The 288,358-nt window shown below is 43.0% G+C and overlaps 3 protein-coding genes across 4 annotated transcripts; 1 reads left to right on the forward strand and 2 right to left on the reverse strand.

Moving 5' to 3' along the window:
* Positions 1-39,241: 39,241 nt before the first annotated feature.
* MCFD2 (multiple coagulation factor deficiency 2, ER cargo receptor complex subunit) lies at positions 39,242-43,300 on the reverse strand. The gene is made up of 4 exons (XM_031045085.2): positions 43,221-43,300; positions 42,455-42,603; positions 41,830-41,989; positions 39,242-40,677 (listed from the first exon to the last, which is right to left on the reverse strand). The coding sequence occupies exons 2-4, from the start codon at positions 42,595-42,597 to the stop codon at positions 40,546-40,548; spliced, it is 435 nt and encodes a 144-aa protein (XP_030900945.2). The 5' UTR covers positions 42,598-42,603; positions 43,221-43,300; the 3' UTR covers positions 39,242-40,545.
* A 404-nt stretch (positions 43,301-43,704) lies between these two features.
* Positions 43,705-211,414, forward strand: TTC7A (tetratricopeptide repeat domain 7A). 2 transcript variants are annotated; one of them, XM_034060406.1, is made up of 20 exons: positions 43,708-43,941; positions 46,273-46,436; positions 48,126-48,294; positions 61,619-61,749; positions 62,998-63,119; positions 69,792-69,870; positions 73,025-73,185; positions 73,616-73,679; positions 84,162-84,299; positions 84,706-84,789; positions 96,283-96,387; positions 107,237-107,354; positions 111,606-111,663; positions 113,419-113,491; positions 120,000-120,160; positions 150,439-150,555; positions 154,882-154,979; positions 161,174-161,308; positions 172,396-172,598; positions 206,156-211,414. In XM_034060406.1, exons 1-20 carry the CDS (start codon positions 43,785-43,787, stop codon positions 206,375-206,377), a joined length of 2,559 nt encoding a protein of 852 aa, XP_033916297.1. In that variant the 5' UTR covers positions 43,708-43,784; the 3' UTR covers positions 206,378-211,414. The 2 variants fall into 2 exon arrangements, with proteins under 2 accessions (XP_033916298.1, XP_033916297.1); XM_034060407.1 differs by lacking the exon at positions 172,396-172,598 and having other exon boundaries at positions 43,705-43,941; positions 206,156-206,326.
* Positions 211,415-248,304: 36,890 nt separating this feature from the next.
* CALM2 (calmodulin 2) lies at positions 248,305-261,804 on the reverse strand. Its single transcript, XM_005144584.2, has 6 exons — positions 261,643-261,804; positions 257,095-257,125; positions 252,006-252,149; positions 251,825-251,931; positions 250,969-251,104; positions 248,305-249,557 (listed from the first exon to the last, which is right to left on the reverse strand). Exons 1-6 carry the CDS (start codon positions 261,643-261,645, stop codon positions 249,529-249,531), a joined length of 450 nt encoding a protein of 149 aa, XP_005144641.1. The 5' UTR covers positions 261,646-261,804; the 3' UTR covers positions 248,305-249,528.
* Positions 261,805-288,358: the final 26,554 nt, after the last annotated feature.

Genomic DNA, 288,358 nt, shown 5'->3' on the forward strand with positions numbered 1-288,358 from the left:
ACTAGCATTGTATGAAACTGAACTTTAATCAGACTTGTAAATACTCTTCATGGAGTATTTGCATGGAATCACAACCCTCACTTTGGGAACAGCTCAGTGCCTGGGCAATGGAAGCATCTCTTGCCATCCTGGGGCAGTGCTTCCAGTGACTGGAAGACGACCTGGCACAAGTCACTGGGGCTTCTCACTGTGATACAGACAGGGCTAGAACACTTCTGCTGCTCTGCTCGGAGAGCTACAAACATTCACTGGCCTGAGAAAGCAGAGGGCATGGGGGAAGGTGATGCTCCTGATGCAGGCAGCACCTCACTTGTAGGACCTGCTGCTTGACTCCTACTTGTGGTCAAGAGCTTTCTCCAGAGTGTGTAAAACAGACATTGTTTTCAGTTCTTCATTTCACTGTTTTACCAGCTGTGCTCACAGTATGGTCCCAACTGTATCTCCCTAAGGAGAATTTTGGCCAAGTGATGGTGGCATCCTCTCTGGTCTCATAGCCTCCTGCTTGGAAAGATCTTCAGGTGCACATTTTCATGTAAAAGATGCCTTGTGTGGTTTGTGCTGAACCAAACTTCAAACAGTGATGACTTAACAGTGAGAGTGACAGAAAGACACTATAGAATGCCTGTGAAATTGTCTGATGGGGGTGATTCTGGCTTAATACAAATGTAGTATTTTGCTATGCCACTTCTCTGCCTGGTGGCTCTCTGGGTCCCATGGAAGCCACAAGCATCACAGGAGGTCCCTGAATGCCCGTACCTGGGGCTGATCCATCTTTCTACAGTGAGGGGAGCAGAAGGGCTCTGCAAGTTGAGCACTCTCTGAGCTCAGCCCTGCGGAGGTCAGGGGGAATCATGTCTATGGCAGGAATACTGGATCTTAATATGTTTTAGAGGAGGTATCTTGTACAACTATTTCCTCTGGCTTTATTCAGCGCTCTACTGTGCATGCCAATTAACCTAAGGTTTGCTTTTGGCAGAACATGCTTGCTTGTACAAGTCCCACTGCCTTTCTGCTCTAAATGGCTAATTTTACACAAGGGGGGAGCTTTTTAAACTTTAATCCCATTCTTTAAGAAGATCTTGACAAAAGAAGATGAGTCCCTTAAATACCTGCAGTTCCAGCATCCTGCAGCAATGAGGACACAGTTTTGGGAGCTCAAGTATTATACGTTTAATTGCAGATATATATAGTATAGCTGTGCAATGAAACTCTGCTCCCATAGAAGGCACTAGTAGCGTTCCTACTGTGCTTAAATAAGCCAGGGCTTCCTCATTTAGTCTTTGGCTGAGGAGCATGAGATGAGCAGCACAACTGGGGGCTGCAGTTCTTCCTTGTGTCACAGTTTAACTGCTGTGCTTGTCACTGTCCTGTTGTCTTTGACCAGAAAATCACCTATAAATTGATGTTTGTAAAGCTAATGTGTGTTGCTCCAGAGTCAATCACAGAATGTTAAGGGCTGATATGGAAGCAGAGCTGGTCTTCTCAACCAGCTGATTTTACATACCAAAACTAGGTCAGAGCTGGTGTGTACCAGGGAGAGAGCCTGTTCCAGCTGCTGGTTTTGGCCAGCCATTTACCTCTAGGTAAGGACAGTGGCTATGGAGAGGTTATCAAATCTGAATAGAACCTTCCCATGCTTTGTACTCCCATTGACAGCAAAAAACCACTCAGTATCAGGAAAAGCTTTTGACCTGCAGGTTCCTGGCTGCTCTCCGAGCATGGCTGCCAGCTGATGGTTGCTTCAGGAGCTGCTGTGGAATGAATCAGTGATTATAGCTCAGTTCCTGTTGACAGGCATCCACCTTACAACCTCCGCAGCTGGCAGCCTTGGTGGCAGGCACAGCAGAGAGGTCCAGGGCTGAAGGAGCAGGGAAAATAAACAGCGTTCTCATAACAGGATGTGACTGTCCTGCTTCCATGATTCATATCCTGAGCAGCATCCCCTGGACCGGTGCAGCCCAGCGACCAGGTCCTTGGCCCACTGGTTTGTCTTTGAGGTCCAGGAGACTCTCTGATATTATTGCTGTTTATGAGGAAACTGCTTTTGGCAGATATTGCAGGAACTCTTGCTCCTGGCTCTCCTGTGAGATGAAAAACTCTGCCTCAGTGAGGGCTCTCAAAGGGGCTTTGTAGTGCTGCTGGCTTTACCTGGGATCAGGATGTAAAAGTCATTTAAAGGTAGATGCTGCCTCATCTTACAGCATTGCCCTTGGAGCTGGTCTGAGCCTTCATCAAGGGGAAACATGGTGAGGTTTTTGGTGAAATATCCATCCAGCACCCACTTGCATAAGGTGTAAATACCTCTCTTCTCCTGCATCACCTTCTCCCTCAGCTTTTCAGTTAACTTTAGCATCTTCTGGCTGCTGAATAGTTAGGGAGCTTTATTGGGGTGCTTTTGGGATGCACAGCTCTGAGAGCACCAGGCTCCCCTCTAGCCCACTGACACCTCTTGCTTTCATTTCCAGCATCTGGGTGCCTTCTAGATAGATTTAGGTTCCTTCTGAACACCCAGAAACACACCAAGTTGCTGTAACAGAGACTTCTCTGCCATCTCCATGCTTTTCCTGTATAGTTTGTCTCACTATTTACAACCCAGAGAATGTGTTGGGAAAGAAGAAGGTAGAAGATATTTGTGATTGATGCCTGTGGAAAATGAGTGTTTCTGGTATCATCACAGTGTCACTAAAAAGGCGACTATCTCTGGTGCATAACTACCCAAACACAAGCTCTGAAAACATACAGCTGCCTTATTCCAGGTTTCTGAAACCTAGAAAACTGAGGATTCACCCATTTCCTTAAACATAAGTCATATTATGGCTATTCTTCTAATTGCTTACACTTCTCCTTTTGGAAAGACCAAGCCCTTGCAGCTCCCAAGAGGTCCCTCTGCACCTGATAGCCTGTTTCCTTTTCCATAGCTAAGTTTAGCTCTTGTTTTTCTTTCCTCTCATCCCCCAGGCAGATCTCACAAGTACTTAAGCTGTTTGTGTTTTCTTCCTGCCTCCATCAAGAAGTTTGTAGAAATAAAGTGCGAGTTTTGACATCATATTTGTGGGAAAAACATTGTAAGACCAGAGAAAAACAAAATGGTTTTCTGAAGGGACTGTGCCACCAAAGTTCTTACAGCAGAAGGTGCCTTTGATGGGGTTGAACTTATTCACCATCACAAAAATCCCTGCAAGATATTGGATTTCTCACATATCTCAGGTAAACTCCGTTCCTTAGCAGTCCCATGTCACTGACTTGGCTGCTGACCTGTATTTATGTTGTTGTAGTGTCTATGTGTATTGGAGATCCACAAATAGCCAAGAAGACAGGCCTGCCTTCAAGATTTCACAGTCCAAATGTATGTCAAGGTGGAACAGTCAATGAAATTAACAACTGTGGAAAGGCTGAACTGACTGTAACAGAGCAAGAGTGAGCAGGGAGGAGAAATCAAAGCTGTTGACTGTCAGTCATGGGCTTGACATTGACATCTCTCCATTCATTCCCCATAGGCAATGCTTTGCAGGAGAAGCAACAAAGAGGAAGCTTTGAAGAACACTGCTCTGAGGGCTGTGAGCACATTAGGAACGGATGGAAGTGCTGATGCACAAGAGGAGGAGGTGACTGCTTCAGGGCGCTAACCCAAACTAGTGAGGCTGTAAGGTAACCATAAGTCTCTGTAGGGCTGTGGTGTCTGCCCAGACCCCTGGTGAAGGCCAGGGTCCTTGTAAGATGGCTGTGTCTGGAAAACCAAATAATGGGACAAATTTTAGGGTCATGAAAAGTTCAAGAACTCCTCCGTGTGACTGCACTATGTAGGTTGAAAAAACAGCCTGCCTGGAGCAGGGCAGAAGATCAAAACAGATCTGAGCTCTCCCAGCAGTATCCTATCTCAGATAATCTTCTTCTATGACATTAATTTCCTTGAGCAGAAGATTAGGCACTTTTAAACGAATTAGAGCGATTTTAGTTTCTGCTGTCCTTGCATATTGCTGCAGTAATCGGTGCAGTCTCTCAGTAGCCATCACAGAGCTAAAAAGGTTACTAACAGTTCAACCAAAAAATAGACAAGGGAGTGTCTTAAAGGTTGTGTGGAATTACTGAAGAAAGATGTATCTGATCTGTGGTCAAGGTGTTAAAAAGCAAAGGCAGCATTCAGACAGGCATCCCAGCTATCACCTGGCCTGTATGGATAAACCCAGGAATATTAATCCCAAAAGCAGAACTTGATCAAAAGATTAGTATTAATTTTTGTGTTACCAGGGCATATACCTTTTGCAGACTGTATCCTTTGAAAGCAGAGGTACCACAGTCTGTACTAATGCTAGAAGCATCCCTATCCGCTGTATTACTGGAGGCCTTTCTTCAGGTTAGTATTCCTGCAAGTCACTGCATTGTGCTGTGTGGATCTGGCTCCAGCAGAGAAAGGGTGGCCCAGCTGAGCTGCCTGGAGGACCTCAGTCACATGAGATGCTTTGACGCTTCCTCACCAATGGTTTTGAAGCTCTATTAACTGACACTCCAAAACTGATTGAATTTGATGAGAGTCTTTCCACTGACATCATTGCTTTGATTTATACCCTTAATACATAACGCATTGTTTCAAATGTGAGTCTTAATATCCTTATCCAGTCTGCAGCTCTTCCAAGTTAAATATGAATAAACAGAGAGAAGGAAAAAAACCCACATGACAAGTTGAAGAGATTTCTGTTAGAGGCCACTCTTGGCTAATGCCAAGAAGCAGTGGGAAAGGGTGTCCTTTGCTCAGGAATTCAGTCTGAGGAACTCTTTTCAGCCAGAAAGTTGCAGTGCTGAGTTATTTTCTATCAGAAAAGGCAACTGAACCCCTCATGCAGTCATTAGACCAGTAAGTAGGTTAATGGACTAAACCCCTTGTATGTTTATGTTAATTAAATCTCTCAGCCAGTGTATTTTCTTCTATTTTTAGTCTGGTTTCCTAAGGAAATGGGGCTTATGCAGCCACGGCTGTCTGTCCATCTGTTGGTTCCCCTTGTAGCTTTCAAACTGTCAGCAAACCTCATCCAATCTGGAATGAAGGGGAAGCCTCCCAAAGACGTTACCAGTTTTAGGGATTTCACAAAGACTGGTGGAAGTTTTCCAAAGGTTTGATTAGTGTCCCCTCAAGGTAAAGCTGTGATCATTCAGCCATTGCCCTTTCTGTTTGCCCCAACATACAATGTACAAACCCCATCTGCTTTAAAGCAGCCACAGAAGGGGCTGTTTCTTGCTCACCCCAAAGCAATGGAAAAGTAAAGGTTTTGTCACTGAAGACTTGTAAAGGATTGGAGGGGAACTGCAGGGTGTCAGACAGGAAACAGAAACAAGTGTGACCACTGTGGTGAATAGGTGACAGCATGAAGGGAGGGATGCTTAGGAAGTATCACACACTGTCAGTTTTTCAAGGACATGACTATTTTTGAAGCAAATACAATAAAACCTGAGACTATTGTGGCAGGAAGGAGGGCAGAGTAAGCCTAAAGGTGTAACTGGGCTGTCATGGGCTAATTTTGGTGGTACAGTGGGGGTACGTAACAGAAATCCATATGAAACAGTTTCATTAGCTCAGCTGCTCAAAGAAGAACTTGTTTTATCAAGCTCTCTGTTGGCAATGTTAGGCTAGGGAATGACTGAAGTTATTCAGAAAACATGCTCTTATGATTTCTTTGGGGTTGTGCAGTCGTACTGATAGAGATAGCAACTCTTTTCCATGATAAATTGAGGCCAAAAAGCATACCTACGCTCTGCTGCCTGCGTTCCTCACAGCACCCACTGGGTTTCTTTGATTCCAGCACTCAGTTTTACTTAAAAGGATGATTGTTTTGCTGTGCCCATGCCACTAAGATGGGGCTGTGATGATTAAATAGAGCCTTTGTGAGCAGTTCCTTGGCCTGTGTGAGGAGGATCCTTCTTTACAGCTATATGAAAGCTTATACTTGGATGGCAATCAACATGCCTTGGTAGATGAAGCATTGGCCGCCTGTGTATCATTAAGGAGCTTGAAGAATCAATTCAGTCCAGACAGCAAACAATGAACTGCTGACACTTTCAGCTCTGCTAGGGCTCAGAAATACCAGCGTGCACATCTGAGCCCTATCACTGGAAGCACACAAGGATCAGATTCTTCTGGTGACGGCTGCGTTTTCATTGTGAACAATCTGATGGGAGCCTGATGGTGTCCAACACAGCCATTCCTGCCTTGTGATTCTTTCGCCATCTGAAACATTGTTAGTTTTAATGACATAATTATCCTTTATGTATTCAGTTAGACGTGTGGGTTGCCTTTTTTTCCTTTCTTCTCTTTTTTTGGTGAGTTATAATTAGTTTCCCTGAGAAGCAGCAGCTTTAATGCTTGGGTAGTTTTCTGAGAAGCTGGGACTGAAAGGAGCATTTTGGGAAATGACAATTATATGTCCATGGGTTTTATTTGGTGTGCTTTATTTTAGTCTTTGTCTAGGCTGAAAGCTCTTGTTGACTGGCAGAAGATGGATTGAATCAGTAAAATTAGGCAATTTCAGGCTCCCCCCAGACAACAACATACAAAGAACTTGTATATTGACTGAAAGTGCAGTTGTTTCATTGAATTCAGACTAAGTATTGGTAGGAAAAAATGACTGCCCCTTTCCCCTGTCCTCCAGGGCATTGCCTGAATTCACATGCAAGTTCTTGCTAAACTTTTCTAGTAGTTTACCTGTAAAATGTTTGTATTGAGGTAACTCTGAGGAGCTGAGATTATTTAGTCAGTGGGTGTTGGAACACATAAAACAATGGCTGTTGGCTTGTAAATGACCTTGTAACGTTCTTCTGTATTCCCCTCTCTGTGGTGAGCCCAAGGTGGCCCATGTCTGTCCTGGGGATCTAGCAGTACCCCATGAAATCCCCCCAGGGACTACTGCACCTGCATGGATCCATGAGGACTATGCAGTGGGTTTAAGCCCCCCTCCACTAACTGCTATCCCTGCCTGGTCCTGGCTGCTGGGGAGCCACAGAGGGGTCCTGTGAAGAGCATATTACTTGAAACAAGGAGGGAGAGGGATCAGTAAGTGATTGTAAGTTATTTCACCCATCCAGATTCTCCCAGCATCAAGATACACCATGGCAAAGCCAGGGTATCCATCACTTCTGGGAGATGGCAACTGATTTCTCTCTAAGAAAGCCCAGAGCAGCTAGAAAAGGTAAAGCTTTTGTAGGTCCCTTAGACAGCATCTCTCTCTCACTCTCTATCTTGTGTTTTGGTTTGGTTTGGCTTTTTTACAGTTTATTTTAGAATGATGCGTCCATGCTGGTTTTACCCATTTCTTGCAACGGGCTTCCAATCCCTTATTTTAAATGAAATATTCCCAGATGGAAAAACTCATCTGCTGGCAAAGTCAGTGATATAATTTGTTTATATAGATTCAGTGCAACTAAAAGGGGAGGAAAAAAAAGGGGGGGAGAGAGAAGAAAATTCCCTCACCATCTTGTACTTGTTACTTGTCAAGTTGTGTACGGTGTCAGCAAAGCTGCGCTCTTTGAGGGGTCAGGAATGGTGTGGCCCCAGAAGGCCATTGGGAAGAGGAGACAGGGTGTCTGTCACTCTGTCTTGGAAAGAGTGTGCTACATAGTTCTCATTTTCTGCGTGCATGATTAAAATTAAAGGGGAAAAATACATTCTTGGCTCTAGCGCTGGGAGCCACACAGATGTGAGCTGAATGGAAAGCTGGGGTTTGTTTGCCTCTATGTCACTGCTTCCTGTGACCTGAAGGATAGATTTGTCTCAGGGTTTCCTGCAGCACAGGCAAAGATGTTCATTACCCTTTTCAGAAATCATGGAAGAAAAGTGCCATATTCACTGTTTTGTGGTGTGTTTTCTGTGTTTTAGGTTAAGTGGGTCTGGCAGCTATCCAGAACCCCAGATCTGCTGGAGGTTTTCTCCATTCCTTCATTTGAAGCTGAGCATCCCAAGCACTTTCCCAAATCGATCTATGCAGCTTCTCATAAAGCCAGGTAAGGCACATAGAGAGATCACGAGCCCTGTGTGTCATGTGGAGGAAAGCACATGGGAGCCACATGTGCATTTATATACCTCATTTGATGATGAGATCCACACACACCATCTTCATCCCCAGTCAGGGGACTCTGCATGCGTGACCATGGCTAGATAGACATACTTCTGCATGTGATCAAACACACCCCAACTATCTATACATTTCCTGAGGATGGATCCTGATGAATGAGCTGTGATGAGTACCCAGGGTGGGTGTCCTTGCTGCATGGCCCTGCATGCAGGCAGTGCCAGAGGGCATTTCCATAGCTGCCTGTTCCTCATTAGCCCACAGCCCCTCCTTTGTGCGTGGGCTCCCACTCCATTCATGTTACCTGCATTTTCACCCTCACACAGCATGCAGGTATCAGCAGGCATCAGCTTGCTGCTAATTGCCTCCTTCAGAGGCTTCCCAGCTCCTCATACGGGCACCATCCATGCTGCAGCTCTCCATCCACAGACTAGAAAGCCTTAGCCTGAAAAGGCAGCCACTTCACATGGTGCCTTAACGTGAGGTCGCTGGGGTGAGCAGACTAAAGTCTGACTTCCAAAGAACTGAGTTCAGATTTTGGTTTCAGTTGCAGGGTGAATGATGTTTGAAGAGCTTTTAATCCCTTGGGAAGCTTTCCAGCCCCTGGGGTTATCACTGCTTAATCATGCCCTTAATCCGGCGCTGGGTCATTTGCTCTCAAGATAGGGCTTGTTCAGAGACTTTCATGGATTTCTGTTTGCTTGCTTGCTTTTTAAGTGGGACTGTTTTCCAGTTTAATTTGGGGTTGGTTGTGAGCAGTGTCTGCTTTCAGGAGGTTGATGAGAGCTTTTTGATGTAGAAGAAGCTGAACATCCTTCCTTCTGGTTCAAAGGTGCATGGCACCAGGAGACGTAAGTGGGAGAGGGAGTAAGGTGTGCAAAGGAGAATGGGGAGCATGAGCTAAACCATGGTTGTCATAAGACATTCAGAGAAACTGAAATTGTTTGGATTTTGGTTTTTACATAAAGTATCACTTTTTTATAGTGGAAGGAGGGATGAAACTGTCTGGTGGTGTGGGCCAGAGCTGATGCTATTGCATATCTCCCATGTTCAGGAGTACAACTATGCTTTGAAAGAGGAGTTTACCCAGGAATATAAGGAATGGTGAATGCATCAGCTCCTGCCTGCATCTTTACATTTCAGTTCTGGACTCAGCAGTCCCCCTTTTAGGATACAACAGGAACATACTTTGCTCTGCTCCAGTAGCAGCACTCGATGGAGTGTTACTGCCTTCTTAAGAAATTAGACGATTCGTCTAAAGCTTTAGGCAAGGGACACATATTTTTAAGCAAGTCTAGAGTGTCTGAGTGATGCCAGCAATAACAATCTGTAAGTTACAGATGAGGTGCACTGAGGAAGCAGTGTGTTATCTCTCTGAATGTTTAAATTCTTGCACATTTTGGCAGCTTCTTTAAAGAAGGCAAGAGCTGGACTGTCAGCACTGATTTTAGTCTTGCAGTGCTATGGCTTTCTATTTATAATGGGAATGAAAGAGGTCCTGAAGGCAGAATTTCTTGTCAGGGAATTAAAAATTCCCTCATATCTGCAGTGTTTGCTTGAATTTAAATACTTGTCATGGTTAATGAAAGATAGCCTGAGTAAGAGGGAGCAAAGCAAGTTTCCCAGGTCCCACCAGCTTGCTCATGGCTTCTTTCTATTTGTGGTCAAAAATGCAGCCCTTGTGAATGGCTATGAGGTTCTATGGATGGCAAAGTGGGTAGCAGTCCTTCACTAAGGGAATTTCACTTCATGCAGCTATCTAACAGCCTTGGGTGTTAATGTGGGAGTCTGGCCTGTCTTGCTTATAGCAATTGATCAAATGTATAGTGCCTACATATATATGCTCCGATTCTGTGCACTTTCCTGTTGTTATCCTTAGGTGGAATGGGAGACATACCCAGTGTGCAGCAAGATGCAGGGCAGAGCTCTGGTTGTGCTTGCAGCTGCAGAACTGCCCACTGCTCCCTGGTGCAGGAGCTCTGTTGTTGCAACAAAAACCGGCTTCAGTCACATAATAAGCATTACAGGCTCGTTGTATTTAGTTCACATTCACATAGGGCAACATTCAGACTCTCCAGTGACTGCTAATTAATTTGTTTTCTCATACTTTACATAGATCTGAATTGGCACCAAAGCCCAAAAGGGAAGAATCCAGCTGTCAAAAAGTGAATGTCTATAATGAGTGTAAGGTGTGGATGGAAACCACACACTTGTCACACAGCAGCTATGACATAAAAGACTGTATTGCTTCCATACTGTTTCCCACAAGGCAGAGAGATATTTTAGGAGGGCAGAAGATGTGATTACAGGAGACAGCTACATGGAAACCGTTATTGCCTTACTTTATACATTGAAATGGAGTTAGAAATATTATAATAAATATTAAGTTCATGGATGAATAACTAAAATAAGTAAGCATTAATTAAACATAGCTGGCTAGCCTGTGCAGCATTGTCCAGCTGAGGAAGACAGGATTAAGAGGTGGAAGATGAGGTGTTCCTCCTGTCCCTGAAATTAGTTTTATCTAAAACCTCAGTATTTCATATTTTCCACTGATTTCATATTCTAGACCAGCAGCATGTGCCTCAGTTTCTTCATCTCTAAAATGCTGGGGTTTGCTAACCTAATCCCCAGGCTATTGTCATATATTGATTACAAGTTATATTAGGACCCTGGAGTGAATAGCTATGGAAACCTGAGATATTAATTAATCAATCACAATGATGCTCAAGGCTTGCCTGCCTGCAGTGCCACCCTGGCTGTCACCTCACTGTTCCCAGGCAAGCCTGCACACTCACACCTAGCACCAGGCTCCTGCAGGCAGTATCAGCTGATGAAATGGCTCTGTAACAAGCCCTAGGGCAGCTGCTCTGTTGTAAGTTAATCTTCATGCAGTCTGATGACCATAAAGAGTAATCCTGATGTGTGGCATCTCTTTCCATGACAGCACAGCACCATGGGTGCCTCTACCTGAGGAGCCCTTCATGCTCCCAGTGGTCAGTACATATGGAGAGCTGCTCTTGCAATGTCCTGTTTTCCCCATGATGCTTCAGAGATCCTGTGATGTCTTGGGAAGCACCTTTGAAAAGGTTCAAGAGAAGTAAGTAACTCTATGCTTTAACTAGGTTGCATTACTGAAAATGACTTGGATGATGAAGCAAAAGGTAAGAGTTGACAGGTGACTAGCAGATGGCAAAGGACAAAAAATAGGAGGTGATGTACAGCTCATTGAGCACCTTCAAGTCCTCCAGCTCAGTTGAGGGCTGGGCTGTGCTGCTCACCAAGCGAGCACGAGTGAGGCAGGAGTAGAAACCAGCACCACAAACCTCCTTATAAGCAGTGGAGCTGCAGGGAGGTGGGACAGTCAATCGCATGACTGATTTTCCAGTCCCCATGGTGTAACTGCAGAAATACCAAGCTGGAGTCTCCAGGCCTGCATGGAAATACAGAGACAGCCCTTCCCTGGGATGCAGTGGGAGGTGTGTGGGCTGCCTCCTGCTCCCTTTTAGCAAGAGAACATCTCTACAGCTCCTCACACCACCTTCTGCAGAATGACAACCAACATATGACTTGGGTTTGAAATCCTCGCAGCTGATGGAAAAACAATTAAGATCTCATTAAAATTCTATGTAGAGAGCCAAGAAAAGGAAGATAATGTCAGAGGAAAGGTGATACGTAGGACAGCACAGAGGATTCTCTGAAGTTAAGCCTGTCATTAGGCGGGAGCACAGAAGGTGCTAATTGTACAGTGCATTTCATTCATCCCACAAAGAATAATTAACACTTTCCATTCTGCCTTCCCTGTCGCTGAGGTGAATGGATTCAATGCATATGCTCGCTTGTTAAGGTAGGAGCTGTCATATCCTGGATCCTGAGATGCAGAAGAGTTTTCCTGCTGGGTTTCTTCACTGGCTGAACAGGAATCACTGTCAGTCATGTGAGGGAGTGCTGATTTCATTAATCCCTTTGTGAGTCTACATCTGTTGCCATTACAGAAATTATTGAGCCAAGATGGGAAGCATTGGAATTAGCATTGTAACTGGTTTTCAGGGAAGCACATGCTTAAATATTGCCCTAAATAGGGAAGGACTGACCAGAGATTTCTCCTAGCATCAGAGTGAACATAGATGTGCTAGCAGGGAAGGAGCACAGTGCAAGCAAGCAGTGCTTGGTCCAATGCATGAGCACCCTGGCAAGGTGATGAGGATTTTCCTTAAGGTTTATTTCCTTAAGGTTTATTTCCTTAAGGTTTATTTCCAGGCTGATCCAGCTGTTGACAGAGAAGCCAAAGCTCTTGCAACGCACAGACCTTCATGTGCCTCAGTGCCCTGGTCGCTATCAGTCTTGAGCAATGCTGTTCTGACAGAGGGATGACTGCTTTGCAAAGCAAGTCTTACCCTCGCCAGGTTCAGCTTGAGTGTTTGCACACAACTTCCTGGCCTCCCACACTCCTCATGGAATTGAACTAGAGGTGATTGTCTTCACTTCCTTTTAAACTGGAGAAGATACCATTGCATGTATGTAGCTGACATTCTTTACTCCAGTGGTGACTACGCTTCAAGGCTAGGGTGAAGTGATCCATGTCTATGTGACCTTTCTATTTCCCAGAATTAATTCAGATTAATTAGCTAAAGATTACAAAGCACTTGGACATTCCTGGCTGAAAATTCTGTCTCTAAGTATAATGATAATGATACTTTACACCCTCTGATACTTTAGCAGGAGTCTCTGTAAAAGAACCTATGCATGTACAAGCTGCTATGTTCTGTGTTAGCTGAAGTTGTTCATCCCAATTCAAGCCAGGGACAGCCCAAAGACCCATTCTTTCCTTCTGCCTCAGTCTAAGCATCTTCACAGTTTTGGGAAGTTTGCTTTAGGATGCTGTGCTCTTCATGCCCACCAACAGCATCACAAGATTGACTGGCTCTCAGGCTTGCGAAGGCTGTCATGCCAATGAAGGAGCTGCAGTCACACAGCCACTCCACTGCCCTGCTACCCCACTGTCTGCATTATGCCAGTGCAGCTAAAGGGGGTCCTTTCTTCCCCACAGAAGACTTGCTTCTCATTGGCACTTTGGGCATACAAGAGTAGGCAGCTGCAAAATGCCAGTTTATTTTCAACATCGAAGACACCTGCTACCATTTCCATAGCATGTGGGCTCTGAGAGTGATGAGCCAAACTCCTGCCAAACATTGGCAAGGGCTCTTAAGACAAAGGTATAAGATGCCCTCACATCTATTTGTCCTTTGACACAATCTGAAACAACAGAACCCTGTCCTCAGTCCCACCATTCCCACAGAGGTTCTAGGAGCCAGGGAACATCTGTAGGACCCACACCTCACCTGTGCTGCCCAGTGCTTGGCTCATCTGTTAACTACACAACTAACATTTGTGGAGCTTACGTTGCTTCCATATGGCCCTTTCTGTTGCGTCCAATCCAAGCTAGCACACGAGTAGTCCCTGACTGAAATCGGATTTGAGGGAAAAAGAGAAAAGTTCAGAGGGCTAAAAAGGGATATGTTAGAAACAAGATTCTCACATTTCTCAAAGCACTGACACTATTCCCAACCTAGGCACAAGTTGTACATGAAGTCACTTAAGAAGGATCTTCTTTGGGCCAGTCCACCTGTGGCTACATAGTCTAAAGGCTTCACCCAGCCTATTTTCATTCATGGACTCCTACCACCCATCCTTGGACCTTGTGTTCCTCTGAATTAACCTGAAAACGAAAAGGTAATCAAATGTAATAACTGGGCAGAGGGAAGTAGGGAAGGAGATTCCTTTGGTGCTTTGCTGAAAACTCAAATGGATATGGTTGGTGATGGTGAGAGTAACTGCTGTACTAGAGGGATGTGTGTGGGGTGTGAGCAGGTGGGGTGCTCATGGGTACAAGCATGCAGGCTGCTATGGCCGGAGATGCTCTATGTCCAGCAATGAAGAAAACCTGTTTTGATGGAATCATGGAGCTGTTGACCTGTGGGATCAGCAAAGCTTGCAAATATAGGTCATAATCTTAGAAGTCTCCGGACATTCACACAGAATGGCAGAAACAACTAGAGAGTTCCTGGGCAGCTGAAGAGCAATTACCCATCCTGATCTCTCCAACTGGCTGAGGTACCTGTCTTGGTTTCATTCCTCTGTAAATTGAAGCAGCAGATAAAATCAATGAAATCAAACCCTGCAGGTTAATGATACTAAAAATAGTCATTCCTGTGGGAAAGGTGGGTCATAACATTACAAAAGGCTATTGTGATATTGACACAATTCCTGTGTGGCAACCAAAAGGCATTTCTGTAAGAGTTGTGAATGCAATTCAGTCACCACTGTAGCAGGGAGGGAGGGTCCCTGTTGGTTTAGGGACAGGAGACCACCAGCTTCCACAGTTCTGGAAGTATCACTGACTTTCATATGCCTAACAGGAAACATTTCTCAGGCTGGGCACCCAAATCCAGAGGCCACTTTTAAACCTTGTTTTGTTTTTTTCTTGTTGAAGTGGAAGAAACATTTCTAACATGCCGTCCATTCTTACAGGCACATTGACATGAAAGTTAATCATAGTTCTGGCCCCAGATGGTTACAGTGCATCTGCTTCTCCATCTGTGGGAGTCTTAAAGGAGGCTTGATAGCTGTCCAAGTAAATGCTTTAAAATTGTATCGTATAAAGGCAAAATAACAAGATACATGATCCAGAACAATCCCAAAGAAAAAAAGAGGTGGAATAAGTGTTCCAAGCTCTCAGTTGTGTCCTATAGGTTTTATCTGAAATACAGATTACTGTACGGCATGCATGAAGTGTTACTCATAGTAGATGTGCACTAGAAGATGTACCTACGTACTTTCATTGGAAAATTATATAGAAATATATGTCTTGCTTTTCCCTGGACAGTAATCTTACAATTAGGTAACATATAAGCAAATGTAAGTAAAACATTTTCCACCTATTTTATATTATATTAATTATATGTCATAGTCCTTTCCAACCCTAACTATTCAATGATTCTATGATATCATATATTGTACTGTATTGACACTTTGTATGGCTGTCTGTAAGTAAGCTTGCAAACTGGCTTCAAAACAGCCATCACTCTATTCCATCCCAGAAGCCCTTGATAAGTCAAGAAGAATGGTGCAAACTATTTACAGTTTCCTTCTGTCCTCCCTGTAATGTCAGGCAAGATAAACACAGAAACCTCTAGGGCTGAGGTGTGAGATGTGGTATTGATGAGGAAATGCAGAGCTCAAAACATCATTAGATCAGCTGGTGAATTAAGATGGAGATAAGGTAATTGAAATCCTATTGGGAGGATAGCGGGGGAGCCCCTAGGTCCCTTGCAGGCTTGTAGAAGAGGCCAATAATGATGAGGTCTGAGACCGTGGGAAGTTTCAAGTGATATGAAGCTTGATCCGAAGCTCAGTGAAGCAGAAGGAATCCCCCATGGTGCATGAATATTGCATATGCTATGGGACTTTCTCTTTTTTGAAGAACAATTACCTCCGATCCAGAGACATGAGAATTCCACTAAACCTCAGTCTTGTTCTGCATGAGGGTTATAGCAATAAGAGGGAGGAAGCAGCTGGTTTTACTCTCGAGGTGAATATGATCATAAAGTTAATTTCTGTATCATTCCTAAGTCTTATCCAGGGGGACAGAAAAGTCATTAAGACTCACTACATTGAGCTGCAAAAGCTGAAGGCAGGGAGGCAGTATGCCATACCTACCATAAGCAAGCAGAGAAAGAACAGAGGGAGATGGGCATGACCCCTTGCCTCATCCTCATCACAGCTGCTCAGAAGAAGCAAGCAAGCAAACTGCATGTCTGTCACAGAGCAGCACATTCCCTCTCTTCTGGCACAAGATGTAAGCACAGAGTATTGCAGTGTAAGTAAAACCTTTAATGGGGGTTGAGCCTTACAGCTATGCATATTAAGGCCCTACAAGTTTACAAACAGACATCATGCGTGTGCTTTAGTTTGTCATAACAATAATCAGTGGTACTCAAGAGCTGCTCTATTGTCACAGAAACTCACTGCTGCAGCCTGGAAAACCCTCTCTTTCTGGTAAGACTCAGAAAAAGGGCTGCTAGCCATGTACGTGATTGCTGGGTGAATGATATTGTCCATTGAGCAATAGGCTGAGTAGGTTCAATGAAATAAGCAAGCAGTAATATGCTACCCTGGGAATAAATACCATGGTATGTGACACCACTGGGGACAAAATGTCAGTGCAAAATGTGTAGGTCATACTGTAAGCAACCCTTAGGGGTAAGCATCTGTATTTACAACACTCCTTACAATTACTAATGCTGCACTCAGCAATTCTATATTAGAATTGGTATCTGTTGTTTAATGCATGGTTGAAGACTGATTTACAATTTGATTCCAACTCCTAAATGAATTGCAATTATTCTGGCAGTTATTAATGAAGTTGATGTGCAGGAGTTTCTGTCACAGTATCCAATCTGGTTTTTATGGCTGCTATTTTATTGGTCTGTGATTGCTCTAGGATTGACTTTGCTTGCCAATACTTATAAGTTAAAGGCAAGTTTTAATATATTTCCTGGCTTACATGTAAGATTGGGGGCAGGCTTTTTTTAATTTGTGATTTGGGGATTCTTTGCTCTTCATCTTCCTGATTTTTTTCCTATTAATTTCTAATCCAAGTTGCTCCAAGTCTGTGGTATATTGATCTGTTCCATATAAAAAGGATAATAGCATTTTTCCCTGAATAAGCAAGAACGCTTGGTGAGATGTGTCTTCTATTTAGACAAGAAGGAAGAATCCAGGCAGGAACAGTACTCCCTAGGAAGGATAACTGTTGCTAATGCATCATCATAACACTGTAGTGAGTATATCAGCCTAATGGAGCTGGGAAACAGGAAGACCTTGGCCTTTGCTACTACTGTGTAGCCTCTTCCCTTGAATCTTTTTCCTGGAGGGATGTCTCCACTAGGGAGGGAAGCAGTCGGATCCAGAGTCAATATTGGGGACCAAGGAAACCACAGGAAAATGGGTATTTCTAGTCTACATCTGGCAGGGTGAGAAGATTGGGATTAGCTACCCAAATCAAGGTCAGATCTCTCCAAGAGAACATTAGAGACATAAACTATGGGGGGGGGAAGCCTGTTTAAGCAAAAGGCATGCAAACAAATCAGCAATTAGAAAGTTTCTAATTATCAAGACAGCAACAATCTAGAGCCAGCAAGAGAAATGGGAGGAATAAAGCTGCCTGCTTTTAAAGTGGAGCTGGAGCAGATAAACTCAAATCCTTCTGGGTGCTGTGCCTCCTTATAGTCTGGACTCAACAGTCTGCTGCATGAAGGCTGATGAAGACATCACACTTAGTGCAATTTCCCGTTGTCCTTCCTGGTTTTGCAGTGATAATCCTTGGCAGAAAGGATTAACTACCCAGATCCTACCTGGCAAGGAGCTTGGGCCTTTCCAAAGGATCCTGACATGTCCTGGTCAATACATGAATTTATAGTCAGTCCAAGATGAGGCTGAGAAAAGCTGGCTGTCAGATGCTGGGGATCTTCAAAGTACCATTAGGAGCACCCTAGCAGATAGAGCATAAATGGAGCCTGTGACCACTGATCCTTTGTGAGCTTTGCAGTGGTTACCTATGGTGAGTGGATGTTTTGGGTCCTGCTGATTTCCATGTTCTTTCCAGTCTAAAGACTCTGAAGTGTTCAGCAAAGCATATAAATGGCCTTAGGCTCTGCTGAAGTGTGAAATGCTTCAGACTGGGTTCTGCAGGGCTGAATGAGTGTTGCTTTACCCCTGTGCCTCCATCCAGCCACCAGCCAAAAACTCTGTGGGGAATGAGACCTTGATGTCACCTTGTGGGTGATTCCCTTATGGTTTGGGGTGAGCTGAGGCTTTGATCAGGAAACCTCACAGGCTGGAACTGCAAGGAGAAAGAGGGAGAAATGAGCAATGTTCTTTCAAAAGGTTGCAGAGTTTCCTTAATGTCTATTCCCTGGAGTCATATGGAAATCTCCTAAGACACCCAGATGTTTTCCAGAGCTCTTCCTGCATGAAAGCATCCTCAAGGCTGTAATGCAGGCTTTGGCTTACAGTCAGAATTGTTACTTCCAATAATAATGATCTGATTGATCAACACCAGCAAGTCCTGGCTGCTAGAAATGACAAAGACAACCATTTCAATTTTGTAATGGCAAGATAGAAAACAAATGAGTCCTGCCATTCTGGGACCAGAACATGGGCTGGGTTAGACCTGAAAACTAGAGAGGAAAATTCTACTCTCAGATCCTGAAAAATCCCTTTAAAAGCAAGAAATCACCATGTAAAATTTAATAGAGTAAGTGAATGTAATCTTAGTGGCTCAGAGACACAGAACAAGCCTGTGATATAATGACTAGTAGCAGTGCTTTGCTTAGATACTGCTTATCTCACAGTATATTGATGTCTTCACTAGGCTTCAACCTGTGGGACATGACACTTCCATCTCAGGGTAGATTACTGCAGTAGCTTTTTACCTCAGGACATGTAAACTCCATCCTACTAACTTCATTGCAGATAAATCTTCATGGTACATATGCATTCCGTATTGTGTACATCAAAATCGGATCGTGACTGGAGTGTCCGTAAGCAGAATGAGAGTATGTTTTGTGATTCTTTCATATGGCTGACATGCTTTTCTTTTCCCACAGTTAAACATACTTTTTAGAAGGCAAGGAAATAGGTAAGAGCCTCATTATGCTGAAAGACAGGAAGATGCAAGAATATTTGTGCTTTTCAATCTGATATGGTGCAGAATAGCCTTTCAGTCTTGAATAGGGCCATACTCCTCAGCCTCAAGCTGAGGCAGAGTCCACAAAGGAATACTGGCATTACAGAAATTATTCCCACTGGCATGAGCTGCCTAGGAAACACCAGTTGAGGAAAAGTTAATAGAGAGAGCAAGGAGTGAATATTGAATGCCTGCAGGGAAAAGTGTAAAGAAAAGAGCATGACCTCTTCTGCTGTAGGCTTAATCAAGCTTGGCCTGAACCTTCTGGATTGAGGTACTTTGGATCCTGCTACCCAAATGACTGGTCCTATGCACTTGTTTCAGAACAGCATGCTGATTGCCTGGCTTCTTTAATAACAAAGGCAAAGGCTCTGATTCAGCATTGAGTTCGTTCACTGGTGAAGGTAGTGAAGTGAGTGTGGCTCCAATGAGGGATGAAGAAAGACTGCAAATCACAAATGAGGATGACAGCAAGGAAGACCCTGGTCATCTTCACTGAGTGTTTTAGAGGACGGAGAATGTAAGACTTCGAGGCAGCAAGAGAAACTAACCCATGTATGAAGTTGAATCTAGATTCTGCTGAGGGGAATGCAGCGACATTGCAATGTGGGAAATCCACATTCATTATTAGGATGACTCTCTTTTTCCTTACTGGAGTGGTGGTGCAGCTCTGGAACTGATACCCGGAGTCTGTGGGATCTACAACTTCGGAGCTACCCGAATCTCGCCTGGACAAGACCCTGAACAAACATGACCTCATCAGGCCCTACTCTGGGCAAGTGGTTGTCCCCAATAACCTGCAGAGGTCCCTTCCAGCCTGAAGTAATCTGTGACTCTGATTCAGATCTTACAGCTGGCAATGGAAGGGCATTGGCTATCATGTTTGAGGATGGTACAGCATGAGTCTGCCTCATGACTAGGCTGGAGTCATGGATGAATCCAGTGTATTTCATGACTGCGTGTCAGATTTTATGGGGAGCCTGACAGATACAAACTTTTTGACGATGCAAGGCAAGAAATCACTTACTGACTCATACCACTAATAAATGCTGGTATTTATCCTGTCCAACACTGGCAGATGGTCCCTTTGAACTTTTCATAACGCTTTAGACCAGGGCAGGAGATTATTTCCCTTGAAAATGCCTTTTCCATTCATGCCCTGACCCAAACTTTCAAAGCCTACAGTTCCCCAGCTGAAACTTGGTCTGCAGAGAAAAAGCTTCAAGCAAATGGTAGCTGGATGGATCAAAGTGAATGCTCTGAGCTACACCCTACTTCTTGGGGTGCTCTGGGGACAAAGCTGTCTGTTGGTTCTTTGTTGCAATAAGAATGCACAATGCATTGCATTGGATGAGTTGATGGATTACTGTTGACATCAATATTCTCTGCTGGAAAGCAAAAATCAAGGAACTGCTCTGGTATTTTATCTGCTTTATGTGGGAACGTGGTCACTGATGCCCATAATTCATACTGTGGTATGGCTGGGACTCATATGTCACGCAGCATTTTAAAACTGAGAGTGACAATTTCATGAGTTAAGCTCAGCTGCAGATGTGTTCACCATATGATGTACCTATAACAGCTTTTTATAACTGAAGAGTAAGTGGACTTCTCATCATCTAGCTGAACAAGTGCCATTAACGAAGGAGCAGTTCAATTTGGACAAAAATCTCTATTTCAGTTATATTAAAAATGCAGAATTTAATGGAGATGTGGTTTTCTTTGCATTTCCATAGCATAGAAAGGAGGTTGGAGGCATGACAGCAGTACCTCAGATTGCTGCAGCAGCTGCTTCTGTGGTTGTGCCCCAAAAGCATTTTCTTGCCTTGGCATGAACAAGTGCATGTGTGTGCACTGCGTGCAGACTGTTTGATCGCTCCTGTCATGCACAGCCTGGCAGAGACATGGTGTTTCCTACACGAGCTGCCATCTCATCCCAGCTCGTGAGTGAAAGGCTAAACATCAAGCAGAGACTAACAAGAATCCAGTTCTGCAGCACATTTTACTTTCCAGCCGTTTGTGTTCTCCCATACAGCCAACACTCTCCTAAGGGAGAAAAGCAATGCAATTAACATGGGATAGATTTCATTCCATGTACTGTTTCCTTCCATCATTACATTCATCAGAGGAACTGTTTAGAGAGAAGGCTTTTCACAGTGTTGTGTATGGTCCAAGTTTTGTATTCTTTTTTAGTTGGTCAGGGGAATTTCTTATTAGTTTTATTTGTTATTAAGAAAGCACAATTTTAGAGGCTACATTTTCAGAAGCCATTGGATTTCAGCCATTGCAGAGACATAGTGAGACGGGAGGAGGCACTAAGTACTAAAAGAGATTATTATTTTTCCCATTACTAGCAGGAACATCCTCATCTGAGTCCCATTAGAGAGGTAACTGCCTACATTAATAAAATAAACCAATATGTAATCACTACCAGTCTTAATGCTGGGGCTGAATGACCTAATTTAGTAACTCATTTATGCTGTGTATTAGTAGTGTGGCCTCTCTTGTGTTATCTGAGTAAATAGAACAGATGCAGATGCTTGTCAGAGGTTCAGACTCTCATAAACTTGTGTCTATGGACTAGCTTGAGTACGCTTTATAAATTCACTGGTCTTCAGTTCTGGAGTCAAGCTTGAAGCTAGAAATGCAATATTTATACTTACAGATCTGGTTGTTGTAACTCAGATCAGTTGCACAGCAAGAATGAGCTAGAGGGAGAAACAGGAGCAGCACATAAAGCACTTCTTAATAGTTTTCCCCCTGGCTTTACTGAACCCATCTTCCTTCAGTGTCTGAGACATGGCGAATGGTTATCTCGCTATCTTTGTAGAGGCATTTCCAGTCTCTTACGTATCTAATTACTTAATTGAGGCACAAGTAATCTAGAAATGAACAGGATTCTTGCTCTGTGGTTTGTTTCTTTCTGTGGCTCCCTCTCAGACTTCTGTACTCTTTCTGCATGTGGGAACCATCTCCAGTGAAAGATGCTTGCATGCTCTGGACTGCATTTGCTGAGGATGATGAGGAATAGCTGATCTGTGTCAGAAGCTGTAAATAATAGCAAATCCTTGAGAAAATCCAGTAAGTAAGTAAATAAGAAAGTAAATAAGGCAAAGCGTGTCACCCTTCAGCCTGTGCACCACGAGGGTTCTTGGGTGAAGGTAAGTAATGTGTCTTGAGCAAATCCCTGAGCATGCCAATGGCTGGTCCAGTGTCACAGTGAAGTGACTGGGCACAGGCCACCAGCAGCTTGGAGACCAGCAAGGCACCTGCAGGATAGGTGGCTGGGCTGTTGGGGTAGGCAGAGGCACCACAGCATCCTTCTGTGACAGAGAGCAGTTACAGCACTTGCCAGGGCAGTGGGACCTGCCAAGGGTGACTGCTCCCCTCATAGCTCAGCAGCACCTCTTTGCCAGTGGAAGAAATGATGACATCTGTCTCAAGACTTGTCTTTTTAACACCACCAATATAATTGCTTCCTCCTCCAAAATGGACTCATTTGGAGCCCTAATATTCAGCTGGTTTTCCGTGAGCATATTAAGTTTTTGAGAATGAATGCAGTTTTTCCAGTTGCCTTCTTGATTAGTCTAATGAGTTTTCCTCCTCCTCTTCCCATCACCAGACACACTTTCCCAGATGATGGGGAGCTGGTTCTCTGAAGGAAAAATATTCTTCTCTGACACGGAAAAGGTTGTAAATGAAGATTTAAAAGGTGCCTGGTATTTTAGGTTTCTTAATATTTCAAGTACTAAGTTTGAAACAGTGCAAAGTGACTGGGTACCTGCCCCCTGATCCCTGAGGTTATTTATCTGAGGTACACAAGTCTTCCCCTCCCTGTCTTTCTGCCCAGCATCTCCTGTGATCATGTGTGCAACCCTGTAGTACCCACCTGCTGCTTTCTGTCCAATTGTTGTGCAGGGCTTCATCATCTGTCTCAGCATCCCATGGTAAAAGGACTGGAGGTGGTAACTGCTATGTTTCACATATGAAATATGAATCACACTACTTTTTATCTGTCCTACTTAATATAATTCACATATTTCTTATTTTTAGATTTATTATTTACTCTTGCTAGAAATCATAGATTTTAATGCAGACTTCCTTGCTTCTTAGACCTAAAAACCCAAAGGCACAGTTAGTTTTCACCAAGAGTTCCTTAAAGAACGGCTCGACATGAGGAATTTTCCTACAAATCCCACACAAATCCATGCAATCAGCCCTGCCAATCCACTGTAGACTGTTAAGAGCCATAGACAGGATTCCAAAGTTAATGTCAAATAGCTCATTTTCTTCCATCTCTGCACAAATTCCTGTCATGTTGCATTACATGTAAACAGCTCAGAAATTTAATGACATGCCTTTTAGTCAAAAGCTAGTATGGCTTTTCAGTCTGAATAGATCAATTGAAGTTTGTAACAATATTAAGTCTGATGCAGTCTGATTAGAGTTTCTATTGTTCTTTGGGATGAAATATTTTATGGGAATGTAAAGCCAAGTTTTTGCTGGCATGACTTTACTGGCTTCTGTGGAAAAGTAAAGTACTCACGTAAAATCCATAGTACGTCATTATGCACTATTCTAGGAGGTAAATTCTATAAGCTTCTGTGAATTAGATGTGCCAGATCAAACCCCAGACCCTGTGGAAATGGGGCTGTCAGTGAAGTGAGGCAGCAGGAATATTTTCCTTTGGAGAAGACACTTCTGAATGAATCTTTTAGCACTTCATGGTTTTGAAGGGGTTTCCTCCTTCTGTTTTTTCACTGCTCCTGTCTTCTTCCTGATATACTGCTCTTAAAACCTGCTTGTCATCCTCTTCAGTTTCACTCCTAAGTACTCTAGAGTTGTTTTATTGTTGTTTCTGCAGAACTAAGCCCAGAAGCCCTGCAACAAGATGGTAGTTTTGCTAGCTGTCAACAGGCTTCATGAGAGGAACTTCCATGGAACCTCTCCGAATCCATCCCTCACTGAGCAATACATCCCTTAACACTTTATAATAGGATTTCCTCTTCCTTTTTCTCAACCTTCAACTTGGACTCCTCTCCTATACTCTTTAAAAGCCAAACATCACAGAAAAGACATTAAAGTGGATAATTTGGTTTGCTTGGGGTTGTTTTTGAGTGGGGTAGGAAGTCTCTCTGAGGCAGATATCTAATGCATAGCCACTTGGCTCTTCCTTTGAAAAATAGTGTGGAGGTTTGTATAAAATAGTTTTCTTTAGTTTTTCTTGTTTATTTTATTTATTATTATTATTATTATTATTATTACTACTACTACTTGTTTGGTTTTCCACTTTGCAGGATGCCATGATTGGGAGTGATCACTGCTCAGAGAGGTCAGAAGTTGTTTGTGGTATTTTGAATCCCATGTAACTTCATGGGGGGTGGAAGTTCTGACACCATTTGACAAGTGTATGGGCTTGCCAATGCAATTCCAGTTCTGCTGGACTGAAAACGAAGGTCACAAATACTCTATAGAAATTGCCAGCATCTGATTGTTTTGCCTCCTGTTGAGTTATCAGGGTCTCACTTGTACAGGACCAGCACAGTGCATAGAACAGGAGACATTTTTAATGTCATGTTTTCAATATTACATTGAGTTATTACAATACTGCCTGACACTGGGGACCGAAGCAGAAGTACTGAGATGGAAAAGTTCAGGCTGCTGCACTTTGAACTAAAGCTGTGTGTATTGGCACGGGGGAGCATGTGGTTCACAACACCGGTGGGACATGTTACATGTAGATCACACAGGCTGCAGAAATGGAGATGTTTATATCGGCATTGTTGAAAAGCTGTAAAAATAAGGAAAAAGTCCATTGTCAAAATAGTGACTTGTTACTTTGATATATATAGAAATGCTTTTGATAGAAAAGGTTTTTTTTTTTTATCCCTGTCCATTTCCATAAGGCATTCTCTTTATTATATACATCTACTCAGAGTGGGAAGCTTTTAGTTTTTGATGAGAGGGGTTTTGATAGAAGCTGTTTTCACACTGTATATAATAGCATGGATGGAAGGACAATTATTGCAGAGTCTTCCATTTCTGGATGTGAAGAACCCCAAAGGCAGCAGGAACTGCTATTGCAACCCATGTGGTTTGTCACTTGAGGGTTGGGGTTTTTTATTTACCCAGCCTCTCTGCTGTAAGCCATCACTCCTTAACAAATAGATGGAGTTTTGATCACAGAGTGCACATTTGCACATAGTTTTTGCTTACTGTGACCAGCTTCAGATGAAATATTACCTTATTGTTCCATAGTTTCATTTTAGGACCTTCCTCTTTGGGTGACCTTAATTACTTTGATGAATACTGAGGCATTGTGCAATGCATTCCTCCCATCGCAGTGTTTAGCAGTTCTTAAGTCAGATACTGTTGGGAATAAAACAAAGCATCTGACAGAATCAGGTTTTCATTAAAAAAAGAGGAAAAAAGCATCCAGTATCTGAAGGGGGGCTATAGGGATGCTGGTGAGGGACTCTTCATTAGGGACTGTAGTGGTAGGACAAGGGGTAACAGGTTAAAACTTAAACAGGGAAAGTTTAGATTGGATATAAGGAGGAAATTCTTTACTGTGAGGGTGCTGAGGCACTGGAATGGGCTGCCCAAGGAAGTTGTGAATGCTCCATCCCTGGCGGTGTTCAAGGCCAGGTTGGACAGAGCCTTGGGTGATATGGTTTAGTGTGAGGTGTCCCTGCCCATGGCAGGGGGGTTGGAACTTGATGGTCTTAAGGTCCTTTCCAACCCTAACTGTTCTATGATTCTCTGAGTCCTCATAAAGACTTTTAAAAGAGAAACCTCAGTTGAACATCACTGATAATTTGTGCAGCTGGATAAACACCATTCTTTTACAACTGTGGTAGGCAGAGCATGAGAGTACTGGAAGAAAATGTGGCTTTATATTGAATTTTCCTTAACTGAGCTTTCTCAAAACAATGTGGGTCAACAGGTCATGAGGTGACTGCATGGGCAAAAAAGACATAGCAGAGAATGACAGGAATCAGAACTAAGAGGGATGGGTTTTTAGATCCATTGTGGTCACATCAAACCTTGGCAGTCAAGAACTGCATGCTGCAGTATAGGTCACATTTAACCAGAACACTTGCTTGTCACAACCAATAGCTGTAAGTATCAGTGATTTTGAAAACAGGAGATTATATTTTCTTCAGATTCTCTTTGTCTGCTGAATGGGGAATGCATTGTTAGTGGAGCACAAACTCCTCCACATCTGGTTCACCCATGGCCTCCAACAGTGGTGGCAAAAAGCTGAGGTCGCCTAACCACCCTCTGAAGTCCTGCATGAGATACCCATGAGTGCATGTCTGCAATGTGAAAACCCCAGTGATGGGCAGCACTAAGAGCTGTCATCAGCAGTCAGCCCCTTAGGACTTCTTCAGGCATCTGTTTCAAGAACAGTGAGGACAGGCACCCTTTCTCTGCCTGTGCTGTAAAGATAATGCAGATATATGGGTAAACTGTTACCCCACGTTTCAGGCCAGCATCTTTCACAAGCAATTCAGGATCAATTGCAAAGGTATGCAACACAGACTAATGAGAAGATGTGTATAGGAGGTCAGACTTGCTGTCTAGTCTTGGAAAAACCACAATATAGTTTTCTTTTGTGTGTATTTTGGTTTCATTGGACAATTTGCTTTGAAATAGGTAATAAACTTTGTTTCGGTTTGGTTTTCTAAGAAGCCTGGGAATCATGCTTAAAATCAAGCAGCAGTATCTATTATTTGTTAGCAGAAGTTATCTGTTGGCCCTGTTAATATATTTATCTCGTTCTAGCACAGTAAAACATGGTGTTGCAATTCCAAGGAGTATGAGAAAGGCCTATCTGGAGCCATTTGGTTTATACCCTCAAGGGAGAAGTTGAAGAAAGGAAAGGGGAAAAAAAAAGGATGATGATTGTTTCTGTACTGATTCACAGATCTGTTTGCCATCAAATCTAGCACTGTGGTGGTGACATAGACCTGTTACAGCTGAAAGCAGAGAATGCAGAAAGTAAGGGGGTTTGACCCTAAAGCTTGGAATACTCAAAGGTTTAGTGTTTTGGGTAAGGCAATGGTCCAAAGCCTATAAAGGCAGAAGAAAAACAGCCTTTGGCCGCAGTGGGCATTGCATCAGGCCTTCAGATGACTAGCAATCAGAAGACTCCCTTCTGTGTAATTCTATATGAAAGAAGCATTAGTTCTCCAATGTACAGTCAGCTGAGGAGGAATAAGATGCTCTGTGTCCTTGAGATTTACCCTTCTGGTCAGCAGACATCCCTGTCACTGAAGGCAATGGAGATGTTCTTGCACAACTAGTGAAAAGGCATCTAGCTGGGCTTTGCAACTGCTGCTTCCCACTAAGCCATAACCAGAGAGAAAATGAGCAGAGACTCCATTGGCACATACTCCATATCTGAACTTTGGGTTACATTTGAAAGGGCACAGGGAAGAGTTTTCAGGCTCTATGACCCCGTTGATTTGGGGCATCAGTTTTTCTGAGCTGGAAGGTGAATGTCAGAAGGTCAGTTTACATGTGCCTACCCACAGGTTTTCACTGTGGGATGGGTCAGCTGGAGTTCAGGCTCTACAAATACCAAGGAAGTGGTTCCAGAGCATGGAGCGCTTCAGTAATCCCTAGCACCGGTGGTCTAAACTTGGGAAGGCTTTTGTAACATGTCTGAAAGCCAAAAGCTCCTTTGCTAATTTAATAAAGAGCAAACCACTGGGTAAGTCCCTGGAAGACAGACTAAATCAGGCTAATTTGTTATATAATCCTTTCTTAATGTGGAGAATTAAGGTGACGGCAAGACGACTACGTGTTTAATTCTCCAAGCAATTACTGGCGGGTATTGACATTGAAGATAGGAGAGAGCAAGTTAACTTCTGCTTGCTGTTTGCAGCATGTGCCAAACTCTTACTCCACACCAGTGAGGAAAGACTGGAAGTTGTGTGTTTCATATGCGTGAAGTAACAGTTGGCACAAATCGCCAAAGGGAGTAAAATAAACCCCACTGAAGCCCAGTACCTAAATGACCATCTAAGTCTTCCCTGTCACTTATGTAAGTAAATATGTAAGTCTATTTATTGAGAGTCAAAACACATATATGATATATGGGACATGTCATACGGAACTATTACATACTGTTCCTCTGTGATTTTCTCACACTTCACTCTCCTGCAACCTCCCTTTCTCCTCCTTATTCTCTCTAACTTGATGCCTACAGGGAAGAAGTCATGCAGCCTGGAGAGCAAGGGATAACATGGGGCAAATCCACAGCAAGAGGTAATTCAGATGTTTCCTATCAAATCACTCCGGGAGCACACAAATAGATACTTTCATCCTATTTTGTTGATGGCTACAGGATTACTTGTAAACCAAAGCTTGCTTGTTCAAATCTCTCCCTTATTTCATTTTTAAAGAAGGAATCTGTTTTTACAGTTTGACTGTTTCTTGTTTTCAGACCGTGTTGATTTTCTCTATGGTTCACTCTTCAGCTTCCTACGACTGACAGCTTATTACCTCGCCTTATGAAAATCATGCACGGCTTCTGGGAGCCGTTAATCAAAAGGAGAGAACACACTGAGAAGATGGTACCTTCTCTCTAATCATCTGGGTTGATGGTTGTTCAATGAACCTACGAGTCACCTGAAGCATTTTTACAGGTATGGTACTGCATGGTCTGTCTCTGTCATGTTCAAATGGCAAAAGGTATCCCTGTGTAGTGTCCCAGTCTAACTTCAGCTCTTCAGATGGTTCCCAAATGCAGCTGGCTTCACTCACATTGCACAGTAGACCCCTTCTTGTGCCTTCAGAAGTAATGGCTGTAGGTGAATGTACCCTTCTTTCCTTATCTTACATCCTCTAACAACTGCTTCGGTTTAAGGTTTATGCCTTTCAGTGAAGCACTTCAGCACACACTTAGCTCTAAGCACTCCATTCCTGTCATTTCATTGAACAGAGATGGATTTAAGTGCCTAGTCAGAGTTCATGGCTTTCCAGCACTTCAACCAGTTCTTTTGCAATGGCAAGATAAGATGAAAGTTAGGACGCAGCCCTGACAGTCCCGCTCATGGGGGCATGGCTTGCTTTCTGCTAGTGATGGACATCGCCATTCAAACCTTCATGGTATGCCAAAGCAGAGATTGATGGGGCCCTCAGTCCAGCTGCTCACTGAGGATGCAGGAATTGTGCTCTCCAGAAACCTAGGTCTGGCCTGCAGGAAAATGGGGAAAGATTCCCCCTCTTTATCTGTTTGTGGCCCAGTGTCCCATCATGCTCTTCTGGACATCCCAGCAGCACAGCAGGGAATCAAGTCTTTGTGCTGTGGCTATAATATGTCAATTCCCCAACACAGATCTGGTGGAGGCAGCTGTGCCCCATCCTTTCCTACACCACCATCCCCAGTCACTCACACTGATCTCTTCTCTGCTGTGCCTCGCTCCTTAAGGGTGTGAGCTCACCTTTAAGAGTCAAGAGTATGTATGTTTAAGGGTAGTTCAATAAGTGAAAAGGGAGAGGAAAAACATCATTCATGTTGTTTAAGGTCTGCTTGACATAACGAAGTCTGAGCACCTTGTCCACAATGGGATTAAGTGCTAAGAAATAACTGATGACAAGAACAAGATTAAAAATAAATAGACCCTATTCATCTGAACAGCAGAAATAATCTCTGGGGGTGGTGCCAGAATGAAATGGAATGTGCTGAAGTGTGGCCAGTGATAGACTCCAGTTTTTCACACCAGTTACCACACAGACTAGTCCAACAGCTGTACCTGTCCTGGGAGCAGGGGTTGTAGAGGTAGTATGTAGTAATCTGGCTTAAACTGAGACTTCTCAGAGAATTTTTGGCTGGCATTTGGAAATATCCTTGGAAGCTTTATGATCATCTCATTTCACTCAAATTTTTGAGTATTTTACCTATGGCAATGAAGGAGTTTGGCTTAGAACTAGTTGCCACTGGCTTCCCAAGGATTAGAAAAGCCAAGCTAATAAATGACCTTGACCAAATGGTAAACCTCACTCTTGTCCCACTGTGGCTCTTTCCATCCAGTTTCCAGCCCAGACAGCTGCCAAGGAAGAATGGACCACTGTGTCCACCAGAGCTTGGAAGAGCTGCAACTGGCTTTATGTAAAGCTCCATTTATAGACTCATAGAATAGTTAGGGTTGAAAAGGACCTTAAGATCATCTATTTCCAACCCCCCGGCCATGGGCAGGAACACCTCACACTAAACCATGGCACCCAAGGCTCTGTCCAACCTAGCCTTGCACACCACCAGGGATGAAGCATTCACAGCTTCCCTGTTAAAATGTTATTTTAACATTTGATAGAGCATACTCTGCTTTCAGTTACAGCAGGTAAAAACATGATATTAGTTGCTGGCCTTGTTCTGGTCCTTTTGTGCTGCTGCAGCAACAAAAGGAGTCGGAGAATTGCGCTCACTAATAATGCATGAAGTCATTCTGCAAAGGAGTCATTTGGCTTGGTCAGCCCTGTGCCCCTGCTCTGCTCCCTGTGCTGCCAGCACAGCTGAGTGCCTCTTGGAGTGTGGTCACCCCATAGCTCTGAGCTGCTACTGTGGCCTTGCCCAGGTCTAAGTAGCATGGATCTGCAGAGGATCCCTGTGGCTGCACTACTTTGTGCTGGGAGCCAAGGACAAGGTGCATTTGTGCCCCTGTGCCACCTAGATTATAAATGTGGCTATCAGGGATGGCTAAAACTGAGGGAAAAACTGGGCAAATTTATTGACATGGGGCTTTTAAGTCGTGTAGGTAACGATGGACAAGTCAAGCTGGGGAGGAAGGACACTAGCCAGCAACCTGGGAGCCCCTCTGTCTGGACTCATGGCTCTCTAGAGATCCAGTGAACTGGACACATCCTATGTCATCTTGGGTGCATATTTGCTGTGAATGAATACAAAGACCTATTCATCACTCCTAGTGCTCACATAGCTGACAGATTAAATCACTTTCTGGCAGTGAAGATGACAGTGGCCCAATAGCTAATGCTGTCCAACAGTTTCCATTAGAAGGCCTTGTCTCTGTTTATAATTTTGCCAGGCTTCAGCTGCTTGAGCTGAAATTTCCCATGCCATGTGTCACCAGCAACTGAAGTGCATGGTATTCATGCCTAGATGAATAGTCATGGCATTTCCATTGTCATGTGTTACTGAAAAGCCACTTCCACACCAATTTTGGGACAGAAACTGTACATTTCTCATTTCTTGAGGGAGCAGGAAAGGCATCTGGAGTTAGATGCTCCCCAGTGGTTGGTGCTCAGGCTGAAGCTGGAGCTGCAGATAAACAGTTGAGTGTATGAGGTTCCACGTCCAGGGCTCTCGACTTGGTAGACATTCTTGACAGCTTTAACCTTTTCCATAATGGCTGATGTCTTTTGAGGCTGTACCTTGGTCCACTGACATATTTAGTCCCATATCGTAACCCATGTTCTTGACAGAAGTTGTTTTAAGCAGACTAAGATTATGCTACTAGGGAGCACAAGTAGGGAGGATAGCACTAACAGCTTAAATTTGAGCACATTCCAGGTTTGGATGTGTATGGTGGCTTTATAGCTCTCCTTTGCTCACCCTTTGCCTTCTCCACTGCTGTCCAGTCGTATTTCTCACCAGCATTCCCTGTCATATCCTGATCCTCAGGAGCAGTTTTTCAGATGAACACCAGGCTCCAGCTGCTCATCCCCAGAGATGAGTTAGCTTGGTGGCTTTTGGATGACTTAAATTTGGTCCAATGAATCAAGGTTCATTTTCCTTCACATTTCAAAACAGTACTGGAGAGATCAACAGGAATCACTTTCAGACTGAACTGAGCTGTCCTCAGGTGAGACAGTTGTGTTGGAAGGCCGTTTGACAACCAGAACTAAGCGGCATGGATGCAGGTCAGGGGTGAGATGGGGTTTAGCAAACCTAAAGTAACACACTGTTTCTGGGAATAGTATCCAAGCTTGATTGCACATTGGGTGGAAATGCGCTCTCTGATCTGCAGCCTGTATAACCCTTTCCCTTTCCCTACAGACACTTTAATCAGAGTGAGCTTTACAAGCCCCTGAAAGGACCTCTAACAGGGAAGGCTTGTGTAAGATCCCGAGGGGAGTTTGCCCTTCACCGTTGTGCAACTCAGAACATTTCCAAATCTCAGTAAAAACTCTCTGTGTCTGTGTTATGCGTTCGCAAACTGGGCACCAATGTGGATTGTAGGAGCTATTGGGTAGGAATTATCTAGAGGCAGACTTTATAATCACCCAGAATACTTTCATTTAACTACCCACGCTACTAGGCCTTCAGATGTTTTAGAGCTCTGACAAACCTATCCCATTAAACTAAATAGCTTAGGTCCATTTAGTGTCATTATCCCAGGAAGACAGTGCTCAGGATGGCCTGCAAAAGATATCTGACCATTTACTGTGCTCTGCTTTTGTAGTTTTGCAGTTGTGCTGTATTCTGCAATGGCATTGCCATGGTGCCAGCAGTACCTTAGCTGCCTAATTTAAAGCTAGCTGGGTATGTCAATTCATGCTGCAATTTTAATAAGGTCTGTGGTAGAGACACATCTGCAGTCAGAAATTGCCATCATTCTGCACTGCCAACACAGTGTAATACTGTGCACAAATCCTCCAGCCAGACCTTAGGAAATGAATCTGGACCTTATGAGCGTTTTAGTGGCAGGAAGCAAAAATGCTTGCATGACCTGGTAGGTCTTTTTGTCTCATAGGTAGGACTTCATATGGAGGAAGTGGTCTTTCCCCTTGGTGGTAATAAAAGCACTTTGTATTTTTGCTACAATGGAAAGATCATGCATTATACAGATCACACGGAACAGTATCCAGTCAACTGCAGATGTCCTTAAGTTTCCATTATAAACTCGATTTTATTCCTATTCCTCACTTTGCCAAAATTAGCCCTATGCACCTACAACTTCACAGGCTTAATCTTATTCTGGGACACATTTATTTGGAAGAGTTGAAGGAAACTGGTCAAGGTGTTTAAGAGAGATGATGGCTACAAAATGAGATCATCTGCTTGGAGGTTTTCCTAAGGACTTTTTGGCTTGTCATATCCTGACAATTCATTTGCCTTGAGATTCAAGAAATATTTCAGATCTGTTGGTCTTGGCTAGAAATGGTGCCTTTGAATAGCTTTAGGCTGTCTGGTGACAGAATTATTTGGTTACTGAAAGTGGCTCCTGCCTCAGTGTGTGTATGTATATGGGTTATGTGATCTTTGGAGATCTAACTAGTCAGTGCCAATGTGCTCATAGATTTATGGTGGCATATGTAAGGTTTCTATACAACCCTGCATATATGCTAAACAGACTTATCCCTTCCCTGAGACTTTTCCTATCTGCATTTTCTGCTGTCTAAAATCCTCAGCTGGGTGTTTCCTGATTCACATGCAATCTGTGCCGAGGTTAACAACATGCCTTTACAGTCCCTTCTGCACAGCCCCTGGAGACCTCTCCCAAAGGGAACAGAGTTCAAATATCATTTTAATCATCCCAGTGCTCTTTCCTGGGTCAGAAAAAGAACTCATACCTGTCATGACTTGTGCCAATATGTCAGTCTCTGATGGCTGTGGGCCACACATGATGAGACTTAATATTAGTTTTCAGCATATATGTTTTGTGGCTTATTTCTGGTTTTGTGACAAAATAAGTTCCGAGGTATAAGGTTCTCAAAGAGGATTTATTTAAAAATATGTGCTTAGGGCTCTCTCATAATTGGGTCATTTTTAAAGATTGAAGTGTGACCAAAACCAGAGGCAAACAGATTCGTTAGACGATTTTCAGTCTTTCACTTTAAGAATGTGACATCTGGAAGCAGTATAGTTGTGCTATACCATTGCATTAGTGTGGTCTCCTGGAGTCACTGCTTGCTCACTGCATCATTCACTTAGCTTGCATGGAGGGTTATAGCATAGCAACGTCAACAGTGAAGTCTACCCAGCATGTGCCATTGACCAGGGGACATTGCCCATGTCCTATGAGACCTTGTTTTTAGTTAATAATGTTGAAAGACTTTAACATTTAAGCCTTGATCTTTCTGAGCTCCTGACTTCAGTTGTTTTTGCTGTTGCTGAAGTCAAATTGCTGTGGTCTGTGTGTATGGGAGAAGTATGACACCATGCTTTCTCTGTTTATTATTGCATCACCATCTGTTCTTGGCCACCGTTTGAAGCAAGCTCTTGGGCTAGATGAACCTTTGTCTTGATTCAGTGTGGATGCTTTTACACTATGCTCTCAGTAAAAATAGTTGACTACTTGCTGAAAACAGGGCTAGGAACTCACTTTGTCATTTTATGGACTCTTAACAATGTTTTTACTGTTCTTTTTCTGTGAAGCAGCTTTGGTGTCCCTGTGCTCTGGAGCTAGGACTTGCATCCTAAGCAAACCACTATCTTGGAGTCAGAGATATGCTTTTTCTCCCCTTGTTTTTGTTCAGAGTGTTCACTTCTGGCTGCTGACAATCACATTTTGAAACATGCTCAGTAAGAACTTGGATGCTGTTGACATGAACATACCCTGAGCAGGACATCATTGCTCTTTGCAGACTGCTCTGCCACGCAGCACAGGACTGAGTGCAACAGGACTGTCCAAAAAGCCATTGTGTTCTGGGACTGAAGGACTCTCTGATTGGAAGGCAGAGGTGAACCACAAGTTTTCAGGGGCTTCCAGGCAGGAAAATGGATTATGATGGTAAGGAGATGTAAAACTGACATCTATATGGATTAGGAGAAAACTGGAATACAGCTGGCTCAGTAAGAGTCGACAAAGATGAGAAGAGGAAAGGCTTACAGCAGGGAGAGAGGAGGATGGTTTGTGATCTTGGAGAAGACTTCTCTAAGACCTGGAGCTGAGCACAGGCTTCCTGTGTTCAGCTCTCAGCTGTGGAACCTCTCGTAAGATACTTCTCCTCACCATACAAGTCCACACAGATACTGACAATCATAGTCACTGAGAGACAGGCTTTCAAGGAGGGGAGCTAGGGAAGTCATTAGCTCTACCTTTCTATCCCAAGATCAAGTTACAATCATATCACCCCAAGACATGATGTCTTATTGTTAATATTGAAGTTTTGGTCAATGTCTAATCTAAATCTCCTAAGTGGTTTGGTTTATGCTTCTCTGTTTTATTCTTCCTGATCTTTCCACCAAAAACATATTAGTTTCTTATTCTTTACAATAGCTTTTTAGTTGAAGACTATTAACCTTCCTTCTTCTCAGTTGTTACTTCTTCAGCAAAATCACTGCATTTCTTTCAATCTTCCCTTATGTTTTCTGGACCTTTATCCACTTTTGCTGATCTCTGGCCTTAAGTGGACTTAAGTGCAGTGCACTGAACAGGACACAGTCTTCCAGATGAATCTTTAACAGTGGGGATCAGCCCACATGGACTCTTTCAGTCATCTTTAAGACCCTTTTGACATCCCAATGTGAGGGCTTTGCCATTTGTATTCAGCTTGTTCCACTGTAGTCCCTGGATTTTTCTATTGTGACTGGTACTTAGGCAAAACCAGGTTACTATTTCTGTGTAAACATGGCATTTTGCACTATTGCATTCCATCAGTTTTAGATGACTTCTGTAAATATATCAAAATCATTTTAAACTCTGATCTTTTAACATCTATAAAATCTGCAGTCCTTCCTTTAATAATCATACTCCATCTTCCATCTTCTATGCCTTCAATGAAAGAACATCAAATAAAACTTGATATGGGACCAAGGCCCACAGAATTCCTTGCAGAACATGTGTATTTTGAGAGATCAGGAAGGAATTACCCCATGGGTACAAATATCCAACTAGACTTGACCTCCTGCCCCTTCCCACAGCAGTTTCATTTAGATCACAGTTCACTAGCCTGTTCATGAGGATGGTATAGGAAATACTGCTGTAAAAAATTCAATTAAATGAATAAATTCAAGCTATGTGACATCTGCAGCCATGATTCCATCCTCTTTTAAGACTCCTAGAGTGAAGCTGATCAGAGTTTGGCAACTGGAAAACATCTAACTTCACTGCTTACTCTCTAAGCAGGTTTTGCAGACTTCAGGCTGAAATGTTATTCCTTTTTCCTGATAATAATTGCTTCATGTTGAAGTTTTTAGTAAAGATTGATGAAAAAGGGAGGGGGGAAAAAGGATATTAAGCTCTTTGGCTTCCTTAATGTCCTCTGCTGCTGGTACCCCCTGATCCTTGGGTAGTGGTCCAAACTTCCCTTTGTTTCCCTCTTGCCACCTTAGCTGTAAAGTTACTTTTGTTCAGTTTTTCAGGTCTCATTTTGTGCATTTTATCTTTGCTAACTGCTCACATCATCCTCCCCCAGTTTATGGAGTATTGTGCTGTGTTTTCAACCAGCTGACCTAGTCCCTGCTTTACAGATTTCTCTCTCTCTTACTCTCATGGTCAATTAAATGGCTATGAATTAGCGACTTCCGCTGAATTTCCTCACTTTCTTCTATAATGGCAGAGGTTGTATGTAGTTTCTCACTAGCATTTCTTCAAGAAACAGCTGTCCATCATTTGTTTTTCACTTAAATAGCCTCTTATGGGAGCTTCCCTACCCATTCTCTCTACATCTGCCTTCTAGGAATCTCGTGCTGTCAGTCACTCAGATCAAGTGGCAGAAGTTGACACTATATTCAGTGCAGTACTGATTCCTTGTAAAATGTCTTTATCTGGCAGCAGACTTTGAGTTGTATGTTACACTGCCCTCTACCTACGTGTAGGTGCTGCTCAGTTGAGGAGGGCACTGACAATTACAGTACGTCTTAGCCTTTAAGAGTTAGGCTGCTGTTCAGAATTTAGCATAAAGAATAGGATGAAGAGTGTAACTTCAGAGAACCCATCTGTAAGTCAATAACTACCATCATAACGGACCTCACACAATGTGGATGTGTGCAGATGAAATGCCTAGAACGCAAATACGTTCTGATAATAAATAATCCAGACTAAGGTATGCAATGATCCTTGCCCAATCATTTTTACTAAAACCTTAGAACATTATGCAGCTGTTTGATGGCACAATGGGCAGTGAGACAGAAATGGGGGAGAGGAAGAAAAAAGCAATAAGCTTCACCTTAAGCAAAAATGGCTGATCAGACCACATTGGACCTATGCTTTGTAAGAACAGAGACAGGAGCTCTTGCTGACATCTAATGCAAAACCTGTTAGGTTTCAGCTCCTCCTAAACCCCTCTAATATTCATATAACAGTTTGGGTTGGAAAGGACCTTAAGATCAACTAGTTCCAACCTCCCTGCCATGGGCAAGGATGCCTCAAACTAGACTATGCCACTCAAATCTCTTGCCTATTGTTTGAGACTACTGCTGATACCTCGCGGACCCTCTCATAGGTCAACCACAGATGATCAAGAAAGTCAGGCCAAGCCTGGTGCTTCTAGTAGAAAGCCTTGTTGCACAATTATTATTACTCACAATATTACAATGGCAGTTTCTTTAAGATCACTTCAAGTCAATTTGGATTCCCTAAGCAATGAAAATTACCAGTAATTAGTCCTTGGGTATGGTCAATTTTTATGACAGGTGTAAATAAAAATGTGGGCATCATACTGGCAATGCGGTGTTGGAAGACAAGGGAGCAAGCCTTGCCTGTCATCAGGCAGGTTAGGTACTCCCAGGTTAGTTAGGGACCACAGGGAATGAATGTGCAGTGTCAATACGCTATCTAGTGGCTATACCGATTATGACATTTTTCCTGCATTCCTGTTCTGCTTGTGAATTGTAGTATTAAAAAGTACTTTAGACAAAATGAGGATTTGTGTTTAACCATTCCTTAATGAATCTAAGACATTTTGAGGTGATTAACGCAATAACAAAAGACAGGTAGCTAAGTCTGCATGGATATGCTGATAAAACTGTTGCTGGGAGGTTCTGGGCAGTCATTCTTGTCATTAACAGCATCCTGACAGGCACTGGGCAATCAGTTTTCTCCTTCATATACAGACCATAATCTAGACTACCTAATAAAAACCTGCTCAGTTTAGGAGTGCATCAAGAGCCAGTTCAAGTATTTTCTTTAGCTGCTAGATTACGCAATATTTTGCAAGATAAAAGCAGATAATCTGGATCCTTCAAACTGGGCACAAAGTACACAGTAATGGAGGGCCAGGTGTATTCTTCTCTAGTGGAGGAAACTAATCCCTCCCTTGGGATCATAGTCTAGGAAGAGGTGAAGATCACACAGAACAGCATTCTCCCTGTTTTCTGTTTCTGCCAGGGATGTAATTGACCTTCAGTAAATTATATAGCCTTCTACTGTGTCATTTATCTGTGAAACTGAGATAGTACTGTTTTGTGGAAGCTAAAACAGCTTTATAATTGATGAGTACTTCAGCTGTAAAGATGTATTTCCTATATTATATATATGAAATAGAAAATAATATATGACCTGTACCAGTGTACCAGTATATTTAGGGTGCAACTAGCACACAATTAGTTACATTAAAAAATAAAAAGTCTGACTCACCATTGCTCTTAGCCATTTTGCACTGGGCTGCTTAGTAACTGAGAAAGCTCCCTGGACAGCTGTTAAACCATTTATCTTTAAGTGCACTTAATTAAGTATGTGTATTTGGTTTAGGAGGCTGAGTAAAGATGGATGCTGAAGGCTTCAGCTTGTGTGGTATTTCTTGGACTGTTCTTTCCAGGAAAGAAGGAATTTTGTTCTTATCTTTCTTCATGCATCATGAAATCCAAGGTGACAATTTTGCTCTCCATTCCTGGTAAGTAATTCTATTTATACATAAGGGTTTTTTTGAACCCTCTAAACCAAGTTTAAAACAGTTGGTAAAGATTACCTACCTTTCTCATAATTATTTCTGATATAAAGCTTCTATGGTGCATGTTTTGCCACACAGGACACCAGTTAGTAAATACATATATAAATACAGCATATGTATGTGAAAGCGCCACACAGGTGGATGCTGGACTAAGTTTACAGACTGCGCTTGATAAGACAACACCATGACTTTCAGAAGCACATAAAAGTCAGTTTCTTGGTCTTGCTCTCTCATCCCAAATAAATCCAGACCTCAGAGACTTACACAATAAGCATGTAAGACTCAAGCAGGTCTACAGGCAACCTGCTTTGAGTGCTCAAAGCTGAGAGGCTTAGCCTTTTCCCTCCTACCCACAATAATTTTCTGTACTTTCTTCTGATTCAACATTCTCCCCAGATCAATTACCCTGAAAAGAGATATTTAAAACACAATTTAACCTAAAGAACTTTTGTTTTTAAGATGACTGCTAGTAACAGAGACTGACTTAAAAACAGATCAGAAAATTCCTCCCTAGGACTTCCAGCCTTGTGTGTCTAGGTCCAGAGTGCATGAACCTTCTACAATCTGTGTAACTTGGCCCCCAAAAGGCATCAAAATAATTAGTACAAGAAAAAAGTCTGACACTTAAGAGTCATTGCACAAACATTTAAAGAGAAGAAATAATTTCTTTTACAAATGTGTTTCTCTTGTATAAGAATAATTTTGTACAGAAAATAGCTCTTTATACATATACAGAAATACACTGACATTTAGATTTTCTATTAATGGATAACGATTAGATGCAATTTAAGATTTTGGCTATGTTTTAGTCACCAAATACCAATAGCACAGCAATACATCACTTCCCCAATATCTTTACACTGCTTGATTTACTGAATATTGACTCAAGACAGCAAAAACATTCCTAGAACCATGTTAATTCGCAAACACTCAAGTACCTTGAAACTCTTAGTTATGAAATACCTCCTGAAACTAATACCATCATTTCAGTGTCAAGGAATATGAACTTAAACCCTAACAAGGCAGCATTACTTTCTCACCTAGATTATCCTGCTGGCTAATACTGTAAAAACCAAATTGAACAGAAACTCTTGTATTAAACTGGTTTACTGTTACTGTGACCTTCAAAATGAGACAGCAGAAGCTACTCTAGTAAATGCTATACAGCATTAATACAACACATAAAGGTAATAAAAATATTTTCATTTTCTTAAGAAAACACCAGGGAAGGTAGAGGAAAGAAAAATCAGTAAATTAAGATATAAAAAGTAAATCTGTGAAGGATGAGAAAAAATTGAAAAGCACTTGTATATATATATATATATGTGAAATACAACAGTATGCTAGGAAGTACAGTTATTTCGAAAGACTGGATTTCTTCATAGACTGTTAGAAGACCATAGGTATCATGTGGACCTCAAATAGAAATGACATTCACTTTTCCTCTAAAATTGCTGGTTCAAGCACCTGTACTTATGTGCAAATTTCCTTTGTAATTAGTGGGAATGTAGAAACATTTGTCCTTGAAATACAACGCTAAGCAATAACCTTCTCTTGCTTACTGGGCATTTAGCAAGTTTAAATGGAAGATGTAAGCAAGAAAGTATATAACACAATGACACAAAAATATAAACTTAAGATTGTACGTGATCTCCTTAGTATTCATACACAGCTACTTAAGAGTTTGCCAGTGGTACCCTATGTGAGTACTGATGCTTCAATTCAAAGCATCAAAGATGAAGCTTCAAAGTCAAACATGGCTCTTGCTCTGAGTTAGCCAGTCACTTAACACATACAACTTCAAACAAATTCATCTGGAACTGGTCCACCTCTCCTTCTCATGGCACAGAGGTTGATATGAGACAGTAATGAATCACATTATACTGGTTCACATTTCTATGTAGTTAGAAGGAGAAACAAGCCACCTGCAAAAACTTATTCCAGTGATTTTGCAAATTCTGCATAGTCAATGTATCCATCGTTGTTCTTGTCATCATCTCTTAAGACATCATCTATTAGACTAATCAGCTCCTCTTCTTTCATTGCCTGGGTATGCTCACCACCTTCCTACAAAAACCAAAACCACATGGAACAGTTTAGCAGTGTTTACTGTCTAGTGCACATGTGACAGGTTACCAACAACTAACTCTTTGTTAAGCTACATTTGGTGTCTAATTTGGCACCAAGTTTTATGTAATCGTTTATACCAGGATAAGCAACTTTTACCAGGTGCAAGCCTATAAAATTCAAGTTCTCTGTGCCTCAGAACAAGCACTCTGTATCTAGTTACTATTCTTAACCAAAGTTCTAAAAGCTTAATAGCAGAGAGCATAATGATGGATAATAATCTAAGAGATGTATTCTTTGTCTCTTGGTGCAATATATACACTATAGATTTTATACAGCACAGAAACATCTTCCTGTGTGCCAGAACTTGCAAAATGCAGAGCTGGACAGTAACAGAGTAGTGAAAAAATCCAACACTAGCTTAAAAGTCAGTAAAATTCCTAGTAACATCCCTTGCAAGCAAAGGGAAGACAAAGATGTGCCTTTACACATGGAACAGCAAGTCATTATTCTGTTCTTGGTTTTTGCCACAGGTGCAAACAGGAAGTTATGCCAGCCTCAACTGCAGCTTCCAAAAAGTCAGTACGAGATGGTGTGTTAGTCTTGTCTTCCTAATGATTGTATCTTCCTACCTTGTCCTTAGATGTTCCTAGCTGGAAAGAGAATTCATGTTTAAAACAAAGGCTGACCATGTCTGGTTCTTCTAATACTATTTTTTTGCAAGAGGTTGCTTATGGTTCGTGTAATCTCAGCAGCAGCAGTTTGGAGTTGAGAACAGCAGCCTTAGAACCTCAAACAGCATTGTATCACATGCTACTTCTATAAGCCCTTGTGAGCATGACACCATTTTGGATTATGTTTTCTTTCTCCACATCCCTGCATACCGAAGTATCCCCTCTGACAAATCATGTTCACTTTACAGTCCTTCCTCATTCCAAAGTTTAAACGACAATGGAGACTTCTGGGAAACTTCCATGTGCCATGAAAAGCTGCAATAAAGCTAGCACATTCATAAATCAAAACTATTGGGGGGAAAATAACCTAACTTTCAGGCAAAACTGTAACTGCACTGAAGATGTGCTGTAGCTGTTCTACTGTAAACCACTTATAGAGAGTCAGAACTGTTTCCACATACACATGCCAACCACCTACCTCTTTGTGGACATGTGATATAGCAGTAGCAAGCTCTAACCCATCTAACAAATTATTGCCATCATAATCATGCATTTTGAAGTAATGAAGCTGCAGTTCTTGTGGAGACATCTCAGATTCTGGCTTCTCAATAACACCTTCCAAATGTTCCATGATGTGGCTAAGAAGAAAACCAAACAAACCTCATAACATAGCCATCGGTTAATATTTAATGCTCTGTTTACATCAAATTTAGTCTTTGATCAGGCAGCCACGTACACAAGAAACATCATATCTCTAAAAGCACCACGGACAACCAGGACAACCGAAAGCTGCTGTTTTATACTATGATGGAGGGGGTACAAAGGTTGGTTGTTACAGGTGCTGTAGTAGCTTCTAATGCCTTTTGTCTAAATTATGTTGATCTAGGTAAGGAGGATTCAGGCTGAAGGGTCCAGAGAGACCTTTCCAAGTCTGGTACCTCTACAAACTTACCAAACAGGTGTGTCTCATATTTCATTCTAGTCATACAAGATCCTGGGAAGAAGGCTGCCCTAGGCTTATGTCCAACTCACGTAACAGGACTTACGAGATAAGCAAATCACTAAGAAGCAAAGTTTATGTTTTTAGAACACAGAACACATACTCTTTATCTTGTACCAAGTTCTTATCCAGGCGAATATTTCCATGTTGACTCTCTCCTACGTGTTCCTCAGCTAGGGCAGAGATGATGAATGCAGCCAGAATGGAGAACAGCAAACGTACCCTAAAAATCCTTTGGGCCATCATGATCTCCTATAGAAAGGAAAACATTAAAACCCCCCAAAAAGAAAGCAGGTGAAAAATGCAACCTATTTTCAGCAGATTTACTGAGTGCTTAGAAATAAGCCCACTGAGTACTAGAGAAGAACTTTCTTCATTGCAAGCACTTCATAGCAAGCAGAAAAACCAAAGAGCTCCAATAAGAATCCCAGTGTGTCCCTGTTTCAAAGAAATACACTGTAATTCTCAGAGACATTCTTTTCCATGCAGCAAACGTGCACTCTTTAGCCATGCCTGCGTCTTCATACAGCTTCCAGATAACCACCCATGCCAACCCCACAGCTATGGCACCAAAGTCCGCTGGCGGCACCAAAGGGGCTGCATCAAATTAGTGGACCTATTAAGCCCGGACTAAATAACACACAGATTTAGACAGGTATTTACAGCGCTCGCTTCCCAGGCAACCGACTCGTTAAAGCGCTTCAGCGGGGCCACCACAGCAGCGATTGCTGGCCTGCCTTCTCTGTCCCGTCTCCCCCCTCCAGCCCACCCGCTGACAGCGGCGCTGACAGCCGCACTGCCAGCCTCGCTGCCCCCCCATGCCCCATCGCCCACCGCTCCGGTGCCGGTGCCACCGGCAGGGTACGCACCGTGGCTCACGGGGCCGGTGCCCCCGCGTCGGTGCTGAGGAGCGGAGCGCGGCCACCATGCCCGGCGTCACCCCTGACCCGGCGCGCGCACGCACGCACGCACGCACGCTCCCGCCCCGGCCGCCCATTGGTTGCGCCTCTCCGCTGGGCGGGGCCGGGCTCACCGCTCCGGGAGCTCCACGTGGAGCCACCGGGGGATCGCCCCGCCCACCGCCGGGCACCGGTCGCTGCCAAGGGGCGGCCGAGGCCCGTTAGTCCCACACTGTGCTGTTCGCTTCCCCTCTCACCACACATCCCGGGGCTCGAAGTCGGTACTGAGGGGGGGCCTGGCGTTCAGCCGGCTACCGAGAGCCTTATCCGGGGAGCAGCCCCAAGTCCTTCCCGCACGGAGCTTCACCGGCGGGGCCAGCGCTTCTCAGACCCCGCAGGGCCCGCACCGGTGGCGGGTGTCGGTGCCGGGGCACCCCGAGTGTGGAGGAGCCTCCGGGCACCTGGTGCCACGGTCCCACACTGCGGTACACACCTCCGCCGGGCGGGGCGGGGCAAGGCGAGCCCGGCATTAAGATGGCGGCCAGGGGGTTGCATTCACACGTGAAGCTGGAGGGGGAGATCGAGCGGTGCCGGGCAGAGGGGCAGTGGGCACAGCTCCGGTACCTGGCCCAGCAGCTGCTGCCGCCGGCTCGGCCCCCGCGCAAGGCGGCTGGGGGTGCGCAGGACGCCGGTAAGCGGGGGGCGGGCGGAGCGGGGCAGAGCGGCCGCTGTTAGCGCAGCCCCACGGGTATGGGGTGGCCGGTGGTTCCTTGCTGCTGCCCGGAGCTCGGCAGCCTGGTGCGGATGGGAGCTGCGGCTGCCCCGAGTCCCAGGGTTGCGGAGAGGGCACGGAGGTCCCCGCACGGGTTGCGGGGTGGTGCCCGGTGTTACCCCATAGGCTCTCTGGCCCCGCAGCTGGAGCCCAGGAAGCCGCGTTCAGGAAGATAACGTTGTTTCCTCATGTCAGTGCTTCCGAGTCCGCAGGGCTGCGAGGGGAAGCGCAGGGCTTGGGGGTGTCGGACGGGAGGAAGGGGAGGCAGCGTTTTCTCGGTGCCGCTGCGCTCGGTGGCTCTCTTGGGTTGAGCATCCTCGGCTGCGCTGCGGAGAAGCGACACACCGAACTCCTTCCTGTTTGTTCCTCTGCACCATCTCGATGTGTGTGATGCCGAGTCCCTCTTCCTGCCTTCCCCACCCTGCTCTGGGTGCCTTTGCCTTATATCCTTCCATTTCCGAAGGAAACTGACTTGTTTAAAGGCTTGGGCTCATTCGAGCATCCCTTCACATGTAAGACAGATTTCATAAATAAACATCTTTTTCACATGTGACAGCACACTACTTTGCTTCCTTTTAAACGAAATCGGTTGTAAGAAGTAAGGCAGCCTAACTTTCTAACTAATACAAATATAAAACTCTGTGTAGTCAACAGTAGTTGTGAAAGGATCGGATTCTCACTACTTTATTGGTACAAGAGTCTCTGCAGCTGAAGTCGAAGCACATATTTCTATGAATAACCCACTTCAGAGGAGTGTTTCTAGCATTAATTGAAGCTTGGGGAGATGTTGTTAGCTTAAAACACAATTATTTATGAGGCTTTCCAAGCATATACGTGCCACAGATCAAACCCTGTGTTGAGAACAGCACAGCTAAAATGAACTTTAGTCAGGTTTCATCAGTGCTTCCTAGGTGCAGAGATCATCATGCGGTTTGGGGGCAATAATAGTTGAGTTCATATTAGTTGGTCACTTGTAATTAGTGTGCATAACAACATTCTGATTGCTGTAAAAACATCGTTTGTTAAATTGCTGCTATGCCATCGTAACATGCTAGTTATGAAAGAGGAATGTTTTGCTGGTCCTACAGAACATTTCTTCCATCAAGGGACTAGTAGCAGTTTTGTGTTTCTAGAAACACAGCAGTGTATCTTGGTGGGGTTTTTTAATAGTACTATTTGCTTTAAGAGGCTGTATATTTATTTCTTAATTACACATGGTCTCATGTAAGTTCTTAAGGTTGTTATAACCTGAAAGCTCTTCAGTTGTATAGAAATGATTGCATGTGAGGTTGGAGGAGGAATAGGCTTGGATATTTATACTTCCCATTTCAGGTACCTGTGCTTTGTACAAGTTAGTCGTAGACCTGCAATTGGGCAGGAAGAGCTGTGGTTCTAATTTGATACTCAACTAAACATGCCTCAACAAGGAGGTCTAAAGCACCTCCAAGGTGATTCTTTATGCCAAATGTAGCATACATAGTAAGTGGGGATAAGTCATCCTATGGGCTGGAAATATAGAAATAGATACACTGTCATGTCTCCTACATTCAACAGTTTTAGACTTTGAAATGTGAAGCATACATGAAATGTAGGGCTTGGCTCTTTGATCTATGAAGATTTGCTTGCCCTTGACTCACTAGTCAGCTGATTGAGGTACTACTTTTATGCATAAAAGAACTGCAGAACTGGACTCATCATACAGGAACTCCAAGTGCATTGGCAGATGAAACTTATTTTTCCAGCATATGATTGCAGCATCGCGTGATGCTTCGTCCTGTATCCAGTGCTACTACCTGAGTCTGAGTTTCTTTTCACACTGGGACAGTAAACAGGAAGGGATTTTAACGTAGAGAGTCTTTTACGTGGTGTGTTAGTTATGTCACTGGATCAACCTTTGTGTGTCTTTAGTCATGGATATGTAAAATGTGTTGAAATTCTCTATTTTTATACTTCTTGTGAACTTTTAGGAAGATCTTTAAAGTTTCTGATGTGGTTACTGTTCTGCAGTGAAATCCATCTGTAGTCTGAAACATGTGTTTCATACCTGCATGTTTATAAATCGGGAGCATGCACTTAAATGTTTGCAGAGAGTGGTCTTATAGTTTTCTGTGATGGAACTTTTTTCTTTCTGCGAGTTCTTCTTTACCCCTCATTTGAGTTACTATTTGTGTGTTGTTTCATTTTTATAATGCTATTTATCAGCAGTATGACACTAAGCAATGTTTCTTGTCTGTTGGTATGTGCTTTCAGAGGACTATGGGAACATGCTGCTTGCAGAGGCTCTGCTGGAAGAATGTCTGAAGGAAAACTTTGGCAAACTGAAGGACTCCATTCCACTGACAGAGAAGAATGAGCCAAAACTGAGTGAAGCTAAACAGCATTTGACCAATATCTTAAGCAGAGGAAAACTAAGAGTAAGCAGACTCTGTTTTAATTCCTGCCACCTGGACGCTTCTTTCATATGATTATTAGTCTGATACAAAGTGTTGGTGTTGCCTGTTCATGTCCCTGTATGTACAGTGCTATATTGTAGGTATTGCTAATGGATTGGTAATTCACTACCTCTTTGCAGTGTCTTCTGCTGGAATGCTTGCTTTTTTCATATGCAAACAAATTATCTGTTGCAACTATGTATCCAGTTTATTTGTTTTGTTATGGATCGGTTTATTTGTTTATTATGTATCCAGTTTGTTTTGTTATGTATTCAGTTTATTTGTTTTGTTACCTATCCAGTTTATTTGTTTTGTTAGAAAGAAGCAGGATAAATATTGAGGACTTCCCTGGGGTGGTAGGGCATGGCTGCATAACAGTGCTGTCAGGCTAGCACAGCTCAATGATCTACTGCTGCTCCTGGTTTGAGGGAATTGTGTCAGCTCCACATCAGAGGTAAAACATACAGCAGGCTGCTGTCAGGCACCTCAGGTTGTGGTGTGAGTTCAGGACCGCAGCCTTGTGCTGCTTTCAGTCTATGCCAGAGAAGTTACACAAAGTGATGCTTTTATTTGTGGCCTGGGTGCAGCTTGGTTGTGGATCTCCAGGAGTGCTTTAAGACTTTGCCTCCTGCTGTGTTGGTATTCTTGGATGCACAGTTGCATAACTGGTTTTAAAATGATCATGAATTACAACAGTCTGTTTTAGGGTTACTTTGGGTCCTGAAACTTACAGACTAGTTAGTTTGGATGTGTGTGCTGTACTTTCACTGTGTTAATTTCCAGGAAGCAAGTGTGCAGCAGATTCTTTGCTTGTTAACTTCTTGAAAGTCAACTTATTTCAGAAGTAAAAAGGAGAGGGGGGAGGAAGAGGAGTCCATCCAATGCTCTTGCTTTATAGTTTAGCCTCAGCAATACAGAATGACTGAATTCTTCCAGGTTTTACTGTTAAGTTTGGCTGCCTGAGTTGCCATTACTATTTCTTTGTTAGTGGTGACTGGGCTACTCATGCAGCGTTGACCATGTGTTGACTGCGTGTATTGGAAAAACAAAAGGAGTATGGAGTCTTTGAAGCATAAAAAGGGTCTGAACAGATGTATTTTAGTGAAATAGTTTTTTTTTGTTATACAAATGTGCACGCATGTTTTCAATCCTTCAGAAACTGAATAGATGTTAGGAATAGCAGACATGTCTTCTGGTTTTCTACCTTTGCCTGAAAATTCTTTTGATAACTTAAGGAAATTTGAGTACTTTCTTGCTATACAAATTAAATGTACAGTGGAAAGGGGAGCACTTGACTAAAAAGTGATGCCTTGTGCCCAGCTTAAAAGCAGGGGAATTGATGTGTATATAGCTAGTTCTGACAATGCCAGGCTTTTATGTGCTACCTGTGGCTGGTGAATCAATAGAGTAGTTCATACGAAACCAGAGAGGTGGCTTGCAAGCTGTGTGTTTCCAGACGGAGCTTCAGAGTACTTGCCTGACCTTTGTTGCTTGCTGTTCTCGTAAGCATAGCCCTAAGATCTCCACTTAAATCCTTCCTGCTCTGGCCTACTCTAGCAGTGTTGAGGGGAAAGCATTACAAATCTGCTTAATTTGTTCCAAAGTGCCTCATTCTTGCTGTCTGGTATTTTGCCATGTAAACACTCTTTTCCTTTTCCCACTCTGTTTCAGCCTAAGTATATGACAGAAGCTATGCTGATCATAGGAAAGCTTCATTACGTGGAGGGATCCTACAGAGATGCCATCAGCATGTATGCAAGAGCAGGAATTGACGACCTCTCGACAAAAGATGAACCTTTGTACATGCTGCGTTTGGTAACTGAGGCCTTCGTTATTAAAGGTAAAAGACCACGTGTGTGTATTGGAAATGTGCTGTCTTTAGATGGAAGTTGAAGGTGGTTTCTAATTTGGTTGGAGCAGAAGTAGGGCAATGTTGCATGCTTTAGAAGATCCTGCTGTGTATGGTTTGTAGTTTAAACTTAAAGGTGTTGTGGAGTCTTAGTCCATGGTTTTTAAACTTGGCTGGCTTGTAAAGAAATGCTTGAAATTGGAAATCTTGTGGTAACTGTTGACTGTACGTGAGCAACACAATCGAGCTTGTGTATCCGATTTGGGAAAACCTAAATCAGGAACCCATCAGAATTGAGGCTGATCCTTTCTCTTTGGAAGAGTTCATCTATTTGAAAATCTTGGATTTCTGTGAATAAAGCAAGAATGATGTTTCCAAGTTTTAAACTCTGGGCTAACAGAATATGTGCTTTCAAAGCAGGTAGTATATTTTTGCAGTGCATGTCACACAGTATCAGACCTTATGTGCAAACAGGAATCTCTCCTTCCCCTTGTAATTCTACGGACATTGCAGTGTTTGAGAGATCCTAATAAAAGCTGCCTCTATGGGTAGTGAAATTGTGTTTCCATTTTGAGTGGGGGGAAAGGAAGACCCTAATCATTATTTTTGGCTTTGGGGGGAAAAATGATCAGTAATCTTCTCCTTCATTTGCTTTCAGTTCCTTTATAAATGTTGCTCAAGTACTGCTACCTATCTACTGCTTTCTACTCTTTTCAGCATGTCCACCAGCTATTTAGGTGAATGAGAGCTCTGATGATCAGATACCTTCAACTGGTATGTAAAAGAGTGAAACTAAATCAACCCAAAATACTGTTTGACTAGGCTGCTAGTTTTGCTGATAATAATTTGGGTGTTTCATGATCTCACACAGTCATTCAGCTCTTTTAAAAACCTGTTAGTGCTGCTTTGCTTGCTTTGATTTTGTTTTCTGTGGCACTTGTTGAATCTGCTTCATTAATGAGCTTCTGTGGAGTAAGACTAATTTACTTGTAACTCACACTAACACTTGCATGGTGCAGAGGAGCAAGTAACTGCTAGTGCGTTCATAGCAGTGTATTTTAGAGTAACTATTGGTGCACTCTTGAGTCTGAAGGAGATGCGCTGTCCTCACTGGGAACTGCAGAAGGCCCTTGGTGGGGTATGAATACAATGACAAGGTACGCATGATCACTGATGGAATAACACTGTTCCTGTGAGGTCTGTTCTATGCTGTTGGCTACCTCATTTGTATATGAAGATACTGGGGGTGGAGGTGTTTGCCTCAGAGGATCAGGCTGTAATATTTTTCTCCCATGTGTTTTAGCATGCAATGTAACTATTATGTTGTCCCTGTGTTTGTGTATAAACTGTAAGGAGCCCCTGCCATTGCAGAGCAACCTTTATGCTATTACTGTTCCATGTGTTTTATTCTCCATGATGATTATTTTCAGATTAGACAGGTTATCAAAGGTATAGTAAGTCACTCAGTATGGTGCAGAAGTTTCTAACAGAGGGAAGTCAGGCAGAGTAGAGCTTGTCCCGCTGAGTTTGGAGAGGGTGCTCACTGCTAGGATCACTGTTCCCCCATGCCATGGGCTCAGCCTTACAGTCTTAAGAGAAATAAGCTCTTAAACATTAGAAATTAGTGCAGGTAACTATGGTAATAGAAGCGTGGATTTAAATTTTAATTTCAAAACATGTCTGTCCAGGCTCCATCTTGCAGGGCAAGTAACAGCACACAGTTGAATCATTTAAAGTTCATTTATGCTGAAGATTCTTATTGATCCATGAAATATTACTGCCTTTGGTTGAGCTACTGGTTGCTTACACAAGCTGAAACCTTCTTTGAAGATGCTCTTGAACATAGCTGTTAGTAAAATTATTGCAGGGGTTGTCTAGGCAGCAGTCCAGGAAAGCTACAGTCCAGGCTTTGTTTCAAGGCATAACTTAGATTCCCCACTTAATTTCTTATCCACATTTTCAGTAATGGAAGAAAGCAGTTGGTTTAATACAATATCCCTGTTCATCCAGAATTAAACACCAGAACTTTGTATTGCTTCATGGTATGAACCTGAAACCACCTTGGTTTTGTGTAACTACTACTGCTGGGTTGTGCGTACATGCAGAATGACGGTAGGTTCTCAAACACATGGTGTTATACTGGAGAGGTCATGGAAGAAAGAAAAGTGAAACCAGAGGTACCAACACTTTTACTGTGAAGAAGAGCTCTCTGGCAGATGAAGTCAGTGATAGAAATGAAATGTGAACCAGCAAAGCATGAGTTTGCTTTTTTTTAGAGCACCCTTTAAGCTCCATAGTACTGAAGGTTGGCTATTGAGCTAAATCCCCGGGCTCTTCCTCTGAAGGTCCATAGCATGTAATAGGTTCATATTATGGTAAGAAGCAATGTGCGTTTGCACCCTTGTAATTGAACTGCAGAAGTTGGAGAGGGAAAAAGTTTCTTGCTTGTCTTGCTCAGCAGACTTCCACCCATGGTGAGTAGCAAGCAGTAAATGTTGAGGTTCTTTACAAGAGGAGGAATTTGAGCAGTTAACAAGTCACAGGAGAAATGGCAGAGGGCAAGACTCTTCCAGTTTCTCGACTGACTGCTCCTGCTTGTTTCTAAATCCCTGCATTGAGAAGAGAGAAGTTCTGCGGGTGCTGTGAGTAGAGCTCTGATGACAGTTTGATTTGTCATTATGACTAATCTTAACCTCAGTAGTTAGTTAATAGGTGATTGGTCTCTACTTGTCTCCTTCCTCATCATCTTCTGTGAAGTTAATTCCTTAAAACCTCTGCTCAGTTCACAGTACTCGGGCAATCTCTGATGCAAGCAGTTCTGTCTGTTGCATAAAACAGTGAGTCTGGTGTGGAGGAGCTCCCTGTGTCCACCATATCATCTGTTGGGCCAGGCACAACAGTTGAGCTAGTCTTCCTCCATCTGGAGTGGGGTAGCCTGGAGATACATAGCTCTCTCAATCTGTGCAGTGATGACAGGGTTGCAAATGGTATCTATGTGGTTTTCTAGTGAGTTAAAGCTTTAATATTCCCACTGCCTTTTTTTGTCAAGGAATCACAAAATGGTTTGGGTTGGAAAGGACCTTAAGGTCATCCAGTTCCAGCCCCCTGCCATGGGCAGGGACACCTCACACTAAACCATGGCACCCAAGGCTCTGTCCAACCTGACCTGGAACACTACCAGAGATGGAACACAGCTTCCCTAAGAAAGGGAAGAGAGCAAGGCGATGGTGTGTCTGTAAGAAGCTTTGATCATAGTCTGCGTTTTGTGCTGACAAAGAAGTCACACAAGTACAAGGGAACGAGACTTTGTTAGTTCAGTGGCTCAGAGCAATCCTTATTTTGTTCTTAAATCCATTTAAATCATTTAAAGGTATTTAAGATCTGCAGTGTGACACCTGCAGAAAAAGGTGTAAGATCATGGGACAGACTGTGCTGGGTTGAGACCCTAGTCTTTAGAGCATTCCTAAGAGCTGTGAATGCTATTGCTGAAAGCAAAACCCTAAATCCACCATGTGAGGGTTTTTCCTGAGCTTGGTAAACAGCCTGGAGTCTGCACCCAGGGTTCTGGGTTCAGTCCAGTTTGTTATGGTTTTTTAGGAGGTTTTGGGGTCATTTTTAGGACAGATTGCTGAGTTTGTGTGTTTTCCTGTTTCTTTTGTGATAATATCTTTCAAAACTCTTAACAATAAGGAGGTCACTATTGCTTGGAAGTAAATTGTTCTGCTGTCTCCCTATGTGAAACCTTTGTCTTGGGGTTGTAGTGCTGGAAGTGGTTGTTTGGAGGTTCTGCTGGTGTCCTGAAAGGAAAATGGTGATATCACACAGAGATAACAAACAGAAAACCTGACCAACCTTTCACTCAGCTGGTTTGAGCACTGCCTGCTTGGTTTTAGTCATGAGTTTAAATTGACCGACTGAAGCCTCAAAATTTGATTAATCTACTTGAAACTTCTTTCGTGCTTGTGCTGCTCCATTAATTCTGATTTTGTTGGTTTGCAGAACTGTTAAAAACTGACAGGTTTGCATTCAGCGAACACATGTCTGGTATTAAGGTTGCTCATACTAGCTAATCAAAGCGTGTATCACCCACTTGTTAATACACTTCATTGGAGGCTTTCATTTTGATATTTGCTTGTGTGTGATTTTTCTCATGTGGTTTTCGATGTGATGATTGATTTCCTAGGTGAGATTTGTATTCAGCTGCATTTCTTTGGAGATGAGAATAAAATGTGCAGTTAAAGATAGAGTTATTGCAAACCTAAGGTCTGATAAATCTACTTTTCCCTCTTCTTTAAAGAATTTGATTAACAAATCTTTTCAGTTAAATCAGTTTCACTTGCTCAGTGTTTCTAAGTGTTCAACCTGGTAAGTTTCTTGTCACGTGTGCATTTTTTTAATGTATAGAATAAAATGGGATAAATAAGGTTTCCTGATTGGTTTTACTTAATCAAAGCTTTGTCAGTTCATCACCTTCGAAAAGCTAATTGTTGAACTAAATTGGTGGAGAGAACTGAAAGGGCGGAAGGGAAAGAACTTGAAAGGTGGAGGGAGGTTTGGTTTTGTCCTCCCTGAAAGAGAGCACCTCTGTTTTAAAGACTCATTTAAGTGCTTCATCAAACTTGTATTTTGGATCCTAAGGTAGTTACTTTAACTAAATGCCACTGATCCCATAGTGCAAAAGTATATTCCATTCAAATAATGATAATGGCTTATTGTGTGCTATGGGCTTAACTTAAGCAGCCTTACTTTGAAATAGAGTCCTAAAAGCAGAGTTTCCAGTTAGCTTCTCTGGGATGAGATTTTTGTCCACGTAGTTTATGATAAGTGAGATGACAGTAGCAAGACTATGGACTGGAATGCATACTGTGTGGAATCAGCAGCAGTTTGAACAGTTTCAAGTACAGCTAAACTGAGTTTGGAAGCATTATGTAGCTTTGCAGGGCCATAATTGACTTAATTTTATTTTCTTTTGAAAGTGAAACTTTTAACTGCTTTTTGCAGGAAGCATTTTTAGTTCAGGTCATGTTTTATAAACCTGCTAACAGGCTGTATGTGCACTTTCTGAGCCTTCTCATTTCAGAGAGCATAACATGTTGCACGGTGCATTATCCTTTTTCCAGATGTGTATTTGGAATACCTCCTGCCTCTTGGATGCCAAAATCCCCTCCCTCGGGTTATGCATATTTTTTGTGCTTGGGATCTTTTCTACAGGCTGAATTTTAAGGCTTCTTGAAGTTCTCTAAGGAAACCTTGCTGTAATACCAAGAAAGATAGTGTGAGGGGATCTCACTGTGTAAGGATATACCTTGTCTTGTCAACTGGGACAAGTGTAGGAAATGGATTAATTGGAGGTTGATGGTGTTTTTTTCCATGTTTACATAAGTAACTGTCTTTATTTATCCTCTGGGCACTAACGGGGGGGGAGAAGTAAAAGCATGTTGTAGTTCCATATCCCATCGAGATAAAGATGGTCTGTTTCTGTATTGTTGTTCAGAATAATAATTCTGACTTGATTACATGGAAAATAACTACATGACTACGAGGAAAATATCCAGATATGCTAGTAGTAAAAGAAGAGGGAACCCAGCTCTTCCTCCCTTCCTTCAGCACAACAGAGCCCCCCTCTCAGTTTTCATTGTGCCTGCATTGCTGCTACTGACTGACGTGGGGGTAACATGCAATCGCATACCCATTTAACAGAAATGGGCAGTAGGTTATAAGGGGCAGAGAACAAAACCCTTAAGAGCCTGAACTCTCTTTATCTCTCCCCATCAGTTTCATCATCAATTATGATGTTGTGTAGGCACAGCTGACATCATGGCATACTTACTGTAGGCTTTTACTCAAGAGTCTAAATCTTTTCTGTCCTAATCATCCTGTTTATACCAGGAGGGTTGTTATTTTAAAGGGTGCTGAATTCCCTGAGGTCCCGGTTCATCCCTGTCTGGAACCTGCCTACCTTGGAAATAATAAAGATGGCTGAGGTGCTTAAACATCTTGCAGTGTTAGCAGGGTAGCTAAGTCTTTTCTAAAGACAACACAACACCTGCATTCTTATTGTCTTTAGGAAAGTTTCTTGATCCTGAAGAGCCACAGTTATGCTGGACACAAAGCTAAGAAGAGAAAAGCAGATTTGGGTGAAAATTGAGGGGAAAAATTATCTAAACCTTTTCTTTCACTTTTTCCATACAACTATATTGTTTTTTGGGCAATAATGGGCTTCATGAGAATAATTGACTCTGTGTTAGCCTTATAGCTGTGTTAACCTATATGTTGTTTTTGAGATGATACACTGCCTTGCAGTAGCCTCCTCCTATTCCTTATTGTCTGTTTCTTCTGGCAGCTACTCAGTGAGGCTACTTTCAAATTCTCAGCTGCTGCTGTGACCAAGTAGAACTGCAGTGGAAGAAGAAACGTGTTTGCCTTTTCCTAAGGGTCTGTCAGGGGCAGGGCACAAATCCTTGTGTTGGAATCCTTCTCTGATGACTCTAAAGGGGTCAGATTCATCTTTCTGAGCATGGAGATCTGTGGGGAAATGGGTTCCTTTAAAAAGAACTTAAATAGTAAAACTAATTTTCTTGCCTGGCTATTGGAAGAATTGAGTCCTAGCCACAGGGATATAGGAACGTTAAAACTGACTGAGAGTCAGTTGTTGGCAGAACTTGTTTTCACTTTTGCTTGATAAAAGCTGCATCTTGTAAATGTTAATCCCCATCAGAAAGGCGCTTTGTTCTATACCCGGTGTGCACTTCAAAGTGCTGGTTTTCACAGTTCTGACAGCTGGACAGGAAGCATGCTGTTGATTCATGTTGGCATCGCAGTAGCTGTCTGGTAGGCGAAAGCCCCAGTTTGTAGGGGCTGATGTCTTGATAAAAGGGCCTGGTGTTAGTACATCTTGTCTGGGTTTTCACAACAGAAATAGAAGAGTTTGGAGTAGCTCTTATGTTATAACAGTGATGACTTGAAAACTCGCATGTTGGTGAATTGCATGCTTCATTGCCAGTGCTTTCTGACTTGAATGTGAAAGGGCTGTTAAGCCCAGCCTTGGCATTCTTGGTGCATTTAGGCTTTGCTGTTGCACTCCATGAGTTCTTCTCTGCTGTTGGATCAGATAGTTTGTTTTCTGTGTGCATTTTGGAAATAGTTTGTTTAGCCCAATCTGCTCCACACAGAAGCGGCATGGGAGCTACTTTAGATTTGAGGAGAGGTAGCTGCAGGCCACTGAGTGTGAATAACTGGAATTCAGAAAGTGGTGGAAGAGAAGAACTTAGTGTTCTTTTTGTTAATGTGATTTGCTTTCTGTGATAGTAAAATGTTGTTAGTCTTCCACTCCTTTCTGCATGCACAATTGTAGGTGCACACATGCTACATGTATATGAGGTTTGCTCTACAGTTCCATGAAAGTACAAATGCTTCTAACCTAGCTTAAGCAGTTTGCTAGATTCTGATTCAATAAAGAAATACACCAAGAACTATTTAGCAGCAAAGTGGGACCCAGAGGTGCACAAAGGGCTGTAGGATGTCATTAATGGGGGGTTATAAACACAAGACTTGTAAATAGCATCTTTGCAACACTTTGTAATGAGATGGCAAGTGACCATGGAAAAGCTATGTATCACACCAAAGATCACTGGTTGTCTCTTGGCAAAATGCTTAGAGGAGTTGTCAAAGATGAATTATGCCTCTTTGCTTTTACAAAGCTTCAAGTGTTCTGAATTTGCAGGCCTTTCTGTGGTGACAGATGGCTGTCAGTGGCGTGCTACCTAAAAGGTATCTCCGACAAGATAAACACATAAATATATAGTAAACACACTGTAAAGCAGTGTGTATGTAACTATATACATATGCTGCTTGTGCGTGGTCCTGGATTCATTTTGCTTTTATTCATAGTAGTATATGTTCAAAACGTTTGGAGACCACAGTCTTAACCTGAGGCTCAAAGATTTGCTATTAAGCTTAAGAGCAGCCAATTGATAGGCAGCAGATCTTGATATGCTCAGGAAAATGAGCATCTTTGGATTAAGGTTGCTGATTTCTGCTATGCAGTAAGATACGCAGCATGATGCAGAGCCCACACAGCGTTGATCAGGGGTAGGGGATTGAGGTTGCATCTTGGGAAGTGCTCACTACCATCTGGTTCACAGCCATGCAAATCAAAAAGCTGCCCCTTTAACAGTCAGCTTTAGCTGCAATTACAAGTCTAACCAGGTAGAGTTCTGAACTTACAAGTAATTGGAATAACATTGTTGGCATTGGTTTATTGCATTGTGGGGAAGGCTGGAGTAGGGGTCTTGAGTTTTTTCCTCTTTGCCATTCATGTGGTGCAGTATGAATGAATATGTTCAGAAACAAGGGCTTGTAAGCCTGTCTTGAAACTCCCTCTTCTTCCATTTGCTTCCACATAAATCCTGCTGCAAAATCATAGCTTAATTGCTGCGGAGATGGGTGTCAAGACCCATGATGTGAATTACTTAAACTGCTGTGAATTGTGGCAGAAATAACACGTAGTGCTGGGTCTTGCCTATGTCAACCTAATCCTGACTGCTGCTTTGGCTTGTTGCTTTCTAAGACATTGTGATGTGATAGTTTGATTGAGGGCTGTGCTCTTAAGTTCAAGCTTTAGCTGATGGGCCAGGCTGGTTGTAATACTGTCTCTAAAAACGGTTTGGTTGTGCTTTTGGATTTTACCTTTGAGAAATGGTTAGTATTCTGCTGAAGTTTGATTAGTCAGTGTGTGTGTGTGTATGTTTGTAGAGCTAGTCTGGAAAACAGTCATGTTTCAATGCTAATAGGTTCTTTTTAGAGCCATACTCCTGATCTAGGAGTAAGGCCATGTGCTAGAGATGAAGTGCACCCTCCCCTTGGGGACACGTACCCGGAATGATGTTTGCCATAGAGTGAGAATGTGCACATAGCCCGTTGCCTTGCAGCAGTTGTCATGCAGTATGTTCACACCTGGCTTACCTCAAGACAAACTACTTATCTTCCTGTAGCTAGATTAAAACGATTGCATGCACTTAGCAGCACACTGGCCAGAGTGGGCTGTCTGTGTGGCACAGGAGCATGGGTGCTGTAACCTTGCTCTGCAGACTGGGGCTGATGCTTTTGACAGGACTGTAAGTTCCACCTTAAGCTGTCTTCTGCTTCAAGTTCCCATAGCTGTGTTCAATGTGAGTGTAGCACCAGGATACAGCACAACTGTGGGTTTTTTTGTGTTTTTTTGATTCCTTCCTTAGGGATGCTGCTGGGCTATAGGGTTTTAGCAGCAGCGGGCTACGATGTGCTGCTGTTGACCCTCAATTGTTACACCTATGAACCCACCATTCCCCAGCTCTGCAAATATGTGCAAATGCAGGAGGCCTGACATCTGTGTAAAAAGGAGAATGAAGAGAACCTGTGAGTGTATTGGTGTATTCCTCCTACTTGGAAGGAGGAATGCTGCTATTTGGTGAACTAGTTCATTAACCAAGGAGAAGAAGGTGTCTGCCTTAGCCTTGTTTTCTCCCTGTCAGTTGTGCATTCTCCATTAATATGCTGAGGCTTTCAAGACCAGGCTGGGTAATGCACTGAGCTGGGCCTGCTTTAAGCAGAAGGGTGGACCATGGATCTCCTAGGATCCCTTCCAGCATGAATTTTTGTCTCCTTTATCTTGCTGAGAACCTGACACTGCATGTCCATGTGCACATGTGTGTACCAGTGCTGGTAATAACATCACCTCAGAGCATTGGAGCTACGTGATATGATGTCTTCCCCAAGGACTGAGATGAAAGTGGAAATAAGTCTTCATAAAACCTCTTGTTTCAAGTTTCCATAAGTGCAAGCAGTGTGTTTCAGCTCTAGGAAGAGGAAGTTCAGTGACACTTCTTACAAACCTTATGGATTTGTTTTTTGTCTGACATAAATGCAGATTAGCTTTAGAAGGTGAGAAGAAAGGACAAAGGTTATGGAGAAATCAAGAGCCAGAGGTTAATCTTAGGGAGAACTGGAGGAAGTGAATGGAAGCTCTATCTATATGTGGGAAAGAAAAGCAGTGGTTCTATACATAGAAAGTTACTGCCTCTGAAGTGGGCAGAAAGAGTGTGTTCTTTTAAAAGGATAGTCTGGAAGCATGTCTCTCTAAATCTTGAGCTTGGGCCATACTCTGTCAGAAATCTGCATCTTCACTACATAAAATGTTCTTATAGTATGTATATATGTATGTATATATTTAAACTTGGGCACCCAATTCATAGGAGGAAAATCTTAGCATAGCCGTAAGTTGGTATTATCTCACAATAAGTGGTTGTGAGAAATAACCAAGTCCCTTTACCTTAACAAGTTATCAAGAAAACATATGGCTTTATGCTTTCCTCGGAAGCTAATTCTGTCTTAGCAAGAGCAACACTTTTCTTGCTAAATCCAGTGTGGAAGTAGCACGCTCTTTCATGGCTTTTGACATTCTGGGGAGTAGAGTTGAATTTAATGTATGTTGTACTGCAAAGTTTCTGTGCTGCTAACTTGGGGATGGAGAGGAGTTAGTGGGATTTGTGATCTTGGGAGTGGAGGGCTTGTAAACGGTGTCGTCCACCTGCACCTTAAGCAATCTGTGATTGTTGGGGCTTTGTGCTGTGAGAACTGAACTGGTGTTTGCGAGAGTAGAGAACTTCTGTTGTTATTCTTCTGCTTTTCACTCTGTCTGCTGGGGTTGGAGTGTGCTTGCTCTCACTTTCGTGTTCATTGCATTTCTATGGTAGGGAAGAATAGCCGTGTTTGGATTCTATGGAAGGATCTTGTAATCTGGTGACCTCAGGTCAGTGCATGCGGCATTAGCAGAAAGAACCACGGCTAATGTCACATCATGTGCCCTTTACAAGTAAAAAGAAGTGTGCAGTGTAACACCCAATCTGTTTTAATACACTGTATATTGCTCTGTAGTTGCCGTGGCAAGAACCCTTTTTGGAGTCGTTTGTTCCCTTGTCTGTGATCAACCCCAATTTCTGACTGCATGGATGGGAACGTTTGTTGTCAGTACTTGGTGCTGGCAAAGGCTGCTTGCTTCCTGCCCCCACATCAGAGCTTAGAGGTAGTAGCTTCTTGCAGTGGGTGTAGCATGTATGTAAATGGCTTTTTATCAGCCTGTTCTCTGTATGTGACATCTCCCACAGTAACCACCCCCATGCAGACTGTGCTGGGATGGCTCTTGCAGCTTGATTATGTGCTGCATGTGTATGAATGTTGGTGGATTGTACTGGCTTTCTGTTAGGGCCCTCAGCACCACTTTGCACTTAAGGGAATGGTGACTGCAATGCCACCACTTGCTAAGATTTATTTTAAGTTAAGGGCAATTTGATTTAAAATGTATTTTAAATTAAGGGCAATGACTAGAAATTCAGAGCTGCATAAAACTGAGACAGGTACTCTAAGAAGAATACCTGTAGGTTGATTGTTCTAACTTCAGCACCAGGTGGTTTCTTTCTCTGTATAGTCAATGTACTCTTTTCTCCTTCATTACATAGTATCAGGACTAACAAGAAATGGAAGCTTTGAATTAACAGCAAAGCAACCCATGGTATAAAGCCAGAGACTTCATAGATGATCTAGAAGACAAAAATATATGTTGGATGCTATACAAGGTGTATGTGAGTAGAAGGGAGAGAACACAGAATGGATGCTGGTTAAAAACAGCAAAATGGTCATGGTGCCTGTCCCCCCCACGCTGTCAGTTTGAAGTAAATGCATTCCCCTTGCTCTGTTCTGGCCAGGATTTTCAAAGGTGAAAGGTACTAATGTGTGTTCCTTGAAGATTTAAGTCCTTGAGGGAATGTGCTGTGCGCTTTGACTTGAGAGAGGAGTGCGGAGCCACCTTCTGAGCTTGCACCAGTGTGGCATCTTCTCAGCCACTGAACTGACTGCTCATGTCTGGCTAAAATGTAAGATGTGAGACAGGGGAACTGGCCTAGCAGAGTAACCAAGGGGACAAAACAGAAACATTGAACATGAGAAGTAAACAAAGCTAAGACTGCCTAGGAACCACAGGCTCCTCCAGCATCACTGCTTATCCCGCATCATTCATCACGAGGAAACCTGGCTCTCTATTGCTGCCTCATAGCAGCTTGTTGTCAGGCTCCTGAAATGAATTGTGGTGCAGTGTTATGTGCCCCATGATTATGGGGCAAGGAAAGTGTGGCTCCTGGTACATGTGGTGGCTCCTTACATGGAGCAGAATCCTTTGCCATATGCTGCAGGGATCTCAATTGCTTCCTTGGATGGGCTGTCCTGACAGCTGAACTCTTCCATCTCTTGTTACCTCTGTGGGTCTGTCAGGATCACTCAGATTCTGTGTTAGATCTTGCACATTTTTCACTGGTATTAGGGAATGTTGTTACTGGGAAGCATGTGCTGAGCTTCTTACAACCTGTGTTGGGATCAGTGCAGGTGTAGAAGACCTGAGTTGCCAAGCAGTTGTGTATTGTAGAGATCTAGTGCAGTATATGAATCTCCATGGATCAGAGTGAAATGGGTATGTGGATGTGTAGCCTCTCCACATAGATTCAGAGGTATAGAGGATGCCATAGTGTGGTGCCAGACAAGGATCTGGTAGTTTCTTAAAGGATTTTCATGTGGGACAGTAGTTGTGGGTCTTCAATTGACATTGGTTTTGTTTGCAAGTTGGGTTGGATGATGTTTTGTTTGTAAGTTGGGTCAGATGATGATGCCAGAAAGAGTTTCAGTAGTAAAAAACCCAGGGTTTTGTCATTTGGAAAAGGTGGTGATCTTGTGGTTCAGACTCTCTTGTGCCTTGCCAAGAGCTTGCTGTGTGTCCGTGTGCAATGTGCATGTGCTCAGATTTTCCAAATGAGGCCTCAAATTCTCCAACTTTGTTTTGGGATCATTTTCCAGTTTTTGTTTGGGGATTTTTTCTTTGTCTCCCCTCAAAACTGCTGCTTATTGAAAGCTTCACTTGGAATAATGGATGCTTAGAAATTATCCAATCTAGTGGCAGGGTATTTCTTCAACACAAGGGCTGTTTCAGCCCTCAAAGCCTATAGGTGTCTTTAGAAATACAGGCCTTAATTTCCCTGCTTGCTCATCCCTACCAGAGCAATTGTAGATCCTTCCTTCATAAAGCAGCTGGCACTGTGTGTTAGAGAAGCATGATAATATTGCCTTGCATGTGTAGGAATTACATTTCCCCTGCATCTTTTCCTGAAGGTCACTAAAACAAGGGGGAAACCCACCTATGGAAAAGCTTTCCTATCAGCTAGTGAATGAAGGAATAGCATGGCTGTACTGCTGTTGGTGGGCTCTGGTTAAAGAAGGTGTTGCCATTTGGCAGGTCTGTCCCTGGAGCGCTCCACCAACTCGATTGCCTCGCGTGCTCGACTGTGTGAACGGGAGGAGGAAGTCATGGCTTGCTTTGAGACAGCGTGTGTCATTGCCCAGGTGTACTTACAGGAGCTGGAAAAGGTAAGAAGAAATGTGTAAGAAGGGTGTTAATGGGTGATCTGGGTGGAATTTCAGGGTTGTGACAGCAAAAGTGATGGAGAATTGCCAAGTGATCATAGACAACAAGGAATATGCAAGCAAGTTGGAAGGGGTGAGGTGTCTCAGTATAACCAGTTGCTAAACAGCAGTTTATCTGGTCTCTGCCTGTTTTCCTTGAGAATGAGGTCTAGAAACTAGTTTTGCCTGTGGTAAAGCACTAAATATGTCAGAAATGCACAGGTTGTACCTCGGGTTTAGCTCTTGGGCACTACAACTTTGCATAGCAAGTGCTGGCATGAAGTGACTCAATATCATACCTGCCATGTAAATGATACACAGTACTGAGATCCTTAACAGGCTGCACTAACCTTTTTGGGTCAGCCATAGCACTTTAATTGCTAGTACTCCACCTTCTCCAAGTGAAACTGGAGGAACCTAGATCATTGGTAGCAAGTAACTGCTTATAGTCAATGGTTGGCTAGGATGCTGAGTAAGATGCGTACTGTGAGCCCTCCATGGAACTGTAATACATGCCCTTGATTTGCTGGTATGTGCTTAGTGGTCTCTATTGCTGGAACTCCACCTAGCTGAGTTTAACAGAGCACACCATACACATCCATGCCATTCCTTTGGACACCAGCAGCACTGATGGCAATGCATGTTACTTGTTCTTCTGTAGCTTAATGGCCTTTGACCTTCTGGTTAGATATTATGCTATTCTCAGCAGCAAAGATGTTTACCAGTACTGTTACCAGTAATGAAGCAAAATCAGGAAAGGTTTGAGAGTACAGATGGAAGAAAGGCTAAGATTCTTCCATCAGGAGTCCTGGTAGCTCACTAACTCATAAGAAAGATTTAAGCTCTGGTAAGACAGACATACCAACTCAAACTGTGCAGGATGCCTTATCTGTGTGGTTAGAGTAGTACTTCTGAGGCCCTTGGCATTAATGTGTAGCTTTCTGTTTTATTAGAGGTTGGAAAGTGATGAGGGATGGTGTTTCAAATGTCATATTACATGCAGGATCTTTAATGGATGTCACTGTAGGGTTTATTTTGGTTGACTTTGAAAGGGTTTTGACTAGCTGGTGAAGGTAAGTTTTCAAGTAGCCTGAGAAGGAATCTGATGGTAGAAGCTCACATTTTACTGTTGAAGATGTCTTTGGCTCATGAGGAAGTGACTAGTTTAAACAGCTGTCTGTAACCCTGGGTATTTCTTTCCTCCCCTCACAGACCTTAAACAACACACACTCAAGGAGTATCAAGGGCAGCAATGTGACTTACTCCGAGTTTGAACTTTCCTACTTCCTGGAAGCAGCTCTACAGAGTGCCTACGTGACTCATTTAAAGAAGGGGTAGGTGGATGCAGATGTTAAGAAAAATAGATCATGTTGCATATTCTGTCTCAGAACAGATGAAGGCTTATTTCTTTGCATGTGTTCTGTTGTGGCTTTTTTGCAGCTGGTTCATCTCGGGTTCCTTTAGTGTCCTTCCCTGTCTCCTATTCTGTTTGTCCTTCTCTGCCTCTCTTAAGAGTACTAAACCTTGTTTTTCCAGATCCCCAGTAGGGTGGAGCAGAACAATGTTTTTGTCTTGACTCAGCTCTGTTCCCTGTGGAGATGGGGGGAGTTTGACTGTAAAGAGCGAGATTTACACTGCTGTATGCTTCTAAAATGTTCAGCCACAGGGCCTGGTTTAGAGCTCAGTGAAGTAGTTTCTTTCATTTGTTTGTTTAAGGTCTTAAATGTCCTGATCAATACCCCAAATTTGTGTGGTTTTACTGGAGAGAATACATGTGGGAGCAATGCTGCTCCAGGGTATGTATTATGCCTCTGAAATACAGCTCCCAGTGAACCTTGGTAGGGGAGGAGGAGTTGGCATCTGCAAGCCTACAGTGAATTTCAGCTGAGGAAAACCTTCTCAAGAGCAACAGTAAAGACATCAGTGAGGGCACACTTGCCTAAAGCAGGACATGTCTTCAAAGCACGATCAACTGTATTTAGCTGATGGAGAGATTGCCACGTAGGGAGAGTGTCTCTTCAATATATCTAAACAGTGCTCATAAGAATCCATCCTTCTCTAGTTCTGTTCTTGTGTACCATATTATCCCATTTGTTCTCAAGGAATCTGATACTGAATTTCTCATGGCTCTGGGTGACATTGCTGGTCAAAACTTCATAAGCTGTAAGCAAGCCATATTTGAAAGAATTTATTTTGGCTGGATATTTTACCTTCACCCCCAGTCAAAAATATTATCTCATTTTCATAACTTCTCCTCTTCCTGCTGTGTAAACTGGAGAAGGAAGCAGTAAGTGAGGGGAGGTTGAAAGGAAGAAAACTATGGGGGGGTGGGAAAATCCCAGCAAAAAAAAGTTTAAATTCTTCTATAGAAAAATTGATACTTTTTTTTAGGGCTTTTTTGCTAAGTTTTTTAATCCTCCAACAATACCTTTAAATGCAGCTGCCAACAGCCTCTGTTCCCCATCCTTTCATTAAAAGCCTGCATGTACAGTGAAGCTATACTCATAAGCATATCCATGAGACGTGCCTTCAGGTGGGCCTTGTTTAACCCAAAGGCTTACAAACACCCAAGCCCAAATGGTATGGCATGACTTATGTGTAAAGAAATGGCCTTGTGAGTGTAAGGCATAGTCGCAGTATCATCTTCTCAGTAGGGGCTGGATATGTGGTTTTCCCAGGTGTGCTGGTTGTTGACCAGCTGTGGCACAATGTGTACTTTCCTGGTCTTCTGCCATTCTCATGGTGAACAGAAAGCTCAGGTCTTGCCAGGAAACTCATTAACTATGTAATAAAATCTCATTTAGAACATATGGCACTGATGTTCTAGGCACCTTTTGAATATCAAACTCATGTTTGTTTTATTCAGCAACGTTTAAAATGCAGTCTTCATCAGTTCAGTATATCCAGTGTATTGTTTTAGCTATTACTTTGTGACCTGCTAGCTCCCTTCTTATGTTATTTTAATGTCAGCCTAAAAAACCCCAACAAAACAACTCGGGAAAGCATTCTGGAATCAGAATACGTGTGTGAATTAAGCAGCACTTTGATTATAAGCTGAATTACTGTGATAGCACTAAAATGTTCTCTGTAGCTGTCTCTGGTGAAAGAGCATCCCAGTTGGTGTGATGGAGCTCCTGTGGCAGGAGTGGGAATGGAGTCCCACTTGCTCCTCACCTCCTCCAGTGCAAGTGAGAAACACCAGCCAGGGAAATGAAAGGTTCAGTGTGGGGGAAAGGAGGCTGGTGGGACTCTGCAGCTTGTCTCTGCTCCCACCAGCTCGTATTAATGTATGGTTTCTGCCACGAGAGGGCATAAGTAGCATTGGGATATATTAAGGAAAGAGCAGGGAAGAGGGAAAAAGCTTTTTAGGATGCTTCCTGAGTATAATAAATCTCTCTACCTGATATTGAACAGCTCAAAGAAACACTTTTGTTTTTATTGCTTCCAGCATATTCAACTAGGAAATAAGGTTTAAATGATGAATGCTCAAGTGGACAGTGCTATCAGGTGGGACGTCCTTCCCCAGCAGCACATGTGTACAGAAGAAACAGTGGTTGCTTTGTTCTTCTCTTACCAGGTAGAAAAGCCGAGGAATGCGAGTGTCATGCTGTTGTTCCTGCTGAGGAACAGGCTCTTCTCAGATCACAGGCAGGGATGCCCTTTTCTCTTGCAGTGTGCAGTGGAAGGAAGGCAGTACAAAACAAAGGTCTGGTTTCCTTTCCAAATGCTGAGCTGCCAGCTGTAAGGACCAGCAATCCCTGAAGCTATGGAAGTCCCAACTGCTTTTAATAAGATGTTTACTTAAAAATACTGTGTAGCTAAAGCCATATTTCCTTCAGTTGCCTTACTGCATCCCAAAGAAGGTGTATTTTATTTTTCCAGGGAGTAATGCTGATGCTGTGGATGCAGAATAGCAAAATATAGCAGGCAGGTGTCATACTATAGGAAGCAACCAATGGCCTTTTAATTTTTCTGATGTGGATGTGTGAAGATTAGGCTCATTTCTTACTGCCTTTCCTTTCAGAGTATTGAACAGGTATTATTACTTTATACTGTTGTCAGGGCTTTGGGCAAGATGCTCTTGGTGTTTTCTTAGGGCAAACAGGCTTCAGCTATGTGAGGTAATGGTTTTATTCATGCTGTTCTCTTAATGGCACTTGAAGTACGTGTGAGGTTCCACACTCAAAACAAAATCAGAGTAACTTCATACATATGTTCTTCTACAGTAGAATCTAATGTACGGAGGCAGACAGGATGGTCTCTGCCAGCCTGTTCATCTCTTCTGAGCAATGTGTGGGCTTTCTTGTAATGTCTCCTTTCAGTCTCACTATCTAGGACCTTATCCCAGGACATTGCATCTGGTAATTTGGGAGGAGTGAGTCTTCCTGCCTGCTGGATGGATCTAGATAAGTGCTATGCTTCTGTTTTGTATTGGGTTTGTTGGGGGCTTTTTGAGTACCCTACTTCTGTTAGGCTGCCATTAGGAAACCCTAATAGGTCTTATAGTTAATGTCTCATGTCTTCATTTGTAGGAGTGTGAGAATCTGAGGCTTGCTTCTTCAGGTGTATTTTGTGCCTATGCATGAACAACTTTGTAAGGACAGAGCGTGGATTCTTTAGAAACCTGGGCAAAAGGAGGTGGGCAGAGGCAGTGAATGCTGCTGCTGTTTGTGTGCTTCAGGTACTGCTTTCTTCTGGAGAGGTGGCTCTGCAAACTGCCATGTAGTCATCTCACAATGGTCTCTTCCACCTGTTAGTGAACTAGGAGAGGAACATGATGCTCTAGTGCCCATGTTGTTGGGGGGGCTTTGCACGCCTCTATTACCACAATCCACTCTGGTTCACTATTAGTATTTTTCCCCAGCAGTTTGTATACAAAAACAGTGTATTTATTTGCTCATATCTTGAATTCTTTGTAGTTAACTGAACAACATGACATAGATGTGATATCACTGCTTTGATTCATGGGCTGGTAATTAATTACGCTGTATTAACAGGGTCCTCATACAAACAAAATGCATTTTTATGCCAAGCCAGACCGACAGGACTCTGTCACAGTTTATGCCCACAATTTGCTGTGTTCCTCTTTATTAGGTTAGCTGTAATTGAATCCTAAACCACTTTTCTTTCTTTTTTAATGCCTCTCTTGGCACTTTTGTGGCTAAAACCAAGGCAGTTTAATGCCAATGTGCTTTTCACATCCTATTCTTTATTTCTTTTCTTGGCATCTTAGCAGTGCAATAGGGGCCTATGGACTCTTTCAACTCATTTAATTTTCATGATTTGATGGTCACTTACGATGCCATGGCTTGAGGCAACACTACCTGAGATTTCCAGATAGTCTTCTATCCAAGCCCTGCAGAGCTCAAGATTGCCTAGTTTCTGATCTAGACAAGATTAAATGGATTCACAATGGGTTTCCAGAGAGCTTAGGTTTGGATCCTCATCCACTAATCGATGTACACATATTTCTGTTCAAATACTTTTATTTTTTAACTTCTTCAGGTCCTAATTTAAAACAGTCTCCTCAAGTGCACATTTAATATATGAAGGACATCTATTAATGGAACAGTAAGTTCCTTATTATAGGTAGAGCAATTCATGTGCTTAATATGAAATCTGTGCTCAGATGGCCTTCTGGCTTGGAACAGTAGATTGGAAAGACAAACTCCCTTAGTGAGGTTTGTTTGCAGACGGCTGGCAGGTGTGATCTGTCTCCTGTCACAGCCCAATAATGTTCTATGGAGTTCACAATAGAAAAGGTGCCAAACCAAATCTTGGGTCCTGTAGAACAGGTATTGTTGACATATGCTTTGCATGTTTAAGTGGAGAGCTCAGTGCATAAAGCAGGTGCTCTCCGAGACAACCTGACCACACAATTGCTGCCTGGGAGGTGGTGAGTCCTGCCCATTTTGAAATGCTCCCTCCTGTTGAAGGTGTTCCTAAGCACCTCCCATGTGGTTCATGGTTTCAACCCTGACTACTTGCAGATGGGTGTCAATTTGCCATTTATTCTTTCATTCACTTAAGTGTGTCAATATTCCTTCCTCTTCCTTTCCCCTTTTTCCCAGAGCAAGGTGTTTCTGCCATGGACCTTAACTTGGTTTATGGCCTTGTCTACAAAGTGGAACTGAAATGGTGTTTCAGTTCTGTAGGAACAAAGCTGTCCCTTTTAAGCACATTTCCTTGGTTTTTCAACTTTGAAGTACGTGCCAAATGTGGAATTAATTGGCTTTGCAAGCGATCACTGGACTTTCTGATGCTGGTTAATGGAGTTCATTGACACCTTATTAAGACAAATACCATTATCCTAACAAGAAACCAAAATGTATGCATTTTTGAAAACGTAGAACTGTTATACACTCAATCTCTTCTGTCCAGCCTCTTAAGGAGCCCAAGGAAGCACAGGAAATGCCAGTAGTTTTCAGGAACTGACAGAGCAGTTGGGCAGATGCATTTTGTTTAGATGGGGTGATTTTGACTCTGATAATAAATAGCATGTGAAGGACTCTGTTGGCTTTGGTGTGACTAGTCAGGTGCATAAGTATTGCTATGTGCTTTATGGCTTTCCTCAGTTTAAGGTCCACAACTGCATCGTTGTGGGTATATTCTTTCCTAGACCCACAGAAAAGCACCTCATGTCTTGGCCTTGTTACTGGGGAGCTTGATAAAGCATTGAAGTCCAACTTACAAAAACTTCCTTGAGTTCTTTTCCCTTGGTAAATTCAAAGCATATCTTTTGCTTAGAGGAAAGTGGGAGGAAAAAGAGAGACAGCATCTGACTTTCTCTACAGGGGTAAATCTGCCGTGTTCCTTCTCTTGCCTTATTTTGTTGCTTGTCTGTAGATTGACCACAATTAGGTAATCTTCAGATTGCCTCAGAGCTTGAAATTTGGAGGTGACTATTGACTGGAAGTAAGGCCACATGCATTTGCATTCTGTGACTTGGTGACCATTAGCTTGAGGGTGCATCTTATGTGGCCAATATTCATGGTATACATGTTCACATCTGGAGTGCAAGAAGGTTTGCATTTACCTGGGCACAAGTGCAGTCTGTCCTACTTATCTTCAAAATGCAATCAGATTGACAGAAGAGGTTGTTATGGTGTATGGCTTCTCTTTGTTACTATTTCATGAGAGCTAGGTTTTGTCTGCGCAGAAAGTTCTCCTGGAATAAACTGAAGGGGCAGTCAATGTACTGGTACAAGTGCTTATCTGGTTGTCTTTATTTCAGTACATCATTGCCCATTTTCTTGATAGCTTCTATTTTGTTTGGGTACCTTCCACCCTGCAATGAAAGTGAGCTGGACCTTTTTGTAGTTACTGTGGTGGTAGGGCCATGTCCTTAGTCTTGAAGAATTTACAGACTGCAAGTATCTAGCTAGTATGTCCTCTCTGAATCTCTCCTGGTGCTCAGTCGTATGAGTAAGATACCATTTGGCAGCTGGTATGCTAACCCTCTTTTATTGCAGACCAGGCTGTGCTTGAAGACAGTTGCTGCAGCTTAGCTGTCTGATAATAAACTGTTTAAACCACTGTAATTTCATCATGTGTCTGGACCATCAGACACAAGGCATTTAAGCACCACCTCAAAGGAATCGTCATTTAAAAGCATCATGTAAGCTCAATGTAATTCAAACAAGTGCAATCTGTATGTATGAAGAGGAAATGTGGATGCTTTTAAGAAGCAGCATCTGCTTTATAAATATGAGCTATGAAAGGCTTCCAAATGTCCCCTCTGTTCGTCAAATGTGAATGTGATCTTCTCTTAGGAAGCCATCTGGAGTAGGCATGCTACAGTCGCTGCCTCACTCAGTGCCATTGTCCTATCTGTGCCTCAGAGTGACTTGTCTCGCTATGCACACTCAGCGATTGTTTCATGGCTTTCTTTGAATGTCAAGTTTGTTGTCAGGCTTTGGCAAATCATAGCAATATTTTGTTTCCAGTGTGCCAAGGTGTGTTTGGGGATATATTTTTTACTATTCTTTTTTCTGTCTTCCCCATAGAAATATTGTGAAAGGAATGAGGATTCTGCGAGAAATACTACGGACGGTGGAAACAAAAGCTACACAGACCTTCAAAATGGTAAGGGGATGGGAGCTGGGAGGGTGGGATAATCTGTGTTCTCTCTGTCTATTGGGCAGTGCAGTAGAACAAAAAGGTAAAATGGATTTGTCCTCACTCAATTTATTGCTGCCTTTTGTTTGGGGTGTTTTGGAAGTGACCTAGACCTGCCCGATTGGACCCTCTGAGCCTTCAGACTTGGGCATGTGGGTTACTTTTAGGTTTGGGATTTTTGTCAGTGTTTTCCAGCCCTGGTAGAAATAGGGATGTATTTAGATTGACAGTGCTGTGTTCAGGTGATCCTGTCTTGTTTTCTTGCTTGCTCTTCAGTGTGTGTGTGCATACCTTTCTCTGTGCTTGTAGAAGCATCAAGGACTTCTGACTCTTGCAAGAAGCAGTGCTATTTAAAACTCAAGTGCTTCGGTGTTCTTTCTGTAAAACTCCCTTCAATACAGTACAGAGTGATTTTAATGTTTTGTTGATGTTGGCATTCTGCATTCTGTTATCCTGAGTGCCTTTGGTAAGGAAATAATGGGAAAAGCTATTTATGTGCCTGTTTAACTTCTCAGCCCTTTAACTGGTTCTTCCCTGTCTCGCCTTTAAGAGATCTTGTGCTGAAGTTACTCAGGAGGTGAGGAGGTCAACAGCATGGGGAATAAGAGTCTTGAGTACATGAATGAAGATTTTTCAGCCCTAAAAGCACTGATATTGATTCAACTAAACTCATTTTGGGCTTGGTTCAGCTTTGTGTTTTGTGTCATTCCTGGGAAGTTTGGCAAGGAAGGTGGGCATGGGTTTGCATAGCGTTTTGGAGATTGCCAGGTTCCAATGGATGCACTGACTGTGTGTCTAACTTGCATATAAGCGCAGAGCTAAACTGAAGGTGCGAGCAGAAAGGATATCCTGGGTGTTTTCTTGCCTAGGTTCCTCAGACCTCTGTGTTTTGGAATTTCTGTTCTGGAAATGAAGCTTCTCATTGCCTTGGGATCACGTTATATGCTTAATTCAGACTACAGATGTGTGTGGAAGTTTATGCAGGGAAGAGATGACTTAAATAGTAACACTCCAATGGTTGCATCCCTTTCCAGATTGAGATTGGGTTCAGGGGATTTTTCTTGCTCGCCTGTTTTATCATTTGCTGAAATGAGACTAACCATCTGCTCTTCCTATACCATGACAGAATGTGACACTCAAATACTCTCCCTGTGCAACTGGGAAGAGCTTTGCACCACTCACAGGGGATTTATTCCTAAGGGGATATCTGAAGGTGCTCATCCCATAGGTTTTGCTGGGATTTCCATTTTACTGGAAGTAGCATTTTCATTTTCTTACTTATTTTTAAAGAGCTGTCAAGAGGGCAAAGAGAGGAACGTGCTTAATTAAACAAGTTTTCCAAGCATGAAACACATGGTTTGGGGTTTTTTTAATCTAATTTGTGGGATCACAGTGTTCTTCAAGCATAATGATGGGTTTTTTTTAGCCAAAGGCAGTAATAACATAAATCAGAGTCTTGGCCTGTTCTGGTTTGTTTGGTTTTATTCAAAACAAGAGTGAAGCTAATTTACACAGCTACTGTACTGTATGTTAGAATCAAAGACACTAAAAGTATTTAGTGCTTGCCTTTTGAAAGGTTTATCACAAACTGTACTCCTACTTCTGCATGAACCAGTAGAGATCTTCCTGTTGCTGCCATATAATTTTTCCCTTCTAAGACTATAGGAAAAGAATATAGGAGAGTTGGCTCCTCAGGGTAAAACTGACTAAATAATTACACACTGAGATGATAAAATGGTACTGGCTAATGTTGCAAGGCCCTAGGCCATTTTGCTCATGGTTACTTGCTATAAAAAGCATAGAAAAGCCTAGTTAGAAACAGGCAGCTTTCTCTAACTTGCTGGTAGGAGTACATGGAAGGTCTTGGGGTTTCCAGGGAGCTGTGTGTGGCAGTGTTTCTTTGAGGCACCATTATACATACAGATCACTTTGCTGTTTGCTAGGTATCTCTATGAAACCTCCTTTTCTGGTGTTCTAAGAAACAGCATGTGCTATTGTGGTTGCAGTTTAGGCTTGTTCAGTGAATGTATGGTGAGTTAGATGGAAGTTATTTTTCTGAGTCTAATAAGAGGAATTTTAACCTCATTTTGATTGATTTGGCCCTATGGATGCCATACCTCAAGTGGAGTAGTAATTCAGTTTATCAGTTGTACCTATCCTGGTATTTAAAAGAGAAATTACTCTTGGTGTCCTCATAATGTATCTCTAAATGTAAATTGCATATAAAATACATATGCAGTAGTCAGAGAAGTTCCAAAATAGTATTTACAAGTACCAGGACAGATACTTCAGCCTGCCTCTGTTCTGTGCAGTATTTACTTTACAACTTAGAGTGCTGTGCTGCTTAGAATTCATACCAGATAGCATCCATTTCAATACTTCTGTGCTTGTTTGCTTCTTCATCTACTTACAATGCAAAGAAATCAGAGACTTGTTGAATGGGGGACAAGGACAAAATCCAAAGATAGTTTTGCCAGCTTTTGGGCTCAGCTTGCCAGCTATGAACCAGAAGGCAGGTGTTTAAGGATCCTTGGCCACTTAATGGTCAAAAACGTGTATGTGATTTTGCTGTCCCAACATACAGTTACTAACCCTCTTCTCTCCTTCCTTTGTTATCGCAAGCAAAAGAGAGAAGCATTATCAAGATGAAGCTATAGAAGGCTGCAGGAAGAGTGATATTGACAGATAAAGTGTTGATCTTTTAAATCTAATACAAAAGTAGCTTCTTGGCTAAGACTTGCATACAAAATTCTGAGGCTGAGTGCCATCATACTGTAATACATCAGTGATTGTGAGATTGTCTCAGCTGTGTGTATAGCAATTGGTTGTCTTCATTTACCAAAGGGTCTCTTGCTGTCAGGCCTGTTGGGTATTTTTTCCCTACAGCATCACAACAAGACCATGTATATGCAGGAGTCTGACCCTTCCATAGGAGGGAAGGAACTGCCACTGCTGTAGATGTCTTAGCAGCATTTTTAGCTACTCTGGCATTCTGAAAAGTGGTAATGTTATGTTATTGGTACATCTCCTTCCCAAGGTATAACATGGGGAGTGGTGAAACTTCTGTGTTGGAGAAGACTTCATTGATGTGTCATTTTCTGTACTGTTCATTGCTCTCTAGACTGCAGCCAAACAGCTTGCCCAAATACTTCTCCATTCCCTCAGTGAAGACTGTTACTGGAGCCCTTTATCTGATCCTCTGCCTGAGTTCATGAACAAGGAAGATCAGTCTTACGTTAGCAATCTTCTTTGTCGGAGGCCCGAGCTGTACATGGAAGAGAAGTAAGCATTCTGTTTTGTTTCTTTCTATTGGCAGGAGGAAGAAGGGTGTTCGGACACTCTTTGGTACTGCTAATGATGTCATTGATTCATGTAGTAGTTTTGTGTGTTTTTTAACCTCCCATCAACAGGCCTGCTGGAAAAATAAAACATTAAGCCTCAAATAGTTGAGTTTTTTCACAAGAAGGAAGAAAGTCTAACCTGTCTTAGCTGTCTTTGCTAAGAAAATGGAATAATCTGTTTATGGGTCGGTACAGCTCATCTAGGATATATTGCTGAGCTTTTAATTGTGCAAACCTGCAAAAGAAGGTATTGCCTAGCAAATGAATTATGCATGGAATGTTTCAAGTTACTGCTGCTCTTGTGAAATGAGAAAGGAGGCTGACAGGATAACTCTTGACCTTCCTCAGAAAAAATGCATTCTGTCTTTCAGTGCGTACTGCCCTCAAGACAACGTAGAAGAGGCTCTTCTTCTCCTCTTAATCAGTGAATCCATGGTAAGCCAAAAATGAGTTTGTAATACTAAGAGCACAAAGGAATAGCTAGCATTTCCATGTCAAGTCTTCTGGTTGGTTTTGTTTTTCCCTAGATAAATAAGAAGCAAGGATTTGGCTGTTGAACAGGAAATGCTATTTATTCCTCTAGTGGCATCACTTTTATTAAATGGGACACCAGAGAAGGGTTTTGGGGAATTCTAGAGAAGTGACTGGATTTACCATAGCTACATACAGGTGCTGACATCCAGTTATGTTGTCAGTAACCAGTTGTTTCCATTCAAAACAGCTGTGTGGATTTATGGATCAAGAATGAGACGAATGGAGCTTTGCCTAAAGCCGGGAGTGATGGTGGGACCTGTTGTTTGGTATTTGCAGTGTACAATATCCTGCTTGCATTCCTTAGTCTGCAGGGACAGTATTTTAGCTGTTTCAGTCCTATGTGATCTTTGGCTGTTTCTGAAGTTGATGATACAGGAAGCTTTGTTGCATGTGGAAACATTCATAATGAACTACAGTGAAATAATTAGGTTTCTTCTATTTATAACCCCTATTAAAAAACCCTTCAAGAGAAAGGGAAAAAGGTGGAGGAAAAACAACTGCATGCAAAACTGTAACCTTCGATCATGTTCTTCTTCTGAAGAGATGCACACATATAGAAAATGCATAAGCAATATTCTCTGAAAATGTGTCAGGAAAGTTACTTTGCTTTAAATACTGGGTGATCACTTGTAGCTCAAAGTGAGATTTGAAGACCTTGGAGCATCAATGGCTCTCTGTGGAACTGTGAAACAGCTTTCAGACAAGTTGAAAGTAGATACTGTGGAAAGTTTGTTTTGGTTTCTTAATTTGCTTTATTTGGTTCTTCTGGCTCAAGTCCTTTCCCATTCCTGCAGACTTCTTCAGAACATGAAATCTAATAGTGTTTGCTTTCAAAACTTGAGGAGAAATTGAAGAGGCAGAACCACTCCGGAATATATTAAGTTGGCTTTAAAGTCAAGTACATCTGAGTGTTATACTTTTTGGGGTTTACTGCTTTCTAGATGAAGTCTCTACTTTACATCTGCTTTGTGTTTTCAAGGGATTTTTTGCAGTTAGAAGGGCTTTTTGTAGTTGGAAGTGAAGATTCCAGGAGCAAAGACTTGTAGAACACCACATGTGGTTCTGTTAAAATCAAACCTCGTGTCAGCTTGGCTTGTCCAGGCTAATCCAAGTGGAGGAGGATCAGGGGTCTGGAGCAGTGACAGTAACAGCCATTCCAGCCAATAATGGGAACAGGCTTGCAGTCAGAAAGGCCTTGTGGGACCTTGGATTCCATAATCTCATTCTGCTGAGGAGAATGAGTTTTATTCAGTAGCATGTGAAATGATAATCTGGTCCTGCCACTAAGTTATGGATGAAGCAGCGTGAAAATGCTGTTGATAGGAAATGGACAGCTGTGCTGACTTCATGGTTAAATGAGTAAGCTTGTGCTTGCTTAAGTGCTGTTGTTTTTATACCTGAAGGCAGATTCTGCTGCATATAAAACACCTAATAATAAAAAATCCTGTAGTGGAATGCTGTGGGAACCATAGCTCTCTTTCTGATTTTGGGGAAATGGAACATCTGATCCTTATTCTTGTATTAGTAATAAATACAAGTTCATAGGAATACATCTGTATATAGAAATATACTTAGGAACCACAGTAACATCCTTCCTAAGTGAAGGAACAGAGGGAACAATCTGTTTGTAATCCATACATATTTTCCCTGTAGTTTAACTGTTACAGTACTAAGAAAGGGAAAATGTCTTTAACTTATGACATCTTTTCCGTAACAGCTTTGTTGTAGGCTAATGAGTTTTCTCATGTACAGGTTTGCTGCTTGTTTGAAGTGTTTTGTTTTGTTTCTCAGAACTTGCTGAAGCTTATGGAAAATGAGTTAGCAAGCAGCAGATTTCCATTTGAGGTCTCCCTAATGATATAATGTTAATGACTGAATAAAACATATTTTCCTTCCTGGAGAGAGTGTTAGTGGCAAACAGTAATATGTTGTTGTAGGCCAGTAAGCAGCATAGTTGGTGTTCCTGGTTTTTGGCTGGATTAGGCATTCTTTTGGTATTTGCAGTTATGAACTCCTTATAATGAAACAAGTATAAATTCAGTTGGCTTGCTGGGAGCTCTCCAGCTTCTCTGACACTTAATTGCTTGGTCAGAGCAAAACTCACTGGAAAGGTACTTTTCCTGTTGGCTTTTTAAGCAGACAAAAGAGCAACCATGCCATTATAATTATAGGACTCCACACAGCTGCTCCACATGTCTGTTGCTGACTTTTGCCACTCCAAAGTGGTCTCAAGGAGGGCAAAACTGGGGAGGAGGAAGGACAGGAGAATCATCAGTACATGAGGGGACACAGAGCAAAGATGTACTGGGGGGAAGCATAAATCATCAGAGAACCTTGTCATGGTTTAAGCCCAGCCGTAACTCAGAGCCACACAGCCTTCACTTACTACCCCTCCTTTCTCTCCCCTTTCTCAGAGGGATGGGGAGGAGAATCAAAATAATGTAACTCCCATGGGTTGAGATAAGAACAGCCCAGTAACTAAGGTATAACACAAATGACTGCAGCTACCACCAATAATAATAATGATATGGGAAATAACAAGGGAAGAGAACACAGCCACTCACCACCCACCGACTGATACCCCGCCCGACTGAGCAGTGATCTCACCCTGCTGGGTAACTGCCCCCAGTTCGTATAGTGGGCATGACGTGCTGTGGTATGGAATACCTCTTTGGCTAGTTTGGGTCAAGTGTCATGTCTCTGCTTCCTCCCAGCTTCCCCTCCTCCTTGGCAGAGCATGAGACTCAGAAAGTCCTTGGTCAGACTAAACATTACTGAGCAGCAACTAAAAACATCAGTGTTATCAGCGCTGTTCCCAGGCTGAAAGTCAAAACCACAGCACTGCACCAGCTACTAAGAAGGAGAAAAATGACTGCTACTGCTGAACCCAGGACAAACCTCAAAGTAAATATGTGATAAATGTTGATGAAAAGGAGACATGGTAGCTTTTTCAAGAAGTATACATCTATATAAGTTTAACACCTGGGGTTTTGTCCCACTCCTGTCATAAATGGAGGGAGGAGATCAATGCTAGGTAGATCGCAGCTGAAGTTCACTCTGTTTTTCTGCTTGTCTTGCCTTCCTAAGGTGAAGCTAACATCTGTGTGACTCCCCAGAAGATGTTATGGGATTTACAAGAACTGTTCCTGTAAGGGGAAAATGGAGAAAAGAAACCACCTTTAAGGTGGTGTTGTGAGGCAGACCCTACATTCCAAAAACCTTCTCTGGCTCTTAGTGGTGCTGAGTTCTGGCTTGTGATGCTGTCCCAGCTTTTCTTCTTATCCCTTTACCGTGCATTGGAAGGGAGCCTCTTTGTGTGTTTTGGTGGGATGAAGTGAGACTGTCTTCTAAGTGGGGCATTAAGGTTTCCTTCAGTGTTTCCCTCAGGTGGCCAAATAACATGGTTACCTCTTTCATAGGTTTGAAGGTGCTTCTGTGGGTATATTAACACTTACACTGACAGCTTTGGGGTCTGTTTCCTCCTGGCATTCTTGGGTGTGTTGCCTCCTGTATTCTTTCTGTGCCATTGAAAATGGGAACCTATTTCCATAAACGAAGGCATCTCAGTAAACAATGAGAAGCATCCCAGTTGTTGAGTTTGGCAAGTGCCTCTCCTCCATGCCAGCTGCTGCTTAGTCACGGTGGTTGGCTGTGGAGTTCTCATGAAGGAATCTAGTGAAACAAATCAGGCAGCCTAAAGATTACCACAGTCAGGGCTGTTTGTGGCCTCTTGGCTAAATTCTCATTCCTTATGCATAGCCTGAGTTATGGTATGGATGGGCTGTGTTTGTGAGAGGGAGGAAAATGCTCTCCTTCAGACCAAGGCCAGCTAATGACAGCCTTTACAAGCTCAGGCACTGGTAGAATGATGCATTCCTATCACATGGTGGAAAAATGGACTGGCCTATTTTTAAACCACTGGTCCTCTTGCTGCATTTAACCCATCCAAACCAGTGACACTGTGTGTGGGGAGGGCATACAATGACTTGCTGCAGTGTGGTTTCTCTGCATCATGCTGCCGATGGGAACAGCGCTGGTTCCACCATCAGGGATTCTGCTGCTTTGTGGTGCAGGGCGTAGACAGGGGAGGTTTGGCAGGACTAACCCTTAACTGCAGTTTTGTTTGTTTTAATAACCATTCTCAGGAGTATTCTGAGGCCACTGCACTGCCCCTTAAATCGAGACTGAATTTCTCTCAGAGCCAGGGGTGGAGCTGAGAATTCCTATTACTTTTTCTGTTTACTTTAGAGGTTTGTTGGGTTTTTGTGTGTGTGGTTTGGGTTTGGGGTTTTTTTGTTTGTTTTTTAGAAAGTTCTTCTTTAAAAATCTTCCCTTCTTGAGTCTGAGGTCCAGTGTTCAATCTAAAATCCCTTTGTTCAGCCCTGGTCCTTACAACTGGGGGCTATGGCTGATGTGGCGCAGCAAGCAAGCCAGGTAACAGGTGTGTATATATATATATGTGTGTGCATATATATATATATATATAATTATTTTTTTGGCTCTGTGTTCACTTCAGTCATACTGGAAATGAAGCTCCTTGTATCAAAAACTAATAAATTCTGTACCTGTGTAAAAAAAAAGTAATAAAAAATATTAGGAATGTCATCCCCATCCTATCTCTGATTTGAATCTCTAAATGCGATTTGACCTTGGAGAGCCTGAGAGCACAGAACAGATGGTGAGGGGGGAAGAAAGGTACTGGGGCTTGTCCTGTTCTTTTTACTGGGGAGGGCAAACTCATGGCTGTGAGCACGCCTTCAACAGAGTAAGGTTAAACCCATGTGTTTTTAAGCACAGACATAATCAAAACCTCTTAGCTCTACATTTCCTATCTATAAAATAATGCTGTCCAACAAATAGGCTGGCAAAGGGGAAGAATCTTTTATTGCTTATGTAGGGTTTTTTTCTTAATGACACCAAGCTCAGTGATGATACAGCAGCTGGACAACCATTGTGAGTATTTCCTTGAAGTCTCTTAGACCATGGCAGCTGGGGATAGGATTGCCTGCTCTGTTGGTTTCTGCCAAATCACAGTCGTGCACTTACAGTAGCAAGTTCACCTGTCTCTTTAACTGGTCTGCAAGGCAAAGGTATGTGTTTGGGACCTGCAGAAATGGATGGCAGGATGTTTCTAGTGGGAAATACATCACCTCTGTTAATTGTCTCTTACTAAAGAGTTCTAATATGAATTGCTGGAGACAGGGTAGAGAGAGGTTTTGCAGACGGCTTTGCAGTTGTAAGTCTTGTTTCCAAACTTGCAAGGAGGATGCAAGTTGCTGGAAGATACCTTTCTAGATGCAGATTGCTGGCAGCAAACATGTGACTGTGTTACCCAAGAGGGTATCAACAAATGAGCTTTACTTTCTGTCTCTGTGTTCCTTTTGTGTAGGGTTGTTGGGCTATTCTAGCTGGGGTAGAGGGGTATGTCTTGCTTTCAGTGATGTTTCCAGAATTAGTTCAGCTACAGTACAAGATGTTAAAATATACCTGGTGAGAGATAAGATATATCTATATTGTCATATTTGATAACAGTGACAACTGGCAAGTTTGCTGAGACATCTAAATGAGGTACCAGTAACTTGTGATCTCTTCCTTACTGTAAATGAGAAGGATGCCACACAGTTCACAAGGCAGTAAGTCTTCATTAGCTGTGGTTCTGGTCCCAAGTAAAGCAAGTTGTAGTATCTCTGTAAGAGGGGTTTTGTGAGTTGCTAAAGTATGATATTTCCTCTTTGTTCCACCTGCTTCCCATTTTCACACCAGCTTTGCAGTCAACCCTGAATATGTTAGGGAGGGGAACCCACAAGTGCTGTGTAGAGACCATCAATAACTTAGGTGCCAAGTCTGTAGCCTCTTCAATGTGAATGGGTTCTTGCCATTACAAAGAGCATTAATTTTGTTGGCAGTAGAGGCAAAACAGCCAAATAGAGACCCAGAGGATACAGGCTAAATATTTCCCAGCTCTTAGCAGTATCGTTGTCAATTGCATGGTTTCAAAGGCTTGTTGTCAATCTATCACACGTAGCATTTGTTTTTCTCTCTTAATGCTAGTATTGAATCACACCAATTACATTATTACAGTACACTGTGTAAAACATGCTGCCGGTTTGTATAGATGGGTTGCAGTGGATCTGGCAATTATGTCTATTATGAAAAGACACAAGTTGAACATTAGAATGCCCATGAATTAGGGGGCAGGCAGCAGGCACTCATTAAAGATTTTAATTGCTTTCTTTCTCTTCTTTGGGAAAAAAGCAGGGGGAGACATGTTTCAAAGTGAGCAATTAAAGGATACTTCATAGCTAATTGCTGAGAGAAGGGGCTGCTACATGGAATATGCTTTATTGTAATTCATACGATTGCTTGACGTTTTATTAAGAAGCACATCTTTGTACAGTGGTAAGATTTAATTTCCTGCAGTGTAACTGCATGTGTAATAACTGCTGAAGTAATGGCTGTTGGGATTTGTTGTGGCTCTTCTTCTTTCTACATGGAATAAGCATGTGATAAATAAGCTGTAGTTATCAGAGTCATTGATGTAGAGCAAATCCTCCATGGATAGATGGCTTATCTAGTTTTCAGGTAAGTGTGTTGTATATGCAGATAGGAAGGCACAAGCTGTCTGTAGCTCAGCAGGGCTGTTAGTTAAATTGCAGATCTCCAGAAAGGCAGATCTCTTCCCTGCTGTCATAGCCAGCATGGGTCTGAAAGTCCCACACTGTTGTATTGCTGTGATTTGGAGCCAGACCTAAAGAGCCCTGCTGAACCCCAGCTGTTCTGAGCCTGCTCAGGCTGAACGTCTTCATTGAGCTTCAAGAATGATACAGAGAGATTACAGTGGCTGAGTGCTGGGTCAGGCTGGGGCTACCAGCCTGTGCTGGAGCCTTTTGGGTACATGTGGCCTGCAGTCAAGAAAGGGAGGGCTGAAGGCACTTGATATCTTGTGTGCTGATCAGTCTGGGCTGACTGTAGGATGTGTTTCCTCAGCTAGGATTGGTCATGTCTGAGCCGCTTGCATACATAGCTAATTGCAACTAACACGTCACAAAATATGCTAATGCTATGCATCTGTGGGTTGCTCCATTGCCTAGGAATACCTTAAGTAAAAGGGCATTGACTGTATGATTTTGCTCTGTATAATGCAAGTTATGCTAACTCTGGTTGGTAACATGAGTGACCTCCATCCCACGCAACAGCCTTGAACAGGTTCTCTTCATGGTGTGACTCACCATCTCTCTCCATGTTGCTTGTGTGCTGTGAGGCATGTCTGTGTGACAATGGGAACAGCTTAAAGGGAAGAAGTTTAAAGGGGGTGTTGAAAATGTGTTTGTAGCTAAGTTTTACTGCCGCTTACAGTGGAGAAGGATAAGGTGATGTGGTAGGATAGATTGGAATTGCTGCTTATTTATTGATATGCTGTTTGGAAATCAGTGTTTTACACAAAAAGCCTTTTTCCATATGTGTTCAGAAAGATTAATGATCTGAAACAACAGAAACACAGGTATTGAAAAAACGTTGGTGTAAATGGCTTAGAATTTATACAGTCTCAAATACGAAATGAAGTATCTCTCTGTGAGTTTCAGTAGGTAAAATGTTCCCATCCAACAGAACTGGTGTATACCATGTTTCAGGAACTCTACAACTACTTTACACCTGTACTTACTTGTGACTGTCAGGATTTCTCACTGCCAAACTGAAGTTTAGGAAAACATAAACTAGGCCAAAGACAAGCAAGTTGCCTAATGGTGATCATCTGGGTCCCTTCCTTTTGGGAGAGGCAGGCCACAGAAACATGTTAGTTTCCCTAAGTGGGTTTCAAGAAAGAGTGATTCACATTCTCTTCCCTGCCCTCCTGTATGTAACTGCAGTAGCCTTGGGATGATGACTCATGTTATTGTGTTAGGCGCACTCCACGTTCTTGCTGTTGTTCAGTCAGTTTGTTATGACCTTTTGGTTTTGCTGGTTGGTTTTGGTTTTGTTCTGTGGTTTGCAGGTTTGTTTTTCTTTATATCCTATATATATCTGTGATTAGGTGGGAACTTGAATGATTTTATCGAGGGCAGCTGGAATTAGCAGTTGGAAATAGGCTCAGCATTAAAATTGGGGTAGAAGTGGTGATGAGTTTGTTCAGTGGTGACTTTTATGCATGCAAGTGATAGATTGTGGAGACCTTCTATGGCTTTCAGATTTGAAAGCTTGATCAAAATAAGCAGGTTTATGGCCTTCTTGGAAAGAATGTTACTCATACCTATGCATATGTTGTTTTTAACTGCTGTCTGCTCGGATAAAGTACAATATGTACAATATGTTCAGTATGACTGCAATTTTAGATTGTTGCATCCTTGCAGTATGTCTCATTCCTGCTTATTGTAGAATATGGGCATGTCTTTCCCTCTAATACCACTTTCTGTTGGCAGACATTAATGGGCCAGAACTCACCAGTTCTACTTAGTTTTCTATCTGTGCTAATGCATCAATTCAGAAATCATAGCTTGGTAATAGATGGATACCCAAAAAAGCATCAGGCTATAGCTGACTCTAATGGGAGGTTGATGGTGAGATTACAGAGCATGGGGGTGCTATCTCAGTAGCTATTTTCTACAGACAATTGTCATAACAATGTAACCGGTGCAGAAAAAAATGTTAATGCTGTTGTGTATGTGTAGGAGGATTCACTCGCAGTAAGGATTGTTCTGTATATGCTCTGCTTTAACTCTCTGAAGTAGCAATCTCAGAACTGTTCTGGATATGCCTGTAATGCCTGTTTGGTTTGGTTTTTAAAGTAGCAGTTTTGAGTTAAATCCAGACCCCAAATATCTATTTAATTATTTTATTCTTCTTTATTCCGTTAGGAAAGGTAGACAAGTTGTCCTTCTGTATTCTGGTTCCATGATATGCTCTGTCAAGTTGTTTTCATCCTCTCATGTAACCTATTGTTCTGAACTGTGGTTTTTAAAATCACAAATCAGGTCTTTTGCAGTAACATGGAAAAGAAAATCCCTTTTGTGGCTATAAGAGTTGGTGTAGGTTTATTTGTGCAGACACCAGGCTGAGTCTGACCTGTCAGTTTGCCTTTAACTGCAGTCCCTGTTTAGCTCTTGGTTGTGATTATGTTAGTTGTCAGTAATTGTGTTTGCTGTCTCGGCTGGAGGCTGTGATGAAGAGTGCTTGGAACTGGGGCATTACACAGATAATATCATGATGAAACAGCTGCAGCTTAATCATAATGAAATATGTGTGGGCTGTAAGGGCTCCATATTCTGGAAATCTTTATTATGCTTAATTCCCATGTTTAACCTTTTTAGGGAAAAATCTCCCTGCAATTAGGAAGAAATCGGTGCAAGATTACAGTCATAAATACTATAACAGAAATCTCATAACCTTCCTCTTTCAGGGAGGAACGTTTTGTTTGCCTTTGCCCCAGGTGAAACTGCTGGCAATCTGCTTTAATTTTTCTGATCTTTTAGATGTCTAGACCTGAATGTCTGACATTGCCACCCCTTTCAGCTGGGGAGCCCAGGGTAGTGTGGCTGGGCTGTCAGTTCATGCTAGTGCTCATTGGCATCCATGACTGCCTCTCTCAGAAGTGAGGCTGTTGGGGTGAAGTTTTCTGCATTGGGAAATCAGAGAGACTATTCCATTTACTCTGGGATTGAAATCTCCCTCTTTGTGGTCAGGAAACAGAGGCTGGGATCTTGAGGCAAACCTGGGTCTGTGTTATTCTGGGACATCCTTGCTAGACTGTCAAAAGTAATGTTTCTTTTTGATCTAAGCTGAGCAATACACTGATAGATTATGCAAAATTAACACTTACAAGATTATTAGTTTTTAATTATTTGGTATTGCATTGCCCAGACCTCTAATTACATTATATTGATGTCAGGCAAATCTGATTACTGAGGCAACCTGGTCAAATTAAAAACCAAAATGTGAGTAGCAAAAAGGAAGAAAAATATATGGTGATGGGAAGAAATCAAGTGCAGACCCGGAAGGTAAAATGTCAGCTATGGAAGCAGTTATCACAGTTGCAGACAATTGAAGTAATAATGAATATGGTTTAAGGATGACCTTGAATTTCCAATTATTGAGGAAATGGGATTTGGTGGTTCTGTTTGTTAATGCTTCAATTCTGTGAAACAAATACAGATGAAGTTTTCCTAGCAGTTCCTCTGGAGGTACAGCTATCTTTTTGAGTCTGCTTCATGTGGATACAAGGTAGTGTTATGGAAGCATCTTCCTTACATTGGGATGAGTTAAAAAGAAGCCATAAATCTCGAGATGGTTTTAAATAAAATGCTATGAATAGTGGATGCAACTTTAATGGAGGAGTCGGTTTTCTCTTGCCCTTTTCGGGTCTGATGCTCCATTTGTGTCTGTGCCCAGGCAAACCGGGATGCAGTGATCAGCCGAGCCCCGGACCAGCAGGATGACCGTGCTGTCAGCCTCCAGGATGCTTCTGCAGTCTACGACCTCCTCAGCATCACGCTGGGCAGAAGAGGGCAGTATGTCATGCTTTCCGAGGTACTTTCTCCTGGCTTCTGCTGAAACTTCCCTTTGGAATGTGCAAGCAAAACCCCTTTTTGCAGTAACTTGTCGGGGAAGGTGAAAATGAAGCTCACTAACTGGCAATTAGTAGAAATAGCTACAGATCTATGGCAGCACAGGCCAGAAATGTACACAGAGCTGTTTGAGGCATTAAAATAACTTATATGTAGGCTCTTGAACAAAGTGGCTGTTATTTAAAGTGCTGGTGTGTATTAGCTAGCCCCATTCACTGAGAAGAGGAAAATGGCCTAAGAAAAACCTGGGCCACTACAGATTGTTTCCCTCGACTTGATTACTGAACCAAGCAACAGTTTTGACTATATATATATATATATATATATATTTAAAAAGCCTGATATTTCTCCCAACATTTATTTCCCAGTGCTTGGAGAGAGCCATGAAATTTGCATTTGATGAATTTCACCTCTGGTACCAGCTTGCCCTGTCCATGGTGGCTTGTGGAAAGGTAAGGTTCAACCCAAAGCTCTTAGGAAGAGCATGTTTTTCCTGTGGCAGTTTGTATCTAGCTTATTTGTTTGAATGTGGGAGTAGGTGCCATCAGCTATATGGAAGGACAGTTCTCTCCTATTAGACTCCAGTTGCACTTTGTGATCAGGTGTATGCATTGAGGGGATTGAGTACTGTTCTTTCCATGTAGTGTTTGCTTCTCATTATCAAGGAGAAAACTGGTTTTGTGTATAGCTGTGGATTGAAAAGCATTATGCAGCTGTCAATTTTCTGCAGGTTCAACATAAATGTGCTTAGTATAATGAAGATACTCATGACTAAAACTGTCCTCACCTCACTGTGTCTTCAGGAAGCTGACTTAACCTCTTTTTAAACTGTGGTTTCTCAATCTGATCAAGGAAATGTCAATGCTTTCTCATAGAGAGCTTGCGAGGATTAATATTTTTGAAGTACTGGGTGCAAAAAACACTGTAGAGAAAGAAATGATGTGTGAATGTTTTCATGGACGTGTGTTTTAGTGCAAGTTTGGTGTTTGGGGTTTTTTGTTGGGCTTTTTGTTTTGTTTTAAATGAGTATAGTGTTTGTCAAAGTTACCAAAGTTACCAGCACTGGGATGGCTGAAGTCTGGTTGAGAACATTAGGCAGAAGCAGCAGGAACTTCCCTTTATTAATCTTAAAAGAGTGGACTTCCTGTAGGAAACATGGATGGTACAGAATTTAGCCTTTCATTCTGGGGGTCTCCATCTCCACTTATAGGAGGTGTAAGCACATTAATGCTGTGTGGTAGCAGACCACTTAGTATGGTCCTATATTCCATGCCCATGGAGTGAAGTGGAATCCATCTGGGCCTGGGCAGAGAACAGCAACTATCAATCATATGCCAAATGATAACTACTACTGACTTTTTATGGCTATAAGCTGAGCTGGAAAGAATGGCTTTGGTGTGGAAATGGGAAATTAATCTACTGTGTCATGCTTTTGCAAAGAAGTTGTCATATTGTGAGATATGAGTGACAGCAAAGATCAGAAGATCTCTGAAGAGATTCCTTCACTTCTGTGAGAATAGACAAAGCTTTATCTTGGAAGACTGTTGTTATGCATTATACTTCAATACAATAGTAGAACAACAAGAGGAAGTCAAATAAAGAGCATTAAGGACAGCTAAAAGTATAGTAAGCAGGACTGTGGAAAGAGTGATAGAATTGATTTTTTTTGTCTTAAAGGGGAGAAAAACATCCAAGAGAAACAAATCTTCAGAGCTCTTTGAGGCAGGGGTTAATTTTGTCTTATGGTAGGTAGAAGAAGACGGACAGCTTCCAGTTACAGCAATGCAAGTTCGTGTTTCTCTCTTAAGAGGCAAAAACAATAAGGGTAATGTTATCTGGACATGTTATAATGAAAAGGAGACATCAAAACTTCAAAAAAGCATATGAGATCAGCAGGGAGCTGAAGGGAAATGTTTAAGGAGAAAGAGGCTCACAAATTCCTACAGGAGTTCAGTACAAGTATTTCAGAATCCAATTCCAAGTGTGAAAATGATGGCTAGACTCAATCATGTATAGGGAAACCTGAAGCTGCGGGTGGAATACTTAAACAATGATCTTGGTCCCATGGTGTTAATACTGTGTGCTGGCCTATGTCAGGTGCAGGGTTTACAAGCCAGCTCCCCTTGGCATTCAGCTGGAGTTAACACATGTGTGCCCTCTGTTCCTTTGCAAATCCTCCAGATACCTGATCTCTTTAATACTGAGAACAACAATGACTGGATACATAGGCTATGATGGGAAGGTGCAGTATCTTCCCATAAACATAGGATTTGTCTGGGAGCTTTACTGGTTTTACAGGTTGTGTAACCTGCTTCCCAACAGTATTCAGTGCAGTAGCTCTACTGATCTGAGCAAATCTGGTTTTTAACTGCTGATTGTTGAGAATGATTGTATCCAGAGAGTAATTGTGGTTTGATCTTAGGTTAGCATGGAGGAGAGAAAGGCCTGTTATCCAGCACATAACACCTTGCACAAGAACTGTCCTCACATGTTTGCATACTTGTTCACCTTCCTGAGAAGTTACTGAATATTTGATGCTTAAGAGAAGATAAAATAAGAGCAACACAAGTATCTGTATCTCTCTGACTGTCCTATCCTTTCAGGTTATCACGTATGCCATGTCTTTCTGCCTGCGTTTTAAATATTTACAAGGTAGAATGGCCTGATCTTGCCTACTGATGTAAAAGCTCTAAATGTTCTGAGCCCTGTATGGGGCAGAGGGAATTCCCTTACCCAACAAGCCCATCTGTGCAGTATTTCACTTCTAATCCCAAAGTATTCCCTTAGGATTCCTGTCGTATACTCTGCAATGCGTCATCTTGCTAATGGGAGATGTGGCATACATTTTTATACTGCTTCACAGCTTGATGGCAGGACAGAGTTCATTTAAAAGTAAATGTTCCAGTGTAGCAGAAGGAACTGATGAGAAAACAGTGTGGTTTGTCTCGACTGCAGCATGCAGAGTACCCTTGAGCTTTTATAGGTAAAAGATCTGTTTTCACCTGTCTTGGTCACAGCCAATTCCTGATCTCATTTCTTGGTAATGAAATCTCACATCCTGCAGCGTAACTTGTTCTGCAGTACAGCAAATCATGCTCTTAAATCTTGTGTATGACAGGAACAGTTTTATCAACCTGCAAATGCTGGCAACTCTGCTCTCTTTATTTTAACATGTTTTTGGGTTTGCAGACTCTGACCTTACAATCACTGTAAAATCCTTGCTTTCTATTCTACACTGTGTTTGACTAGTGTTACTTTTGTTTTGTGTGCTCATCTTCTTCAGGTTAAGTCAATCAAGTTGCATTTCAAACTGTTTTCTTCATCTGCCAGCCAAAAAGTCGCCAAATGGTGACTGCCACATTTCCCCAGTGATCAGTCTGAATGTCAAGCCAGACACCTAGGCTCATTACTGTCTGCAGGCTTGAGTTTGTGTTATTCTAAAAGGCATGTGTCCTAACAAAACCAGAGACATCACCTCAGTAGGTTCTTACAGAGCAAGTGAGGCCTTAGGGCTTCATAAAACAGTGAATGAAAAAGCTCAGAGAAGCATAACCTTCCTCTCTGTCTTCTAGCCACTTAAGCAGTGGAAATAATGGCCTGACAGCAATTTCACTTTGCTGTGCTTCTCAACAGGTTGCATAATGAAAACAGTGTTGAGGTCTGGTTGTTCTTTAACCCATTCCTGAGGATGCATTTATAGTGAGCTGTGTATTTCATCAACAGAAGAAGCATGTTTATTAAAATGGTTAAAATCCACCATGAAGTTCAAAAGGCTCAAAAGTTGTAAGTGAAATAGTGGGAAAGCCTATACAATGGCAAGGACGTAATGAGAAATGCCTTGTGTCACCAAGTGCGGTTCTGGATACTCAAGAGAAAGGTTTAAATCGGTCTAACACAGCACCCCAATTCTGAACTGGTGCTGCAAAACTGAATGCTGAGCTCTTCACAGCTGCTTTAGATAGCTTCTGCTGGTAATAACCTTTGCAGTGTGTTAATACAACAGCCAGAGGCTGAGTGGGCATAGCAGCTCCCTGGCTCTGCTGCCATGCATAGGCAGGCTGGAATCTGAGTGGCGAGTGGTGTGATAGCCGGATGCCATCTGGCAGAGTCCTTAGGCAGGGAGATGAGGCACTGTCCTGCTGCTGCAGTAAAACCAGTGCAGGAGGTTACATCTGCTTGTCTCAAGAGTTTGAAAAAGTGACCTCTATTCAGCAGAATGGGGAAAGGAAGGGGCAAACTTATTGACAGAGGAGAGAAGACTTTGTAGTCTCGGCAGTGGTGAAGGCAGACACGGTTGTTTTGGGGCAGGCTTGTTCTCTTCTGCTGCTTCAGCTGCAGAGCTGTCACTGGGGGTTGTGGAGGTTGCCAGCACTCTGCAGACTAGGCTAGCTCTACTGACGTATCTGAAGTTGCAGGCAGAATTGTCATAGTGTCTAGATGATGTATTACAAGCGCAAGGGGTGTGAAATAGGGTCCCTGTGCACTTGCAAGCATTTCCCTGGCCTCGGACCAGTTGGATCAGTTACATGTTCCCTTGTTCAAATTCCTGTCCCTTTCTCCACCTAACAGCCTGACACAGGACCCAGCCTGGGTGTCCCAAAGTGTCACGGGAGCTCTCTTGGAGCAGAGGCTTATAAGTGCATTATGGGATCAGGCTGTAGCTTAAATTGACAGTACTTGAGAAAGTCTTCTAGAACTAGTGTGTCTTATCTTATCAATCATACTGCTTAAGGGGAAAGTAACTGATACAGTATGTGCCTTGAACATGAGGCAACACTGATGCCTACGTACCAACATGAGGCAACCTCTCTACCTATGTACCAACCAAGGAGACAAGATTTGTACTTAGTGATAATGATGTGCCATTTTCCTAAAGGTGATGAGGGAGAGATTCCCCAAGGATAGCTGAGAAATTAGTCTGTGAACACTGAGTCTGGAAGTGCTGGATACCCTAATTGAGCCATTGAACTTGCAGCAGTCTTATGCTGATCTATCATGTGCCGTGGATGTTTATTGTTAGTCTATGCAGTGCATAAACCCATTTTCATGCTCATATTTAGTGTTTCTGTTCACCCCTAGAAACCCACAGCACAACTTGGTTAGTGAATTAAAAGCTTTAGGATGTATACTTCTTGAGATGAAAGAGAGGGAGAGATACAGTCAGGAGCTCACTCCAGACTGAGGGTAGTCTGGAGCATCTGCTATGAGAGGATAATGTGCTGTTACCCCTCACCCTGTGTACTCATTTAGGGGATGAAGTACATGGAAGAAGTGCTCAGGGGCAGTTCAAGGGGTGGCTGGGAAGAGCCTCTCTGAGAGCCCAGTGGAGCTGGAGTCAAGGGCTATGCTCAGCAGGCCTTGCTCTGGGATTGCTGATGATGGTTAAGTGTTCTGGGATGCCTGGAATGCAGATGTCCAGTCCCTCCCAGCCCCTGTTGACAGAACTCCATCAGTCCAGTGCTTGCCCTTAGGACATTAATTGCTTCATTTTAGGAACAACTGCATTGTTGCTGACCCTCCCCTGCTAGTCCATGCTGAGGACACCACAGGGATAGTGGTCAACATTACCAGCATCATTAGGGTTGGCAGCAGGGGCATTAAGCTCCAAGTGTGGTACCTCGCAAACCCAGGCAGTTAAATCTGTTTCCAGCTACACAAAATGATCTTCTCTGCTCTTACCCCTTAGGTTTGTTCATCTTTAAGGCAAAGAGAGAGTCATACTTGTCTACCTGAATGGATTTCTTAATAACATACCGCTTCAGGAGGTGTCTGGTGATACACAAAGGGAAATAATTGCATCCTTCTTGGCATCTGTCATTCAGCTGTTTCCAGGGGGGAGTAGGCTACAGCTCTTACCAGAGCCAGTCTTGCAGTGTCACTGTGCTCCCTTTGGCTGCTCAGAGGCTCGAGATACTGCAGCCCTGCCCAGGGCTTGTGCTGGCAGCATATTTAGGGTTTTGAAACCAGTCTTACACAGACATGAACTCTGATTTTTGGAGCCCTTTGCAAGTTGCTGATACATACTGGTAACAGCCAAATAATGACAGGCTAATGCCCGAGCTGCTCATATCTCTGTTGCACCCAGAAAAAGGAATACTTCCCCATGCTTAAACAGTGCAGCAAAAGCAGATGTCTGTAGCAGCTTTGAGGAGCTTTCAAGTTTGACTCAGCCGTGCCTGTACTGCCAACATACAGCTTTCCAGAAGGTTAGAAGGAAAGTTATATTTAATACATAATTCTGCAGCAACAGCAGACGAGTTTTATGATTTAGGCTGTTCCTCCTCTTGGTTTCCTTGCAAAAGCTTAGGCAGGTTGCTAGGCAACTGATATAAAAAAGAGTACATTTCTCATTGCATTGCAGGCAGGAACCTTGGGAGCAGCAGAGGCCTCGGATGGCTCCTTAAATAGCATTGCTGGGGAGTGAAAGTTACAATATTGAACATTCATTGGTGAAAGATCCTGTTACAAAGGTCAGCTATCCAGGGGATATTCAATAGTTTGGTTGCCTTTGGTGCAAAGGAAAGATTAGAAGGGGGTGTGCTTGGGTGCTGCAGATAGGACAAAGAATAGGAACTTCCAAAGGTGCCTGACTATGGAGCAGAATACCTGGGTGGGCTTTATAATTGCCTTCAGGCTCTACTCTCTTTTCTTGACAGAAGGTGTGAAGTGAGAGATTTGCCACATTAGCAAGGACAAGTTTGTGCCTATAGGGCTTAGAATTTAAGAGGCACTTTAAAAAGGGAATATTTAAAGCTGCTTCACTCCAATGCTCTAATCTGCTCAATGAAAGGTAAAAGAAAAGGGGGAGAATTGCTGCTGCGTTGAGAGAAGTAAAAGCCTTGGGGAAGTAATGCTCATGCTGAGGGATTCATGGAAATCTGTAAATTCAGTTGAAAGTTACCACCAAAACAACTAATTCCAGAGTTCTCAATTGTGGCTCATCTGCTCTGTTGGTTCAAGGTCATTTATAGCTAGATTGCTGTGAATCCCAGAGTATAGGGAATAGTAGTGCTTGCATGATAATGGAAGATCCCCCCTCTTCCCCACAATCCCTTTGAAATAGTGCCGTTCTTACAATCAGCCGGGATGATGCCAGAAATAAAGCAGTGCTCATTGTAGAGATTCATGTATGCACTGAAGTGCCAGGTGAATTGGGAATGAGGTTGTCTACCAGAACTGCCACCTTGAGGAGCATTTTTCCCTCTGGCTGAGAAGTATTACCAAAGAAGCAAAGCAGGAAGGGTTTTTGGAACCTTTGCAAGAGACAAGCAACAGTTTATGGTGTGTCAAGTCTGCCTGGCATGATTTACTGTCTGGAAATTCTTCTTCCTTTTACTTACATTTGTGGTTTCTTTATCTTCTAAATATGAAACTGATCTCTGACGTCCTTTTGGTGCTTGGGTATGGTGAGAGAAAAGAGGAGGGGAAGGAGAATTGTGCTGGAGTGATGTGGAAAATCAGCATTTGGGCAGCATCTGTGCATTTACCATAACTGATGACAAGATCCCTTGAGCCTTTTGGCAAAATAAGGAAGAGAACTAACTGTAGCCTGTTCTTCTTTCTGTACTGTTCATGTGCAAGCATGTTTGAGGACTATGCTTGCATGCTTTGTTCTATAATTAATAAATGGGCAATGGGAGTTGTTTTTTATTTGGATAGCAGTTTTTCTTTACATTTTATTCCCTTATAGGATTCAAAAGTGTCACTGCTGTAATTACTTAGGGGTAGGTGTCCTTTCCATTCTTCTCCTTCCTCATAGTTACTTTGTGATTTCTTGCTGCATACTGAGAATTGCCCCCCACATATTGGATGTGGTACATAGAGCTCCTTCAGTAGTCTGTACTGAAAGCACCCATTTGCCAGTATTTATTGCTGCTTCTTGGAAACTGCCTTTCCTAATTTTCTTATATATAATTGTGGATCTTGTTTGTGATTTCTGTAGAAGAAAAATACTGTATGTAAGTAGATTAGGTGAGGAAAAATTGACAAAGAAAACCAGCTGCCTATAAGTACTGCTGGATTTAGGTTGGCTATAAAGGAAGGAGATCTTCATTGTGAGGGTGGTGAGGCACTGGAGCAGGTTGCCCAAGGAAGTTGTGATTGCTTCTCCTGGCAGTGTTCAAGGCCAGGTTGAGCAGGGCTTGGAGCAACCTGGTCTAGTGGGAGGTGTCCCTGCCCGTGGCATCAGGGTTGGAACTGCATGATCTTAAGGTTCTTTCCAACCCAAGCCGTTCTGTGATTGGAATGTGGAACAGCAGTGCCTTATCCTTCCCTTTATCCACTGCAAAAACCCCACAAGGTTGTTGATTTGTGTTTTTAGTTTTGATGGCTTAACATATGAATTAATGCAGCAGTTTCATTCCACAGCCAGATTCGAGTTCTGTGCTTTGTTGGTCATAACAAAGGGAGGATGGTCATGCATGTCCTTAACCCTGATGAGGATTGAAAGGCTGAGAGCTCCTACATCAGACCTCCCATAAACAAAGTGGAAACCCCCACGAGGCAGCTGTTGGCAAGCTTGCCATTCCTTTAAACCATGTCCATTTAATGGTTCTGTGTGTGTCTGGGAGGACTTAAAACAGAGAGAGGCCAAATGAGACCCAGAGGCAAATCACTAGCTTTCTGAAGTCCTTGGGAACTGGTTCCAGTGCAGTCATTATAACCTTGCAATTAGCAAGCTCAACAGAGACAACTTCAACCCTGGCTTGATTTTACTGTGAGCCCTTGTGAAGCTCAGAATTACGAGTAGGAAGCATGCATTCATTTGGAGTTCAGGCTCTGCTCTTCTCAAAACATGCCTCACCAATAAATCTAATTATTATTGCTTTGCAGTGAATGTCACAAACAATGCTCTTGGCTGCCTGGTCCACCCACGCTAAGTGAAGGAATACGTACGTTTTAATTATCAGATTATTTCAATGCTACACAAACACTGCTTCCTATTAAATATTGTTACAAGCCAGTGACATCTGCATTCAGTGCTGAGTGCATGATGGTTGTTCCCTGCTTATTGTCTGCGATGAGTATCTTTAGAACACCTGGATGTTGTATGTCATGCCAGTCTCCCTGGGGTAAGGTTGCTGTGGGAGTGGGATATTCTTTCTCCTGTCATTCCTTGGATAACGTTTTCATCATCTATAGATAATTTCTGCTGAGTGAAGTTTTCAAGGTGAAATTATAGAGATCTCTTGAGTTTTTAAAAGGCAGTGGGGGAGAAAGGCTTCGTGTCACCCTGTTTCTAAAGGTACTTTACTCCAGCTGTTTAATTGGGAATTGTGTAACTCCTTTTAGAGTGACATTTTAGACTGTTGTTTCACTCTGTAAATGCATGTTTAGAAGCTCCAGAGTGCACGTGGTGAAGTGACTCCACGTGTGACGTGTTTGGCTCTAGGCACAGAGTGGGGTCGATAGTCACTATTTTGCAGCTTCCCCTGAACAGGCTCAGGACAGACATGAGAATTGCTCTGTGGTTTGAGGCTATTGGAGCCTGCAGGGTTGGCTGGTCCCAGTGACCAGTCTTACTCAATGGGCAGACTGCAGACAGGGAGGGAGCAGAGCGCAAGAGGAACTGGCAAGGAGTCAGGTTGTATCACTTTTCTCCTGGTGTAGACCCTGGAAGGTCCCTCAGCTGTATCCCAAATTAGGACAGGCCTCTCTCAGCTCTGGTTTGTGCTAGTGCTGGCTGTGCTGGCCTGTGGGGCAGCTCTTACAGCTCCCAGGTGTCTCCTGCCTTCCCTCCAGTCATGCTGCTGACAGTGAGCTGAGAAACCACCACTGGGGTCAGGCTGTATCCCTCTGAAAGCACTGGCATTGAGCAATGTGCGGCCAGTTACACATCTGGCCTTTTCAGTCCCTTGCATGGTGAGATGACAAGGGTTTGGGGCTGTTCAGCTGCAGATACACCAGCCAGCAAGGTACATGTTGTCCTGCTCTGCCCTTTGGGTTTCTCTTGTCTGCAGACACCCGTGGAGCTGGAATATAGGCAGGAGGCAGGAAGATGATGTGCCAGGCTAGGACCCCTACGGGGTTGTGCTTTCATTTCCAGTGTGCTCAGCAGTGCTCCTGGGAATATTAGGTGCCTGCAGTGCAGGTAGTGTTCTGTGAGAGAGAGGAATAAGATGCCATTAAAACTCGAGACACTACTTGTTCTGAACAAATAGGTGTCAGGGAGGTTCATTCTGGGGGATGCTAAGCACCTCAGGACAGCACAGTGCAGTGATGTGCTTCTTCCTGTACCTTGGGCTTGAACTACCCAAGTCTTTTTGTTTCCGAGAGTGGCAAGGTAACAGGTTAAGCTCCAGGACAAAGTTTATTGATTCCCATCTTTGAGACAGGCTTCCCTCTGGCTTTAGGCAAATGATGCATTTGGAGTTGTAAAGTACCAATTATTTCCTTACTTTCATTGATGATACTGGATGCTTTAGGTAGGTGGGAGCAGCCTGTAGAATGTAGGGTATGCTGTTGCTCTTTGGACTATGCAGCAGGTGCCCAAAACTTCTCAAGCAGAAGGGTTTGCTCTCTGCTGCTGCAGAGCTCACCTCTTGGCTATGAATCCCATCTTTGTCTGAGCATGGGCCGGGCTGCTGTACATCTGTTTTTCCCTTTTCCCAGGCTCCCTCCCAAGCAAATTCCTTTTGAATTCCCATAGCAAGAAGTGGACCTTCAGTTCTGTGGTGAAAGGAGGCAGCAGGCACAGGTTGCTTTGGTGTGTGAGGGGGAGAAGCCCTGATGGACAGTGGGAGCATGAAGCTGCAATGTGGTGCTGCAGGGCTCAGAGCTGCCTGTGCTGGTCAGAGTTGTGGGGGGAGCCCCTGGGGGTCAGGGTCAGGAGAAGATGCCCAGGACCTGGTAAAAATAGTGGTTGGTTTGACTCTGCAAGCTTCTGTTGCTGCTCTCCTGGGATATGGAAAGGCCATGACTAATGTGCACCTGAGAGGAAACACATCAAGAGAGGCCAATGTGTGTCTTGGGAAGAGTTCGTGGGGAATGGGGCATGCAAGGAGGAATTCTGGGAGAAGAAAACTTCCCCTTGAGCTCAAGGATGATCGAACGTAGGGGGATCAGGGTCAGTAGTGAGTAGAGTGGAAACTGGGAAGCAGCTGTGGTCCAAGTGAGGTGGAGTGGGCAGGGCAACTGCTGTCACCTTCTCATTGTCTTGACCAGACCTTCTCACTAGCATCTCAGACTAGCGCTTTCCTCATTCTCCTTTAAACGTACAGCCTTGAATGTGTGCTATAAAAACCAACAGTGTTTGTAGAGCACAAGGACTATGTTAACTGCTGATCTTAATAAACATCATTCATGGGAACTTAACACCAGAAAGACAGCAATAGTTTTATGGGCTTTCATTCTAACACATGCTATTCAGACCACCCGCTGAACAGGGTATTGCTGTGCAATTGCTTTCTCCACCCTTTGAATGGTGGGATCCCAGTTGTATTCTCTTATGTTCTGGAACTGGAGAAGACTCAAAACAATATACAGAACAGATTACTTTAGCTGCACAAACCTCTCTCTGAATAGAGTTGGCATAAAATGTTAACACACTGGAGGTTAAGCTATTTATGATCTTTTCTGGCTTACTGGAAGGTGGTTGTGTGCAAGCAAAACTACATCAGAATGCCTGTGAATTGGAGGGGCAGAGTTAAAATAACCAGTGCATTAACAGCTGAGGAAAACCATTCCTTGTAAAGTGCACAGCCAGGGCTGGTTCTTTGGCACGTTTCCTCTGGGTGTAGGAAGAGCGTGTGCTTGCCTGCGCATGTGCGCACACATGTGTCTGTGTATGTGGAGGTGGGAATAAAGTTGCTAACTTATTGCTGACGTGATTTTTGCCTTCATAGCGCTTTGTACATCGCACTGAAATACCTTGTGTGGACTGTAACAACATTGTCTAATTAGCCTTCTTTATTTCCTTCTCCTCTCTCCCCCCCATCCTCCTCCAGTCGGCATATGCTGTGTCAGTGCTTAAAGAGTGTGCTAAACTGCGACCTACGGATCCCACCGTTCCTCTCCTCGCTGCCAAGGTCTGCATTGGGTCGCTGCACTGGGTAAGCAAGCTGATGCAGTTCTTACCTAACGGAGCAGGTTCGGCAGGGACAGTGCCACAGTGCAGTTGCAGTGGGGAGAAAGGGAATCCCCATAAACAATCATACACACGTGTGTGCCCTTAAATAAAAGATTAAAGAAAATCCCAGCAAGACATTTTGCAGTGAGTCACTGGAATACGTTTTGCTAGCACATTAAACAAAGGAAGAAGGGGGAAAGCCATAACAGCCATTCTGGGAACTGTTTCTTCAGCTGAGTGTTGAGTTGAATTAGCCACTCATGTAGCCCCTGGAAGACTAAAGTTAATAAGCGGACCATTAAACAGTTCAGGTCTGCTGGACGACTCAGTCCTTTGTTCAGCACTGTATCAGTGCTTTCTGTTCTGGATGTGTTAGTGCACACCCCAGAAGCAGAGTGGGAGTGGAAGTCTGTGCCTGTGAAATTCTGATTATCCCAAGGAGCACAAACATCTGTCAGTCTGTTGCTGCTTGATTTAATTAATCGAATGGCAGCCTGCTGTTTTCACCTGTCCTCACCACGAGGTGTCCCTGCAGTCACTGAAGGGTTACAATTGCTAATGTAAGTAAACCAAAGATATGAGAAAGCATGAAAGAAAATACCAGAAGGATCTGCCCAGATAAGGGTAGGATTTGCTGCTGTTGTCACCCTACCCCCTGCCTTTCCATCCTCTGTATTCCTAGCGGGTGACAGTTGGTATTCAGCTAGACTTAACCGAGATGTATTGGTTTATGCGATTGTCAGCAAGGAGATCTGGTTATAGATGCTTTTGAATGAATTATGCTGCTCAAGCTGTAATGGTTAAACTTATATGTGAGTCAGCAAAAACTGGGAAGTACATTTTTCTAGGAAAAATCAGGTCTGGGGACCTGAAGGGAATTGCTGCAGAACTACCCAACCTACCTCTGCTCTCTGTGTAGAGCGGTTTTAACTCTCTTGTACCCTTAGCTCAGTGTCTAAATCTGGGGGGCTGAAAGCTTTTCAGTGATATAAAATAGCATTCACAGTGGAAGTTACTTTTTTTGTAAAGTAAATAAGTTGGGTTTTTCTCCTAATTCTCAAAGATGTTAAAACAATATGAAACATAGGCATTACAGCTGTTTGCACACTCTTATTTGTATCTCTGATGGAGTGTTCAAAGCAAGATTAACTTGTCATCAGTCTAAAACATCAGCAAGTATATTGATAAGTTTTACTCTGTATGCTCTGAATCTGGATGAACTTCATGGACTAAATTCCTGCATTCACATGGAGCCATAGCAGGGTACTGCAAGCCCCTGACAGCTTCCCATGGCAGTTCTGCCATCAGGCAAAAAACCCAACCAAAGTCACGTTAAACATGAAAATCTTCCTCTGAGATCAAGCTAGTTTTTGCTAAGGAGTCTGAATTTTAGTATAGGAGACAAACTTGGGATCTCCATATTGCAAATGAATCTTTTACACTTCTGTCTTTGTGCTCTATGAACATGCATCCAACAAGGGGGGGGCATTGGAGCTTTGAAGCCAGTGAGGGAGGATGCTCTGTTGGACCTGGTACTTACAAACAAGGAAGTAGTGGTTGGGAATGTGAAGTGTGGGGCAAGGTTGACTACACTGACTGTGAGGTGGTGAAGTTCAGGATCCTGGGAGAAGGCAACAAGGCACATAGTGGAATGGTCCATTCAGACATGCTTTGACTGACTTGGTCCACTTCTGAACACAGACAGTGACTTCAGGAAGGCTGTGGTCTCTTGCTACTTGCTGAACATGTGATCTCTGCCATAACTAGTGTTTGGACAAAATTGAAATATAGTGAATGCATCTTGTGAGACTCCAGGCTAAAATCAAGATCCTTGGCATAGGATCCCTTTTCTTTCATGTGTTACCCTTGTGTTTATGCAGCTGTCAGTGTTGAGGACTAAACTTCCTATGGTGCCATTAAAATCTGCTGACTATGATGGATGAGGAGTTGAATGTTAAATTATGAACCCAAATGGAAGATGATGCTATGCCAGGAAATGGGCAGCATCAGGATTTGTCCTTCTTATTGGTGCTTCTCTCCAAAATCTTTTTGGATCCCTAGCATAGCTAGCATATATAAAAACCTGCCTTGTTATAGAGACACTTAGAAAAGACAGTGAGACTGAATTCAGTTCTGACTCTGTTCTTGGGCAATCCAATATCTCCAGACTTCTTATATATGGCAGAGATGATAAAGCAATGATCTCACCTAAAATATAGAACGAGTAAAGGAAAAATGAGCTGATTTTGAGTACTGCATACTTAGAGGTTGGTGTTTATTCCATCTGTCTACTACTTTTTCATTGTGTGGAGCGCTTTTCAGTGTTAGTCCATCAGCCTCTGACTCAGAACTGGGGTGTAGTATGAAATACAAATGTGATTTCACAAGAGGGTAATCTTACTGGAGTTATTTAGAGCACAACCTTATGAACTAAAACCCAGTTAGAAATATTCCTCTCCCCTGTTCATTTCACTCTGTGGCTCTACCCTGATACCAAACCTGATGATGGTATAGAAGAGTTTTAGTTAAGGGGAGCCAGAGGGAAATCAGAGCATCTTTTAGAACAACTAAAATGATAGGTTCTCACATCTCACAGTCAAAGGGAAGCTTCTGACATTACTGGCAAACTCTGGTGCCTAATAAAGACCTTCCTGCTTAGCAGAGCTGTTTTTCTAAATGTCATCCTTACAGTAATTATTTGCATTTAAATTACATGGCAATCAAATCGGAATTGAATCATTTAAACTGGAAGTGAATAAGCTGATCAATGCCAGTATAAATAGAAAGGAGGACAGACATGGCACAGGAACGGTCTAATGGGCAAATATTAACAGTTACAAATACTCAGATACATCTTACTTTTCAGAATATATCAAATATGATTAATTCCTCAAATAGGAAATATAGCTATGTACTTGACTGCTGGCTAGGCAGGCAAGGGTGAAAACAGATCACCATTTATCCAAATGATACATCAAATTTACATGTCCTGCATCTGTCTGTTGTGTGCTTTTGGTGCAGTATTGTACTCTGTTTATGGCCCATGGACAAACAGTACTTCAGACTTATTTCAGTTACTAGCAATAAAAAACAAAACAAAGCCAGAACATTTCTGCAACTAGATAATTGCAGAATGTCATGAGGAGCACAGATTAATCTAGTGGTCATTTTACCTGTTTTGCTGGCTTTGTACATGATGTCTCAGTGTACTTTTAGGACCAGGGAAAAAAAATATGAATTGAAATATAGTGATTTACAACATTGAGGATGCTCAGATCACATCTATGAAATATTCAGAAGAAAATGAGGTATGAAAACATGCATGAATTCATACTGTGCCATGCAAATCAATATCTAACAGCCTGATGTGGAAAAGAGCTAACATCTTCACCTTCTATTGTGGCATTATGACCAGATTATTAGTTTATATAAGTTGGCTCTACCCCACTGCCATATTACTGGCAGTATGCTGCTTACATCAGCAGATGATTTGCCCTATCAACCACTAGCTCTCTGCCTGGGACCTGCAGTAAACAACAGAATGATATAAGCTATGTTTTGGTTATGTTTTTCAGAAGTCCAGGTTTTCACACATCAAAAACCAATCCATCAAGCAAACAAACCAACCCAGCCCAACCAAAGCAAGCCAAACAGCAACCAACCAACCAAAACCCAACAATGAAAATCCCCGACACTAGTGTGCCTATATAAACCACACTTGTCCACTCAGAATGTGGTTGGACCTGTACTGAATGAAGCTCATGAGATACAAAAGGTTTTCAGCAAAGCTGGATCTTTTATGCTGTACTTAGCCCATAACACAGGTGTCTTAATGCCTTTTATTGGGCTCAGAATTACTTTTGAGGCACCATGCTGCCTAGCCTTCTCTTTTGCTGGGGTATCAGCACATAGGTTTGCTGAACTCTCATGTGAATGATTCTAGCAAGTGAACCCAAAGCCCATTCGTGTTTAGCTGTCTGTCATTTAGCTTTCCAGAATGCACTATGAAGTTTTTGACTGTTAAAGTTCAGAGCATTGTTTTACATTTTCATTGCAAAGTTGATGTATCTTACAGTGGAATATGTCCATAGTGAGGTTTTCCTGCCTTGGTCCACTAGAAATCCAGAGTTCCACTTAACTAAAAGCCTTGCTGCAATTTCCTCATTCACTCAGCCTCCCCTGGCACAGCCTCAGCTGTGAATGCTCACTTGCCTGTGTTGGCAGTGACTTTGAGTTGCTGCATGAGTAGTTGTTTTTAACATTTCAATAGTACAGTGCTGTTCATTTCATTACTTCTCCAGGACCCTGTTATGGCAGGTGTGAAAGTACTAGAACCAGAAATTCTGCCTCTACAGGCAAGTGTTAAATACTGAATTTCTCCATTTTAGAAAGTATTGTTTAAAGGCATTTAGGGTTACTGTGAGGTTTTCTTGAGCCTTTTACTCCATTGATTTCAGTGGAGGCGTGTTGAAAACTTTGTAGAGACAAAAGGATTTTAGTCTGATATGGTAGGAGAACACGAGGTATGATCTTACTATTTTCATTGTTGATAGAACAGAAATAGTGTTGTTGCCGTAAGCTTGTGTAGTACTAAATGATGCCAGTATTGTCAGCTAGCTTGGACTTTACTCCATGGCAAAACCTGCAGCACAAGATGGGTTATTTCCCTACTTTCTTTTAACAAGCCAATCCCAGTGTGCACAGTGAAGTGCTCTGCTTCAGCCCTTTGCAAGGAAGGCAGAGATCATGCCATCACTCAGGGAAAAGGAGGAGAGAATGGGGTCAGGCCAGGCCAGACCATGCCTGGAGTCATAAAAAGTGAGTAAGGCATACCATGATGTGAATACGTCATGGTGTGTGTGGGGTGGGGAGGTTGGGAGGATGTACGTTCAGAGCTGCATGCTTCCGAGGTGACAGCTTATCATTCATTGCGTTCACAGACCACTTAATCCGAGGGCGCTTCTCCTTCTGTCCGTTGTTGACCCTGTCACTGTAGATAATAAATGTAGTGCATGTGCTACCCAGTCACCTAGGAGCCCTGGAGTCTCATGGAAATGCTTAGGTCTTGCTGCAGTATGAATAACATTGAAAGATGAAATCTAGTCCCATTATTAGAGTTATTCTGCCTGCTGAGTGGATGCTCTAGAGGAGCAATATGACTAGGGCAAGAGGCTACCGAGAAAGCAGTGAATGGTAAGGGGCTAGCAGAGATTTCTTCTTTTTAAAGCCGTTCTTGCTTATATCACACCTACTCTTATTGGAGCTGTTCTGAGGGTTTCAGACATCTATAATGACCAAGAATTTTGCTTTCTATACATCTTCCTTGTGGACAAATCAATCTTGCTACAGTGGAGGAAGGGCCCTAAATGACTCCTAAATGCTAGAGGCTGAGCTTACATGCAGACTAAGTTGGTGGGCTTAGCACTGATGACACTTAGAGAAAATGCTGACTAGATCAGCAATAGAAAGCACAGGATCTGGGATGAGCTTAAGGTCCTTTCCAGTCCTAACAGTTCTACAATTTACTTTGTATGCTATAAGCAGCTGTGGGACAAAACCTTCCTGTTACGCTATGCCTTATTGACCACGTTCTTCCTATGCACTTTTCCTCTTTGCATTCTCTTTTCACATTTTTTTCCTGTTCTTTAAACTAGTCTCTATACCCAGTATAATTAAAAGTATAAGACGAGGTCAATTCAACTAGTTAATACCATGCATAATTCTGCATAGATGCTCTTTCTGTAGGATTTGGGTCTCTATTTGCTTGGCTATCACTCAGTCTCCCTGGTGTCCAGACTCCCCTACTACACTAACTTTGGCTGCTCTCTGAAGTCCTGTGTCACTTGGTGTGTTTCCTGCCTCCTCCCTTTCACCGCAGTAAGGTGCCATTTCCACGCCACAGCACATCATGGATTTGCTTGTCCTCAGTTGCTCTAAATCCACACTGATGAGAACTGCAGCTCCCACTTACAGCCCTGGAGGGTGTTGATGCAGCAGGGCAGGGCTTGAGCTTCTCTGAACACAAGCTGGGTGGCAACAGGCCAGGGGACAGCATGTGCTGCTCACCACCCCTTGTCAGTGTGCCCCAGGCTTGGCTCAAACACACACCAAAACCTGTGGTCAAATAACAAGCGTGGCTGCAGCAGGGTTACAGAGCTAACAACTGTTCTTTTAGCATCAAAGGTGATGGGGAGGAGCAGCTCCACCGTATTATGGTGTTGTTGGTGTCAGCTCACAGTTTGGCAGCCTGTCTCTCTCCAGGTCTGTGCTGTTTCTGGTGTGCTGGAGAGGTTGTTTAGCTCCTGACAGTTTATACAGCTTGAGTTCAAAATACTTCTGTATTCCTTTGAAGTTGTTTTCTCCCATGTCTGCTTTTTGAGCTTTCCTCCATGCTGGTCTTGGAGGCAGGGAACCTCTCTTGCCCTTCTCTCCAGCACCTCTTCAGTGCAAAGGGTGCACAAGAACATAAGAGCACTAAGGGTTAAATCAGAGCTATGTCTGTGTGGCCTTGAGACTTGTTTTTTCTTGCTTCTGAGAGAATAACATGTACTGATTCTAAGGAAACTGAATTCAAGCTGCTACCATCACACTTGATGCCCAAAAGGAAGATGAAATAAATATGTTTTATATAGCGCTGGGAGATGCTGTGGCAGCTGCTAGCAATCAGGTAGCAGCAATACACTGTGCATTCCCAAATCACATGAATGTGATGGCCATGCCATGCCTGCTGTGGGCAAGGACATGTAGCATCCTGTGACTTAAAGCTTATTAGTAAGGGCATATAAGTTGCCACATGAAGTTTTAATCCATGTTCCTTGCCCTTCCGATGCAGTGTTGTGTCACCGTAAGGATGACAGCTCCAGAGTCCTCAGTACAGGAAAATAGGGACATGTTGGAGAGGGTCCAGAGAAGGGCCACAACAGTTATCTGGGATGGAGCAGCTTTCCTATGAGGAAAGGCTGAGAGAGCTGGGGTTCAGCCTGGGGAAGAGACAGCTCTGGAGAGACCTTCTTGTGTCCTTTCAGTAAAAGGGGCCTATAAGAAAGATGGGATAGGATGAGGGGTGATGTTTTTAAACTCAAAGAGGGGAGATTCAGGCTGGACGTGAGGAACATCATTCTTTACAATGTGGGTGGTAAAACACTGGCACAGGTTGCCCAGAGAGGTGGTGGATGCCCCATCACTGAGACATTCAGGGCCAGGATGGATGTGGTTCTGAGCAATCTGATCCAGTTGAAGATGTCCCTGCTCATTGCAGGGGGGTTGGACTGGATGAGCTTTGGAGGTCCCTTCCAACCCAAACTGTTCTATCAGTCTAAGATTGGAGTTCTCTGAAGTGAAGGAACCATTTAGGTTCCCTCCATACTCAGGCTGGCCTCTGGCTCTGCAGTAGGAGTAAGAATGTCTGGATTCTCCTGATCAGCTTTCTGCTCTTAGCTCACTTCTGCAAACCTTGAGCTCACAACTTGTAGGAGCCTCACAGGGTGAGGGCTTCCTATCACCAGCATCACATGGGGAGAGGAAGGGGAAGTAGCTCCTGATGCTTCAGGTCATGCAGCAGCATGCAGAAGCTGGGAATGGCTGTATCTGGTGGTACTCCAGAGGGCTCAATGCTTCATTTGGAGGTCTTCCCCTGCTCCCATCACTACAGCATAGAGTGGAGACATATCATCAGTTAAGGACCACCACGGACACAGCTTTACTGGCAGATCCCAGCTCAGGTTCACTATTAGTCCATCCCTAAGGCATACAGAGATGGGATTTTCATGACTTTCAGTCTGGTCCTAGCAGTTTAGTTGGTAGCCTCAAGTATGCCCTAAGGGAGTATTCTTGTTTCAGTTAGTCCCTTCAGATTCACAGTTGCCTTAGGCAGTCAGCAAGACTGATGCACTGGAGAGTTGAAACCACACAGTGGGCGATGTGAGGGAAGGGTTTGGCTCTTCACACTTGCCCAGACTGATTGAAGAGTAGGAGAATGGGAGAAGAGGGGGCAGATGGCAGCCACAGCAGGGCTGGCAGGGGAAGTGCTTGAGTGCTGTAAGAAGGAAAAGTAAATGCTCTCATAAACAGAACCAGCTGTGCTGGAGTTTGCAAGGCCACTTGTTTTCAAAGCAGCCTTCCACTGACCCAGGTTTGCATTCATGAGAATCTTTGTGGCTGGTCAGAGTGCCATTAGTGTTTAGTTTGAGTAAATGTTTACAAGAATGTGCTAGAAGTGCTATTTTGGCCATTCTGAAAAGTTTTGGTTTTAGTTATTTGTACAGTAGATTAATCTAACACCCACAGGTGGCCCTGGGTAAGTGGCATGTGAGGAAGCTGAATAGTGTGCTGCTGATTTATGTAGCATAGCCCATCAGTCAGAGACTGGGAACACCATCAGGTGACCATTCAGAGAAACAATGGAGCAAAATCTCGCCAATTTTAAATGTCTCTATTTCAACTCCAAACCTTTCATTTAACCTCTTTTTTCAGACACTACCCACCCCTACCCTTGTCAGTAGTCATTAGAGTTCCTTGTATAGTTCTTCATCTAATAGAGACTTCTTAGATGAAAGCATGAGTGGGGAGAAGAGGAGAAACAATGAAGAAAGAGAGTGGGGAAATGGCTGTTTATGGTGGCAAAAGAGATTCAGGCTTAATTTTTTGGCTGCAGAGATTTCATGTCTTACATAAAAGTTCATGAGAGCTGAAGAATTCAGTTATTGTTTCATGGGAAGGGGTTTGTTTTGTTGTTGTTGTTTGGATTTGTTGTGTGGCAAGTCATGGGACATTCTTTACTTCCATTGTCCTAGGCTCTGTTCCAGAACATGCTCCAGTATATGACAGGGAAGCCTGTCGGGGAGTAAGGCTACTGGCAGAATTAAGTCTCTTAGAGCAACTCATTCTTCCTGATGGGGTCAGGATTCAAAGGGTCTCATCTGAGCATCACTAAAGTCAGTCGGACTGTTTCTAGTGTGTTCAGTAGAGGTTGGATTATGCTGTTAATGACAGTCCTTGCAATTTATTTGTAGCCCTAAGTATGCCCCAAGAGGTTTGCCTGTTTCAGTTAGTAATCTCCAGATTGACAGTTGATTAGGCAATCAGCAAGACTGTAATGCTTTCATAGTGCTTTCAGGGATAAGGTTGATGATAGAATACATACTCATCACTGGTTTCAGAAATCTGGGGACTATTAGTCTACAGCTAGTTTGAATGGTACTAACCTCCACGGGCTGTACAGGTGAGGAGAAGACCCAAGCCACGGAGATTGCTGCTTAGGTTGCACTCTTCAGCCTTTCTTCATGCTTACATTAACAGTATTATTTTTATTATGTTTGATATAATCTAATAAATACCAGCTCACTTGTTTATGGAGCTGTTAGCAAATCTTGGCACCTGAATGTCTTCAAGTCATATAACTAGGAGGCCCATTGACAGGGTAGTATATCAGTTCAAGTAGATTCTGCTCAGGGATAGCATATTAACAGATCTCTGCAGATCACTTATCTGCTGGTACATTTTGGTTTCAGCTCATTACTGCTGACTCCATATAGCTATGAATGAACTATGAGGTGCTGAAGTCCGACCAAGTTGAGTATTAAGAGAGCATTTCAGTTGCATCTGCAGTTCTAAACCAGATGGATTTCAAACAAAAACGTATTTCTTCAAAATTAAACAACCCCATCCCAGAAAGCTGTTATGTAATGAAAGCTTCTGAAATGAGTATTTATTGGAGAGTGTAATGATGCCTGGTTCTTGATTAGGGATGATTCTGGTTGTGGTTGACAGGATCTGCAGACTATGGTGACTAGAAAAGAGATATCCCTGTAGGCTCAGTGTCTTTCAAGCATTACTTAGAGCTTTTGCCTGTACCTCTCCAGCCTGCATCTTTCCACACATGTGAACTATAAAGGTCTTAGGCTTTCCTACTTATAATGGGTGATGTTAATGAGAGTTTAAGCTTAGAAATGAGGAACACTCTATTCTGTAATAAAATATTCAAATAATTATTTTAAGTTATCATTAACTTGGATTTTAGAGACACTAAAGCCTCGAGTTTTCATTAGACTCAGATCAGTGTGATCAGCTGGAAAGGAAGGCTAGGGGAGCAGTCAGGAGAGACCAGCTTATTTCACCATTTCAGAGGCTGATACTGAGAGGTTGTGACTGCTTTCTCTTCCCACCACAATCTGTAATATAAAATGCAGTTTCAAGGAAATTTTGTCTTTGCAAAAGGTGAAAAATGAGGCTGCTGCAGCATGATCTACTGATGTGTGGTGTTTCAGCTCAAAATGTGTGTCCTCAATTTGCTGCCTCCTCCCTGTGGCAGCAGAACTGCAAGCAGCATCTGAGCTTCCTTGCAATGGAGTTTTACTTTCTTGTTTTACTTTTGTAACTTTTAAAAAGGAGGTAGAATTTGCTCAGGTTTAAAAACATTGTACAGCAAAACTATGTGGTCTTCCTTTGAAGGAGGAAACTTGTTAGGCCTTTGAATGTACTGCTAAGATAGTATATAAGTAGTCAGTTGGTCTGACATTTGTATTTAAGGTTGCATGATTGAAGTGTGCCTGAAGGGCAATTAAAAACAAGATAATGTCCATCATTAACTTTAAACATATGGCAATATTTTGGGGTTTAAAACAAAACCAAAACTTTTCTCAAAACTGTGCTTGTTCACCGAGGTCTGCTAATTCTGACCTTCTACATCCTCCTTTCTATGGGTGTTTACTGTGATCACTGAAACCCCTTGTATGAATGATTCTCACATCACTTACAGGTAAGTTTGATAGGATAATTTTATTGAAGCAAGTACAGAGGAAATGCCTACCAGTCTCAACCTACCTCTTTTGCAGCTGGAAGAAGGAGAATACTTTGCTAAAATGGTGATAGACTTGGGTGAGGATGCTGGAGAGTCCCTAGCAAAGGGTTACCTGGCTCTGGGCCTGACATACAGTCTTCAAGCTACTGACGGTGAGTTATCCTGTTGGTCAAGTATATTGTATGGAGAGCGTCTGTTCAAAGTCTTCAGTGCAAACAATGGGAATCTGTCAGAAAAACTGCTTTTAGTGCTTATTGGATGTGAAAAATAATCATATCACAAGACAAATGGGGACTGTTCAGTTGCTCAGGGAGCTGTCATCTGTGGTAATGAAAGTGAAGTTTTTAGGTAAAGGAAGAAAGGCAAATCATTATTTAGGAGGTGATAATCTGACTGTAGTCAACAATGCTTGGTGTGTTTTACATGAATATTTCTAATACATTTATTTCACTTATTTACACAACAAAAAGTCAAACTTTCCATCTATTTTCATGTCTTTGTCACCCACTCGTAAATCACATAGAGAAATACAATCCAAGAACTGGAGTCAGAAATGCCTGACTTTAGCTCCTGGCATGATACTGATTCCCCACAGAGACTGAACCTCTCTGTCATGTCATTTCTTTCTCTGCTTAAGAAGTAAACAAGATAAAAATATCTACCTCACTGGTACGTGTGGATGTTGACTAGATACAGACACTGAATGTAAGAAGTATTTCATTTTAATGCCACTTGCTTGGGTTTTGAATGACTGGACAATGGGCTCCTGCAGATTTGGTGCTGGGTAGCCAGAAGGGCTTGAAGTCCTAGTCTTTGGGAGAGTTCTAGGTTCTAGCTCTGACATTCATCATACTCACAGGTGAGAATAGTTTTTGTTTCTTTTATTACTTCTAACATAGATAGAAGGCCTCTAACATAGTTTCTTTGAATAATGCCTGAGCTAGTGTGTTTCATATTCATTTGGGCAGTCCTGCCCACGTGCAAGCAATGGGATCCCTGCCAGATGGGTCCCATAGAAATAAACCAACTTCTTCCAACAAATGAACCTGAGATAAAGCTGACTGTATGGTACCATGGAAGCATGCTGGCCTTGCAAGTTACAACAGACTTCTGCAGGGCATGTATGTGGAAGGGGCTTGTGCTCTTCTCTAGTACATGTCAGTGTGTTTTTTCAGCCAGCTGTATCAGATCAGCTGTTCTGAGAACTGCTTTCCAGAATGGAGGCTAAAGGCATAATAGCTCTCATTTCTTCATTTCTCTTTCTCAGAATAGCTTCCCCTAGAAAGTTCATGTCAAAAAACATACGTCCTTTTTAGCCTGAACTTTCTCATATATATGTATATATATATATATATGCACACACACACATGCATTTATCTATATATACCTATATATAGATACATAAAGTTCATTCAGCATTGAGTTCTGTTTAACAGCCTGGCTTTTTAGGGCATTTTGCCTAGATTTTGTTTAAACCATCCCTAAAGCTATACAAGATCCCAGAGACTATTTTCAGAGATAGAGGTTTTATGTGTTAGCCCATTATGATCTGTTTGTTTATCTTCTGTATGGAAAGAAAGTGGTTTCTAAAGAATGGAGTTGTAGAGGCGTGTACTGTACTCTGGCTCTAAAAATACTTAGGTGCAGCAAAATGTGAGTTGTAATCTCTCTGCTTCTGGAAGAGAAATCTTTGAGTTTTCAATTAGTTCAGATGTTGTAATAAGTGTCCTTTTTAGTATAAAAGAAGCAGTCTTCACAGCAACTCTCTTTGATCTTTTTTCCAGGTTAGCATCTGATTCATGTTGTGAAACAGTGTAATATCTGCCTTCTCCTCCTATCTCTAGCCTTTAAGTCATTAGGGCTTTCTGAGGGAAATCTGAGTGTATTTCCTTGTTTCAGGTATAATAAAATGGATTAATCCTTCAAAAGCATGCTTACAATGGTAATGAGTATGGGATAGCATTTTCCTAGAAAATGTCAAATTTGCACTAATGAGATGTTTTTCATTAGCATCCTTATCGCAGTGATGAAGAAAGACTAGAACATGCTGAAAGGAAGATAGCAGCTCCCCTATGTAATCCTGCCTCATTCTGTCAATCTTGTTTATCATTGTGTTTATACCAGTTCAGTGACATATGCAGGCACACAGTCACACATCTGTGCATATGTATGATTTCCATAACTTTCCACTTGAGTTGACTTTTGGTGAGTCAGCATTTTCAATGGCAGCTAAGTGTTTTAGGGACATTTGACAAATTGCCTTATAAAGCTTACAGCAATATATCAAGATGCCTTCCATCCAAGGTTAAGCTTTCTTATTTAGTACATCCTTTCAGTAAATATTTCTCTTCCTGTGTGACAAAGGTACTGAGGAGCTGTATTAAAGCCTTTGTGACCTGCAAAAAGAACTTGCTATAGAGTCGGAAGAGAGAGAACCCTACTGAATGACGCTACAAAGAACTTGCAGGAGCCTTTGATAAAGTCACTTCACAATGATTACATTTACTCCTGGATAAAATTTAAATAGCATGGTTAACTTGCAGCATCAGCCCTCAGTATTGTGCAACATGAATTTCAGTCTGTTTGCTCAAGTCAGACACAAATCTAGAGATGAACAACCACATTTCCAACTTAGCTGTAGCTGAAGATGCAGTTCATATTGTGGGAGGTGGGACTCACATGCCATTTCCCAATAGTGCCAGGGGCAAAGCTGACTAGCTGTAATAACTGCATTTCCATCACATATTTTGTGCTCTTTCTGACTACAAGCTGAACATCAGTCAGTGTCTTACCAGGTGGAACCTAAAAGTCCTGTTTTCTCTATTTGATGTTTATGTAGGTGGGGGCAAATAATAAGATTCCTTTCAGTCTTCCTCATTGTATGGCATCTCCAGAACTGCTTTGTAACTTACATAAGGAGTCTTGTAGTTTCCATGAGAAACAGAATCTGACATATTTTCCTGGATGACTGTTTATAGCTGTGATGAAATCCTTCCTGGTGTCTCCTCAAGCGTTTTTATGTTTAAATCAGGTTTGATACTTTTAATTTTCTTCTGAACTTTCCTCCTCTTTTACCTTTTCCCAGTATTTGGCAATGGACCTGAATACTCAATTTAAGGTTATAAAGAATGTATTATAATAAATGCTGCATTTTGCATGAAACTCCATATCTTCAAGTTTATTCTTCAAACCTGGTGTTTCGGAGAGCTTGGAATATGTAGGAATAACAAAAAGGTCGGATCACTATAGCTACTTTGGCAAAATAAATTACTTCCAAAGCTTCACTCACTGGCATATTGCAGAATCCAAAGAATCTTGGTACATCTTGTAGAGCACAGCTCTCTCCTCTAAACTTTAAAGTCTACTTGAGTTTTATATAGGTTTGTTGCTTAATTACATACTGCTTCCTTTCTGTTCTGGAGCTTATCCTGACTTGATATATGAAGTCAAATATGTTCATAGGTGGATGTTTGCTGGTGGATTAACTGCTCATCAGTCTTTGTACTGTCTCTCTGTAGCTTTCAAGTTCAGGATAGGCAGAACAAGAAGCAACTGCTATGCAAATCCTAAAGAACCAAAACAAGGCAGCCAATGTACTTCTGAAAAACACTGCTAGCTTTCCAGATATTTTGGATCTGAGGAGTCGTGCTTCTCTAAGCAATTCCTTCCTTCCCCTTGCTCTTCATCATGGCATCTGATGATATGCTGCATAACGAGAACTTGATTCTTCTTCCACTTCTATGGTTTTGGTTAGGAATTAATTCACACGTTTGAGAAGTGAGCCTAATGGTCAGGATCCTTTAGTCAAGCAATTACAAACTGCAAGGAGGGCATTAGTGGCTAATGCTAATGAAGGTTGCATAAAAGTAGCCTGAAAGCCTGTTGCTGGTATCAAGGGAGATGGTGTGTTGTCAATGGTTTTGTCATAAAGCTGTCAATTTGCCTCTTGGTGTTCCCTGTTCAACCTGCAACACCCTCCTACGTGAAGATGGTGGTGGGGACAGGCTGTATCTGAGTCAGAATATGCTGCTAGTTACTGCTTTTAAGCATATACACCAACCTGGCAGAAGGCTTGTTTTGCTCTTAGTGTATCTAGTTATGCTATGGGCCCTTCTCCTCCCAGACCCTTTCACTGGCATACATAAATAAAAAATACCTTGACATTTAAGACAAGGGAGTTGGAAGAGTCTTTAATATAGATGAAATTGAGAATTCAAGTGAAAATGCTGGTTTTGTGCTGCTTTAAAAACAAAATGGCCCCTTTTCCAGCCATGAACACTCATACCACCAGATGTCCACAGTCTTTATGCTCCCACTTTGAAATACTCTATGCATGTGTACCTATTTGTTCAATCTGAAACACTGAATTCAACTCTCAAATGGCATTGTATCTTCTCCTACAGCTACTGTGAAGGGCACTCAGGATGAATTAAACAAGAAAGCACTTCAGACTTTAGAGAGGTGAGTAGGAATCTTGCAGATACTTGCATTGTCCATTCCTTTGGATGAATTCAGAATAATTGCTGGGTTTCATTTTCTTCTGTGTAAGGCTGCTTCAATAGCTGCTCCAACAGCTTAATGCAAAGCTAGGTTCTACTTTGTGGAGACTTGTTTGGTTTGGGGTTTTTGCTTGGTTGGTTGGTTTTGCGGTGTGAGTTTGGGGTTATTTTTGGTGGTTTTTGTTTGGTTTCTTTTGTATTTTGTTGTTTTTTCTGTTGTTTCTGTTTTTCCCAAGTGGACAGAGAAATTAGTGACTTGCCTGTACTAATTGCCTCTTGATGTCTTTGGCATCGTTTCAGATGCTACCTTCATTTGCAGAGTTACAGGGCACATTCAGTCTGTATTAAATTAATTCATTCTACAGCCATTAGTTATAAAAGTCAGCTCCCAACAGCTTCTTGCTTGCAGGCCAGGATGGCATTTGCGAGGTGGCTGCCATTAAAATGGTGTGTGGTTTGATTTTTGTTTGTTTATTACTAGCAAAGGAATAGTTTTGGCAGGGATTTTAACCACCAGCCTTGTCAGCCGGTTGGTTGTCTCTCCCTCATAAAGCTGTTAATTGTGCTCGCTCTGGGCAGGGCAATGCAGGTGCAGGCTTCCCTGGTGTCCTGGAATGCAGCCCAGAAAGAGGTCAGGAATGTCAGTTGACTACAAGCGACTTTCCTCTTCCCTGTCTCTCCCATGTGAAATGAATTCCCTGTGCTGCAGAGCTTAGAGTGAACTCTGTAGGTCAGTAAGGGGAGTGATCTGATGGTGCCTAGGCTAGGCTGCCAGTGTGCCATGAGCCAGTGCCCCCATGTTGCTCCTTGGTTAAGGTCCCCAAAACACATCTTCATGTTGCCTTTGGTTAAGGGCTTCTCCACAAACCATAAAGCTCAGACTGCAGTTTCATGCTTGGTATAGTTGGAGAGGGATAGTTCTGTCCTGGTTGTCCATCTCTTTTCCCTGCCTTGCACAAGCCTTTGCCAAGGGCCTCCACATCTGGTTCTGGAGACACTGCAGCCTTCACTAGCTGAGCCATCACTGCAGTGGGCACTGTTGCCTGCTGTGGACTAGAAGGTAGTATCTAGCAGGTCTAAGCTTGGGAGGTGAGGGCCTTGGTTTTGGTCCAGTCTCAGCTCCTGCCATCAAATCCTGTTCTTCCCTCAAGTGTCCCTTTCCGAATGAGGAGTCTACTGTTGGCAATTAGACTAGAAGCTGCAGGGTGGAGGATGTGTGTTTGAGCACGAGCTTACATCTTGGGCTCCTGATCTTCAGTCCTCTACATGTTCATAGTCACAATAATAGGAGAAACAATTACTTTTTCACTGTTAACCTAACCCTCTCTTATTGTCTGCAAAGTGGCACTAAAGAAACAAGTTGGACAACTATCACCCTCACCTAAATTACTTAAAGTAGTGCTTTAATCATTTTGTTATGAACTAAGAGCTGCTTTACCCATATCAGTTATCCAAGTTCCAAAACATTAAGTGGCATTTAATGAAGGAGCATGTAAGTTGTATAATATCCTGTGAGTTGTGTTTCTTATACTTGTTCCTTTGAGCCTGGCTTGCTTTTTGTCTAGTTTTTTTGTGTGCTCCCCCATAACTGGACTAGTTTTCCATAGGAGAGGACTGGGGTTTGTTCTGTGCTTGCATGTGACTCATGGCAAAGGAGCTCTGCAGAGTATAATCTAACAGTCACTTTTCTTTCTATATTGTGTGGTCGTCCTTAAAGAGCACGTGAGTTGGCCCCAGAAGATCACCAGATCATCCTCTACCTGTCACTGCAGCTGGCTCTTGTCAGACAGGTATGTGCAGTAACCGGCAATCACTGAGCCATGAGAGGGTGGGCAAAAGGTGGTCCAGTTGAACAAGACCCAGACTTGCTCAGCAGGGTCCCTTCCTTCCTTCACTGTAATCAATAGCAAGCAGTCAGATTGTGTTTATGTAAGATGGTTTTATTATTTTTATTGCTATTTCTGTTAGTTATTATTATTATTTTTAAAACAGTAATCCTATAGCACATGGTATTACCATCCCTAGGATATATGTTCAGCTCTTTACCCCTGAGCAGCGCTGTTCCCACTTGGAGCAACCTTGTGCTGGGCGAGCGAGGTGTGTTTATTCCTGTTCCCTGGGAATCACGCTGTGTCCCTCCGCCCTGGAGGCTCTCCCGTTACTGCCCGGTTCTGTATCACACAGATCGCATGCTCCCTGTGCTGGGGATTGGTTTATTCCATACTTGGGCACGTTTGGCGTTAGGCTTTGACGGGCACTGGAGCTCTGCAGTGAGTGGGATTAGTTGGCATTTGAATGCTGCTGCAGGTGTTAACTCATAAAAATGAAGCTGATCAGAAAATACACTGCACTGCCTCTCAGGAAAAACATTTGGCCCAGGCTTCGTTTTTCTACCCCTTCTTTTTATATAATTGGGATGTGTTCTATTTCTCTGTCCCTTCTGTTTAAAAGCCAAAGTCTTTATTAGAGCGGCCCCTATTTTTTAAATGCTTCTCTAGCTAGATTGAAATTTCATCATCACAGTTTCCTTCTTTGGCAGGCTGCTTGCTGCAGCTTCCTCTCCTCAGTCTACACTACAGAGTCAAACAGTTGGATACTTCTTACTTTCCTGAGCTAATTAGGGGAGCTGTGTGTTCATTAGGTTAAACTCGTTGTTCCAGGAGAGCACACTCTTCTTAATGTCACTTTTGTAACCCTTTCATAATGAGAGCAGTGTGTTGTGAGGGCCTGAGATAAGAAAGGATTATTAAAATGGCTTATTTAATATTCCCATCTGCCTACTGACTGCTTTATGGTGCAGTTTGCTCAGGGTCTTTCATTAAAAAATATCCAGCTACCCTTCTTTCTCTCACAGCTTTTGCCTCTTAGGGAGGTTGTCTGATCTGCTGCCCCTTGTGCTTCTTGCCATGAGTAAAAGCATTGCAGCTTTTCAGCTGCTGTCCTTAAAAATGAAGTCAGGATTTTTGTGGTCATTGGGTCTTTGTTGTTTTCGCTCTTACCAGTCCACTACATTTTAACTCATTACCCTTTCTTTTTCTCCAATTGAAGCCTGTCTTTACAGTGTTGTTTCATATGTCTCATTTCATCATTTCCCTTCCCTTCTGTTCTTTCCATTCAGTCTCTTGTCCTCAAGTTCACTTTCTCTTTTTGTCTACCTCACCTATGTGTTTTCATCCTTGATGTTCTGTCAGTTGCCCCTGCTATGATAGATCTTAGTGTTATGTAGCGTCAGCCTGACCCCTACGATGCTGCTCCTGCTCTTCTCCATCTAGTGAGATATAAATCTTTAACGCATACTTGGAGAGAGAGGAGATACCTGAGACATCTTTATTTTTAGACTGCTGTAAAATATCCTGCTCTCCTTTTGCCAGTTTACTTAATGATAATTTGGTAATGCATTTTTAATTTCCTTAATTATTTAAAGTATCTAATATATTCTTTCTGATTAATTGAAAGATAAATGATACCTTTTTTTGATAGATTGCATTAACTATTGAATGTCAGGTATTGCATCAGGCGATGCTACAGTACCAACAATGTAGGTTATCATATAATACCTGAATGTTAATCTCAACAAACAGGCCTTTTTGTTTCCATGATCAAGGTCAGTAAATGCAGTAACCTTACCAAGCACTGAAAAATCTAGGTATCAGTTTGCATAGATAACAGCATTTTCATGGAACAAAGCAAGAGAGGCAGCTGACCAGTAGAGTGCCAAGCAAAGTTGAAGCAATTCATCTTCCTTGGAAGACTCTAGAATATTTCCAACAGCACTTGTCTCTGTCAGCACAGGGCAAGGGAAAGTGGAAATGGAAAAGCATCAGCTTCCCTCTGACATGCGATGAGGACATGACAAGATGATAAATGCTTATAAAAGGTTTTCACAGAGCTGGCAATTGCAAACCACCAGCAACCCAAATGAAAGATGATGATGATGTGCTTCGTGCTTGTGTCTGTGTATGTGGATCTGTGTCTTAAGGCCACTGAAGTCACAGGCAGGACTGCAGTGACTCAGGGGGCTCTAGGTCAGCATCTAGGTCCATCAGGGTGGATTTTCAGCAACAGGCAGGTAAATGCCCTATGTGTAAGGAGGCTCTGGCTCTGTTTCCCCCAAAGCTGTAGTGCTGTGAGGCCGGGGTCAGTGTTTGCTGCTGTGGTTCTCTCCCACCTGCAGTGCCTGGCTGGCAGCCGGCCGAGCTCAGCGACAAGTGAGACTTGTAATCCCAGCTCCCGGTGGCTGGTTCGGCTGCTTCCCCTGTTTCTGTGGTAACGGCATTTGGATCAGCAAAAACAAGGTAGAATGAACGTTTTAAAGCTCACTGATTTTAATGCCTTGCCTTGTTTTTTAGCAGGCCGGTTTCTATGGAAATGACTGTAGAGAGTCAGCGCTCTTGTTAATTTTAAATGCTGCTCTTCTTCTCGCTTTGGGTGGTGGTGTTGTTTTTGACCTTGAATGCCATGTAAATCAGTATTGGGTACATAAAAACAGCATATGGGTGTTTAGTACCATTTTAATACTTGATTTGATTTGACCTTTCTTTGCATGAAAATAGGAAGGGAAAGACAGCCAGGGGCCAGCAGCTGAGAATTAGAGGTCTCACTTATCAATTTCATCTGTGGGCTGCCAGCAGACCTGAAGTTTCAAGTGGCAATATCCAAAAACCACTTACTGCTTTCCAGAGTGTCTGGATGTAAAAATAAGATAAACATCAGTGAAGATACCAGAGGAAACATTTCATCTGTTTTCTCCACAGTTTTTAGTCTGGTTTCAAGAAGGCGAGGCTGCTGTCTTGCCTTTGCCCCAGGAGGGGAGCTCTGGTTTAGCAGGTATTGAGAGGTGCTGATTTCAGCTGGATGTGGGTAGTTCTGGTCTGTGTTTCTCTGTGTCCTCCCCTGCTGAACAGCAACACATTTCTTTTCTGTCTTAAGTCCTGGCCTAGATTTTACTTATGATCAAAACCAAGTTGAGGTAAGAATTAAGTAATAATTTAAGTCACAGATATGTTCACCCTGCTTTCCTGAAGCCCTGATGAACTGTAGCAAGTCTGTTTTCACCAGAAACTCTTCCTAGTCAATAAAACTGTCTCTTTTCTGCAATCTCCATGCTATAAAAAGAGATGGAGGGAATAGTTTTAATGGTTAATTAACTATATCTCAACTGATGCAAAGTTATAAGGCCTGAAAACCCCTTTTATGAGATCCTGTTTCATTTACCATCCTAAATACGCAAGTGAATTCTACTGCTGGGAATTATTTTTAACACTCATGCTGCTTTCCTTTTTATACCTACAGTTGTAACATCCCAGCATTGTTTTTAAGGAAGCATATAGCATTATTGATATAAATCCTGTTATATAACAGGCAGCCTAAGCAATCCATATTGTGGCATTATTTTGGTAATGCTGCAAGATGCTATTTCTGGCTTACTGCAGTATCTTTGCTTCCTAATCAGTGTGATCTGAATATACCTGTGTGCCATGCAGAAGACGTGTGGTATATTTATTAACAGAAAGATGAATTGGAGAAGGGTAGCATCTTGTAATTGCAGGCTCCGCTTGGACTTGCAGCCTAGCTGAAATAAGATTACTTCTGAACACAGCACTTGTAGGGAATTTAAACTGGCAGCCTACCTCTGATACAGCCCTGAAGTTTCAGGGTGCCATCTGGGCTGCCAGCTTCCATCTTTCTCATATTACAGAGTTACTTAAATAAGCAGGCTGTGGCATCTGTCAATAGATTGATGATCTCTGCTCTTCAAAAGAAGTTTATGTTGACTTCTGCCATATATCTTGCTCTTATTGTTCTAGAAATTCAGTTTGTGTTTTGTTGCATCTGGTCTGCTGCAGGTTGTTATTTTGTATAATGCCTCCCATAAATAATAGAATCTCATCATATTATTAAAGGTTATTTTTTCTTATCTCTGTGTTGTCTGCTGCTTCTAATTAAGCAGCAGTACTGTGTAGGCTACTAACAGTGTTACAGCACTAAGGAATCTATTTGAGCTCAAGTTAAACAATCAGGTGTCAGGGATGCATGATTAACTTTCAAAACCAGCCAGTGCCTGCGACTCTGATGGCACTAGAGTGAAGCACTGCAATGAGATGTTACCATTGCAAGCCTTATTCTGCAGAACAGGGGGAAACTAATTTAGGTTGCATCTATTACAATAGTATGTGACTGCCTGTTCAGCAAGCACATGTTTGCAGGGCTGACCACAACTCACTTTTGTGATGCTTTTATTTCACATGTATTTATTTCATGTATGTTGCAACAGAATTGGGGAGCTTCTTTGACAGCTGACCTCTGTCAGGGGTATGAGCTTGCAGCTGCGTGGTCATCAGACAGCTACACATATAAAGCAGTCTCAGTGAATTAGTTTATATGTGGATGTGCAAGTCAAGTATCTTTACAGTTTCAAAGCCCCTCAGTAAAGACACTTCTTGTAACTATTAGTCTTTCTCTGACTCATACTAGCAAATTAGGATCACGTTCCCAAGTCTTTGAATTGAATCATAGAACAGTGGAGTTCGGAGGGCACCTCTGGACGTCATCCAGTCCAATCCCTGCTCAAAGCAGGGTCAGGCTACTCAAAGCTCCCTCCAGTTGTTTTTTTGTAGGTTTTCTTCTAACAACCTTACTTTTCCCCAAATGTGGAATTCCTTTATGAGTATTTTTGCAGGTCTGAAACAAATTAGTATGAAAAAATAAGTTGTTTTAGTCCTGAGGAGAGCCTTAGGATAGCAGCTAGATAGATCTATCAGGATAGATACCCTGAGGATAGCAGCTTTGTTTCAGCAGATCAAATCTGTATACTTCTGGTATACCTACTGAAGAGTCCCATGGATGGGGAGGTGTGGGCCCACCACAGTCTCATGATTGTTGTCCTTGTTCCAAGTTGTCCTTTCATTGTTAGTGTTTTCACATTGTAAGAAAATGTGTCCTAGGGAGCTGCTATGGGAACATTAGCAACTTAAGCCAGTGTGTTTAGCTTTGCAGTGGGCTGTAACACATGTGGTTCAAGTAGCTCCACTGACAAGCAGTAATTTACTAAAGCTGAGTACTCAGTCAGATATCCCAACCTGAATGTACGCCAGGACATCGAGCAGTTTCAAAGCTTTGGGCCAAAGGCCAGTTTGGGGTTATGTCTTTGGAGCAGTTGCACTGATCTCCAGACTTGCGTATAGTCACCAGTAATAGAGTAGTTGAGTAACTTGGCTTGCGTATGCTCAGTAAGAGAGAAATGTCACTTGCACATTAGGATTAAGTTGTCCCGTGAACAGTGTATGTACCATGCTCCCTTTGGGACAGCTGGCATCTAGAAAAGCAGCAACCTCTGTTGTAACAGTCTGCAGAGCTTTGTTAGGTGGGAAGTTCTCATAGTAGGAAAGAAGGAAATATGTTCTCCATCCGTTAAGGGATGGGAAATATATATGAGGAAAAGAAATGAGTTCATTTTCTGTCTTGCTTTCTGCAGGCTTCCAGGGCCAAACACAGCTCTGGAACAGCTTAAGTAACAGGGATTTCAGATACTAGAGAATCTTATAAAAAATTCTCCATATAAAACTTATTGGTAGCCAAAGGAAAGAAAATCTACTAAAGAAGTTCCCTTCTGAACAGATAGCCTAAAATAGGGTATTAGATCACAAATGTGATATACTTGCATTCATTATATATGTTAAGTTTTCTGCCAAGTGGGACTTTATTCTAATGACATGCTGCTTCTGTGAGTGTCAGGACTGCTCTTCACATAGCTGCTAGCAAAGATATTTCTTTTTCTGACAGCATTTGACCCTTATTTATTTGACTCTTTTATATTGACCCTTTTACCCTTGAACAGTCCAATTTTTATGTTCTTGATCCAAGTCATGAAAGACCTTGTACAGCCATCACAAGAGACAAAATGAAGCAGAGATGTGTGATGCTCTCCCTCAGGTGAAGAGCAGCCACCCATCCTAGAAATGGGGTTGCGAATAGGGCCATTGTAGTGGAGATGTTCACAGTACAGAAGCACCACATCAAAGTAAGAGGGGGTTGATTGGATCAGGTCTGCTGCTCCTGTTTATAAGCAGTGATATAGTAACGCTGCAGATTCCTTTCTCTAGAATGTGTGGTTTTTCTTTAAGCAGCACAGTCTGTTAATCTTGGCAATCTGTTCCGATGGTAGAACTCTTTCTCACAGGTGCCTAAGTAGGATTTCGTTGTAATTTCTAATGACTGTATTTTTTCTTCTCTTTGAGATATAACATATGACTGAAGGAGAAATGTGTGCTCTTTATTTCTACCCCCATCTCTTCCCAGATTTCTGATGCTATAGAACATCTTCAAGAAGCACTGCAACTGTGCAAAGATGACATGAATTCGCTTCATCTACTGGCCCTCCTCTTTTCAGCTCAGAAGCACTATCAGCATGCACTGGATGTTATCAACATGGCTGTGGTTGAGTACCCAGAAAGCTTTAGGTAAGAGTTACAGCATGACGTGGTACATCCAGGCAGGAATAATCTGTTCACTAGCTCTGTTAAATCAGGTGTGCTACTGGTGTGCCACTCTCCTGGGTGTACTGTGAAGCTCAGGGTATTCTTTTGATTTTCTGTCTTCATAGGCTTTCAGAATTAATCTTTGTGCTTCTTTGCTTTTCCAATATTAGTCTTTCTGTATTGTGCTGATGATGTTTTCTCCCATGTATCTCCCTTTATTTTCTCATATGTCACTTCACACACGGCAAAAATGAGTGTGAGGCTTCTATGAAGGTGTCTGTCTGTATCACAAATCATTTTGTATGTGGTGAACTCCGTGGTAAAAGACAAATTTTATTGACCATTCATTTTATTGACCATTCTTTTGATGCTCATGTACGACACAATTTGCTGCAACATCACAGTTAGGGGAAGACATCAGTTGAAAGTCACAAGTTGTAATAACATGTAGCTGAAACGATGGTTTGGCTGCCTAAGAGCAGGTTTGAACCAGCACAGACTTCTTGGAGCCAGAGGGTTTCCAGTGTTCTGTGTTTGACTCAGTCCTTCATCCATCCAAGGGAGATAAATTGAATTCCTTGCAATTTACTTTCATGACCTTTCAAAACAATGAATTTATTTGTTCTGTGCAAAAAAACATCAGGCTACTGTGATACTCTCTGGTCATTGCATACTGGCCGAGGTTTGCAGCCAAACTGCAGAAAATCCTATTGCAATGCTCAAGACCAACTGTTTAACTGATGTTTTAAACCCATGCAGCATTGCCTTTAGGCAGCCTGCTTTCTCTGGAGAGAGGGAGCATCCTCCACACGTGTTGTCCAGCGGCTGACTGGGATGTTGTCTAAACCAGAGCACTGGAATGTCCCAAGTGAGACTAAGCCAATCTAAATGCGAGCTTGAATGCTTTAGGATCTTTTAGAACTATGGTGCTATATCAGCATATAATGCTTTTGATTATAAACTGCATGTTGGCATTTAAAATAGCTCTGCTGCCTGTGTTTTTGAGGTTAGTTACTTTGCACATGTGAGGAGCTAAGACTGTGCACATCTTTGAGAATGAAATGGAAATTAGTAATGGAGAAGCTTTTAAAATGATGCCAGTGTCTCTTCAGAGTGTGAACATGGGTATGATTGAAACAGGAAACGCTCCAGTGGCTGCTAAATTGTGTTTTGTGGTTTGAAAGTAATAGGCATAGTAAAAAACCTCATATCTTACAGTCAAAGGTCAGATGTTCATTGAGGACCTCAAACACTCAAAGATAGACAAGACAGAGGAAGAGGAAGAAGAAAATGGTTATTTATGTGAGGAGCAGAGTATTTGCCATGTCAGATCAACCAGCTGGTCCATCAAGTCCTGGATCTTTCCTCTAGCACTTACAGATAATTTATGTTTTGGGGAATGACAAAACACAGTGTGTGCAAAGCAGCTTGGAGGACTTCTGGGTGGATTCTCTTACTCTGTCTGGTAATCTGATTGCCCCAAAGTGGGAAACAATATTATATCCTGTGCATCTGTCAGTACCATTCCTCATGTGCGGAAGGACCTTGCAAGGAAGGAGTAGCAGAATAGGTTGCTTCTGATAGAAATGATTAATATTGGTAGTGAAAGCCACAGGTTCATGCTTATTCCTAGACACAGACTTTCGAGAGAAAGAGAACCCCTCTTAGCTCCCTGCATGCACTGTGGTACGTAACACAGTTGGCAGTGAGACTTGTTCACAGGTACACATGGATGCAAGAATAGCGGCTGGCTCCTTGCCTGCTGTTATCACCAGTCTGTCTGTGTGTGTCTCTCTAAACCAGCCAGCAAACAAGTGATGAGTGAGGGAATGGAGAAAGAGTGTGACAGGAAAAAAATGGAATGGAACATTTAACAAGCATTTATGAAGAAAGAGAAGAACAGGAATCCAATGGGAAGGGGGCAGGAGCAAGAAGACTGCAGACTACATCTGTAGCTTGCATCAAATCTGCAACTGCTTCAGACTCTCTAGAGGTCTAACGTACAGTTTATGCTGGGAGGGCTTTAGTGCTTTGTAAAACCTCTGTGAAGGGAGAAAAACCTGATGCTTTTGTGTATCTCCAGTTGTTATTGCTTTATAGAAAAATTGTAGGTTTTATTACTACTATGTGGAATGACTACAGGATATTTCATGTAAATAGTATAGGCAGGTTCAACTGCATGAGTTTAAAGCTGTGTTTAGAAGGGGTTGATTATTTTTACCAATTTACATTGATATGAATCAGGCAACTGTGTAATGTGGTGCCTGAAGGCCTCCTTCTTAATGGCATCTCTTTGTGGAAGCAAAGTTTGATGGCATATATCAAGAAAAGAAGGAGAAAGCTGCATTAAAGGACTTTACAGCTCTGTAGATGACAAAAAATTAAAGCATTAACTGGATGTATATCCTAAACAAAAGAAAGAATAATGCATAAAAAACTAAGGTCTTAGCTGGCCAAACTATGGACATTTTGTACTGTTTCATTGGTCTCTGCATGTAATTAAGGTGAGTTTGTTCCTGCTTTTTTATTTTCATATTAAATTCTTTCATTGTATGTTTTAAAGAAGTGATCGTTCACAATGTCATGTAGTTGGTTAGTGGTTGAAGCAACTGGAAAAAATACATTGCATTGCTCAGCTAACACATAGCATCCTTTGGCATGAGCCACGTAACACTGCCCCAAATGTATCTGTAAGTGCTGCTTGTTGGAGTGTTGTTTAAACTTAAACACGTACTTCACATTTCAGTGGTTGCTTTGATGCATAGGGAGGGAGGGATACAAAAGCTAGACACTGAGTACAGTGAGAGATGAACTGGAGTGTTTTGGATCAAGCTATTGGTGAAGAATGTTGAAGAACAGCTGGATATCCAAAAGCACAAATTGTTCAGAAAAATAAATTAACTATATAGTAATATAAACTATATAGTAATAAACTATATAGTAACAAATACATTAATCAGTGAATGGCTGAATTTGAGCATTTAAGTGCCCTGTCAAGCAATGGTGGAGGAAGACTGGATAGAGGAAGAATAAGAACTAGCTATGTTAGACATGTTGCAAGATGGGCTGAACCAGCAGAAATACATTGCCTTGCCATAAATAGAAAAGGTAGAAATAATATCCACCTTTACATGGGAGGTATCATCTGTATTTTTCAGGTTTTTCACCTGGAAAAGCACTGGCTCCTGTGGAGGCAGGCTGCCCATGACAAAACTTCATGCTTGTACATCCTGTCAATGTTGGTATGCTTTTAAAAGCAGTTAGCAAATGCAGCATCAGCAGTTAGGTTTGATATATATTTCAAAGCACTGTCTTAAGCTTGATTTGGGAGAGAAGACTCCTAAAGCATCAGCTGTCTCCCCTCTAGGTCAGTTATGCTGTTTACAAGCCTTTCTTAAGATGGATTCGTTCAGTTTTTTTCAAGCTCAAAGGCTATCCTTTTGGGCAGTGCTCTGCCTGGAACTGGCTGTCATTACCTCCCTAGGCTTGTTTTGGGCATAGAGCTTTTTACCTGGAAGAAACAATATTAGTGAGCTACTCCTCTTGCCATCCAGGTGATCTTCTTAAAATAATGCATTGTTTTTCTAGAAAGAAAGAAAGAATTTCCCCTTTTAAAGCCTGTATTCACACCTCACAGTGTTCCGTGCAGAAGTCCCATAGGTCTGGCAGCCTGCAGAGCTCACCACAGAGCCTGTCTGAAATGGTCCTTTATCTGCAGGTAGTAATACTTCCTCCTTCCTGTTTTGCTTGTGTAAGATTGACTTTGTCCTCTGGACTCACCCACTCTACCAGGGACTGTTTTGCTCTCTGGTCATCTTATATATCTAATTGGTTAGCTCCCTGCATGGAAGGATTAAGGTCTGTACCTTACCCTAAAGTTGGAAATAGGATATCAGTATTATGAATACTCCATTGCTTTATAATTGCTCTCAGACTGTTTATCAAAACGTGTTCTGTTGTTTGCTAGTTTGTTTTTTGTCTCCTGGACAGCTCCCCTTTAAGTTACAACAATACATTCTTCTGGCATAAGTACAATAGCTTCCAATTGCTGCTGAATGTGATGGTGAATGTTACATTAAATGATCGTGTTTCTGTATCTGTAGCAGTTCTGCATGTGGTACAGGACTCGTAACTCTTAAGTGAATAGCCACTTCCTTCTCTTCCTTCCTAAAGTATAAGTCACTGTTCTGTTACTTTGAGTCTCAAAACTAGTTTTAAAGAGAAATTACTGAAAACTTTTAGAAAGTGCTGCTATTCTACAAATAAAGACTCAAAAAGAAGCAGGTGGGCTGGTGTTTTAGAGCAGCGTAGCTGTCAAATGCAGATGCTTTTGTTCTACCCTTATATTTGCTATCATGAAAGTAATTACTGTAAATGTAGTGCAAAGAAAGCTCAGAAGGCAAAGAAACATTAAATGTATGTCTTGGAGACCCTCAGTAAAATAAAGGAAGTAAATTTTGCATGGGGAATTGTGTGTTACTTTAGCAGAGAGGTTTGTGGTGTTTTTCCTATACCCAGCCCTCAAAATACAAAGTCCTCTTCTAGAAGTGGTTTACAGATAGCAGATATCCTTGACTTCATCACTACTATGTTAATTTCATTAAGGATGTGTGCAGTAATCATCTGGGAAGATTTATTTGTCATAGTCTGATGCAGACTTACTGTGGGGAGAGCCATTCTGTGGTGTATAAGCGATGCCATTTACCAGGTGCTTCCATTCGCTATGGAAAATCCCCAGTGCACAATCAGAATCTCAGAACTCATGATTAAACTGGCATCTCCAGCTTGATTTATGTTTTTCCATTACTTGTCAAGCTATTTCTTGTATGTTGAAAATAAATATCTTTTGTCTTCTTTGAACAGTATCTGTATGGGATTTAGTGGAGAACTATATTATTGAGAGCCATAACATAGAACTGTCATCTTTCCTATGATCATCAATAAGGAGTCACTTGTCTCTCAGTGGATGGTTTGCAAACGTTTGTCTTGGGCCTAATCTCTACTATGATTTTTGTCAGGATAGTTGTACCTGCCACCTCACCCCCAGGTAATGTGACTGTGTGTGCTGGAGAATGGTTCTACCACAGAAGTGGGGGTGACCTCACTTGTCTTTAGAAGTATGGCTTTACAGAGTCAGCTCAGCCTGCTTATATATGATTGCAGTTCATCATTAGGCAAGAAGCAAGGAAGTCAGTGCACATGGTGATAAAACAAACTTGTTACAGTTCTCAGGGTATTGTTTTGCTTGAATTCCTCAAGGATGCAAGATCTGAGGATCTGAAACAAGGATAAATTAATATTTTGGCTGTAGCTTTTCATCATACTAGACAAGTTTTATAAATAGGATATTCAGATATTACAAGGGTGGACCTCTTGTAATCTGACTCCTTGTAGTGGTGTGTCCACACACTGCCTGGTGAGAGCGACCCACAAAGGTGTTTATCTCTGTGCTGATGCCCAAGACAAGAATAATAAAAGATGGAAGTATGTACTTAGGTGATATGATAGTGCTGTGCTACAAGAGTACAAAACATGTGTTCTGTATTCAGAATAAATGCTTCACTTAAACAAGAGATGTATTATGTAGATTTAGAAAGGTTGAGATTGGGCTTCTTGCTATAGCAACCATGAATGTTTGCTTTTGTTGGCATGTTTTGATTCCTTGTTGGTTTTATAAAATTAACAGAAATAAAACCCTTGGTGATAATCGGGTCTGTACTCTGTGGAACAGGTAATGATACTGATACACCAAAGGAAAGCTTGAAGCTAGTATTCTGACTTCTATTCATCATAACACATATCCAAGATTGGATTCTTATTTTGGCAAGTTGAAACAGATATAAGCACCCCTTTCTAAGGGTCACAGTCTGATCTAAGTCAAAAATTGAACAGATGAGTATGTTAAGCTTTCTATCCACCATTTTAATGCAGTGGGAAGAAATATCTCCCTAGCTGGGTCATGTCTGTTTGTGCCAGGAACAGATTCATGTTAGTGTATGTATCAACCTTAAAATTATATGCGTGGATTGAGTGGTACCTGGGGAGAATTCCATTCCCTCATAGCCCAGGGTTCAGGATATGAATAAAAGGAATAAACCAGAGCTTAGACAGGAAACCTATTGCAGACTTATTTTCTTAGTATGAAATGAAAAGAAGGAACAGCTCTGCAGTTTCACAACCTTAGTGGCAGTGGTTCCAAGTCTTTCCTCCAGATGAAAGATCAATTTTACTTCATAATAACTTTGTTCCTGCCACCTGAGTAAATGGCTACTGCCTCCATTCAGTTAAGTCCTTTATAGCAAGCAGCAGTGCTTCCAGATGCTAGTTCTGGCATTGAGAGGTAACACAAGTACTGCAAATGCAGAAGCTTCACTTCAGAAGTTTAAGAATCAATTCCAAAATGCAGGAATTGGCTGATGAATATGGCTGATTTGAGATGAGATAGTTGCTAATCAGATTTATTTGTGTAAAAGCGAGAAGTTCCATAAGGGAACATCAGTAAATTTGTGTTTGGGATCTTAAGCTCAGATTTTGCATGTTCTGGTGTAGAGCCCTGCTGTGCATTTGTTGGGGCTGCTGGCTTGCTTTGACATGACATTTAAGGCTTAATGACTACTGATAAGCCAGAGGAAAATGAAACCTGCAAACCGCTTTGTGGCAGTAATAACTGGCTAAGTTATTTGTTGATCTTTAAAACCTGTGTTTCTTTGATGAGTCAGGCCTTAATGGAATAAAGTCTGATCCTTCAGCACTGCTGCTTGTTGAAAGAGCAAAGTGTCAGTTTTATATTCTTCTGCTTGCATTTATCTTATGCAGTTAACCTCTTGCCAGTACTTTCTCACCTGGATGAAGATGCTTTTTGATTCCTGCTGGCTCACTTCAGTGCACTGTAGATACCTGCCATATCAGTGAGTTTGTGCACGTTTCTCCCTGCTAAGTGCCACTGTCTTTCAAACAGCTGCTGGGTGTTCTGCTTTATATTCAAAGGAAGTGTTTAGGAGCACGGACTGTGTTGAATGCTGGATTATATTGAGAAACTGCATATGTATATTGCCTGGGCAGCAGAGTCAAGTTGACAGTAGGAACTCTGGGCTAGAGCTCAACTATAGTCCATGCATGTAGGGGTTACCCAGTGTGAAGAGGGTCTTGGTGATTGGGATCAGTGTTTCCACCTGGCAGTTTTGTGAACTCCAAAGGTAGACCTGGGTCACTGAGACCAGAAGGAGGACCTGAAATGTGCTTCCTGCCTGGAAATCAAAGAGAGAACCAAGGGAAAAACATGGTGTTGGTGTGGGAAGCCCAGCTCTAAACCTTCCCTTCCTGCGATGGGGCTACACATGGATACAGAGGGGCTGCATAGGGTACCACCATTTATTAGCTATTTCAGATGTTAGTTCTGCTGGAAAACATGGTTAGAACCTTCTTGACCTGAACTCCTTCAGGGCTTTTTCATTATATGAGTAAAGGAAAAAGCAAAAAACCCTGTTTGGCTGTTTTTCATGTCTGTACATCTAGTGAAGGTGCAGGCTGTGGGGAGTCTGCTGTCAAACATACAGATCTGATAATCTGAGATTGTTTCCTGAGGCACTCAGAGGAATGGAGGAAGATGGTTTGGGGGTTTGGTTGGGTCATATTTTATGGTTTGGGTTTTTTTCTTAGTCATTCCTGTGTTTCTTGAGACCTTTAGAACCCCTCAAATACAAGGATGATCAGGAGTCATTTCGTGATTGGGAATTCATTTTTCACCATGCAGAATGTCAGCTCTATTAGCATTTACCGAGAACTGCTGATGATAATCATTTCTGGAAAGCACAGGTCCTGAAATAGAGGCACGGATGTTACGCTTAGCAAATTGTTTTTCAGCACAGTAAATTACTTTCCAAGAAATCACAGTGTGGTCAAGCCATGTTGTGTCTCAGATGAGTATAAATCTCTGATCACTCAATGAAAGGGTTGGCCTTTTTTCATCTCCAGCTGGAAATTTCAGACTCGAGTGACTTGTGCTCTAAGGTCCTAGGAGTATTTATTTGTCTGATGAGTACAAAATGTTTTGGGTTTTATTATTTTCCTCTTCAAAAGGAGGAGGGAGGGGGGATATGTTCAGACTTGCAGAAGAACTCACCAGGGAACAGAAGATGAATATAGTACTTTTTCAGGCACAAATGTGGTTTTTCACTTCTGAAAATAAGGAAAGCCCTTGCTCTTCACTGTCCCAGAAACACTGGCAGTAATTGCATCTTAGCTGGTAAGTTTATTTCTCATTGAAGAAGGGTACTATTGACACGAGTGTCTTGCGAACCAAGTATGTAAGCAGGCATAGCATGGTATTTTATGTTAGTCAGTATTCATGTTACTGAATGTGTCAGTCTTTGTTAGTAAAGGAAAAAGAGATGGAGATGTTATAATCAAAGAGGAGACTGATGCAGAAGTTCTGCATTGCCAACATGTCTTTTAAAATGCTCATATACATTCCTCAATATGCTAACATTTTTGCAACACCAAGCAGATAATATGAATAGGTTTTGTCTTTCTTTTATTCATTCTCACCTTGGCTTGAAGCTTTCTGTTCTGCACATAGCTCAGCAGTAAGTTTGTCTTAAGATTATTTCAGGTGGAAGGGTGAACACAAGGATTGAGCTAAATGGTCTAATCAAGTGTCACAGTCAGTAACATAATTCTTTCTACATACACCAGCAGAAAATTCAACCCAGAACTACAAAGTAAATGTAGAGTTGTGTTTCTGAGCACTGTGGCTGGAGATGTGAACTGCTGGAGATCTTGCAGGTTAGGAAATGAGTGCAATGACCTCTGCTCCATATGCCTCTATCAGCTGGACAAGTGTCAAGAAGGTGATAACTACCACCTGAAATGAAGACCTGACTTGTAAGCAGTTGTGCTGGAATTCAGAGTGAAGAGACTCCTGAACATCTTTTTTTGCCTTTTTTTTCTCCTGGAATCTGGCCATTTGTATCTGCCATTGGAGCACATGAAATGAGTTGAGGTTATTCTGTAGCTTTCTTTCTATTTTCTCAGGACAAGGTCAATGTCCTTCTGTTGTTGGTAGAGTATGTAGCACAGTGGTTCTCTGAACCCAGCTGAGACTATAGTGTGCCACTGCGGTCAGTGTAATGAACAGGAGAGATGGCAAGTGGGCAAAGAGAGCTGCAAGGAGTTATGCTACTGAGTGAAAGAGGAAGGTTTGCCTCCCACCCCATGAGTTTCAATAATCAGTCATTTTGTCTGATTCTTCAAAAATTAGATATTTGGTGTGTTGGGTAGAAAAGGAAAAAAGTCTTCTGCTTGGCTTAATAAATTGTGGTAATACTTAAGTGTGCAGCATAACATGAAGAAAAAGGGATACAGTACAGGCATGAGGATCATCTTTGGAGTCTTTTCCAGCCTTTTCCAGACTATTGCAGTGGAAGTGCTTGGAGAGGCTGTACTGCCCATGGGGATATGGCTGGGCTGGATTCATCCCAGCTCCTTGGGCTGCTGCTGGCAGTCTCCATAGAGATGTGGATCTGTGTTGCTTGGGCTCACACTCTTGACTGAACCTTGCAGGCCCCGTGGGCTGTGTTGGACTGTGCAGCAGCTCTTCAGCTGGGTATCGACTAGCCTGAACATACCAAACCGCAGTGACTGCCAGCAAGGCAGGCAAAGCACTGGTGATAACTAGCACTAGATAGCAGACTGGGATTCTGAGAGCAAAAGGGTCAAAGATTTCCCTGGCCAGCATTATCCAAGCACGTGCTAATGCACACAGCAGTCCCCAAGGCTTACATGTCCTATGTACTGGGTCAAAACAAAGCTCCAGTCATGTGCACCTCAGGAAGCTGCTAGTTAGTGGCATGGGGCCAGTGCTCATTTTGGGTAGTTCATGCCACTGCCAGCCAGCTGTGCTGATCTCGCCCCAGGGAATCCGTAATCTACCTGGGATTGCTTTAATCTGTGCTGTTCCTATGCCTCTGGAAGGAATGGCTCCTGAGAGGGAGGGCACAGAGACTTCCTCTGCCTTTCTGAGCCTCCGTGGTAGTGCTGTGGTATAGAAAGACTTGTTCAGAGTTGTGCACCATGGTACTGAGAGTTAATCATTTGAGGGGGGGGTTGCATCCAAAGTGCTTATATGAATTAATGCTTTTTCTTACACAGTTGCATGTAGGAGTCAGGGTACGTATACTAAATTATCTTTCAATCAAAAGCATTCTCTTTAAACTGGATGGTACATTTTCTTGTTTATTGCTCCAGTGTTAAAGCAGATTGAAATGCTTGGAGCATCTTTTGTTGCCAGGGGTGCAGACTACATCCCCCCTTACTCATGAGGCTGCACATTGCCAGTTTGGAAATGCCAGTTGGAAAAAGGTTTGATTTTTCAAGTCCACTTTAAAAAAAGAAGGACAAAATGTAACGTATGCACTCTCTGGAGCCTTTACACCAGGTGATTTTCCAACACAAAAGGTGTTAAAACCTGGCCTACCAGCAACTCTGGGGTTATGTTGCTTCCTTCTCAGTGACAACCAGCAATTGCCTGCTGCTTCCCTGTCAAGGGTTTGCATAGCAGGGCCATAATCCTGTGCAGAAGAGGAAAGGGAGACCCTGTAGGGTGGTGATGTCCAAGTGTGTGTCTGTGTTTCTTAGGGGGTGTAAAAACAAGCATATGTTAAACTTCTGCCATGTTAGTTTTAATATCTAAGCCCTATGATGATATTGTGAAGGACAGTATCAAAATAAGCTGCAGGAAAGGATATTGTATGCGACTCATTAGCTGTGATAACTACATTGGAAAGCATGTAGAGGATTCTAGTACAGATTTGTGATGTTCTAGAGGTAAAACTGGTCTTATAAGAATGAAATATCTTCAGATTTCTCACTGGCTCAGAACATTCCTAATCCTGCAATACACTGTTGTCATTGGATGTGCATCAGGTATTAGTTTAGACTTTGCTCATTTCTCCACCTAGTCCTTCTGCAAACTTCTATTACAAAGAAATGTATTTCAGCCATGGCAATATCCACTTCTGATCTCATATAAGGGGCCCCTGCACATGGCAGAGCCAGTGTCTCATTTTGCAAGTTATAGCAGTACGTGCCTTGAATTCTGGATGTAAGCAATATCCTAGCTGAAAAACAACTTATCCTTTTCTCAACACAGCATAAGCGACAGTACAGTGTAAAGTTGCCATGCCACAAACAGCTAGAAGCAGCACTCACAAATTATGTATTCCAGCAGGTACTCATTATGTGCCTACATAGACCAGGCCATTAGTGTGGGATTAGTTGCCTAGTCGTGGGGGAGAGAGAAATCATGGTTTTAGGTGTCTCTGTGAGTAGAGGGAAGAACCAATGAAGCCATTCTGTAGCCAAACAGCACCTTAAGGAAATCATGTTTCCTACAGGATAGGGCAGATTGGCTCAACAGCACCTTAAGGAAATCATGTTTCCTACAGGATAGGGCAGATTGGCTCTTCAGCACTTACAAGGCTGTTAATAAGCTGTAAGACTGGTTGCAAATAATGTCACAGCTAAAAACGAAAAGTGTTGCTCTACCATTAAGGACAAAGCCACATACAGGTTCTCACAAATGAATGAATAAATCCTAAATGCTTCCTCTGATGTGTGAACGCTGAAATTAACACCACTGATTTCTGCACACTAAGAATAGTACAGGGTGTCAGCACCGAGGGAGGAAGGGAAGAGTCCTCTCCAGCATTCAGATTGCTTAAAGCTTAAACTATGTAGCTTAAATGGCTACATCTTCCATTTCAGAAATGAACTATATAGCCCTGTGTCAGAGAAACCCCTAGCCATTGGCTTGGCCCCAACCTAAGTGATGCTTTTACTGCAGTTAAAGTGTACAAACATGGATTTTCTGACCTCGGTACTTGTAAGTGCTTATCATCACTTCCGAGCAGGTTCTGTTTGGGCTGTTGGCCTTTTAAGAGAAAGCTTAGTGCCTGGATTTCACACTGAAGGGAAGGAAAGCCACGCTGTTCTACCCTACCCAAGTAGGGGAAAAAGTAGAGCTGAGAACGGTGCAGATGGCCTGAGTAGGACTGGCGCATAGTACTGGAGTATCAACATCAGATGACTACCTTAAAAAGTGAGGCCCTGTCATCTCCCTGTTTTCACTGGGGATCTCATAAACCACTTTTCCAAGATTATGCATAATAGCAATTTGTCTGGCTGAAAATATCCCCCAGAAGAACAAGAAAAGAATCCTGTGAAATCAGAATACATTGAAGGCCAATAAAAGGAGGGTATTTCTTTTCTTTTCTTACTTGATGTTACACTTTTATCAGCTTCATTTGATGAAACTGAACAAAACCTCCAGTTCTGCAGGATGTGTGTTTTCTACCCAGTGCTTTTCGAGCTGGCTAGAGGCACTTTTATCCCATCAAATTCAATGGCCTCTCAGCAAACGTTATTAAACTCAATTGCCAGTTTCTCCTGTACACGACAGCCACTGCCAACAGCGTAATTGTCCAGGGAGGAAGTCACTGCTTGTCTTGCTCAGTCCATCTACATTCCTTCACAGTTTTACCCTATATCATGGACAATGTTGATGATGGGTTCAGCACTTAAACAGTGCCATTAAACTGTGCACCCTAATCAGCGCGAGGCCTTTTGAGTTGGGCTTGGAATAGAATTTGCAAGCGGGACTGTGCGCAGAGCCGGTACTTTGTGAAGTTTAAGGCTGCAGTTGTGTCGAGGTTTTATATAACAAATGCCTCATGCCTTAGTCAGGGCCACTTGTAGTGAGAGTAGCTATAGTAACAAAACAAAGTTTCTAGCTAGCGAAGGAATATTTCCAATGAGCAGGACATCAGTGGCTGATCCAGCCCCTGAAATATGCTTATTTATCAGTTTTGTGTGCAATGCTATTTTAATAGCTGCTACTCTATTTTCAAAGCTATTTAGACATTTCCATTTGTTTGCTTTTGGGGTGGGATTTGTTTTGGGTTTTTTTGTTTCATTTTTTATTTGTATTCCTAAAACCTATGGAGGGATTTGTTCCTTTTGCTTTCAAATGGAAATGTTCTAATTATATTTCTGCTTTTTAAACTTGTTTTCCTAAAGAAATGGCAATTTTGCTGTTGGGCTTTTTATAATCTGAGCACTTTTGGAACTATTGGCTGATTTAAAACAAGTTTTGCAGTGTAATAATGAGGTTTCTGCAGGTTTCCTTAGAAGAGCTGGTTGAGTCGAGGCTGGAGGGGGCAGGCAGAGCCCAGCCGTGCTGTGCTGGGGTCGGCAGTCCCAGTGGGATGGAGTCCTATACCACTTGGGAAGGGACAGCCTGTTGCATTTCAGTGAAGAGTATATAAATACCTGCTGCTTCTGTGTTGTACATGCTCATTTGCATGTGTAGCAAGTGATGACAGAATGAATAAGGAAGGTAATGAGGGATGCTGCAAGTGGTAATCGGTACAGCTTAACCAAAACCAAACTTGCACATGTTGGAGGTGCAGTAGAAGGCTGGGGGCTCAGTGTGACCTGCAGGAATCAGCCTGCCTTGGAAACCAGGGAATCGCACCTCTGTTAGGTTTTCCCAGGAATCCTAACCTAAAAGCAGCAGCCTGGTTAAATAACAGCCAAAAGAATTATTATTCCATTAATAAAAAGGTCTCATAAAACTTCAGTGGGGAGCTTTTCTGTTGCCAAGCCCGTGTTTTATGAGGAGCAGGAAGACATTTTTAAGGGAAGCATGGCATTTGCTGAAGCAAGCTGAAAACACACTTACTGGCCCCAAAGCTGTGATGGTGTTTGGACACTCTGTGTGTGAGTTTCCTTATCCTGGCTTCATAAATTAAGAAAGCACTAGTTTTTAAAGAGATCCCTGACCTTCTCTTGTATTGTCTGTGAATAATTGTCTTTTCTAAAGTTCAGTAACTTTCCACTCAAATGGAAGGCACATAAATTCACATGAGGAGCCTCCAATAAAACTAAATGCATTGCCGCCCTGGAGTGGACTCTCCCATTCCATGTATTTCCTCTTTCAAGCAACAGCTTCTGGCTTCTAGCCATTTGGTGGTGGAGTATTTGGAGCACCAGGCAAGGAAATGGAGGTGTGGAAAATAGAAGGGAAAACAGTGAGAAAAAGCCAAAATTTAGTCTTTGGACTTGAGGGAAGGTAAAAGATTCATTTCAAGCTCTAACTCAGCTTTATGGGGTCGTTCCTGCCAATCAGTGATGTACCTTTTCTACATAGTCAGATGCTTGTCTGTCCACCAGCAGACAGGATACAAAAAGCTGTTCTCTTGCAAAAGCACATTTCCTAGATGGTAACTGTAGTAAACCATTTCAGGCACAGATTCCTTGCAATGAAACTCTGTTTGAACCTCCCTGTGATGGATGGAACGTTTCGTAATCATTTTGTACAGCACTGAAATGCAGCTGTGATTGAAGAGTAGAGCAGCTCCTTAACAGGCAATAACAATAGCATGCATCAGGTTAGGCTGGGAAGTATGGAAGGATAATCTGCCAGTTCAAGTTAGGGAGATGGTTGTAGAGAGGCAGGATGCAGAGACTAGAGCTGGGTTTTACTATACTATAATGACCTAACACCTGTGCTCCTGTAAAAATGGGACTTGGGCTCCTTCCTGCCTTCAGTTAATTAAAACTTGGGATTTACATTTCATTTATGGGATGTGTATTAAAAATGGTGAATCTTAATGTAATCCTTAAAGACCCAAATAAAAGCTAATTCAAAGTGTTAAAGGAAGATGGCCAGATATAACTAAATGCATCTCTTTCACTTGGTGGCTGGAAAGATATCTTTTTACTCCCCTAAATCAGCTACAGCACTAGACCCCATAATAGAAACCTTCTAAAATTAGTAGATCTGGCTGTTTTCTACCTCTGCTGCACAGTTCTGCTTAGGGTTATCAATGAAAAACTCCACTTTTGCCCTTCTCTCTGTTTTATTAAATCAGTAATAGGATGAGTTAATGGATGCAGTAAGTTTCAGACTTCATTCTACATAATGTCAGTTTGTGTTGTTTTCCCAAGAGCATTTAACTTTGTGGTGTTGTGTAACAACTCTAATAAGAGCACAGCAGTTTCTTTACGGTGTCTCCTGTATAACTGTGCTCTTGATCTGTGGCCCGCAAGCTAATGCTTGTGGATTAGACAGGTTCATCCTTTGGATTGTCTAGAACAATATTCCCATACTGTACATCACAGTTCCCTGCAGGATGGTAGCAGTGTTCAAAACAGATGCATGACTCAGTTCCATGGATAAAGGGACCTGAGACTCAGGTGTAATCACTATTGAGGTTGTTCTTTCCTTCTTCTGCTGGTTCACGGTGCTCATAAAAAGTAGTCACAGGTACTCTGGTGACTGGTCTGCACTCTAAAACTGAAGGAAAATTGGCTGAGGACCCAAGTGGAGACACAACAGTCACACGATTTCTTTCACTCTTGTAATATAGACCTGCTTCCTGAGCAGCAATAATAAACCATGGGATGACTCATTTGACAAGGTGAGTTGCAGTTTAACTTTTATTTATGGCAGCGGAAGAAAAATGTGTCACATGGATGTGTTCCCACTCACAGCCCATGGGAGAGGAGAGGGAGGGATGAGTCCAGCACCCTGGCTGTGTTTTCTTGGTTGCATAGGGAGTTTCACAGCTACGCAGTTTAGGCAGGGAGGGTATATATATAAACAGAGCCTCTCCTGCCTGCTGCTGCATGTGCTGCCTGCAGTGAAGCTGGGTACCTTAAGTGGGGATGGAGCAGTTCCCAGTGGTGCAGAGCTGTACCAAGCCACACCAGGCTACCCCGTCAGTGCGATTAGCTGGGTTAACAATAGGGAACACAAAGCTTACATGGAGAAATGAAATGTGTCACTGGCTTAATCCATTTCCTGGATAGTCTTTGCTAGGTTAACTCCTACAGGGCTATGTTACAGAGCAAACCAAGTAGATGATGTGTTCTATGACTTAAGTACTTGTCTAGATGATAGCTTTTGTGGACTTGGTGAATTTATGTGCTATGGTTGTTATCATGTAGTGGCTTTGCAAAAGTGATATTTTTGTACTTGAGACTTCAGTTGTCCATTCGTTGTATCCTGAATATAAATACCGGAATTTGTATCCATTGGAAACGTCAAGCTGTCATCTCTTGTGAGCAATCTGGAATACATAAATCTGCAGGGTTTACTGAAGCAGGCTTCACTAGATTCGAGTGAATCAAGCACATTACATTATTATTTACAGTTTTCAGTGGAGGAATGAAGCTGTTTGGGTAACTGGAATCACACTAAAAGTTCTGCATTGAGGCTGACTGATGGCAGGTATTACCCAAAACAGAAGTTTATACCTGGAGAGACCCGACAGAGCTGTGATCTTGGCATAGAGTGGAAGGAGAGGGGGATTGGGGAAAATTGAATGGAAAGAACTGTATCTGTATCAAATCTGTCAGATCTGGCGGCTGTAGAACCTTTTAAAATCAGGAACAAAGTGGAAGAAGAACACACAAGGGGGGAAAAGTCAGTCATGCCATAAGCAATCACAGATCTGATGCATTGAGGAATCTGTCAGTTTCCAGCATGATGTTTCGCCAAATTAATTCATTCTCTGTCTCATTCATGCTAAAAGTGCATTGCAGCTCACATGGCTGTGTTTTTACCAACTTCTCTAGGGCATTCAGGAAAAAGATGCCCAAGAAGTTTATTGACTGTTGTCCTGAATACTCTGTGCAGAAATTGACTTCAAGGATGGAATTTGCAGCACTGTTTAGTCAGCATGTTGGATTTTGCATTGCTGTTTCTATTGGAGAGAATCATTCATGCAAGCTGATGCAGGATTTCCTTGAGCACTGGGTAGCAAACACTGTAGTTACCTTGAGTAGGGGTATAGTTGCACTGTCCTGGAATTGCACAAATGAAATACTCATCCATGCCTCCTGAAGGGAGGTAGCAGTAAGCTGGGCCAGCTCTTTATGTCATTCACCAGCTTCCCCTTCTCTGTAAGCTCATTTCCCTGGGCTCATTTCCTGAGCCACACAGAGCAGCTCATGGCTGAGTCAAAACCACAGGTTAGGTGTGTGAAAGCATGAATTCACTACTGTAGCTTTGAGGAGCTGTCTCACCCAGTCAGCATCCCTGCCCATCCTCTCCAGGCTTTTTTCCTCCAAAGACCCTTTTATATGGCATATGGATTAGATACTTTCCTATGCTCTTGCCCTTCTCTTGCACTTCTAATTTTAGTGTAATTCAGGCCTGTGATGTGACAAATGCCTGCAAAGGGCTCTCATCACCATACAGCTTAGTATGTGTATATACTGAGGCTTTCATAGCTGGTCTCTCCGTTTCTCTGCTGCTTGGAGTCATCTTGTGCTGAAGCCTGATGAACAGGGTAATTATTTGACAAAGGATTACAGCTCTGAATCTTTCCCACTAAGGCTGAAGGAGGCCATTAATTCATCTTATATTAAATGGCACATGGTGATTCTAAACACCTTCTGGATTTCGAATGTATTAAATCTGTTCAAGAGCAAAGAACAGTGATTTTTATCTGTGTCTTTCAACAGTTTTTAAGCCAGTCTCTTTATGACAGGATTTAGTTTATGCCATGTATCTACAGTCAAAGAAAATAAAAATGTCAGATCTTCCATGGCTGCATCTTGGTGTTGGGGATCTGATTCAGAATGTCAAATTTCAGGCGCACGCTGTGTATTTGAACTGTGCTTCCTCTGGATGTCATTCCCTGAGGGAATTAATTATGGTAGGATATATCACATACATAATGACAGGCTCTGTTAAGCCTTCCAGAGGCAAAACTACCAATCAGGTCACCAGAGAGCCTGAGTGCTTTCAATTGCCTTGGAACAAGTTCTGCACAGTGACTTTGGTACCCTTTCAATAAGTTACTTCAGGAAAGGCATGGACATAGTAATGCAGATATAATACCTTCAGTGTGGTGGGAATGGAAGGGAACACTCTACCTGTGTTTCGTATATATTGGCTTAGAAAGAAGAGGAAATAAAACTGAGATCATGCTCTCTGAATTACAGCTTGCTTGCACAATGGCCTTTTAAAGGGGAAAGCAGAGGCAAACATGAATGCAAAGTGTTGTTTATGCCTAATGGTAAAGCACGGGACAGTTTCATGCTTTCAGGTTGACATCTGTTCCTCCCCTTCAGACTTATTTCAAGGAAAAGCTGGTACATGCTGCTAACTTATGAGAAGGCAGAGATTATAAATACACAATTCTGATTGTGCTCTGATCTCTTACTCTGCAGAGAGCTCTGCCTGAATTAACAGGGTACGTGAAACAGAGTAAACACAGGGATTTCATTGTGTTCTGTCAGCAGGGATGGGTGCACAGTTCAATCCTGCCTACTCCTGTCCCCCTTCCGAGATGATGCGGATCTGACCTGGAGCACCTTGGAGCTCTGCTGCAGGGCTGTTGTGCCACTTGGAGCCAGCAGCCCTGCAGAGACCAGGCACTTCCCCATGGGGTTTCTCTCCTTCACTCAGGAGAACATATAGATCTGTTCTCTGTGAAAAGCTGGGGCTTGTTATTCATCATCACTTCTGTTCACTCTTTTCAGTTGCAGGATGCTTATGGAAGAACTGAGCAGGTTTGTGGGTTGTTTTGGGGTTTGTGAGTCACTGGGAGTGTTTAAAGCAACACGTTTTTTCCTTTTTTTCCCTTTTTTTCCCCTTTTTTCCCCTTTTTTTCTTTCTAATTTGCAGGCTAGAATTCTGCAAATGAATAGTTTATTTGAAGGGATAAAGTAGGAAGCCAGCCAGTACAAGCTGATCAAACTGCACTGACCCTATGCTTCATTTCTGTGTTTATCTGATGCATGCTCATTTGCAGGGAGCTGAAGACAGCCTGCCTGAGCTATTCTGACTTGAATCTCGAGTGCCAGATCCCCAGCTCATTTAAAAAGATGGAAATCCATTCATTTCAGTTGAACAGAGCCAGATCCCTTCAGCTCACTGAATGTTTAGTTCCTTTTACCTGTTTTCATTGCAGCTATTAGCTTGAAGTTGTGCAAGAGATTTCAGTTTTTAAAAGCACTGTGGCATTAAAAACACATAAAGGTCAGTGGTTGCTAAGTGCTGGGCTGGTTCCCAAAAAGAAACAGCTTTCCAGTAATCTGTGGGTGAAGAGCCCAAAAGTTAAGCCAAAAAATGCTGGTCCTGTCACCTGCACTGTACTGCATAAATTAGATGGTTGTCAACAGTCAGGCCTGTTTCATTCTATCCAGGTTTTCAGTTGTGTTTGCAGTTTTTCACTGAGGTGTGTGTTATTGAGAGGCCAAAGACTGCTCTTTTTCAACATTTAAAAAGTACTAATTGCATGTTTTCCCAGAGGATTTTCTTTAATCACATGTGCAGTGCTTGGGATCTGTAGCATTGTGTCATCTTAGCACATCTGGAAGATCTGTCACATTGGGGTGTAATAGATACTGCAGAAGAATAATCCATTAATCTGACTTTAGGCTCAATCTGCCATGGATTCTGTCTTTATTCCCTGGGTTTGCTTAACCATTCATGTATTTCTCACCTTTCTCTTGAGGCTTTTAGTTTTTGTTGGCAGTTCTTATTGAAATGAACTGGATGTTTCTGACAGCTTGTTCTTTGTTATTCACAAGCAGTGACTCAGCTCTTTTGTACAGTGTAAGGTGTGCTTGCTGGAGTCATACCTACAATAGTGAGGTTACAGTTTCCAGCAAGGCTAAGAAATGAAGCTTCACATTTAAAATACAGCCTGCAAGATCCTGGACTACATTAGTGCTCAGCTGAACCGGGCACAGCTCTCTGATAGGCAAACCTTGTCCTGAAGTAGTAGTCAAGGATGTAAGCTGTGGAGCTGGGTTCTGTAAGTAGGCAGTTGGTATGTATAGTTGTTATATATTTTAGGAAGAAAATACAGAAAATTGTTATATGTTTAATTATTTTTGTGCTGAGAAAACAAAGGGTTTTTGTTATTAGGTTGAAGTGAAATGCGTAAGTGGTAGCACACATAGAGAAGAGTGTTTCTACATATATTGAAGAAGCTGGATTTATTACAAAATAGAGTCAGTTGGACTGTGCTTCTTCCAGTGTGTGTTGAAATCACGGTGACCCCTTTCAGTATGACTGTAAATATACAGAGCTGTTCACTGTTATACCCTGAGTGTGCTTTTGTCTCAGTGTAATGGTTATGGAGAGCTATCACAGTATCAGTTCATCTGGCTAGCTCGAGATCTGTGGGGAACCCATACCATGTATGAGGGTAACAACATGACCAACAGTGCTGTCATTGCCACAGCCAGGCTGCATGGTCTCAAACCTGGCAGGGGTTAAGGGCTGCAGGTCCTGACCCTGCAATCAGCTTTGTACAGCACAAAACACAGCTACAAAGGAACTGGATAAGGAAACACAGTGCATCTCCAGAACCATGAACCTCATTTTGTCTGTCTGATTTCTGCAAGGCAGTCGAGCCAAACAGTAAGCACAAGTTTCATTAGGTTAACTGAATCGTGCCAGGGAAGGACTGAGTGCAACTGCTGTAGCACAATCTTCAGCACATCTGCCTCTCGAAGTAGAGACCTGGGTCTGTGTGCTGATTTTTAGCTCTGCATTAATGGTTATGCTCCTGTGTCTTCCTGCTGCTAACTGTGCTGTGTTCAGCTGGCGCTGACACAGACTGCAATTACATCATGGTTCTGCTTTGCAGACTTAGACAAATACAATTCCTGCTAGTAGCAAGATACCCGCTTCTTTCTCTAGGGTTTTCCTTGGTGAAGCCAGCAGTATTCTGTTATCACAACACAAGTTTGTGCTAGATTAGGAGGGTTTCTTTCTTTCTGAAGTGAAGGAGCTTTTGTCTGTCCTCACTTCTGTCACTGCTTTCACCTTTAAGCATGTCTTTCACCATCTTTTAGGCTGGTATAGAAACTTGCTCTTCCGCATCTTACTGAATGAGCTCACCTTATAAAAAGCAGTGCCTCTGAACTGTCATAAGTATATGCTGGGTTGTCTTAGCCAGAACAAAGGTGGAAACATGCCCACATACACCCCAGAACCAGTATCCTATGGTGAAAGTCAGTGGTTTAGGCAGATTGATTTCCATCTTATTCACCTCCGTTGGGACATGCAGACAGTGAACGCTGTGTATCGGCAGACTCTGGCCCTTCATGTGTTACTCATGTTTGTACTTTGCAAAGTTAAGCAGTTAAAAGAGGCTCCTGATCCTTCTCCTCATGAAGAGGTGAACCTACTAAGGTTCCTAAGCACATGCTTTGTTTGAAGGAGAGGAAGAACTGACTTCTTGTTGACTTCAGCAAGACTCCTGATATGCTTAAAGGTGAAAACCTTTTCTAAGTGCTTTGCTGGAGTAGTGCCAGAGTGGCAGAAGTTATATTGCCCCAGAATAAAATGATAGCAGGAGTGAGATCTGTTTAACAGCATTGCATAATGCAATTTGAAAGAGAAAACCTTATTTTACCCTGAGCCTATTGTTTTATAGCAAAGCCTGATTTGTGTGGTTCTACTTTACTAGTACAAGTGGAAGTGCAATGCAGTTTCAGACTGTTGGCTCCAAGCAGCAGCATGCAAGATTTAATAAATATGTCAATTTTCAATGTTCATAAATGGGGAGAAATGTTTTATTAATCCTGTTGGGGGGTTCTGCTTTACCATATTTTGTTGCATGATTCATACCACTATAATATGAGCATGTTGCTATCACTTTTTATGACCTTGACACTAGGTTAATTAAGAGGCATTTAAATATGTGAATCAGGATTCTGATGTAACTTCCCAGACAGAAGGTTTGTTCTTGGAAGTTGCTGTCAATGGTACTTTTTTAGCCAGAATTCTGGAATCCTTCCCTTTAAAAGTTGCCTAATCCTAGAACATCTGAGAAGCTTTTCTGAAAATACAGCAGTTAGAAGTGTAAGTGGAGCATCCAGTTCTGCAGTCTTTGGGGATAGGAAGTATTGGCAGCATATTAAGTACTTCAGCTTAGTCCTGTTAATGCTCTTTTCATATCTGGCAGGACCTCAGCTCAGCAATTAGAGACCCCAGGCCTGGTTTCCTTTTCCATTTCTGTAAATCAAAAGTTATTACAGTGGTTGTGACAGCATGATAGTTCTCAGCTCTGCCCTTCCAAATGAATTACTTACTTCATCAGGGCTGGATTTACCTGGGGGCACAGCTGATGGAATTCTGAAGAATGAGGCCCAACAGATGAAGAAATGGTTTAGAAATGATGTTAGTTAGAGAGGAACTCAACCTGCTTTCCTTCCTGTACACAGATAACTCAGAAGTTGAGAGCACCAGTATCAAGAGATTAAATGTAAAGGCTATGTTGGAAGGCAGTGTTGAAGAATGTAGTTCTCCAAATGCCTTGCAAAGGTCATTCTTGTTAGCTGCTTTGTGGTTAGAAGAACTGAAGCACAGGGAGCTGAAATGACTTGACCAAGACAGGCCAAGAAGCAACCAGAGAGCAAGTAATGGGGCATGATTCTTCCATGTCCCCAGCCCTAGCTATAAGATATTGACCACACTGCAGTCAGAGTACAGTGGGTCATGGTTTCCAGTGCATCTCTGAGATTGCACTGATGTTTGTGCATTGCAATGTAAGTGACTGTTTCCAAGCACAGATGAGATACTGCAACACAGTCACCTGAATTTTGGTGCCAGGGCTCACATCTGCTGGAGAAGTTCTGCACTGAGCTCCCACTGAGTTCATCATTGACATTAAATGGTAGGTAGACCTCTAAGCTCCTAGCATTGGATGCTTGAGACCTAGCCCTGGTTTTCAGATGTGCTCATGCAGTGTCCAGCGCAATGGGGACTACTCAGTATAGTTGGAACCTGTTAGAGAAAAAACAAATCACACAACAATGTGTGGAGACACTTGCAAATTACACCTCAGTTTAACATCATTGAGGAAAGTCTTGTACGCTGTTCTTGCAGAGGGAAATGGTGTATAAAAAGTTGATGTAAACACTCTGCCTAGCAAAACTTGTAATTGTGAAGATCATTTTTGTCTTTACTCAGGGCAGATAAAGACTGAAATACATATGATTTGTGATGGCACAAAATCATTTTGTTGCCAGTTCAACAGGGTTGGAGAAAGATAAAAACTCTTTTCAGGTGAGTCACCCAAATGATCCTGTGTAACACAGGGTGAGAGAAGGGTTTTTATCAGCTCTGTTAACAATTTGCTTGATTTCCGTGTTCTTAACAAAAAGCAAAATACCACAAGCCTGGGATTCAAAGTGGGTGATCCAGCTGAAAGAAGACAGTAATTCTGATCACCCTTTTTTGGTGCCTTCTTTTCTTGGGTATGACTAGATATGGCTTCATGCTGAAGAAGGGTGAAAACAAAACAGACTTTCAATGCATTGGGTTTTCTCCCTCCAGCAAATCAGTGTGCTTTTTCATTCAGCACATTATTAGTTGGGTTTTTTTTTCCTTCCAGTGGCTATCTGGGTTTAGCAAATAAAGGATGTTCGTTTCAAGACCTCCTTCCAGTGTACGTGGCATTTTTTGGATGGGCCACATCATTATTGGCTCATAGATGACCTCTGTATTATAAGTGACTCTGAGGGACCTGAGTGCTGGAATAGGTTTGTGAGCCAGTGGCTGCCCCTTTGGTATTGCTGTGTAGTCTCTGACAGGTTGGGCTGCAATCTTAGCTTTTATGATCACATCTTTTTCCATTTCCCTCCTACTGGGTGAGCAAGAGCCTTGTAGGTGCTTTGTGTCATGAGGTTAAGCCTCGCAAACTGTCTTTTCATGTGAGCTTTTAAATAGCTTAGAGACTACCTCTCTGGAAGCTGTTGTCACCCTGTGCTGTGCTGTTGCATTCATAGATCATGGAGCAACATCAGTTAAAATGCTGTTGTCATGCAAGACTGGGGCTCTGAGCAGGGCATTTTCCTAAAGGTGATACTAGGTGCTCATTTTCCTGGGCTGGGAAATGAAGCCAACAGTTCTTTGGATATAATACAGGCTCCTTGGTTTGATTTTCTGTTCATACTGGGGGGTAAATGAGCAGGGAGCCATAAAAAAAGAGGACTCTGTGTCTGTAAAAGTATATGATCAATTTATTTTTGTAGGGAAAGTGATAGATAACATGGCACAGCATGAAGTTATAAAAGGAGGTTGCAGTCAGCGTTGCTGGCATTACTTTAACTGGAGAATGTGCCCTTAAATGTCAGGAGACTGCAGGAAGCACTGAGTTATTTGAGAAGACAGCAACTTTGATGTTGATGTTATCAACAAAAATGCAGGAGATTAAGAGCAGCTCTCCAATTTTGCCAACTTTGTTTCTTATTGATAACGTGACTCAGGGGTTTAGCAGGTGCTCTGGGAAGGTTAATGAATCCATAATGGTTATGGGGAAAGACTATACATTAACTAATTGGTTTGTATGGGTGACTCAGGGCTGAAACTAAACTCAGCGGCTGATAAACTGAGCAACTAATTTACTCTGAAGATACTACAGTTCCAGATACACCATCCACTCACATTGGCAGAGAAAACAAGACAGGACAATCTGAGTTATAAAAAGAACATGGGCTGCAGTCGTGTCTCTGCTGCATCAAAATGTAAGAGTGGCCGTTCCTGATCAAACTAAGGGCTTCAGCAGGGCATCTGGTGAACACATGGGGAAAAGCATATAGAAACGTGGTAGTAGGATGGTCCTACCCCTCATATGTCATCCCTGCTGCTGCCACCTGAGGGGTTCAGAGGCTTTTGGAGCCAGAAGTTGCACTAGGTTGTGTTTAATGCCTTGATGGGCCTGCCATCCATTAATTTAATCCCTTTTTGAACCTATTTATGTGTTTCCTCAGAACATCCTGTAGCAATGGGGCTTGCACTTGTGTTGTATGAAAAAGCATTTAATGTGCTCATTTTAAATCCATTTCTTGATTGCTTTATTGGATATTCCTTCTTTCATTGAAACAACACAGACTGCTTTGATTTCCAGATCTTTTTCATGCAGTTAATGATTTCATAAATCTGTCATCTCTTGTCTCAGCCTCTTTTCCAGGCTGAGAAGTTTGTTTATTATCTCTATATATCAAGAGTGTTCCAAAACTTCGACCATTCTTGTCTCCTCCATCTGCTTTCCAGCTCTGTTAGTTCAGTTTATGTCCTGTACCCAGCTATATTCTCCTTTTCTATCTATTACCTTAAAAAGGCAGAAACTAATTCAAGAGTTCAGTGATCAAAATGTTGAGGGTTTTAATTCATGCCTCCCATCCTTGGCTATCTACCCATCCAAGCTGTGGCATTCCCCTGCTTTTCATTGGAGCTGCTGCACAATATTTATCTGGGATTCAGAGAGGTAGGAAGATGAGCATTGGGTCCAGTGGCACTTGCATGCTGCTTCAGCACACCATCAGTCATCATTGGATAAAGTGCATTTGCTGTTCTTGGAGCTGTGATTGGGATTCTGGTTTCTCTCTCCAAGTAAATGTAAAAACACACAGACAGACACATTCATCCTCTTCTTTAATAAAATAAAGAAACAAAGTGCACATTAGTTCTGGAAGTTCAGTGTCTTCACACTACATTCAGATTGTCTCTCTGAATTGGGACACATTGCTGCTGATTTTGGTGTTTTGTTTCCTTTTGTATTCAAAATCCAAAATAACCCAGCAGCTATGTGTGTAGATAGGCAAATCTGGGTAAATAATGAAAGACACTGGGGAACGATGGCCCCAGTTTGGTAAAGCTTGAAGATCTTTGAGCAGCTGCTGAGAAGCTCTGAAAAACTGGAGGGGTTATAAGCAGCCAGTATATGGCAAAGCATAGAGATAAATGACTACATAATGCTCCTTCTTCCTAATTTAGTCTCTCAACCTTGAAATGAGTGGAATGTGTTATTGTTTGTTATAGTACTAACATTATTTATTGCGTGTCAGATGATAGGGCGCAGAGATCCCATTGTGTTGCTCTATAAATGTGTACTTGAAGGGCTGCGTTTGATACAAAAAACTTTCTAGAGCAGCTTTTTAAAGCAGCTTGATAAAGTCCTGATGATTAACTGATCAATAAATCTTTATGCAGTCCTACAGCATCCGTAAAGTAGTCAATAGGTTATTATTAAACATAGCAGCTTACAACTTCTTCCACAGATGTGCTCATAAGCATTTATGGTATACCATATGCACATGGGAAACCTTCTGATAATAAGTATTATTCAGCCTCAGTAGATTGTCAGTGATACAAAATAACTGCCTTTTTTCCTCATTATTAATATAACAGAATTGAAAGGCTGAGCATTTAGGATTACAAGACTTTCAGGAGGGTTTGGCCAGCCTCGAGACATGGCGAGTATCAGCAACTGAAATCAGTCTTTATGAAGACAGATGTTCAATTCCTCCTTAAATCAATCAAATCAGCCTGCTTGCTGGTGAAAACCTTCCTAGGCTTTCCAGTATTCTAGTCCATCCTTTTCTGTCAATGTGTGGCATATTATAGGGGTATTTAATTCATTTGTACTCGTGGCATTTTGATAGTTGGTAACCCAACTTTGTATATTCAGAGCTTCGTATCTCAGCAAAGTCAGCTGTATACAGATGTTAATTTGCCAGAGTTAACGTTACTGTGTGTGTCTGTGGCAATAACCTGATGTTACATCAGGGAATAGAAGGCTTTGCATGCTGTCTACATACAAGATAAAACCTTTTCCAAGCGAGACCTTAGAGTCTGGTATCCAGAGTAAGCACTGCTTATTTTCTGTTGTTACTGTCCCTTGCCCATTGTTACAGGAATGATTTGCTCCCTTATGCTTATGAAGTAGCAATTTATACATTTGCTTTAGCCCAAATCTGTTTTCATTTTCAGAGGCTAACAAAATTGCCAACGACCATATTGATAATCTTGGGGCTATTTTTGTATGTTGAATCACTTTAAGAGTCTGCTGTGCTGAATACCTCAGGCATACAAAAGTACAGTAAAATGATATTAAGAAAGTAAAATAAGGTGAGATCTGAGCATACGTCATTTTTATGTATGCCCCTAAGAGTTGTGAGCAGACAGTGACACCATACTCATTAGATTTATTTGTAGCAAGAGTGCTGTCTCAGTAATAAAATTGTAAGATCAAGATTAAGTGCTGCTACTTCAGTGTTTTCCCTATATTTTTATTTATCTGGGTTTTCTGTTCGAAAACCTATTAGAACCTGAGAAATACATAGAGCAAACAGCACATACAGCCTGATGTGCTGCTTGTATTTCCACCTTTTAACTATCATGTTTAATTGCATTGTTTACTTCCGCTCTCAGTATGGTTTTGATTCATTTTGTCACTTATATTCCCTTATATTTTCCTTTGAGTTTGGTTAATTTTATTTTTACACGAATAACACGCTATTCCAAAGGTAAATTACACAGCAGCTAACTAACAGTGTGTAGTATTTTTGAGATCTGATAGATTTACACTGCAGAGACAGTTGCTAAAGTTGCATGATTTAATTATGTTAACCTTTGTGTGCCTTATGACTGGTGATAATATTGTGCTGAGACATAGGTTATGGTTTTGTGAGATTTAATTTTTCCCTATGTTTCACTAGTTGTTCTGTCCTGAGATAGGGCATTGCACCTTCATCCAAAGAAGTTGATGTACTCTCTCTGTAAGCAGTAAACAGCAGAGTAATGGAGAGAAGAATTTTGGTGTTTGTCTTTTTTATGTTTAACTGCAATGTGGTGATTGTAATTGCCTTTGATAACTAAGCCATATATATCCCTAGTAGTATAAAAGGGAGAAAGTACCTTTAATATATCCCTCCTGTAGCAGTTTGACTGTTAATAGGTTTTTCTTTCCTATGTCCTTCTATTTCATTAATATTGAATGATGTCTTACAGCATTCAAAAGTGTGGAGTTATTGAGGGATGTTAATATGAGTGTTCTGTAAGCCTTGGGCTCCTTGACCACCACCCTTCTGCTGCAAGGAGGGTCCTACAGTGCTATAGGTCTTTAATTTTGGAGGTTTATATAATATTCTGTATAATAAAGCCAGGATAGATTGTTCAGTGTGGTTGTTTCTTGGGCCGGTAGAATATTTGTAACAGGGTAATTGCCAGAAGGAGGGTGATGGTGCAGCCTCAGCCCCCTGCACAGCACAGTCCAAAGAAGCTTGCTTGAGAGTCTTTGCATCAAACCCGTATCTTCCATTTGTGCATTACTGTTGCTTTCCAGTTGCTATCCTGTCTTGCTGAAAAGCATTTAAAGGCTACAGAATTTACTGTGCATACAAGGAGGTTGCTTCAAAGATTATTTTCTTTGATAGTTACATGTCTGCATTCACTTACAAATCTCTGTTTGACTACTTTCAGCTTCCAGCAGATACTTGGAGTTTCTGATGCCTTTTTTCTCCCTTTAGATCAAAGACTCACAATTAGATAATTCTCCATGTAGGTTCTTACAGACTGGAGCAAAATGATTTCTTTGCTGCTTCTCAGTTAAACCAAATGAGCTGAGCTTAAGCTGCTGATAAAATAGGCTTTTCTAACCCTCTGATCACTTGCATAACCTTTTTCTGAACCTCATCCCATTTTTAGTCATCTTTTGTAATTAAAGAGCAAGAGCTAGAAACAGGATTGTAATGTCTTGCTGAAGCTGTAAACAGGAATAACCACATCTTCCAGCTCCTACTTGATTGTGCTTCCGTATATGGATGCTAAGGGTTGCTCAACCTCTTAACTGCACTGTTGTTCAGGAACTTCACATTCGTGATCTTTTATAATACCACTGCACTCCAGGGTATAACCTCCCATCTTTCTACTGTGGTATATATTCCTTGCTCTTAAGTGATTGATTCTGGATTGTGCTGTATTAAAACAAGCATCATTCTTATGGGCCCATTTAACTAAGGGATAGAGAGCAGCATGCATCCCTGGCCAGCTTCCATTGCTAAGCACTTACCTGAATTCAGACTTATTTTTAGTAAGTGTGTGTCCACTGTTCTTTGTCCCAGCAAAATTTTTGATCAATTCATGGATCTAGCCCCAAAATAGCTACCTGAATCATAGTAAGAGCACTTCCTTTCCTTAGGGGGTCAGCATCTCTTAAGAGCCTAAGTTTGTACATGGGGAATTTAGTTGAATACTTGTCCTGTGAGGTCAAACTGGAGCAGCAGCCATGAGAAGACTTCCCTATAGCAGTTCATACACTTGGGCTACATTTGGGCAACTTCACCCCCCAAAAAACCCCACTAATGTTGGTTAGTGCAGAATGGCACTGCCAGTTTAGCATCTTACTGTAGATACCACAGCATTGACTGCCGATTTCTAATTACTGCAAGCAAAGGATCACTTATTCAGTTGCGGAGTCTTTTCTAACATCATCTGTACACTCACTATTGTCTCTTTCTGCAGTTGTTTGGATTCCTGCAGGTCACCTTCACAAAACTGGTTTTAGGATTTTTAACACTCAGCTGTTCATGATGTATGCCCATAAATGTGTAATTCAAACTGTGTAGATCTTGGACTTCATTAAAACATTTAAAGCAGAGAAGTAAATTTACAGCAGTAAATAAATATGGTCAATCACCTTGGCAGCTAGAAAAAGCAATAGAACGGGTGTTGTGAAGGATGGTGTTAAAGCCATGCTAACAGCAAGTAGGTTGTGTCACTGCCGAATCTGTCTCCTAACCTCTGCTTGACCTAATTCTCCTGAATTCCAGTGGTCTATGCAGGTATGCGTTCTCTAGGTGTAATAATAGTAGCAGCAGCTACTCTGCCTGGAGCAAGAATGTCCAAGGGCTATCAGCTGTCTTGCCTAGAGGCATAAGATGATCGCTGGCTGGGGGTTAAGAAGAAGCACTTCCTTCCTGTGGGGTATTACATAATTACCCGCCTATGTTAAGTGTGTTGGGGCTTTTGTCTCAAATTTATTATATAAGCCAGTGCTATGAGAAGGTGCCAGACTAAGACAACAGTCTGGCACATGTACTATGGCAATTCGCTCTTCATTCTGTTTTTAACGCCGTGCAACATAAAATGAGAATCACTGTGTGCTTCACCTTGTTAGCTTGGCACTGCCTTGCTTTTAACACTGTCCTGCCAGCTTTGTGACGCAGATTTGACTGCAGCCGAGGAATATTGTTAATCCTCTCATCTCCTTGTGGGGAATCGGAGTTGAGCCAAATGCAGTGTTTTGTGCTATGGTGTTTGCTTTTATTGCTGCACATACAAAGCAGGTAGAAATGCTGGTTGCCAGCATCTCGCCAGGGCAATGGTGATTCTCCACCTTTATGAGGTGCCTATAAAACACAAGGTATTACTTTTTATCTTGCAGCTTGCTCTTCACCAAAGTAAAACTGGAATGGATACATAAAGGACCCGAAGAGGCTCTGGTGACATGCAGACATATGTTGCAGATGTGGCAGATGGTATATAATGTTTTACAGCACAGGTAGGCTTTCCCAGTAACAAGTTGAGTTTTCATAATGGAGATGCAGCTATCTTCTTTAATTGTCTAGATAGTGATTTTCCAAAAGGGATAATAGACAGCACACTTTAAACGGGCACACATGTAGTATTCCGAGCTGTGATCAAAACCAAAACAATAAAAACCCAGAAGATTTTAACACCCAAGATTTTAAAATAATCAAAAGTCAAAAAAACACCAAAAAACCAACAAAACAGACAAACAGAAACCCCAACAATGAAAGCAAACCTCAAGATTTTAAGCTTGAAGCAGCAGTTTGAACAAAGTTTCTAATCTGGATGACTTACACAACTCTATCCATAGTCCAGCATGGAGGGCAGATCTTGCTGAGCATCCATCAACTATTGTTCGCAGTCTGCAGTAGCTGGCACTGCCCAGGAATGTATGGGGGTGATACAGCACCAAACTGAGTAAGCCAGGGAAAAGCACATAGCCAAGACTGTCATGTGCTGTGGTTGCACAGCCTGGTGCTAACTGGGCAAGGAAAGGAGTGAAGGATGTAGTCTTTGTCCCTTCCCTTATCTTAGTAAATCTGCATTTAAATAGTGCTGGGTTCCCTGTTTGTTCCTTCTCTCATCTGCTTCTCCTCCAAAAGAAGTTTAGAAAGTGTGAAAGTTACCAGATTGGGTTTTCTTCCTTCCCACACCCTTTGAATATTGTCATAGTCATGATACCACTGTGCAACTACTGTCTTGGGAATGTTATTACTTACTTGTGATGTCTGTAGGGGTTGTGTTTGAGGACAGCATTCCTGATGGCAACAGTCATGACAGCAGACTGATGAAGCCTATATTGTTCCCAGCTTCTGTATGCATTTCCATAAGCTTTACAGACACCAGAAGTGTATGTACAGAAAGATGCATGTCTATATACAAGTTGTCCCTGAGGGATTATTAGTAATTCCTTGTTGGTTTAGCTAAAGAGCAGCAGAGGAGTGGTCTCTTACAGGCTGGAATCATTGGTTTCCTTAGGTCTTAGTCTCTTTAGCTAAGGATTTAGTCATGTACCTCTCACATGAATGATCTTTATCTCCATGAGTAGTCCTCATGAAGCTGATCAAATCCACAGTGAACCATTATGACTGAGATTGCAAGGGGGGACTGCAAGCCTGAGACTGCAGAGAGCACATTGCAAACCAGACAAACAAATAGTTCAGCCATTTGGATTGCATTCAGATCCCAAGCTGTGCTTGGCTGTTATACTTAAAAAACCAAGATGTGATAGCTTTAGAGGCTGTTGATAAGCTTTGGCCATAGAAGCCTAAACAAAACGAGTTGCTTTGCTTTTGCTTTTAGGGACTCTAATGTGTATGACACTGCTATTTGCAGTGGGACTTTGTGGCTTTCTCAAAACAACAGGTCATAAAGTGTTTTCTCCTGGGAAGTACTGTTTGAAAGGTAACAAGAATGAACTTGGTACCTGCAGTTTTAGGCTGGATTCAGTGACCCAAGAAGCCCCTTGTATTAAGCAAATTGCAGCAGTATCAGCTAACAAATATGTCAGATATTCTGGGTTGGCCTTGCAGAGGAATTCTGTCCAGTGGGACTTGGACACAGGCACTTTTTAGGGCTTCTGGGAAGAGAGAAGCCTGTATTTCTGAATGTGAAGTTGAGAGCTGTTGGACCCAGTATTCTGTACTAGCTCAATAAGCAGCTAATCGCCTACACAATTAAATTGCACTTTAGTTACATTGGGTTGCATTTGTCTGATCTAAGTTTCCCAGTTCTGCAGTCTTACTATGACTCTGCTAAGGAGTCTTTCAGGGTCCAGTATTTTCTCCCCAGGAAGATATTTATCGGCCATGCTCAAGTCCCCTCTTGTCTGCATTATCTCACAACCAAGTGTTTCCTTCTGCAGTTGTTGTCAGTGTTTTATCCACCATCTCCACTCCATTTTAATAACATGGGCAGTGGAGTGGCAGTGTGTCCTGCTGTCAGCCTCTCCAGTGCTGTATGCGGAAGGCAGATCATCTGGCTACTGTCCCTTCTGTGATGCTTGGAAAAGCTTTCTTGGCTGTAGGCCTTGTACTGCAGCTTTGAAGTAGTTCATTTCCAGCCCTTCTCCAGGATAACAAATAAAGCCATTGGGAGTAGGTTTTTTGCACACTTGGTTTTCAGGCTGGGATTTCACTTTGTTTCCCAGTTAAAAGGCCCTGCTGTGGACTGTACTTAGATGCATCCTCTTAACTGAGGTCCCCTCATCAAACCACCTCTGAACGCTGCTATCCTGCAGTCAGTTTTACTGTCCACACTTATGCATCCACCAGTCTCCTTTGGGTAGAAGTGTAGCTGCCATGGTTTAACCTTGGCCAGCAAATAACCACCACACATCCACTTTGCGCATCACCTACCCACAGTGGGATGGGGAGGAGAATCAAAAAGAAGGTAAAGCCTGTGGTCTGAGATAAGAATTGTTTAATAATGGGAATAAAATATATTAATAATTATAATGAAAAGGGAGACAACAGAAAGAGAAAGAACACTCTTCCCTCTCCCTTCCCCCCCATGAAGTAAAAGACAAGTGATGCATAATACAGTGCTTGCCACCGACTGACCAATGCTCAGCACATCCCCAAGCATCAGTCAGCCCTTTCTGAGTAGCCCCCCCAGTTTCTATACTGGGCATGATGTGCTGTGGTATGGAATACCACTTTGGGTAGTTTGGGTCAGGTGTCCTGTCTCTGCTCCCTGCCAACTTGTGCCCCTCCACACTGGCAGGGCATGAGACTGAAAAGTCCTCGATTAGGGAACCCACATCTTAACAACAACTAAAACCATTGGTGTGTTGTCAGCATTATTCTCAGATTAAATTAAAAACCATAGCACTGTAGCAGCCCTAGGAAGAAAATGAACTCTACCCCAGCTGAAACCAGGACAACAGCATAAAAACCAGTGCTCAGCCATGTGTCTGAGCAGTGGTTCTGTGGTGATGGCTGCTGCATCAAAGCAGTGCTTGCCTCATGGGAGTGATGTTTTGAAGTGCAGCTTCTGGTTTCCTGCATGTGCATTGCATCAGTAAGACAGAAATGCTGCCCCTATGGTTCCCCCAGCCAGGGTGCTTACACTTGGGTTGATCCTGGCTAGGTACAGGACAGAGGATTTACTTTCCTTTGTCACCACATGATAGTTGGAAATGGGATATCAGTGCATTTGTGCAGTCAAATGCTCAAGAATACAGTGGCCATCAACAGAAACCAAAATGTTTGATCCCAAAGCCCAAGTAAAATGTTAATTAGCTATTGTAAATATAATTACTGCTATGATGCACAACAGTGAGTGGCTTTCAGTACTAGATATTTAGCTGAGAAGGACAAGACATTGTTTATCTTTTGCTATTGTTTTCTGTGGTAACAGATTAACCACGTTTAAAACCAAATAGCCATCCCAGGCTGCTAAATTAATGCAAATTCAAGGGAATCCTGTGCAATCCCTACCAAAGGACTGATCAGATTGGACGATGGGGCATCCGCAACAATCATGACAGCTTGTTTCCTGGGAGGAATATTGTCCAAAGCCTGAGCTGCAGGCTTGGGACTGTGCCAGAAAAAGTAGCCAGGGCTTTTCCTTTTGATGTTTTGCCCGTTAATGGATGATGAGAGGAGACATCATCATCATCTGATCCTGGGGGATGGCAGGCTGTGTGGTGACAGGAAGGTTCAGGAGACATGTGTTAAGTAATGGGATTTTTTGGTGGTTGTTTTTGGTGTGTTTCTCTCCGGAAGACCTCAGCAGTGAGGACAGAAGAGCAGACCGGGTAGTCCTCCTTTCATACAGAGTGCTGTGTGGTACCTTTTATCCTCCTCCTCTGTTTGAACAGAATGTGGGTAGGAGAGGAGCAAATAATCCCTTTGAAATGAAGGAATTAGCACCTGGGTGGAAGGTGGTAATTGGTCTGTTTCAAACCCATCAGCACAGCAGGGCTGTGAACAAATCCTTCTGGAGACAAGCCCAATGGATGGTGGTTCTTCCTGGGCATAGGGATGCTGGTTGGCCTCCTCTGGGCTGGCTCCTAGCTGCCAATACGTTCCTCATCCAGTGGTTTGCAAAGAGTCCTGAGAGACAAATAAAGTGATACCGGTATGTGCCCTGGAGCCCTTGCTGGGCACTGTGTCTCTGAGCTCCTTCCATGGGCAAGGTGGTGGTGTTAACACATTCAGGAGGCTGATTGCCTGTAAGTGGAGAGCTTCAGTTCTCAGGTCCAGTGGCAGCTAGATGAGTACTGCCAGCTTCAAGGGCAGTGTTGTCTGTCTGCTGATGAGTGGCCAGGTAACATGGTTTTGTTTCCTTACAGTGGCTCTGAGAAAGGAAGTAGTGTCACCGAAACCCCAGTGATCAAAAAGCATAATGGGCTGCATCTCACGCTCCCGGATGCTCACGATACCGATTCTGGTGAGGAAACAAGATCTGTTCTTTCCCATCCTAAATGCTTGTGCAGGAGAGGAATGTTTTGTTTTCTTTGGCAGGGGTGGGAGGCTGTGTGCATGCGTGTTGCTGGGCTGGTGGTCAGGAGGTCCAGATCTGTCTCCAGGGCCATCTCTGCTGCACAACATCACACTGTGGTTTGGCTGTACCTGGCTTTCCCATGCAGAAAACAGTGATTAATTCCTGTTTCCTTTTACAAAGCTCTCTGAGATGAGCATGAAAGGCATTAGATGGGAGTTAACTTTATTCTGCAAGAACTGTATAATTCAGTTCTTTTTTCCCCTCCTCCTCCTTTTACCTCCCTTCCCCCCTATTTAATCCTTTTTAGTTGTCCTGATGAAGCCTTTTATTCTTGTGGGTTTGGAAAGCTGAGTGAGTGTCAGTTCTTATTAGAAGGTGATTTGCTTTGGGATTTGTACATGAACCTTGTGATGCTTTATTGTATGGTAAATACACATTTACAGTAGCAGATATAGTCAGATGGAAATAACTGAGACATCAAAGCTAATCTTGGCAGGAAGGGGAAACGAAGCTTTCAGAGTGCTGCTGACTTGTGATGTTTATCATAAGTCTCGTGACATTTGGTGCTTCCTTTAAAACCCTCACTCAAAATCAGATGATTATGTGAGAAACTTGCCTTATAACTTGCAGAGTTTTTTAGGGCAACTTTCTACCCTTGTGGATGTAGAAGGAACAGTGTAAAAATGATCCTCACAGACTCAGAAACTGGACAAGGAGACTATAAAAGCTTCACTTAAGAAACCCTAGCACTTATGTCTCATGCTTTGGGGTAACAGATTTAGGGTTTGTCCAGGTTTTAATCATGATCATTAGGAACTGTTAAAACTGATCACATGCTCAGCATATACAGCTGAGATGCAAGACAAGTTCTTCTGTGTTAAGTACATGACTTGCATTGAATTATGAGTGTTTAACCCCTGTTTACACCCACTGATGTTTAAAAAACATTGCAAGGTTATGTCTTGAGCATACAAATGTTCAAACATCAAAACACTATTCTGTGTGTTTGCTCTTTTGTTTGTGCTGTTAAACCCTTAGGGTCTATGTTTATGATATAATAATCTTCCTTATTCTGTAGACACGTATCTGTGTAACTTTTAATCTGTTTAATCCATTTTTATTACTCTTTGCTGAGATGACTCTATTTTGCATAGATCCTTTTTCTCATTGTATGACAGTGTTCTATAGTCTTCAGCTTAATTAAAGAGAACAGGCCAAGTTCAGCACAAATAGATGAAGAAGACGTACTAAATATGTGCTGTTTGGCGTATTAAAAATGATCTGGAAAAGGGAGTGGATATGACACGAACAATTCCTGGTGATACAAAGTCGTTTAGGATAGTAATTATTTGAAGATAATCATGAAGGTTTGAGGAATATATGGTGAGGCACTGGAATGGGTTGCCCAGGGATGTTGTTAATGCTCCATCCCTGGCAGTGTTCAAGGCCAGGTTGAACAAAGCCTTGGGTGGCATGGTTTAGTGTGAGGTGTCCCTGCCCATGACAGGGGGGTTGGAACTGGATGATCTTAAGGTCCTTTCCAACCCAAACTGTTCTGTGATTCTATATATGTTATTGTCCGTAATGCTGGGCAGTAAAATGGACTTTCAGTGAATATATGAAGATGATTTGGAAAACACTGTAGGTAGTTTGCAGAATCCATCAGCCACTGAGCGTTACTAGGAGAGCAGTAAAACCCCCAGAATATTCTTTGCCACACTACTTTTGTTATCCATCCAATTCCCACTCTTCTGCTGAAACAGGAAGTGGCTTATGGTGCCTAGACTGTGGGGCTGATCCCTGCCCCTTCAAGTCTAGCTGGTGCTTAATGCTTTATAAAGGCATTAACACTCTTCTGGACATCCCTTGCCTTGCTTCGTAGTTGTCTGAAGAAAGGAGAGTGGCCAGGTATGGGCTACATCCACTTCACAGCAAGGTCTTGAGACCAAACTGTCACCAGCAGAGCCTGTAACAGTTTGATGTGCTGGTGTGCCTGCTAAGAGCTTGTTCCTGCCTCCTGCTCATTCCTCTCTTGTGGCTCTTCCAGAGTCACAGCAAAGCTCAGGTTAAGCTCTTTGTGTAGTGCCCTCCTCAGAAAGCACCTGGGCTGGGTACCTGCTTCAGCATGCTCTTCACCTGGTTCTAGCAGCCAACATGCAATGGAGAAGCTGTGATTCTGCAGAAAGCACTGTATGCCATGGTTCCGCCTGCCAGAAAGCAAATCCATGTAAAGTGCAAGCTGTAAACCAGCTTTTCACACACATAAAGTGATTTGCACTGAATGCAGCTTGGTTTTAGCCAAGAAATGTATTCCTCCTCCACTTCAAGAATCTAGGTTTCCATGCTAACGTGGCTGCACCCACAATGCATGTAAGGATGGGGCTGGTACTGAAATCCTCCCAGCCACCTTAGTGCAGGGCTGATATCAGCAAGGGTCTGTGCTCGCTGCTCTGCAGGCTCTAGGTGCTGCTGTTCTCCATCTGCAGAAGGGAGGCAGCTGGGTCTGTTGTCGGGGTTGGGAGCCCCTTTGAAGGCAGTGGGGGGTGAGACTGGAGGGTCCTCTCTATCCCCCCTTGTCCTTGTGCCTCCCCGGAGCTGCGGCTGTGGCTGCTGCTCTGAAGGACAGGGGAGGTCTGATTTCTTTGTACCATACTGGAAGAGGCTCTGGTTTCCATCCTTAAACCCCTTCGGAGCGTGCGGCAGTATCACTGCAGTGCATAGACACTGTGATCCCATCACTGAAGGGGGGATTACTGCGGCTGGGTTTGACACTGGCCTCCCCCTCACTTAGAACACAACACGATTATTTGCTGTGCAGAATTCTAGGTTTGCTGCCAGGAAGATTAATTCCTCTTTATTTTCTTCATCTTCTCCTAACTGAAGCAATGTTCCTAACTAAATTCACCAATATCGGTGTTCCATTCTGTTTCTGCCTTGCTGTTTCATTCTGTTTTTGATTTAGTCTTATCTTATAATGCTCTTGCCTGAAGTGATTTAGGCTGGGGAATTCCGTGTTTCTTATGAGCCCTAGTAAATCTACTGAGGTACATTTCTATTTTGATAGCAGTTTTTTCATAGATGCAGAATATTAAACTTGGTCCTTCTTGGTCTTATAACAAACCTAGAACAGTGCTTTGAAATCATTCGGATGTATTTTGTATGGCTTATACACAGAACTCATCACGACAGAATCAGTTTTGTTATATTTATGAGGTATTTCCAAAATGTTTGGAGGGCTTTATTGTAAAATGGGAAGTTTATATTCTGTCGAGTGGAGCTGTTAAAAAGAGGAAGAGACGGCACTAAAATAACGAATTGATGTGGTATCTTCTTATGCCAACATTTTTATGTATTTTGAGGCATGACATTAAAGCTCTGCGAGACAGTGTTTGTGGTGGTTTCTTAGCATATAAAGACCTACATTTCTTTAGGAGGATATCTTTTATAATGAGACATTCAGAGACATTTCTTTTAATGTTGCTTGCAGTTTTCCACCCTGAGGTCAGTGATACCTGTGTGTTATGTGCCTGCCTCCTTTCTTGGGAGGCAGAGTGGGCTAGAGCTATACTCTTTCCTGGCTCCAGGAGCTGTCAGCCCACCCCATATTGCTCATGCACATGGGGATGGGAAGGGATTGGGTGGTCTCTGCCTAGTAGGATGGTTTGCTTCCCTGTGTAAGCTGAAATGGAAGAGAAAATAAACATCAAAGGACTGGAATGCCAAAGGCTGTTAAATACAAAGAGCCACCACTAAATTGCTCAGTAACTTGGGTTCCTTATGGCTGTGCAGATTGAAGCCCACACCACTGGGTGAGATCAGCCTCAAATGCCACACTCCCCTTCTTGGCAACTACCTGGCTAATGGAGAGGAGAAGGAGCTGACTCATGTTCATCTGAGTGCAACTAGCTCATAGTAGTATCCCTATAAAACCTGCTTTGCAAGGGGAGGATGCTTTAGTAGATCCTGTTCAGCCTCACAGCAGTGTGTGAACCTCTCCAAAATGCACTAAGGTGCCTTACAGTGTCAAAGTGTCCTTGGATTGACTTGCAAGGAAAAGAGGATTTTGCTGAGCTCTGTGAAGATGTGAATGAAACACCAGCTCTTCTGCACACCTAATGCAGTCACACCAGCATTACACATGGGTGCTTGCAAGACACAGTTCCAGAAAGACTCTCTGAAAGAGGGCACTCTTGGCAGAGAAATGCAATGCTGGAAGTTGCTTTCAAAGCCTGCTAACATGTTTGGGAGTGCTGCTGTAAGGATCTGTACAGGAGACTGCTAACTCCCTACATCCCATGTCATTTTCTCCAGGTTTGCCATGTAGAAGGCAAGGGGTCTGCCCCTAACTTCAAAGTGCTCCTGATAACATCGCTAGCTGCTCATGTGGCCATTTTCTTGTTGCCTTCTGCAAGGAAGCTGTGTTTTGGGTGGCTGTTTTCCCTCTATTCAGCATCCATTGTCTGACTTGAACTCCTGGGAGTTTCTATGGGGTTTTTCCCAGAGGTAGGAATTGGGGAGAGGAGTGTGAGTGGGCAGGGCAGGAGGAGGAATCCCATGCAGTGAAATGTGCTGAAGATGGATCTGTTAAATATGATAAATCCTCTGCATGAAGCAGAACGGCTTTTACTGTACCATTAAAGCCGTGATTGCTACATTACTGCACTGTCATCTCTTGGAACGCGAGATCAGGAATGTCTGAAAACACACAGGAATTTAAGCAATGCATCTAGGAAGAGCACATTTGTGCTTTCCAGGGGAGGTGCCTGCACTGCAGGGCTGTTCTGAAGTCCTCCTGCTTAAAATGAATGACATTAGTTAGCAGTGAGATAATGGGACACATATTTACCATAGCAGTTTTAGGCTTCCAGTTGCACTTGTGGCCTCTCCCTAGCCATGACCCTCTTGGGGCAAGCAGTGCTGCTTCAGGATAGGGAAAAGCTGCAGCCTGTATCCTGCCCCATACCACACAGATGTCTTTGTGAAGGAGCATGGGATGGAAATGTGCTTCCTCTTGTTCCTGGTGGAAGGCTGGGTCCCTGCTCAGCATCCAGTGAAGCCAGCCCTTAGTGCATATGCCCCATGACAGGCTTTTTGCCCTTATGTCTCTTCCTTTGCCCAAAGCCATCCCAGCTCCTCCATGTACCTGTTCCTAGGCTCTGCTGCTCCCTCAGGGTGGCTGCAGTAAAAGTGGCATTTTGACTATGGGATCCTGTGGTCTGCAATGTGAGCCAGTAAGGATAGATTGGAGAGCAGTGCTAATCAGCACAAGTGCTTTCAGTCACAGCAGCTCTTCAGAGAAAGAGCTTATCAACCTTAAAGTCACATTAAACCTTTGCATGTTGAAATATTTATTTCACAAAGCTTTATGAAGCCAACTCTGAAATCTCATTTTGTAGCTTCTTGTTCTATTAGCATCCTCTTGGTACCCCTCTAAGAGACTGGCTCACCAGTATAAACCCACGTGCTGCACTGGAGAAGGTGGTCTCTGCCCATGCATTCTTCCTGGGAGCAGCTTTGATGTGATGTTTTGTCCCAGACGTGCAAGCACCAAGTACTTGATTCTTGCATAAATGTTAGAGCTCACACTAAAGGTTAATACAGTCAAAGCACTGAGCTCTCTGCTCCCCAGGGTTAAATGAAAAACCTCACTGCCTCTGAACCAGTACAACAATATTGATGTCACTTGAAATATGTGAATGGTGCCAAGCTACTGTGTAATGCTGTGCTAAGATGTTACATTAATAGGACATGCTTTGTGGTTGTATGGTGACAGTGTGCTGATAACAGTGGTTACTAAGGAGTATTTGGATGAAACATTTGATGGTAGAGTTCTGTTTTCCACATGAGCAAAATACAGTTGCTTCCGTGATAAATGCTAAGCAGACCTTTATAACATTACTGTCTGTCTCTTAATTCGCTTGTTTGAGCTGCAGCCCCTGGGTAATCTAGTGGGTTTTTGTCAGTAAATTAACCTTTTCTAAAGCATGTCTCCCCAGTTGGTCACAGCAGAATTCAGTGGCGTTCTTACTACGTCAAACTGATGCAGTGAGTGCAGAACCAGACCTGCAGCCTTAATGAGTCAAAGGAATAGCCCATAGAAGTATAAAATGTATTATTGTTCTTGTTTGTTTGGTCCGTAGGATCACAGCGAGCCTCTTCCCTTGCTGCATCAAGGCTGGAACAGGCCATGTCTGAAATAACTATGCAGAGCAGTGAAATGAAGCAAGGACCTATGCAGTTGTGGACAGCTCTTGAACAAATCTGGCTACAAGCTGGTAAGTCCTGGACCACCTGGAGTTCCTTTTTCCCTGTGGTGATGAATGAGATGATAAAGTATTAAAGAAATAGTTGAAATTCACTTATTCTAGCAGGAAATCAGCTTATCTATCCTGGCTGGTTTTTGAAATACCACTTACTTGATTCAGTGTAACAACCCCCCCAAAAATAAAATACAGGAGTAGCATGATTTTTCCAGCTCACCTGTATTTTTCCATAACACACAGAAAACCTGAGTCATCATTGAAATGTATTTTTCAAAGAGGAGGGTAGGCAGTTCTTCATTAATGGATGGTGGCTGGTAGGGACATTTGTTTTCATTCTCCTTTTCCTGTGTGCTTCCCTGTAATAACACTGGGCAAACCACGTATTAAATGTTATCTAGATTGTTTGGCTCTCCCATGGACTTGCAGGTTGCTTGTCAGTTTGAGACACTCATGCAGAGATGCTACAGCAGAGCACATAAAGGGAGCAGTGAGAACGAACTCTACCCAGAGGTGATCTCCAGACTCATGAAAGGGTTTTATGTAGGACAGTTGGTGAGGATCAAAGCTGCCCAGCACATTCTGCCATTTGCATTCCAGTGTTTCAGGACTGATAGAAAATGTTCTGACCCTGCAGTTTGGCTTTTCTCCCACATCTGGGCCTATAGCTATGCACCTGAACTTACAACTGAGTGCTGTGATTGCTTCCGAGGTGCCTCTACAACAACAAAAAAGCAGAGCCCACTGGAACCTTGCTGATAATTTGCTATCCTGTATTCAGGAGAACCTTTCAAAGTCTCATTTCACTAATCTGTGCAATTGGCAATTCTCACATAAACCCTGGCAGTCTCACCCTACTTCTCAGCAAAGATTTTTATAGCTTTTGTGGGCCATTTCTTACCAATTAGACTTCAGTTCTTGTACAAAATACAAGACTTTCTTTTTTGTTATAATTTGACTTAACTGTTAAAGAACAGAAGAAGCTACCTTATGGAGTGCAGCATCCTTTATGTTAACCGCAAGTGTTCACATACATTTACATGGCTTGCATGTATGTAAATTTCAATAATGTGCTTCAGGCTTCAAAGCTCCTCGCAATATTTTGCTTTATTCAGTTTATGCTCCTGATTTAAGGCTGCAGAGGAGGCTGGTGTGGAGAAAACCCCCTGAGTTTATTGTGATAAGTCAGATGCCTGTTGTCCATCATCCTACAGATAGCTGTAGGCAGTGGACATTTTGCTGCTGTGTGAAAAGACAAAAGCAATAAAGACCTAGTGCTTGCTGTGCCCTAGCTGTGAATTGCTATGATTACTTTTCAATGTAAATCCAGTGCCTTTCTCAAAGGTGTTAATTAATTCTTTTAGATAGAATTTATTCTTAGAAGCTGTAACTTTTTTGTCCTGTCATTTTTTAAGTCTTTGGTTTGTTTCACGCTTACTTCTGGCTGTACTTGAATCAAGATTGATATTCTGAAAATACACACTGCGACTGCTTTGTAATGTCATTACTGAAGTCAGTTATTGTTATGGATGCAGCTTAATGAGCTCTCGGTGAGATACTGTCCATTGTCTTCTCACAGTAGTGTGGAAGTCACTGCATCCTGAGAGATGAGGAGAGATGCAGGTATTTTGAGGTAGTCTTTACTCCCTGCAGACAAGGGCACAGCACCTAAATAATTAGAGGACTTCCTTGAAGTGGGTTGGATCTAACACTAGGCTTAGTGAGTGGAATAGTCCAAAAGGGTATCACTGACCCTCTGTGCTAGAATCTTTCCCATAAGAAGTTAATAACTTCCAAAACAGAGGTATTTTGTAAACAACAAATTAAACAGAGATGTGTGGTCAAAACCAGTTGAGGAAGTCACACACTTTTGCATTACAGCTCACCCCAAAATTAACAGCTGTGGAAAGCAACAGGCGATCAGCTTAACAGTCTGACACCTGCATCTGGAGTCCCTTCATATTCATGAAAGAGCTGCACCAGTACACTGTAGATTTCTATCAGGTTTAGCTTGGGCTTGTTCTTGTTCAGTCAATGACTAATCTTGTGCCTCTAGGCAAGTTGCCTAACTTCTTCATGCCTCAGTGTCCTATCTCTGAAGGGGAAAAAATGTTAATGTGCCTTTAGGAAATGGCTCTTGTATTGTTGGTTTTGTTGTCATTAACACTTTAACCTTTTTACGTGAATCATAAATCTTTAGATAAAATTATAACAATTTCCTAACCTCATCCTAACAGCAAATTTATAACAAAGCATCCGTCCTTTTCAGACACCAACAGGACGCAGCTGGCCATGTGTCAGTGTGTGGGTATGAATTTAGAGCACAGGCTGCAATCGTGTCTCAGTTCCATTACAGTTCCTGTGCCTCTTCATATCCCAAGGCATGAAAATGAATGGTACCAACCAAGTGATGGAGTTGGAGCGCTTAAATTGGAAAGATGTATACAAAGCCAGCTATGTGAGGCTGTTCTTGCAGCCTCCAGCAGCCAGGCCAGGCCCCAGAGCCAGCAAAAGGGCCTGTTAGCAGGTGGTAGCTCTCAGATGGTGCTTACATAGGGGAATCCTTGCAGTGTCATTCTCCACCTGCAGCTGCAATTGGAGTTCCTGCCTATTGCAGAAGCATCCTCAGTCCCTTGGAGCTGGAGAGCCCTTGCTGCACTCCTAATAGGTCTCATAATTAATGCCTGAGAATATGTGCATTCCTTTAACCATGGCTGAAGGCAAGGCTATGAACCCTGTGCAAATAGTTGAGTATCTTTATCACAACACAAAAGAGATTGTCTTATGCATACAAGGGCATAGACTCAGTGTTTTTATCTGTAACTTTTCTGGGTTTATGACCAGCACAGTTACGTAGGGAAGATAATAAAGCAGCAGGTTTGGAAGTGCAGCTGCTAAGTCCAGATGTGCTGCACTATAATGGATGCTGCACCTTGTTCTCTGCAGCAATGCCTGGTGAATTTTGGCAAATTAAGTACTTTTTTAGCTTCCTGTAAGTGACCAAAGAGCTATTGGTGAATCTGTGGTTGCTAGAAAGGGCACTCTTCTCTTTCACACATCCAAATAGAACTGTGAATTCTCATTGTTAATCTTATGTCCGGCCTTCTCTTGTAGGACCAGCTGCAAATACAGTCATCTGCAGCAGGAAACTTAGCACATTTCTTGGTAGGCTTCTGTATCTTCCTGTTTTCCCTGCAGGTAGTCACAATTAACTTTGGAAGAGTACAAGGTCTGCTGTCCCCAGAAGCTAGTGAGGTTGTCCACTCCTGACAGCAAGCATGCTTGGAATGCTAATAGGCATATTCTGTTTTCGAGTGCTCTGCAGAGAAGACTGTTAACACAGCTTGTCTGGTCTCTTTTATCAGTAACCCCCCTTCCAGTCCTCTTGAAAAGCAGTGGCTTCTTAAAAGAGAGCCATCTCATTAAGCCTTAACATTAATAAGCCCAAATGTTGTTCTTGGCCACAAATCTGAGAAATAGCTCATTTCATGGAGGACTCAGGAAGGGTGCTGCAGTGCACATGCTGTGGTCGTGCAGCACCAGGAGAGGTGGTCTTTATGCAGTCCTTATGCTCAGTTCTCCTCTTTGTTATTCTTTTCATGTCTGAGAGCTTTAATTCAGCTTTCAGAGGAGAGAAGGAACTTCTGTGGCGTTGATAAAGCTTGATAACTCCTACCTCTTGTTGCAGGAGGAGCTGCAAGGGGAATCCTAGACGTTACTGGTGATAATACTGCTTGTGTTACCAAGAGGAATGTCTGACCTAGGAACTATTTCTGCCCCTAATTTCCTTTTTAAAATCATGCCAGTACTCTTCCTTTCTGTTTAGAGAATACAGTCATGTTGTTTGGAGAAGGGAAACGCACTTGAAATAGTTCAAATTTATGGCCAAAATTTACCTTCTTTCAACAAAAGATCACTTTTGACCCAGAGAGCAAAGTGCGTCGGTGCTGAAAAGAAATAGTTTTAATAGTTTTAAGCTCTTTAGGTAACCAGAGTGATTTCTTATCTGAAGTATGTGTGATTATATTTCCAGGCAGTAATAACAGTATGCTCTATTTATACGGAGCATTTTACACTGCTGCAAGCCAGTTTTAATCAAAGTTCTAATATCCCAGCTCCCGTTGCTATATTATTGTAAGCTTTACTTTTAACTACAATGTCCACTCTGTCTTCACTAGTACTTTATATCTGACAATTTAGCTTCTTGACTAACCCAATACTTTACCAAATATGGCCACTCACAGCAAAGTAGGACTGGTAATTTGATCTAAGTTTGGCTAAATGCCTGCTAAGCACAGTCTGCAAAACTCACCAGGTAGACCTACGGCTAATTTAAAGGAGCACTTAAAGGAAAATGGCCAGGATAACTATTCCATGTTCTCGCAGTGGGGCTGGAGTGGGCTACCTGCTGTCTTGAGTTTACCCTAGGGAACAAACACTGTAATGAACATGCCATGGATGAGAAATGCAAAGAGAGCCAGTGCGGCAGAGAGCAGTGAGCTAATGGAAAAACATCTGCTCCCCTGAGCTAGGGACAGCAGGAACTTTCTTTATTCCCTTCACAAAATGCTTGTGATTTATTTGTTTTATTCCATACGGGCCAGTTCCTGGGAAAAAGCCGTGTTGGAGGAACTGGGCTGTGCTGCACAAGGACGTGTCTAAGGGCCAGTGGGCTGCAGTCTCAACCCCGCACTGCACAGCAGGTGCCCAGCTTGTGTTCACATGGGTGCTTACATGCTCCTCCTTCCCTTTCAGCCATCCTAACCCCCCTCAAGTTATTAGCACTGATATTAAAGGCATTCATCAGAGCTGGGAAACATCTTCGCTGACATTGCCAGAATAGCTGGGATCAGATGCTGTCCCATGATGCAGCATTGGTTGTTGTAGTAATTCTAATATTTTTCTTTCTTCTTTTTTGGTGGTTTTGTTGGGTTTTTTTAAGTGCTTTCAAATTTTAGAATTTCAAATTTAGAACGTCCCCATTCACTGCTTTAAGTTGTTGAGCTCCATAAACGCTGCTGGGTTTTGTGGCTCTTTACAGTGACACAAAGCAGTATGAAAAGCTGGAGCCTGTGAGAACAGACAGGAGAGGATCCTTTATTGTCCGCAGCGATAGCTGTGTAATAAAGCTGTACTGCAACAACGGCTGCCCTGCAGTGTTTGCTCACTAGGAGGGATTAGGAACACTTAACACCAGAGATAGAAATGGTAAAATGAGCAGGTTTGGTCCACTTTGAAGTGTTGCTGGTGAAATTAAGAAGCCTCCTGGTTTAGCAAGCTCTGTCCTAGGCTTTTCTGGTGCTGGCTAAGGACCACCAAATTCCCTGTATCTCTTCATCTGCATGTCCTCAGGGGGAGATGCTAGGTTTCAATCTACATTCTCCAGCTTGGTTTGTTTTATTTTCTATCAGCAGTGAATTTAAAAAGTCAAAAGGAGTCTTGGCCCTACATCACTATTGGGCATTTTTGGATTGCTTCCCCCATTCCTGAGGCTTCTGGATATTGCTCATTGCTGGAGCAGGACATGAAATGCTGTGGACTGATAATCCTTTGGCATGGGCGGTCTTCAAAGAGCACATGCCATTTCTCCAAATCTGGGACATGCTAACATGTACGTGTGCGTCGAACACTCACTTGAGAAGGAAATGGGCAGCAGCTAGCAATGCTCTTTGTTAAGCAGTCTGTGGATCCTTTGCCAAGAGATGGAGAGGAGCCTGTTGCAGTGCCAGTGGTACCCAGAGAACAACAGAGGGTACCAAATACTCGTATTTCCTCAGCTTCTCTGTAAATTTTGGGCAAGTGATAAAGTGTGGACAGTGTGAAGAAGGAATCAGGACATTTATTCATGCCAAAGACAGAAAATAGGAATTTAAACTTAACTGGATTGGAATATGAAGACGTAGAAGATCTTTCTTTGATGACAAACAGTAATATATGTTTTGAAAGAGGGCATAGGAAAACCCCTCTTCTAATGGAAGCATTTTTATGTCACCCTTGTCAGTGTTGGCCTTATTGTTTCTCCCAGCTGGGAAACAGCTGTTTCCTCACCAGTGAGCAGGCCTTACTTCACAGGAAAGAGCCAGCTTTTTCTTAGTATTTCAAATGATGTTTTGACTGTGCCATTTAGTATAGAACGTAGCTTGTGGTGGTTCTGTGTTGCTTCCAGAAACTTTCACTCCAATGCTGCATTAGTAAATAAAGAAGATAGTGGCCGTTTCAGCCCCTACAAGACCCGAAGCTTGGACACTCAAAGTGGGTCCCTGGACTCCAGTTAACTACCAGTTTGCATGCAAAGATAACCTTTGAGGATGTGAGCCTGTTGCCTTGTTCAAAAGAGTGTCTGAGCTCAGGTGGATGTGAACATGTGGCAGTTCCTGTTCTTCATTTCTGTATCACAGGTTTTCATCAAATGGAATTATTACAGTCAGGATACAGCTTGAGGAATGTTCCATCCAATCTACATACAGGGTGGTGTCATAACATGGAACAGTGACTAAACCGCACCTGCCAGGAAGTAGAGTGTTAGGGGAGAACCCTTTGTGACAGTAACAGCTCTGTACTCACTGCTGAAGGCAGAGCTGTCTCAAAGGAGTGGATCTTTCCAGCTGGCTAAGGGCTGCTGCAGTTACAAGCAAGTTACGATCCTGAAGGCAGATGATGTGGAACAGATATCACCTCTCTACACATCCTCACAGGTGCTGTCACCTCTCTAAAGTGTGAAGTGCTGCTCCCCGCTGTACCATCCTGCTGGGCATCCGGCTGCATTGCGCTGGCCATGTCACTATGCAGTAGCATTTTTGGGGTGGACAAGAATAGACAAGTGCATTAGATCTGGTGGGTACACACGACCAAGTGATGTGGAGCAGTCTGCTTGTGGGAGTTAAGTGCTGCATCTTGGGTAACACCAGAGTTGATTCACGAGGAATGGGTTTTAACTCTTGGCTTGTTCACACTGCAGAAATACATTTCACATCAGTTTGATTTATTTGGGTTTTTTGCTAGAATTACAGTTGTTGCAGCTACTGTGGTGACAAGTACAATCACTCTTGACACTGCTTTGAAACACCTAGGAAACAGAGAACAGAATCAGTGTTCAAGGTGATGGCAAGCAACCCTGCTCCTCAGACTAGCTCTTTGATGCAGACGTGACTAGATTACACTGTTGTTACTCCTCTGGTGGACTCCTTAACAGAGCTATGTCAAATAATCAGTCTTGGAGACAATAAAAGAAGCCTGACTGTAGGAGACACAATTTTGTTGATGTTGTGGGGAGTGCTCTCTGTCTGTGGGTTTGTCTCTGGTCTTTGGAGAGCAAGCAGATGATAGGCATCTGGCAATTCTCACTTGATTAAGGATCCTCACAGTAGATGGGCTTAAATGCTAGCAGAAGCAGCTGGAAGAACTAGGAGCTTATATTAGGAGCTAATGATAGCCTGATCGGAGATGTGTGTTGCTCTCACAGCCTGGGTCCAGCATTAAGACCAGTGTATCAGTGGAAGTCTAGTTGCAAGTCAAGACAAAGGAGGCTATTAGCCAAAAGAGGAGTTGACAGCTGTTGGAAGAACAACAGAGTAGGCTGGGAAGTTCTGCAAGAGAGCATAGATGGGAAGCATAAGGTAGATATGAGAAAGAAATGGAGCATGATAGGCTAGACTTTGGAGTCAGCAGATAGAGGAGGTGGTACATCTAGGATGATCACCTCTCTTTGCTCAGTAGCATTTGGAGAGCATTTGGTGGTCCTTAGTTCAAAACAGATGTAAATTTGTTTGTTTTTATGAAGGTGGTGGTGAGAAAGAGCAGGAAGCTTGCAAACATGGCCTTGAGATTCAAAGATATGAAGTATGTCATTACCAAGAATGATGTAGTCCAGCAGCTGGAGGTTTATAAGTGGTTTCCTCAAAGCATTGAATCTTACACGGGATAAGAATTACATCTCTTCTGTATCTGTGTCAGCCTGAGGAGATACCCTCTGCTTTGGAGTGGAATTGGATGCCATGTCTCTATAAGAGAACTTCCTCATGAGGGCTGCTAATTTGGTTAGATGTCTATTTACAGCATAATCAGGCAACATAAGGAGCTGTGCTGAATAATGCAGTGGACAGGAAGCTGCTAACCCAGGTAACACAAAGGCAGGTGTTTCAGTACTTTCAGTACCATTGAGGTGGCTGTAGTATTACCATGATAAATCTAATGAGTCCTTGGCTTTGGGGTTTGATTTGTGTCTCTAGCTGTGTTTTTATTCTGTGTTGCATAAGAGTATTGTGTTAATCTGTAAATAAAGTGAGTATGTAATAGAAGTGAAAAATGAGCTTACAGAAAACACATTTTAATACATGCCTAAATGCTTTCCTTTACAGGCTATTTTTAGCCAGGTGGGTGCAGTCCTTTCCTTTGATAACCCAAAGGCACCTCTCTCATTCTGTTTTCATGCAAATTAGGCCTCCCACACCATTAAATCATGTTTTATTGACCCTGAGCCTGCGAAGAAATGGACTGAACTTTAATATGCTACATTAACATATCATAAAATACAATTTGTAGATCCTATTTAGATTCTGTGCTGCTGCACTTCCTCTAAATAATTGTTATTACTGAAGAAGATTTACAGGCACCATTGAAATAAGTACTCTCCATTTTGTATGCACTGGAACACCGGCTCTGCATGATTCCACATCTAAACTCTCTTGCTCCTGATTCTTTTCTGAAATGAAACAAGTTACAGTATGCTGTTAGTTGCTAATAGGGCTTCTAACATGGCAGTATCCAGAACTTGCTCTGGCTTTGCACAGTACCAGGATTTCACCCCTTCACTGCTAAGTTTGTGCAAACTTTACAGATGAAGTGTTCATCTTCAGGCTGTGAATCCTTATTTTGCACATCCCCATCCTCATTATTGTCACATGCACAGCATCAGCTGTTATGCAGCACTTGGCAGGAAAATGCTGTGTTCCTTGGGAAGTGCAAGTAAAATACTGTCCTCCCACAAACTTGAATAAGCTGCACACATACTCAGCTTGACAAGTTACATGGCCTTGCTTTCTGCTATTACAGATAGCTGCAGCCTCTTGGAGCCAAGGGAAGGGGTGCACGCTGAGATTTCATAATGATTAACCAGAGAGAAATGTTGATGAGTCACTCAGAGTATAGCTCTCACCAAGGAACTAATGTTTTGCTTGTGTTGGCAGCCTTGGAGAATGACATTTATCTGTGGCACAACCTAGGGATGGCTAAAAAATGTTCACTTGCTTTCTGGATGATGTCTCACTCTCCTTCTAGAAGGACCACTTCAGAAGAGGAAGGGTGTTCAGCCATGCTGTCATTTCAGGCTGTGATCATTTTCAGTGTGCCAGTAAAAGTGCTGGTTTTGGCCCCAGTCTTGTGTCACACAGGCCAAGGAGGAGCCTTTCTATGCTCAGGCGGGACTGCCTTTGAGATGCTCTCCTGCTCACCTCTACCCAGTGAGCTCCATGTCAACAAGCCAAGTCCCCACAGTCATCTGGGTCTCACAGCAGTTTGAAACTGGCAGAGTTTCAGAGCTTGTTGAAAACAATTTTCAGGCTAATTTCCCCCCTCACAGGGACTTCCTGAGAGTATTCACTACCCTTAAAAGTCAGGGCATTTAAGGTTATGGCTAATTTCAGAATTAGTTATCTAAATCTGGAGCATGGATTAGTCATTTCGAATTGGACTCTTGAACTGTCAATACTTACTGCATTACCACATCAGCTAAAAAAGAGAAAAGATTTTGAGCTTTTCCAGGCATACCATGTAGGACACAAACAGGTTATAGGCCAGGGAGTAATGTCTGCTATATTGAGAGAATTATATATATATATACATACATGTATACATTAGGAAGAAGTTATTGGAAGAAAGTCATCACTATGAGGGTAGTGAAGCACTAGCCCAGGGTGCCCAGAGAAGCTGTGGCTGCCCCATCCCTGGCAGTGTTCAAGGCCAGGTTGGACAGGGGTTGGAGCAACCTGCTCTAGTGGGAGGCATCTCTGCCCATGGCAGGGGGTTGGAATTGGATGAGCTGTAAGGTTCACTCCAACCCAAACCATTCTGTGATTCTATACATGCATATATGTGTTTCTAAAAACAGTTTCCCTGTTCAGTTATGTGTGGCAGTGAAAACTGAGTATCACTTTTGAAGCCTTTTGCAAAGATAGGATGCATAATAAATCTAGAATTAGAATTCACTATTTCAATTGGAAGGGTCCTAGAGCAATCATCTAGCCCAGTGATGATCTAGTCCAAATCCTAAGAAGTGCTTATGTTTAACCATGAGATATGTTATGAAATCTGTTTAACGTGAGAAATTATTTTACATAAAAATAAGCAATTGAGCATATCAGGATGCCTGTTACTTATTTTTTTTCCTTAAGAGAACTATTAAGATAGTTGCTGATAGCTGAAGAACATAAATGACTAAGCAGTCTCTTCCAAGAGTTCTCTTTTTTCTCTAGCACATGTATGACGAAGTAAATGTGTGAATACACAATGTAAGTAATTCTCTATGATACAAACTTCTTGATTTTAATAGACTTTGAAAAGTTAAGGGACAGCTATCTCATAAACTAGATAAATAAGCAGAGAGAAACACTTCTAATAATCTTTTAAAATGTGGAAATACTCTTTTAAATAAGTTATCTGATGTCCAGCTCCATCAGGTGTATCCCATTACTCTGCCATGTTTAAAATTCTCAGCAGACAGTGATGGCTTATTCTGTTCTTTTTCCTTCAGGTTATTTGGAAATACATATGATGGCTCCAAGTGGCTACCAGCCCTGCTTCCTTAGGGCTCAGTTCAGTTTACATTCCTGATTGACAGATCCTTAAGGCCATCCTCTGTCAGGACACCACCTAAATGTTTCCATGGATGTCTGTATAGAGCCCTTAGCATTAAGAAAAGAACCATTCAGTAAATCCACTTGTGATAGTAAGCACTAACTATAGTAGTAAGCATTGTGCAGCATCATGGCCTCATGTCTTAATACGTTTAAGGGAGATGATACGTAGTTAATGTGAAGAAAGGTCTCTGACTTACTTCAACTAATGGTAGGGTGTTTTTTGGTCTTTGTGTTTGTGGTTTTTTATAGCTGAACTCTTCATGGAACAGCAGCATCTCAAAGAAGCAGGCTTTTGTATCCAGGAGGCAGCTAGTCTTTTCCCCACATCTCACGCTGTACTGTACATGCGTGGGAAGCTTGCAGAGATGAAAGGCAATTTGGAGGAGGCGAGGCAATTGTATGATGAAGCGCTCACAGTGAATCCAGCTGGAGTGGAAATTATGCACAGCCTGGTGAGTTTGCAGGGGCTCAGCTCCATTATAGTATTTATGTTCCTGATTAACTAATAAAAGGAAGGAGGGCTCGTGCTTGCTCTGGGTTTCATTGTCTTCCTAATCCTGAGAGCAAGTGACTGTTCCAAGAATAGACCAGGTAGCTTGAACCTCTATTTTAAGACTGGATTAAATGTTTTTAGCTAATTAGGACTTGTATCAAAGTAAATATTTTACTGATAGTTTTGGAAGTCAACTCACTGTTGTCTTTGCTGCTTTTCCTACTAACTGCTATATATTTTAAATAAGCAGTACACTGATTTTTGAAAGATCTCAAGTAACCATAGAATGTAGATATATGTGGTCTTTGTACCCCATGGGTACAAATGTATAGTATGTCTATATGGTACTCCATGTATATATTGGGTTGGAGTCTTTTATCTACTCAAATCAAGATAAACTGTGAATTTACAGTAAAAGTAGTCTGTTATTGTCTTAAGCTGTGGCTTAGCTCCAGCCTGATGTAGGGGCAGTGACTCCGCATTTGTGGGTCTTTTGGAAATGCTCCTACTCAGCAAGTATGTTTCTGTTGCACCATCCCTAAAACAAACTTACTTACAGAGCTTAATGATAATAATACAGGGAGCTTTGTGGAAAGACAAAACCCACTTATCTTACAAAATCAGAACAGTTAATCATACTTCATCAGGATGTCTCATCTTAACTGCAAGCCTTACTATGCCTCTCTGGAGTTTTAGAAGTCTTTCTTGACTAATGTAATTTTTACAGGAATTCTATACCCGTGTGACTGCTTTGTGTCTTTGCTAGCAGATCTGTATTTCCTGGTATAAATTTGGTCCTGATGAGGTGTGCAGACAACTCCAAAACTGAAGGGGTGTCAGCGCACAACAGGACAAATGTAAAGTGCGGTTAGAATTGAGAGAAAAGAGTAGAACCTACAGGCAAGGAACGAGATATCTTGAATCCTGAATGTTCAGTGCAAAACTCGTAAATGAATAGCTGGTGCATATGCATCCTGGGCTCAGCAGTAGCAGTCATTTTTTGTCCTTCTTAGTAGCTGGTGCAGTGCTGTGTTTTTGACTTTCAGCCTGAGAACAGCGCTGATAACACTGATGTTTTTAGTTGCTGCTCAGTAACGTTTAGTCTGACCAAGGACTTTCTGAGTCTCATGCTCTGCCAGGGAGGAGGGGAAGATGGGAGGAAGCAGAGACAGGACACTTGACCCAAATTAACTAAAGAGGTATTCCATACCACAGCATGTCATGCCCACTATGTAAACTGGGGGCGGTTACCCAGAAGGGCTAGTTTGCTGCTCGGTCAGGCGGGGTATTGATTGGTGGGTGGCGAGCAGTTGTGTTCTCTTCCCTTGTTGTTTCCCATATCATTATTATTAATGTTGGTAGCAGCAGTGGTTTGTGTTATACCTTAGTTACTAGACTGTTCTTATCTCAACCTGTGGGAGTTACATTCTTTTGATTCTCCTCCCCATCCCTCTGGGAGCAGGGGGGTAAGGGGGGGAGTGAGAGAGAGACTGCGTGGTTCTGAGTTACAGCCGGGCTTAAACCACGACAATAGGTCAGGGGAAGGTTATGAAATAGTTATGCATATATCAGGCTTATATGGGGCAATAATATTACTTTGTTGCTGTAATCTAACCTTTAGAAAATCAGGCAGTAAAAACTTGGTGAGATAGAATGCATTCTTTGTTCAGTTAGTGTCACGATTTCAGACAAGTTGCCGATATCATGAGCAGCCATCAAGTTCGATGCCAATGTGATACTAATAGCTTTTGGTTTAGTCTCATTTTTGGGCAGAACCACATACTGTGTCTTTTCATTGCAATTTTCTGAAACTGTAGTCATTTGGAATAGAATTTTCTGAGATACATGTCTGCTCTGGCCCAGTTTCCTTTGGAAAATGTCATCCAAATGGCTTAACTGTTTCTGAGAATGAAGCTAAAGAAGAGACCTTAAAGGCTTCTGTGACATCTTATTTACTGTGCTTTAGTGCCTCTAGGTTTTGTCAGGAATAGGTAATCTTTGTCATGTATTAATGTGCTTTTTCCCATCCATAGGAAAATCCTTCCTAGGTTACCCAAGTTACAACCTTTAAAAAACCTCTTTTTGTATGTGCTTAGTGGTTAGGTATTTCTGAAATCTCTAAGGAGTCTTTGAATGCTCATTCCCCTCAAATCCCCCTCTTAGTCAAGGTGTAGAAGTAAAATAGAGGAGAGGTTAAAGACAGAGGCTGGGGGCAGAGACTCAGTCTGTGAGCAGGTCAGGAAGAGGAAAGATAAACTTGGTAACAAAACAAGAGAAATAAGGATAGGTAGGAATTAAGATAGGTAATACTGCATAAGACTGGGTGGATAAGAAGAATGGGATTGGAGTAAGGAAACAGGCCAAGACACATGAGCTGAGGGGTGGGCATGTTGGAAAGGATGTGTTAAAGAGGTCGATCTTATGAGACATTCAAAGGAGCATGAACCTGTAAGTTAGTCACTCCATAGCCTTCAGTCTCCTTAAAACTCTGAATCTTCCCATCCTAGTGCCAGTAAATACCAGTGAAAATCACTTGCTTAAGCATGTGCCTTATCTCCTGTAGCTTGGCCATGCTGGCAGCCTGTGTTTTACACCTGTTAGCTAAGATAGCAAAGGTTTGGTCTATCCCTGCTGTTATGAATCATGGCAGTACTTCTAGGATGCCACATAATGGCATTCCTTTGTGTATTTTTCCAAAAGCTAGGAAATTGCACATAACAAGTTAAAAGCATCTGATGAGCACTATAGAAAAGCTTGTACAGAAATTAATCATTCTGCCTTCAGAACAGAGCTTGGAATACTGTGCAGTAAACAAGGCTTTTAGGGCTATGCATCAAACAAAAAGGGCAAAAATAAAATATTGAGTGGCTAAGTGATTTTGTCCTGTGTACTGAGTGAGACAGTGTCCCCATGAAGACCTTAAGACTGGGTTTATGCAAGTGAGGTTATAATATAGCAAGTGTTAAATTCTGCATGTCCTCAAGGCCATCAGAAGAATTGATACCTTCCTGAAATGTATGTAATAGGCAAAGTACTAGCTGTACTGTTATTAAAAATACAAGCACAGTATGTTCAGTTTCCTACCAGAGGGACATCTATGTCTTGGATTATGCAAGAGGCCAGACAGGATTATCAGGTAGTTCCAAGTGGCTTGATACTATGGAAGCCACACAGGTGCCTGAAATTCAGTTAACACATGCTGCTTCAGTGCTGGTCTCCCCAAACATTTGAGTACATAGTTTTCCCACTGCAGCAATACTGTTGTGGATGTGTAATAATTTAGGGAAAGAGGGTCTGGTTGTGAGAATTGCTGTTTGATTTAGTGCCTCTGCCATCCAGCCGACCTAGTCCACTTTAAGGGAAAACTCTGCTGTAGACAGTGCGGATTCTCTCTGGTGTATCAGCATCAATTAGCAAAGTAGTCATGTCTGTTCCCCAGGGCTCTCAGAACTGGGTTGTCAAAGCTATATTTGGGAAATTTCAACCTGAAGAGCACTGCTGGCTTTAAAGGAAGGACACAAATTTAGCAATGAATGAGTCCATCGGGTGTCAATAGCTTCACTTTTACACAGGGTAGAGTCATCACATGATAAACACAAGCTCTTTGTAGCTGAAAATGCTGTGGTTTACTGTGGCTGTAGGGTGTTTACAATAGCTGTCAAATCAGTGTGCTTTCCATATAAAGGATGTAGCTGCATGGAAGAGCAGCACTGTACAGCAGGACTGCAGTACTAAATGCATCTGATGAGGTGGGTATCACACACTGCTTCACTGCAAGGGCTGTTGGCACAGGAAACCACAGGCACACTGAAAATACCACATAGTTGTGCTGCTTCTTGATAGCACTTACACTTTTTAAGCGATGCCACAGGATCCTTAAGCCTGTATTAAGAATCCACCAATGGCCTTTACAAAGTAAATACTACTGGCTAATGCCTAATCTAAGGAAGCACATTTGTTGAGGAGTTCTGTTGTCATTTGGAAAATAGAATCAGTTTAGTGGGCTCTTGGGAACCTTCTTATGTATCAAAGGGCTCCTGATGAGGTGTGGAGCTACTCCTTTGGTTGAACAACTCTGCTGTCAGAAACAATTAGCTTGTCTCGGCCCTTAGAAACTGTGCATGCTGTAAGATCACAGCTCTCTTTAAGAAATACAACTTGCTAGAGGTTTATTTTCCACATTTCTCCTCATTCTGTCTAACCTGTTTCTGTCTTCGCTCCCTTTATTAGAACAGCCTCTTCTTCTTTCCCTTTCTGGGGCCTGCTCACAAGGATTATAGTGCCCTCCTCCCTCTCAAGGGGGCTGATGGAGATTCCACTGAGTGGGTATATTCAGAGGTCCAGGAACAAGAGCATAGCCTGTATCCCTTGTCTTACACTGTGACTAGTCAGCCATGCCAGATGCTGATCTCTGACAGCACATATCTAAACAACATCACTACAGCTTACTTCTTCCAGTAGGCTCCAAATTTGGTTATATAACATCACGATATACACAGCTTTGGGATGGTGGTAACAAAACTGACATGTGCCCAACCAAGTCAGAAAATATAAGCCGGAGCAGATGACACCTCCTTGTAAAGCAAGAAACAAATCCACCTACCTGTATGTCGGTAGAGAAATTGAGATTTGCTAGTTCCCAGCCACGGTGCATTCAGTGTCATTCTCCCTTTGATTCAGAGGAGGAGAAAATCAAAGCCAGCATGTTGGATTTGAGTCCTAAAGCGCCATACAGAATGTTGCAAGAAAATCTAGAAACATGCTGAGATGAAGCCTTGGGTGATATGGTTTAGTGTGAGGTGTCCCTGCCCATGGCAGGGGGGTTGGAAGTAGATGATCTTGAGGTCCTTTCCAACCCTAACTATTCTATGATTCTATATTCAGAAGACTCCTGCCCAGCATGCATCTCACATAGGACTTTGTCGAGTTAGAACAATTCTCAACATGTTTTAGTTCAGGGAAGAAGAAAGAGAATCATGTATTTAAAGGGAAAAAATGGGCAGTCTGATCTCCTTCCCTGTTTTAATGAAAACAACAAAAAATACCATCAAACCAAATTAAAATTGCTTGAATCATTCATAAGTCTTAGTGATTGCGGTAGAAGATGGTAATGGTTCCTCACTTCTGTCAAAGGCTGGGGCAAAGATGGTAAGGTTGTTATCAAAGTGCCATGTAGCTGCCTGCACTGCCTCATTCCTATGCTTGATAGCAAAACAAAACTAAATGTATATTGGGCTTTGTTTGGTGGGTTTTTTCAGAGGTTAAATGGGAAAGCATTCTTTATAAAGTGATTCTGTGTTCTGTTGTGACCACAGAAATGTGTGGCAAATATAATCTAGTGTGAATGAGTTTGGTTTGTTCTGTAATCAAGTTAAATAGAATATACAGGTAACACCAGTTGTGCTAATCATGAGTTCTTCTTTTTCTTAGAGACAGTCGTCTGTATTACAAAACATGATTGGCAGCCATGCAAAAGGGCTTTAGTCATATACTGTGCAGTCCTACCTCCAACCAAAGTAGGAAAACCTAGCTTCCCATACATCTGGGTTTAAGTCACCTCAGCTGGGCCAACAAATTGACTGTTGTAGGCTGTTTTGTGACCCTTGTTTTCTGAGATTTGTAGATTTTGGCCTTTCCCCAGGAAGCCTGGTTATTTTTTGATGAAGTTCCTATGGTAAATGGAGTTTGGGAGGCATCAGCCACATAGCAGTCATGGAATGGTGGAGGTTGTAAAGGATCTTGGGAGATCATGTAATCCAGCCCACTGCTCAAGCAGGTTCAGCTAAAGCAGGATACCAGGACTGTGTCCAGTTGAAGTTTGAATATCTCCAAGGATGGAGACTCCACAGCCTCTCTGGGCAACTTCCTCCAGTGTTTGATCATCCTTCCAATAAACAAAGCTAAACCTCATGTTTAAATGGATTTCTTTCTGTTTTAGTTTGTCACAAGACCATCTGGTTCCATCTTCTTTACACCTTATCATCAGATATTTAACCATATTGACAAGGTCCCACCTAAGGCTTCTATTCCACATTAACAGTCCCAGCTATCTCAGCTTCTCCTTGTATGACAGATGCTTCAGCCCTTTTGTGGACTCTCTCCATTAAGTCCATGTCCTCGTCCTACTGAGCAGCCCAGAACCAGCCACAGGACTCCAGGTGCAGACCCACCAGTGCAGAGTAAAGAGGAAGGATCGCCTCACTCAGACTTGTGGCAACACTCTTCCTCATGCAGTCCAGGATGCCATTATCTGCCTTTGCAGCAAGGGCACATTGCTGGCTTATGGCCAGCTTGTTGTCCATCAGGGCCTTCTCTGCAAGGCTGCTTTCCATCCAATCATACCTGCAAAGTGAGGGCAGGCAAATGTGGTACTTCTGAGGTTATGACTTAGGTCAGGGACATCCTGAAGTAGATGCTTAATAATTCACAGCGGATTTCTCCTTCATGAACTTGTCTTGAGCCTGTTTTCTTTCAGCATTGACAGTACCCTTCAGCAAGGAGACCACAGGTCTACTTTCTGTTGTACAAAGAGCTGCCAAACTTTACGTGTTCTGGATGCAGCTTTTCCTTAGCCAAACTGATGCACCTAGGTCTTACTCTGGAAGACATAACACATCACTGATTCTTCATCATTCCACTTCCATTACTGATTTTATAGATATCTATCACCAGACCAGTCCCATTCCTTTCATTATTGCTGTTGCCTCTTCCTGAGCTTCTAACAGTTCTTATTAAGATGAGAAGACTAGAGCAAATAATGCTCCTAGAATAAACTAGCTTAGCTTCAAAGGTAGCGTTGTAGTCTCAGTATTAAAAAACCTCTCACTATCCCATGGTCTTCTACTCATATAATTATTACCTATATACATTTTCATACAAATACAACATTCTATTTGAAATCTTTTGTGTTAACCTGATCTCATTATCACAGCTGTTTCCATCCACTCTTGCCTGCAGGGTCTATATTATTTTCTGAATAGTCAGCACCTCTGATTGAATGCATTGTGATTTATAATATCAAGGAGCAGTGTAATGGTGTTGTCTTGGGTCCTTGCAGAGATGTCAGTGTCCCAGTCTGAATACAACACAGACAAGAAGCCTGCAGCTCTAGTCTTTGATATATATTCTTCATTTTGCTTGCTAGAGACATCCTTTCAGCTGAGGAACACACATTTCTCTCTTCTGGTAAGGCTAGAAGCTGAAGAGCCTGATTGAGATAAGGGGTTTTTATGATGTTCCTTTTGTCCTTTTGATTAGATTTGAGTGTTTAAAAACTATATGATGATTTGTTTAAACCTACTGCTCTTAATTGGTTAGTTGGATGCAAGGGCTGAATAAAAAGAAAGAGCCTTTACAAAGAGTCCTGAACTGTTTAATTTGGCCCTCATTGTGTACTTAGGATGCAATTTCATGTTCATTTTAGAAGAGTCAACCTATTGTCTCCAGACTCTCATTTGGTAGCATCAGGATAATTTGAAGACTACAGTTTCCCCTGAATAGAACATGGAAATGAATTATTTCTGTTCATTTATCTCATTTTACCTCACAGTATGGTGCATGCATCCTTGTTTTCAAAGGCATCCATTCACATAATAAAAACATAGCTTGATTGCTTAATATTTTCAAGGATGGCATGCATTACTTCCTTGGGGATTTGTTTCACGCTGCCATGAAGTAATCATATGAATCATGGGGTAGATTCTCAGCTAGGGTAAATTATTATAACTCCATCATCTGTATGTCTTGTAAGGTGGCTAGGACCCTAATTAAAAAGCATTTTTACATTGAAAGCTGAAGTTAGAATGCATTCTGTGCTTAAATGTGGGAACAAAGGAGCATAGTTTTCACATTAAGAGTTATTTATTATCTGAGGAGCTGCTTTATGTCCACAGTTTATCCAGTTTGATAGCTGTTTTGTAGATAAGTACACCGTGGTCTGTTTCCATTTTCTAGTGACATTTCTTGCTCAGTTTCTTTGTATTTGTATACAGAGAATTGAACATCACAATTAAAATGCATCCCCAAGTAGTTTAGGACAATTGTGCATTTGTCCTGAGTGTAATTAGGTGGATAATTGTATCTAGAGTCACAATGAACAATGTGTTTTGGAGATATTTCTTCCTAGCTGCATTTGATGCTCCCTTTGCTCTCGTTTTGGCAAAGGTGATAAGCAGAATTAGGGACTGGGTAATTCTGATGAAGTGGACGGTTACTGTTGTGATACTGAAAATATTTTACATAATCACAGCTATCATTTAAAAGGAATCTTTGAGAAATTGCTGTCATAAGAACATGAATTTCAATAGATAATGATAGCAAAATGAATTTGTAACTGTTCTGTAACATACAAAATGACTGAAGCTTTACCAGTAACACTGTATTTAAGGTTTTTCTTAAGGATATATATACACTAAGTTCTTCTATTAAATATTTTTGGATGGTAACAGGTTTGTTTATTATTTCTGTTTATTACCCAGAATTTCTGTATGTTAAACCTGCTTTAAGAGAGGATTATTTGTAAGGTTTAGACTTAATATAGCTTTTAAAGACATTGTGTCTGTGTGATCCTTGGTCTGCGTGGCTTCTGAGTTATAACAGTGAGATGCACAGAAACAGGAAGGTAAAAGCCGACATCGCAGATTACAGTACTTAACATAGAATGTATGCCATGTCCTCCAAACCTGTGAAGCCATGAGCCATGTTATTGGGACTGTTTATATAAGGGGTGCTGGCTGTTGGCATTTTAGAAGGACCAAGATTGAGCACCCAAAAACAAGATACGGGAGGCACCAAGCGAGCTCCTGGTTTCCCTTCCCAAACCCAGCACCGTTTCATGGCATTTATCAGAACACTTCAGGCGAGGGTTTGCTGCTGTTGTGCAACAGGGTGGGTCCTTCCTCTTCCAGAGAGCGCAGAACCGCAACTCAGTCATTTTCCATTGAAGGCAATTCAGTGAAGAGGGCTGGAGAGGAGGTGGAGCCCTGGCTCCCACCATCCCCAGCACTGCCAGCTCCGCTGCACTTTCAGCTGTGATTATGTGTCACACTTTACACTAAACCTCTGTGAAACAGGGATGAAGCTACTAATCTACTTCATCTGGGGTTTGTGGAGCTTAATTAATATCCGCACGTACTTAGAGATGACAGGCGCTCTGTAAGCGCAAGATCTTATTTATTGTAATTATATGTCTTGATTCCTGTGGTGCTTTATTCATGTGGGCTTTTGGACCACAAATTATTCTGGGCAAAGTACTGCGACTGTTCAGCACAAATGATGTGCTTTATAGCTCTGAGTACCCTTATGTCCCTAAATGTAAGTAGCGATGAAAACATTATTGCGATGGGAGTGGGATTTAGGAGGCAAATCTGTGAGCTATTTCTTCTCTAACAAAGATTTGTTTTCATTAGAGGAGTCTGCCTTGCCTCTGTGTTGTGCCTTGCCCTCCATTGTATTGATAAATTGTTAGAGCAGTGCTGTGAAGGACAGAGTAAAACAGAAGCAAATGTGAATCCGATGACTTTCTAGCACAGCCCTCTTCTCTTCCTGGGAATAAGATATGACAACGCCTGCAAAAAATAGCTTTTTGCAGGGAGGGGGGGAGGAAGGGAGGGAGGGAGCTTCCTTTCTCTGACAGTGAATATATCCTTCTGCTCTGCGAATTCAGTGTGTGCAGAACGTCTTTGTACCAGTACAGTTCTGCAGCTTCCCCTGGTGAGAAGGGGGATGGATTTTTAAGAGACATGACAGACCTAAAGGTAAGACAAGCATTGGAGTAGACAGTCATTGAAAGCCTTTCCAAAAATGGAGCAACCTTGAACAAAGTGCCTTTTTTTCCCCCCTTCTTTCTTAATTAAGTAATAGTGACAGTCAACAGGAGATTCTAGCAACCCAAAGGAAGAGCAGTGACGTCTTCTGTGATGCAGCCGGGAGAGCAACAGACTCTGGGGCTCTCTTAGGTCTACCTAATATGGAGTGTACGAGAAAACACTGGAAGGATGAATTTGCTAAGCCCTAGTCTCCAGCAGGATATTTTTGGACTCCTCTGGTGCTACAAACTGAATGGTTCAGCCCACCCCATAAGTTTTACCTTGATATGGGGAAATCCCTATGGAATGCTAACAATTTTTCTCAGGTTCTTTTCCATTCAGTGCACTGCATTTCCCCAGTGCAGGCAAATGGTGATCTATGGGTATATAGAGTATAAGTGAGATGGGGAGGGGACAGAATTGGAAGGGACATAGAAGAGAGAGCAAAGACTGCTGCTTACTTTAAAATACCAAGGTAAAACATTGATGACTCAGAGACAGTTAAAATCACTTCTCTACCATTAGCCATTCAGCAGATTGTTTCTTCCTTTTCCATCCCTCTCTGCCTTGTAGATTTTTGCAGGAGATGAACCTAAGCTTGATCTGCCCCAGAAGGCTCTTTTGATGCTATTTATTTGCTATTTTATCCAAGAAAGGTAAAATTCACTACAAAGAATATGAAAGTACATTTAGGTCAGAAGCTTGTTCCAGGGGTGTTGAAGGAGTGTCTGAAAACAACAGAACAATCAATCCAGGACCAAGAAATTGGGAGGAACTCCTCAGCCCTTTGGAAAATTCGACTCCTGAGGCAAGAACTTAATATAGGTTTCCTGTTTGTTCTTTGTGACATCAAAACGTGTGCATTTTTTACATGTTGAAAACACTCCTCTTGCTCCTTTCCTCTTGTCCTTTCTCATGCTTCTATAAAGCTCCACTCTTACCAATGAGCTGCTGTTTAGTACTGCTAATGCTGCTGAAAGTGTTCAAAAGAGAATTCCCAGGTGGAAGCAGAGCAGAGGAAATAAACCCAAACTGCCCATGTTTGGGTCAGGATTGGGCATGAAAAAGCCTGACTTGTCAGGGCAGCAAAACAAAGACTGGGAAGGGATACATTTGGTCTCTGCAGGTGTGTCTGGAAAGTAAGTGAATGCTATGGGGAGAGAAAAGCTGCATCAGCTAAAGGATGCAGCTTTATCTGCTGTAAATTGGTGCTGAAGATTGAAGAGGGTTCCTGGCCACTGGTGCAGAGAGGTTCTGGAGCAGCCTTCCAGGATGAGATGTGGGAGAAACAATCTGACCCCTGTGATACTGGAGCTTGATCTGTTTACTAGGGATGGAGGGGGCAGTCCCAAAGGTCTGTAAGTAGGATTTAAGCAAACCCAAAAGGGTGACAGCCTGTGTAGGCATGCAGTCTGCCTTCCCCAGACTACCAGTAACTGAGTTCATACTGTCACCATACTTGTGACCTGAAACCAGTGTCCCCCTAATAACATCTTACAGGCCCACCTGCTGCCCTGCCTTCCTGTTTGCTTATTCTGTTGGAGAACTTCTATTCCCAGAAGCATTCTGTGATTATTTTTAGCTTTATTATTCTTTAAATTAGAGGTGGGGTTTGAATGTTGTTAAGGCTTCCCTGGAACACAGCCCTGACCTCCAGCTTTCTATATATATTTTTAATGAGTTGTCAAGTGACTTGTGTGTATGATGGAGTGGAATGATGGATGTAGCTGGACTCACAGGAGGGTTGCATTGAAGTTCTCTTAAATATAACCAGCGTTGTGGCAGCTCAGTTCTATTGACAATAAGGTCAAGTCAGGTTTAATAGCATAGCTCCTTATTGAATGAATCCGCCCTGTAGGAAACAGGATGACCATCCTGTGTGTGCACACTGCTAACCCCTTGGGAGGAAAAATATAAGATTAACGGAACAGTTGAATGAGTCTAATGAGAATCAGATGGCAAGAATGTTAATTTGGGACAGATACTCCTATACGCTGTCTGAAGGTGTAATGTGGTAGTTTCCATATATCACCAAATGCCATGTATTCTCCTTGGATACGTATCTGCAAGCTGTAATTTAATGGATTTGCACCCTTCTGTATGGCTCCCTGACAGAACAACAGGGGATTTTCAAGCTAATCACCCTTCAGTGGGGAGATTTATGACCAGTATAGAGAGCTGGGCCTTCCTTCCATCATGAAGGGCACAGACCAGAGACAGTCGTAGGGCACAGCATACCAACTGGGAACTGCTTAGTCAGAAACAGGCTCAAGCATCTCTGTCTTGCAGTTGCTCTCTGGAGTCATGCAGTTCACTGGCTTTGTCGGATATAATTGTTCGTCTAAATCAGTCCTGGTTACTGGTATTTTTGGAGGTTGGGTGGGTAGTAATTTTTCTGTCATGCTTTACTTAATAGCCATCGGCTTTGTAAGAAGTGAACAAACAATGGGCTTTTATACTTCCTATTTGCCTTTGAGAGTCTGAGATGGCAATTCCATTTTAAGTCATAGGTGAAGATGCACATTGCCTAGTTCTCAGCCTTTAGCTTAGGTAGATGAGTTGGTCTCTCTCTTCATGTGTTGCCCAGAGAAAGGGACTTGTCCAAGGTTGGTGCAGAGCTCCTCTTAGGCTCCTGCTCTTCTCTCTCTATGGAGAGTCTACCTCTCTTCTTCCCCTGGGGCTATAGGGAGACTGTCCAATTAAAGTGGATGCTTATGTTTGTATAGATCTCATACCTCTTTAAATTAATCACATGAGGCAGCTGAGTATCTCCTAGTACATGGCCTAAGGCAGGAAATGAGATGAGATGAAATTACACTGACTTGTTCCAGAGAAATTACTGCACTGATGTTTTCAGATTTAGCCCCATTCTCTTACTGCCTGTGCTCACCTGTTCAGCATTCATTTTAATACAAAGAGTAGGCTCATAAAAGCATCAGTTTTACAGTTGCGTCACTTACTGGGCTGCATCTGCTTTCCAAGATTGTCACTGGCATAAGAGACTGCAAATAAAACTCAACTGGAACACAAATGGCAGCATCTCAGCAGTGCCAAGCTGTACAGTGGAGATTATTTGCTTATGCTTTTATTTGCCAGCATTGTCTAAACAGAGATAAGAACGTAAATGCTGTAGCAGAGCTTCCTAAACAGGATTACGGGGGTGATAGGAGCTAGCACTTAACATTACAATGATAGATGCCAGTGTGGGAGAGACATCATTGCCCGCTGCTCCTCTTACATCCTAAAAGCAGAGCAATAAAAGGAGAGGCAGGTCTGTGGAGCTCTATGTGAGGTTTGCTGCTTTACTCAGGAACATTAATCTTTTAGGGTTTGATTCATTACATTGGGACTGTGTGAGCTTTGCTTTGATTCCTCTAAAACACAAATTGCAGCTAATGTGACTCTGAAGGAGGGTGTTACTTTGTGAGCCTGAGTAAGTTTTACAACAGACCAGGCAAGCTCAATATAATCCCTGAACTGAGTGGGGAACGGGCCTCCGAGTCAGCTAATTCTGAATGTCAGCATGCATGGTACCAGGCTAATTGAGATACACAGAAACTGCCATGTGCCTTTTTAATTGCATTTAGACAAGATGTACAGTATTTGAGTCAGCTCGGCAGTGTTCCCACTGATGAGAGTGTTGATGACACCTGACACCAGTGATGATATATTAAGGGAGCTTAATATCTTGGCGCACATGGCATGAGGCACATTAGAATCACAGAAGAATGTAGGTGAGAAACGACCTTTCTTCTGGAGATCATCTGGTCCCACCTCCTGCTCACAGAGTTCAAATATAGAGCAGGTTGCTCAGGACTACGTCCAGCTGGGCTTTGGCATAGCTGGACATTCATTCCCAAGGATGAATATTCCACCATCTCTCTGTGCCTGCATTCTGATGCTGCTCCTCTCCTTGTGAAAACTTTTTCTTGATAGCTAACAACCAGAATTTCCCTTGCTGTGCCTAAATCTGTTGCAACCAAGGACCTCTGAGAAGTTTGGTACCATCTTTTCCAGCTATCTGTTAGGTAGCTGAAGATGGCAATTGGATACCTTCTCAGCCAGGCTTATCTCAGACTCTTCATATCATGGTCCCCCCAGCCATGTCAGTAGCCCTCCACATGCCTTTCTCCAGTTTGTCATCATCTTTCTGGCACTGGAGAACTCAAAACTGGTGACAGCACTCCAGATCTATGCCAAATGGCAGGGAATAATTACTTTCAGTGTGCTGAGATGCATTACCTAATGCAGTGTAGTGCGAAGGTTTATCTTCAGTGCTGCACGGGATCCCTGCTGAGCTGCTTCTCCCCAGTTGGCATCCAGCCTGTATGGTTGCATAGGGTCATTCCATCCCAGGTACAGGATGTCACTGTTCAGCAAAGGAAGTTCCTTTTAGAGCTCCAGGGGGACTCGGAGGCTGACAGGGCAAGAAAGACCTCAGTCATTAAGGGCTAGAGGCAAATCACACATAATGATCACTTACAGCAAGTAAGACTTTTACACCCAAGAGTAAGTAAAAGACTGTTTGGTCAGTGCTTAAATAAAATACAGAGCTTCCATCTCTGAGTTATGCTGACATTTTGGGATCAACCCTGAGTTTTTCAGTAGCCCACAGTGCCCTTTGTGCAGGAAGACACAGCGTTAAGGGCTTTTTTTCCATGCTGTAGACAGTAAGGAATGGCATTATTCAAGACAACACGAACAAAAGCAGAGAAATGTGAATAAATTAGGCCTGTTCTCAATCAGTAGTCATTGGGAAGCTGTTGAAGTAAGACATCTTGGTAGGAGGCACCATGATGTGACCTATGTTTTTACACTTTCAGTGTTTGTAAACAGCCAAGCTACTGGAATGGTTCTGGCATTCTCTGTGGCCTGCAGCAAGGAAGTAAATGTATGTGTCTGTATGTACACACACATTTGTCTACCTCAGATTTACAAGAAGCATTGTGTCAGCTGGTTTTAACAGGCTCAAGTTTGGTTATGAAGTCCTAGATGGAAGGAGCATCCCCTGTGCACGCTGAGCAATCTCTTCTGGTTGGGGTCTGGTGCTTTGGAAATGGGACAGGTCCCCATCAGTGTTTGGTAAGTGAGCTGTGCCCCAGGGTAGGGTGGAGTAAGGAAATAAAGACCCATATTCTAGAGAGGACTTTCCTTGCAGAACTAACCAGGCTGGGGCAGGAGGAGTCTAATTTGTTGAAAGAGTGAGGCCTTGTTTGTAAGCAGTTAGTGATCCTGAAGTGTGTAGGGAAGGATGCTGGATACTCAAAATGGAGAATGTGGTAGGTTGATGGTGGCTGCCCCTGTAACCCATCTGCTACCAAAACCTTACCATGCAAACACAACACAGAGACCCACAGGGAATCCACCATCCATGCTTTTGGCTCTAAGCCTATGTCTGTAAGCTGAAATCACCCACAAGAACATGGGCTAGCAATGGAGAAGACAAGGGGTAATGAGTGCATGTTACTCCTGGGGAATTCCAGTTGGACACTAGAGGACAGTGAGAACAATCAGCCATTGATTAAGATGGAACATCTGTTCTAGGCCATGTTTTGCCAAGGAAGGTTGGACCAGATGACCCTTGAGGTCCCTTTCAGCCTGATATTCTATATTTATATGACTGTCACACTTCTCTCAGCTGCTTATAGAATATTTCATCTTCCTTTTCACCCTGGTTGGGTGGCCTGTAACAGGCTAACACCATGATACCTGACTTGTTGGCCTTCCCCCTGATTCTTACCCATAAACACTCAACCCTATTGTCACCATCGTTAAGCTCTATGCAATCAAAACACTTCCTAACATACAGGGCTACCCCACTGCTTCTCCTTCCTTCCATCACTCATTTAGCACACTTGCACATAACATACCAGCCCCGCCAACCTAATTGGTAGTGAAGGATGAACTATTAATTGCATTTAAAATAAATTCTTAAGCAGCTCTGAGCTTGTGATTATTTATTTTAAACAAGGAGAAAGTTTAGCTTCATCCTTATGTAAATACATCCCTGGGCAGTGTTTCCCAAAGCAGCTAATGGCAAACAGGTTTGGCACTTTTATGGGATTGTATGGGTTTCAATAAGAGAGCAGTATTATTCCCTCACATCTAAAAGTCTACAGAGTTTCTGAACTTCTAGTGGCAGTGAATTTTGTGCCAGGTTGGCAAGCAGTGTTTGCTCTCTGAGGCTGTCACTTGCTTGGCAGAGCACAGGAGTGACTAATACAGACAAATGAAGCTAGGGAAAATTAAACAAATACCACACTAAAGCATTTCTAATGTCCTGTATGATCCCCTTGTGGGCTCAAAGCTTGGTGTTGTAGGTGAGCTTATAGACTTGCTAACATACAGCCAGACCCCACAGCATTTAGGTCTTTTCCGAACTGAGATGATATACATGAGGATAGTTCAGGACAGGCTTCTGCACTACAGCAGATAACAGTTCTCCCTGTGACTGCAGTGAGAGTAAGAGATTCTGCACACATTTCATGCATATTAAGAGCAAAATTACCTGCAGTATCTTCAGCACCAGGCCCATGGACCATTTGCTATCCTGTTTGCCTGAAAGTGTCTTGCCTTGAGAGCAAGAAAAGTAAATAAAACCCACAGGCCCTTGAGATTTCCAGGCTTCAGGAGCAGAAAGCCTCACTTTAGGATTCCTTGCTGTTGTTCCTAGAATACCACAAATAGGTCAAACAAGCAATCTTGAAAGCTCAGAACTGCTTTTCACTTATGATAAATGATTGTGTAAGTATTTGAGGTGTTCATTTCACATTTCTGCAGACTTTCTCAGCTCATAGATTTTGTGCTCTCTGAGAAGTTCTCTATTATTTGGTGGCTTAAAACAGAAGATCAGACTGGAAGCACACACCATTTTTAACTAGTCTCTTACTTTGAATAGTGCATGAAGAACAATCAAAGGAAATGGTTTGGAAGTAACACATTGTTTAATATCAGCTCTCCCAGACCAGCAAATACAAAATAGGAGCATCGAAAATAGCAGCATCGCAAAGTAAAAATGGCTTATATGTGAGATCCCTGAGCCAAAAGGCAGCCTGGTTTTTATAAATCTATTTTTACCTTGGTCAGCTGTACTAAGTGATTTTATCAATGTAGCTAGTCTCTGCAATAAGAATGCTCACATAATGTAGAGTCAATGCAGGCAGCTAAGACAGGTCATGATACATACATGTAGCACAAATCCTTTCAGATCAACCTCATACAACTGAAGTTCTGTAAGTGGATTAAACCTTGATACTCTTGCACTACTCAATTTCACCCTCACAAGCTGGCACCAAACAGGGGCAGAAAAGCAGCCTCATTGGAAGTGCAGCCCTGCTATTTTTGCATACTTTGAACTAGACGACTTGCAAACATTTTCCATCTCAGTGGTCAGTTGTTGCAGTTTGAGAAGAACCAGAGGGACTGCTTCTCTGTATCTCCTATTAGAAGAGAGGTGCCTTTAGCAAAGACTTTCCTTGCTCAGATACCACAGAGCTGATGGTGAAAGGTGAAACCTTTCAAATTAAAAGGAATTATGATGGCTTTTAGGTATCTATGACAGCATATCCTGCAATACCATAGTGCTGCTGCTAATGCTCTTGTACTAGAGGCAGCTGACTAAAAGTAGTTGTGGTCAGCAGCCCTGGCCCCACAACAAAGGATAGGGGAAGGCCAAGGTTAACAAGGACAAAGTATTTGATAAGCAGTCAAAACAAGTTTAATGCCTTAAAGAGGATGAGGGGGGCTGTGGGAGGACTTTTTTGGCTATTGCTGTGTAAAACCTTAGGGCAGTTTGAACACCCTGCCAGCATACAGAATGAAGAGCAAACTTCCACTGCAGTAAGGCAAGTGGGCAGTGCATAGCAGGTATAAAGTTAACTTTAAAATGAAGGAGAGATCTTTTAAAACTAGGATGAAACTGTGCAGCAGATACAGTCTGAACGTGACCTGCTGGGGCTTCCTTCCCTTCCTACGGATTGCAATACATTGCATTGTGGGGCTGTTTATCAGGCACAGAGCGTGGTTTTGTATTTGACATTATCTCTGTTATCCTCCATTCCACCAGCACCCCTAAATCGATATTTGCATCTTGTGCTAGTTCTCCCTGGAGTTATTATCCCTTGCAAGTGATGTTGTGAATGAGTTTGCCCTTAAAAACCAGACCCTCAGGAGTACCTTTGCAGTGTTATTCAGTCTGAGCAAAAGCCAGTGTCTAAGCAGGAGTGAACTAAAAAGCCTGTTTTCAGACTTTTCCTAAGTGCAGCAGTGTCACATAGATGTCATCGTAAGGAACTCCTGCAGCTGTCCATCAGAGCTAGCCAGCAGCAAAGGCTGGAAGCAGAACTGGGGCTGGGGGAGGGATCTCATTCTTGTACTGGGCTAGATCCTCTGAACAATAAAGCCAAGTGGGTAAAAGCAAAAGACATGTTAAGTGAAGCGAGCTGAACTGTTCCTTCGTCAGTGCCTGAGGCTCTCTCAGATTATGCTGTACTTAATAGTGTCGTTTTGGGCCCCAGCCCTGCACTGATGATTGGAGGGTGGCTTTTTCCACTTGTGTCCATCAGAAACCCCAGACCTTAACAGCATGAAAACCAACGTAGGTACTTTGAATTGTTGTTTAAACCAAGCCTGAACAAAGGTGTTGTTATTTAACTTGAAGCTCCAGTTTAAAAAGCAGTGAAAATCCAGTACTGCATGTGATAAACTCCAGATCTAAGTTAATCTGTACCCTAAAAATCACAGAATGGAGATGATGATGAAAATCCTCTACCAGCCTCACCCCATTAAACCTACTGAAGTCTCTCCAACACATCCTCACTGGAGCTGTAGCCAAGGATTTAAGAGGTCCATGTTTGTTTAAAAGTGTCTCTAGACTACCTGAAACTAGAGGCCAAGAATCTCCACAGAGCCATTGGGCACTGTATTTGTTTGTTTTCATCCGTGCATGAGTTTCTTTCAGAATACCCATCAGAGCAATAAGAAGGGATTGTTTTTAATCTTTAGAGATGATAGCATGCTGTTATGCATCAAGGGCACTCAAAAACAAAGCATCGGATAAACTGTACCAGGAGATGTTGGGGTTTTTTTGTACCTCCGGGCTCTTTTGCAAATCAAACACACTCTGTTTGGAGCTGGCTGTTGATGAGACATCCATAGGTTCGGGTTGTCATCCCACAAGCACTAACACCGCTGTGTTCTCTCAGTTTACGTGTGTGTGAATGCAGCTGGGTTCTACCCATGCTCAGCACCCCCAGGGAGCGTGGTCATTATCACTACAAGGACAGCTGGGATCTGGCCTTCAGCCAGGACCTTGCTTAAAGCAATCAGAAGATTTTGGTGATACAGAGTGGATTCCACATCCCCTTCTCTGGGACAGGGGAGCTGAAGTCATGGGTTTATGCCCTGGGTGGTTTAAAACCAGTCTGTGCATTGTCTGTGTTATACCAGACAGCACAGTGGACAAAAGAGTGTTTTCTGCCACCCAGGTTTCAAATCATATTAACAACTACTATTTATGTAGCTGCGAATGTATCGTTCTCTTGTTTGAGACCTCCTCAGCAGTATCCTCCCCTGCCTGAATGAGCAGGGTTATAAAACACAGTAATTATAACTCTCATTGACTGCCTTGCATTCAAGGGCGTGTTCGCCCCGAGCATTTGCTGTCAAGCGTGTTACCCAGGAGACTGTCCTGTACAATCCAAAACAGAATCATTCTGACCCAGTGAGCTCGTTGGAGGGGAGAACATTTGGGATGCTGACCTGCTGCCACAGCACACGGAGTGCATTTTCCTCATTGCACAGCAGGGCAATGCCGCACTACAACAAGGCAAATACATTCAAGCATTCCTTCAAGGCATGACTTACATCTCATTGACAAGTGCTGGCTCCCTAAAGATGCAGAAAGGGAGGCTAGGACAGCAGTCACAAACCAGAAGTCATGCTGGCCATCCACACAATTCAGCAGCTTTCTCTGAAGGTTTGGGTGTCTGAGACCTTTCTGGACAAAGCCATAAATACCTCAGAGAAGATAACACAGTATCAATAAAACCCCTTCTTAAAACATTCAAGTCAGGCTGTGCTGGTAAGACAGGCTAAGAAGTGTTTTGTAAGGCTGTTCTGCCTTGCACAACTAACCATAGCATGCTTCAGTCCCATCCTTTCCCCATCCATCGTGGTCAGGATCTGTACAGTCCTGAGGGGTTCATTATCAGCATCGATAGTGATGCCCTACAGTCTGGAAACTACACAAAGCCCTTTCAGTCCCCCACTCTTGAATAAAGGGCTGTAAAACCTGAGCACTCTTATGCTCTGGGGAAAGGAACAAAAAAGAGAAGAAAAGGAAGCGCTTCCTAGAGCAGCAGCAAACACAAAGCACACTGTTGCCATCCATTTCCTCCATTAGTGTCAGTGCACAAAGGAGCACAGTGCTATGTGGTAGCATAGGCTGTCACATCTTCTTTGTGCTCCAGGAGGAGGTGCAGAGCAGTCACTCCCAGCAGGTGTGCAAACCAATTGAGTTTAATTAGAAACATCCTGCTGGAAGTGTAAATGTTTTACAAGGAGATCACCTCCGTCAGGGAATGCTGCTGGAGCCTGTGTTTTGGTGAGGCTTTGATACAAGTACATGCACATCTCCTTCCCTGTCTGTCTCCAGACACAGGAGCACAGGATTTGTTTCATACTGCTACACGGTGGGTCTTCTCCATGTTGCTGCCTTCCTTGGCATATACATATACAGGCTGCTTCATTTAACCATACCCATGGCTGCTCCTCCTAGCACAAAGGCAGCTGAACCTCACTGATGTGAAAGGGCTTTGCTAGACTGGGGAATGGGGGCAGTGCTAGGGGTTGTACTGCTCTGTAAATATCCTCTTCACTCCATATGGATTAAAAAGACTCATAATGTTTGTGATTTAATTTTCACTTCTTTTTCTTTGCCTAGGTCTGTGGGCAGCACTGAACTGTGTCTTATGTGTATGTCTCTGTAAGACTGCAGCAGTTGAGGGGTTTTTACTGTTTACTGGAGATCATCAGAGACTGTTTTTATCCTCTCTGTTGATGATCCAGTGTTTTTCCTCTGGCAGTTCTCAAGACAATTCGGTTTTCCCTCCTCCAAATACAGTACCCATCATTAGACTACTGCCAAACAATGTAATCAGCAAATAACTGGTCTGTAGTGCAGGCAGTTCTGGTGCCATCTAAACAAGAGAGTACAGAAGCTTTTGGTTGCTTCAAAGCTGAGTCAGGTTCCTAGTCATTAGAAGTCATCTCCTTATGTGTTGTCTCTGGAGAGGTTGCAACTAGTTTTCCATTCTCTTCAATTAAGTGATGGGCTGATTAGCTTGTGACTGCAAAGGAGGCATGCAGATGCCTTAAGAAATCACATGTATGGTTTCAGTAGATGGCAGGCTGCCTAGAGTCAATCCTTTCATAAAAAGAGAATTAGCTATTCCTCCTCACACATGGCTTTAGGCAGCACTGTACTGCTTTAACATTGTTCAGAGCTCATGTAGAGCCATGTACCTGCCAACCTGACAGCTCCTGTGGTGCGGCAGTAGGAGCAAGGACATCTCTGAATGGTGAAATGCAACAAGGCGTTTCTGCTGCCTAACCAGTTCTCTACAAATCCCATGTGCTTCTATTTACGTGAGAGTATCAGCACTCAGTGTATACATACAGTTCTAAAATGAAAATGCAAGTATTAGAGTATAAAGCTAAATACCTTAATCACATGCCAACAAAAACGATCACTGACTGCTATATTTTGGCTAAACATTTTGATCTTGAGTATCCATGTATAGGAGGGCATCATATCACTTTTTAAACAGTTACAGAAATGCAGCCAGATTTCAGTGCTTGGACAAGTAACAGTTTCTGTCATGCTTGACTTGCAGAAAGATGACTGCTATGGAAGCGTCTGCTGTAGTTATTACATGACAATTAGCAGTTGCTTCTCTGCTGACAGATGTCCACAGCAAAAAGCACTGATTGCCTCTTTTGTTTGCAGTTTTAGGGACACCATAATCAAGTAGCTTAGGCCATCTCAAAGAGATACTGTCCTTGCACCAAAAGGGCAGCCTTATTGCCTAGGTTAATGTGGAAGTCTGAGTCCTTTCTCCCCATACAGAATTAAACATTGTAGTTATTTCTATGGATAGATCTCTTATCCAGGATAGATGAGCAAGCTATATTTCAGCATTTGGTTTACTAATGCTATTCCAACAATAAAGCAATATGCCCTGTGCACATGTCATATTGGTGGCATTGCTTAGCTGGGGCTGCTAAGAAGCAATAGAAGGGAAAGGAAGAATTTGCAAAGAAGGGAAAAACGACTTCACATAAGCACAAATTGATGAACAAAGCTCACAAATTCTTTTACTGCACAGCTACAGCACAGAACATGTTTCAGAAGAAAGCTTCTTAAAATGCCACAGACAAAACAGTATTATTCCAATAATTCAGGGGGAAAATGGCTGGTTTACATTAGTGCTGAAAAGAATGCAGTGCAAGCCGTGACCTAAATTAGCATTTCTGCCTGTTACCCAGAGGCTTCTCCTTTAGCCTTCCCTCCTGCAGCCCACTGAAGTTAAAAGCAGTCCTTGCACAAGGGGCTTTGCCCGAGGCAGGATGGCAGAATGATGTGCTGTGCCTGGCAGCAGGGTTTTGAAGCATTTGCTAACAGGCAGAGGTCTGTGGGAGCAGACATGAGACTGGCAGGTGGGATTTAATAGCAGAGACTTTGTGCAGCTGCCAGAAAATCAAACCCCAGATGCTGGAGCTGAACACATGCTGCCTGATCGGAATGATGTTCTGGGGGAAAGAGGAAGCCAGCAAGCGTCTGCCAGAGGAGAATTTGATTCTGAGTCCAGCACTGCCTTACCTCGTCCTTCTCCTGGGGTCAGACCACTCACAGTCTATGTGTCAGTAACTGGCCGGGCATGGAGATGCATGGCATGTTTTCATTATGGTGCACCCAAAAAGTACTTCACCTAGTCAGACCCCATTTTGCCTCTCCAGAAGCTTATTTAAATCCCCTACTTACTGTCTGGTTTTCCTTCTTTCTGTCTTTCTTCTCTGCATGAGCTATCGTCTCCGAGTTCCCTATTCCCCTCGCATTCATTCTGCAAGGTACATTTTTATTGCTGCTCCCCATAGACCATATTCTTCTCAAGACATTGATCTTCCTGAATTACTTTCTCTGTCCCTCCTCTTTTGGAGGTCAGTTCCCTCTCTAAACAGCACCAGCACCAGAGAGCAAGCATGCATGCATTGAAAGAAAAGCACAGCAGCAGACCAGCTGTATTTTATCCCTCCACAACCACCCCGATGAGCAGGTAACTGGGATTTGCACTGTACACAGGCACTAGGGGCATCTGCAGACTGGTGGCTAACATGCTCCCACACTCCAGCACAAAAGATGTGGGCAAAGCCAGCAGACTGCAAACCAGGCCAAGCACTTCACCCTTTCTGCCCAAAGGAGGAATCTCCTAAAAATACATGTCCTGACATACCACTGAGCCACATGGCACAGTGAGTGCAGTCCTATTTTCAGCCTGCTCTGCAGGGTGACATAGCGAGTTACACCTCCTCCCCGAAATGGCACGTCAGCAGCGCAGCACTTGCTGGTGGACCATCAGCACAGCCTTCTGCGGGACGGTGCTTTCCAATGGAATTCCCCATCAAGTGATCACACACTCCTCATGCACAAGGCTGCAGTTGCAGGAAGCATCCCCAATAGCGCTGACTGTAATCAGGGCAGCTGCTTTCTGCCCGTCAGGATGGCAGTGGTACTCTGCAGGTCCCAGATAGGTTATGGGCTGGAAGGAGAGAGTGATCAAAACGAATTCTATCTGACCCTAAGAGAAGTTCTATTATAAAGGCTATTATGCCCCTCAGTCATGTACCACTTGCAGCTTCACCAGTGATAGGTAACAATGGTAAATGACAATGGTAAAGCAATGTTTAGCTTCTGGAGATGATTGGGGGCCTCTTTCCAAACCATGGCTGGTTAGCAGATTCTGTTTTCCCAACTCTGAGGCTCACTGCAGAATCCCAAGAATGTTCCTGCGCTTCAGATATCCCAAAATAACTGCTCCAAGCTCTCCTTGGGGAAAAGCAATCCTTAGAGCAGCCTCTTAGCTCAGTTTTTTGTGTTGAAGCAGCTGAGCTGGAGGGAGAGAACTTGTCTGTGCCTCTAGTCACTGGCTCCCATAGGAGAAATGAGCATTTTGGATGCTCACATTGATAAGTTAGTGTGTCAGCTCATTCACTGTTCAAAGAATTGCAAACACTTTGTTCTCCTCATTTCTGTTCGCTGCAGAGCCATCTTCCCTGCAAATCCACTGGTTAGCTGGTGGCTTCAGTAGCCCAGCAATGGAGCAAATCCCTGGCTGTGCATCCAGACCACAGCTCCTGAGCACCAGTTAGGAGCCCATAGGGCTGTTTTGAAGGTTTGTTGCCTGTTGTCTTCCTCTGCAGTTGCCAGGCTTCCTTCCTCCATCCAGATGAGACAGAGGAACCATCACAATCGAGGTTGTGAGTGGTTCTCTGACACTGAAGCCATCACTTACACACTATGAGTGGCTGCTTCCTCTCCTGGGGGAACTGCGCATTTCCCTCCCAAGCAGGAGACCGGACTTGCTGTGGTGTTTGGGGTCACTCGAAGAGGCAAATCTGATCCGCTGTGCAGCACAGAGATTTCAGTCCATTAGTGGCAGGACTGGTGCTCTGCTTCTCAGAGGTGGATTATCCCGGTTTCCAGGGAATCTGTATATCCTGTTTATATGTGCCAATCATCTGCGCTCCTCTGCTGTGGCAAGTTATTCTCCGTGTCCCTGAGGTGCTCATTACCACATTATTCAGGCTCTGTTTATGTAACTTTAGAAACCAAAATAAATTCCTGAAGGACAAAACTCCCCAGCTCGTCTCTGATCTCTGCTCTGAAGTGTGTGTAACACCTTCCAACACAAGAACCTGACACATTTCTTAAACCCCTCGAGTTCCTGGGATGGTTCAGTCATCTCTGCAGAATAAAACTTGCATCCAGGCCTGAAGACATTGCCCTTGGCCTCATCTCTCCCTGCAGCAGATGCCCCTCTAGCCTGACCTTCCAGAGGATGGCTAGCTTTAGTTGTTTCCATCCACAGCCCTCAAGATACAGCTGCAGCTCTACTAATCAGTATTGTCCTTATGCTGTGCTTTGCTCTGAGATGAACTTAAAGCCTAGAAGCCGTAGTTGCCAGGTTGGTCTACAGCTGAACTCATAAATGGTACTTCAGAAAGTGCTCAGGGACCTGGCAGAAGGGAGAAGGGGTAGAATCACTGACCCCTTTATACTTCAATCTTCAAACAGGCTTTCACAAGCAAGGAAACAAGTTAGAATTAGTTTAAATTCTGTGCTGTTTAAGCTGTCTGTTATTGCACCAGAGACAGGCCAGAGTGATAGACTATAGTAATAAAAAATAGTGTGTAGCACAGTAACAGAATATGTTGCCTTCTGGTACATGAGACACAGCTGCACAAACAGAGGGGTGGGAACCAGCAAGACTTCCAGGTTTTCAACAAGCTATCCCAATACAGTGAGCTGGCCACAGTCAAGAGAAGGAAGGACAAGTCCCTCCTTGCCAAACAAATGGGAAACATGTAAACATCACAGCTCTCCAGTGTCAGTGGAGCTTCCATTTACGCTAATATTATGTGCAGTATTTATCAAAAGTCTTTCATTATTTATCTTCTCAATGAGTTCCTCATTCACTCTCATTTGAGCATGCAGCAGAAAACGCTCTCTGTAACCCAGCAAAACCTCTTTGTGCACAGACGTTCATGATTTATGGCAGACTTTGCATTGCATTAAAAGGCAGTAAGGAAACATGCTCCTTGCGGGGTGGGAGGCACCGGAGCAGAAGCAGAGGCACTGTCTGGACCCGCAGCAGCACGTTCCTGCCCAGCTCATGCTGTGTTTCCCAGCAGCTCGGCTAGCATAGCGCCCAGCTGTGATCCTGCGGCTGTAGCTGTGTGGATGTCATTAATCACATGCTATCCCAGAGGCTGCCAGGAGTGGGAAAGTAAGCAAATTAAGGTTTTTTACATATCTCAGCTCTCCTTTCAGAAGACATCTGCTGTAATCTCCATTGGCATTCTATGTGCTTCTGTCAGCCGTGGCTCCACTGCACTGCTCCTTGAGATGCGCTAAATGCGGTGCCTGCTCTGACCATTAGCTCTATAGGGCTGCAGTTCATGGAGATCCTCAAGCTGCTGTCTCAGAGAACCTGTTCATGGTTCACACGTTCAGAGAGGGGGGAGATAACACACACAGGAAATGTGTGCATCAGCCCCTCCTTTGTTGCAAAGCAATGCATCAAAAACTGGGGAAAGATCCAGCACTGGCACTGGAGGAAACCTAGCAGTCAGAAATCCCTTGCTCATCAGCCACAGCACACTCTGAGCACTCAGATTAATTGGGTGTCCAAGTCTTAAGCCTAGATATTCTCCTGCTGTATGTAGGATCATCTTTTATGTGCAACAGAACACAGGCACCTGCTCACTATCAAAATAGAGGCAAAGAGCTGTTTCTGCTCCTGGGGGTAATGGGGATGATTTACTGCTGCCCTAACTTCCTACAAGTATTAACTGGAAGTTACTAGAAGCATACTAGAGGCATGCACCCCCTGGGCACATCAGAGGCAAGTCCTCAACCCTCTTTAGCCTGAGAACACTTAAACCAAAGACTTTTGCCTCCCAGAGTTTGTCCCTTGACTCTGTTCCTGCTCTCTGAATTGTTCCTGAGCAATGGCAGATTATTCAATGTGAAATGCATTAGCAGCCAGTGAAGCACAGCAAACACTTTCTAGTCAAGTGCTTTAGCCAGAAAACCTGCTGTTTTTCAGCATCCTGTATATCTTTTCTCTCACTGCTGATGATCAGTCTCAGTTCGGCAAGTACTTTGAAATACTTGCATATATCTAGGTTGAATCTCACTAATTTCAACCAGGCTTTCTGCCAGGAAAGCAGGTACAGTTCACAACAGAATTGAGGCCTGAACTTATAAATTATGTATTCTAATTTACTGTTTATTGTTCATTTGGGACCTTCTCTTGGTGTGTGTTTTTATAGATGACACTGCAAGCCTGAGTCCTAGTTGAAGCTGCTGTGTGCTCTACTGCAACATTACTATGACAACTGCTGAGATCAGGGCTGGGAGAAATCTTTCCTTCCCTAGGAAAAGAGAGTGTGAAACAAATACTGCATTTAGTTAGTTATCCTGTTCGATATCCTTGCTTGCTGCTTCACCTCCATGTAGGTCTCAGCAAAGGAAGAACTATCTAGAGAATATTCAGCATGCAGCAAACAAGTCTGCTTTGAATAAAGCTTGTGTAGACACTCCAACAAGGCAGAAAAACTCATTCTCTCCATGCTTGTATGAGCCTCCCTGTGAAGACATCAGAGCCTCCAGGTTTGAAATGATGCCTTAGGGTTTGCTTTTTATGTCAATAAATGTTTTATCACATTGAAGGTTCAAACACAGTACGAACATCCCTGCTAACATCTGATGAACTCAAAAGGGGACAGCAAGCATGGGCAGAGGGCAGCGTGCAGTATGGCACAGTGCTTCCCTTCCACAGGGAGGCTTGCCTTGGCCCACGGTGGGGTCTGGGCATGATGGTGCCTTTACAATTACACAGTGCCTTGGAAAACACATTGTGAGCCATGGAAAGGAATGTCCTTCTGTTCAGGACTTCACCTTCTCATCTTCTCTTTCTTTTGCCTTTTCTTCTCTCCCTGCCAAAACTACCTTGGTTATGGTTAGTAAAGCATATCTGCATGCCCAGCTCTGTGGAGGGTTTAAGACGTCTCAGTCTTCATGCTCAGTCTGCCTCTCCTGATAGCTCCTTACAGTCTCATTTCTTCTCTTACCTCACACTCATCTGTAGCACATGAAGATGCTGCAGTGAGCTTTCAGCAGCACTCTGCTGCTAGGCTGCCTTTGAAGGCTGCAGTACCAGAGCTGAAATCTCTGTTGAATCTGTGAGTTGAAACCCACAAGCACTACAAATCCTGATGCAAACCTGGGTTTTTGCTTTCCCCAGCATTTGCCAGTTCCCCTCCTCCGGTGCTGTTCCTTCATTTTTCCTTATGCTCTGTTTTGCAGTGGCCCTGCCTGCCTTCCCTCTCCTCCCTTCTCCTTCCCATCCTCTGCTCTATCAAATGCAGCACTCAAGCGTCACTGACTGACAGGGGATGCAGCAGCTTCGGTGGAGGAGATGGAGAGGGGGAAGGAAGAAAAGGAAAAGCTGCTCTCAACAAAAGAGGCAGCAGAAACACTGAAAGACAAGCTTTCCTCCAGAACTGGATCCAGTCACCTTTTGTTAGGGCAGGAAATTAGGATTAGGGTCTTTAATGTGAAGTGTTTGGTGCGCAGACCCTGACTGCCCTGTGTGTTCCTACAGTGCATTCTCTGAGGACAGAGCTCAGATGTATAGCTCAGGTTCGCCACAACCTGAACTGAATCAGCAAAATGGATGATTAGGTAGCTGAGTGGCAGCACAACCAAAACTCACTGCACTGCTCAACAACAGCTTAAAAAAGTACTCGCTCCTCAGAAATGCAAAGATCATGAATGCAGAGGGGGAAGAATCACAGTGAAATCGTCTGGTTACATGTCTGTCTTTATCCTAGGAGACCTAGGATTTCCAGGGTTAATCTTTGCCATTGTCCAGAAAGACTCTGATACATTCCATGGTTTATGCAGCAGATTTTGCTTACAACTGACTCTGATTGCTAAATAATTACAGAAGCTGGTGTTGCCCTGTAGCAGTGCGGATTTTTCTGTTACATGAGACTGTTATCACCAAGTGCCAAATGCATCTTGAAAGGCTTTTTGTAGCATTCTGCTGAGTTAGCACAGCTCTGAACGAGAACTTTACTGCAGCATGCCCTGATCTTGCCAGCTGCTGACTGCCCTCCTACTAACCACTAGTGACGTGTCCATGTTACATCTTGGGGTAGCAATAAGGACACCCTATTTACCTTGAAATGAATTAAAGAATGCACTAGCAGGAGCCCAACAGCAAGTCTGCAAAGTCTGATTTCTTCTGGAAATTTCTTTGGGTATTTGGGCAATAATGGGCAAAAATGCTGTGCACAGTTGAGAAAAACATCAGAGATATCAGAGTGCAAAGAAAGAAATGTCATTTAAAGTAATTCTTATAATCAGTTTGTGAGGGGCAGAGTCTATTCTATCTATACATACTCTCCAAGAATGAGATGACCACACAAACAAAACAAAAAGCAATCTCCCAGGAATAACATAGAATGTCTTTATGGAAATCTCTTTCCAATACAAGCCCCAGAAGAAAGAGGAGTAAATCTGTGCAACCTCAGTGGAAGGAAACAGGGGTGCTGAGACTCAGGATAACTCCCTGAAGCTCATCAGGTGCTTGAACTAAACATTTGCAAAGGAAGTTTTGACTTCCATTACTAAAAATAACCTGCAGCTTGTACTTGGGGTATCTATAATACCTTTTCTGAACTATTTTCTGGGAATTTTGCTTTGCTAACAACATTTGAGGAGGTTTTGTCAGATTCTAAGGAAATAAAGGCACAGATCAGAAATGTCATGACCTTCTGAAGTGGGATTTTAAGTGGGGCTTATGCCCACTTTCTTTATTAGTGGAAATGGAAAACAAGTCACTTTTTTGCCCATCCAACTTTAATTGAAATATGTCTCTCCTAAACCAAAACTGGCCTCATTCACATATCAATTACTAAGTACCACATCACTTAAGGCAAGGGAGTCCAAGCCGGTGTCAGTATAGAAGTGGTTTAGGTTTTGTTTCTTTTGCATATGGACAAGGTCAAAAATACCTTTGGAAAAGCTTCCCCTGTCCCTGAAATCAAACCCAACATATTCAGGAGTCCAGCTCCCAGCATAAGGCACCCTGAATCAGCAAACCAAATTCACTCTCTGCCTCCATGCACCACTGGACAGTGCCAGCTTCAGTATGTGGCAGCCCCTCACCTCAAATGAGTTTCTTCCAGTGGTTTCAGAGCCGCCTTTTGCAGTCTGGCTTGTAGCCTGGCTTCACTTCAGTGCCTCTGTTTGCAACATCTGATGTCTTCAGACCTAAAGAGGAAAATGAATCAAGTTACCTCTGGAGCTCAGTGAGTGAGTGGTTGAATTAGCATCCAAGCACAATACAGTTATACTAATGCTAGTATAACTTGCATGTTAGTATAACATGCAGCACATGGAGTGCCTGTGTGTGGCTAGCACCGGTGTGAGCCCCAGCAATGTGCTCAAAAGCAGAATGATTCCTACACACCTTTTGGTTTGGTGTTTTGTACTATTAATAATATGCTTGAGTTTAAAAAGCAGCCTGTCCTCATTGCTCTTTACCTGACTCAGTATCAACACTGACAAAGACCTTACTTAGGGGGGTACTCATCGTCTTTGGGAGGAAAATAAGCAGGCAAAACCAGAAGTGCCAGTGCTAGCCAGGAGGTGGCAGAGGAGCCAGGCTACCTTGTATATGGGTGTCTAACACACATAGAAACCAAGGAAAGGCAGCAAAACCCAGCCCCACCCTCCATCTTCAGGAATAAGAGGATGAAACCCTTAATCACATTCCTGCTTGTATTTATACTAATTGCTTATCTTCCTGAGATCTGACTCTGTGAAACGATGCTTGCACACCAAGCAGATGAGTTTCCATAGAAACTCAGGAACTGAACTTTCATTAGAAGAAAATCTTTAAGATAAAAGTCTTCCAGATAAGAATGCAAATTGCCTGTCAGTGGGTGGCTTTCTGAATTTATATATAATGTTTTTCCTTTGCACTGTAGGCAGATTCCAGCTGGACCTACATAGCAACAACATGCAGGCATTGTTTATAGCAAGCCAGACTCCATGGGGAAATAAGCAATTCAGTAGCAAGGAGAAGCTCTCAAGTGCAAATACCTCAGGGAAGCAAACAGCTGAAGTGCTCAGTGCTGCATCTTGGTGAGGCTTGGGGACCCTGCAGCCTCCAGCTCTCAGAAAACGCTTGTGGTTTGCAAGGAGCGGGGAGAGGAAACCCAAACCAAGAAGCTTTCCTGCATGCAGAGTTAATGATGTTCAACCTGTCCCTTAAACACACAGCAGCGTATTTCTGCCGGTTCAGTTAAGCCTCACTGGGAAGGCTGACACCATCTGTTACTGCTCGCTCTGGGCAAAGGAGGAGGTCTCCATGCTGGGGTTCACCAGCGTTGGCAGGGTCTGGGTTGGAGACACCCCAACCTCCACTTGGGCTGAGGCCTGAGGATCAGGGTCTTCTGCCCACAGCACATGGAAATGCAGGTGTGTGGGCAAGAAGGAGACACAGGGCTGTTGCTGGTCAGAAGAGGGAAGCAGGATGGTGAGCATCCCTGGAAGGGCTATGGGCCAGGCAGCCTTTGGCACTAGCAGTGATGCATGTAAGTGAGGAGAAGGCAGGAAACCTATGCCTCCTTTGGCAAATACCTCCTCTTGTGTTTCTCTCCATAAACGTAGTTTTTCACTCATATAGGATATTGCAGCATCAACAGGAAGCCGTGGGGATCCTCAGATTGCCCTTTCTGAGGTTTTTTTTTGCAGCTAAACCAGGATGCTTGGAAGCACTGAATACCAAGGAGTGAATATTCACTTGTGCTGCATTACCTGGTGGGCATCAGCTTCAGCACCTCCCCAGGTGAACACAGTACCTGGGTTTGTGTGCAGCCTCCTCACAGGGCTACAAAGGACCTCAAGCAGCTCCACAGTGGGGAAGCCACGCCAGGCTCTGGTCCTTGCCCAGCAAGGGTGCTGGGGCAGACAAGGGAGCTGTGCTGCACGAGCAGTTTATGATGAGGTGGATTTCACTGCAGCATTGTTGGGAGGCGCGAGATGTCAGCCAGGGAGGGAATTCCCCTCCTCTTGGGATGACAGGCAGCAGCTGCATGGGCTCCATGGGCTCTATGCCTCTGCAGCCAGCAGCACTCTGGAGCATCAAGAGGCTTGATGCTGCTTAGTGTCAGGATGAGGACAGTGGTGGGTCCTCAGCCACCAGAGAGCATGATCGGCTCTGCTCGGTCAGCACAACAGGAAGAGTGGTTTTGTGGTTGAGGACTAACATGAGCTGAGATAGCTCCTGTCTCACAGGGGGACAGTAAGATCGGGCCCCATTGCCTCACCATTCTCCAGCAGGAAAGAGAAGCCTAAAGAAAACACATCCCCACTGCACCTCTAAATGATCAGATTTCATACCGAGTTGATTATTCAGGTCAAGGTTACAGGCAAGAAAAAGGCAATGAAACTTTTCACAGTACTGCTGATACTTCATTAAACTGACATTTCTTATTGTTTCTCTCAGGCAAAGTAATGTGTTTCTGTAGGTGTGAGTGCTATAACTGGCTAGTCATGTTATGATAGGGTCTTAGTCATGCTGATGCACCCTGCATCTAATGGCACTTTTGGAAAAACAAAACAAAACAAAGCAAAATCTTCACTGCTTCCAAAAGCATCACCGTTCTTTGGTCAGAAATTCACTTGGATCCTCATTGCGAGAGATTTCAGGTTTCTATGGCTTTTCATATCAACTAAGTGCAAGTAGACATATTAAAGATGAAGCTTTCCCTTATATATATATATATATGCATCCACATACCACGTAGTCCCAGGGAAAGCACGAAGCCAGGCAGTCATCTCGCTTTCCACCGTTTCCACTGGTGAATGCAGGCAGAGGCCATGCAGCTCTTGGCAGGCGACATGAACGCGTTGGCTGCTTCTTCCATAGGCCACACTGGATGGAAGTGGTGGGAGGTTCATCCCGGTGTGCGCACCTTCAGGAGGAAGCAGGAAAATGCCACGGATGCATTGTGGCCTGCGAAGCCCACATGACCATCTGGGCTCGGTGTGCTTGACTGCTGCATAATTAAAAGGGAGCCTGGCTCATTAGATGCATTGTGGGTTCAGACACATCCATGCGAGCCCTATAGGAAAACATGTTCTTCCTACCCCTTCTTTCATCCTCCTCCTCCTGTTCCTTCCAGATGGTTACACCCACTCGTGTCTTTTCTTACCCTAAGGACAGCTTTTTAAACAAGGTTCCTCCATCCTTCTGCTCCCCCACACTGCTTTAGGATCTACATTGGAGTACAGGACAGAGGGCCCCATGCTGTTTCCTACAGCCTGCCCCTAGAAGCGTGGAAGGGAGCTGCATCCCTCTAGCCCCGTTTGTTAAGGAGAAAGATCTGTCTGTATGGTCAGGATGTAGGAGTTGAGACTTGACCTCAGCTGGACGTTCCAGATGTGTGAGAGTTACTTTAGATACTGGGTGTAACTTAACCTGTGTATGTTTTCCTGGGGATCAGAATCCAGTGTAAGCCACTCAAGGAGAGAGGGATGCTTCAAGGGCCTTTTCTCTGTGTAGCACCTGTATATGCTGTCACAGTAACACACAGCAGGAGCACTTCTGAGCTGGATCAGTCTCTGCCTTTAAAAACAAGAACTAATTCATAATTGCTTTTTAAATTACACATTGCAATAAAAAAACCCCAGAACTTAACATCTGATTGCTCCTCTTCTACAGAAACAGGTGGAGATCCCTCATCATAGGACTTTGTGCCTGCTCTCATACATAGCCCAGCTTGGTAGCACTTGGGGCGCTCCATTCTCTCCTATTGTGTCATTAACTGCTCATCACTTGTTTGTTGACAGGGCCTGGTGCTGAACAGACTTGAGCGGAGGGAGCTGGCCCAGAAAGTCCTCAGAGATGCCATCCGGATCCAGAGCACCAGTCACAGGGCCTGGAACAGCCTTGGAGAGGTCTTGCAAGCTCAGGGGAAAAACGAAGCAGCCATCGAGTGCTTCCTCACTGCCCTAGACCTGGAATCCAGCAGTCCAGTCATCCCCTTCACTGTCATACCCAGGGAGCTCTGAAGCTTTGCTCAGCAACTGAGCACCTTCATTCTTGGACAGACACCAAAACCAAACAAATAAACAAAGAAAAAGCCCAATGGAAAAGTGCCATTGTAACCTGGAACCGGGCAAAACAATTCCAGGATGGGGCTCAGGTCTTCTCGCTTAGCTGAGACAAGCCTAACTGTAGGAGAATTAGCAACAGGCAGAAACAGAGACTGCCTTGTTCTTCACAGGTGCCTGGCTAATCTCCTGTTGAAGTTAATAGCGAGCCTGATTTCAGAGTGTTGGCTCAAGGTGACTGTAGAAAGCTCATGCTAGAGTACAGCTGTTCAAAGCACTTGCACCTTTCAATTTGCATTATAAACACCAAGACCCCCCGGTCCCCAGCCTTTAATTAAAGCCCAGACCAGCCCTAAACAGGAGTAAATGCACCAACTAACTTGACCAAGCTGTGCTTAAATGTGTGGCTGCCTCCACACAGCTCTGACAGGGATAGGAATGGCAATTAAACCCTATAGACTTACAGTATATGCCACTTACAAAACTATTCCAGTTATTTTGATAGTCCTTTCTCCTGCCTTGCTTTTATATGCTGCATATGCTCACTATATTTAGTGTGGCTCTTGCCTAGAACAATTGAAATTAAAAAGACTTTATTTTTTCTCAAAAGCTGCTGTTGCAGTATGATTCACAAAAGCAGAAAGACCAAAGACCAAAGACCAAATCAGTTCACGCTTGAACTATATTAAAAACCTATATGTATCTCCACTTGCATATTTATTGAAAGGCCTTACGTGAAATAGCTAGTTATGAATTCTGAGCTTTGTGCTGATTAATCACCTATTGCATCACTTTGAGCGAGGACTATAGTGATTACCAGTATAGTGTGACTGAACTCTGTGCTCTACTGCATTACCATTCCTGGCACAAAACATTTTCATATCCATCTTTTCATGACACAAAAGACAGCAGCAGTCTTCTAAGGGAAATTATGCTGAAGGCAGTGTGTGTGTGTATGAATTACTTGTTTCTTAAAACCACATCTTTGGATTGTCTGTAGAAATCTCACCTCAGAGGTAAGGATTGGAGCCTTCAGCAGGGCAGCATTATTTTGCCTGTCGTATCAGATGTAGGAGTGGATAACCCTAATCCACACAGCCTCCCCATGCTGGCACAGCCGGGGCTGCAGCTGGCATACCCCCTGCTAAGCTGTGCCCCACCTCCTCGGGGCCTTGGCACCGAGGTAGAGCTCTATGTGCCATGGCACATGAGAGCCGGACCAGTCCCAAGATGAAGATGGTGCAGAAAGGAGCTGCAGGCACTTCTCTACACAAAAGGTTGGGGCTCTGTGCCCATTTCTGTCCAAAGAAGATTTGTGACTACTTCATAAGTAGGTTTGTGCTAGAACACACTTTGTGCTACAATTCTGCCCAGTATTGTGATCCGCAACTAGTTCATGCCGGAGATAAGAATATCCTCAGGCAATAAATGAGATGGGGTTATTTCTTAAAGAGCCCGAGGCTCTGGCAGCAGACTTGAAGTCAGCCTTGTTTACAACTACATGGAAATCTGCAGGCTAATGGAGAGGTGGGTGCTGTGTGCTGCTCCCAGCCCACACCATCGCAGAGCACACTGCCCTCAGGCTGCTCCCAGCAGCCTCTTGCATTTTTCCCATTGGATTTTCCCAACTAAACTTCCTCTGCAATATTTAGCACTGCAATAGCCCAGCTTATTTGTCTGTCTGCTGAGGGGTCTGGAGTGAAAGCACCACTGCTTTGAGAGGTGCTCAGCCCTTTCAAGGGGCTCTGGTTTTCCAGTGCCACGTAGGCACCAAATCAGGCTTTTTAGGCCAGAGGCAGGTTTCCAAGGAGACAGTGTTACTGGCCACATTTCTCCTTTGCAGCAGCACCAGAAGCAGAGAAAGAAGTAGGTGTTAAAGTACCAGAATTAAATGAGTTTCATGCAGACAGAAAGATGCAGCAGAGACTCATTTTACTGTGAAGGATGCTATGAGGTCGGCTTGCTCTGCACTGCAGGTGGGAATGGGGGAAGGAGAGATGTTGTTGGCATAGTTGGAAAATTGTTACCCAGGTGTTTTAAACCCAGCTCACAGTGAGATGTGGTCTGACAATTACTTAGGTAGATATATAAATATATAGGTATTATATTCCGATATTTGTTGTGGTTCCCAGGGTGGGAAAGTCAATGTGGTCTGACATCACTGCTTTCTTGTGCAACGTATGTCTATAAAGCACTGCCATAGCAACTTCTGTGTACTGGACAGCTATTTGAGTACCAGCTATGCATCCGGAGAGCTATTTGAGTACCAGCTATGCATCCACCTCTGCAACCAAGGAACCGTGTTATGAGGTCTGTAACGTAGCTGGCCTGTGACCTGGCAGGATGGTGCCTGTTTCCCAGCAGCAGCTGAAAAGCAAACACTCACAGACACATTTACTTGTAGCTGGTAAACAACCAACAGCCCATCACATTTGTTGCCCTCGGGCAAGCTTCACCTTGGCAACAATCGGACTTGCCACAGCAGTCATCCTGCTAGGAGAGGTGCAGACGTGCACAAGTACTTTGAGTGCATCAGCCGGTCAGATGTTGGCAGGGTGGTCCCATGGTTTTTGTGTGTGTTAACAGGCATTACTGGCTTTGGAATTGCAATCCTAAGAGCCTCTGCCTCAGGTGTGGCAAGGAAGATTCACGTGAGTAAATGCTATCAGCATCAATAGGAATAACATGGCTAAGGTACCCTTTTACCGGCACAGCACATCACAGTCCCTACATCAATTGCAGACAGAGTATTTTGGATCTATACTATACTCAATCCCAAGATTTGCTGCATGCTTCCCAGAGGATACAAAGTACCTGTTGGCTGGAGAGGTGTTACACTGGCCTAAACCGCTCTGTACAGTGGTTGTTGCAGACTTGCAAGTATTTCAGGGTAAATCCTCTAGCTACATTTGTTATTAGTGCTCCCCAAAACAGAGGCCTTCCAAAGCTTACATGCTACCTCTGTTATTCAGCATGGATTTTGGTCATACTTCCAGTCAGAGAAAAGCAAGGACAACTACTTTGGACAAGCCTACACATTGTAGTATTTGTTTAAACAGCAACACTAATAAATCTAAAGACCTACTTCCTTGAACTCAGTGGGTAATACTTCTTTGTATAGCAGGGAGCCTGGCATGCTTAATGCTCAGGGTTTGAGGCTAAGAACATAAGATTTACATCCTATCCCTCCTATGATTATTACCAATGATTGAAGTGATGGAAGCGAGGGGAACAATAAGTGAAAAACCAGTTCTGCAAGTTTTAGCACTGACTTGAGTCCAACAGAGTTTTCTCAGTTTAGAAAGAGGAAGAGAAAAAAGGCATCGTTGCCTTAAGGATGCTGCTTTACACCCAGGTTCCTCTTGTTCCACCACAAGGCTATTTTCTTTCTTGTGCACACAAAAGGAAAGTAATTACTTTCTATTCTCCTGTTGTGCAGTAGAAGAGTAGTGTTTGCTGTTGCCTTTGACCATCAAGAAGGTTTGTCTATTGTAACCAAAATGGCTCTGCCTCCAGGGTACAGAAAGAGAAGCCTATGAGGCCAGGGAGCAACTCCTCTCCCTGCCTTACCCCATATGAAGTGTCATTAGCTCCACTGGAGCTGTTGGTAGTATGAGTATTTCCTCCAGCTGAGGATCTGCCCACCAGTGTACTCATTCTGTACAGGGAGTCCAATGGTGCTGCCATATTCCTGCACTGCACAAGTACCCCGGTCCGTTTCTATGGGAAACAGTTCATGCTACTGAATATCACAGTGCTTCAGAAGTGCTAATTATCTTTTCTTGGTAATGACTAATAAATCCAAATGGAGAACAGTCCTGGAGGGTGTTTACTTTAAAATTCACTGGCTGGGTACCAAAGTAGGCACAGCACTGACTGCTGCAGTTAGAATTACAGTCATTTTATCCCCCCAAAATGTTCCATTTTCGGAGGGTTTTGGTGAAGACAGACTTTGGCTAGTTTATATTTCACTTTAATGACAGTAGAGTGGGAAATGGCCCTTTTTAGTGAAAAGACATCACTGCCGTGATCCTTTCTCAGCCAAACCAACAGAGATTTGACAGTTACAGTTCAGCCTAGGAGAGCAAGGCTTGCCAAGAGCCACTGTGCTGCAGTGGTTACTGCCTCTGACCGAATTGTATTACAGGCATATTTGATAGTTGTGCAAGGAGCATGTAGAGCTGAGATGCCTCTGCTGTATGTGGCTAAGGAGAGCTGCTTTATACCCAACTGCAGTGCCTGTCCGGGTGCCCACCAGTGGGCTTAACCAGCCCCTGCCTGTTCCCTAGGCCTGGCTCTGGGTGATGGTCTCCCTGCTGTGAAGCTGTAGCCCAGTGCTGCAGGGTGTCAGTGCACAATCAGCTAGGGAGTTGTTCTGATAGAAATGGGAAGCTGAAACACCCATCAGTTTGGTGATGTTGGCAGAAGGAAGAATCGCCGACCCAGCAGCTGCCAGGATGATGGTTCCCCTCCAACTTTGCCTTCCATGGCCTGGCTCACACCTTCAGCTGCAGCAAACCAAGGCAGGTTCCCAAGGCACTGGATGCTAAAAGGTCCAGGGGTTGGAAAGGACCTTAAGATCATCCAGTTCCAACCCCCTGCCATGGGCAGGGACACCTCACACTAAGCCATGGCACCCAAGGCTCTGTCCAACCCAGCCTTGAATGCATGATGGAGCATTCACAGCTTCCTTGGGCAACCCATTCCAGTGCCTCACCACCCTTACCTTTTCCCCACAGAAATGCACACCAGTCTGGATCTAAAACCACTGATAGGGACATGACACCACAGTGATGCAGCCTGTGATGGTACAAGCCAGAACCTCCCCAAGCTGGTACACAGAGAAGTGCTCAGCATTGCACATCCAAGTGTTTCCTACCTGCCACTTGAATACTGTTAATCCAGTTGGAATCAGTTTTCCATGTAACTTCTTTTTGTCATTGTAAGAAGTTTCCAGCAGATGAATAAAATTGACCCTGTGGAAAACAAAAAATACTCCTCATATTTCCTGCCAATTTCAGTACTTTTGATATATTCATGCCACAGATACTTCAAGCATTATGAAATGACCATTTGTTGTATTAACTGGAACCTAGTGTGCCTAGCAAGTTACCAGTTGCAAAGGGTATTTTGGCCTGCACCCTGTAGTTCATGGGAAAAAGGAGAGTGAGCATGCAAAGCAGCGTGCTTTCAGGGAGGAACAGAGCCAGGAAAGAGGAGTAATGTAGCTTCAGATGTTTGGATTTGTGGAGATGGAAGCGAGCATCGTGCTTTTCTTGTGCTTCTTCCAGTAAAAATAAACAAAGGTAGTGTGAGAAACTCTAACATGGAGGTAATATGCAAATACTGTGCCATCAAATTTAGGGACTCACCTCCTTTTGGCCCCAGTGCCATTAACCATCTTTTTGCTGCAGACTATTCCTGTGGTTATTTGGAAGTGTCTCCATTGAAGAGCTTCCAGAGCATTCTTTGCACTTGCACATTAATCTTTTGGGCAAGCTTCAAAAGAGCCTTCTTAAAAAGCCAGCCCCTTAGTTTCATACTCAAATGAGATTAAGGAAAGGACTTCTGGAGAGAATTTCTTCCTAACTGTGACCAGTGTACGAGTGTGTTCGGTATAACTCAAGCAGAACAAGGTCCTACTGCAGCAGTAGCAGAATTAAGCCCTTCAGCTGTTAGGACAAAGCCTTAAAAACTGGAAATCAAAGCAAACAAAACACTAGCTCTGACTTTTCTCCCCATTCCCATGATAAGAGAGAAGTGAAACAGTGACTTGGGGTTTCTGTGGGGTGGGTGGAGGGGAGGAGGGAGTAAGAAGGCTGCCACTGCCCCTCTGCAGGAGCCCAAGTGGAGGAATAACACTGAATCCCAGTGAAAACTGGAGCACTTCATTGCTGAGTCCCCACTGAGGGAGACCTAGTACCATCCTAGTGGTACACTGCCTGCTACCCTCTCTGCATCACACAGAGGTTTAATATTCCCTTTCAATTTAAATGAGAAGAAAATAAACCTTTCTGCCCCACTTTTTTGCTGGAAGGAGTTCCAGATCATTGGGGTACTCCACTCAATTTAGGATCACTTCTTGCCTTGCAGAGAACCAAGTAATATTTCAGTGGTAATCCTAACATGATATTCTTGAAAGGCCATTTGGAATAATTTAACGATTTTTAATAATATATATTCTATATATTTTTAATAATTTATTCATACCTCCACTTCTGTCTTTGTGCTGCCAAATGGGTAAAACCAACTCAGATAGATACAGGATATTCCTGCCTCATGTGATTCCCTGATATTTAGCAACCCCATAAACAGTAAGGGAAGAGCTGAGAAGCATTGGTTCTGCCCAGGTGCTCACCTCCATCACAGGTTCTGGCTGTCAGGCTTTTGTGGAGTCACCGAAGCAGCATTGCTGTCATTGCTTGTCTTTAACCACATCCCTCCAGAGGTGTCACATCCCAGTCCAATGTGCCTGAACCAGTCTTTGGAACAAAGAAGGAATACACACATAACCTTTAAAGACTAGTGTTAGGAAATTAGACCTAGGTATCACTGGCTTATTCTGCTGCCATTAGCAGTCACTGTGGCATTTAATTGAGCTGTGGTTGTCAAGCCAGTGTCCTCTGCTGCGTTGTCTCCAAAACAAAGAGCAGCATATCACAGCCAAAAACATCCCCAGCTGAAGAGCAACATCCAACGGTTTTCTCCGTGTTCCAAGTTAAGCAGGTATTAAATTATGGAGGACAGAAGCCTTACAGGTCATTCCAACTGAATGCCATTTTCACATCTGATCCCATTTAGAACTGATGTAATTATGTGGCTGATGGAGGAAGAGAAGCAGGCAGACAGAGCATCTCAGATTTATACAGCAATAATGGCAAGCATTGTAACATGTCCTAAAAAAGCAAATGAGCAATGAAAACTCTAAAGTAGGAGACATTTTCTCTACTGAAAAGCTCTCAGAGAGGCAAAACGCAACTTCACCAGCTTTTGACAGAAACATATAAAAACCCCAATCTATGACAGTAAGAGGAAACGTAGAACAGCCCCTCTCCAGCCTCCTGACTGCAAAGCCCTATCTAGACCTTAATGCTGCCTAATCAGAGCCCCCAACCCAGCCTGAGAGCAGGGGGACAGACCTTTCCACAGTGTGCTTACAGGGATGCCAATCCTGCGCCCAGCTCCCATCACATTCATTACATTATGTATGACAAATCAGACAGCTTTTTCGTAATGGAGCTGCTTACGATACCGTAATGAGGTCTGGAAATGGGGGTGTTTGTACATTAATCAGGAATAAGCACTCCTGTGTTTTGTTGACCTGTCAGAGGAGCTGACACACACAGCCCCTGTTTGCAGTGCTGGGTCCTGTTTCTGAAGGATGGGAGCTCAAGGATATAATGATTTTCTGGTCAGTGGAGGTTAGAGGTGATTTTGTGCTCAGTGTAGATGCATTGTCTGGCAGAGACAATTAGCAAATGAACCACTGCCTCACCAGAGGCTTTGCAGCCTTGGAGTCCCTTCTTCCAGCCTGACAACAAACAGAAATGTGAGATGGTATCTCAGATTCCCCAAACAGGAAGCTGTTAAATCCAGCAAGAGAGCAATTCATTCCCCACTTATAATGATGCTGCTCTTACCTCTCCTTGGGGGGTATTGAAGTGTTTCTCAGAGGGTAGCAAGGGAGGTAGCTCATCCCCATCTTTCACCAGATGGAAAACCAAGTCTGCAGTCGAGCCAAGCGAGGGGTGATTCTCTGTGCAGAACTGGTTAAATTATCATGGCTCAGGTTTTGCTCCCACCAGTGACCATCACGCTGCAGACACATCATGGTGCAGTCCTCCTTCATCCCCCTTTTCAGGTTTCTTCTATGGAGCTAAGGGAAGTTTCCACTCATGAATTAATGCAGCACATATGACTTCTATAAATCTACAGTCGCTCACATTAGACATGCCTTGGTGCAACTACAAGGTACAGACAGGTACAGGTGCTTCTGCATATGTGGTCCGGATCTGGTCTCAGATGGCTTCTGTGTCAAGGGGGGTGACTTATCACAACCAAAGCTTTGGGTTATTTATTTCCTCTGTTTTCCATCATCTCCTCATGGTTACGTGCATGGTTATGTTCAGACATACATACAATAAACTGTAAAACAAAAAGAACTTGTTTCAAGCTACATTCCAAAGGGAAACTTCAGGAATTTCTACTAAATAAAGAGCTTAAACCCTTCCAATTAAACAAAGCATTGTTCTGACAGGAGTCCTCAAGTCGTGTCTTCAATAACTCAGATTTATAGGACCAGAAGTTCTGAGAGAATTGCCAGAAGGGAGAACGTTTTGAAACAAAAATTCAAGATGTTTAATCCTGAAACAATCCACACAGAACACTTAAATTTTCCCTTTTTGTCTTCCAGCCAAGAACTATTCACCAAAGTTATCTCAAGTTTATAAGTGGCTCCAGTTTTCTGGAACTCTGCTTTCCAGCAAATACCATACTCGAAGAGGTTTAGCAATGTTTTCCAGTTCCACTTTTTGTTCTCACACATGGCTGATGCTGGAGTTCCCAGTGTGAAAGTGTTCTCAAGTGCTTCTGCACAACACCAAATACTGCATCTGCAGTGCAGTGAGCGCAGGTTGTTTCCTGGAGATGAGTACGAGCTGTTGGGTGAACACCAGCACACGCTGCTCTGCACACACCTGTACACACACAGTGGAGTTGTCCCACTGGGAGAGTTGGGCTGGTTCAGCCTGGAGAAGGGAAGGCTCCTTAAGGGGAAACCTTAAAGTAGCTCCAGTGCCTAAAGGGGCTAGAGGAAACCTGGAGAGGGGCTTTAGACAAGGGCCTGTAGGGATAGGACAAGGGAGAATGGGTTTAAGATGAAAGAACATAGATTTAGACAGATGTTGGGAAAGGATTCTTCACAATGAGGGTGCTGAGGCGCTGGCACAGGGTGTCCAGAGAAGCTGTGGCTACCCCATCCCTGGCAGTGTTCAAGGCCAGGTTAGATGGGGCTTGGAGCAACCTGCTCTAGTGGAAGGTGTCCCTGCCCATGGCAGGGGGGTTGGAACTGAATGAGCTTTGAGGTCTCAACCCAAACCATTCCATGATTCTATGATTACAGACAACACCAAGTACTTCTGAAATCCCACCCATGTACACACCTGCAGTTCAGGTGATGTGGTCAGTCTGTGGCTGGCTCAGACACACTGTAGGTATAAATTAGTTCTTAAACATTTTGGTCTTGCTACCAAATAGCAATGCACCAGCAAAGCTCTGCAGTTGCAGCACTACAGCACAGGCAGAGCTCCCTGCACTGCAGTGGTGAGAGCCAGGCAAGTACCTTACACAGACTGTAGACAGAGCTTCACACCGAGACATATCTGTGTGCTCCTGCTTGCAACTCACCCTCCCTCAGTCACTACTCGCTGCTCAACAGCAGCCTACTACAGCGCTTTGTGATCCATAGGAATTTTCCATGGGATATCTACATCTGTAAGATTTACTAACCCAAACTTCTGCATAGGATATGACCTTTCCAAAAGGAAAGAGTCCTGTACTAGTTGGCCATAGATATTCCTGAGGTCTGTAGCTCACAGCCTGAAGATTGGGGACTTAGGAGCTTTCTCTGAGATTCTATTAGAGCTTCTTAATTAAAAGACCTCTTTGGGGACCTGAGTTGAATTGGAAACCATAGTGATCACTTAGGTCAATCATGCACAGAGATGATTGCGTTTAGAAGAGTGAAGGGGGAGATGAGAATGTGTGCATGTTGAGGAGCATTCAGAGAAAACAACCCCCCCCCCAAAACATCTGTCAAACCAAGGAGCATCCATGTTTTGCTAAAGAGCAGTTAGAGGATTCATGGCTTTGGGCTCACCATTCACTATTGTTAGAGACTAATGGCTGTTTTTCTTACAGCATTGGAAAACATCTTCAACGTATATCTCTGAACATTTAATCAATGGATTTGAGTCTGTCCACTCACTCAAATCCATGTATGTACATTTTCACTGATGCTGATAACTGTTACCAGGAAAGCTAAAATGCTATCTAAGCAGATGCGCTTCCAGTCATCCCACATGGGAGAAAGATGCTGTCACCAATCTACTATGAAAATAGAAATGTTCATGAATGTACAGTGGGTCCTGTAACTTCATGATGCAAAACCTAAAATACAAAGAGACGTTCAGTGTCCAGGAAGCATTTTCTGTTTAAGAGTTGAATTCCACAGTTGTAGTTAGGAAATACTCATTTGTGATCAGATAATGCTGATCAGATATACAAAGTTATTTTCTAGTTTCAACTTACAAACCATTGTAATATAGCTCCAGGGCAATGAAGTTGGTTTCGAAATCAGATCTGTTTTGGTTTCACTGGAAAGAACAGTTCCAAACTTCATTGGCAGCTCTTACAAAACAGTACAATACACCACTAATCTACTTTAGTATCATCTTTTCCTTGCCTCTCCTAGGAGGAAAATCCAAATACAAGCCATGTTCTTGTATGTCTCCACCAGAAATAAGTAACCTTGCTTCACCTGTCTTTGCAAATCACAGTGTTTGGATCAGGAGCTTTTACAGACCAGATACTTCAGTTGTTCAGCCCTCGTGTGAAACGCTTTGATTTGCTCTTGAGAAATCTTACAGTCCCAAGATGCAGGGTTCACTTATTATAACCTCCAGCAATAAATAGGACTGTTCACTTATTTCATAAGAGAGTGAAGTCTGTTGATCCATAACCTATCTAAATTAGCAGTTTCTTACAAGCTGTTCCTTTTCTAAGGTGAAAGCAAAACACCAGAGCACAAATACTGCAGGAATTCAGATCTTTCTCTCCCTGCCGCACTGATTCCTCCTCCTGCTCCCTTCTAGGTCTTCTACTTGCTTTATAGAGAGTATCTGCAAACCCCCCAGCATCCAGCCCTCCTTTCCCTGCCACAACTATTCCATGTATGATAGGTTTCATTATTCCATGCAGCCTTTCATGGAAGCTTTCCCCTCCAGGCCAAGGTTTTATTCTATTTGTATTAGTATCACCTAGAACATATCAGTGGCAGTCAATAACCTTTGCTCTCTACTGACTTGCTCTGCAGGGCTGTAATTACAGCTATAGAAGACACAAGCATGACATAGCATGCATACAGCAATATGTACCTGTCCAGCAAATGTAGAAGCAACTCTGTGCCACAGCAGCGAAATCAAACCCCACAAATACCCAATACATCAGATTTAAGCAATGTCAGTCTGCTCCAGTACTCATCAGTCACTGCCTGCTTCCATTTCCGTTACTATGTCCCTGAAATAAGGCTACCAGTTTGAAACCTACCAAAGCAGGTTTTTCCATTGCCTTCACTGCATAGTGCCATAAGTCCATGCAGTCAGCAGCAAGACAGTGACTCACCCTGACATGCATCTGCAACAGCTTCTCCCTAGTTCCCCATTCACAGCTCTCCCAACAAACGGAAGAGGCCGTCTTGGCACAGGGTGAGTTAGAACGCAGGTTACCGAGGTCACTTCATGTTTTCAGTGACTAATCACTATCTTTTGTTATTGCACAAATACTATGTACAGCTTCAGTGATGCTTTGCCACTGAAAATATCCAACCGGTGCAGGTCTCTGCACACACACTGCTTCCTGCGGCAGTGTTTGTGTGGGTTACTCTGTCCCAAGCATGCTATTCCCGATGCATCCTGTTTTTACTACTTGTGGAACTACTAGAGTTGTGTATTCCTGCTAGCAGCCTTCCCGACAGCAGCATGTGCATGTGGAGCATTGTTTGTCCAACCAAAGTAGACCTTTGCCAGAAAGTTAATCTGCTGTTTTCCCCTCATCTCCATTTGCTGCTGGAGAAATATTTTCCAAAGCAAAACATTAGCCCCTGAGCCCTGTGGACAGCCCCTGAGAAAGGCTATTCAGAGAAGCTTTCTGCTTGTAATCAACATTTGCCCATGGAAACCAAAGCCCTCTATTTCTTTTCCTTCTCTGAGCGAGTTTAGCCCTGTATCATTTGGTTCTGATTCCAAAGTCTTTGCACAGAGAGACACATCTGGACTCTTCTATCCACGGATGCAGTAAGCAGAACGAGACCTCTCATTCTGCTTTCTCTATAATTAGTATGTCCAGAGGAGCCCTTAATGTTGTACATTAATTTTCAAACCTGGAGCATGTTTTCAGATAACACAGAGAAATTACTTCAAAACAAAGCAAGGGCCTCAATAAACACAGTACCAGGAAATCCACAAAGGTTAAGTGATTTTCTACAGAGTAATTCATTCGCCTAATGAGTTTGCTGCAGACAATGCTCTCTGCAAGCAGTTATTGCGTATGTATCTTTAATTTGTGTGTTTATATAATTCATGGCAGTACAAAATAGATTTCGATGTAAAGTGTCCTAATAGATGAAGTGAGGCTATAATATTCTTCCAGAGCTTGTTCATTACAATATGCACTGGCACAGAGTCTGGAGGGAGAGGAAGCCATTAACCAACCATTAAGCAAAACAATTGCTGTCATCCTCCAGAGGGACAGGCTTTGTAAATGCTTGTGTTAACACTGTACAAAAGAGATGGGTATTCGGGTAAAATTAGAATGATAAAGGGAGACAAGCACCTCATCTTTGGTTTCATGAGGTTTGCTTGGCTAACTAACAATATCCTGATCTTCATCCTAGAGGCAGAGCTCATCCTCTCCCAGCCCTGAGCTCTAATTGTCACTGGTGAAAGGAAAAGGTGCAACAAAAAACATCCCCAGTGTTTTCTATCCACAAAGCTGAAGCACTCCCCTGTGCGTGTTTCTCAACTAAAATAGATGGCTGCGTGTAAGCAGCCACCCTATCTGCATCATTCATATTTGATGGACTAGTCAGTACAACAGATACTTCTATCCATCCCGTAAGCGATCAGAAACTAGACGCTTCAGTGTCTTGTGCTCCTCTCAGTTAACATGACTGGCAGCAGATGCCATTCTAGGCTCCTGAACATGTAACATTTGATGTAGAGACAGGAAAATTGGAGATATATTTAGTCAAATTTAGTATAACAAAAGTAACCTCCATGATCAAACCCTCCGAGGACAATACACAGGAAAGCTCTCGCCATGCTTGCTACAGCAGCCCAGATATTTGTGTTTCGGGGCTTTAGAGGCTGTATGATAACAGTATTCTTATCAGGTTAAAAAGTTACTTACAGAAAAGGTAGGACACAGCCTCAAGATGCTTTCACTCACATCAGCAGCAAAGCACAAAGGTGGTGCAGAACACCATCACTGGAGACTGTAAAGTACATCCTAAGTAGATGAGCTTGTGTTTCAAATTAGGTTTTGCACTTATGACTTCATACATCTGTAAGAAACATCTCAGCAGACTTTCAAATCTATTGGAAACCAAGATGAGATATTGCCACTTCCTTTGGCTTGGAAGAGGTGAGAGTAGCTGGTTGACATGGGAACAAATGTAGCATCCCAGAAACAGCGCATGAAGGAACACTGAGCAGATACCTGACAACAGGAGCTCCTGGCCTGGCTCAGATGAGGATTTGATGGCAGTAGTGAAATACCAGAAATTCCATTGAAATTCCATGAAACTCCATTGAAATTCCATGAAACGTATTTTGGTGAGGGTGGTCAAGCACAGGAGTGGATTCCCCATAGAGGCTGAGGAATGGACACCCATGGAAATACACAAAATCCCATCAGATAGCAACCTGCCCTGATTGCCCCCTGCCTGGTGAGCAGGGTTAGATGGGGCAGTTTCCAGATGGCACATTCAAACCTCAACCATACTGATGCTGTGAAAGGGAAGCTCACAAAGCATGGCAGAAGGTTATGTTGCCAGCGTTTGGCAGCAGGCTTTGGGGACACCATGCAGATACACCAAAAGGAAAGAGCTGCTTTTCCTTCTTCCCAGTTCCTCCCACCCCAACACACACCTTATGTCACACTGGGAGAGAGGAGAAGGCAATCCCACAGCCAGAGCTTCAGAGCTCTGAGGCCTGGAAAGAACAGGAGAGATGGAAGACCCCCTGCTTGCTTTAGGACACACATCTGGGAAGCTCCTAGAGCTCTTCCCAGCTGGTGTTTTAGTGACCATCCCTGCAGAGTAAGGGGTTAACCTCTCCCCAGCCCATATGCAGTTGCTTCACTTGTGGCCTCACTAGAGAGGGCAGCTGCAGCCCAGTTTTTAAGCCCTTGCTCTGAAGCAAGAGCTGATGGAAAGAAAACTTCAGTCTTCTCCTCTGGGAAGCAGCTGGAGAAGGTTTGTGCGAAGGTCATTCCAGTGTTATGCCAAAGGTCCGAGAAGCACCAGGCAAGCAGTCTGCTTTCCCAAATAAAGAGTTAGTAACTACATGGATATGAAACTTTCTCCTCTCATTTTAGCTAGGCTGGTCCTTCCTTATTCCTGAGGGAACGCAGTCATTTCTTGGGCATGTTTTTATACATGCCACTGAGAGACAGGAGCAGGAGACAGCATGTGCTTGCTTGTGGGTTTACAGCATGGAGCAGAGTTGCAGGGCACAGGCTGGCCATGTAAAGCCTTTGTAAACCCAGGCTTTGAGGTCTTTTGGAGCCAGCACTGCATCCAGCTTCTGACAGCCTCTTTGGTGGGTGTTGTAACGTGCCTGCAGCTAAGGTGGGAAGATCGCTGCTTTCTGTTACTAAGAATATAGTCAGGGAAACATTACCCTGCAAATCGCTTTAATATGCATCACACTGCCACATATACTTCATGACTCCATTTGCACCCAACGTGTCAGCTCAGCTCGAGCCCACCGCTGCTGCCAAGCTCCTGCAGCTACTGGCTTTTATCTCACATGCACTGGGAAAACGGGGAGAGCAGAAAACAAGAAGACTTTCCATGAGGCTTCTGCTGAGATGCAGGGATGGGGCTCGCCTCCTGCACTTGCAGTGTTGCATGGATCTACCAAAGGCAGGCTGGAAAGCAGAGAAAACTGCCCACAAGTGGAAACCCCATGACTTAAAGCTATAGGGCAGGTGGAGAATGCAGTAGGTTCAATTTTAGGTAAAAATCGGGCCAAGTCTGCAATGTGACCCATGAGACATGAGCAGCAGAGAACCACCACTGCAGAGCTCCCCTCTGCTTGTGAAGTGACACAGTGGCTGATGGGCACAAGGCAATGTGGGTGACAGATGTGCTACCGAGGTGTCTTCTAGCTACCAGGACCATACAAATGCACAGAAGCAGAAAGAAGGATGAAAAGCAAAGCTGTATCTCTCTACCTGTGCATAAGTGTGCCTTAAGTAAAGGCACAGGTAGAAGGAGTTGTCCTTTCTCTGTACTTTTCACCTCAGATGGGGAATACAGCTGGTTACTCCTCTGACCTGTTCATTCTGCCCTGCAGGAGGGGGAACATACTGCAGAACCTTGCAATTTAATACTGTTCTCTGTCTAACAAAGATTAACCTTTCTTTTGGGTGCTCTGAACTAGAGCAGGATGTTGCTAAACCTCTCTCCTACGAGTGCCTCTAGACCCAAAACTGAGCATGTGGGGATTTGTATGTATTCCTTATCTTCAACTATTGCTTAGCAACAGCCTTTAACCAAGGACATGTTTGTGAAACTGACTGGCATATCCGTATCTGCTAAGTGCAAAGCAATAAACACACCTTTCCACATTATCTCTGTTAGGATCACATATGTGGCAGATGATCAAACTGAGCAGGAGGTTATCAGTCACCTGTATCAGCTTTTAGTGGTTTTGCAGTGCTAATAAAGTGATCTCAACCTGGGTGAATCAAAGCCTTCTCACTGCAGAAAGGTATCTGTGCATACCAAGTATGCTGCAGAGGGACCAGCACCCAGCAGGACTCAGTGTGATGCAGCTCTGTGGCTGCTCCTCCCACATGGAGAAGAGCAATGTACACGTTTATCCAGCAAGCATTAGGTGTTCCCCTGACACGTTGTTATGTGTGCATATACTAATGAAGAGCCCTGTTATGGAAAAACACACCACACCATCTTAAACATGACTTTAGATACCATCTTGATATCTACCAACCCGCCTATTCTATCGAGCAGTTAATAGGGCAAAGCTTAACACCAGCATTGTACCTCAAACTGGACTGCAGCCTGCAGTCCAAGGTTACACTCTCAGTTACATTGCAGAGGACTTGTTTCCCTTCCCATCATCAGTACTTTACCACTATAAGCCACCATGCAGATGTAACGCTCATCTGTATGACGATTGTGTCCTGTGGAAAGATCACAGTGGCTCTCTAGAGATAAAGGATCATTTCCTTTGCAGAGTTTCTGTTACAAAAGAGGAAGAGATTCATTTCAGTTCATGTCTGGGCTCAGGGGAGAAAAATCAGTTTCCTGTTGCAATAGTGTGAGAGGTGATGGTTTTAAACTAAACTGTCAAGGGAGGTTCAGGCTGGATGTGAGAAAGGAATTCCTTACATTGAGGGTGGAAATACACTGGCACAGGTTGCCCAGAGAGGTGGTGGGTGAGCCATTCCTGAAGACATTCAGGGCCAGGCTGGATGTGGTTCTGGGCAACCTGATCCAGTTGAAGATGTCCCTGCTCAATGCAGGGGGTTGGACTGGATGAGCTTTGAAGGTCCCTCACAATCCAAACTGCTCTATGAGTCTATGATCCTGCCTAGAGCAGGGGTGAGGTGCATTGAACACAGGGTGGGTGGCAGCTGTGAAACACCCAGCTTTGGTGTGCAGACATGCAGGTAAGGAAGCTGCAGCCCCTCCTCTCACATGCTGTATGAAAATGGGGGTGCATGTGTGGCAGAGGTGTGATCCCCTGTGCACCAGCATCCCAGCACCTTGCAAGGAGAACAGAGTGAGAAGCAGAGTGGCAGGTTGTTCAACATCAGGTTTTCTCCCAGTTTCACAATGCCTGCTGAACTGTATTTTACACTGTTATAAGAGTTTACATCATCACCCCGAGGGCTTGGGGAGGCAGAAGGCAACCCTACATGATCCTTATCTTCATTAGCACATAGCCTGTCACACCATCATTATCTCAAAGGCCAGGCACACTGGTGCTCTGGCTGCTGCAGTGCTGGGTACTTCCTAAGACACAATAAAACACTTAATGCATGGTCAGAGCCTCAGCAAAGGAACGGAAGACCTTCAGACTGGAGGAAATATGAAGCAGTAAACAGCAACAAGCAGCATGTTAAGGCAGTCCCTATGGACAGCCCTGTTGTAAATGGTATCTCAGCGCTGACTTAAAACTGAGCAATACATCAGACTTGCAGCAGCTTTTAAGGTTTTAATCCAGGCTTTAAACGGTTCTTTTGAGACCCTTTTTAAGATGTAAGCACTTAGAAGCTGCAGTTTGGTCTGTATTACCTTAAGATGTGCTCACATCAATGGCGATGCCACCTGGACCAACCCATTTTTGTCAGGGCTGTGTAAGGAGAAGGAGCATGGTGGATTAAAACCCTTCCTGAAATCCTGACGACAAGAGGAAACAGCTCTGCCATTATCTCCTGCAGATAAATATTTGAAAGCATCTATAAAGAAAACTCAGCCATGCGTCCCCTGCTGCCTACCACACAGCTGTGCCAGTACAATGGGAGTCACGTTCAGACAAACAGCAACACAAGGAGGTTGAATGTACCATGTTCACAGGCACCATTTCTACTGAGCACTACTGTTTCATATAAATACCTGTTTATTTTAAACCCATTAGAGGATTTTTTTTCCACTACACAGTGGAAATTCCAGTATCACAGAGCACGAGGTTTGTTTTCAAAGGGGAGATAAGGAAACAGCAGAACCACGTCACCCACTCGAAGGGGAACCCCAGGGTTACAACAACAGAAACACAATGGGTGGCAAAAACCAGATCAGGTTGCAGGGTTGAGTTATTCATCAGTCTTTTACTTCCATTCAGAAAGGAGAGGACAGTGTAACTGCTTCTTAGAGACTCATTAAATCAGATCCTTTCACAGTAACCTGAGAGCAAAGGCTATTCCTGAACCCGACACAAGTCTTTGGTGGACAATAGCTGAAGTGTTGGTGATGGGGCACAAGCATGCAAACTACTGACTTCCCCACACTGGGGCAAGCAGGGTGGTTGGAGGGCTTCAGAACCTCTCTCCTCTGGCAGTGGTAACACACTGCTGACCACCTAGCTAATACCCCTGCAAGCAAGGAAAGGGCCAGGCTGGCTGCACCATTTGGACTTCATGCCTTTCCTGGACTAGCACAGGTTTCCCTGGACAGACCTGTCCCATCAGCAGCTTGGTTGGTGGATCTGACATGGTGCAGTAAAAGCACATCAAGAAACCTTTGTGTTTCCTGATGCTAAGGAAAGGCATATGATTTATCTGCCTAGAAGGCCATGTGGGTGTAATCAGACTGTGCTACATGCATTGTCCCAAGCATTCAGATGGAGCAGGGAGCAATCTATTACTTGCAGGGATTAACATAAACTGTGGTGTCAGGCAGCCTGCATGCTACAGGTGCTCACAACTCAGAAGCAGATGTCTGCCTAAGCAATCCCCTTCCTTTGGGTGCAGGTTGCTCCCAACCTCCATTGGAGCAGTGACCTTTAGAACTATTGAGATTTCAAGAAAGTCCAAAGTCTGATCCAAGATTGGATTCCCTCTGATCTAGGAGCTGTAAAGCCACAGGAGCCTTTCTCCCAGTGTTTACAACCTAAGCAGGTCATTCCTGAGCTTGCCAACAGAGAATGGGGGGCTGAAACACAAATTGTGCTCCCTTAATACTGACACAGAACTGCAAGGAAGCATGTAGAACCCAGCAGCAAGTGCCTTCCCTTGCCCCTTCCCTTTGTGCTGCCAACATGGCAACTGGGCACAGGCAGAACCAGTTGATATGCTCTAGACCACATTAATTTCAGTGTCTAAAAAGGCTCCCATGTGCTTAAGTGCAGTAAACCACTCTATTTTATCTCATATCCTCAGTTACTGATTACCAGGACCAATAACACCACTACAGATATTCCACAGGCTGTAAAGACATCATTCATCCCAGGGACAGGAGCATTTACCAGTCCCACCTGATACTGGGGACAAGCCAGCTCAGGGATTCCCCAACTCTTCTGAAGTCTTCCTGAAGCAAGGAAAACCAGGAGATATTAAAGCTTTCTGCTTTGATTTGTCTCAATAAGAGAGGTTTATGAAGCCTGTTAAGGATTCATAAACTCTTCCACCCCTACATCTCTCCATTTATCCTTACTTCCCTTTGAGGCAGGTACACCCATCTGCTCCACCCTCCTCCTGCCATGTCTTTCCATAAGGAAATGAAACAACACACAACATCATTTTCCCCTTGGGTGTATCGGGGACCCACCTGCATTCCTGGCTATGTGGAAAGCCCCACACCAGCCAAGAGGAACTTCAGGGGTGTGAAGATTTAGGAAAGCTGTGATAGAGACGTGAAATAAGGGAGAGACGTTTCTGTGATGCCATGGGCAACCCCCAGCCACGCTCACCTTTCTGTTCCCAAGGGCATCTCACCACCCTCCGGATGGCAGCCCAAGGACACCCCACACTGCAGCAATCCAGCTTTCTTTTCTTGCCATTTCACTGGAGTACCAGCCTGATACGGGTCATTTTCACCACTGCTAAGAGAAGAGAAGGATGCAAACATCAGCTGAGACAAGAAGGGATGTTATCTCAGCAGATAGACCATTTCCTTGCACAGCACACCAGTACAAGCCCAGGCACAGCTAGCATCAGTCAGCAGATGAGGCAGCCATACACAGGACACCAGAGACATCAGATAGATTTGACCACCAAATGAAGAACAGAATTTTCCACAGCCTCTCAAAAGCAGCTCAGCATCTCCTGAGTGAGTGACAGACACAGCTTTTCCTGCCTGAGGATCAGAGAAGGCTGCATGGAGACCTCATAGCAGCCTTCCAGTATCTGAAGGGGGCCTACAGGGATGCTGGGGAGGGACTATTCATTAGGGACTGTAGTGATAGGACAAGGGGTAATGGGTTAAAACTTAAACAGGGGAGATTTAGATTGGATATAAGGAAGAAATTCTTTACTGTGAGGGTGCTGAGGTACTGGAATGGGTTGCCCAGGGAAGCTGTGAATGCTCCATCCCTGGCAGTGTTCAAGGCCAGGCTGGAGAGAGCCTTGGGCAACATGGTTTAGTGTGAGGTGTCCCTGCCCATGGCAGGGGGTTGGAACTGGATGATCTTAAGGTCCTTTCCAACCCAAACCATTCTATGATTCTATTATTACCGAGAACATACATTGGGAGCTTATATATCCTGGTTTAGGAAGCCTGGCCCAGTTAGTTTCACTTGCTCAGTTAATTACTTCACCTAAGTGGGAACACAGCACACTGCACACTCCTATGAAAAAGTCATTATGATTTTTTAGGACTATTTAAAGAAAACGACTAAAAACCAAAAGGTAACTAAAAAAGGAGAACTTTACATCTCTATGACATGTTCAGTCCTACAGATATCAGGAAAGATGGTCCTCACACCTTGCCAGGCTGACCTCTAACTGAAAACAACTTGGGTTAGAGAGCGTTTCTGCAATGGTTAGAGCCAGCACATGGAAAGAAAGGCCATTCCTGATTTTAAATGGCTGAACTGGTTTCCCCTCGAGCCCACATGCTTGAAACCAGTTTCAAAAGGAAACCATCTGGAATAGTTCAGCTCAGTGGATGAAGATTCAGTGTAGAAGGAGCACTTTAGCACAGAGAGCACCACTCCTGCCAGAGCTGCTTCCTCAATAGACACATAACACACACATCTCTCTGAGCACAGATATTCCCACTGAAGTCAATACTTTGAATTATACTTTGACTTAAAATAATCCTAAAATTGGGCTAGAAAATAAAACTTCCAGTATTTGTACCCGCTTCTATCAACAACAACATCCCCTTACCTTTAGAGCCTTCTTTCCTGGTTATCTTTCACAGCTTCTTGTCCTGCCAGAGGGATGCTCTGTTTTTATAAAGGAATTTGTTAGTTGCTTCCCCCCTTCCCTGAACACTCTTCCTTGTCCTGAAACTCATGGCCTGTAACTCCCTCTTTGCTATCCCAATTGTGTTGTTATCCCTCCAGATGGGTAGTGAAGCCAAAACACCAAAGGAATAAACGTGTTGCCCAAGTGCCGGCACCAATCTCCTCAAAATCAAGGGCTAAGTTTGAGATCCAGGATAAGAGTGTACTCATTTTAAGAAGCAAGCACCCGTTTGGCACCTTATTGGCAGAACTAGTGACCAGACCGAGGCACATTATGGGCCAAGGGAGCACAACAGGTCACTCTACACAAGCAATGCACCAGTTTGGGATCCCTGGGCTCTTGGATAACTCAGTAAGCACAAACTCTTACTTCAGTTACTTATATTTTTAAACCTATGTTCTTTTACTCATTCCTCACTCCTGGAACTCAGTGGTGCAGGATTTAATTCTTTGGCATCACAAGGATTTCCAAGCCAGATCCAGTGTTCGCCAAGGCATCTATTACAGTACCAGGGCCAACATGTTAATGAGTCTGTGAAGAAAAAACAGGCAGCAACAATTTAAAGGCATTCCAAAAGAAACTCTATCTTCCAACAGAGAAATAAACTTTCTCCCCACAGGATTTACAAGCACTGATCCACTGAAGAGCTGCGCACAGGGAGCCTGGAGCGAAATTCAATGTGAAATAATCATAAACCATCTAATTGTTATTATCCAAGCTGAAAAGTGATGCAAGTAAGCAAGCACAAATAAAAGACATTGGATTTCTTTTTAAACTGTTTGGCTTTAAATGTGCAAAGCCTTATACATATAACACTCCTAGGTCTATATAGGTATGTAAGGATTTTTCATGTTAGCTTGAATTTTATAGGATTACAAAACAGAGTGTAATTGGAATAGGACATTGAAATAAGATAACGACCTCCTGCAGCTTCAGAAATTAAGAAGAAAGCAAAGCTGTGTCTATATTTCCTTCTTCAAGGAAGAAACAAATGTACTGTGATGATTCTTGTCCCTGGAGAGAGAATCTTTGTGCTGCATTTTGTAGTTCTCTAAATAACATTCATCAAACAAAGGGCCATTCAGAGGTGCAGGGTACAGCACATGCTAATTGGTCCCAGGGCTAGCCTGAATATCATGACACCTGTGAGAATTTAAGGCATAGCTGATAAGGAAGTCTTCATTGTTCCTACACTCGGATAAACTGAAACCAGTCTTGCCCTTGTTCATATTTCCTTCTCACAAATGGCTAAGTAGTCCTAAGCCCATTGTCACTGAGTTTTATCATCTCTGGATGAATATCCCTATGGGCATTGCATTAATCAAGATGCTTGCTGTTCAGACAACTTTATGTAGAAGTTACATCAGAAAAACAATGATGAGTAGGAAGATGAAATCAATCTACAAACAACATTTTCACATGTGTGATTTTGGTCTTTACCTTTTTTTTCTTGTTTTTATTATTTTTTAAACTTACTATGATAATGGTTTACTTGAAGTGCTTGGTCTTAATTACAATAAACATCTTTCCATGTCTGTACAGATGGGAAATGCACGGGAACTGCATAGAACCGGATGGTTTAAGTTCGTCATCTGTTCATCACTTGATAGAGATCAATATAGATTAGAGGTAAGTCTGTTTATCCATATTCATTTCCAAAACCCAAAATGATATGCAACAGATTTATAATTAAGCAGAAGTGATGATGTTTCTGTACAGCTTAGTTAAATGGATTTGCCACCATGCATTAGAAAAGAAGCTATAAAAACAGACCAGATGTTGCATTGCCCACACACACACACACTCTGTGCTGCAATTTGCATTAAAGTCCTACATCATAAATAAAACTTTAGGTCCAAGTTTCCTAACCTGGGGGGGGGTCTATTATTAGTCCTCTAAACCCATACTGGCCACCCAAATAAGGTGGATTCATTCACAGAGGGGATGAACAACCCCAGCTAGGAGTAAAATCTGAATCAAATTTACACAGGGGCTTATGTGCCTGAACACAGCAGCAGCTTCAGGTTCCTAAGCCTGCTGAGCTCAAAGCTTCTCATGTTAGCCCAGATATTCACAGTTCTGCCACAGATGAAACCAGCTGAGTCACAGCACTGCAAGGCCTATCTAACAAGTGAGCTGCAGCAGGAATCCTGCTCAGGGTGTCTTGCTCTGCCAAATCAATGTAAGCCCTCCCAAGGGGCATATGCAGCCTCCCTTACTATACAGTGGAAAGTCAGCTAAGGCAGAACTTGGCACTTCTTCTGCATGTCTCACTGCAGTGGTTGCAAGGTTTGCTTTCATAACCCTATCCTGCCGGACTGGAAGCAAGGATTGGACTTGGTGGGAATACTTGGTTGAAAGCAGGATTCAGCCTGAGGTATAAAAGAGACAGGTTGTGTAAGCCAAAGGAAAGCATCCGAGACTCAAAGACATAAAGAAGTATCTTCTGCATTCAAGACTGATATCAGCTTGTCTGGCAAGCATTCCACCCTGTTTACTGAGTGAGGACACAAGAGGACACTGCTGCCATGATCCTCATCTCTCAGTTGCTGAGCAGAATGAGACCTTGCAAGTGATATCCTCACCTCACACAATGTGTGTTTCATCACTGTCTTTGGTGGAGTCAGGCTTTCATAATATCCCATGTTTCATTCACAACGAAGCCATAGAGGTTATCATGAGGCAGAGATATCGGGAGATAGCCCTCACGTCATGGAAAAGGGGAGGCTTGGGCAAGGATCTATTAAAGTCAACATTACACATCTGCTTCCATGGGATGCTCCTCTTCTCCAGTTATTAGCCACAGTGAGTAAGTGTGGCAGGTGAATCACAGACCTTAACATTGCCCATTAACAACGAAAGCCATTTGGAGTTAGGTAAATGCCCTTCAATTGTATTCTTTAACATATGTAGCTCACTATTTTGAGCACTAGTAGCCGTGATGTGAATCATCTCAACACACTGAAGGTTTGTTTGTTGCCATCTCATCCTTTTAAATAAACAGCGTGCTTAATAGCTCTGAGAAACTACAAGATGGCCCCAATCAAGCAGTAAGGAACCAGCACAGATGCTGGTAGTGGTTTTGCTTCATGCATTTGGTTTCCTGGCTTTACAGAGTGCTGCTGCACATCCAGCACATCCTCAGTGCAGCTCATAGAATGAGCATGTAACCAAGGGAAAGCATTCTGCAGCCTATATGCCAAATTATCATTTCCAGAAGTAAAAGGAGGTAGTTATTTCTTAGTTTGGAAGTCTCTAATTCCCAACTAGCTCCTTAAAGGAATATCTTAATTGTTGAGCCCTCCATACTACTTATGGCTTTTTACTGATGCAAGCACTTGAAAAGAAACCAATGCCCAAGGAAGAAACTCCTTATGAGTACTGGTTTCAGAATAAGAGGGTATTTAGAAGAAACTTCAGCAGTTAGTAGCTCACTGTATGCCAGGATTTAAAAGAAGAGCCCAAGAACATTGTTAGCCTCTCTAGGTACCTAAATACTCTTTTTTCCCCCCTAAAACCTGTCCTTTAGTCTGTTAGATTGATTAATGGAACATTTCTTGTTGTGAATAATTCAATGCAGTGGAACAGTATTCCAATCTCAGTTGATTATAAATTAACACTCATTTTAACTGATGCAGACAATAATGCCAATGTCATAGCAAATACATCATCAGGCGTTACATATGGATGCTGTAATGTAAACAAGCTGAGAACTCCATTATCTGCTGGTGCATCACCACCAAGTATTTCATCATTGTTTAGACTGCATTCAGATTGCACAGAAGAACTTGTTACTTATAAACAGTAAATGCAGCTGTTTTCTTAAGTATAATTAGCAACAGAAAGGAGGATTTCCTTCGTTACCAGTTGAAACACTCGGGGCATTGGAAAATATCTTCCCTGGACTCCCAAGACAGGACATACTTCCCTCCAACAAGTAAAGAAGTTAGATTGAGGAGAAAGGCCTAAAAGACTGATAAATAAAGTCTTGGTTTTATGTTTTCATATAGAATCAAAGGAAAACACAACTGCTCACAGTGCTGCAGACAATAAACCTTTACCCCTTGGTGTTGTGAATGACTGGTGGGGCTATAGACCATTATTATGTTACTTTCTTGCTTCTCCCACTCCAGGGAGTTTTAGTCACATTTTGTGAGTTAGCACATTCCCAGAGCAAGGAAATGCTGCCACATTCTTTTCCCATCCTTAGAGCAAAATGCTGCCTGTCATCTTTATTTACCACAGCCCTCCTGCCTTTGTTCATTGAACAGCCAGAGCTGCTGCAGGGCTCAGTGAGGTTCTTCTGCTCATCTCTATAGAATTGTTTAACCTGTGGGCTTTTAATGCACAAAATGAGATCTACATTTTCCAGAGCAGGGATACAAACAGGTATTTCATTCATGAGATACTCTGATCCCTGCTCTTCATTCACAGAAATAAATGCAAGGTATAAAATCAATGTAGACTCATCCTGTTGAGCTGAAGTACTTTTGCATATATAACAGATTCCGGCCTCACTTTTTCTTTTGGTCACATTAAAAAGTATATTTCTGATTAGACTTGAGAGATGCTGGTATAAAACTCTCCCATTGTTTCAGCATCTCCTGTTATTTAGAATCATAGAATAGTTAGGGTTGGAAAGGACCTTAAGATCATCCAGCTCCAACCCCCCTGCCATGGGCAGGGACACCTCACACTAAACCATGGCACCCAAGGCTCTGTCCAACCTGGCCTTGAACACTGCCAGGGATGGAGCATTCACAACCTCCCTGGGCAACCCATTCCAGGGTTGGTGGAGAGCTAACTAGGAGCAGTATTTAGGATTGCTCCTCTTGACATGAAACTGAAGTCCTATCCTTATCACTTGTTTGTAGACACAGGCAGTGTCTACTCCATAACTCAAACTTTCATCTACACATTCCTATCTAATTTTTAAGGCCAAACTTGAGATTTCTGCAATCAAAGCAATCAAAAGCAGTCCAGAAAAAGCATTCCTAGTTATATTGGGAAGTTGATCTCAGCTATTAAGAAAATGTATCACAACTGTGTGGGGAGAAAAACCACTGAAAATAGCCCTAGCATATTCTGTAATGCATTTTCTTTGTATTTAGATGTTTCTTTCTAATAGCCAAGTAGGTTTTGGGGTTTTTTTTACTGGGAATAGAGCTGGAGCCTACATTTTTTAATAGATTATTCAACCCTCAATCCTGTTCCAAACCAAAAGCAAGTAATGACTTTATAGCCATAGCAGATGTAGGTAATAGGGGTCAATTATAACAGCTGTGCCTGCTTCTCCACAAGTTTTAGGTGATGACGCCCATCTTGAACAAAAACATACATTTTGCTGTACAAACCAAGTGGATTTTGGAACACTCAACTAAAAAACCTCAGAAACTTCCACTAGCCAATTTTGAGTTAAAATCTTCCATAAAAGGCTTTCAAATTTGTCTCCAGACAAAAAAAAAGACTAACAAAACAAAACCCACCACAAACCACCCAACTTGGTCTTTAACAGCTGTGGTCCAACCTAAGCCTATTCATAACCATGAGGTAGGGTAATGTATATGGATTAATTCTCCCTGCTCCCCTCCCTTATTTTTGATTGTCAGGTTTAGTCATGCATAAAAATGAGGCTTTTGTGCAGTCACAACATCTCATGTTTTTTTCATGTAGTGCTTCTTTTTGTTTGTCTACAGACAATGATGGTGAAATTTGGGCTTGTGCAGGTAACAGGACATCAGATTTTGACATTTGATAAGTAATTAACTAAAGGAAAGACCAGCTGTTAAGAAAATGCACACTGACAACATGTAGATGATTTAAGGACAATTCATGATCCACATAATATCCATTTAAATCTGATGTGCCACGAGTTGCACAGTAGAAGAATCACATTATGTCTTTCCTTGCAGCCTAACAAAGAGATAGCCTTCATCAGTTTGAATATCTGAATGTGCCATCAGATACTACTATCGTTTAGGATGGAAAGCTCAGACTCCTGTATCCTAAAGAACAACTTTATGACTAATAGTAAAGACAAAATACAATAAATAATTACAAGAAGCAAGCTTACTGGATTGCTTTCCTAAACTTCAGCAGCATTTTCCCTAGCTTTTTGTCATCATTTTTCTCATGTCCATTATTTAGAATAAGAGATCAGATAGACCAAAGTTAGTATGTTTGAAATAAAAATGAACATCAAGCTAAGAACAATACTATGGACAAGGCAGAGAAGAGGATAGAAGAAAAAGCAATATGGGAAAAGCATGATGCAGGTGGCAGATGACAAAGAAAAGAAGGCTTATGAATGAAAAGCATTCTGAAAAGTCAGCTGTCCAAAACAGACCAGAGTTTTGGCAGATCTCTCATGCACAATTACCATTACCTGCACAGCTGATAGACCACACTGATACTGACTCAGTGCCCATTCAAAGGACTACCCACAAAAGCAGATTATTAGATTTCATAATATAGATGGGAATAAACCATTTTGCTTCTTTAAAGATACCTTCTCAAGGCTCTCCTTACCTGGATGTTAGCCACAGTGCTTAGAATGATATTAATAGATCTCTCTTGGCTCTTGAAGCATTTTGACCTCAGCTGGCTGTGGTAGTAGGTAAAGCATGTGCCAGCCTACAAGCTAGCCAGCACATGCCGCACCCTGTCATTACAAATACTGCCATTCCCATTCTCCAACCACTCCATTGACGGGTTACTATTCTAGGACAAGGATTTAATTGCTGATAGTTCATAATAACTATGAAGTATGCTGTAAAAGAGATACAAGCAAGAAGGTACAAGCACTTTAATACCACTCCCAATAGCCGCAGATTGAAACAGGCTTGCAGCAGCTGCCCAGAGAAGTGGCAAGGTTTGCTATGGTGCTGCTATGCTGCAAGAGACATTTCTAGATACATTTGGCAGAGTCAGATATTCCGGTCAGAGGGAAATAGAAACAAATCCATGTTTCTGGATGTTGTTATGCCATGTGGGAATGGTTCTGGAATTATTTGTGTTTTCTCCTTCATCAAAGAAAAGACCAATAGGTCAGGCAAGGCCACAGGGGAGACAAATTACTTTCTGCTTTTGGAATGAGGAAGAGCAAGAAGGTTTCCTGCTGAACTCAAGTTTCTGATGTGTTAGGGAAAGTAAGCAGCAGAGCTACTGAAGGAAGACAGTCACAGACGTAAACCACGACAAGCCAATGTACCACTGAAGGGGTGAAACAAGCACTGCAGTGACTGAGCACTACAAAGACAAGCTTCAAAGCTTTGCAGAAGTGCTTGAGGCAGAAACCTCACAAGTATGACAGCTATAACCTGTCATAACTATGGAGAAGGGAAGAGGGTGCTGAAGATAGAGGATGAAAACAGCCTTCTGGATGGTGTCAGCCTGCACTTCTGGGATCATGCTGGTTCTGACTCTCATCATCAGCTGCAAGGCTGTCCTGAAACAAGGCAGATTCAGAGAATGAGTTAGGCTTTCAGTGATTGACAGTGGGGAAGGGGAAAAGCATAATCAAATGGGTTTTGGAGGCCTGTGACCTTCTCATTGAGCTAAATCAAGAACTGCTGTGGCTTCCTTGAGTAACAGCTAAGGAAAGATGGGGCCCTTATTTGTAAGCTTAGCAAACTTGACTTAGGGATGATTAGTTAAGAAAAGGTGATTGATGGGAATGACATTTTCTTCATGGTCATGAGTCCAGGGAAGAAAACCTCAAAACAAACCCCCCAAAACAACAAAGAGGAGCCTTTAATCCTGACAATCACAGATCTCCAGGATCATCACTATTAAAACCACTTCGAATATTGAAACTACAATGAGTGTTGGAAATACGGAAGTGACAAAAAAGATATTCTTGTACATGGAGAAGCTGACACTTAGCAACAGACATGAGTGTTAACAGCATAGAGCTTTCTCCTAACAGTTAATACCAGGATAAAAAACACATCTGGAAAGTAGGACTTGTGTATATTCTGCTATGTTTATAATTCAGAGTTAATATAGAGCTCAGAGACATTGCTTTTACAAAACCCTTTTCCTGACTGTAACTGTATTTTAAGCCATTCACAGGATGTTAATGCACATTTATGAAATTGAAAAGGTAGTCCCCATTGACAGCAGCACCGCACTAGTGCATCAGGTTGTATCATCATTATAATGATGACATTTCAAAGGGGAGCAGTTGCTTATGAGATTACTTTGGGTATATGATCAAAAACCTGAGCATGGATGCCATTTATAACTAGTGGTTAGCTTGAGGTCAAACAAGAATGTTTCTGGCACGGAACAGTTATGTAGCAAGATAAACAATAAATGTAAAGCTGTTCTCCATACCAGCAGCCAAACAGGGCTGGTCTGTCAATAAAGCACACCAGATTCAGGCTGGAATTCCAAGGCTGCAAGTGCAGGTCTAAAGGGTGTTGCAGATCATTGGTTGCAAACTATTGTATAATAGCAGGAGGTATAACTCATTCAAGGGTTGCTGTTTACTTAGAAAAGCTCTTCTACAACAATAGGCCACCTGGCACGGAACAGTTAATGAGATCCTAAAGGATTTTCAAAGCAAAGGTTAGTATTTACTTAACTGACAAAGTCTGTCCCATCACAATTTGTATTAATACAGTCCTTGCTATACTTTCCAATAAGCACTAAGGTACTGTACTGATGGTTATTTTACTTCTTAAAGATCCCTTCTCTTCTGAAACTATGAATGTGGCAGATAAAGCATAAATCATTTGTTTTGCAGGATAAAAAAAACCCAACTTTGCTCATTTCTATTAGCTATCTATAAATTACCAGTACCTTGAGATCAGCAGAAAAAGACCTGCCTACAGTGAGACATACAGGCAAGACCAGGGCTGAGTTAGGCATGAATTCCTGGCAGTCAGAGGGCGAAATGCATACAAATATTATCGCTGCTGGTTCTGGCTTTAAAAAAGGACATTAGCAGCTGTAATAAATTGCCTTTTCCAGCAGGAGCTCCTGTACTTGTATTTGTGTATATGTGTTTTCCTGGAGTCATTCCCAAGTATCTGTCAAAGGCTCTCTGGAAGCATGTGTTAATAATGTGTTAATAAATATTCTGCTTATAAATGATAAGAAGGTCATTGTCTGCTGGAGTTCACCCCACCTCCCAGCTTCCAGTCACAGACAGATCCTCAGATCTCATAAAACACCTCGGAAGGGGCACGTTGTCCTTGAGATGTACCCGATTATGCCAATCTCAAGGGGGTCCCAAAGCCACAGACATGTTGAGGGAAGCAACACCCACATCTTCCTCTTTCAGCTGACATGCAGCTGAGTGCTCTCTGCAGTGTTGTTTTCACTTTACAGCTGTGCTGGGGGAAGAGCAATCTGCCAGGGCTCAGCCTACTCACTGCCTTCTTTCTGCCAAGCCTGTTCCATAGGGAACATGTGGGCAGCAGCCCCTCAACTCGCCGGAGGAGCAGGGCTGCTGTTCAGCCATCCCTTAGGTGCCCTTGTCCTCAACAAGTGGCTGTGCACAGGGCACTGATGCCATAATGAAGCTATTAATAAGCAACAGTGATGGGTTCTAGTCAGACCATATTGAGTTTTGAAGCACATTAAGTCCTTTCAGTTTAAGGGCAAAGACTGCCAGTTTGGGCTGCTTGGTTATGAAGTTAATCAGGAGAAGATACCGAATACGTTTTGACATTTCACCTGCCCTGTGAATTACCACCTTCCTTCATTACAAGCAGCCAGCCAGAATCACTTGCTGTTAGCCCAATGGTTTTCCTTTTATGGTTTACAGATTTTGTGGCTAATTGTGAAGAAAGCCATTTTTGGAATGCCTGGGCAGTACAAGCGTGAATCACAGCAAGCCATCACTTCTGTCTCTCAACATATATCATGCAACTATTTTCTTCCATCCCTTTTGTAGTACAGTACATTCTACATTGTGAATCATTTTCATGCAAAAATAGAAACCAGCAATGACTCTGCGTTCGCTTCACAACAGAGGAGCAAGAGCTGGCATTCCATAATTAAAGCACCAGATTTACTGGTGTTGTAATGAATTGCTTCAGGTTTGGGTGTCAGCGAGATTAACAGACCCCTAAACACATTTCCTAATAAAATATGATTTAAAATTCAAATGATGCTCATTAGGGAAGATCCAAAATAACACACAGATATACTCAGAGCCTTGTCCATGTTGGATGTTGTAATGCTTACTAATGTCATACCTCAAAGTAAAAGCTGCTATCCACAACACTGAATTAGGTGCCTATCAACCCTACCAAGTGAATGAGGGGAATTAAGTACTTGGGAATCCAATTTACAGTCCACAGCACACTGGGGTGCGGGAGGTGAAATGCTTCAGTCAAGCAATACTTTGTCTGTCTGTCCCACAGGTCCTACCTGTTGCACGCTGGTTCTGCTCAGCCGTGTCTCCCGGACATGAGCCACTTGGAGCCAGGAGCGTAGTCCTCATCAGCAGAGTGCCAAACCTGATCCAGTAATCCTGCTGGGAGGCTGGGAGCATTAACTCATGCTTATCGCCACCCTAACACGGCTGCTCGGCTTCTCTCCAGCCTGGAGCCTGCACCTGCTTGGGATGTGGGCAGAGAAAACCCAAGCTTTCCCACAGAAGATCATGGAGGGATGCCCTTAAGGTGCCATACTCAGGTCATGCAGATGTCCAGTTTGTGAAGTGCGGTACTGGTTGGAGACTTCACTGTTTCCCAGCTGCTCAGCATGGCCCATTGTCTAGTTGTGCTGGAAGAACCAGACTGCAGTAACACTCCCATGTCCAACTCAGCAAATTCAGGCAGGTGAAACAGCTTCTTCATCTCAGCAACTCAGTGATCGCCCCTTCTGTAATAGTCCAGTCTTGAGCAGTCCTCAATGAGAATACATCAAACCGGCTTTTTTGTTGTTCTACTGCAAGCTGTGTGAGTAGAGGGCTCTTCAGATGGGACACGGAGCTCGCTCAGAGTTACAAGGGTTGGTATTGCCTGTGCAACAATAGCTGGCACTTTCATAAACAACATCCAGAATACTGTGAGTGACAGTAAGATGGAGCTGCAGTGGCCTTGAGCTTGCCCTCTTGTAGTAAATCAAGAACTGTGCTACAGAGGCTGCAGAAGTCATGCTACTACTGAAGTGACTGGGATCAGTTCTGGGATCAGTTCTGGGATCAACCTCAATACTGAAAGGGCTGAAGGCATCTGAAATTTGATGGAATTGTAATTTAAGCAAGAAAGGAGCTTTACAAATCATGTTTCTACCACACAGACATAATGTGCATCCAATGCACTCACTCCTGCTTTCAGCTACCGAAATATTCGTACTTTGGCTCATCTACAATCTGACTCTGTCTTAGCCACACAGCCAAAATACACCTCCTTCTAGATCTGGCAGATACTATTAGCTCTTCTAAACCCTTACAAGGGTATTAAACTAAATGCTTTTTATCTTATGTATTTTTAGAGGATGGCTGGCAATAACAGCAATATATATTGCCCTTCACTCTGCATACCATAAAGGGCCTTCAAGACTTACTAGTCACAAAGAACAAGTGGTTCCGTAGCCTTCTGAAGACATCCTGGCCAAAACCCTGTGACCATGACCAGATGTGTCACCTTTCTTCCAGCTGCAGTCTCGTTGCCATTAAAGATTCCTGCAATACAGTTCTTCACAAACTGCTTACAAGCGGGTGTGCTACACAGTACACAGGCCACAGGCATAGGAATAAGTGGTCATAAGGGTAACAGGATCTCAGGCACCAGCTCAGATGAAGTTACTGTGGGTTGTTAGTGTGGTTATAGATGAGCATATTGTGCCTTTCTGCAATAGTTACTACCCCCATATAATACTCACCATGAAGTAAAAAGAAGATAAAACAGTCAGTGCCTCAACAGCTTCAGTGCAAAGTCTATTGGTTTACTTTTGATTTTGCTTCACCTGCAGTTTGAAGTAAGGAGCAATAAGCAATAGATAAGGACTGCAGCAATAAAGCACCTGAGCTGGGCACACATTCTGCTCTGCTAGCTTTGCCATGGAAGGGAGGAACCTCCAAGGCAAGACCATCAGGCAATAGCTGGGGGAAGTAACTCCTTAAGGCAGCACAGACATTCACTGGATCCCATATTTCAGTATATCTAGTCTATCAGTGTGAGTCTGCCCAAGTGAGGCAGCCCCTCATCACCCCAGCTGAGCTGGTGTCCAGAGGGCTAAGCTGAAGTACTTCACATGTGCTCAGGCCATACATCCAGCTCCCGTGCCTCAAAAACACAGGGCAATTTATGTATGTTTTGCATTTCAGATGGCCATGCATATTGTATTAGTGGAAATATTCATTTGCATAGTACTTACTGGAATGAAGTACATTTTTGAGGACCTCCTGATAGCAGAACAAACAGCTTGGACTTTGAGAAAGAAGAAATTATAGTGAGTTTAGGCACTGTGGGCACTGTTTCTGGATTGGGTGTCTATTTCAATAGTTTCTATCAGTTTTTACTTCAAAAATAGCTAGTTTTCATTATGAATGCCCTCAGGCAGCACAAGTGGATTTACTGTAAAATGGAGGACCTGCTTATATGACTGAGCACAAACAAGCCAGAGTGGGTTATTTTTTCCTCAAACTGGCTGGATTTTAGGCAGCTCTAGCCCAAAAGATGTGTAGCCACAATGATATCTACCTGCACTGTGTGTCTGCATAAGCAGACAGCCTTTTTAATTCCAAGACACTGAATAGGGATAGCCTCTAGGGTAAATGCAGCTGAGTTCATGCTTGACTTTCAGCACAGGCTTCACCATCTTACTGATGTTAATCACACACTTAAATGCTTTATTCAATGAGGATGGAACTAAGCATATCCATAAAAATATGTTGTATAGGGACCTACCCCACAGATGGTCAAGATATCAACTGAGGGCTTGATCTGGATACCACTGAAATTACTAGTTCAGTGGCCTTTAGTTGAAGCATATAAATGGCAGTCACAGGTGTGCTTCAATGTTGGGATACATAAATCAGTTTTCTATCATGTAATTTTCATCTCATTTACTTACATGCAAACCTGGGAGTCAAAAGGACTTAGCATTGTGCTGTAGTATTAATATCCTGGAAGGAAAAGTCAGCACAGATGGGAGGATGAGAGGACCTTCAAGCCACTGATTCTTCTCATACTCCCAACACCACAGAGAACAGTATGGTGGAACTGAAGGTAGAACCTGACTCACAAGTATGGCACATTGTTTTGCACAGGTATTATTCAAAGTTGGGATCTTGTTTAAGCACAGCTGCCCATAAACCTGAGGCCCCAACACCTTTTCCACAGTGTTAGTTGTAATTGAATATCTCACAGAAATGCTCTGAATAGTGGAGGATGTTTGGGAAAAAATAAGATTAAAAAACACATTTTCAAGGAAAAAAAAATATATAGGTGGCAAAATCCAAAAGCCTCTTGAGTAGGGTAATTTGAGTTTAATATCATACTCCTCTCTGCAGGGTAGCTTGACTGAATGGCTTAAAGTTCATGAGCCACTTTTCAAGCCCAACATCACTGAGATTCCTGTGCCAAAGAGCAAGTAAGTCTGGAATAGGGCTTCCTGGCTAGGATCTGCTTTGGGGCAGACAAGATGGGCTCTCCCCATGAGTGAATTACATACATGTACCATGAGCAGTATTAAGCATCTAAACTAGAGCTGTTTTCTGCCTGGCAACAGGTTTACATGGGCTGTATTCCAAGGTTCTCTGCAGGTGCCCTGAACAGCCTGCTAAGAGGTTCTTCTAACCTGAAGAGGTGCAAAGCTTTGTTGCTGGGTACCTATCATAGCATGGGGAACAGGAGACTGTGTCTACTATCTCAAGCCCAGAGATTCAGGACAAAAGTACTGCCCAACAGGATATGGAGAAGACAACTTTTGAGCAGATGAGAGCAGCTCTGTTTGTTAGCAAGATGAAGTTACATGCAGGTTTATATTGGGACTGCTTGCATCCACAAAGGGGAGACTGGTGGTAAGAACTAAGGAAATGGGATGAGTATGTGAAAATGTGGATCTTTGGCTACACAAATCAAATTTTGCCTGAGGGGAATAAAATATATATATATATATATATATATATATATACACACATACATATATATATATATTTCCTATACATGAAAATTGTGAAAACACAGAAGCAAAACATTCTGAGGAACATATTTTAAAGCTCAGGTGAAGTAGACAATACAGGTCATGTATTACCTACAGAACAGCGATCCCTAGAGCCTTCACCCACTTACATTCTGAAAGCAAGTTGCAGCTATTGTTTCTCTCTCCTACGTATTCAAGAAACACCTTGTCTTTAAAACATCAGGTGCTAGTATTTCTTCATGGTGTTTTAAGTATGTTATTTCTCCTATTAAATCCACAAAGGTAGGAAGAAAGTACATAGAAGCACTTGGTAGCAAGATGCTAACTTTTGGTTTAGATAGATGCTCCCCTTCTCCTTTAAAACTGTGGGTGGGCTTCACTCAGCTGAGCCAGGTTTCTCAAGGAATATCTCACACTGCATAACTACCTCGTATTAACACTGGCTGCTTAAGCATGTGAGTTCCTTGTGCAGTTTATTCTCTGCAGGCATATTGGTAATGTAAACTCATCTCAATTTGTCCTTAATTACAAGTTAAGTCAATGACTGATGAAAGCACAAACCAGTATTTCACCAGTGAAATTACTACAAATAGGAGAGGGGATTCTGATGGAAGTTACTGAAATAGCTAATCCACCCAGAGCTAAGGACATGTTCACAAGCCAAGAGAAACCTCTTGCCTGGAAAGGCTCAAGAGCATTCCCCAGAGGTATACCAGCAGTGAAATTTTGCCCTTCAGCATGATTGGCAAGGCAGGGTCTCTGCCTCTCCCTTTGAGGAGGCAAAGTGCAGCTGAAGTGGTAGATACCATTTATACAACTCCTTTCATCCTACTATGCCAGCATTGAATGGATATAACTATCAGCACTTTTGGTGAAAGCATCTTACTTTGGCTAGGTGCAGAAGAGAAGGCTGGGTGAGGGGTGAAGAAACAAACACACTGTACATACATTTGAATACAGGATGCACTTTCCCATGCTTCTGATTTAAAATGTAATTGCATCAGATGTTCCCTGAAAACCACCAGTTTGCTTAAGACTATTCAGCAAGTTACCTCAATAGCAGCATGCCTACACTTTGCAGATTGCAAGGAGGTGCTTTTCTCTCAGATGCAGATGAGGAATAAGGTTTTGGGATTGATGTAGATGCTTCCAATTTGCTTCAAAAGCAAATGACTGTTTTTTTTTCCTTTATAACTGCTAACCTGGCAGGCAGACTTTAGATGCAGCCAAGAAAGGACTGTGAATATGAAGCCTTCTGCCCCATATAATTTCCCCTGATTTCATTACTTTTGTAGTGAAAATGACTAATAAAACAAGTATTTTATACCTCTTTTCAGTAGCCAAAGAGGATTTGTCAGAACCTTGCCAGCAAAACCCACCCTCAAATCCAATTTATGTCAGATAAATGATAAAACTACAGCACAGCAGTTTGGGCCATTCTGCAAGGGACCTCCAGCTTGGATCACTCTTCAGGGCATGAGATGTCTCCCCAGCTAACGCTGCCTTAGGGAAGGTTAAAACATAGGCAAATTAAAGGGAAAGAAAAAGCTGCCAGAAGTAAATGAGATTTTTTGGTAGCATTTCTTCCAAAACCCATTAAAGAACCACAGGATTTTAAAAGGTTTTAGGGAAGCTACTGCCTGCAGAAATCCAGATGAGATGCTATAACATGAGGGTGGAAGAGAATGGAAATACTGGTAGAGAGGCTTAACTTCCCCATTTAACCTGGGCATCACAGCCCATTCCAAAAAATGAAGAGAACTTGCCCCACTGGTAGAATAACAAATAACTAAAGCAGGAAGAATTGCTCAAAGTGCTTGTTTGCCCTTGTTTTCAGGTGATCTTCCAAACTTGTCTGTCAACCTACCTGGTGGGATGGCTTCCTCATAGGGAAAGGCAATAGAAGACAATCCCCTTGGCAGCCTTTTCAGATGTAATGTGAATGAATAAATAAATGCCAATATTAATTGCATGGAAAAATGCCTACAGAGTTGAAAACAGAATTAAGTCCATCTTAATTCCACCAGCTTAAAAAAAGGGGAAAAAAATCATCTAACATTACACTGCTTTGTGAATCAACTCCAAATTACTGGAAGTTTTCACACATTCTAATCCATTAAGCAGCTTTACTTTTAAGCATATTCAAGGCCCTTTGAATCAATGCAAAGACTACACTGACCACAGACCTTTAGCATAGACCTTGAATTATGATTTTCCTGTTCTGTGTGAATGATTTGGCAGCAGCAAAAGAGCAATTATACTTTAGACACAGGGAGCATCAGAGATCTTTCTAAGGCTTTCAAAGTTTAGTTAATATTAGAAAGACAGTGGATATTTAGGAGAATAATATGTTTATGGTAGTCAGATGCTTTAGAACACTTCAGAAAGAGGGAACTGAGAAACCCTAGAGCCTGCCTGGGGTTACTAATCATTTAATGCTTCACAATTAATAAAATTGGGGGCAGGGCAAGATATATGAATCTTTCCTTGCTTTTAATTTCAATATCAGTTATCATAGCTATCTGAAAGAACCATTTAGTTGAGTTTAAGAATAAACACAAAAGCTCCAGAAACAGCTTTCCTGCAATCCTGCCAACATAGAAAGCTAGAAATTCCTTCCCTCAAGGACCATTAGTGGCACATTTCTGACTGCCAAAAAGCCTGTGCCTTTCAAGAAGGTACCCCAGGACCAGGGACATACTGCTGCAATGATACATGCAGCAACTGATCTGAACTTGGGGCTTGTCAGACCCAGAAGGAAGAGGAATACGTGTCAGGTTGCCTTGTCATGAAAGGAGCCAGCCAGCAGCATAAGACGGTGGCTATCTCAATGGCTACAAGAGGGGTGCTAAGGGAAAGCTGCTGTTGTTGGCTGATCAAGGTGTCTATTACTACTAATAGAAGTACTGGTTTATCAATAAGCTTAACTTCCAAAAACACACATGCCTGCCCAAAGGTCTTATCTGCAAAATTAGAATTATACAGCTGGAACAATCTAAATACTCTATCCCAGCTGTGAAGGGGTCTAGAAATGTATTAGCAAACTTAAGTCACCATTTGAGACCAACATGCAGGAGCAAGGCAGGGGCTCCAGCCCTCAGGACTCAGCAGTATTCCAGAATAGCTGTCAGGCTTTGTCTTGCTTCAATTATTGGATGCTTACATCAAACTCATCTTTTCCTCCCACATTATTCTCCTGATTTGGATTCTTTCATCCTCTTTCTCCTGTTCCTTTTCTTTCCTGGGGGGTTGGAACTGGATGATCCTTAAAGTCCCTTCCAGCCCAAACCATTCCCAAATTCTGATACACAAAGCATCCAGTAAAATGCAGAGCCATTCTTCCATAGCCTACTGAAACTTCACATAGTGTTCTGAAGTGTAGGAGTTACTGCATTGTATCATTACCAGAGTTTTGCAGTGAATATGCCCCATCTTTAGGCTGTTAACATTAGGTGACCTTTACCATATCTTCTGCATCTTTTGATGAATCTCACCTTAAGGTATTCCAGTTGGACTAAACCTGTCCACAATTTCTCAAACAGTATCTCAGGACTCAAATTTAGAGACACTGAAATAAATGCCATCTTCTCCATACTTCATTAAAAAAAGCCATAGGAAGTATTTTTCTAAGGAGCAGCTAGGCATCAATTTCAAGTCAAACTGCCACTTGGCATTGGACTTGCTCTTAGGGACACCAGAAAATTAAGGTCCCCATTCCCACCCCAATACTTACCTTTTTCTTTGTAAACATAGGGTAAGTCCCTAAAAATCCATTTTTTTTAGCTATGAATACACAGATACCAGACTCAGTTCTTCAAAACCAGAATAAACACATACCTGACAAACTGTGACTGTTCTTAGACAGGAATAGCATTTTGCAAAACCAGACACTGGAGTGGATGCTGTGTGATAACAGTTAAGCCTGTGTAGGTAAGTGTAAGTAGGGAAAAAGGTGACTGAGGAAATGATGATATAAAAATATACTTACTCCAATAAGCTCCCAAATCAGTTCCCTCTGTCCGAATGAAGAATTTATCTCCCTTTCAAAGTTGTGTTAAGCATAGATTGGCTGCTTATGCAGTAGCCAAGTTTTTCAGTGTTGTCTCTTTTAGCTGAACATGACCTATTTTTATACTTGGACCAGGAAACCCCAGTGTATTCATATACACAGTCATCCCAAATACCTGCTTTTCTCACTTGGACTTTGGAGGGGGATATTGCTTTTCAAGATGCATTTTTACAGAAGTTCTTTGCTAAACTAAGTATTTTTAACTGAAAAGTCTATTTCTTGACAGACTGGCTCTGAATTAGAACGAAGCTTTCCTTCAGTATCCACTACAACATGAAGACTTCAATGGAAAACTGGTTTTAAGTTCAGTGCATCAAGGAGAATTTTGGACATCTCCCTAGTGTTTTCACCCACCCCCACTGGAAATGAACAGCAATGACAATCCTAAACTATGGAAGCTTCCCTTACCTACACAATAGTAGAACAGTTCAACACAGCTTCTCTCTTAAGTGGACTGTTTCTGTCCAAGCAACACAGTATAGTTATATAATAAGTGATATAAATAAGAATACAGTCATTTTGCTGCCTATTGTCCAGGATGTTACCAAACAGTTCCTGAAAGGGGCCACCCAGCTACTATTCCTCATTCAGTGATATATTCCCCACCAAAATTGCACAGTTACAAGTGATTAGGGAAGTATTATTTTCAGGACAGCTCACAGCCTTGAGGTACACAGTATCTTCTATAACCCTGCTTGGTGACAACCAACACTAGTAGGTCAAGTTAAGAAACACACTTTAAAATTTATGAGGCTCAACATAGACTTACGTATCTTCCTTCACTGGGAAGGACCACCACATGAAGACATGGTTACGCACCACGGCATACCTAGAAGCTGGCAGGGATGCTTTCACTTTACAGATCAGTTAGGTCAGAAGGGACCTCTTGAGATCACTTAGTCCAACTCCCTGCCCAAGCCACTTGCCCAGAACATCCTCAGCTGGGTTCTGGATCTGCACACAACCTGTTTGAACACCTTCATAGTAAAAAAGTCCTTCCTTCTGTTCAAATAGAACATCTTTCTAATGTGCCCACTGCCTCATCCTGCCAGTGGGCACCACTGAGGTGAACCTGGCTGTCTTCATTCCCTCCCATCAGGGTTTTGTACACATCAACAGAATCTCCCCCTAAGCCTATAAATTAAGCTAACAGCAGTCTTCAGGCACAACATCTCCCACCTCACCCCCAATTTTGGAATAAAACAGCACCACCAGGTGTTTTACCACAATGTTGTACTATTTTTTCTTACTGTTATTGTATAGAATAAGTACCTCCACCATATTTAACAAACACAACAAGGGATTGTATCTTAGCAAGCTACCAGAAGCTCTAACTTACAATTTTAAAGTACTCTTACATACTAGGAATGACCCAAGGACTACCTATTCCACAATAGCAAAAGTACTTGCAAGCGACCTCAGTCAAAAGGTTCAAGTTTAGTGACTGCTGTCATTTACTTCCACCACACTGCTTCACCAACTGCACCTCAGGAGACATTCTTCCATCAGCAGAAAGTACTGGAATGATACTGAAAGTTATCATTCTGCAGTTAAACATTACGTGAACAAGGTTACAAGATTTCAGTATCAACCTAGACATCAGGTAGTTTAATTAACAGCATCACACACACTAAACAAAAACAGCAGCTTTTCCTGTGACTAGACACTCTCACCAGTGAGCAGCTAAAACACAGTAAATAAAGGTGGCCTTGTCACCCTTTCTTCACTCATTCCTTTTAAGAAAGGGAATTACCTCAGCCAAGGCAATCTTCCATAGTGGAGATGACCTTCTCCTGCACTAGTCTGATGCTTCCACACGCACACTGAGTTGAAGCAGAAGACTCTGGGAGTATGCACAATTCCCAGCTTAGTGAAACTCAAGGCACAAGATTGGTAAATACAAATTCTTGTCAGATCCTTGTCTGTGTTACTTACCTCTAAAAATGAGACTCCCAATGCTCCTGCAATTCAGGATTTCACATGGTTCTTCTGATGGTTCTACAAAATTCTCATTCTGTCCCAGTTTAAGCACCTATGTCTTGTCCACTAGCTCCTAGGCCACAGGGTGAGGACTGGACAGCAAATGTTTGCCTGGTCACTCATTTTGTAGAAGGCAGACTCTTAACTGCTAGAATGTTTAGACTGTAAGCTTCCCAAATCAGAGTCCCAGTGCACAAGCAACAATTCTAAGGAATTCTGATCCCAACAATTCAAACACAACTTTGAGATTAATGACTACAAGCATCTGGATCAAGTGTTTCCAAATTCAGGTTCATCAGCTGTCCTAGTTTTACATCTTCACTGGAATTATAAATATCTCAGAGATTATTAAAACAGTTCTAAAGCACTAGGTAACTACTCTGTTGGGACCAGTGAGGGTGTGACCAGATGCAGGGGCCAACACTTTACTTAAAGGCAACCAGAATCCCCAGACAAGATAACCATATAGCCTCCTATGTAACACCACTCAGCTCTTGCCAGGACTAGAAGCAAGGGGCACAAACAGCCTCTGGCATTCTTCTGCATCTTGGATTTGTCCTTGGTTAAAACCAAGCTTGTTTTCCACTTAAAAAGAAAATAAACCTTGAAAAAAAATCAGTGCTAGAAGCACAATCATGCACATTAGCTATCAGTAAGAGAATGTTTTCCTTCTGTACTTTGGCAACTCAGACATGACAGTTTCAGTAAAGTCCAGGTGTGAGACTAAGTTACCCCCATGTAACAGCTGACATGGAATAAACTCCAAAATAATTAAAAGAAAGCAAACAGGTTTAGTTGTCTGAACAAGGAATTTTAATTTTAGGTCAACTATTGAACTAGGTCAACATCCAGTTCACAATGTCTACAGATAGTGGGCATAGCCAGTCACTACGGTAAGTTTATTGAAGCACCGAGCTCCACACAAGACTGTAAAATACATTTTAAACTACTAGTAAGAAAGCTTCTTCAAGTCAACAATACTATTAAGGGCCAGAGTTTAAGGACTAAGTTTTCACCTTCCAAGCTATTTTAAGACAGCCAATCATTTGCATAAGCAAACCAAACTGCTACATACTGAAACACAGAGCAGCAACGGTATTGAACAATTCCTGTAAATAATTCAAGGATACATTGAAACAGTATGGGTAAATTGTAATTTTTTTATTGGAAAACAAATATACAACTTGGAATGGATTTGAGGCAAATCGTGCCAGAAGCAGATTTTTTAAAGTAAGTGGCTAAACAAAGTTTAAAAAGCATAGTAACAAGAGGAGAAAATGTTTTCTGGTACAGGACCAGCAGTACAAAAAAAACTTGTGTACGAGTACCTGGATAAATCACCCGTTTTGCATTAGTGCAACTTAAGTTTCATATTGTTGACTGTCAATCGTCCACAACGTTAAGACTCCACATTTCAACAACATGTTACAGGTATGGCCACAAACAAGTTACTGTGAAGCAAGCCAGGAGAATGATTTTTACAGTGCATTAGCCACATGTATATATACTATTCACATGTTTTTATCCTGCAGTTAGCTGCAAGAGTCCCTATCCTCCATCACAGAAAGTGGAATAAGCTCCTTTATATAGTGGAGAAACAGAACCAGCATGTCGCTTTAACTAAGGAATTGCTAATGCATGGTAAACCCTAGCTTACTTTATGTAACTTGTAACACTAGTCATACCAACATCTCCTAAAGAAAGCTACTTTTTAAAAAACAGATAACCCAGATGTTCCCTCAGTTAACCAACTCCATCTAACTTCAGATGTGCAGAAGGGCTTAAATATCCAGAGTAAGCCACATGCAACATTTGTTACTTAGATCAATTTTCCAAAAATCAGAACAATGACAGTAAGATAAAGGAGAAAAACATGGAGGAATGGCCTTCTAATTACTATACATGCATATTCTTTTGACAGTAAGGGAAAAACCTTTTACAGATAAGTTACAAACAGAGAAAAGGCAAATAAACAATTTTGTACAAGAAATTTAACACATTCTGTACAACGTCTTCACTTCGCTGTCATCATTTGTACAAACTCTGCAAAAGGAAAGAATTGCATGAGTTATTCAGAGAAAAATCTGAAGTGCAAGATCTGAGAAGTGACCTGCCTTACTAGTGCTAACACTTTCAATACTACACTTCCCATTATATTCAAAAGAGCATCTTCAAGACGGTACCCTTTATCCACCTATCACATCTTAAGCTCCTATTTTTAATGGCAAAATGCCTCTACTTTCATCAAAAAGGGTTGGTCCCACAGCAAACTGGAGAACTGCCTTACTTCCAAAAATGAAAGTTTCCAGGATCCTCCTGCCCACTGACTTATAGACAGGGGCAAGATACCTAAGAATGACTAAGATCAGTAGAAACGGTGCTGAAGTGTCCATCAATTAAGTAGGTGTACAACCAAGACACTGCAGAGGTTTCCATTTTTCTGTTTTTCAAAGCACGAGTGTTCCCATTTCACCTGGCCAGCTTTAAGCAACTGAATCATTTTTTATTCACAGCAAAATGGAAGTTAGATCCCACAAAATAGGATGAACCATAATTTTAGGTACAATAACAAAAAGAAACAGGGAATTTAAGAGGAGTTAACTGCTTGCTAAAGTTTCAAAAGCACAATTGGAAAGAAGAGGGATGTCTGCCCTCTTTAATACCAGCCTCTAAACAGTCTATCTGCAAGTACAGTTATGAGGCAGCAGCCTTGTTCATAAAAATGCCTTTCACTTGCAGATGAATGCTCATCCTGAGGCCACAACCAGAAAAGGTCTTAAAAGGAAACCACACCTACCCCTCAGGAACAGTAAATGTATTACAGTAAATGTATTGCCTGAAAATACCAACTCCTTTTTGTAAGGCATTCAGAAAGTTAAAATGAAACCAAGCCTAGTCCTTCTGAGCTACAAGTAATTGTCTAACAGAACTCCTCCTGCTTGTATGACTTCATTCAAGTTTCAATACCAGGAAGAAAGAAGGAAATGAAAATAAGCAAATGCTGCAGCCAATTTGTGTGAAATCATTTAATAAGTCTTCTGTGTATTTTAGGAGACTTCCCCTTTGAATTGGTAATTTTAAGAGCATTAATGAAAAATAAGTGACTTCCTACATTCAGATCAATGCTCATTAGTGAACAAAACAGTATGTGAACATCTCAGCTAGCTTCCTTATTCTAATGGTCATTAGACATCATTAGATTAAGAAAGTTATCTCTTACACAGCTGAATAGTTGTTTTTTGCCTTTGGCACAAAGGTATTAATGCACTCAAGCTTAAAGCTATTTAGAGGTACAAAATGTACAAACTAAAAGACATTAGCTTAAAGGAACACTAAGTGTTGAGAACATCTCATCTGAACATTGCCCGGTTTAAATTTGGTGTGGCTATTAACATCAACACAATCACTGGCATGGAAAGCACTACACAAAAAGAATATGTTAACAACTCCTTACCTTCATAGTTTACTTGACCATCACCATCAATGTCTGCTTCCCTAATCATTTCATCAACTTCTTCATCTGTTAGCTTCTCTCCAAGATTTGTCATCACATGACGGAGTTCTGCAGCACTAATGTAACCATTGCCATCCTGGGAGGAGAAAAGGAAGACTGGAATAGACTTGCCTATGGCCTAGCAACTTAACCATAAGTTTAAGAATACTGCAGAGCAAGTTGGACATTAAGGAGTTAACACAGCTTTAGACACTAGCACCTGCACACAGCAAATAAAAGCTGTAAACATACCTTCAGTATTTTTTAGGATCTTAAGTCTTAAAAAGACACTTTAAAAACAACTTATCCAATACATTCAACTCTGGCTGTCCTATCCAAGGCATGTTTAGATCACTGACAAAGCAATCAGCACCTTCTGCAGCCTTTTTAGGTGACAGATGCCTATTCAGTCTGACTGGTTCCAGCACCATTTCTTACAACACAGGCTACTTCTCATTCACCTGATTCACTGCAGACAGCACAAAGCCACAAGGCCTTCAGAAACCACTTTTACATATAACTAGATATTGAAGTGCTAATATTATGAAAGAGAACCATTTTAAGAATATTTAAACAGTTTTCCTGCCATCCTTGTAAAAGTATTTTAGTATCATAGCAAGTGACTGCTTAATAGTATCACCCACTGTCATGATGACTCCTTTGACCCTCATGTGACCAGATAGACTTGAACTTCAGGGTTTTTAGGTAACTTAGAGGTTCTAGATCACAGGATTGCAGATACCTCTTAATTCAGTGAGAAAGCTCCTTAGAACTCGCTGAGTCTTCATAACAAATATTTAAGGTAAATGTTTAGTACCTTGTCAAACACACGGAACGCTTCTCTAATTTCTTCTTCACTATCTGTATCCTTCATTTTTCTTGCCATCATTGTCAGAAACTCTGGAAAGTCAATTGTGCCATTGCCTGCAAAACAGTTACTTTGTAAATAAAAACAAGTTTTAAACACTTTACTGCATTATTTATTAGTAAAATCTTACCATCAGCATCTACTTCATTGATCATATCCTGTAGCTCTGCTTCTGTGGGGTTCTGACCAAGCGATCTCATCACTGTCCCCAACTCCTTTGTAGTTATAGTACCATCACCATCCTTGTCAAATAGTGAAAAAGCTTCTTTGAATTCTGTACAACAAAAAAAAAAGGAGTTAACCCCTTCAGCTTTGAAAAGTTGAGTTTAACCATGTAAGAAACCGCTGCTGCTTACTGTTGTAAATTACAGAACCCGATGTCATTCTCTTCAGAAAAATCTCAATATACCACTCAATCTAGTTTAATTGTAATGCCAATATGGAAGCATCAGCATGTGGAAAACAACTTGCCAATCGAATCAACCAAATTTTGAAGTTCATCCATTTCACAAGCACTCAGATCCATCTCGAACAAGGATCCCTAATACCAAGCTGAAAGAAATTGCTATCTACAACTAGAATGATCCACATCCTTGGTAGGAACTGTTTGTCTCACAAGGAAACGTGGTTACTTTGAGAAAGCTGAAAAGCGGTACTTGACAACTGCTACAGGTGACTAAGACTTCTATTACTAATAAAGATAAATCAATGGGAAAAGCTATAACCAGACCCAACTAAAACCAAATTCTCATTATAACTCAGTTCTGCTGGGCTTGAAACCCGAACAACATATAGTACATGAAACTGTAAGACCTGCACCATAGGTATTAACATTTGGCCATAGCTAGCTACAAAGGAACTTCTTCTAGCCTTTTTTCTCAATGGACTTCTGCAGTTTTTCAGTCTCTGTACATACACAACTCCAGTCAGTTGATCAAGGAGGAAAGACACTGGCATCTTAGTTTCTGAAAGGCTGCTTAGAAAATTACATCAGTCCTACTGTATCCTGAAACAGCCTTCACAGAACTAGTCAAACAAACTGTTGCAAGACTACTTAATTGCATTTCCATGCTACCTCTTACCCCCCTATAATGGCTGTACTGTAGCCAGCAATATTAATACAAGCATTACATGTTTAATTGTCCAGTCCAAAAATGGGAGTTGGTTTTAATCCATGCCATCTGTTTGTCTTTGGCCACAGACCTTAAACTTGCTCACTGGACTGTAATAGCTCATATAAAAGTTAGTTAAACATGAAAAACATAGCTGTTCTCTTGTATAGTTCAGATCCTTTTACAGCTTTCAAGTTATCTGAGATCATGCCTCTGGAGAACTTACTAGCTCAAGGGTGCTCCTGAATCAAAAATACTTCCAAGAATTAATTTTTCAAATTTCCAAGCAGCCAGCTTTCCAGATGGTGGGTTCCCCCGACCAGGATTAGTTACAGTAAAAGCTGTGTGTTCACATGAACTACATGAAGTCCTCCTTCATCCATTTCATACTCTGAAACACTCGAGGTGAGTACAAGCTGGCAAGTGTTAAAAACACAACTACAAAAATAGGCTTTTTATAGTTCATGAATGCAGCTATAATACCAGAGCCATGGTTGAGTCCCATCCAGGAAAAAAACACTCTTCTACATCCTAACAGCCTGAAGTGTTCCAAAAGCCAACTCCCACTGTTTAGCACATAAGAATCAGAGCAAGGCTACCACAGGACCAGATTAAATAGTTTCAAGCCAGTATTGTATAACCACAAAGCAGAAACAGGCTTACCCAAACAGGCAGCTATAACCTGTGCCTACAGTAGCTTCCAAAAGTCTTTGGGATTAGTTTCAGTTAGCTCAGGCAACAAATAGGTTTATCAGGAGTAAAGCTTTACATCAAAGAGGAAAAGGCTTTTAGGTCAAGCCTAGTAGAGAAGTTTGTAGTCTGTCACAGAAGGAGGACCTCACAAGGGGAGCACCAAGTCTTTATCGAGTCAGATACTAAAGTGCAATTCTAAATGTTCAGCTGTTAACCACTTCATCCTACTTGAATCAACTGTCACTAAAACAAAGACTTCACAGTATTGCAATGGCCCTGTTTAGAAAAAGTAGCCATTTTTATGCAAAATCAAAAGACTTGCTTTCTACAATGTGGGCCATGCAACAGTATACTCTGAACATTTGAGATGAATCACTCAAATGACAACTCTTGCCTTTTACTTGAGGATGCATCAGGCTGAGAAATAACCATAAAGACAAGTAAAGCAAGCCAAAGATCAACAGCATACTCCTGTTTGAAATGTTGAATTGAGTTATGAACACAGAATACCTCTTTAACTACATCTAGGAACCATCTTCAGTAACCAGAAAAAAGGAGTAGCAACCTATACAGATAGAGTTTAGACTACAGCCACCTAGCATAGCTTTGGAGGATTTACAGCAATGGCTAGTGAAGGCAGCTATGAAGCACTGAAGCTTAGTGAGCAACTCAGTTCTGGCTTCTGCAACGTAAGATTATAAGTCACACCTCCCACACCTAAACATCTTATCACTCCATGCAGCATTTAAAGCAAATCCTCCCTCTATTCAACACTCCTCCATAGCAAGCTGCAAATGAAAATTCTCTTGTATCCTAGATAAGGCTAACCTGCCAGAAACCCAAGGACAGTGCTGGCAGAAAACACTCATCTCCAAGCCAACCTACAAAGCTTCAGCCTTCCTTCTGAGAACTGCACTACACTGAGAAAAGACTACTTCTAGGCTCCAAAAAAGAAAGGCTGGTCCAACAGAATGCGACCTCTAACACCCTAGCTCAAAATGTTCTGTTTAACAATAGCTTCTGAGGCATGCCTGCACCACATCACCTTTCCAGATGAAGTAGCAGTCTTCAGTGACCTAATATGTTCATTGAACCAGAACTACCATTCCCACTCTCATACAGTTTAGCCAGCTATGTCTGGAACTTTTATAGGAGAATGTCAATTGTTTTCTTCACAGCTACCAGGAGCTCAACACTTGAACACGACTATTTCTACCAAATAAATTCTAAGTCACTCTTGTGGTTAGATTCCCAACTGAGAACCACAACACACTAAGAATAAACACCATACATAGGCCTACTTGTTCAGTGCCCATTTAGACCTTTGAGATCTAGGGGAAGGAGTATAGCTCACTAGACCAGCTGCTCTGTGACAAAGCATCTTCACAGTCACACCCCCACAACCACCCACATCAAGTGGTTCTGACCTATATAGCTTTTTTAATGCAACACTTAACCAAAGGGATACCCATTTGACTTGACAATTCTAACTCTTACTGGATGAAGTTGCAGCTAGAATTGACACTAGGCTTTCAAAACCAGTCTTTCATACGAACAAAACCTGGGAATTGTTTCATCCCTACCTATATAAAGGCAAGGAAGGACCTTCTGTCCTATATGACCAATGAATTCCAAAGGATGTAAGAACATCTGGAATCTTGAACAGCTGTAATACTGGTCTTCAGAGGTTGTTCTAAGCATAGAAACAGCTGCTTTTATTACTTTGGCCTATTATTTAAGAAAAGAAGTATTGTCTCTACCTTGTAGCACCCACCTTTAACTCAAAAGCTAGGTATCTTCAGCTTAGTTGAAATGTAATGGTAAGGGGGCTCAAGCTTATAAAACCACAGTCTCTGTAAAACACAATCTGTACCTATGATTGTTTTCCCATACAAGACACTGGCCTTCAACAGCTGAACCAAGCAGACTGCTTGGACACCTGCAACCAAACCCTTCCTAAGCAGTACTCAGGGTGGTTCTCCAACAGACCAGTTTATGTCTTCATATTAGAGGTTTATGGTTTACCTGATGACACATTCGCTTCAAGAAATACTACAGTCAAACTGAAAGTGGCAGGCCATTTTACACTGGATACAAAGTTATGCTCTTACTCTTCACACAGATGAAAGCCTTCTATTCCAGTATGACAAGCCTATTAATATTCACTTTTGGCTCTGAAAAATGTACCATCATTACTGAATAGCTAACATTTGCACTAACTCCAAGGTGGTGTTAATAAGCTTCCTGTTTATATTCCATAATCACTTACATCAACTAATAAAGCATCTACAATTACAAACTGAAACAATAAACCATTACGGGAGACAGCAGTGACAGTTGATAAAGCCTGCTCTAACTAAACTGATCACAAATCCCTTAAGATATGTAGGCTACTTACACACACACACAAAATATTGAGTTGAACTAGATTTGGCTTGTGTTTACTCATAAGACAATACCATGGCAACAAGTAAATAGACTAAGGACTTTCCAGAAAGCCATAATTAGCAAGCTTGTGAAGTCTAAAAGCTAAAGAATGTTCTTACACTTTAAATTTGGCAATTATGTTGAAAACAAACTAGCTCATTATGACACTCCTGTTTAATACCATGTCTTCAAGAGTTACACCATAGTTAAATAACACTACCTCTTAGAGGCTGTTATTTGTATGTGTGACCTAGTACTATTAGATTAGCAGAACTCTAACACCCTCTAAAATCTTTTCACATGACAGTTATGCACACCAAGACTTTCTAGTATTAGCACTACACACTTGTCAGGTCAAAAACCCTGAAGTTTTTGAATGTCCATGGCAAGGCTTAATTCTGCATTACTAGCTTTAAGTCACATCAATTATTAAAGTTGAGATCAGTCTTCAGAGAGCAATGACAGATACTAGTTTGTGCAGCCTGCATGAGCAGGAGACAACAATCCACTAGCAGACAGTTGTCAGTGCACATACATAAATGATTGTTAAGGGGCAAATACTAAGACACAAGATATGCATATTTATTCAAGCATTTCAAATCATGTGCCAGATCATTAGAACAGTGCACAGAACACTTAAGTCCCAGCACACAGTGCAGTTCCAAATATGGAATATCAAGAAGCCAGTCTCTGCTGTCATCAAAAACAGCCACACTGAAACATGCCTGACAGAGAAGACTGCAAAGTAAATTATTTTTGCTTTCTGCTAGAAGAGCACTCCAGATTATAAGTCTTCACCAGAGACTCCTCCCCATCCCTTTCAGTTTGCAGTAGATAGGCCTTTAAAACTTGAGACAAATGGAAATACTCCACAATACTTCCTCAGTTCCTAAGAAAGCTAAATATCTTGTGTAACACAGACTGTCACTGGATTAAGAGATGTGCCAGGTCAAGCAGGAGTAGCAACACAGCACATAGAAACCTCACCTGCAATCTGCTCTTCTGTCAGTTGATCAGCCTGCAAGGAAAGAGAATATCATTATAGTTGTAGCAAAGTTCAAGGCAAAATAAGGCACAGAATTCTGAACATGGTGGCTGCTCTTCAATACTTATCTGCAGCATTCTGAAATAGCTCTAAAGAGCACAGCTCAAAAGTCATGCTTGCTTGCCAAGTAAGAACTGGCAGCCTGTCCTCATTTCCTGACCCTGCAGTATCTCATACACTCAAATAATAGATTAACATGTGTACCAAGCAACACTAGCAAAAACTCAAGGCACCATGTCACTCTATACAAGTTTTAAATTCATTAACACAGCAGCCTAGTGGTAGTTGTACTTTGGCACACCTCATTTTTAGACCAAAAGTGTTCAGCATTAAGTAGTATGACAGTAGCCCCTAAATCCCAAATTCAAGGCCGACTATTCTATTCTGCTAAGTTAAATGCCATGATCAGAAAGATGTACTCTTCTCTAAAATTAAATCATCCCTTGATTAACATGAAGCTTCATGTCCACAACCTGACCATAAAAAAAAAGTCTATATAATCAGTACTAGCAGCTTAAGCCCAAACTGGTAATTTCAATGCATTTGTCATATGGATGTCTAGACTTTCTTCAGAGCATTGTCTACTGACTGAAGTAGCATCAGGTAGTTTACAGGATCACTATAGAACACTTCAGTGGTGCAAGACATGCAATTGCTGTATCAGTTAGGTAACCCCTTATTTATACCTCATTTTGCTTCATCACTGAAAAGTTTTGAATCAACTGGATTTGAGAGCAATAAACAAAACAAAATAAAGCAAAACCTCCGTCTTCAAGGCCAAACCCAAGATGGGCTTTCACTCTTAAAAGAGAACAAAGGTATTTGAGAACTGTAGAAATACTTTCCCTAGGCTTTCAAGTTAGCAGATTCATCAAATTCTGGATAGCTTCAGTTCAGCTGCAGTAATCAGGCCATATATATTCTTCGAGGAAGCTCCTTGAGCTCTTTATCCCATAGCACTCCATGGACGAGTCAAAACCAACCACTTAGAAAGTACAGAAAATACACACTTACTGCCAAAATGCAACACCACTTTCTTAGTTTTATTCCTGTTGTGATCACTTCAAGAAGTGCCTCTTTGGGATTACTTCAATATTGACAGCTAGGAAGGTTTTCAGTTATTATTTGTGCCCACCAAGGTCTCTATACACATTAGCCATCTTCCAGTGAAATAATTCAGAAAATGTATATACACCACCTGGTTTTTTTTACAATTTGAATTACATTTCTACATTGCATACCACCTTAAGACATTACCAGCTCCTTGTTGTTCTTCCTGCAATAGAAGTGAACCGAGCTGCTCAAGAAACCATACAAGAGCTAAACTGCTCTTGCACAGTACCACACATGCAGTACAGCAACAGCCAAGATAAAGGCTGTGATCAGGGATTTCTCAGACTGCTCATGGCTCACCTGAGAATCAAGATCACAGTACTGAATAATTTCTTAAAAGAGCAGCCAATGGGTATTTGCAGCTATAGACTCCAGCAGTCCTGATTTCAGTGGCTATAGAAAGTATTCCCACACAGGTTCAATACTGGTTTAAAAAAAGACCCAACGAAAACCACAAACAAACAAAAAAAAAAAGAAAAAAAAACCCCTGAGATAGTCTAGGGCAGTAGCAACAGTGCTGAGAACATCACCAACTCAACATCAGTCTGAGATGGAAGCATTCTGCTGGGCACTTAACAGAAGCTTAGCAGATTTTTGCTCATCTGGAGTGTATCATTAGCACAGACTCACTCATACCTTTTGCATGTTATTTACATTTTTATTGCCTGAGTGAAGAGAATGATGTGCTACATTTCTGTAGGCTATTTATATCCACAGAAAGCTGTAGATCAGATTTAAGTTGCAAGAACCAAGTTTACTTAGGTCAATACTTATGAGTTACCAAGTTGAGTCACATACTGTTTTATATAGAGACATGACATTAAGCAGTGTTTAAAATGTTAGGTGTTCCTGAACTCTTCCTCTCTAACTTCCAGCAACTTAAAACATCCTATTGCCACTAACCATAAATTTGGTTAAGCTTAGTCCATACCTGTAAAGAGGTACAGTGCTTGAGAACACACTGCTTATTAGAAGCCACAGGTATAGGGCAGCTGAAAGATAAGCTAGGAGGTGGGGCAAGGTTGAACAAACACCATCTGTACTCTACAGTGCTAGGCTCTGCAGGGACTGCTGCGCAACAGCAGCAAAAGGCGGAGCCAGCAAGGCTGCCAGATCACACCCTCCTATGCCACTCAGGTGGAGGGCTATCAGCCTAGATCCATGCTCCTGGGGACTTCTAGAGGGGACTCTTGGAGTTCTTTGTCCTGAGCTTAAGCTAAACACTCGTGCATCGCTAGAGTTGTGCATACTGCCACATGTGTGGTGCAACCAACTTCAGAAACAGTGAGATCATAACTGGAACGTGCCCTATGCTGGAGTTCTGACATGACCCTTACTACAGTCAAGATCCACCTGAAAACCTCCTCTGGTGAAGGCAGGAAACCCATCACAGCTTTGACACGGCATTCTCCAATTCATATTGCAGCACTTTCATTTTCACTGCAGTGGCTCCCATCCCCCCACCCCCGGATTGTGTTGAGGGCCTGACAAAGAATCTTAGCCTGCTAGGAAAGAAGGGGAGCTGTTGTGCTGCAGCAATTTCAGTGGCACATGCAGCCTCTAGAGGTAGTGTTCCATTACAGTCGTAGCTGCTATGCTGTAATCAGTTTGGAAGATCCTCAAGAGAGCTGACTAACACTGCCTGATAGAGAGCTATCAGCATAGCACAGAACAGACAACACTGTCTCCCTCCGAAACATGGCATTTCGGTACATTTCACAGGTGTTTGATTTGAATGGAGAGTTCTTTTCTTCCAAGATTAAGAATGAGAACTAGACAGACTAGCATATAAGGGCTAAAATAGTAAGTTAGCTTATGCTGGGAGCAAATCATCCTGCTTTATCTAGCATGTGCAGTATTGGACAACATATATTCACAGGTTTAGCCAGTCTGGTCTGTTCAGATGAACTATAACCACAGTCAAAGTGTCACTGTGCCTCCTGGACACACCCATTTTTTATATAGACCTTGCTTGAAGATACTCCATTTTTGGTTCTGTACACATGATGATTACATGCAGTAAGAGGCTTTTGCTCTTAGATTCATTTTTTTTTCCTTTACAGACAGTTTGATGTACAGGTTTACAATTCAAGCAAAAAAAAAAAAACAGATTCAGGATTCTGTTCACCTAATTTCTTTGCCAAGAGAGAGCACTTAAAAAAATACACTTAATTTCTAAGTGCCCATGGTTCACTTTACACACAGCAAGTTGACAGTGATCTGATTCTTTTAAGGCATACATACATTCCCATGTAATGAATGAAAAGGCGATATTCTGCATATTCTCTTAATGCAGAGATTAAACAACTGGTCATTGGTGCTGCTTTTGCGACAGAACTGTTCCTTTCTGTACGTGTTTCAGTATCCACATGTTTTAATTAAAAAAAATCGCTAAACTCATAGCCATTAGACCGAATTTGAAACAACTCTCAAATTCCACAAAATATATTTTATTTCGACACGTGATTAAAATCCTGAACAAACGTATTACTAGGAAAAATAAACTGTGCTTGACCAAGAAAACGTCCACCGCAATGCCCAAAACAGGAAGCCAAAACTGTTAAAAAAACCCCATAATTCCTTGTTCAATAGAGCCACCGAGAGCAAGGCGTTATCATGAAATCGACAAGAGAAAGCGGCTCCAACGTGAGCTGACAACAGGTCTAGCAAGGAGGGAGATGGTGCAGTGAGGCAGCCTGCCCCTCATCATCATGCTGCTCAGAAGCTGCAGGACTCCGCATTGCATTATTACCAGGCGCAACACACCTCGCTAGCGAGCCAGACATCTTAGGCGCCCGCAGCAGCCGTTGCCGCGCCGCTCGCTCCCCAGCCCCATTCAGCCGCACACGCCGGCTTGCCAGGGGAGGAAAAGGGGGGAAGAGGAAGCGATAAGACAACAAGCGGAGCTGGTGCCATCGTGGCAGGCTTCTTCCCCCCTCGCGGCTCTGCTCCCAGGAGGAACCGTTATCTGCCGCTCCCCCCCGCCCCCCAACCGACACACGCCCCGACAAAGCGTCATGGCGCTCGGACCGAGTGGCAGTTTGAATTTTGAATCCGCACCAACGCCCCTGGGCGGGAAAGGGACCGGACGGGATCCGGCCACCACCACCAGCACTTCTGCCAACGCACACGGGACCTCCGAGCGGGACCCTCCGCCCCAATCCGCTCGCACTGCGGGGCTGCGCCTAACGGCCGCAGCAACGGCCGCCTTCACCCCTACCCCCCCCCCCCCCCTTCCCCTCCATTATACAGGCAACCTCGCCCCACACCGACCAAACCACTTACCCCTCTCCTTCCCCCCATCCCCCTGCCCCACACACCGAGCTGCGGACCAGCACCCACAGAACCCCACCGCGCCCCCATGCCTAGGGACTCACCATGGTGGCCCGGCCTGGCTGTGGGGTGTGGTGGAAGCTAACGGCTGCACGGGGCTCACGACCAACCAGCCCGCTCAACGGCTCGCCTCACACTGAGCCCTGCCTGCCCGCCAGCAGTGCCTCATAAACCACCTCACATCCCGCCTGGATCCCTCCGCGCCGCTCCCTCCCCCCTCCTCTTTTCCTCGGCGGGGAACGGAGCTGAGAAAGAAGTCCCGGCTGCTCGCGCTCATCTGGGCACGACCCCCCCCCGTACCCGGAGTTCTCCCCCTTTCTGCCCCCAAACCCCCAGGCCCAGCGCAGGAAGGGGCAAGGTGAAGGAAAGGGAGGAACTGCGCTTGTAAAATGGAGAGGGAATAGGGGGGATGTGCGGGGGGTCCAGGCTGGGGAACTATTTTTCCAGGCGGAAGAGGAACTTAGAAAAAAATACCGATGAGTGCAGAGCCTCCAGAAGGAGGGCGCTGATTGGTGGATTCGTACCTGCAATGCGTCACTTGGACATGCACAGTCTGCGCTGCGAAGCGGTTACCCTCCCCCCGCCCGCAGTGCGTGAGGCCCGGGCCGGCTCGGGCCGTGGGGCGCCGGCAGCCATCGGGTGCTGGGCAGAGCGGGGGCCGCAGGGGGCCTGTGGAAGGAAAGGGGGAACAGGGCGGCCTCCCCCCGTCCATCAACCTCCTTCTTCCATCGTCTCCTTCCGCAGCTGCCCTGGGTGCGTTCGGGGCTCCCCGGAGCGCGCTGGCAAAGCCTCACCCGCAGCGGTACAAACGAGACCTGCTCCGCATGCAGCGCTGGCAGAGAGAGCTCCCACTTGGAGCCGCAGGCCGGAGGTGCATCGTCGTTGTTTAATAGAACGGATCCTCTGTGGGGAGCCACGCACAGGCTGGGCTTGTGCCCGCGGACAGATGGACAGGGACTCTGAGCCGGAATCACGTTTGCCCAAATGCATCTAAAAGGGGTTTCTCCAAGAGGGATTTGGGCAAATGGCTCCAGGCAACGTTTCCAAACTTGTATTTTCCAAGGCATATAATACGCAGAAAACCGTGTGCTGAGTTCAATGAAAGCAGGCCTACCTGTCCTCTCTGAAGCCCACAACGCAGACTTTGGGACTGTAAATACAGTATTAAACTTGGGGGGCCCTGGTCTGAGTTTTCTGGCCTAAGTTGCATTACCAATTACCTGTAAGGTTACAATAAAAATCACCTGCTTCCGTATCTACTGCCAGAATCACTTGGTTGATATTTATATAGTACTTAAATAACGTACCTGTCTACTCACCACTAGACAAACTAGAGCAATGGCTCACTACACACTAAGGAGGTTTCACTCATTTCTGCTCTTCGCAGCCTTTTTGGTTTGTAGGCCATATAAATAGGATGTGCTTGGGAGGGGACTGGCACACACAAACTCCTAACAAGAACTTGTAACTTCTTCCCTCTGAATGTGAATTGAAATTCTTAGGCCTGCTCTCTGCATTGAGCTAATCTTGTGTCCACTGAATTCAGGAACAAAGGAAGAAGAAACAGAACAAGACCTCTCTAAGCAGAGACCCCTTCATCAAGCCCAGTGCCTCATCTTCTCTACCTCACTCTGTGACCATAGGGAATACAGAAAACAACATCATGTACTTAAATTTGGCCTTCAGCCTCAAAATCTGCAGTTACTGTTTCATGACACATTGGGTTTTTAGGCCTCCATTCTGCTCAAGCATATTTATAGACTACAGATTAAGTACATCTGAACTATTGTCTTTTAAACTCTGATAACATGCTTTCAACATGTAATATATACCTAGACAAACAAAATACATTTTGGAGAAAGCAATAAATCCAAGGTTACTGCTACGCACGCCTCCTCATCTCTCTTGCGATATGAACTAGGAGCAAATCCCCACCTAAGGCCAGGCTGTTCTCAGTGCAGATCAATGAAGCATCAAGATGGCTTCGAGCACTTTTACTCCTCCCCATCAGTTCAATTTTAAGGATTGCTCTGATGATCCCAACTTCTTTACAGTTCCAGAAGTGTGAATCACTGCAGACAAGTTCTTGACCAAAAAATGTGTCACCTGCTCTACATTTGGGATAGAAGCAGCATAGCACTGCTCAGGGTGCATGCATGTAGCACCCTCCAGTCTGGAGCGGAGCAGAGTGCTGCTGCATCTGTGGGGACCAAAACCACCTCCTGTGGAGACGTTTGCTTGGGTCCTGGCAACAGAACACCCACATGTGCTTGGTGTTGGGCAGGGTTTGCCAAGCCCTTTCCTTGGTGCCCATCCTGCATCCTCACAGCATTACAGAGAGCTTTACAACCTGGGTTGCTCAGGTGCCAGGGATCAAGGAATTGGTTGAATGAGATATAGAAACATGTCTTTGAGGCAGGTCCTGAGAGATGTGGTGGAGATTATGTGGAAGGGCTGTACTGAGACAGCGTGTTCTGCCTGAGTCCTGTACCTGGAGTTTGTCACTGGCTGTCTCAGGAGCACAGAGGCTGTAGGAAATGAGGCCCACAGCATAAATAAAATGTAGGCTCCGTAATTATGGCCTATGGGTTTGGCAAGGAGCAGGGACTTGAATGCGAGAATTTCAGGTCCCACAGGACCTGACCACCATATTGTGTATTCCTGTATATGTCAATTAAAGTATTGGGTTTCTGTAATATATTAAATTCTCCATATTCTTTTTCATTACATTCCATTTTCTCTAACGATGGAAGTGGTCATTCAGAGCATCCTCCCTCTGCTGTATGTTCCTCATGCCCCCTGCTTCCTTGAGCTCTTTCTCTCCCCTTTCCCTGTTCTTATGTGTCTCCTTTTTTCCATCTGCATTTTCCTCCAGCAGCACCCATTTCCTGTGGGTTTCATCACCACCCCCACCCTGCTTCCATCTGTTGAAGAGATCAGCCACGAAGTTAACTTGCAATTACACTACCAGTGAAATTACACCAACACTTACAGCGGCATTACTAAGCATTAAAGTGAACACCCCAGTGAAATTAATGGGAGAGGGGGGAATTCACCCCTCTCACAAACAGGTTGTCAGCAATCTCAGGGGGGTAAATGGCAGCTTCTCAGGTATATTGAGGCCAGGGTTCTCTCTGGGTGGTGTAAAGAGGCAGGATTGCATTCCATCAGCCTAGCTGACACTCTCTGCAGCCTGCACGTGTCATGGGAGGCAGAGAAATACATCAAATGACCACCCACAGCTGCGGGCTGTAACTCTGACACTTCTAACAGAGCAATAATGTGGATTGACTGTAATTTCTCTGTAGCAATGGTCCAGTATAGCTCTGCCAACTCAGACTTTTTAACATGACAGTTTCAGGTATGTAGTTTAGTAGATACATCAATGTTTGTGCACTGTGCTCCCCCCAACCTCTCAGAAACATAACCTTCTAAAAGTCCTGTTTCAGGACTGGAACAACAGATTAGAAAAGCAGTGAGTTACAAGTTAAGCTGTATATGCCAGCGATTTTCACAGTTACTGATGTGGTATATTTAATATTGTGTAAATTCAGTTTATCCTATTGTTTTAATAATACCTCAGTGGATTGTATGTATACAGCGTGCTCTGCAATGGTATAAAACTCTGTAGCTGCCTCCTCAAATTTTGCTATGTCATCTCTGTGTAGATAATAGTCATAATTTGAACAACTTCATTAGAAATTAATTGCAAATTTTGTAAGTGAATTTCTGAGGCAAGAAGAAAAAAGTTCTCTACTTACAGCAAGTACTAAAACTTAGCATTTAACTAAGTGCTGCATACAGAAAGGAAATAGCTCATAGCTGGGTTTTGCATAAGGGTCTAGTTTTTCTCAGCTTTGTATGCAACAGGGAGTCTATCACCCTGAGAAATACTTTATACCCCAGTTCCAACTTTATGGGGATAAAACTAGGGTGTAAATCAATATTTAGCCACCCAAATGTACTTGGAAGTCCCACTCAGCCCTCAGGAAAGGAAAAACTTTGCTGTGTGTAAAGTTTTATGGTGCTAAATGAGACATGCCTGTACGTGGTATCCTGAGAGCATCTATTGATCAAACAACCCAGAATGCTGAGAACTGGGAGGAATTGGGATGGCTGCTCATGCACATGGTTGTGGGAATAGCTGGGTCTTTTCCTTGCATGTTGAAAGCGTTGCCCTGTCCTTTGTGCCTTATCCCTGAAGCACTAACACCTGGACTACGTAGTGTGTAGTGCCTGTAAATCACTGGGATGGCACTTCTTTCCCTATGGAGTAGGACAGGGCATGTCTCCCACTGCTTCGGTTTCTGTGGGAAGTGCATAGACAAGAGCACTGCATAGTCCAAGTCCCAAGGACTGCATCAAATGCTTTCAGAATACATGTCATAGCTGTGTCTATGCTGAGCAGGATGCAGGCATATCCAAATTGGCATTTAAGTAACTTGGATAGGGCTAACAAGGCAGCTCTAGCAGTGTGGTGCTTAATACAAACTGCCAGACCCACTCAAGAAGCCATTCAAGTTTGGAGTTAGTGGATACAGAGCTCTATTGTGGGGATTACATGGCTCCCTGCTCAAGGCCAGAAGTAATAAAGCTGATTCAGGTGACCTAAAGCTGAGTCATTAACTTCATTGTGACCATTCACTAAAATGAAACAAGATGGGAGAGTCCTAAAAATTAGATAGGTGCACCTGTGTAAAACTGAGAGAGGCTGGAGGAAGATGTGAGATTTAATCATGGGCTCTAGACTAGGATTAAGAGTAGAAAACCAGTGGGATTCTCAGTCTTTGGTTGTTTTTTGTGGTTTGTCCTGTTTTAAGAGATGAACAACTGCTTCCATTTTAAAGGGTTTCTGATGGAACACTGTCCATATATTTGCAGTATTTTCTGGAGTCCTGTGAGGAAGACATACTCACAAGAAGTAGCATAAAGTCCAGGAAACTGCAGCCTGTATTCCAATGTCTTCAGATTCTGCAAAGCCTTCTCCTTCCCTTGATGAGCTGTAAGAGAAAGAGAAAGTCTTTAAGGGTCACTTGCACTTCTACATATGGGCCACAAGCCTTCATCCGTGAGAACCACCACATGACCGAGAAAGTACTGGCAAATGTGCAGTGCTTAGGATTTTGCTATTTTCAGTGGGAAAACACATACACAATATGCTTATTCACCAACCAGACTATGTCATTGTTGTGGGTTGGTTTCAGTTTGCCCGAAGCCAAGGCCACGAAACATAGAGTGAAGTATAATGGAATGAATAAACTTGACAAAATGCATGCAAGCAGCAGTTTAAACTTCCCCATCTGTGGAGATCTAGGAAGACAGTGGTCAAGGAGGAACTTCATAGTTCTCCACTAGAAGAAAAATGTGCTTTCCAGGTCTAAAGACAGTTGGTTTTGGTGGCTTCCTACATGGGAAATTTCTTTCCTAATGTATTTTTTCTTTATTAGCAAACAAATAACAGAATAATAGTTAACTCCTATTAAAATATTACTGGGGGAGGCAAAGCAGTGCTTATAATAGAGTTACTACTGCAACCTGAATTAGGGCACAGGGCCAAATACCTCTGAGATGACAAGCAATGTAATGGTGCTTTCCCCTTACCTTTTTCTGGGGGACTGAAATGCCACAAAGTATTTTGCATAGTTCCAGTTGGGAGCCAGGGAGTATGGGACTGATTTATCATGGGAGGCAAAAGGAGTTTAACATGAGAGCAGGTAGGCAGACAACTGCAGGAACTCGAGGTTAAAATATGTGTGAATTTTCTAATGACAGCAAAGGATGAAGCACTTACCAACTATAATGGCAGGGGGGTTGGAACTGGATGATCTTAAGGTCCTTTCCAATCCTAACTATTCTATGGTTCTATGAAATATAAGATAGAATCTGACTGGGCACTCGACTAAATGTAGTATATCTACTTCCTTCTTTTCAGCCAAATAGACATTGTTTCACCTAAACCAAAACTGCTCTGGAAATACAAACTGTGCTATTTAGTCTTGTGCTCTAAGGTCCTGAGTGTTTAGCGTGCTCTTTGTGTACATACTGGCCAGCTGAAGAGCCCCACCTCTGTTGAGGTCGGTAGGCGATTCACAGCCTTGCTTTCAGTGGGTGACATCCTGAGCATCTTACTCACTTTTTCCTCTGTCTGTACCCAGGCATGCTTTCAGAGGGGCTCATCCACATAAAGGCTGACTAAACACTGAGCAAACAGTTCAGAATGTGGCTGTCTTTTATCAATAATGATTCAAAGGTTTGATTTAGCTACAGATGAGCCTGAGCCACAAACACTGCATCTGGCTCCTAAGTGTGTCAACTCCCATGGCAGAGATTTTTCTCCCTAGCCAAAGCTTGGCCTCAGAGTACATGGAGAAAGACAAACTGTGAATCAGAAGCCTGTACCGGTGCTCTGGGTGACGTGCGTACCAAGATAGCCTGCAACTACTTGCCAGCTTGCCATTGACCTTTTATCTGCATAAATAGTCGTGACCTTTGGGCTGCTCAAATTAGTGCTAGCTGCTCGAGCAGTCAAGTATCACAACCCTGTTCTGCTCAGGCCGCATCTCTGCCTCTGTAACCGGTTGCTCCTCGCTGAGCGATGGAGGTAGGACAGGGAGCAGAGCAGCTTTCTGACCTCTGTGGACATCCTCTGCCTTGGAGGGAATCCACCATTGGCTGGGTAGGACCATACTAAAGCCTCCCTATGTTGGTTGAGTGACACAGAGAAGACCCAGTGAAGAAGCTGGCAAGCCACCTTCAGATTGACACGTTTCAATGGGACACAATAAACCATCACCTTTGCTCTTGCTGTAATTTATCATCCCCTCTCATTATCTTTCATTACATTTTAAGTAAGTGCTAACAGAATTTTTAAATCAAAAGAAATAAATTGTTACCAAAATAGTTATTCTTTTGCTAAGCCTCAAATTGAGCTGTTTTGCTTAAAAACTGTAGATCAGTAAACCACAAATCTCATTTTAAAACATAATCTACTTTTTATTCAGTGGACTGTATGCTGCATAGGGTTTAATGCCCATTATTTTCTCAGTAGACTAGAGCTAGCATGCTCTCTCATGTAAATAACCATTTAGTCCTATTTCAGAATGCATCATTTGTGTCTCTGAGACCACAGCAGTTTAAGTTATTTTTGGAAATAGGTATTTGGACAGTTTTCCAAGCACAATTTTTTCCAATTGTTTAGAAAAGATCCTTTGGTTGTTTAAATAACAATATTGACTGTGCTGAGGGCAGAGGAGGTGAGTGAGGATGGGTGGTATCCTGCACAATGAGGGTGCTGAGGCACTGGCACAGGGTGCCTGGAGAAGCTGTGGCTGCCCCATCCCTGGCAGTGTTCAAGGCCAGATTGGATGGGGCTTGGTCCAACCTGCTCTAGTGGAAGGTGTCAATGGCAGGGGGTTGGGGATGGATGAGCTTTAAGGTCCCTTCAAACCCAAGCCATTCTCTGATTCTGTACATTCTGAAGACATTTCTGACCCAAGGAAGACTGTCAGGCAAGTAATGAGATAGACAGTCACTAATATCTATGGTTTTCCAACGAAATTTGAGGGAGCTGTCCCACAAGTAAGAGTGGGAGCTGCATGCTGAAGCACATACCTGCCACCTTTGCAGATGTGTTGGAAGGAAACTAATTGTTCTGCTGCATCAGGTCCTTCAGTTCTGCACCAGTATCTAAGCCACAGCAGTTGGGATGAACTGGATTTCATCCAGTGTTTCAGGATATCTTCTAGTTGTAAGTAAGGGCTGCAATGCCACCTGTAAGGCACCCAAAAAGCACAATTCCTGCCTCTCACAAGAGGATGATCTGGAGAAGGGCCATGAGCTCTGAGAATGCATCAAGAGGGTGCAGGACCTGCAGATGTATCTTTAAGCTATGCAGTTGGAATGGGTGCAAGAGAAGATAAGGGCTTCTTGCCCCCATTTGTGAGCAGCTGCACAGAAACAAGACCCTGTGGCTCTCAAAGTCCACTTTCCAAATCACAGCATCTCCCTTTTTAGTTATACCTATGAAAGGGCATTGATGTTTCACCAGAGAAGCAAATGAAGGAAGGTCTGGTCCACAGCCTTCTCTGCAGCCTTCTGCTCTGCAGCCACTGAGTCCCTTCTGTACAAGCTGCTTTACAGCTGCAGAGAGGAAAAATGTGGGCTACCCTTGCTGAACCATTGGCAGCACATCACTGTTTACAACTGGAATTCTTGCTGCCTGCTTTTACCAATGACAACTTAGGACAGGAATAGGAAACTTCACATGATGATGAGGTCAACCCTTTTTCGCTTGTCCGGTGCCCCCGGACGAGCACAAAGCTGCTGATTTATGATTGCTTGCACAAAAATGAGCTTGAGCCACGATTTTTAGCTGGCTCTTTGGTGTTATCTTTTACAGCACTCCCAACAGCATGATCCTTTGAAACTTTTAAAGGCAATTTGCTTTGCTTTCATTTGTTCCTCGTTTCAGCTCTCCCTTCTCAATTATCTATGGCCATACCAGAAGCAATTTTAACTTGACCCGTTCTCCAGTAAATGAGAAGGCCACGCGTGTGTTTGCAAAGCAGGTTTGTGTCTTTCATCTGTGATTAATATTAAATCTATTGAGCTACATAAATAAGTCAGTCACTTACAAACCAGTCAAACCATTAGTAATTTCTTCCCCTCAGCGTTTACAGCTCTGAGCTATCCCTTCTAATGGTTTTCATTTCCTTTTGTGTACCTGGAGATAACAACCAGCCAGTTAGACAACTTTCGTGTTGTTCTCCTCTGCCCCTATCCCACTACACACAACATACATAAACATGGATAAAAATGTAGAGTGGGAATAGAACAACCAACTTTGCGTTGTCACTTCCGCTGCTGTGGTTTGTGCCTATGAAGCAGAGTCCTGCTCGGGCTTCTGGTTTGGATAACAGACCTGTAAAATAATTTCTACCAGGAGACTGGGGATCTGTGTCTGTTCTCATGCAAATGAAATTAGTGGAATTATGTAAGCATAAAATCAGGGCCAAATGAGAGCAAAGTCTTGTTTGCTCTTTTGTGCTTTTATGGAGTTGGGCTCCTTACACATGAAGAAGGTGATGCTCTCATAGGAGATGGAAAGCGTGTCACCATGCACCTGGCCTCAGGAGGACTGGGCACAGCACTGAAGACTTTCAGGCCATGCGATGCACACAGATAGCTGGGTGTCAGAGGGTCTTTGGAAACAAAATAAACTCCCCAAACTGGGAAGCCCCTTAGAGCTAAGCGGAAGGAAACACTAAGCACAGGGTGTCTAGATGAAATCCCATCCCTTCTCCACCTTGTCCAGGTGTAGGGAAGGATCTCCTTATAGCCAAGGATCCTTTCCTGCAATAACTGTGTAGGACCTGTCTTTGGAAGCAGTGATGGGAGTGCTTTCCCTCAAAACCCACCTCAGCATCATTTCAGGCTGTGTGCTCTGCTGGTACTGGGCTAAAGCTCTTTATCCGTGGGAATTCTCCTCCCTCCACCATTAGCTGCATATGTAAAACTCTGCATAAGCCATTGTAGTCTCTGGGATCTGGGGGTGGAGAGAGGAATGGAAGAATTCTTGTAGCAGAATATATTTAGCTTCCATCTCTTCCAGGATGCTCCTTCACACCTCTCAGATAAGTGCATCCAGCCCTGTACTGAGCTGTGGAAATGCAGCAGAACCAGCAGAGCTTTCTGCCTTGGTAAAGGGGCCCAGATTTATACTTCAATAAAGCAGCCTCAGTACTGAAAACATGAAAGGGAAACCCCCCCTCAAGTTATTTGACAAAAGACATTTTAAACACAGTCCATGGGAGAGAAGCCAAGTTAATTCCTAATGCTATTCAGCTATACTGAAAGTAAAGTTTTATTGCTATGCAGAAATCAAGAATGGGATCAAGATTATTGGCTTGGGATGTGAAATCACATTTACTAAGTTGCCTTTTGTCTGTGATGTTTGGTCCTTATTGTTTTTCTCTTAACGAGACTTATGACTTGTCCTTGAGGAGTTTTACTGCATGCAGGGAGTAACCAGCTCGTGGTTATCTGCTGTGACCAAAATGCTGACATTCTGAAATGGACGTTATTCATTGCAACCGCTTTGACTGAGGCCGTTTCATATGGAAACAATTAAGAGGCAAAAAGCATATCATAACAAAGGAATGAGAAGAAAGATCAGGAAATACAAGCAGATTGGGTCACTCTCTAAAAATGGATACACTATTTACTGTTGGAGATTATAATAAATCTAAGATTTGAATTAGCGCAGGAGAGCAGACAGGCCTCTGAATTGTAAGTTTTCTTATGCACCTTAAGAGGAAACAGTTCAGATCAAGGATGAATTCAAAACCTAGGGCCAGGACAAAACGAAATGTAACTTATTTCATATGTGTGCAGAATGGAGTGAGTCTGAAACTGCATTTAAAAAGTGGTCACAATGAGGAATTACAGAGAAGTAAAAAGCAAATAGGAAATAAAAATAGTTGGCGTGTTTCCTTAAATGTAAGGGGGAAATGTACATTAAAGAGCACTCACAGAGATCTGCACATTTTCTTGATACCAATCTAAATGCAACTGTAAACAAGAAAAGGCTAAAGGACAAAATCTGTTACTAAGAGGTGTGTACTCTTACAGGCAGGAAATACTTGGGGGGAGTTCTTTTACCCCCACTACTATCAGAGAACGAGCAAGGTAATTACTAGAAAGCATATATTGTAATAAAGAATCCTGAGACACCATATAATACCTTGGCTGAGTACTTAAGCAAACTGAGTATCAGTGCTAAGCGCTATGAGATGGACAAGACACTGTCAGTCATACACTGCTGGGAGCCACAATGTTCATGTCCCTCAGCTTCCAAGATAGTAATTTGTATCCTCAGGAAGGTTTGGAAATCACTTTCAGTAGCTACCAACACTAGGTCTCCAAGTGTCATAACTGCCATGCTTCAATGTCATATGCACATTCACACAGAATTACAGTATGTCCCTAAACTTGACTGAATTTAACTTAAACATTCACTGTTAGGTGACAGAAAACTCCCATCTAACTCCTTCCACTTGACCACTCTCTGGGAGACTGATTTCTGTTGCTGCTGACATCAAGATGAGTTGTATGGAGCTAGGATTTGGCTTCATCTCTTGATGTAAGCAGCTAACGGTGTTTTCTGACTACAGCTTGGAGCTGATGTAAATTGGAACAGAAATATTTAATGCCTTGCAACTGGGTGAACATCCCATTCGTACCATCAGGTTACTTGTCAAAGCCGATAGCATGAGTGCCTGAATGCATTGATGCCTTCATTCCTGTTCAAACACCCTGCTTACCCCTTAAATATCAGTAATGCCAAAGGAGAAGACATCTCACTTCTTCAGCAAGCAGAGACCTGTGCAAATGCTCACTAAAACTGCCCAACATGCACTCAATGGAGGGATAGCTGAGGTTACACCTGAACCCCTGAACAGGCGACTACAGACCCAGCATAGTGCCTGCATCATCCTGCCCTCCCTCTGCTCGCCCTCCCCCTCCACAACCCTCCCAACATACGATACCCCACAACCACACTTGTCTGAAGGTAGCAGAAGGCTGTGCTGCCGGGGTGGGTGGTATTTGCTGACAGCGCTCTCCCTCCTGCTGCTTCTCCTTTTCTGGAGCATCACTTGGAGGCAGGGAGCATGCTTCCCCCACCTCCTGCTGCTCATCCCCAGGCCACCAGCTTTGATCACTCAGGGCAACGCTGAGGTTGCCAGCTGGAAACGCATGTGATTCCCAGTCCTTTCCCAACTTTGGGAAATGCTTTTGCCTAAGCACTAGTGGAGCGGAGCATGACAGGAGGCGGGCGGTTTGGAGAAGGGGTTGCCCCATGCGGGATGTAAGCTTCATCCATGCACTGGCTGGCCACAGAAGGCAGTGGTTGCAGAGTGAGTAATCCCGGGTGCCAGTGGCGCTTTAGAAAGAGCTGCATGTTTGACATAGTTTCTCCAGAAGCTCCCTTTAAATAGTAAAACTTTCTCACATTTGTATTCAGAGCTCTTACAATTTTATTTTTAAAGGGAATGTAGGTGTTCCCGAGCGGTGGGTGTGAGACTGACAGCACTAGACCAGAGCTCTCCATTTGCAGAATAACTGCTGCATTGACTACTATACTGCAAACTCCTGTAATGAAAATACCAAGGACTGAGAGGGGCTTCCCATCCCTGTGCTTATTTTACCTTTGTCCTCGCAGCTGAAGCTGCCCCAAAGGGAACCAGCAGCTAAGGTGGCCCATGCATGTGTGCTCACACACACGTGTTCAAACACTTGCTAGGACAGACATAAGATTAGCAAGCCTTCCAGTGATTACTTTTGAGCTTTAGCACAATGCATTTGGATTGTGCACTCCATTGCCACAGAAGCAGCTTTTTGCACGACATCATGAGTTCTCTGACACATCCTCAAGCAACATGTTGGGGTCTGTTTTTTCTCTATTTGCGGACTTTGTGTTCTTAAAAATAAACAGCTTAGACTCAGATACTTGCACCCAACCTTGGAAATACCAAAGGCTCTTAGCAGGTTTCCAAGGACTGGGGAGACACCCGAAAGTGTGCATGCTGATCTCTCAAAGAAAACACCCTGAAGTACACTGTTCTCCATAGCTGGGATAAGGTATGCCTCTAATCATCACTGAATAACTGACTGTGCAACAGAGAACGATCACGCTGGGCTCCCAATCCTTTTCTCCCACTCCAGCCCACTCAGAAACAGCTTCTGGGGGAAAAGAAATCTCCATGGCAGAATTCCTCTGAACATTTAAAAAGCCTCTTTTTATTCCTCTCCTCTTCCTTGAGCCAGTTATTCTGCACATAAGGTCAGAAGTGGTGCCAGTGCAGCGTGAAACTATCCCTTTCCTGAGGCACACCAGGTATATTACTAAATTGAGTTCATAGATTCTCCTCCAAGACTATAGGCATGCGATTCCCTTCCAGCTATTTCTCTGAGCCTTCGAATCCTCATATGTTAATGCTTTGGCTTTTGGTTCAAGCTATTAGGAAGAATTTTCTTTAGCCTATATTTCTTTGCTTCCTGTGAATAATTTGGGGTCAAGTTATACTTTTTTCTCACTGACTCTAATCTTGTGCAGAAAAGGGCAAAATTCTTCTCATTTTTGTCATTCCCCCCCCAGCTAAACATAGTGGTTTTGTTAATGTGCATGCTTGTATGCTCAGCCCTCTGTTAACCATCTTAAAAGCTGTTTTTCTCTTGCACACTCAGTAGGGAGAAATCAGAGGTGGATTAAAGCATCATGCCAGCTCTGGGTGCTAGAGAAGATGCAGGCAGGAGCTGCCTGACACAGAGTCCCTCTGAAGGTGGCATCTGCCTGACAAATTATAGGAGGCTGTGGTCAGGCAACAGCTGGAACAGACCAGTGCTTTGGACCTGCCTTTTCATGCTCCAACTGGAAAAGATGATTTCCAGAGCTTGCCTGCTTCCATAGTGTTAGAAAATGTTGTTATATAGACAGGAATTCTGTTATAAAAGGAATATAAATGCTGCTATGCCCAAGGCTCTGAACTGTGAGCCCAAAGACTAGATGTGAGATGATTCGAGGTCTGCCCTGCACAGAAAGCATACACAAAACAGCAACACAGCCTATGCTGCGAGGTCATCTAAGGCTCCTTGTGCGTTCTCCTGATTGCATGGTGCCATCTTTTGTGATGAGGTTCAGCCCTGCCTTCCTTCTGTTCATTTTGCAGTAGTCAGTTCTCTGAAGCACTGTTTCCTTTCCTTTGAATTGACCAAGAATCTGGGTTAAAGTGACTGACTGATGTGACAACAAAGGAGCGATTGTCATCAGGTCCAGAGGATTTGATAAGCTGTTAGTTATAAAATGTACTCAGGCAGCCCAGGTTCTGTGCCAGATTAATATTTGATGTCATTGGACTTGACTGGCTGTAACTGAAAGAGCTGGGGCCATTGTTAGGAAAATGGCCCTCTCCCTTTCAGAGGGAAGTTAGGGCTCATTGAAGCTGACAGCCTGACAGCCCAATCTTGCATTTACCCATAAGCACCACTCAGCGTGAGCAATGACAGTGCAAGTTTCCCCATATTTGATCACCAATAGGTCAGATTCTCTTTGCAACCCATAGGTATTGTGCATATTTTCTATTATCAGCCTCAGACCTCTCCACTCATTCAGCAGTGGCAGGCACTATTTAATCACGGTCAGTGACAGTGACCCATACACTAGTTAAAGGGAAGCTGGAAGAGTGTATTTCCAGTTGGTGAAACAGCCCAAAACCAGGCTCTATGGCAAGCACCCCAAGCCAGGACCCACTCCCAGCATCAGCCTTTCAACATGAGGATGATTCTGGCTTGATGCTTGCAGTATTGTGCCTGGCACCACAGAGTGCTAAAGGAATACAGGGAGAGTCATACTGGAGGACAGACTTTTTTCCCCAAGCAACATTCTTGCATTTGCTACCATTATTTGTTAAGAATCATGGAACAACACCTAGGATGCAGAAGGATGCAGACATTTAACTCTGGCTCTAACTACATATGTGTGGGACCCCCTACATAGTCCATGCAGCTGCATATTAGTCCAGCATGCTCAGAAATCCTAAGGTCTCACACATCAGAAGAAAACAATCTGGGCTTCATCATCAACACTGTCCTAAAAGGCCCTGTTTTTTTGCCTGCTGATCCTTTGTCTTATCCAACATACCTCTAGGCTAGAGGACCACGTGCCAGTGACGCTTTGTTTAAAAGGGAAAACAAGAAAAGGAAGTTGGTGTTATGGCACATAGATATTAAAACAAGAAATAAATCAAATAAAATTTGGCATCGTAAATGGAAGTCAGTGGACTGCAAAATCATATTTGTTCTAGCTGGCTAGAGTACTTGCAGAGTTCCAAGCTGTTTGTCCCTTTCTGAGGAGAGATGGGGTCTGCTCCAGTTGTACTGTAATTGCAAGGCTGTTGTGGAATGAGGCTTGGACCTTTCCACCTTCAAAACAGTTTATGCATAGAAGAACAACTAATCTCACAGCATCCCAGGAGACACAAATCCTAACCCTCATTTACAGAGAGAATGAAGGGAGAGTGGGTATTTTGTTCAAAGCCATGCAGCAAACCTGTTAGAGGTGAAATGTTTGGCTCCTGGTCTTACACTGAGAAGTTCTGACTGTATCTCCTTGAAATTCTCTCAGTATCTACACAGTGCAGGCAGCGTCGTATCTGAATCATAAGAATTAACAATAAAGCACTCCAGTGGATAGCAGGTACACAGTTGCCCTGCAGTTCCATTTGACACCTGGCTAGCTGTAACTTTCAGCTCAAGATGCCTGAAGATGTCACAAGGGAGAGTGTTGCTTCTCATCTGCACAACACTCAATTCTGCTGCTTTCCTCCAAATCTGATTCTTGATCTTTTTAAAAGTCTTAAGAAAATGATACATGGCCTAAAGTTCTGCTCAACTGCCATATGGAAGACAGAAGATACTCTGGTTAGGATCAACCCATTATCACCAATGTATCTACAATATCTACTTGTCTTCTTCCCTATTCTGTAATGCTGATAATGATGATTACTCATGTTACGCATGGAAACAAATAGCGTTTCTTACATGATCTCATTGACTCTCAGTTCATATAATTACCATACAAAAGCTAAATTGTTCCAAGGATTTCTATCATGCAGAATTGCATTGGTCAGAAGCCCTCCTCCCAGGATTTTCACATGCACAGTCTTGAGAACTGAAGTTTCCATTTCATCTTCCAAAGACCGTGGGGTTTTAAACTCACCACCTTGAGGGTGGGAAACCAATTAAATGCACCTCACAAGACTGAAGAAGGTTATTTTCAGGCTGGAAAAGCTACAACTGGATAGGAAGACTGGGAACCAGAATAAGACCTGCCGGCTTTGACAACAGGATAAGATGAAAGCTAAAAATAGGAGACAGGTAAAATGAGCACAACTTCATCTTTGAAGTCCAAACAGGTGATGCTTGAGGTTAGAACAATGCAGTAAAAGATCACTAGGACAAGATGCAAAGAACCTGGAACTTGTGACTTGGAGCTCTGTCTGCAGGAGAAACCTGTTCAGCCACCAGGACTGTCCTACCAAAAGCTGTGTCTTTGAAAATCAGTCTCCAAAAATGTTAACTGTATGGCGTGCACTATGCAAAGCAGTTATCAAAAAATAGACACCAGCTCTGTTCTTGATATCAAATAGAATCATTTGGATCACTGCAATCAAATATATATATAAAAAGCTTTCATTATGAATGTGAATTTACATCCTTCAATTGTAGAAATGATCAGAAGAATATCTCATTTAAAATTAGCGTTCTTTAAGTAAGGCTTAAAAATTGAGTTGATTGGAGAAGAATAGCCTATCCAGCTCTTTGCTGCCTTCAATTCTCGCATGTATTTATTACCAAAGTCTTTAAAATAAGAACAACTTTTTCTTAAGAAATATATAGACCAGTATTTTCAGCCCATATCAGTTACACAGCTCCAGTCGGTTTGGGGCAGAGTTATTTTGGGTTGGTTTCATTGGGATGAGAATGCTGATGGAGTCGGGTAATTCCTTACATCAGTGCCTTTGATTAACACTGAATGTACAAGTCCCTTTGTCCTTGAACTCTTAAAGGCCGAACAAGAAGCAATGAGTTTTGTTTGCAATTTCAAGTGCCATTTGCTTGAAAGTTCTATGCCCAAAATCCCTCTCTTTGCTTTTGTTTGGGGTTACACTGTTGTGGGTTCCTCCAGCTACACCTGGAGCCCTATTGGCCCTCTGTCCTCTTTCTGTCTCTCTTCTGCTCCCAAGGAATTTGCTGCCTTCAAGTTGATCTCTACCTTACTGGGTAGATCAGCCCCTAGCTAAGCCACCCTGCTGCTTTGTTTGTATTCCCAGAGGAACTTATGGGGACCCTGCCCAGCTCCAATGATTTCAGCTATCTGTAAGTGAAAGAATGGTTAATTATTCTGTTCTTATGTGAATGGTTGGCATCCATCAGGAATATCAGCCCATGCCCACAGTATGTACTGAATCCCTTCAGAAACACCTGAAACTCAGCCATCCATGTTGTAAATGCTGTCCTACCACTTCTGCTGCTTCCTGAGTCTGTAGACAGAGAGCTAAGGCTCCATTAGCATCCACCCCAGGACGATGCCTACCTACTGTGTTCACCCCACTGTCATTTCCAGACACTGCTCTTCAGAACAAGAGGTACTAGGCCATGGGGAACTACCTGGGGCTTGACTTTGCTGCTCCTGCTACTATCTTGACTTTGAACTGGTATTATTGGTTTCTGTCTGTCTATGTCTTCCTGACATGTGTAGCTAGACGCCGCAATGGAAATGCTGTTAAATAGAAACTTACCTTAAACTCCTGGGTTCCATCGTGCCCAGATGCCATCTGCCATGAACTTGGGCACTCCTCAAAACTGCCATCCTTCCACTGTGCTATCCAGGCTGGAGACAAAGCTTTCATCTGCACTATGGACAGAAAAGGAACTTTTCTTCAGAAGCTCATCGAGGGAAATATGTGTTATCATGGTAAAGGAAAAGGCTACCTGCAACAAATGGAGGAGCTCTGGCTGTCAGCATTAAACATTCATAAAATATATACTGAATGCATATTATTTCTTGGGGATTATAGTCCTTCTTTTTGTCCTTTTTGGTTCAGTGGTTTCTTACTCAATTTCTTGTCTGTTAGCAAGCTAATGTTGCTTATATTTCAGAGGAAATGTACTGAATGGCAGATCACAGGCCAGTCTCTCTGCTGCTGCCAACTGACATCTGTGTATTAAGCTAAACCAAGTGATCTTTGACCCTCATAGAAGCAAAAGTCAACCATACATACACAGTACATACACACACACAGAGCAGCAGAATAGAAACCAAACCCAGGCCACACCACTCCAAAGATTATAAGTAACTAAGCAGAACAAAGGTCTATCCCTAAATGCTAATAATCAGTGTAGGATTTTTTTATGGCTGATAACATACCATGCCCCACTGTTAAGATGAGGACGTTTTATAGCCAACCAAAACCTAATAATCTGCTTTTATGTAGCACATCTCATAAAATAAATGGGAGCGTGCTCTATGATGAGGGTCCATATTGTTATCTCCATTTCTCAGGCAGGACAGCTGAGCAGTAGAGAGTGGAGGTAATGAGCATTAGGAGGGTGTTGGAGTGCAGAAGATGACTTCCCCAGTCCAGAAGTCAGCAACAAGTACAGAAAGGCCAGCACTGCTTTACTCGGGCGGTTACGCACACAGCCCTGTTTACAGTAGTAACGCTTCCTAACCACTGCAAACACTAACTCAGCTCCATGGACTGCACCCAGAGCTGCCAGGACCGTGTCTGTGCTGGGGGACAGGCAGATGAACATGTTCCTGCACCGTCAGCTGGAGTATGAAATTACAGCACTTCAGCTGCTTGGCCGCGCGTGCGCCCGGGCACTGCTCACCCTTCAATGAAGTCATGTAAACCACACCATGCTGGGGTGGGCTCAGGAAGGGACAGGTTAGGAACAGAGCCAGGAGTGGGGATTTGCTGAATCTATTGCTGTTCAGCTATCCCAGCCTCTGCATCCTTGTCGTGCTGCTGAAACTCCAGTGTCCACATAGGAGCTAAGGCAGCCCTGGCACTGCATTTGCAGGTGTATGGGGTCAGTTCTTCTACAGAGCAGCCCGAAGGAAAGAACCCGTCTCCTGACCCTACAGGACTGCTCATCAACTCAAGGTCTTGCTCCCGGCTGCTCCGGGAAGGAAGTAAACGACACAGCAACATTTACAGCTTGATTTAACATGAAACTTATAGAGCAATTAAATCCAGTGCAATAAACCCTAAGGATTATGAAGGGTGAGATAACCACACACACACTGTGAATAGCAGGCTCCTTTTCTTGGTCCTAGTCTGATCCTTTGCCTGTGAGGAATGGAATGTCCACCTGGAGGAAGGCTTGGCTGCATGTGCCACTGGCCTGGCCTGCTGACCCTGGTTTCCTACACACTGCTGGGGAATGGATAGTGAACCACAGAGATCTCCAATGGGGAGAGAGAACAGGATCACTTTCCCTTTCCTTCTGCACATGCAGGAAGAACAAAACCTCTCAGGATAACTCATTAACCCGAATTACCTTCGCTCTTATCTCACAGTCACACTAACAGCCTTTTGGGAAGGCTTTAAGAACCCTGCAGAGATCCTCCATGTGACTTTTTAGGCTCAGTGGAGACCTGCCAGTGCCCATTCCTTTACTTGACCAAGCAGCCTCAGCAAAGGAAGATGTAGCATAAGGCTCACCTCTACAGCAAGGCTGCTCCATTTGCCTCCTTTTTACCCTGTGTGAATCACAGACTGTCATTCCCACATTTAAATCCCAGCAACATCCTCTGCAGCCAGCTCCCCTGTTGGTCGCCTGCCTTTCAGCTCGACGTGAGAAAAATCTAGGAGCAGTTAGTCTCCTGATAATGATGTATATAGCAGACTGTGCATCTATATGTTGTCATGGAGATGCCATGGGATACATCCCAGGGTTTTGCTGGCTGGGTTTCTTCTGCATCACACATTTGTACAGAAATTAGGTTTTGATGAAAATATAGTACCCAAAGTTTTCCAGAGCATAAGTGGAACATAGATCTGTGTCAGAGCAGATCAGGTCACCTTATTCATGATAACTTGCATGAGCCTTAATTTCTTATTTTCCACTTAAATTGCTCCTGCTTTTGTATCCGCATAACATCACCAAGTTCCGAGGATTAAGCTAGCTGAAAGGAATTGAGGGGGAAAAGAAGCAGGCCATATGTTTTAAAACCAACAATTTAAAAATGTAAGATGAGGGAATACAACAGACTTCTGCAAATACTGGAATACTGACATATTTGATGGGACTGAAATAACTGGCTGGGGAATTGCCCCTAATGGTTAACCTGGGATATCTGAAACCTCCATCATTTTCTATGCTATTTACCTGATGTTTTTAATGTACTGCTTGTGTCCCTCCTGTTATTTTTTCTATTATCACAAATTTAATAAGATATTTTTAGTTAAACAATGATATATATATATGTATTTAATCATTTCAAAGGAGAAAGAATGAATCTGTTTCTAAATTGCACCTTGTCCATGAATGACAACTCACATGGCCAATGGAAATCGTATTCCAAATAGCTCTATAAATGCCTGCAGTCAAACAGGCCAAGGGCCTATCAGCTAATCATGTAATGAGAAGGAAACCTTGAGCCACCACCAGCTCACAACCTGCAGACCGCCTCCAATCTCAGCTATTCACAAAGAATCCCATCTCAGTCTTCCTTCCTAACATCCTCATGGCACAGCCTTTTCCAGCCATCCACACAGTTAAACCCTCACCTATCCCAGCTCGCATCTGACTGCACTACATGGCGTTTTTAATTGCACTTGGAAGTGACAGCCAGCTGTTGGCCTGCTTCTGAAGTGATTCAGATTTGAGATTACTCTAGAGAACCTGCTGCATTTTCATGCCACTGCTAGTGCAGATCCACTGGCTGAGAAAAGCTCCCTTGTGTCTGTTGACATGAATAATCCCCAGCATTTTTAATATAGGCTGCCCTTGCCAGTTGGCTGACACTTGTGCTATGCCATGAATAAAAGCTATCTGATGACAGTTGAGAAATGGATGTGAAGCACTTGCTGCTATATTTCCTCTGCTCTATGGGAACTAGTCCCTATTGTTTGTCATGGGCAGGAATGTAAAGATGTTAAAGGCAACTTGAATGCAGCCAGTGGTGATGTGGTAGTGCAAGGCAGTACAGCGAAGTGACCCCCAAAACCTCTTCTAACAGCCCACTTCTTATTTATGCACCTTAAATGTCTTTGCTGCCTGTACAAAGTTTAGATCATTATACATTTAAATAAGATGCATTTTTATGTATTTACCAGCTAGAGTGTCCAAAGTTGCCTTCATATCAACATAGAAAAGATTCCTCTTATTACCCAGCCTGAGAAAGTTTTCTGTGTGTCATATAAGCCACAGTATTAATAATGAATGGTTACTCACCAGCAATGGCTGCTCTTCAAAAGACCCTTGTGCCTTTGTATCTGTGGGGCATGCACTGTAGGAGAACCACAAATTCCTGGTGTGAAGAACAAGCACTTCAGGAAAACCACATGGAACAACAGCTCAGGTGACTGCGTAAGTGCATGTGAGGTATTAGTGCTAGCAAGGAAGAAAAAGATAGGGATTTAAGGTAGCATTGACAGTACAAGAGGAAAACACTTGGTTAACAGAAAATGGGAGATAAGTTGAGGTGTCAGAGAAGTGTGAAGAGCAAGATTGAACCACCCAAGAACAAGATAAAATGAGCAGAAAGAAGGGATGACAGGGAAAATACAGGCAGGAGGAGGAGGGGAAGAACAAGATTAAAGGTAAAGTAACATTACAGAGGGCCTTGAAGGTTGGAGATAGGGAGATTTAATTGGAAGCTGAGGGCAAATCCCACATGGTATCAGTGGGATTTGAGAGAGATGGGCTGATGTGGCACAGCTGTGATTGTTAGCAGGAGACTTCTAGCAAAATGGGGAAAGAAAGGAGAGGAGAGGAAGGAGGACAGACTGCTGCAGCATAGATATCTACTGCATGGGAAAGAGTCTTTTGAAGATGGACAGTAAAGGGAAGGTAGATTTAATACATTTTAATACTTCAGGAGACAAAGCTTTCAGATAACCCATTACAGCCCTTTTATTACCAAACCCACCCAACACACAATGAAGTTTAAAGGACCAGCACAAAGACAGCACATGTATACTCAGCAGGCAAAAATCCTTAAAAATATATCTAGTGGCCTGCACAAAAGTATCAGCAAGAAAAGGGCTGTTATCCTCAAGTGGAGCATTCACTTGATTGCAGACCAAGCTGATACATGCCCTGGGTTTTGCACTTACTGATAAGTAACAATAAGCAGATTTACAGGCTGATCAAAGTTTTCTCTCCTGCTGAAGTCCTTTCCAGTGTTCTCTCTGAAAACCTGACCCAGCTGAGAGACACTCTGCCCTCTCCCCTGTTGTCAGACCAGAGCTGGAGCTGACAAAATGCACATGCCATAATGAGTCACCAGTAACAACCAGGCACCTTCAATATAAGGTTTCAAGCACCTGATATTAGTGTGACACAGGCGAGCTCTGCTGCCTCTGCCTGCAGAGCACTGAGCTGTGATGGGGCACCTTGGACCTTCACAGTGGTGGTGCTGCCTGTGCTCCATACAAGAGGTGAGATCGCGATGCTTCATAGCTGTCTCTGGGAAGGTAAGGCCTGTGCTCCCTATCAAGTGGCTGAGACAAGGATCTGCATGAAACCAGCTGAAGCAGCATGAGACAAATCAGAAGACACAATTATTTTCCCCCAAGAAGAGAGGAAAAGTGGTGTGTGTATATAGACTGTGCTGGCGGTTACAAGGTGAGACAGGGTGACACAATGATGGCATCGTTTCCCAGGGATATGTTGAGCAGAAGATGCTTTGGAAAGCTCCGTTAGCCAGATCAGCTTTTGGGGTATGTGACTAACAGCAATGGGCCATAATAATGATATTTTAAATGTCACTTCAAGCACAGTTTTCTCTTGATTATCACTAGAGCACATTGCTGGCACACAGTGCCTCTGCACAGGAGACCTGGGTAGTATCTGAAGCTAGCACTCGGCTCCAGGCGAAGATGTTAAAAACAGTTCATCATTTTGCTCTTGCAAGGGAGAATCTCCCAATTAGGCATCTGCTGCCTTCCACACCAGCAACAGCTTGTCCTTGTATTTGCTGATAGAACTGGGCTGGCGATTACATAGCAGCCCTTCCTCCCCACCCTGCTCCCAGCCTCACAGCTCTATCCCTGCCCACTGTGCCATAGCACTCACCAGAGATCTTCTTCACCTGGAAATGGGAAAGCTGCCACATTCCTTCCTATTGCATGTCTTTGGCTCTCCTGAGCCTAAGTGGGGAGGGCTGATGCTCATGTTGCAGAGGATGGAGCTGCAGCTCTTTGAGGGTGTGATGCTCATTCCCACATCCTGTGTAGCAATCACAGTCAGGACAGAGAGGTGCCTCTGCACCCAGTGAGCCTGCTTCCATGTAGCCTGAGCCCTCCTGGGACTGAGAAAAAGACTGATAGGCCACACTGATTTCAGCCTTCCAGCAGACAGGAAGAGAGGGTCTCATAATGCTATATCTCTACAAGTAACTGTACCCTGGCATAGGATACCCACCCTACCTCACAGTGCAGCATTCAGCTGTGGTGGTGTGGAGCTCAGCAGCCACTTTGCACTTCCATCAAACCCTGAGCATCCCAAATCCACATCCCTGAAATACACCACAGCCCCTGGGCAGAATCCACTGTATCCTTCTCCCATGTGGTCCCTGCACAGCCCTGGCACTATGACATGCCGACCACAGCTGCTCTGTGGTTGCATGTAGTTAGCTTTCCCCTTCCGTTCCCAGTCTGTGCCCTCACCCTTGCTGCATTCATCAGGCATCCTCCACGTCCCTGCAGAAGACAGCTCTCTTCAGTAGGCTGCTGGTGGGTAATGTGCCTGACTCATAATGGTTTTCTTTCTTTAAAGAAAGATGGATATCTCTGAAGTTGGTAATTTTTATGTCTCTCAAACTCATAATCCTGTGATCGCTGTGGTATGCAGCATCTGAGTTACTACAGCACAGCGGCAGGATGCAGCGGTGTGCTTGGAGGCTGAGGGAGCACATAAACATGCTGCACATGTTCTATAAGCCGCAGGGACCCGAAGCTCTCAGATACAACACTTCGCCTTCTTTTTGCACATCAAACGCTTTAGCGTGTGTTCAGCAGGAGCTGAAGACCCAGGCACAGGGAGGCAGACCTCGGGCTTAGTTTTCCCCCCGACAGCTTTGCAGAAAGCTAAATATTCATGCATTCTAATTAGCATGTGTTTCTTTAAGGGGGCTTGTTCCCTTCGTGCTAACCGGGCTGAATTGCCCAGCACAACAGCCTTTTGCTTACAGTGCGATTGGATGAATTCACGGTGGTGCAGCCGCTTAGGGCAAGGGTCCCTGCATCACCCCAGTGATGAAACGGGGCGTCCTCAGCTCGTTCCAGTGAGCCGTGCTCTCCCTTGCTGTGCTCTCCAGCTCGGGCAGACATTGAAGCAGGAGGTGGTCTGGGTCGATGGAGATGCTGTTTGTCATGGGGAAGAGGACGCGTTGCTGCTGCCAAGCAACCGGCTCCGCAGCGCCCGTGCCAATGGCTGCGAGCACCTCTGCAGAGGCAGGTCTAGAGAAGGAGCGGCCAACCCGGGGCTGTTTCCTGTTGGGGGCCCCCATCACCCCATGGAGCACAAGGGGTGGCCCCAGGGCTCCTGTGGAGGAAGAGTGTGGGGCACCCCTCCTGCAGCACAGACTCAAGTGAGGCTGCCCTGCATGGTGATGCTGCAGGGTCTGCAGGGGTGTCTGCAGAGCCCCCTGCCCTCCCTCAGCACACATCCCCAGGCACATGGGGGCATTGCACCCCTTCTGCAGCAGGCTCACCAGCAATTCCCACTCACCCTTGTCCATCTTGGCAGGGCTGGCATGATCCAGGCATTCCTTTGCTCATCCAATTTTCACCCTATATTTGTACCCCAAAGAAATAACACCCTTCTCACCATCATAGAATCATAGAACAGTTAGGGTTGGAAAGGACCTTAAGATCATCTAGTTCCAACCCCCCTGCCATGGGCAGGGACACCCTTTGTGCTGTATCCTCAGTCACTCCTGGCAGGGGTAAAAGGAGAGGTGAGAAGGGGGACCCCATACCAGTGTTGATACTGCTATGGGGAGGAGGTGCAATTGCTCTTTAGGCTGATGGGCTCTGAAGGGAAGTGCTATACTCTACTTTTACTGTGGGTCATTAACTTCTTTCCCCAAGCCCTCCTGCAATCTGCCACACACAGCTTGTCATCGGAGGATACAGTAGATTTTACTCATCACAGATATGCATATACAAATACTCATTCAGTAGCATTAGGCAAAATTACCTTGGGGCGTGTAAAACAGCGGTGCCATCCACTGCAAGCATGTCCTTTACTTATTCATTTTGATAAAAGACTTGAATCTCATCCAGCCTCTCACTCCAGGAACATTCCTGCAAAGACAACATGGAGGCCTCAGTATGAAGTGTGTCAAGAAGCTGTCATGCAGCAATAGTTAGGCCTCTATGATCTTCTGTTTCCTAGAGGGTTTTATTCGGATTTTCACTTAGGTTTTATTTCACAGATTAGGAGCACATCTTGCTCCATCCCACTTTGTTCTCTGTGAACAGGGTTTGGCCATAGGTTCAGTGCGACAGACATAACTTACTCAGAGACATGCAGATGACATGTACTCTCACCACTTCTCACAGCTCAAACCCCAGGAATACCAACGTGAGGTGAGAGCAGGTGAAGAGAATAGCGATAATTTATTGCAGCTCCCCCTGTGGTAGTTAGAGATAAATCTCTGTGGAGGAAATGTCATTTGCAGCTGGGGGATAGGAACCATATCCCTTCTGGATCCCATGAGCAGTTTACTTGCAGCACAGGGGCTGGATGCTGGGTGCAGTGAGCAGTTCAGAAGCAGCATTTGTTCCTGAAGCTCCCTCCTGTTTTCCCTGAAATCCATCACTTCTGCTTGTAGTGAGGCAGGTGGCACAGCTTCCCAGTGCAGATGGCTGCAGGAGATGGAGCACTGCCTCCTCCAGTGCCTGTGGGTGCAGGACACCAAGCCTCTGCTGGCCCAGGCAGCCTGGACCGGGAGGCAGGCTCTGATACAGTCCTTCACAGCACTGCTGATGATTCACTCCAACTAGCTGTGCATTCCCTTAGGAACACAGAAGGGAGGCAGGGAGCAGATCAGCACCCTGCAGACCCAGTTTCCCCATACCAAAGCTTACCCTTTTAGGGAGCTGTGTTACTTAAGGGGAGCATGGAAAACCTTCCAGAATAAACACCATTAGGGATTATTGTTAGGAGGCATGAAGCAAAGACTTAGATTCTTGTCTCAGACTCTCATCGGTCCTAATAAGGGGTGAGGGATGAGTCTGAGGGGCAAGCAATGGGGATGCTACCACTAGGCCACTGGGCCAGCCTGGGAATCTTAGGAGAGTAACAAATACCTGACTTTGACAGCCAACATGCAGGGTTTTGTATGCGTGATTTGCTGCGATCATGCTATAAATCAAGATGAGACTGCTAAAATTATGTATGACCTCATTTGATAGATTATCTAATAAGGAATTTGCTAATGCATTTTTTCACTGAAAAAGCCTGCTAAGGATGAGCACATTGCTGCAGCACATTTAAACCTAATTGTCAGAGGAGAGAAGCAAGCGGATTTCAGAGGTGAGTTAGAAGAGCATCCTTATGAGGATGATGTCTTCACTAAATCAGTGGTGCAATGCAGCAAGCAGGGTGGAAAGGAGTCTCCTCTGGATAAAGGTACAGGAAGCTGCTAGACAGGGCTGCGGTGTGTGAGAATACTGCATGGGCTCACCGAGCAGGAGAGCCTTCATAAGTGTAAAGAGTTGTATCCTAACGGACATGCTTGATTTTATTGTTTGATCCAGTGTTGTCTTTTTATTGTTATGACATTTCAGTTCTGTTTCAGTGCCTGGCAAGCAGATCTAAACTCCCTGCTACATAGAAACTACCAGCCGAGACCTCTAGCTCTAACTTGCTATTCTGGTTATCATGCTTGTCAGAATGAAAAGAGGAATTGTTTTGCTGCTATATGTTACCATCAAATATTTTTGTTCTTCCAGTCCT

The sequence above is a fragment of the Melopsittacus undulatus genome, chromosome 3 (genome assembly GCF_012275295.1).
Source record: "Melopsittacus undulatus isolate bMelUnd1 chromosome 3, bMelUnd1.mat.Z, whole genome shotgun sequence".
In the NCBI taxonomy this organism is placed as follows: domain Eukaryota; kingdom Metazoa; phylum Chordata; class Aves; order Psittaciformes; family Psittaculidae; genus Melopsittacus; species Melopsittacus undulatus.

Bases quoted from the DNA above. Each gene is read 5' to 3' on its own strand.
- TTC7A (XM_034060406.1), top strand. From the start codon at position 43,785: ATGGCGGCCAGGGGGTTGCATTCACACGTGAAGCTGGAGGGGGAGATC. The intron at 73,186-73,615 runs GTAAGCATTCTG...TCTGTCTTTCAG, and splicing joins GAGCTGTACATGGAAGAGAA to TGCGTACTGCCCTCAAGACA. The intron at 84,790-96,282 runs GTAAGGTTCAAC...ATCCTCCTCCAG, and splicing joins CCATGGTGGCTTGTGGAAAG to TCGGCATATGCTGTGTCAGT.
- MCFD2 (XM_031045085.2), bottom strand. From the start codon at position 42,597: ATGATGGCCCAAAGGATTTTTAGGGTACGTTTGCTGTTCTCCATTCTG. The intron at 41,990-42,454 runs GTATGTGTTCTG...TTTTCTTCTTAG, and splicing joins AACTTGGTACAAGATAAAGA to CCACATCATGGAACATTTGG. The intron at 40,678-41,829 runs GTAGGTGGTTGG...TGGTTTTTGTAG, and splicing joins TATCACATGTCCACAAAGAG to GAAGGTGGTGAGCATACCCA.
- CALM2 (XM_005144584.2), bottom strand. The intron at 251,932-252,005 runs GTAAGATTTTAC...ACTGTTTTGCAG, and splicing joins CAATGAAGTAGATGCTGATG to GCAATGGCACAATTGACTTT. The intron at 249,558-250,968 runs GTAAGGAGTTGT...TTCCTTTTGCAG, and splicing joins TGGTCAAGTAAACTATGAAG to AGTTTGTACAAATGATGACA.